This window comes from Odontesthes bonariensis, chromosome 3 (genome assembly GCF_027942865.1).
Source record: "Odontesthes bonariensis isolate fOdoBon6 chromosome 3, fOdoBon6.hap1, whole genome shotgun sequence".
Classification (NCBI taxonomy): Eukaryota; Metazoa; Chordata; class Actinopteri; order Atheriniformes; family Atherinopsidae; genus Odontesthes; species Odontesthes bonariensis.
This window is the reverse complement of record NC_134508.1, coordinates 6,153,946-6,442,303: the sequence shown is the minus strand read 5'-3', so window position 1 is coordinate 6,442,303 and position 288,358 is coordinate 6,153,946. Positions and strand designations below refer to the sequence as shown.

The 288,358-nt window shown below is 40.3% G+C and overlaps 1 protein-coding gene across 1 annotated transcript; it reads right to left on the bottom strand.

The window, feature by feature from the left end:
• Positions 1 to 53,199: 53,199 nt before the first annotated feature.
• epha8 (eph receptor A8) lies at positions 53,200 to 220,981 on the bottom strand. Its single transcript, XM_075460145.1, has 20 exons — positions 220,673 to 220,981; positions 184,235 to 184,299; positions 157,943 to 157,996; positions 154,723 to 154,866; positions 152,272 to 152,421; positions 144,987 to 145,302; positions 96,289 to 96,444; positions 95,669 to 96,085; positions 92,517 to 92,641; positions 89,834 to 89,996; positions 83,079 to 83,211; positions 73,858 to 73,925; positions 73,434 to 73,559; positions 72,658 to 72,843; positions 70,352 to 70,413; positions 63,698 to 63,907; positions 60,096 to 60,245; positions 59,178 to 59,368; positions 58,146 to 58,304; positions 53,200 to 56,028 (listed from the first exon to the last, which is right to left on the bottom strand). The coding sequence occupies exons 1-20, from the start codon at positions 220,758 to 220,760 to the stop codon at positions 55,914 to 55,916; spliced, it is 3,078 nt and encodes a 1,025-aa protein (XP_075316260.1). The 5' UTR covers positions 220,761 to 220,981; the 3' UTR covers positions 53,200 to 55,913.
• Between the last annotated feature and the right edge of the window lie 67,377 nt (positions 220,982 to 288,358).

Below are 288,358 nucleotides of genomic sequence, written 5' to 3'. Positions count from 1 at the left end.
CTTTCGGCATTCCCTGCATATTAAAAAAAGTACTGATCAAGACAGTGTGTGATGATTTGGATCTGAGAATAGGTTGGCAGCTTCATCTGAAGTCTCAATGGATTCTACTCTAAGCACAAAAATGACTGCCAGTACAGTTATCATCAGAAGTTATATCTGCAGTTGTCTTGTTGATGCACTGATTTGTCAAGTTTTCCCAGATAAAGATACTATCAATAAAAATTGCTTTTTTTTTTTTCTTTTTTAGACCCCTGGTTCTTCAATAAGATTTTACGGGATATGATTTATTTTTTCACTCGATAGCTGAAGGAAGAGTTGTGCTATCATGTTACGATGTATCTATGCAATCCAAAACAGCCTGAGGATATGGGAACGGTTATCTAAATTTACCTCTATTTATCAAACTGGACTAGCACAGACCTTTTTCTGTGTTTCATATAAAATACCACATGAATACAGCAATATTTTCACACAGCTGTTCAGTATTGCCAAAGCCCGAGCTGAGTGTAGTTTTTAAATTAATTTAAATTATTTTATTTGTTTCTCTTTATATTCTTTTATGTATTTTTAATGCTTCTTCCACTTCCTGCTGCAATGCTTTTATTTTATGTAAAGCCCTTTGAATTGTTTGTACATGAAATGTGCTATAGAAATAAATTTGATTTGATTTGATTTGATTTCCTCTTTAAATGTTCTTGTAGTCTTATTTCTAGTTCCGAGGACTCCACAGTTATAGAAACTGCCCAAGTAATCCCTTCCAGGCACAATCACGGAATCACTCCCAGATACACACACACACAATTAGAGGGTTGTAACATGCAAGAGAATTCACTAAAAGTCATATATCCAGTTAAACGCGTGTGCGTTGGAGATTTCCACAGCTGCACGCCCAGCAGCTGACAGCTGGAGAGTTGGGTGATGTGTGCCCATGTGCCAATCATGTGCCAATGATAAGCTGCGAGTGATTATCATTGTTGATGTATCATAGTTTATCACACCACGGGACAGCAGTTACACTCACTTGGCTATATTTTCCCAGGAATCATCATTCTGATACACGCACACACACACACACACACACACACATACACACAGGTACTTTGACTCAAAGATGCAAAACTTAATCTAATCTGTGTGTTTTCTCTTTGCTCAAATAACACACCGGCCTAATTGCCTCTGACAACTTGGCCAATTCAATTCCAGCCAGTCTTTTCCAGAATGCCTTTCTGTGTCTCTAATTAGATCCAATCAGTCAGAGTGAGATCTATCGATTCACCTCATCCCTCGCTTTCCTTCACCAACACGCACCGTCCCCTTCTCCTTTACACCGTCCTCCCTTTACTCATTCTCCCTGCACTGCTACTCTCTAAAGGAGACTGTTCCTCTTCGCTTTGGCTAAATTTAGTATGAGTAAAATAATTATGATTGATGCAGATGCCTCTCTCTTCCGTCAAAGCTTTTAAAACAGATACCCCCCCCCCCTCTTCCCCGTGCCCCAAAAGAAAAGAAGCAAGGAGCTAATTAGTGGGCAGAGAGGCCTTATCGAGCCGTTACCAGCACGCCTGCCCCACAGCTTTAAAAATCATATTAGATATCTCAATAGTTCATTCTCACAGGGGCGTCAGGGACAAACTTTCTCATTTTCCCGGCCAATGGACATACTGTGTTTTTTTACCCCTCTGGTTCCACAACTTACATTTATTTCCCCAAGATGCACGCACAGCCGTCCGCTGGATGTCTGGCATGCTTGAGGCTTTAATTCATCTAAACAACCTTTTACCTTCACACTGAATCTGATGATATGTTTGAGAATCTGAGCAAAGTCATTTTGGGAGTAATGATGTGTCACTGTTGCTGCTGAAAACAAGCCTGCAATGACTTTGGAGCTGATCGTTATGTGCCTCTAAGTTGACACTGGGACAATGTACACTTAAAAACAAAGGGGAAAAAGTGTGTATTAGTTTGGTTGGTATAATTATCATTTATTTTTTTATGTAGAGGTAACCTAATTTAATTCATTATAATAGAAAAAAAAATCCTACATATGAGATGTATCTTGTAAATTGTATTAAAAAAAAGAAACAATGTTCAAAGCTGCACTGATCAATATTTTTGCATCACCCACATTTAAAATAAATAGGGTTGTGTTGTTGTGTTGTCCTGTGGTTTAAGGTCACCTGTGTATTATATGTGATTGCTGCTGCTTGTGCTTTTTTGTTTGTTTGTTTGTGTGTTTGTTCTCTGCTTGTCTGCTTACAGGTGCTCCTGGTGTCTCTAAGGTTGGATTCCCCACAAAAGCCGTGGATTGTCTTCAGTTTTGTTTCTACAGGTGTAGCAGCTGGTTGTCTGATTTTTCATTGTTTTCTATGTTTGTCTCTTCATATTTCTGTTCCTTTTTTTCCCTTCTTCGCTCTCCCTCTCTCTCTGTCCCCCGGTCCGGTTCGGCACTATCACATGTTAAGTATTGTAACAAAAATAAATAAATAAATAAATAAATAAGGAGTTGATGGGCATCAAGGGGAGCTTTACATTCATGAAGCTTCCCTTTGCATAGCAAATGTGTTTGGCATAAACGGTTTTCAGATTACAATTCTGCTGCCATAATGCTGGACAGGACAAGGGGTTAAACAAAAAAAAAATAGGGTTTCTAGTAATAACAAATCCACAGAAAAATAAAGCAGTAGGTCAACTTTCAGTTTAATGGATTACAATTTCAGACCCATCTCATCCCAGTGGAGCTCTTACAGAGACCCTTCCCTCTATCCTGACATCAGAGCCATGCAGGAAGAGAATGCAAAGCTGCTGCAATCTCAACAGGTATTCCAATCTACCGTAAAGGAACTCCACCAGGCACGGAAGGAAATGAAGGAGCTGATTGATGTAGCCCGCTGATTGAAGGAGGATATGGAATGGCCTGTTAGCTCAGCTTCGAGTTACAGTAGCTACAGACCTCTAGTAGTCAGTGCTGCAACATCCCAGCCCAATGCCGTCTTACTACAGTTTGAGGAAGAAAATGAGGAGGATTGGCCTGCTCCTCCACCCTGGCCTGAACCTGAGGATAACCTGCTGACAGACATGAGTGGTCTCAACTTGGGGCAACAAGACATACCAGAATCACCCTCCTCACAGTTTCCCAGATCGAGCCCAGTCAACCTATAAGCCCCCTACGTTTGCCTCAGCCCATTATCAGTCCCCCCCTACTATCCTTTATGATCAGGTCCTGCCTTATCCTCTGCTGCAGCCCTCTCAGTCATCTTCTTACCCTGCTCCTGTCTACACAGGCTCAAGACCCCCAGTACTGCCACAAGCAGCACCTCCCCCAACAGCCACCAGAGTGACGCCTAGCTCTCTCCCCACTAACCACCCTGGACAAGCTCCTGTATCAGAACGGGTGTATCGAGGCACCATCTTGGTACAATCCCCAAGCTCATTCAGCCAGACCCCAGTGAGTTTGCTAGACTCCGCCCTGCCTTGGAGAATCTCCTACCCCCCGACTCTACAGAACTCTTCAGGTACCAGATCCTTGTGGATCACTTAAAGTTGGAGGATGCTAAGCTAATAGCTGACGCTTATCTCAATTCCCCCTCCCCCTACACTGACACAATAAGAAATCTGTATGACAGATTTGGCCAGCCTCATCAGCTAGCTTTAAAGAAGATAGCTAGTGTCCTAGAAGCTCCTGAAATCAGACGTGGTGACTCTGCAGCGTTTCAGAGATTCTCTCTTCAGATTCAATCCTTAGTGGGTTTACTCAAGACCTTGGGCCCAGAGGGAGAAATTGAACTCAACTGCGGCTCACACGTAGCCCGTCTCCTGACCAAGCTTCCAGCGAAACAGAGCTGACTTCCGTCGCCATCGGTTCAAACAGCCTGGGACCTCACACACCCTGCACAATCTGTCAGAATGGCTCAGCTACGAATCCTGGTGCATGAGCTTTGACAGCCAAGTCAGTGCAAGAACCCACAAAGAAAGACAGCCTCCTAGGTCTGATACTCGTCCTGGCAAACACACGGTGGCAGTCCTACACGGTCTTGGAGAGCGGGCTGAAGACTCTGCATCCAATCCTGCGAAGAAAACACCTCTAAGGAAAGCTTATTGTGCCTACTGCCAGAGTGGCGAACATTACCTCAGTCAGTGCAGTGAGGTTGCCAAACTCTCTAAAGAGCAACTCAAGGAGTGGATTCAAGTTAACAAGCGGTGCTGGCGCTGTGCACGAAACTACCAAGCAGCTCAGTGCACACTGAAGAAACCCTGCAGCATTTGCCAAGGGAAACACCTCCTAGCCCTTCATGAGATAAACCTGAGGCCCGAGAGAAGCAATAAGGAGGCTGTAAGGAAGGAAGAGAGCTGCCTGACTAGCTCTGCCTCAGACTCCCTCTACCTTGACCGACCAGGAGTCAGCAATCGGGTCATGTTGAAGGTCGTCCCGGTGCTTCTACATTACGGAGGGCGTAGTCTCAGCACCTTTGCTCTGCTGGATGATGGCTCAGAGCGGTCCATGCTGTTACCTGCTGCAGCCAATTCACTGGGAATAAAGGGGGCCCCAGAAGATCTTTCTCTGCGAACAGTCCGGCAGGACATCCAGGTGCTCCAAGGACATAAAATATCCTTCCATGTTTCTCCAGCTGCAAACCCTAAGGTCAACTATAAGATTGATGGTGCCTTCACAGCTCGCCGACTCAGTTTAGCTCAGCACACTTACCGCATAGAACAGCTTCAGAAAAGGTATAAACACCTCCGTGGCCTCCCCATAACTGCCTTGAAGGATGCCAGGCCATCGCTCCTTCTCGGTTCTGATCAGTCGCACCGCATCACACCAGTAGAACCAGTCAGACTTGGACCGCCTGGTGGCCCTGCAGCAGTTCACACCCGGTTGGGATGGACCCTCCAAGGTCCTGTCCAGTCCATGGGGCGGCCAGCTAATTCCGTGCAGTGTCTCTTTACCTCCCTCCCACCACAGATGGATGAGCTGTACCGTCATGTCGAGAGGCTCTGGCAGGTGGACACTGTACCTCACCGACCAGAAAGAGAAGTGACTAGGTCAAAACAGGACCAACAAGCCGTTGCATTGTTGGAAGTCAAGACAGTCCGCACTGACGTCGGCGGAGTGAGGAGGTATGCTACACCACTGCTACGTCATGCAGCCATACCGCCATTGCAAGCACCTAAGGAGTCAGTCATGGCTCTTCTGCGAAGTACGGAGCGGCGACTCCTAAAAGATCCTGCGCGAGCTGCAATCTACAGAGCAGAAATGCAGAAGCTCATTAAAGCAGGGGCAGTTCAGGAGGTCACCCAAGAGAAACCACCTGATGAGTGTTGGTACATTCCCCATCACCTAGTCGCTCACAATGGAAAGAATCGGCTCGTCTTTAACTGCTCTCACCAATACCTCGGGCAAACTCTGAACCAGTACTTACTGCCTGGCCCCACCCTTGGAGCTATCTTGGTGGGCGTCTTAGTAAGGTTCTGGGAGCATCCCATCGCAGTAAGTGGAGACATCAAGGGGATGTTTCATCAGGTCCGCCTCCTTCCTGAAGATCGCCCTCTACTGAGGTTCATGTGGCGTGACCTGGAAGTGGATGAGCCCCCAAGAGTATTTGAGTGGCAGGTCCTGCCCTTCGGTATAACCTGTAGCCCCTGTTGTGCTACGTATGCACTGCAGCGCCATGTTACCGATCATTGCCAGCCTGAAGACATCCTGAGGTTCTCTGTCAACCACTGCTTCTACGTCGATAACTGCCTACAGAGTGTGCGTACTCCAGAGGAAGCCAAGCAGTTGGTGGATCGCCTTAGAGATCTTCTGTCTTCAGCAGTGTGGCAGAATCACCTGCCACAAGAGGCCAGATCGCTGAGCCTAGACCTGTGGTTGGCACAAGACAAGGCCAATCCTCAAGAGTCGACCCTGGGTCTCAGCTGGAACTGGGAGAGAGACTCCCTGAGCTAAAAGCACAGGCCGGTGACCTATGATGCTCCGACCCTGAGGAACATTTATAAAGTCGGATTATAAAAGATACAGTTCTTGGAAAGAACTCATGGACGACACAGTGAAAGAGCTACAGGAGGCATCCTAACCAGATGCCCGAGCCACCTCATTAGGAATCTGTAATTATGTAAAACTCCTCTAGTGTAATGTCTTTATAACAAGCTGCTAAGAAGATTTTTAATTTCAAACTGTAAATGCACGAGTGAACGCAATGCCTGGATCAAAGCTGTTTGAATGTCAAAAGAAATATTTTGCACCAGTGATGTACAAAACCTTCCAGGCTGGATACCTTGCCTGCCTCGCCTCAGTCTAATATTGATGCCAGTTTATGAAAGTATTCAAGACTTTTTAGAAAAGCAGCAGGTTGCCGTTTACACCTTCCTCCTGATGGAAGAGCCCAACCTCCAAACTTTAACTCGGTCTTCTTTCCCTCTTACTTGTTCATGCATACTGAGGCTCACTGACCTCCACATAACCCCGATTTAAGATAGAATCATGCTTTCTGATCTCTGCAGCTCTACCCAAATCTCCCTCCACAGCTCTTTGTTGGCGTCTCTCTCCCACTCTTTCTTGCTCTCTGTTCCCTGCAGAGTGTGAGCAGACTGACGGTTTGTGTACCTGCACACTGACAGACTCTGCTTTGATCAGGTCTGAGCCCCTGGGGCAACACACTGGTCCTCCTCTCCAGTTGTCTGTGCATAGACACAGACGGATACACTACATTCCCGCGCACACGCTCAGTCGTGCACACATCACGGAGGTAGAGCGAGATGATGTGAGATAGAGAGAACGATAGAGAGAGAGAGCAAAGTCTTTGATGTACTCAACATTTTCTGCGCTCATATTTCAAACGGCAGTCGAAGAATGTCAGAGGAGAGGTTTAGAAAAGACTGGATGATGACTGATTGACCCATCAAACGTGGTCAGTCTTAACAGCAGCTGAAGGGAACAAAAAACTCGAGGGTAGACTCATCAGCACATTTCCTCTCAACTTAGAGACCACCCCCCACTTGCTCCTCCAACTGACAGACAACTTCTATCTGTTTTTCCAAAATGAACCCCCTGCTATGGTGATTAGCAGTTTTCACTTACCCTGGCAGTGTGTGTTTGTGCGTGATGTGATAGAAAAAGAGTGCTGGTGCTTGGAGAGATTTTAAAGAGCCACAATTGGCTGCTCCTGTGCCCCAGCGCTGACCCCTCTCCAGCAAGCCAGAGAGCAGATGGCATTCAAGTGGTCGGTCTGCAGGTAGATTGAGCGGAGGCTGAAGGCATGGTCTGTACACGGGTTACCTCACTTCTCCTTTCCAGTCCTTTTAAGAATGGGCGTGGGGGGCCATGTTAAGTCATTTTTCTTTGGGCAATTAAACGGTATTCAGTGAACAAGCTGAATTTTACCTCCCTGCTGCGTTTCAGACACGCTTACGGATGTTACGGATGTTCCTTTTCTCTCTGTCGATCATCTCCCACCGTCATCTTGAATATCTTTTTATCACCCCCTTATCGCCCTCTACACATTGCATCATTCCCAAAAAGAAGAGGTTTAAAGGGATAGTTCGCCTGTTTTGACATGAAGCTGTATGACATCCCATATTAGCAATATCATTTATGAACATTTTCTTACCCCCTGCTGTGTCCTGTGAGCCGAGTTCCAGCCTCGTTTTGGCGTTGACGAAGGTAGTCCGGCTAGTTGGCTGGGGCCACAAAAATAAAGCGTCTTGCTTCTCAAAACAATATGCGTTCAAAAGAGTAATACATTTGCATCACAAAATCGTTCATCCAGAAAAAGTCAGACTTCACAGTCACTTGGCGCTATTTTCTCTCTACCTTCGTATCACTGCCTGCTGTGTAGACTGTGCAAACCGAAGTGCAGACCGAGCAGTCCCCTGCTTCCGAGCAGCAGACACCGTAACAGGTGCGGCTGTCAGCAGGCGGCAGCAGGCAGTGATACGAAGGGAAAGAAAATAGTGCCAAGTGACTGTGAAGTCTGACTTTTTCTGGATGAACGATTTTGTGATGCAAATGTATTACTCTTTTGAACGCATATTGTTTTGAGAAGCAAGACGCTTTATTTTTGTGGCCCCAGCCAACTAGCTGGACTACCTTCGTCAACGCCAAAACGAGGCTGGAACTCGGCTCACAGGACGCAGTAGGGGGTAAGTCAAATTTAATAAATGAAATTGCTAATATGGGATGTCATACAGCTTCATGTCAAAAGAGGTGAACTATCCCTTTAATTTATTCCCCATCATGAACTCATGCTGATGCAGAAATGATTTTCTGTCCAGGTAAATGTTTCATGTTCAGGACGTGGGTTTCATCTGGGAAATTAGGTCTCCCCTATGACATTTTTGCTGCCTGGAAAAACACTTGAAAGGTTAAATCAGAAATAATAATCCCCTCCACTGTGTTGAGCCAACCGACATGACAGTGACTTGGCACTGTCTATTTACCATGGAGAAATGCTTCCTCCCAGGTTGCACGTTATTAACTGACCGAGGGTGATGAGAAATTAAATACAGCCATGGCTTCCACACCGGATCTAGGTCAGGCAGATCTAGATTAAGTAGAATTTTCAGGTACAAGGTGTTTGCTGTACTGGGGTGGCTGGGAACATTAGGGGGAAAGGCCCAAAATGCGTTGTTATTTTTCTTTTTTTCTTTTTTTTCCTGCCCAGGAAACCATTCGCAGGGCTAAGCCAAATAGGACAGAGGCAGCGTATTCTGTTGAGAAAAAGCAGGTGTCCAATGTGTGAATTTTCAATTCTTCTTTGAATTAACACTTGTTCCAAATTATAGCCTATTTTAGGGAGTTGCTATGTTTGCTAATAATTAGAAATGAAGGGATGGGAGTGTGTTCATTTCATCAAGCTTCCCCAGATACACTGTAAAACCATTGCTGAAATATGTCTCTTGACCGAATATGAACCGTTAAAATGAGCTATATAGTTACTGAAGGCTCTGTTTAGCCCCTTCAGTGTCAGACTGTTCATGAGTCTTCCATGTTCCCCATAAATTGGACTTGTACTTTGACATCTGCTCTTCATCAGTTATATATTGCTTTATTGTGCGACAAGACTAAGACCGAGAATATACTTGTTTTTAATTGCACATTTTCATGTGATGAAACCTTTGTTTGCTTGGAGCTTTCGTTGAGCATGCTATGCTATGTGTAGCAAAGATGCAGCATAGAGGTGACCGTTTATGTGACTGCATATCCCACGTCCCTGCTTTAAGGGTCTTAAATACAACCTGTGAGACCACGGCTATTGGTTTTCCTCTTTCCTACTTGATACCATTTAAATGCTATCCTCCTTGGTTGTTTCCTGATTACATTCTGCAAATCCGGAAGTTCTTTGTAGTTTGAGTTTTCTGATATGTCGCTTAGTGGAATCCTCTAATAACATGCATAATTTACAGGCGAGTATCTGAAGACTTAGACAGTGGAGCGTGTTGCCAACATGTGCATGAGTCTATAAACCAAGCTTGTTTCTGGGTTAAGAGTCTACAGCCGTGTAGGAATAATTGGGTTCTGTTTCTTAACTAGATCGCATGCTAACTATTGGTAATTAGCAGAAACCAGCAACAACAGCTGAGAATAAGTTATGTTATTATATTAATAATGTTATGTTTTATAGGTATTTGGTCAAAAAAACAGCTTGATGTGCCAGATGGTCCTGGGTAGAAAAGGTGAGGATAAGAAGCAAAAAAAAAAAAAAAAGATTCTGTTGTTGATCACCATTTCATGCAAACTTTAGCTGATCAATATAGTGTAATCATTCCCCAGCAAATAAACCATAAACATTCTAAACTAACAACTAATACAGATTAGTACTAAGTAGAAACATCAATTTATTTTTCTTCTCTTAAAATGTTCAACGTTCTCTTGAAACTGCCCTAATTGTTTAATCCCAGCTAGTGGTAAACCTATTTTTATTCTAATGAGTGAACTTGATGTTGATGTTTAAATTAGGAAGCTGTCACACTAGAAATATATTAGTGAATGTTCACATTCCTTTTCTTCATCCATACACCAAGCTGCCCGAGCATATTTCAATGGATACTGCTCTGTAAATACATGAGAAAGAAAATCAACCTGGTTGCACAGAGTTAGCCTTTAACACATGCCGTCACGAAGAAACCATTGCTTTATTTCAGTGTTCAAACATATTACCGCAGTACCTGAGGAACTGTGAAGACTCCCAAGTATTTCCAAGCACTTCCAAGTAGGTTGGGATGCAGGAGCAGATGCAGGAGCAGTGGCATAAATCCTAAAATATTGGCCTGGATACTGATACTTGATTCACATGTAAGAATTCTAAGCAATTCCTTTGCTTTATAAATCAAATGTTTGCTTTTTGTTTGTGTTTTTGTAGGAGATAGTTACTCTTTCATTTCCCTTTGTTATTTGGTTAGATTTGGCAACGCAATTAGCCAAAAGAGGTGCATGCACACAGAGAGGCTCACTCCCAGTTTGTTTGGCAGACCACAGCTTATAAGCAGAGATCAGAAGGCAAGTAACTGTACCAGCTGCTAAAAAATGGATTGAAATAGTTCAATACTCTGAGGGGATCACATCTCTTTGCCAAGCACAAAAGGAGACTATGGATGCAGACCAGTGAAAGGGCAATTGGGGTCCAGTGGGTCCCCTTGAACAAAGAAGTCTCTGCAGTGCCCAATTTGTTTCTCTGAACAACTCTGATCTCGTGTTATAAGCAGTGATGGGTAGTAACGCGTTACTGTAATCCGATTACTTTTTAAAGTAACGAGTAAAGTAAGGGATTAGAATTGTAAAAACAGTAATTAGATTACTTTCCCGCAAGCAGACTGCGTTACTAAACTGTGATTTTGCTTGTGAGAGTGTCTCATGACAATCACACATGAGCGGTTGCGACGTCAGAGATAACATGGAGCGCGGGAGAGAGCGGGACCATGCAGCGTTCAATGCTTGGAAGTACCAACATTATTTTGAGTTTGACTCGGTTAAAAGTGTCAAAAACATTAGCATCCGCTGTACACTCTGCGTGGGAAGAAAATGTTTATCTACAGCGAAAAAATTCCACCTCAAATCTGAGCAAGCCAGCAAAGGAATGTGAAACTCATTGAGAAACCCCTGGATCCCCTCACTGACATGACCGCTGCGGCGGTGATCTGTGTCATCTGTGGTTTTTTACAACATGATGCTCACGCATCCAGTAATATTTTCAAGCAAGAAACCCATCTGCTGTCATATTACAGTCTTCAGACCATAAAGTGTAGACCATCTATGGGATGATATAAATTATTTTGCCATTGTTTCTTTATGTTTTTTAGTTGTTGTGAACTTATATTTGTATTTGTCTTTTGGGTAATTCATGTGGTCTTTAGATGTAAGAACAAACAACAGGGAGGCATAGCCCAGTTACAGCTGGCTGATATGACACATGGGAGATTTCCATCAGCCACATTCTGGCTTTGTCCATAAAGCGTGAGAGAGAAAGAGTACGTATTCTTCTTTCTTTGAAAATTTTCTTTAGCAGTCGTCTTTAGTAACAACACATGCAGCAAGCAGTGCCAACTAAGGGAAATTCACAATTTTTTTGATACCCTGAAATAGAAAAGTTAACTACAGCCAGTCAAAGACTAATGTTTCAGCCATATCTAACAATAACCATATCTAGTTTTGCATAATGTCTTTAAGTTCATTAGCTTGTGTTCCTGTATTAATATATATGTTCTTTTGAGTCTTTTGTCTGTATCTTGAATGTAAGGTAGCAAGAGATCTTAGTGTAAAACGAATTTAACTCGATAACTGGTCATCTAAGTTTTATCATTAAAATCCACTATCACGGATCCCTGAAGATAACATAATAACTTGTGCAAATTGGTGTTCTTTGTTCCAAGTGTTATCCCATGGCAGCAGAGACTCAGCTTCTCTGCATAATTAGGACAATATTGATTGATCCATTACAGCACCCAGCCTCTCTAATTTGTAGAGTTGGTGTTGCATGTGCTCCATCGCAGTTTTCAAAGATTGCAGAGCAGGCGAATCTTGTGGCTGACTCTGCGCTGTTCAATAACTTCCCTCCAGGTGGTCCGGACGTTTATTATAGACAGAGTCCCTCAACAAACAATGTATGCTAAGAAGAGATTGGAAACTGAGAGAAATGCAAGTTTGAAAAGATATGAGGCCGCTCAGAGATTATCTGTCTACAAGATGCTTGTTAATGTTCCAATTTTCTCTTCATTTTTTCTGATTCCTGTTTCACAGCTGAAATGAAGACCATTGGCTTTTTGAGCTTTTGAAAAATTACGAAACAGCTGTGAGTCTGTGGCTCCCTTTTGCTCTCTCTTGTTATGGATCCAAACAGAGACTGCAATTAACCGAAGTGAAGAGAAAAAAAAAAAGGGTCTTCACTTTAAATGATGTAAATGATTGAGATGATTCAACAGAAGCTTGGAGGTTTCGCTCACCACACCTGGCTGTGAGCAGTCAGCTAAGGGACATTACGTCCCTTTCAGGGGTCAGGGGTCAAGTTTTTAAAGTGGAAATTAGCAGCAGTTTCCCCAGCGGCCTTGAGAGGACAAGAAAGGAAAGGAACATTTCAAACAAATAAATAGCAGCCATTTCAAGGTGCCTTCCCCACTTCACAGCTGTGGATTGATCTCACTGGTTTAACCCAAAGGAGGAGGAGAAGAATGGGAGAAGCGAGCAAAAACTCGCTGTAACTTGGTCTCCCTTATGTAAGCGCTAACTTTTTCACCTTGCTGCTGCCATGCTCCATCTCTGCGCTGGTGCCAGCAAGGCTGGGTCTGCAGTCTGTTCAGACTTTCAGACTGCCAGTTAAAGGGATAGTTCGCCTCTTTTGACATGAAGCTGTATGACATCCCATATTAGCAACATCATTTATGAACATTTTCTTGCCCCCTGCTGCGTCCTGTGAGCAGAGTTCCAGCCTCGTTTTGGTGTTGATGAAGGTAGTCCGGCTAGTTGGCTGGGGTTTAAAAAATAAAGCGCCTTGCTTCTCAAAACAATATGCGTTCAAAAGAGTAATACATTTGCATCACAAAATCGTTCTCCAGGAAAAAGTCAGACCTCACAATCGCTTGTCCCTATTTTCTCTCCCTTCATATCACTGCGTTCAGCCACCTGCCTATAGCTGCACCTGTTACGGTGTTTCCTGCTCGGAAGCAGGGGACTGCTGGGTCTGCACGGTCTACACAGCACGCAGTGATACGTGTTACGTTATAGTAACAATTAAAAAAAAAAAACTATGCTGAGAGTCTGCTGTGTTTTATTGTCCCTTAACGTAAGTTGCCTCTGTACCCTTTCATGTTTGTTTTACACACACACAAATGATTATTTCTCACTTGTATTTACATGAAGACCAGCCAGTTCACAGGAACAGAGGAGGATAAGTGTAGAGTAAGACGTCTGATATGCTTTATTTTCATTTTTTTTAACCCCTTGTCCTGTCCAGCATTATGGCAGCAGAATTGTAATCTGAATACCGTTCATGCCAAACACATTTGCTCTGCCTTTATGCATGTAAAGAAGTGTGAGATAGAAAAAAAAGCCCAAAACAAACCCAAATAAACAAATGTGACCTGCAGAACCTTCTATTCTAGTGAGACTGGCAGTGAACTGTGTAGCCTACTTGACAGATGACTGTAAATTTTGTAGAATATTTCAGGGTTACATTATGTACCATCAACAGTGATATGATTTGTAAAAGTTAATGAATTCAGATCACCTGGAGTTAGAAGAGCCATGGAGTGGTGTCCTGATCGTGGTACAGCTGTCCATAGATGAAACAAAATTTAAATAGTATTTAAGTTTTCAATTTTTCTGCAGTAATGACTCCACTATTAAAGGTGAACAATGAGTTTGTGTGATACTAAATCTGTGATGCTGCTTTCCAGAGTGTGAAAGACCTCCGAACAAAAAAGCTGAGCCAAGTAGTCACATCATTCACCACACCAAGGATGTGAAACTTCAGGTCAATGCCTCTGAATTTGGCTTAAGAGTAGTCCTGCCTCAAAAAGAGAGAAACCAGTAGGATATCAGAATCAGAATCAGAAAAGATTTTATTGCCAAGTAATTTTTACATCACGAGGAATTTGGCCTGGTCTGTTTGGTGCAATAAAAACAAAAAATATAATAATAATAAAATAAAGTAATAACATGTAAAATAATAAAAATATATGTACAAAGTATTAGTAAGCTGAGGGCAGAAGAGTGCTTACTCTTACTATTATTTTGCATCCAGACCTCCGAATGAAACTGAAACCAACTATTCCCAAATAGAGAAAGAACTATTTGTAGTACTTTTATGGATGGCAAGTCAGATCACAAGATACTAGTCAAACATGTACAAGCCCTTAGCAGTTGCAACCCGAGGTATGACATCACAATTGCACATCTGCCAAGAAAACAATTTCCTGTTGCAGACACCCTATCCAAAACAAAAAGAAACAAACAAAACAATTAAGTGTAGCTACAGGTCACTGTGAGAGAGGGAGTGGACTCTCAAAAACACGCTAATCATCAACGCTCATGTGAGAGTCCATCAGAGATGTTTCTGCAAAGATGAGCAACTCTTAAAATGAAGAGTTACACAGAAAATGTCCACTTGTCATGATTGGAATCCCAAGGCATTAAACATTCATAGAAAGGCTAAAGAAAATAATTTGACCACACTCACTCTGGGCTGAAGTGCTGACATGCATACATGCAGGAGACTTGGGAATGGAAAAGTGCAAACAAAGGGCAAGGAATGCTGGCTCTGGGAAAGGAATTACAGACATTGGTCAGATCCTGCAGCATCTGCCTCGAATGATGTAACTTCACTCGGGTTGTACCTGTGCAACCTTGGTTAATGTTTGCCTTTGCCATTTTGGACTTCCACAGACGAGCTCACAGGAATTACAACTCACAGGAGTTCAGGACTTTTTCACATTTACGGGACTTTGAGCTCATCAAGGGCAGCCCACTGTATCCACAAAGGAACGGCCTGGCTGAAAAGACTATTCAGAATGCCAAAGCCCTGACAAACAAAGCATGTACCTGCACCTCAGCTTAATGAAATACAGAAAAGGACAGAAAGTTGAAGTCTCATTTGAAGTCTCTATCCTCACACCCTCTAAATGGAGCTGGAGCAAGAACTTGCCTGCCACAGAGCTGTCCGCTGCAGAATGGAATTATACAAAAAACAGTAAAAACTCTATGACAGGGACAGCTTAAACTTCCAGCTGGAACATGGAAATGCAATAATCATTGAACTTGCAGCTAGACTGAGAGAACAAGAAGTTCACGATGTACTGATGCATTTATTTACTGCATCCACAATCACTGTAAATAAGAGCATATTGTAAAAAATGTACACATCGTTCATGCATCATGCCCAAGGTAGTACTTGAAACCACAGATAATGAATCTATTTTTTCATTTTATTTTCTTAAAAAGAAAAATACAAGAAAGGAAAAGGCATCGAAATTTTTTCGAAAATGTGTTGGAGTCAGCGGTACAACAGAAATGTGGAAACCAGGGGTTATTTTCCCAGCACACATATAGATACCTGATTGGAGAGATGAGGAATGTGACAGGTATTCCTAAGAGCTTGAATAAGGGCTATTGGACTTCTTGAACACGTTTCAGCTCTCATCTGAAAGGCCTCTTCAGTTCTAAACTACAATCAGAGTGTCAGCTTATAGGCAGAGAGGGCTGTTGCAGTCACATACGTCACTGAGCCCCCTGACAAATGTGGGTGTGTCATTTAGATCATTCTCACTTATGAATTGTCAAAAAAGGCAGTTTGTGGTCTTCATCCTCTGTCATGAACACTCGATGCTTCTGTCCACCGGGTTGATCTGTTCCATGAAGCCTCCACTTCTTGCGTTTTGATCCAGCCCCATTTGTCACCCAGTGGCTTAGTGTTGTTCCTTTGTACGAGCTCAGTGCTTTGCTTTCCAAGCAGACATAATACAAAGGCTTATTTCTAGAAATTCTTCTGTCTTCACATACAGACTTTTTACTTTCTTCAGCAATCTCAAATTATTTCAGTCTGTTTCATACACACAGCTATCTACACAGGTACGTATAAACTTTTTTTTGATCGTTTTCTGGAGATAACGAGTTAATTTACCGATGGTTTTCGAGGCCACTTTTTCTCCCCAGTCCGCCCCTGTTGATATGTGTTTATATGTATTTCTGGCAAAGCTGTACCCATTGTTACCCTCCTTTCATTGAAAACTGAATAAAGTAGCCTATGAATCAAACATGGAATGTGGAGCGTTTGTGTAACAATTCTGCTGTGAAAATGCACAAAGCAAATCCCGCTGGTGTGACAAGCATTTCGTTTTCTCGAGATAAACGATAGTGGCACCTCTCGTGCATCATTCGGTAACCATGGAGACGGCCTGGTCCCCTCAGCTGGTCACTGATGAAGTTGACTATACCAACAGGATCACTGAGGTGTAAACGCCTGTTGAGCTGCAGTCGAGCCGGCCGTCTCCTCAAAGGACGCGGGCTGATATGAAAGTTATCTCTACAAGACAAACAAACTGCGAACACATAAAACACATATAAACAGGGGCGGACTGGGGAGAAAAAGTGGCCTCGAAAACCATCGATAAACTAACTCGTTATCTCGAGAAAACAATTTTAAAAAGTTTATACGTACCACGTCCGCTCTGGGCTTTCGTAGCTATCTCTGTTTTGGCTGAGGAACATCATTATTGCTCCACTATTTGTAGAAACAGTTTTTTTTGCAGATTTGCTTTATCTTATCATTTTGCCTGTCTTTGCCTCTGAAAGGTGCTCATGTCATTGACCTGTCGTCGATGAATTTAAATATCTGCAAACATGTTCCTACAGCTCTTCTTTTTAGTACCACCTACTTTCTCAGCCTTTGTTGCCCCTGTCACAACTTTTTTGAGATGTTTTGCTATCATCCAATTTTTTTGTGTTCTATTTCTAATAAAATCTTAGTTTATGAAAATTTGCAAATCGTGGTGTTCTGTTTTTATTTGCTTTTTACACAGCGTCGTAGATTTTTGGAAATAAGTTTGTATTAACAAAAGATATGTCTGGAATCCAAAATATTATATTTTACTGAACCTGGTGTGGTGCTCAGAAGAAGTGAATTACTTTTGGGTTTCACTGTTATCAAAATTCAGTGATCATTCTCTCACCCTCCAGCCTTTTCCTGTGGTCACGGTTAAAAGCCCCCCATGCAGTCACCACCAAAATTCAATGCAGCCCCTGGTTATTCTGTCATCCTGCTGGTAATAAGGTATGAATCTCAGGGTGCAGCGATGTTATGCTATAATATGGTTGCTCGTTGGATGAACTCTCTGTCAACCCTGCGCGTGCATGTCTATCTCACTGCTGAGATTTCAGAGGTGTCTGCCTACCTTTACCTCATCATCGTTCCTCACTCGGAGGAGACTTTAAATTAGTCTAATTATCATCGCCTGTGTCACAGAAACATGAAGAGGAAGTATCGTCCCCACGAGGCCCTCTTGGATTTAACTCTGTGAGAGTGTGTGTGTCTTCTAATGATAATGTTGATGTGTGAATGTATCTTTTATGAATTGCCACAGCTGTGTTAGACAGATGCTAGAGGGGCTGCATTCAGTCAGGACGCCTTCCCTTTCGTTACTGCCGAAAACATGCCTCATCTTCGCATACATAAACAACTATTGGTACAGTCACACACTCGGGGCTTTACATTTTTACAAGGTTCAGAGCTTACTTTATAGAATGTATGCAAATTCCCTCAATAACCCTCAAGAAGAGTTTGCAAGGATGATAACAGCCGTAATTTGAAGGTATTCAGCACAAATGTGTGTGTGTGTGTGTGCTTGTTTTCATTTGTGTGTAACTGCTTTCTTGTTGACACAGACTTATGAGGTTATGAAGACTATTTCATTTATAGCTTTGGGACATAGCTCTGACAGGAACCGGAAAGGAAAAACAACAACTTTGTGTTGAAAATTCCCCCTTGCCCCATATTTGCTGTGGGCCGCGGTGCTGCTGCTGGACACCAACAGGAAGGGAGTCTTTCTCTTAACTCTGTGATCCATGCGCTGCAGACTCAGCAGATTGCTCTGTTATTTTGTGGCACAAAACAAACATACAGCACCCGCTCACAGTGGACCCCACATGTAGGGTAGAATTGTGTGTCTCTGTGATAAAGTTCTGCAGATCATTTCCATGCTCTCGTGGAATTTACTGAAACACTTGATGTTTTCTTTACATTCATGGCCTCTGTTCCAAATTTACTCTCCAAATGGGTAAATAAGCTTTCCCTGTGCAAGATAATGTTGAAGTAAATGGTTTTTCCTGTTATTTAAAATGACCTGAAACGTGGGAGGGTGAATTTCTTCCCGCAGCCTGCCATGCTGTGTTGAATTATATGGCTGTGGATATGTTTTGGAAAACGACTTTAACTATTTTTACTTCACAGAATTGAATTGCTAGCGTCCAGATTTTTGTGTTTTCCAGACCAATTTATTAAATTCCAACTGCTCTGGGGCAGTCGGTGGCATAGTGGGTTGAGCAGGCGCCCCATTTACAGAGGCTACAGTCCTCGCTGCAGTTGGTCCCGGTTCGACGGCCCTTTACTGCATGTCATTCCCCCTCTCTCTGCTCCCTGCTTCCTGTCTCTCTTCAACTGTCCTGTCCATTAAAGGCAAAAAATAATTATTAAAAAAAAAAAATTCCAACTGCTCTCCTGTTTGTTGTGTGATTTCAATTTCATGTATGTCTATCTAAAGCGTTAACATAATTCAGACTTCAACGATGTAGGACTTATTCCTCCATGAGCTCTCTGCTGATGATGCAAGGATATTTGTGTTTTCCACAAGTCCTCAGTGAGCTTCTATAAAAACATTTGCTGTAATTGTGCACTTGAGAGAGGACTCTATCATGCCTTGATGTTAATAGTGTGAATGCTCAGTTTCAGTTTTTGCCTCTATCCATATTTGTTTCTCATGCATGATTCGTAGAAGTCATGAGGTTTAGGGCCTTTTTTGTTGATTTTATCCTTGCAGATTAGCACTTATTCTTTAAGAATTCTATAGTGAAGATTTTTTTCCAGGCCATGCATTTTACTTAACCTCTACCAGAGGTTCGCTATCCTTTACAAAACACTCATTGTTTGTGAGGTTTGTGACATTCAAATGAACTTATTTTTGTACTTTTAGCCATGCTGTAACATTGTGTTCAGGTAATTACTGATGCTGGAGTTGTGAACTATTTCAGATATCCTTAGGCTATGTAAAGTCAAATTAAAAAGACACTACACTCTCTTTCAATTCTTATTTAGTTATTTTCTTTGTTAATGAAAAATATAAGCCAAAATGCAGATCAACGTGGGGAAAAGTTCACCTGAATCAAGTACAAATGATTCAGTAGTTTGTAGAACTACATTTAGCAGCAATACCTTGATATAATAAGACATTATCAGTCTCTCACATGACTGTGGAGCATTTTTTGGCCAACTCTTCTGATTGCTTTCATTGAAATTTGTGGGATACTGTGGTTTGACTGCAAGGGGCCCAGGTCTTATGGCTGCAAAACAAACCCAAATCATCAGCCCTCCATGACTGTGCTTGACTGTTGGTATTACTTCTTTTTAGAGATAAGAGGTTCTGCAACCCTTCCAAACAAGCTATACTTGTTTAGTCTGCTTCAAATTGTACTGCCATGAACTTTAGCGATTAACATGGTAACTGAGGCCTGTATAGTCTGAGATGTAGCTCTTGGGTTTTTTTTAAGTTTCTCTGAGCATTGCATAGTCTGATCTGTGGGTGAACATGCTCGGAGGTCCACTTCTGAGAAGACTGACAACTGTAAATGTTTTACACTTGTGAATGATTTTTCTCACTGTAGAATGATAGACTGCAAATACTTTGGAAATGGCCTCATGACTCTTCCCAGATTGACAGGGAGTTGCTTTTCCAAGATCATTGCTGAAGTTGTTTCCTCTTTGGCATTGTGGTAACACACACCTGAATCCTCTATAGCTTCCAAAATCTCTGCTTTTTATAGAGGTGTTCATACTTGCTGGTGCTACTTATCCCTTTGATTCCTGTAAAAGCAGTTTGAGTGGGCTTATTTAGACTTTGGCTTAGTTTGTGTTCAGTAAATAGGACGGTGTAGAGTGTTATGTGTCATTGTACACCTAAAACTTTATTTACCTATTTCTAAGAATGGTGGTAATAATCCGATGATTTACCAATATCAGTATAGTTATTATCATTGTTGTTGTGTCTATTATTAGTGTGCCTCGTTATGTTAGAAATAACAATTGAGAGATTATTATATTTTCTGCTTTTTTCCCCCCTTTTGTTCCACATGTACATTCTTAAAATACAGTAGGGAGCATGTAGTTTGGTGGGTGGAGCTAGCATTACTAGACAATGGTGAGGTGGTTGTAATGGGCTGAGCTGGATTAATCTTGGCGTCTGGCAAGACTGGGTTGGTGCTGGGATCTGGAAGGACCTAGTTGGTGGTAAGTGTTTTTCCTACATCCAGCCAGAGGGGTTTGCTCCCCCTTTGCTTCCAGGTGGTCCATTGTTGAGGAAGTGATCACAGAAGTTAACCCGGGGAATACGAAGTAGCGGGGAATATTGTCCCCGGGGATACTCCTTTCAGCCGATATGACCCTGCCTGTTTGAACCTAACTGGCACTGTCGTCACACCAGTTTCATCCATGTTCCAGATGTCCCCTGGTCCCAGTGAATGTTGTCTTAGAACTGTCTCCATATTTCAAAGAAAGTCTCGGCAATCTCCTTGTTAAAGGCACTTGCCCTTGCAAGACTAGATGCCTCTAGTTTTCTGAAAGACAGTGAAGGATGCTAATTTAAGAAGCGTGTAAATCACTTGCTGCTGGCCTTTTCTTTTTCAGCCCAGGCTGGTGGGAACTGTGGTTCCAGTGCCACTGCAAAATCTTAGGCTAACTTTCTCACCTCATTTGGCGACAAGCCAAAATAGATGTCAGCTGATCTCACAAGATACTGCTGAAGCTGCAACTCCAAGTCTGGGCTAAAAACCTGCTGTGGAGATTTATACTCAACCACTACAGTCTGTCTGTCAGCTGCGTTGAAGGTCTTGCAGTATCGAGCCAGCGTATGGTGGTTAATGTTATAATCCTTTGTGGTACTTCTGATAGATTTGTTTGCCAACTTCACCTGCCTCACTGCCCTCAGCATACCTCCAGGTGGTATGCTTCCCCTCTCTGTTTTAAAAAAAATACAATTTCTTACATCTTTTATTCTGGTCCTTCTGTTCTTTCTTTCTTTCTTTCTTTCTTTTCTTAAAAACACATTCACAAAATTAAAAATTATGCATGCCAACTGTTAACAAGCTGACTCTCTAAGTCTTTGTATACTTGTCTTGGTGATTTTGAGGTAAGTTGTCACAAGGGACGATTTACCCTAAAATCAGAGACAAGTTGCCCTAACCCTTCATGTTTGCTAATGTTGGCTACATCTTAAAATTAGTTTTAAGCAGGACGTTAGTAAAGATATAACTAGATACATTATTCTCTGCTTTAGCAAGTACAAATGTGTAATTGTGAGGATTTTTAACAAGAAGAAGATTATTATAAAAATGTTACGTTCAGTCAAATTACTTTTGAAGATAAAAAAATGGTAAATCTTTGCTAACTGTATGCTTTGCTTTTCCCAGATAGGATATGACATCAGATCAAGTAACAACACAAAACTAGTATTTTACTTTTAAGCAGCACTCATTGATGGTGGAAACATCATCAATGTGACAACTCATTTGTGTGACAAAAAGCCCTGGTTTCCATAACAAAATTTTCAAAGAAACACAATATAAGTGAATATGAGTACAACATTGTTTTGGAGGGGGTTGGTTCAAGGTCTCAGTGTCCTTAGACCAGGGCCCCAATACCACTGTAGTATAAGAATACAATTTCGAATAGAAGAAACATAATTGGTGCTGTGTGTTCTTGCAGCACAATTATTAAATTTGATTCAAGACTGCGTGTATTTAGTCCAAAACCAAACTGCAATACGTGACCTTATTTAACAAGTCATTTTGTGCAAGCTTTTGCAATCCAGAGTTACTGTATTTTTTTCAAACAACAAATAAATCCTGCCAGTGGATAAATTAAGAATTCTGCTGCTTCCTTAACATAATGTCACAGTGGAAAATTGATTTCTGAAATGTATCTATATTCATATGTTTAAATTTCTCGAAATATACTGTGTGTGTGCAGCATATAGTGAGACCTAAACACTACCTTACCAACCGAAGTGCTTATACGACAGACATTTTTGTCATCCATCACACTGCCTGCTGGTGAAAGTTGGGAGGGGAATTGAAAAAACTCAGACAGGAGGTGAGATGAGATTTAGAAGCTGCATGTCCACGTTGACTCTTTGTCCTCTCTGGTCTCACCCTGTCTATTGCTTGACTGACAATGTACTCAATCTCAACCAATTTACTTATGTTTCACACAAGCATGCACACAGAGGCCCCTCCCACCCACGTGCTGCCGTTGGCAAATGCACATACAGATGAGTCTGAGTCTCCTTCCCCAGCCTGCTCCCAAAGCCCTTGGTGTTGCTTGTTTACCCTTCACTGTGACAGCTGTGTGTGTTTGTGTGCATGTGTGTGTGTTGATCTGAGGGGGGAGATATTGCGTGTCAAGTGCTCTCCAGGGCTAAACTATCATTTCTGAGTGTTATCACACCATCCTACTTCCCAGGGGCTGGCTGTCTTTCTCTCTCTTTAATACACACACTCTGTCATTCTCTTCCTCACACATACTAACACACAGACTCAGGAGGAGCTCCAGACAGTGTAAGCCCAGTGAGGCATGCAGTCAAAGAAGAAAGAGGAGACTGGAGTAAGTTGACCAGTAGGTGAAAATGCATAAACTTTTTTGACTGGAAAAATAAGTCATGCAGCTTTCCAATTCAGATATGCAGTTCTGCAAACCTTATTTGCCTGCAACTTCCAGTCAGAGTATGAGACTATGGACCAGTAATGTGTAATATTCATTCTGTACAGAATACATGCAGTAAAAAAGATAAGAAGCAGAGAGTATGTTATGTTGCATTTTTGGGGGACCGAGCAAGAGTTCAACTCAAGCTTTGAAGACTAGTCGCAATGCTGATATTTCTTAGAATACACTTGTGGAATTTTTCAATACAATTTCTCTATAGCCCTTTTCAAACAGCACATTTAAAGGCAGAACTGATGCACCATCCTTTTAAGCAAAGAAGCGGAATGGGGGTCCAAAGTTTCTGCATCACTGATATGCCTCAGAGCCGACAACGAAGGTAGTCACAGAGCCCAATTGGCATTTGTAAAGCTGGCACAGCGGAAAACATAATTTTTACCAGTGACACTGTTGTCCAATAGTAATTAGCTGGTTCTCAGATACTAGCTTGCAATGTGTGGCGCAGAACTACCCTTGTCTGGTCATTCTTTGTCATCGCTAAGAATGACAAATGTAACTTTGTTAGTGCAAGGTGAAAACCCAGCAGCAATCAATCAATAATATTGTCCTTCCAAGGAAGCAGCAATATTATGGCAAATTCAAATCCCCTCAACTATGTCTTTGTAGAAGTCATTTTAACATAAAGATCATATAATAATGGCACCAAGAAAACCATGCAGCATTTCTTACTTTTGCTCATTCACACGCAGATCATTCAAGAGTGGTTAACCATCAAAGATTTTAAGCAACTGCAGGAATTAAAGGAAGTAAAGTGATGATGTTCAAGAACAAGATCAGATAATCCTGATGTGTAAGGGAGGGGGAGGTTGGGGTGGATGGATAGCTCAACAGAATGAAACACATTTTCCTACCCGGTAACCAAAATTAAGTGTGTAACAATAACCATAGCAATCCTATGCCATCAACAGATCCCCTCATTTGTAATGATTCGGTCGAAGTATCAGCACTTTTGGCACAACCTACAGAAACTTACTTCCCCCGATGTATGGAGAAGGGAAGTCAAAACTCCCTTCTCCATAGGGGGGGACCAATGGGCCAGGCAGCCCTAAACCCCCTCTATCCATTGGTCTTTGTAACTTACTGTGGTTCAAATGGGGGCGTTTACCATTCCAAATAAATATCTTGGATATTCTGTCAAGCCTTTTAAAATAATAATGGGGAATTTCTAAGGGGAGGGACTGGATAAGATAATTAATTTTGGCAACACAGTTCATTTTCAAAATATTAACTTTACCTGCCTTTACCTATAGACAAATTAAGAGTTGCCTATCTCTCAACATCACGAGAAAATGGGTCAAAATTGAGTTTAATCAAATCTTTCAGCTGTCTGGGAAATTGGATACCTAGATACACAATACCTTACTGAGGCCACTTAAATACACCTGGATGAAAGGCAGTGGAGGGGTAATAAGCTGTTAAGGGGAGTGCCTCGGACTTGGACCAGTTCACCCTGTAGCCCGAGAATTTTGAAAATGAGTTTATAATTCCAAGAAGGCATAGTACAGATCTGCTGGGGTAGGATACCAGTAATAAAATGTCATCGGCGTAAAGCATTAATTTATGTACCATTTCACCAACAATGACACCTGGGAAATCAGTCGCCCCACGTATAGCTGCTGCAAGAGGCTCAATAGCTAAACAGAAGAGCAAGGGAGAAAGGGGCGTCCCCTGCCTGGTTTCCGCGACCCAACATGAAATAATCCGAGACAAACCCATTAGTCTGCACTGCTGCTTCTGGGTGCTTATATAATACATGAATCCATTTTATAAACATAATACCAAATCCGAACTCTTCTAAAATTTTTATATATATATATATATATATATATATATATATATATATATATATATATATATATATATATATATATATATAGATAGATAGATAGATACCCCCATTCCACCATGTCAAATGCCTTTTCGCTGCAACTGGGCCACATGACATCAATGTCTTGCTAGCTGGCGGGTTAGCTTGCCACGCCTGCTCAGTCACTTCCAAGTACTCCACTCGCTTCTCCAAGTTGTCCATTCTTGTAATTAGTGATGAGAGTTTAGTCTCTACCGACGCAGTGGTGAAGGCGTATTTCTGCCAGACCCCCTAAATCTTCGGAAATCTTTGTTAGTGTTGAGTAAATGTTACTGATATCATGAGCTATGTCGTTAGCTTGTTGCCGCTCGGGTTCGTTAGCTTCATCTTGATCTTGCATCATGGCCCCCGTGCCCTGTGCAATCGTAGATGTCTTTTAATATCTACGCAGGCTGAAGATTTAGTAAATTTCAACATTTTTTGCACCCCCATTAATTACGAACAAGTAAAGTGGATGATAATATCTCTGGTGTAAATGTTTTAAAGGATAAAGGTAGCGATGCAGTGCGGAGTTCCCTACTCCGTGGCTCTTCTTACATCGCGTCACGTGACTCCAACCTCAAGTTAAGATTAAGTTATATTGTCCAATATCACATATCATAAGTGGGTCTAAAGGGGCAATACAATCTACAAGGAGGAGCAAGAGAGAACTCTGGAAAAAATCTAAGTCTTACCAAGTGTATTTGTCTCATTTCTAGTCAAAATATCTCATTAAACTTAAAATAAGACACAACTGCCTAACAAGTACTATTTCAACCAGATATCGGGACTTGTTTGAAGACAATACATCATGAATATCTTGTTAAAGCAATACAATGTAACTTCTCAAAAAGCCCATTATGGAGCTCCCCCTACAGGCTTGGAGGTAATGTACGGTTACGGTCTCTTGCTTTGTCGGCCTCTCTCTTTCTCTTCCTTGCTTCATCAGTCAACGTCTTCTTCTGTTTCTTCGGTGCCTCTGCCATGATGATTGTACTGACAATGTTGCACTAGCTTAGCCTTATACCTGGGAGCGTGAGAGGGGTCTATTTTTTTTTGCGGTAGGTGTGCCAGAAAGCAAGTCGAAGTACTTCCACTCAGCTCCCGGGCCGGTCCAGCAAAGTTACATAGCGCAGTTTTTCCAACTCAGACCCCCGAAGGGCATAGGAGACAGGCCAATCGTAATATTAAAACTCATCAAGCTGTTATTTTAAGGTAGAAATGTTACATAGTATTGCTTTAAATGAAAAAGTCTTGAAAACAAATTGTTTTGAGTTACATATCATATGAAACAAGCTTTTTTTTACATTTGAAGAGGTTTTTAAACTAATTTCAAGATCGCTTTTAACTCAAAAGTCCTAAATATCACATCTTATTTCAAGAAATCTTGACAAGCCGATTTTCTCTAGTTCCATTGGCCATTTGTTTGCTTATTTCAAGCAAAAACGTCTCATATTTGTTGTTTTTTTACTTATTTTTGGAGGGGCATTTTTTCCAGTGAAAGCATTACCATGAGTAATTCTTAGCAGCATTTTAGCAGGTGTCCACCGAACCGGATTAAATGAAAAATATCTATTTGGAAACGCAGGCCTTTTAAGCAATTCTGTCTACTTCAGGTTTTGTGTGGCAGCTGATGCGTGTAAAATGACTCGACATGGTGTGATTGCTCCCAGTATGCATTACACTTGACAGTAGAGACAGTTTCCTACCCTGTGGAGTCACCAGCTGCTTCTTTTTCACCTGTCAGTTAGGAGTTTCACAAACTGAGGTTCAGGCCATTGTGATCTCTGAAAAGCTTCCTACCAACAAACCGTCTGTGTTTTCCTGGAGTGAAAGAGTATCATGCTACATGCAAAAGCTTTGGCTCATCATGAGTAGTATTTTCTCTTTTTTGATATGGGGTAGGGCTGCACGGTGGTGGGGTGGTTAGCACCGTCGCCTCACAGCGATGGGGTTCCAGGTTCAACCCGGCTGGGGCTTTTCTGTGTGGAGTTTACATGTTCTCCCCATGTATGTGTGGGTTTTCTGAGGGTACTCCGGCTTCAGTGTAATTTCTTCAGTGTAAGAGTTTAAAAAACCTACTTTATTTGATTCACAGTTGCCAGTGTTTAGACCTCGACAATCCAACTACATTTTTTTTTTTTTTTTTTTTACGGCAAACTTGCGACTAGCTAACTTTATAAAGAAGGCGTAATTGCTTGTTTTCTATGGGACGGGTCAGGACGGGACAACATTGTATTAAAAATATAAAATATTTTTATAGGACTTTTTAATGTGTGATTTTATAAAGTTGCATGTGATGCCAACCTTTCGTGAATTTCGCCAACCGTCTTCTTTCGCTTGAGCTAATCTAACGCGACGCTGAAGCTAGCAAGCTTCCATGCTTCCAGGGATGATCTCGCTGATGGAGACACACGCGGTGTGCACGGAGGGGAGGGGCTGTGTGTGTGTGTGTGTGTGTGTAGGCTATGAGAGAGAGACGCGTGATGATGACAGAGAGACGGAGGGAGAGCAGGGAAAGGAAATGCAGCTTAACGAATACGAGTATTTTTTAAATAGCGTTAAAAATAATAATAATAACGAAACGCGATATGTGGCGGCCGGTGTTGAATCTGTGGCGCACCGCCACGAATTGTGTGGGAAACACTGCTGTCCACCTTCACCTTCGCGTAACGCAAGTGCTTATTACCACCTCGCACCCAGACCATAAACATGCGTGTTTAGAAGCACAACACTGAAAAGGGTCCCGTCTCAAACAATGTCGCGTGACGCAGCGTTCCCCCCGCTGTGTAATCAAATACACCGGTATGGCGGTATATTCAAAATTCATATCATAACGAAATTATAAACCGGTATTCGGTGTGAACCAGTATACCGCCCAGCACTAAGAGAAATCTCACATAAGTAAGCTGCACTTAACCATTTTTGACAAATGGTTATGCTTTTCTAAGTCATATTTTCCAAAACTTCAATAAACACTTGACTTGGATTTATATGTTGTCATTTTAATTACATTCTTTAGAATGAAAATTGAATGAATCTTATCATTAAGAGCTTATGTGTTTACTTATCTCATAGAATCCTGGAACAATATGAGGAAAATAAATAAATAATGGTTAAGGTGTAGTATTAACTGATTGGCAAATTATGCAAAAAATAACAAAAATTTATTAAAAATTATTACAATAAATTATGCTACCTAGACAAATATACCTCAGTCCTATGGACTTTTATGGTACTTATGGACATAACGGGGGGAAATTGCAGAGTCACTTTGGTTATTTGGCAGACCAAATAACCCCTCGACTCTGCGTTGTGTTTATTTAAGGAAGACAAGGACTTTCTGGACGATTGTATATTTTATTTCCTGCGTGGGAACATAACAGGTTTGCATCAGTGCAATCGGTTCAGCTTCGCACAGCACACTCTGATGCAGCTTTCACAGACTGGAAATTGCACTACCTAAAAAAATGTCAGGAGGCGCCACTGTTAGTGAGGACTCGAGCAGCAGAGTTCTGAATAAGCTGCAGGTGTCTAACTGAATTTTTAGGTAGACCTGTAAAGATGCTGTTACAGTAATAAAGCCTACTAAAGATGAATGCATGGACTAGTTTTTCCAGGTCCTGCTGAGACATCAGATCCATTAACCTTGATATATTCTTAAATATATAGACACATTTGCTTGACTATCCATCTCATGTTGCACCTGTGCCACTGATAGATGAAGTATAAGTGAGTTCCTATGTGAAGACACATCAAGTCCATCGCTGCCAATGGAATTCTCCACAGACCCTTCAATATCTCTGCTTTTCAATGATGGCTCTACCATAGTATATCACAACATCACGATGTCTTCTGTTTCTCAAACATTTGACTGCAAGCACGAATCCCGTGCCAACAGAGAAACAGTTCTGATTAACATTATGTTATCAGCTCAACAGTCTGGCCATTGTTCTGTGGTAAGGCAGCCTAATCCTGCACTTAGCAGTCTGGATGAGAGATGGAAGCTTTTGTGTTTTTCTATCCTGCTGGATTTCTGAGCTTGATGAGTCTGCCCTTCACATGTCTGGAACTTTCCCTTTCAGTGGCAGTGACTCATCTGTGGCATGCAGGATCGAAGGGATTCAAACACGCGCACAAACCCTGACATTCTTATGAAATCTGTACTGATGAAGTCACAGGGAATGTGAAGTTTCTTCAGAAAGATATGCAGCTCTTTACAGAAAGGTACCACGCATTCTGCTCACCCTTAGTCTGCCACTGAGAAGCACAGATGCCACTGTTTGTCCAAGGACTGTGTATGTGTGTGTGTGTGTGTTCTTGTTTATGTTTCCTCCGAAGTGTGGCAGATGCCTCTGTTTGAGGTGTCCTTGAAATGTGTCCCTGACCACCAATTAGCACTTCCGTATTTGCCCATTGCAATGACGCCCCAATTAGCACCAAAACGGTACCTGTTCTGACCTGCCAGGATCTGCTATGAGCCACTGCCCCACCTCTGCTCTGCCACTTAATGCCTCAAGACCCCAGGTCATGGCTGGTAAATGGCTGTCATCAGGCATTTAATCATAGTGTTGCTAAAGATAATGGAACGGCTGCCACTCTTACAATTAAAGTGGCGTGAATTATTTTGTTTATCTTATACACGGTAATGGTTGGTGAGAGATGTCTCTTTCCATTCACTTGGTTGCATTTCTATCCGTCCCGTTGTGTTTCATATTCCACTAATTAGATTAGGAAGAAATTTTAAAAATGACCCTTTTTGCCCACAGTGTTAAAGGCTGGTTGAAAGTGCTGATTTAGAAAGTGAAACTTTTTTGTTGTATTCACTCATTACTAGAAGCAGACATGGGAATATCTTCTTAGACACATTAATAAAACTGTAATATTATCCAATTTGGACGCAACTGAAACCGCTCCTTCTATATTTTGCTGAATCGACACTTGAAAGTAAGATCGGACGTAGAGAGTGATTTCTATCAGATTTGGCATGTCAGGTGTGTTTTAAGCCGACATTATGTAGTAGATGAAGTGTTATAATTTCACTGCACAAGATGTGCCTCTTGGGTTGTACAGTATTTGATCATTTTGGACAACGCAATTCTATTCATCAGCCTAATGGCTCAAAGGAAGAAAAGAAAGACAGATATACATGGCCAAAGTTTTGACCACAGCTGACCAGGAGATAACTATCGTAGTGGTAACATGTTTCTGCTGGTTTATTTACTTCTTGTAGTGATGGTCTCCTCAGGCCCTTTTTACTGAAGCCAAGGTTTTGTTTCTGAAAAAAAAAAGAGCAAGTGATTAGATAATTAGTTGGCAAGTACACAAGAGCACAACTTCAATGCATCCATAACTCTTTCCACAGAAACAGAACATTGTAAAACTGTACAGGAAGGAGAGATCTAGACACGTGTAATAATTACATGGTTTAATATAACATTTTCTCCTTTTGATGAGATGGTTTCATTATCTGTTATCTGCTCCTTATCATAATTCAGAAATCTTGACTGATGTGGCAATTAAGCCTATGACCTTTTTTTTTAACCCCTTGTCATGTCACATATAATACAACTGTGGGAATGCGTGTGTGTGTGCATGAAAATGCAATACGCATAGATGGTCCCACATAGGTCCCACTTAATAACCAGGCTTAATTATGAGTGTATAAGTGTATAGGGCCACAATCCACCCCCCCCCCCCCCCCCCCAAAAAAAAAAAATGGGGGGTAAAACTTTAATACTTCTTATGAAGGTAAAAGTCTTCAGTGTTTTCTATCTGCTGTTGCTAGATAAAAAAAAAGGGTGATTTTACTCCTCCTCACACTCTTTAGTTTGTTTTCTAATAATATTAGAGCAATAACCCTAAGTTTTGTATGCATATACTTACATGTGTCATGGGGCCAAAAATCTACTTTTACAGAGAGACACTGTGGGGACAAACCTCCATTGTTTGAACAAAAAAAAACAATTAGGAATTAAAGTTATATAAGTGCTTGTTATGGTAAGGGTATGGGTTTGGGTAAGCCTCCAGGAAGTAATGTTAAAAAATGTTTTGTCCCCAGAAGTGTGTGTATGTAGGTGTGTGTGTGTGTGTGTGTGTCTGTGTGTGGGTCTATAAATTATGAGAGTTTGTCATTGTCTGAGAGTTTTACCATTCATCAGTCTCAATATATTGGAATATTTTTTCATTCATGAACATTCCCCCCCTCCTTACTCCTGTTCTAAAGCACGCCCACAGCCTTGGAATGAATAACTCACACAGGCTGTGAAACAAAGGCATTTTAAATGGATGAAAATAAAAAACCCAAGGAAGTACAGAGAAAGAGGTGAGTAGCTGGACGAAATCTTTAATTTGTCAAGACAGGCTTGTGTGGGTTCACTTGTACTAAACTAATGACTGACTGTGTCCCTGCAGTTAAAGCTCTGCAGTTTATCTTGAGATTGTAGGTCAAAAGGATAGGTGTGTGCCAGAGCTGTTTATTGCAGGGATGTCCACCTCTGGTCCTGGAGGGCCCCTGCCCTGCAGGTTTTAGATGTTTTCCTGCTTCAGCACACCTGATTCAGATCGATGCATCATTAGCCGGCTTGTGCAGAACTTTACAACATTTTGAAGAGATCCATTTCATCCGAATAGTTTTGTTCTGGGTTTACCTCTGCGACAGACAACATGAGACCAGATCCTGGCTGGGGTTGATGACTTTGGTTTGGCACCAACACTGTTCCAGTGGCAGGGTGCTTGCTCTTTTTCCAAATTAAAATTTCAGACTTTTTCCAGACTTTTTTAAAACTGATACTTTTTTTCCCCAAGACCTTAACTTTATGTACATGTAACTTGTGTGCCTACTGTCTACTTCATTGGTTGAGATTGTACCAACTGTGTTTATTAGAAATGTTAATTTTTATAGGCTAGTATTCAATGAACAAATGCATTATTCACAGTAAATTATGCTTTTACTGATGAAAACGTTTCAAAACATGAAAATCACAGTGTCACAAAAACTATCTATAAAAAAAAATGAATGGAAAAAGTCAGACCTCACAATCGCTTGGCGCTATTTTCTCTCCCTTCATATCAATGCGTGCAGCCACGTAGCGATAGCCGCACCTGTTATGGTGTTTGCTGCTCGGTCTGCACTTCGGTCTGCACGGTTTACACAGCACGCAGTGATACGAAGGGAGAGAGAAATAGCGCCAAGCGATTGTGAGGTCTGACTTTTTCTGGAGGGACGATTTTGTAATGCAAATGTATTACTCTGTTGAACGCATATTGTTTTGAGAAGCGAGACGCTTTATTTTCTAAACCCCAGCCAACTAGCCGGACTACCTTCATCAACACCAAAACGAAGCTGGAACTCTGCTCACAGGAAGCAGCAGGGGGTAAGAAGATGTTCAGAAATGATATTGCTAATATAATAATAATCAATTACATTTGTAAAGCACTTTTCATTTCATACAGAATCTCAAAGTGCTAGACTACTGGATTGTAGCCACAGCTGCCCTGGGCACACTGATGGAGGCAAGGCTGCCAAGCACCGGCGCCATCGGCCCCTCGGACCACCACCAGCAGGTGGTCAACCTAACATGCATGTATTTTTGGACAGTGGGAGGAAGCTGGAGTACCTGGAGAGAACCCACACATACACGGGGAGAACATGCAAACTCCACACAGAAAGGCCCCAGCTGGGTGTTGAACCTGGAACCTTCTTGCTGTGAGGCAACAGTGCTAACCACCACACCACCGTGCAGCCCAAATAATAAAATGGGATGTCATACAGCTTCATGTCAAAACAGGCGAACTATCCCTTTAAGAATATATAGCTTTTCACGGCATAAGTGTTTGAGTCCAGTGTTTGGGTCTTTTATTGTCATTTGACTAGAACCCAAAGGCAGCGAGGTCTATTAGCAGTTTCAGTTTAGAAGTCAAAATTGGTTGAACTCTTGTGTTCAGTCATGTTGTTGGAGGAAGGCAAGAATCCTGCTGATGTTGGTCATTTTTATTTTGGGAGCGATTAGTCTTCTTTTTTACATACTGGTAGCGTCTGATCTCCCTGGCTTGTTCATTCATCCATATACAATTCATCTGGAGAGGAATAATTTTTTCTCCTATTAGCTTCAGGCTATAAGAAAAAAAAAAGCACAGCACCTCAAGAATAGTATGGTGCTTGTGTTTAATGTATGAATGATATGCATGAAGCCTTTTTATTTTTTAGAGTCGATTTGAATCCCAAATGAACTCAAGGATATGAAAAGTGTGGGTCGACAAGGTCTCTGCCTTAAAACAAAAAGCTTTAAAGTGTTTCATGTTCAAGTGTTGGACTTCTAAGGGGAAGTAAAGTTTAAAAAAACACACATGATGAAACAGATAATATGATCAACAGATGACTTTAGTCAAAGTCACTGTCTCATACGAAAGGCACAGTGGAGCCTATATTCAGAAAAAAATGTGAGTAAAAGTGCATCAGCTTCTACGTTCATCTTCTTTTTTTAAAATCACTTTTCATAAAATAAATATTATATGCACAGCGGTATTCTGACTATTAACCTTAATCTAAATAATATTCTGATTGCAGTGTTCACATGAATCGCATAAAGAAGGCTACGTTCACACTGCAGGCAAAAGTGGCACACATTTTGTGATACATATCTTGTTTTTTTATGTTTCTTACAGTCTGAACCGCACTTAAATTATTTTTTTTCAAATCGGTCTCAAAACACTTTCTGATGTATTCCTAAATCAGATGCATATCTGATGTTTTTCAAAGCGATCTCAATCTGAACAGTCATGTCACATTTCATCCGATTTTAATGACATTGAAGTGTGACAGATGTCACAATTCTGCACCAGAGAAGGCGGGATGTGGAAAAATCAAATTGTGTTTTGGGCTTAATTAAAATCTTCATAATTAGTAATTGCCATCTTTGGGACAATACCTTCAGAAAAACATTTTTTACTAACTTACAGATGAATGCCGTAGCGTTTTTAACCCTGATTCTCATGCAGTGGAAGTCGGTAAGCCCTCCCTCATTCAAACACTGGGCTAAAGAGGTGCTGTCTATGATTCCACTAGAGAAACTGAAATATAACAGTAACAAAGACAGATTTATTCAAACCTGGACTCCCTTTATAGAGTTTATTGAGAGCATATCTTTCACCTGACATCACTCTAGCGTGCCAGCCTTTGCATATATAGAATGAGCAGCTGGATATATGGAACAGAAAGGATTTCCCCCGTCATGTCTTCTGTGCAGGAATGTACTTTATGAGAGCCTACATATGCTCGGTGTTTATTTATTTATCTATTTCCTCCTTTTGGGTGGATCGGATGCATATGTACTTGCGATTATGCACTTATATATGTGTACATGTGTATATTTCTGCATGCTTTTGTATGTATAAGCATGGATATATTTACGTGGGCTTGTGTGCACATGTATGGTTATATGTGCGTGATTATGAGTGCATCAATGTAACTAGATATGTGCAGGTGTAAGAACATGTTTTTGTTTTTTTTTGGATTGAAAGTACACATATTGTATATGTGAGTTTACAGGTTTAAAAAGATATATACATTGTTTTTTGTTTTGTTTTTTGGCCTTATTGGAGTGGGTGGGTGGGATTTGTGTATTGTTTTGTTTTCTGTAAATTGAAAAAGGTCTATAAATGAAGTGCTTAAAAAAAAAAAATCTTGATAATTCCTCCAATTGCACAACAACTTTAGAATTGATACACACACGCTGACATGTGTAGCATCCTTATTTACGCAGCGTATTGCTTGTAATGTCACATCTTCTTATGCGCATGCGGCTCACTTCAGGGCCATAGACTGTTCACACTGGAGTCGGATGGTGTTCTTCTTTGGATCATAATGTGAGCAACCACGCAAAAAAGTCAGATCCTTGCAAAAAAAATGGTAATTGAGCATTAATATCTGCAGTGTGAATGTAGTTGAATATTCCCTTTAAATTCATGTTTATCTGGGACAGATCTAAACATGAATACCTACATTTTTCTTTGGTATAAAGAAGCATTTTTCCTCCTTTTCCTGGCTCCTGTCCCGTGTCTACGTCTGGGTCCTTCGCTTCTATAGCCAAACCGTAACAGATACGGGCATGGGCCGGTTACCCGTTTCAAGGTATGCCGCAATATTAAAAAGTCAAGGTTTCAAAACCACAAAAGTTTTCTGTCATATCGTCCCTGCGGTATGAGTGTTTTTTGTTTTTTTTTTAATTTTTTTATGTGGCGTCTAGTCATAGAGAAAGTGGAGGTTCCTCACGCCCTGTGCAGTTGCAGCGTAGTGACCCTCCCCTCCGCTTGCTGCCGTTGCAGCCCCCTCCCGTCTATGTTTTGGTTGCCGCGTAGTCGTGTACTTGTATCTTGGCACACGCGGAGATGACAAACAGGATGGACCAATTCGAATCCAGACTCAGCGAAGAAGTGCGGTACAGGCACCTGTACGACACTGCACTGAAACAACATAAGCCCCGTTTCCACTATGCAGTCCGGTACGGGTCGGTTCAGAACAGTTTCGCTTATTTCAGTGTTTCCACTACCACGAAAGCGTACCGGTCCCATGGAACCCGTTACCATGTCTGTAACCCTTCTGCTTGGGGTACCGAGCACACAGGACCGGTTCCAGGCTCTGCTCTCCGTTGTTGGTGAGGAGGCTGTGCAGCGGGAGCTCGATGGCGCTGTGCGAAACCAAAAAGTTTTCCAGCTGATTGCTGCAAAAATGGCAGAGAGTGGTTTCAACCGGACCGCGAGCCGGTGTCGCATTAAGCTGAAGAAGGTTGGAGGTGGTTCCAAATTATGGATGTTATTTACGCTTCGGCACGCACTCCGCCCACCCCTGAGGGTCCTCTTTGTACAGTGGGAACGCAAAGCTGACCCCAAAGCGACCCGACCTGTACCGTACCGATACGAAGTGACCTGAACTGTAATGATAGTGGAAACGAGGCTATAGCTCGGAAGATCCTAGAATCATGAACCGATCCATTTAGCCTTAGTGTTGGAAATTAAATGACCTCCATCACAGATCATCTGTATGCACAGAGGATAGGAGTCAATGATGAGGTACTTGGTTTCACAGGGCATTAATGTAAAATAGTTCATGTAACAGAGTTAAGGTGTAGTGTGATTCCACTTGCCATAAAAAAAAAACTCTTCACACAACACACAAAATAAGTCCTGTGGTACTTAAATGGAGATGAAGGTTGTGCCCCCCGGGGGTACACAGCAGTCGGACCTCGCTGTCTCCCTGGTAGGTGCGCGAGTTATGAGCTTAACTATTGTTTTATATTAATTACTTTAATTTTATGACTAAGGCGTGGTTTAAGCTGTATTTTATAAACCTATAGCTCCCAAACAGTTGAACACGTTCTTTTTCACAAATGTTGACGGTATTTTTGTTTATAAAATGGCTAGTGCTGCATGTCCTTAGCTAACCTGGACTTTCATTTCATATTTTTCAGATGTGTGTACTGTGTTTGTGTGTGTGTGTGTGTGTGTGTGTGTGTGTGTGTGTGTGTGTGTGTGTGTGTGTGTGTGTGTGAGGAAACCGGGACTGATTGTCGTAATTCCCCACCAGAAATAAACGGCAAGTTGCCAACTGTGACTGTCTTCTCCTGTACAGTAACAAACACAACGCAAGAGAGAGTAGAAAGCCGCTACACTCAGCATTACTCAAAGAGGTTGATGTGGTGTGGTGAGAAATCCAGTTCAGAGTCTATGGACAATTATCCCCAAGTGTACCTGTACATATAGGATATGGAATAATTTTCGGTTTACTCGTCGGCCTCCACAGGTCCAGCAGGGGCCTGGATGCGTACATGGGTACAGTGTAGTGCACCGATAACATTGGGGAAGCCTGAAGGAGATGATGAACTTAATGCAAATACTTCAGCCAGTAGGTTGTTTTACATTATCGGCTGCTGTAAATGTGGAGCAGCAGCCTAAAGGACCTGTCCCCCATTTTTCTGAGTCTGGTCCTGGGTGGGTGTAGGTCAGGTGTTTGTGAAATGTGGGATGGAGATGTAATAAGGTATTAATTAGTTTTAATGAATACCATGTTTTTTTTTTTATTTAATTCCATGTTCAGTACTTGTATAGTTGCGTTTCTTTAGTTGCACTGGCACTGACTGATTGATTTATTGATTTTCCAAGACAGTAAAAGTGGTGATGTGATAACCACAATTTTTAATTTTTTTTTGTTCTTTTATACAAGACATGAGTTCCGGGAGCGCGGAATTCTACTAGGTGGAACTTTCTTTCGGGAGTCTGTTTCAGCCGGTCAGACATTCTTTGAGACACAGCTAAGCTAAGTTTGAACGTTAGCCCAGGAGCAGGCTAGTTCTGCGACATAAGTTACCATGGTTACTCAACGGGCATTCAAATAAGCCACATTGGTGGAACGAAACTCTCTCTTAAATGAGCCAGAATTATCGAGATAAGCCAGGCTTTCCCTTTATCCAGCTTCGTGGAACACCCCACTGCTCAGCCCACCTAGGACTCTGACCCAAAACATAACACAGCCATGAATGATTGTGACATTCTCAAGTTTATAGACACGCTGTATCATTATCAGGCCCCTGTGCTTTGTGTGTGTGGGAGAGACGCTACTCCACTTGGCATTTTCCCTTTCTTTACCCTTTTCTTAGATAGCAGCAGGGGTGCTGTCACATGCTGTGAATACAAAACATCAGCAAGATCTGTGTTTAAACTGAGGCATTCCACACATCGCCATGCTAAAGACAAACACGCAAACACTCTCTGTCACACATACACATCTACAGATGTGCTGATATACATGCATACATTCATAGAGCTTCATACCAGTGTGCAAAATACTTCAAATTGCTGATATGAGCACATTTTCACTCCTTCTCTCCTTCCGTAGTTTTTTTCTTGCCATTATTTCGGTATAACGTTATACAGTTTACCCGTCTCTATAAATTACAGTAGAATTTCTTGTGTGTGCGTCTCTGATCTACCCTTTACAATTTCATATTCCAGTAAGCACAAAGCTTAGTTAGAGCTTTATTTTGTCCCCGTGGGGCAATTGTACTTGCATTACACTCGCTGGCACCAGACATGAGACACGATCAGGCATATCAAAGCTTCATGTTTTCTGTTGTTGGTGTTCACCCAAATGAAAAAATCTTCAATCTCTATTGGCAACTTGCACGTGCGTTTACTGGGTTCCATCTCCTCTCTTCTTCCATTGTCACCTGGATTCAAACATCTGCTTCCATTGTCTGACACATTCAGACATCACAGGGTATGTATGAAATTAAAATGGATAAAAAGACACATACTTAGTAAGAATAAGATTTCAAAGCTAATATTACAATAGGCTGATAGGAGTTGAATTAAAAATTGCAATTACTACACTGTACCTTATTAATGAATTTTCTCACTACTAATATTGAATGTCCAGCTCTCCATTTTCTAGCCTGGAGGCTAGGCAGGGTACACCCCGGGCAGGTCACCAGTCCATTACAGTTAATACATCTTCCAGAAGATGTGAGACAAGCCTCAACTCTGACAATCTTTAAATCCAGGCTGAAAACAGTTCTATTTAGCTGTGCATATGACACCTGGAAGTATTTTATCTGCACTCTTCACTTTTAAATTAATTAATTAATGATTATTTTTAATGGTTTTTTTAAAAAAAATTTCATTTTAATTTTATTATTATTTTTTTATTTCTTTTTAGTGATTTTATTGCCTTCTTGTGATTTTATGTAGCTGTGAAGCACTTTGAATTGCCTTGTGTATGAATTGTGCTCTATAAATAAAATTGCCTTGCCTTGCCTAATGTTTAAAATCAAATACCACAATTTCCATATACAGTATAAGAAGTGGAACACATCATCACTCTTTGGTTTGTGAATTCAAATGAGTTTCTTTTGCTGAGGGTGACAAAAGGACGGAGATAAAGAATGTTAAACTTGTTGGTGAGAGCAACATTTTTAGACATTTTATAAAGAGTACTCAGAGAACTCTGAACTTGAAAAACATGAGAATGTTTTCTACCCTCCCTGTGCATGCATATAAAAGTGTAAAATCTTAGACTTTATCTGAAAAAAATGTACCAAAATAGAAATATGGAATCCATCCCCAAAGAAAATTAAAGGAGCCACCCTTTAATTTAATTTATACTGATCAATCCAGACCTGTAATTGTACTGTGCAGTCACTGTACTTGAATACAGGATATTTGGGGTTTGTGGAGTTGTGTGAAGTACTTTTTACATATCATGACAAAATATTTATTATTTATTTAATAGCTTAACCCGTCATAAGAATATTTACACACTATAATATGGATTTTTTTTCTGTTTAAAATCAGCTTTTCTCAGTTCATGTTAGCCTTGAAAGGACAGTAAGAAACTGGATGTCTGATTTCAATGACTCCACAAAGCACACTTGACAGATCAGCTTGTTTTTCTCCACTCTTGTTCTAAATATGACATGTGCCTCTTATTTCAGTTCTGACCTAAAAATCTATATCAACTCATCTTACAATTCATTAGCTTAGAGCAATCTTGCAGTGATCTTCTGTTTTGCATTAGCCTTCACTTCTTGTTCCTCTCCTTCCTGTTTCCTCCAACTGGAAAGAGGTGGTACAGTCAGGGCAATATGCCTTTAGCACTGCTTGGAAATCGGCTTTCCCATGAAGCCCTTGAAAGTTGAATCTGGGGGCAGAATGTATCTGAATGTCTGTTTGTGGATGTGTTGTAATTAGGGCTGGGCAACGATTAAAATTTTTAATCTAATTAATCGCATGATTTCCCTGATTAATCACGATTAATCACATTTGTACGCAGAATCCAAAAATTAATCCAAAAGTAGTGTATAGCTTTTAGCATTTAGTTTTATTTTAAATGTGCTGCCATATGAATGAAAGTGCCATAACATTTGTTGTGCAAACACACTTTTAACATCAGCATCTTTCTGTAGTTTTTCTGTAGAAGCCTCGCTCCACTGTCTGTTTCCTTGAATGACTTGCTGCTATCAGTTGTGTGTTTTGCCTTTAAGTGATATTTTAGACTGGAACTACTACGCTGAGAAGACAATTCAACTTGGCAGTGTTTACAGATGACTTTGGTTCTGTCGACTCCGCCGTCTGGAAGAACTTTAAAATGAAAATGGCCGAGTAAAAGTTCCGTACCCTTCTCCATGTTTGGTGGATCCGCCGATTACTTTCTTTTCCGGTTCCACAGCAGACAGCAGCAGACTTTTACAAAATAAAAGCCTGTGAGCAACAGACTTTTACAGTAATAAAATAAATTGGTCCGTGGCGTAGTGGGTCTAGCAGGCACCCCCTGTACAGAGGCTATAGTCCTCACTGCAGCTGGCCCTAGTTTGAGTCCCACATCGGACGTCCCTGTGCTGCATGTTGTTCCCCCTCTCTCTGCCCCCTGCTTCCTGTCTCTCTGAACTTTCCTATCCATTAAAGGCACAAAAGCCCTAAAAATAATTAATTAAAAAAATAAAAAATAAAATAAAACCTGCGTTAATCCACGATAAAATATTTATTGCTGTTAAATAATGAACGAGTTAACGCAATAATAACGAGTTAACTCGCCTAGCCCTAGTTGTAATGGACTTTGTGTTTTGGAAGTACTTGACAGAGACAGCTGGTTTAACGCCTGTAGCCTTGGAGCTGCTTGTCATCACAAACTGCTCATGTCTCGACATTCAGTAAGCTGTCTTTGTCATTTTAGTGTCAGTACAGAACCAGTTCTTACAAAAAAGGATGCATTGAAAGTGAAAATGCATTATCGTAAACCTAATACTGATGTCTTGAATAGGAGACTGCACATATTTTACACTCATGTATTATCTCTAGCTGTGATAATGCTGAGTTGATGTCCTTTTAAAACTAAATTCAGGCACAGTAGCTCTTAATCTTCACACAGAAGGTACAGGTGTTCAGAGTTAACATTTCACCCTCTAGCAGTACCAAACGATAACAGCTGTTATCAGTTGCTGCACGTCCAGCCTTTTAAATTCCTGCCCGGGTTAAATAACTGCAAGCTCTGGCAGCTGTAGATCGCACATTGTGAAATGATAGACAAGAACAAGCTGTCTTTTCTGTTCCACCTTTTTATTGCAATAGTTCATCTCCTTATGGAACTATTGAATTATTGCATTGATTTTACTTTCAGTTGAATCTTTTTCCAGCTTGTGCCAACTCTTCTATTTTTTTAAGGTGTTTATGTCTCTGTGTGTTTAAGATCCCCAAAACAATGAATGGTAAATAAAAATGCAAAAGAAAAGTTATATCGGTGCAATTCTCTGATTTTTAATGCTACCTCCCAACTCAGTTATGACATTTTATTCTCCATTTTTTTCTTTTTATTTAAAGCTGCAGTCTGCAAGATTTGTTGTTGTCATACGTAAAGTCCTAATTTTTGGCATTTTAAGAGTTTACATGATCTATCAGAACGCTTGAAGTTGAAAACGGTGACCTCCGTAGTCGCAAAATGCAAGAAATGCTTATTTTTTAACCGAAAAATAAAAAGTTATTCAACTTCCTGTCCCGCCCCTTCAAAACACATGAGAACTCGTGCACATAGACGTGCACGCCAGATGCGCATACACGACTCCTCATTCATCAACTCACCTGTCATTTGCGATCATGGAAGACACAGTAAGTAGACAAGCCCGTAATGAAGTTCAACAGTCCAGATAAATAAGCGTGGGGACGAGCCTACCTTGTATCGCGCGTGCACAATCGGTGATTGACAGGCAGCAGAGCCCAGCTCGTAAACCCGATTGGTTACCTTTTACCGGTCCGGTCTGCAATTTTGTAAACAAACCTGCTGGCTTTGGAGGGACCTAGCGGGACATATAGGGGACCTAGAGAACTCTTTTTTTTTTGTATTGGGGTATTTAATGTACTACTTTCAGAATCCCAGGACAGTTCCAGGCATTATGCTTGAAAAAGAGTTGCAGACTGCAGCTTTAACAAAACAACTGCGAGAGTCCTCCCTTTTTCTTTTCTTTTCTCTTCCTGTTTTACTTGATTTGGCTTTGGGCATCTGAACTTCACATCAAACTAAACATCCTGTCAAGTTGGATCAGTCAGTGAAGTTATTTATTTATTTTTTTTCAAAGCAAAGGCACTCTGGACTTACATCTGACAAATAAATCTTGCTGAGGTGCAAGTTCATCCTTTTCTTTTTCTGGTGTACGTTTCATCCTCAATCATCCCCTCTGTTTCCAGCTTTTCTGCAGTAGCTTAACGACACAGTTTTGGCTCTACGTTGATGTGGGACGTCTTTATCCATGGAGAGGAAGCAAAACACACACACACACACATATATATATATATATATTAGGGCTGGGCGAGTTAACTCGTTATTATCGCATTAACTTATCGATAAATTAACCGATCGCGCATTAAAGCAGGTTTTATTATTTATTTTATTATTGTAAAAGTCTGTTGCTGTATGCTGCGGAACCGGAAAAGAAAGTAATTGGCGGATCCACCAAACATGGAGAAGGGTACGGAACTTTTACTTTATATCACTTAAAGGCAAAACACACAACTGATAGCAGCAAGTCATTCAAGGAAACAGACAGTGGAGCGAGGCTTCTACATAAAAACTACAGAAAGATGCTGATGTCAAAAGTGTGTTTGCACAACAAATGTTATGGCACTTACATTCATATGGCAGCACATTTAAAATAAAACTAAATGCTACTTTTTAATTATGGGTTAGGGTTTCATATATATATTAGGGCTGGGCAACGATTAAAATGTTTAATCTAATTAATCACATGGTTTCCCTGATTAATCACGATTAATCACATTTAATCGTGATTAATCAGGGAAACCATTTATTGAAGTGAAGGAGATTTTGTGAACCTTCAGAAATTAATATTTTTTTTTAAATTAGTGCTTCAAAAATTTTTTATATTTTAGAACTCTCTTGTGTAAGGCTGTATGATTTATGAATCTGTACTCAGGTACTATGTTTTAATAAAATAAAATAAAATGTGGAAATCTCCAACATTATAGAAAAAGAATAGATTAACAAATTACTGAAACAGGAGATTTTTATTTATTCCATTGTCTTAAATAACCAAAGGATATACAGTATCCGAGTGTAAATGTAGCTGTCACACCTTCCTCTCAGATATGTTTGGTCTAAACAGCGAGTGGAGGTGATGTAACTGTTTTCCACTCAGTTCCGTCCTCAGATCTAATTCTAGGTCATGTTTTTTCTGTGAAAACTACTGTGCGTTTATTGAATCTGTTCAAATTTGTACTGTTGCCCAAAATCTTTTAAGCGTAAAGTAAGGGTGAAATGATCTCGGGCCTTTTTCACTCGTGCCTGTTCTGAAATAAGGAGAAGTTGGAGCAGTGTGTAGGCATTTTTTATGCCTATTTATCTGTTTTGTAGGAGCAGTTTGGTGCTTCGATTGGGTAATCCTACGTGTTAAAAAGTAGTAAATCACTTTTCCACAATATTGTTGTTATGCATGAATGAGCCCACAGAATGAGTAAAAAAAAGTGCTAGAAAGTTATAAGTTTAATCTTAAAGAGAGTTAATACAGAAAAACAACAACGATAAGCACACGTGGTTCTACCGAAGAATGATTAAATAAGAATGATGTTAATGTTTTTGAAGTCCTGATGTTAGTTCATTTGAAATATTAACTCGAGCAGCTACGTGAGGACACAGTAGATGTACCGCTGATGAAGCTGTTAGATTAGTGTGCCAAAAACAAAGTGAGTCACACTGGATTTAAATGGCAAACACTGACACAAATTTGTAAAATTGTCTCATTTTACTAAATGCAATAATGGCCAAGTATGATCGTTTCATGTGTTATTTATCCAGCCGTTAAGATAACAAGAAAATGTTAACATGCTTCCAAGCTCCACTGGTTGAACCAGATTAGTCCAGTACATAAAAATAGAAAAATATTTTTTTAACATTTCTTCCTCTTCCACTTTTTGACATCAACCTGCCCTTGTATCCAGCTCCTCTTTCTCTGTTTTCTCTCCACTTCCTCTCATCCTTCCTGAACTTTTTCTGTTCTCTCTTCTTCTTTGACTCGGCTCCTATCTCTTCACCTCTAACATTCCCCTGCCACCCCTCTCTGATTCATCACAGCCCCCAGCTACGTCGCAGGAAAATAAGTTTATCGTCATCATTATCACCATGTTAATTCCAGAGCCTTATCTTCCTAAATAAAGTGTGGTTTTGTCTCTTTGTGCTGACATCCCCAGGCTGCACTTGAATGTCGCTCATGTTTCTCTTGCTCCACTTTGCAGTGAAATGAATCACTTTTTGGTGACTAGCGCTAGCGTAGCTTGCATCAGCTCCTTGCAAGCTAATAGGGGTATCAGCAGTTGCCTGCATCGGAGAACATCAAAGCGAGCAATTCCCTCTGAACACAGAATCAGAGTGCACACAGCGGGCACCCATGGAAAAACACACTATCAGGCATACGCACACACACCCCCAAACAGACGGGTGCATACAGAGGGCATGTGGGAAGGGGTAGCGTCTTGTTTTCACACAGCATTACCATATATGTTAATAACATTCTTGTTATTGTGCAGAAACAGCCGGTGGTGTGATGAAGTGATGAGCTGTCCTGGCTGTAGAAAAGAGGACGGCAAGGGGTTACAAAAACAGTGAAGGATGTGAATTTTGTTAGCTGTTGATTTTGCTCCAAAATACAATACACACATACATACATATATAGATATGTATGTTTACACACACAATACACATACTCAGAATTTATTTTCCCGCCATTGTCCATGGCAGCGCTGATATGACTGATGTGTTCGGTGTGTGGCGAGTCATTGATGTTTCTGCAACCGACACATGATTACACTGTGAACGGCTTCATTTGATGAGCCTTCTGAAAAACCTGCATGGGAACTGGGTAATAACATTTCCAACGTTCAAACAGTCATACTCCAAAGTTAGATGAATAGAGTTTATTTTGAGTGACTTATGATCTACTATCATGTGTTACTGGAGGGATCTGCTGATCCTCTATCTGCACACGACCATGACAAACAAAACACATTAGAGCTATCAAAGTACTACGATCATATTTGTTGTAGGAGCTCTTTTCTTCTTCCATTTGTTCTATAATTTGATTTTCTCAGTGAGTGGTCACAGAGCACTCCTCATTATCATCTGAATAATTCATAATGAATAATGTTTGTAATTAATGCTTTTTTTTATCAGATCTTTTTGATGTTAGGAAACTCATGTTTTGAACACAGAGAAGTTAATATCTTTTACACTTTTATGAGTTTCATATTGTTTCTCCTCACATTCCCAAACATACATGAGCATGAAAATTCGTTCTAATTCTGATTAGTGACTCAGTCTAATTATTATCAGAATAAAGAATGTAAACCTAAGTTGTCAAAGTTGGTCTAAAATTATTACAATTACAGCCTAGTATGATATAACTCTTACACATTTACACACGTGCTAAAGTCTAGCAAATAAAAACGACCATTTAAAAATAAAAACATATGGGAGAAATTTTGTGAAAATACTGATTTTTCCACCTGTTATGATGTGTAACCACAGGAATGGAAAAGTTGTTTACATGAGGGAACAGCTGACAGAGCTTTCCAAAGCCCAAGTAATGCTGGGAATGAGACCTCAAATCCAGATGAGCTGAAGAGGAGACGTCTAGGATGCAGAGCAGCAACAAAACTGAGAGAAAGGAGGAGGTTTAAACATTTCTTTGATTACTCATCTGAGTGTGAGATCACTTTCAGATAAAATGAACAAGCTTGGAGCCCTGACAAGTTACATCAGAAACATTGGAAAAGCAACATTATTTTTTACATGGCTACAGCAATGACTCTTGAGATCTATCTACCCAGCTTTCAGGAAGAAATAAAACAAAGTGAGGAAGGATTACAGTGCTTCTAACATGGGATGGTGTTACAGAGAATGAGCATCTCTGTAGCCCAGATTACTGTTTGCTGGGAGTTTCTGTCCATGTTGTCCACTGAAAGTGTCAACCTGTTAGCTGCTAACACCGTGTGTGACATCATCACAAGCTACAAAAACAATAGCTCATAATTCAGACTGTGCTTCCCTCCCAAAACATACCCACAGGTCATATATTCAACTATTTAATTTAATTCAGTTTTATTTTATTAAAGAAACAAAAACTTTTATAATTACGTTAAAATAATTGTGAAAGCAACTGCACGTGAAGTGTAAGAATGGTATCCATGAAGATGGTTGGAATGTAAAAAGGTGTATTTCAGCCCTGACCATGATAATTTTCTAACTCTAACTAAGTAGTTTTGATTACTAACCAAGCAATGTTATTGACTACCAGGAAGTGACAATATTCTATTGAAAAGTGTTTAACAAGTGTGTACATGTAACCAGAAAAGCAGGAAAAACAATGGCTATGAGAATTCACCTTTGCTTTTTGCAAGTCATAGTTTGGTTGCTTTTGTCAGGTACGAGTAACATTTATATGACAGTTCAATGTTGGTATAAATGGCAATGTCCATCCATTCATCATCTTCCGCTTCTCCGGGGGTCGGGTTGCGGGGGCAGCAGCTTAAGCAGAGAAACCCAGACGTCCCTGTCCCCGGCCACTTCCTCCAGCTCTCCTGGGGGGACCCTGAGGCGTTCCCAGGCCAGCCGAGACACATAAGCCGCATTCCCACTGTAGGAACCTTTGGCAGTTCCTAGAACCTTTTCAGGAACGGGGCCGTTTTTTCCCGCATTCGCACATACAGGAACTGAGGGACCACGGCCCTCAGTTCCTGGAACCATTTCAGTTTCAGCTCCTTCTCCTCAGCTGGGTCTGTTCTGGGTTCTATAGGAACACATCTGACGGAGGTGTTTGGTGGTCGGTAGCTCCGCCCCTTGTCATGTGGTCAGGCTGAAATGTTTCCTCATACGACACGGACACAACCTTGGCGTGTTTAATAAGTTAAACCTCCACGTGGTCTCCTTTGTCTGCGGCGCTCTGCTCTCCTTCCTTCATGAAACCAAGAAGTACGGCCTGCGCTCCATCCTGCGTCTCCTGACTCTCTCTGTGAGCTCTTCCAGCCTCCATGATAGACGCCCCATGTGATCGTCCATGATTAATATCACCATCATGCACACCATGAACACGGTGGCCTCCCCGCTCTCCATGTTAGCTTCTTGGTGGTGTTTTTTTCTTCTCTCCTTACTTTTACCGGGTTTTGTTTTGTTTTGTTTTGTTGTTGAATGTGGCGCTAAAGTAACACGTCGCTGTCGCAGTCGGTTGCGTCGCATCGGTCTCTATCAGGTCCCGACTCATGTGCGAATGCAAACTGAAACAGTTCCCCTGGGGAAGGGCAGTTACCAGAACGGAATTCGAGGAGGACCGTTCTTAGAACGGCTCTGTCCGAATGCGGCTATAGTCTCTCCAACGTGTCCTGGGTCTTCCCCGGGGCCTCCTCCCAGTGGGACGGGCCCGGAACACCTCACCAGGGAGGCGTCCAGGAGGCATCCTAACCAGATGCCCGAGCCACCTCATCTGACTCCTCTCGATGCGGAGGAGCAGCGGTTCTACTCCGAGCCCCTCCCGGACGACCGAGCTTCTCACCCTATCTCTAAGGGAGAGCCCAGACACCCTGCGGAGGAAACTCATTTCGGCCGCGTGTAGCGATCTCATTCTTTGGTGACGGGGTTTTAATCATCAGTGCCCTAACCCCCCCCCATGTCTCAATAGCTTGTAGAACCACCAATTACTTCAACTAACCACTTTCTGTTATGTTGACCAGAAAGTAACAAACTTAATTGGTATTTAAAGGACACAGCTGTCTGCTGTGGCTCAAGACAACTCTAATGCTAGCTGTTGCAAAGAATCAACACAGAAGCAGGTCATAAAACCAAACAATAAGTGCAAAGATGCTTTATAACTCCATAGAACTGAGAGAAAATGTCAAACTGGGAGACATTCAGGGCGCATTACAGTGAGAACCCTTCAAGTTGGCAATAGTGGCTCATTACTATGAGCAGCTCCCATACACGGTCATTTGATTTACTGTTAGTGGCAGAATTTAAATTCAGACAGCTTTAATTGTTGCATCAATACAGCTCCATCAGTGCATATGGTGTCATATGCAAAATAACAGTTCGGCGTGATTCTCCTGTTTTTTTTAAGGGATTTAGAAGTTCTGCAGGTGCCTGTGGGACTATCAAGAGTTCATACTCTGTGGTAGAGATTCTGGTGGTTCTGGTTTATTTATTTTATACATCAAAGCTCAATTTAAGGCTGATATCCTTGAAACAAGATAATTACTATACATGAAGAGATAGAGTTTATGGAAATGGTTTTGTGATCTTTCAGTGAGAGGAAGAATGTCAAAATGGTTAACATTATTTTTCTAGCAGGCTGACAGATTGATAATAGATGATTACATGGGAAGAATCTATAGGAAGCCAAGTGTCATGGACAGTATGGACGGGACTTTTCAGAAAAAATTGCCACATGTTAAGGCATCCCCACTTTGGTAACACATCTGATATGTTTAATGGCGATCGTGATGTTAGTAAAAGGACTTAATGACAATAAACACAGTTTATTGAGTTTATTCAGAAAAGGAACTCAGTTTTGTTTTTTTTATTACACCACCGTCTGATTAAAACCTTTACATCAACAGTAACGACTTAATGCAATTCTTCTCTCAACAAACACATGAATAATTGCTGTTGTGCATCTTAGAAGCTGTTACCGTGTGGTAAACATTTACACAGGGATTATAAGTCATCCGTTGGCATACAAATGCTATTCCATACACACTTGTGCTAACATTTAGGGAGTTTTGCCTGATGCATCGATGTTCTGAGCTGCTTTTTCAGAATTAAACAGCTTGTTTCATCTGAGTTGAATTAACACTGTGACCTGACCACGTCCTCACCCCTCAATAACACAATCCACACGACTCAGCAAAATATGGAGTCATAAGTTTACATATGCGTAATTCATTTGAACTGATAAATATATTTATTTAGTCAGTCTTTGTAACTAAGGAATAATAAATAGTTTGTTCACCATTTGGTCATGAATATATGTATTGTGTTGGTGGAAAACAGTACAGAGAAAACATGTTGTCAGTGTCACTCTCTTGTGACATCCATAATTTATCTCATTAGCATATTATTATAGAGCATTTTCTGCTTTTGTTTGTTACTTTATTCTTCATTTAAAAAGTGTTTGTATTGTGTAACATTTATAATAAACTAAATGTTTTTCTTTTTATAATTCATACAAATAATTAATATTAATAAAGAATTTGACTGTGCGTTGATTTCCTGTGTTTTACTTGTAAGATTTTTGGCACTTCCAAAACCAGTTCAAATGAAAACCAGCTTCACAGTGAAGCTGATATTGTTATCAGATTGACTAACTTTTGTGTAATTCTGGACATGTACATGCACAAGTTGAGTCAAACTACAAATACATCATGATTTAGCCATTTAACTGGACCTCCGTCCTTGTCCCAGTATACATACATGGAAGGGGAGTGACTCATTGAGCAAGTATGTCTGACGCTGCGATGCTTCAGACTGTGTGAGAAAACTTTCCGGAAATTCCGCTGTTTCTAACTTTTTCTGTAGAAGATCATTGTGCATTTAAGTGAGGCCGAATGCTCGGCACAGACTTTTTCTTTAAAGGGATAGTTCGCCTCTTTTGGCACGAAGCTGTATGACATCCCATATTAGCAATATTATTTATGAACATTTTCTTACCCCCTGCTCCGTCCTGTGAGCCGAGTTCCAGCCTCGTTTTGGCGTTGACAAAGGTAGTCCGGCTAGTTGGCTGGGGTCACAAAAATAAGGCGTTTTGCTTCTCAAAACAATATGCGTTCAAAAGAGTAATACATTTGCGTCACAAAATCGTTCAACAAAAAAAGTCAGATCTAATAATCACTTGGCCCTATTTTCTTTCCCTTCATATCAATGCGTTCAGCCACCTAGCGATAGCCGCACCTGTTACGGTGTTTACTGCTCGGTCTGCACTTCGGTCTGCACAGTTTACACAGCACGCAGTGATACGAAGGGGGAGAGAAATAGCGCCAAGCGATTGTGAGGTCTGACTTTCTGGAGAACGATTTTGTGATGCAAATGTATTACTCTTTTGAACGCATATTGTTTTGAGAAGCAAGATGCTTTATTTTTTAAGCCCCAGCCAACTAGCCGGACTACCTTCGTCAACGCCAAAACGAGAATGGAACTCGGCTCACAGGACGCAGCAGGGGGTAAGAAGATGTTCATAAATGATATTGCTAATATGGGATGTCATACAGCTTCATGTCAAAAGAGGCGAACTATCCCTTTAAATTTGATTTACCCCCTGCTGCGTCCTGTGAGCCGAGTTCCAGCCTCGTTTTGGTAGTCCGGCTAGTTGGCTGGGGCTTAAAAAATAAAGCGTTTTGCTTCTCAAAACAAAATGCGTTCAAAAGAGTAATACATTTGCATCACAAAATCGTTCTCCAGAAAGTCAGATCTCACAATCGCTTGGCGCTATTTTCTCTCCCTTCGTATCACTGCCTGCTGTGTAAACCGTGCAGACCGAAGTGCAGACCGAGCACCAAACACCGTAACAGGCGCGGCTATCGGCAGGTGGCTTAATAAATAAAATAGTGGAGGGGAAATACAGTTGTTATGTTCAGGGGAAAGTTCTCACATTCTCTTGCAGAATAGGAAAAATAAAGACGGAATTTAAAACTACCTACAGTGAACTGATGGGACAGTTCACAGTGAAGGCTTCTCTCAGAGACTGTTTGCCTGATGAAATAAAACGAAGGGATTACAACACTGCGAGCTACACATGTGCATCTTTCCAAGGTTGTTGTTCCAGTGCAGAGATTTACACAGATTTCAGGGCTTGTTAATGAATTTGTATTGTTGTACTTCTTTAACGGCAAAAACAAACTCGACAATGAATGCTTAAATCCAACTGTATTGTCCTCCCCTCCCTCGTGATGAGGACCTGCTGCGTTGCGATAAGAAATGGCAAAACATCTTGCTGTCGTTATCCGATTTGTGTTCCATTTGCAGGACATCCAGGGTACATGAGGACACGGACGCAGCCAAGGCTCAGAGGAAGCTTGATTGCAGATACAGAGCTGTACAGAGAAGTCAATCAGGGGACAGTGAAGATGGTTGTCCGTGATGGGAGGGACTCATTGTTGTCATGGGGACAGGGTGGTGGCTGATAATTGGGCGTGGGACTCTGTGGCAACAAAGCAACACGGCCTCAGTAATGAGATTAATGATGTTGTGTTGGGCCTTGTTTCACTAAGGAGAGGATTATCTCCTAACTGCCCTCTTAAGGTGAAGGAAAGGACAATTACTCATATACAGATTCATCAACCCCATTTCCAACACAGGCTAAGCTTGAAATTATGTTTCAGCGCTGGGTCAGACCTCATTCCCACAAATAATAATAATAAAAAAGCAATTCATGGCAGAACTTCCAGTAATTGTTAAGGTAGTTGCTTTTTTGTCTCATCTCAGGGTGACTATAAATATGCCTCTTCTATGTGACCAAGCAGAGAAAGAAATTATGGTTTATATTGTCAGAGATGTGGCCAGAATGAATTTTCTTGAACTCTGTCCTCTTTGAAAACAGGAAAGCTATTCATTACAAATTATCTTTATACCATGTGAGGCTTAAATGGTGCTGCACTCTACCAGCAAATCTCTCTTAAGGGCTATTATACACGGACACAGTCAGGACTTCATGCAGATGTTTCCCATTTTTACAGGAACAGGAACAGAGCCACAGAAACACCTTGGATGAAAAATAAGTATATAACTACAAGCCTATAAGTAAGTAAGAAAAATAAAAAAATTAGTCTTGGCTCTTTTATTTCTTTGAGACTGTCTACCTCCAAAAAACAACCCCATGGGTCGTTTGTTCATGCCAGGTAAGAATGAGCTATTATTACATTCAAAGAATATGAAAACCGAGGATCTGGTGCTTTCCTTAGCTAGACAACATTTTATCAATTGCCATTATGCTGTATAAATACAATCATAATTAATTTAACTAAACTGAAATGTATCTAATTGAACTTGCATATATTATTATTACATATAAATTTATTTATTTTTTAAACCTGGACCTTATCTCTGGCATAAAATACGTTAATCTACTCACCGATAACAGTTTGGTGAAAATCGGCCTCTTTCTGACGATATTTAGATTTCTCAAGATCCATATGAATATGATGGGAGTGAACAGGCCATTGACAATACAGCCTCTAAATAAGGCATTATCTGTCTTTATTTCACCAATGAATGCGTACTATTGCACTGTGAGCTCAGAGCTGCCGTGTTGTTGTTATTGTGTTGAAATATTTCACCAGGGAGAAACTATCAAAATGGCGTCCATTAGAGTGCTAATGGTAGTGTAAACTTTGACAGTTTTTTAACCCTAACTAATCATATCGCTTAAACCCAACCAGGAAATGAAAAAAGTGTTTTTGTGTTAGTGACTGATCGTGACACAGTGATGAAAAAAAAACAGTAATTGTATTTGGGTATCAGAATCATGTAACACTGTATGTTTAAAGCACTGTATGTAAAACATTGTGTGTAATCTCTGCATGTCCTATTTGATTGTTTTAATTGGAGGACGTGTTGGTCTCAAGTCTTTTCTTTTACATTATCAGCTCTTTTTGACTAATCAAAACCAACTGGCAGTTCACATGAACAATGTAAGCTAAATGACAGTTGACATTTGTTCAGCTTTTAGCTCCGCCAAATTCCGAATGAAAATATGAATATGTGGCTTGCTAGCTACTATTGTCATTTTCCATTACATATGATATTTTTCTTTGTTATTTTCTCCTTTTTTTGTGCGTTTTCCTTTGTAGCTAGTAAGACATAACTGATAATGATACATTTTTAAGCACTACCAAAGTCCCAAGTGAGCTGAACCGATCAGTAACAGTGATTTAAACTCACTGTTGACCAGTGATTGGACAGAGAATCATCACGTTATGTCCCAGGGACCTATAAATCGCAGGATTTTTTAAATAACATTTAACGAATTCAAACCCTTTTGTCAAAGTCCAGGAGTAACAGTTTGCAGACAAAAGATGATTGTTATGATGATCAGTAAAATATCCAGACTAAAAAACAAAATGTCTGCTATGCGTAACAAGCCATGTCAACCTGTACCATGTAATGGAAAAACACTTCATGTGTGCAACATCTTTCATCAGAAGTTAGTTTATCACGTCTTACATGTTGTATGCAATCATTTGATTTGAAGGACTGGCAAGTGCAGCTTTAAACCCTCATAAAATAATTTCTTTGGAAAACGTTCTTAACTTTCCTCAACAGAACTTTCAATTCTATCACAAGAAGTCATGGATTCATTGTTGCAGTCACACGCAGACAAACGTTCCTTTATTGTGTATTTATGGACAGTTTGCACATTTATGATTTATCATTAGCAACAAGAATGATTCATCAACGGTAATAAAGTCTTTCAGAATTGTATTATTTGGAAACAAATGAGTATGAATAAATAAATGAAATGTGAAGAAATCTGGTAACTTTTTTTCTTTCTTCCAGTGACTGAACTTCCAGTATACATTATAAATCAATTCATCTAGCAAAAACATATCCTAACTTTATAAAACATGAATTTTTCAGTTCAAGTCCAGTGTCCAAGAAAAAAAAGGAAAAGGAAAAATAGTAGTGAAATGTCACTATTGTACAAGAAATATTATAAGGATCTTTCCTAATAAAAACTGACATCAACCAACTAGAGGAAAACCTTCTGGGGTGCACAAGAAAAGACATTCTTTCAATGGGACAGAGGGGAAAAGGGGTTCAATTTAGGATGGTTATATATTTTTAAAGTGTTCGGTTTTCAACATTCTACTTATTTGTTCTTCTTCACCTTTTTGTCAAGACTGAGGCAAACAGTGTAATAACATTTAGAAGTAACACTTTATTTTACAGTCAATGTATCTTATATGTAAGAGATTCCCTTCATTCATGAAAAAAAATATATGCTCAGATATGTACTCATTAGCACAGATTTATTGCACTGAATAGCATGAGGGCTGATGCTGATTCTAAAACTGACCTCAATGAATTAAGGCTGTTTGCACCATTATGTAAAAAAAAATTCAAGAGAATGAGAGGGCTTTCAGGTGTAACACATCCCTCCTAGAAGAAAAAACAGAAATCATTCTGAAGAGACTAGTCCGGGTATAGTTGATCATTTATGCAACTATATCTATTTTGGTCGCAAGCTAAAAAGACGTACGGTTGAATTTTTTCTTATTATATAAGGAGTTGTAAGGTTTGACATGTAAATAATTTCTCCACAATAATAGATTTGTTATAATTATGTGATAAATTTCAGAGTTGTTGGTCTACTGTCACAAATTATCAGTGGTAACACAGTCCTGATTTAGTCAAAAAAGGGATGAGTGAGGGCCAAATTGGGGGCTTTGACAGTCATTGTAAAACAATCATTGCTTCGCTTCTAAATATAAATTAGCATATGAATATGTGCTCCTTCTCCTGATATTTTTCTACAAACGCATGTGGCTTATTTTTTATTCTGATATATTAACAATGGCTAGCTAAAGCAGCTAAGCAAGGTAAGCAAGTTAAGCGTGTTGGCAGCTAATATCAGTAGCTAATCGCTTAACATTGTGCACCAGTGCTAAACACTGAATAATGCGATGTAAGAATGCTTTAAAAGATCAGCCCGTTTGTTTGAATTAGCCTACTGTATGCTATATGGCCAACAATGGAAAATATACACTGGAAAAAAAAATAGCTGACTGTTATTTTGGTCGTGAAACTGTACACTACTGATATCTGTGGTCTCGCAAAAGCTTTTCAATGTCCTAAAGCTGGAGAAAATGTGTTTCCCTATCAGAAAGGAAAAAAGGAAAAGCGTGTAGCATGATATGCATGGAAAACAACATAGCCCACTGTGTTTTTTACACAGATAGGCTCAGCAAAGTTGTTTGGAAAAAATAACAGAAAACCGCTGGAGCTGAATAGTTTCGACAGAACAATCTTCACTGAATGTCCTCCTATTCCTGACATTAGTTAATGGTGGTTTGAGGAACTGGGGTTAGTTTTTCAACTATTCTTAAGATCCAAACTTTAAAAAGTGTATTTGAAGTACGCTTTTAAACTTGAAATACTAATATTTGGAAAACATATTACCACAACAACAACAAAAAAAAAATCTCCCAATTTAATAAGAATGTATGCAATTTGAACCCTTTTTCCTTCCTGGGTTTTATGTTGTAGACATAATCTTTGTTAATGAATATTTCTGAAACAAATAAACCTTCTTTGTGACTCCAGTCATGGCAGCGAGGAGCTCTGTAACATAACTGCAAAGTCTCTACAACACAGAGAGATCGTAGAATAAAGTGCACTGTAACTGAATCACACACATCTTCTAAGTTCCACACTTGTGCGCCGTGCAGCTTCAGACTTGGTAAAGGGCTTGAGGGCTCTCAAGGGTGGATGGTGGAGAAATGTGCCTTTTTGTTGGCATTAATAGCCTTGGGTGAAGAAGGTCTTCTCCATGGTGGAGACGATCTGGCAGCTGGGACAAACCTTATGGTACGTTTCCTTACTTCTTCCTGCTGAAGCCTCAGCCTAAGCCTCGTTTTCTTGCATCTGCTGTTGCAAGAGAGGCTTCAAGTGTCGTTGGAACATGTAAAAACACCCACACCTGTCACTGTGCTCTGGCTCGTTCCTGGTACAATAAATCATATTAGTCTGATAAATTCATGATAAACTCTCCTCTCTTTGTAGACAATAAAATCAAAACAATTTGTGTAATTAAGGCAGTCTTTCCATTCATAAACAAGACGTAAAATAGAACTGGGTAGGAAGAAAAAACAGAAGTCTGTCCCAAAGTAGTTATGTTTACTTGCTCTGTAAGTAAAACCTTTTCACATTTAGTTCTTTAATCTCCCAAGTAAAAGTCTTGTAAAGTTCTCTCTTGTTTATCTGATAATCTTGTTTCCCATGGAGTCCTTCTTGACCACAGAGAAGCCCAGGCTTCTATAGACCTCAGCAGAGAGAAACCTCAGCTGTGGAGTTATACGTGCACCGATGGGACACTCTTGTTAAGGACTTGCGCCCTCATTAGCTGGACACTGGTCATGATCTTCTTCTGATGGCCCATCAGCGTCACGCCGAGCCTCTGCATGTCCCTATAAGGCACAAACACAAATAGTTTCAATAATCCATGATGCACAAGCTGCAGCCTTTCATGAAAGAGTCCACAGCTTTTCTCAACTAAAGGAGATAATTAGTTAGTATTCCTGCCTGGGTCCACTTTGTGCAGGTCAGGAGACTTTTCTTCACTGGTGCAACTGGAACAACAAAATGTGTGTGATGCTTATTTTGGATAAAAAGTACGGAAGCCCTAAACGGCCATAGGTACATACATTTTATTCCTTCCTTTTTACCGTGATAACGAGATAATTTTCTTCCGTTTTCCCGTGATAACGAGATAATTAATTCGAGATCTCGAGAAAACAATCAATGTTTTCTCGAGATAACGAGTTCATTTACCGATGGTTTTCGAGGACACTTTTTCTCCCCAGTCCGCCCCTGTTTATATGTATTTATATGTATTTCTGGCAAATGTTTACCCCCCTTTCATTGAAAACTAAATAAAGTAGCCTATGAATCAAACATGGAATGTGGAGCGTTTGTGTAACAGTTCTGCTGTGAAAATGCACAAAGCAAATCCCGCTGGTGTGACAAGCATTTCGTTTTCTCGAGATAAACGATAGTGGCACCTCTCGTGCATCATTCGGTAACCATGGAGACGGCCTGGTCCCCTCAGCTGGTCACTGATGAAGTTGACTATATCAGCAGGATCACTGAGGTGTAAACGCCTGCTGAGCTGCAGTCGAGCCGGCCATCTGCTTAAATGACGCGGGCTGATATGAAAGTTATCTCTACAAGACAAACAAACTGCGAACACATAAAACACATATAAACAGGGGCGGACTGGGGAGAAAAAATGTCCTCGAAAACCATCGGTAAACTAACTCGTTATCTCGAGAAAACCATAAAAAAAGTTTATACGTACCACGTCCGCTCTGGGCTTCCATAGAAAAGATTGTGTACCTAAATATTTTATGCAGTGACAGATGGGACATATAAGCTAGTAGAACCATGTGAGATTGATAACAGTTAGCTGTTCACCCTATGCAGCTGCACAAGCTACGTCTCCATCAGCGTCAGGACACCAGTGTAGGATCCCAAGAGACCCACCGTGAAAAAGAACTGAGATGCTGCCCAACAGAGACAGCAACTCCACATTTAAGTCTCGTTTCTTATTCATGCAGCTATGTAAATTGTAGCTTCACTTTGTTATACAGCTGTTATGCAGCTCTTCCTTTGGCATTTGGTTCTGTTCTGTTTTCACAACGTTAGCAATCGTTGGCTAATGTAGCTAACTCAGCACCAAACTGGCTTCATTCTGCACTGATTCCCCTCAGACCACAAATGAATTTCTCTCTGGTGGACTTTAGTTTTCTTTCTCTCCCGTTCTTTGTGATGTAAATCAGAATAGTTATGCATTTACATACTCCTCAGCATCAAAACTCTGTGTGGATCCATATTTCTAAAAGTTATCGCAGTGCCTTAAGCTTTCCTTATTTTGCTGTCAGTTCCTACTCTAATTTACTGTTAATCTAATTTTACTCTTAAATCTTTTCATACCCTCTATTTTGCTGTTCTCGTAATTAATATAAATTAATCTCAGCACTGGAAAAAATCAAAGCCATTACACTTAATATAAGACAAAACTGCTTAACAAGTACTATTTCAGCCAGATATAGGGACTTGTTTGAAGACCATAAATCTGGAATATCTTGTTAAATGAAAAAGTCTTGAAAACAAATCGTTTTGAGTCGGATTTCATATGAAACAAGCTTTTTTTGACATTTGAAGAGGTTTTTAAGCTAATTTCAAGATCACTTTTAACTCAAAAGTCCTAAATATCACATCTTATTTCAGGAAATCTTGACAAGGCGATTTTCACTAGTTCCATTGGCAGATTTTGTTGCTTATTTCATGCAAAAACGTCTTTTATTTGTTGTTTTTCTTACTCATTTTTGGAGGGGCATTTTTTCCAGTGAGTGGTGCGTCCAGTTCTATTTTCTGAGTGAGCACACGGTAGCACTACCTGTTTGTCTAACAGTTAATTTTCTATGAGCTGTGATTTCTCACCCTCGTAGCTTCTTACATCTCCTGTTAACAGCTCCCCATCTCCTCTGAGCCGTTATTACTCTCTATTACAGTCAGCACTTACCCTTGCTTCATGCTTATGATGTGACCCAGAGTGTGATAGCCCCCTGCTGCAAAGTGTTCCTTGTAGCGACCCATCTTTATGGTGTCCAGCCACTCGTCTACTGAGTTGCAGCTACTGAAATCAGGGATAGCTCTCTCCATCAGTGGAGGACTGTTTAAGCTGTAGCAAAGAGAGAAAGAGATGTGGCAGTATACAGGCAGAGAACTGAGGAAGATGAATAGGACGACAAAAAGATTAGTTTGAGAGTGTCTTAAAATGAGAAGAGTCAAAAGTGAGTGAGAGGGAGAGTGACTGGGGGGAAAGGGAGCTTTCAAATGCACAAGTAATCGAGACAGAAAATCAATAGCAGTTAAGATGATAGAGCGGAGGTGGTGGCTCTGGTTGCATGATAACTGCTTTGGATAGATTAATACAAGAAGAAATCCTTAACACTCCTTAATTTGTCTGCCCACCATCTCCTTTACACAGAGATGGATGCGCAGTGCCATGCACCACTGACTCTATAGGACCTGGGACCTGAACTGAGCAATTTACACAGGTCCAGCTTTAGCCCAGGTGTCCTCTAAAACCTGCTCCCAGATTCACTGCAGATCAATGTCAATATCCCAGCAAGGATTTTACTTAACACACAGCACGTCTATCAGAGATGAGCTTAATGGAAAATGAACAAGACCACTCGTCTCATCTGCCAGAGAACTTTGAGGGAAACTTTAGTCTGCAACTTTATCCCATCGCACCCATGTCTGACAGCAGCGGGATGAGATTGGATTTACTCTGCCTCCCACAACAGGACACTTACTTAGTAGCTTCGCAGTCTGCCACCATACATTGTCCAGAAGATGATCTTCTCAAACCCTGCAGGCGGTTTCTTTGCTTTGATTTGCAGCTTAATCCTCTAATCACATAAACCAATATTTGATTAAATACTGGCGAGCTGTCGGGGCAAATTAAATCAAAAGACACCTCTGCATGGGACACAGAGCACCCACGTTGTGTTGCTGCAAATATGGATCTATTAAGTTGCCCACCCACCTGCAGAGCCTGTCCATAGACTTTAGGTTCTCTGGGTTGCGGATTAGCTTGTCAAGAACAGTGACTATCTGGCAAAAGCGTGGCCTCTCGTTGCGATCCTTCTGCCAGCAGTCCAGCATGAGTGTGTGCAGAGCAGCAGGGCAGCCCATAGGCGCAGGCAGCCTGTAGCCCTCCTCCACAGATTTGATCACCTGCATATTTTTAAGTAAAGTATGCATGAGTCTAAAGTGTTTGCTATGACAATAAATACTACTTTAGAATAGTTCTGTTAACCCTCCTGTTGTCTTGCGGGTCAAAAGTGACCCACCACCATGTTTAGCTGTAGAAAAAACACCTTAAACTATCTTTTTCCAACTTGAAATTTTATGACTTTTCCCCATCATACTTTATTTTTGTTTATGTTTCCATGTGGGCTGTACACCACTAGGGTACAAAGATTGTGTTATGGGTCATTTTTGACCCGTGAATTATAAAAACATTTAAACACCAGAAAAAAGTTCAGTTTTTTTCCCTTTCAATATAATTAATTCAGAAGTAATTACTTCACATTTATATAATAGCCATAATGAACCTTTATTATGTAAAAGAAAACTGAGAAAACAAGAAAACTGTTGGTCCAACTGACAGTTGGTTTGTGGTAAAAAAAAAAAAAAGTGTAATCCTGAAAACTGGTGATTGTCTTTTTGTATTGTGTAACAAAAAATACATGACAAAAAAATGTATTGAATTGAGTTGAATAGATGAATAACAGGTGGTTTCATCATACAGAATAGATTTTGGATTTAAAATTAAATTAAGTTGCTTTATTTTGGGGCTTTGGTAGGGCGGGTCATTTTTGACCCGTAGGACAAGGGGAGTAAACACAATGTTAAGACCACACAAGGGTTAAAGATATTTGATTTAGCAAACAGAGCTCACATCTCTGTTGGTGAGGTTCCAGTATGGCCGCTCTCCGTAGGACATCACCTCCCACATCACGACACCGTAGCTCCACACGTCACTCGAGGAGGAGAACTTCCTGTATGCGATGGCCTCTGGCGCTGTCCACCGGATTGGGATTTTCCCTCCCTGTCAGTAACACATTAAAGTTCGAGCAGAATGCATCAGACTGCTAAACATTTAGATTTAGAGTCTAATCCAGATGCGAAGTGTGTTTAATCTTTTTCTGGTGTGGCTGTCCAAAACTACTGAAAAGACATCTACTGTGTGAACCACTCTGGTGCACAGATTCAGTGGTCCTGCTTTAGAGCCTTTTTATACAGTAGTTTATTTAATCTTTTTTACACAAATTAACTTTGAATATTTATTCAAAGATAGTTTCATGAAGAAATTAAATAGTCTAAAACAGTTTTTAGTATTAAATCCTTAACCATTAGCATTAAAGGGAAAATGAGTAACAAAGACAACTGTCTATCAGCCAATGGCCAAATTTTTATCTTTATCATCAGTATCTATATCAGCACAGAATTTCACAGTGGGTATATTCTTAATGATCCTATTTATTGTTTAGATTTTTTTATTACCGTTTGCTTAGTTAGAATGCAAAACCTAAGCGCTTTTCAGCAATACTAATTTTAGGTGGATTAATCTGTTGTAATCCTTCAATTGTTTGGAAGATCATCGTCTTAAACATTTATCACAAATATGTTAAAACATTAGCTGTAAAATAAAATGAATGAAATGTCACTTTTTAGTTACACTTAGAGTAGCTACAAAGAGTAGCTACAGTTATATATGAGTTCAAGTTAGATGACATGATAAAGAGAGCTCGTGTAGACCAGAATAGACTTGCAAATGTTAGCAAGTATGTGGACTACTTCCATTTTTGACATAAAACTGACACTTAATTAGGTTGACACATGAAGGTATCACTTCCTAAACAAACAAAGCGTTCCCTGAGTTTTTTTTTTTAACACATTTGAAGGTTACAGACACTTGATGTCCTGTTTAACATGTAAAACTAATGCAGCGGAGAAACACCATCCTTATCTCACTTTCACTTTCTTCACAGTGACTTTGCTGCCACCTTCATTTCCATACAATAAGCAGCTTTGCTGATCTTTCGACACTTTCCAAGCAGTAATTGGGACTGTATCAATCGTCAGCCATTATCAAGCATTAATTTGAGGTGTGCTGTAATGGCACTGTAAGGTCTCCAATATCACAGTCTACGATCTGTTTCACCTTTGGAATGTCTCCGTGTGATGCTGCTCATGATCACCTTAAACTCTGTCATCTGATTGCCGGCTTTCACAGGCAGCAACAGACAAATGATATTGTTGATGATGTTGAGCATTGATTTCCATCGGTGTGCTGTGGCTTGATAGCATCAGACCCAATGCATTTGCTCCCAACAGTCTCCAGGTGTAATATTGACCTGTTCTCTACTGGAGCCCTTACACTACCAAGACAATTTTACTTTTGCTCTCACTTTCATGTGACTTAGATTGAATTTGCATTGCTTTTGAAAAAAGTGTGATTGTCCCTAACTTTTTAAGTGTTTTTGTATTGTTGTCTTGGTGCCACTTTCTATGCCAGATCTCAGTGGAACTGTAAATATAGTTTTACTCGTCATTTGAACACAAAATGTTTGGAATTATGTTAGGGCTGGGCAACGATTAAAATGTTTAATCTAATTAATCACGTGATTTCCCTGATTAATCGCGATTAATCGCATTTGTATGCAAAATCCAAAAATTAATTCAAAAGTAGTGTATAGCCTTTAGCATTTAGTTTTATTTTAAATGTGCTGCCATATGAATGAAAGTGCCATAACATTTGTTGTGCAAACACACTTTTAACATCAGCATCTTTCTGTAGTTTTTGTGTAGAAGCCTCGCTCCACTGTCTGTTTCCTTGAATGACTTGCTGCTATCAGTTGTGTGTTTTGCCTTTAAGTGATATTTTAGACTGGAACTACTACGCTGAGAAGACAATTCAACTTGGCAGTGTTTACAGATGACTTTGGTTCTGTCGACTCCGCCGTCTGGAAGAACTCTAAAATGAAAATGGCGATAAAATATCTGTTCAAGTCTTTGCCTACAAGAAAAGCTGGCAAAAGCTGATCTCCTACGATAAGTAACGTTCGCTGATTAACTCATGTGGGAGAATTTTATTACTATTTTGGTTGATCAAGTTTCAGGATATTCAAATTACTACAATTAGAAAAGACTTGAGAAATTAAACACAAATATATTCATTAACCAACTACAAAAGACAGATGTAACATTACAGACACCTTCCGCTCAACCTCTGCTGGACTGCTAACCATCCCCACGTCACGCCTCAGGACCATGGGTGACCGAGCCTTCAGCTGCTCAGCACCCAGGCTCTGGAACTCCCTCCCCCCACTCATAAGACAGTCAGACTCCATCACATCATTCAAATCCCAACTTAAAACTCACCTATTCAAACTGGCATACTCCCTATAACTGCACTCTGTGCACTTCTGTTTTGTGTTGTCTCATGTTTTTATGCTTTTATTATTTTCTAATGCTCTCAATTCTAATGTAAGGTGACCTTGGGTGACCTGAAAGGCGCCGAAAATAAAATGTATTATTATTATTATTATTATTACTTTCATATTTGACAAGAAGCATTGTCATTGCGTCTTTCACTAGAGCTGCACTCTATAACTTAATCGGTTTGTTTTGGTCTTCAAAGAGACAGAGGGTAAAACTACAGAGCAGCACAGCAGGATTGTAAAGATATGATTCTGAGACATCTAATAAAGCTGCATAGTGTGTTTTGTTCCAGCTGCGGTTTAGGCACAAAAAGGCCAGACTTTGATAGTGATCTCAGAACTCAGCATGATATGTTCACTGGTGCACAGACCTCAGATTTTATTGTCAAATGTGCTGTCTGTTCTCAGGTTGGTTCACACTAACTAATAGTGTTGTACTTAAAGTCTGGGCAGTTTAAAGCAGCGGGTCCAGACCGGGCGTCACCACCTCCCTAAGCAGGATACAGAGGGTGCATCAGACCTTCCTTCCACAGAGGCTGGTAGATTTGCTCAAGCACAAAAGCATAGCACATTTACTGGATCATAAAAAATTTTGTCAACTTTTACACACTGAGGTGTGTTGGCTGCGTGTTTTACTGATTTGCGAGGCAAAAAAGTCATTTTTGACAACTCTACAAGCAGCTGACTGATGCATTTATTATTTAAAAGAAACATTTTAGTGCCGATAAAGTTTTGGTTTATAACTGGGAGAAGCAGCTCTTTATCAACACAAGTGGGAGGGTTTCCCAGAAAAAAAAGTTTGGGAACCATTGTTCTAGAAAGGCAGCAGTGACCACATCAACAATCGTAAAAAGGCTTAAAGACGCTCTAATCTTGATGGATTTCTTTCAGGTAAGTGGACACTTTCCCACCTCATCTGCTCTTTTAGGCTGTTTTAATTCACAGTTGTCTCTCAGTCCTGCCACATGATGATGCCAGACTATTCTATTCTTAAAGAGTGTGTGCCTGTGTGTGAGTGTGTTGCTGCATTAATGCTTGCCTCAATGTGAAAACTCACACTGGTGGTGTATGCAGCATCAGGGTCATCCTCCAGTACTCTGGACAGCCCGAAGTCAGACACCTTACACACCAGGTTGCTGTTGACCAGGATGTTGCGAGCGGCCAGGTCTCGGTGGATGAAGCCCAGGTCAGACAGGTAGGTCATACCTGCTGCGATGCCACGCAGCAAACCCACAAGCTGGATGATGGTAAACTGACCGTCGTGTCTCTACAAGAAAGTAGAGGCGAAAAAGGAAGGAAAGGTCAGGAACAGGGAAAGAGGCGGCAGGAATAGTTATAAGCACAGATTCCTAAAAAGTGACTTTGATGACTTTGAAGAGAAGATGAGCAGAGTGATTATGGAGGAGATTTTAATCAAGACAGCAAAGAGACTAAAGATAAGAGAATAAAACATGACAGGGATTTGCTTTTAAATGATAATCTGCAGTATTTTTAAATGAGAAAATACTGGAGCTGTTTGACATTGTAGATCTAAAACAATGTTAAATCAACCTGCCAACAGTCCTTCAACACACAGCAAGAATGCCACTCTCTTGTAGAAAGCGATAGATATCTCCGTTTTAGGAGTTGAAGAACATTCTGCTCAGCATGTAAAGACGATGCAACAAACTCAAAGATTAGGAAATCCATTGATATGTCACAGCAAATGCTCTCAAAAGCAATTTCCTTCACAGTCCACAGCTTGGAGACACATTGCTGTCAATGAAAATTACTGGGGACTCGAGAGCTAAAATTACATACTGACGAAACACTAGCAAACTACAGATGTAGCCACTCAAATTAGGAGCTCTGTTCAGCCGGTTGCTAGCCGGCTTCCATCCAGTTCCCAGCCGGTTCCCAGACAACTAACACCACCTCCAGCCATGACATCAACAAACCAACCCTGGCAAGCAACACTCCTCATCACTTAGTGAAAATAAGAGGCAATGCCTCTTCCTCCCTCAGGCATGAGCAGTGATTGTTGTAAATTGGTGTGAAGTCCAGTTTTCCGATTTGAAGAGTAAAATGTGAGAAGGTGGATTTCCATCCTATTAATTAATTAAGATATCCACTCACCTGAAAACAATCAAAGAAATAGGAAAATAAATAACGCCTTGGATAAACTTCACCATTTTGAAACAAGAAACATCTGGGCATGACAACAATGTGTAGCAAATTTCGTTTGACTACGCCAAAAAAAAAAAACAATGCGGAGGGGTTTTTGAAAATTTCTAGGGGGCGCCACTGAGCTATTTTGCTCCGCCCACACACCATACCCTTTACATACGTACGAGGTCGACAGGGTGGACATGTGCAAGTTTCATGACCTTGCGATGATGATAAGGCTTTCAAACCACAAACGTCATCACACGATTTTCACCGCCTGGCCACGCCCACACCGTTCCGAGTTTGGAAAAGTTTCTCAAGATTTTTTTTCCCCCCATAGCTTAAGAGAAACCTGGCCAAGTTTGAAGCCTGTAGCATTAAATCTGTAGGACGAGTTCGATCATATGAAAGGCGTGGAATCGGGCAACCTGGCACCAAAACGCACCTTCCATCCAAAATGGCCGCTTTTCTGTGGATGTGGCACCATGGCGGCAGAGACTTTTTTGTGCATTTGGGCATGACGAATGAGTGTACCGAAACTAACCCCAATGTAGGGGCCATTTTGAAATATCGTAGGGGGCGCTACAGAGTCAATGAGCGACTCCCAAAAAAAAAGATTTGCCATATCGTCTCTATACACGGAGAGGGCTCTCCGTCGCTCTCCGTAGACGACCATAAATCAGGCTTTAGCCACAGCGCTCCCCATTGATGATGCGGTTGATCGTGATGAGGAGCATTGTGACGCAGGAGCGCATTTTCACAACCTGGTGGTCAGCCTCTGTTTAGATACAGCTCTGAAGACAGCCACTGACAACGTTGTTATCTGCCAGCTTCCACTGCGTTATTCTGCCCGCTAGAAAGCCGTGTTTTCAATGTGCTGCCCTCATTCATGCGTGCTGTGCATAACTTGGCAGTCAGATAAACGCTTTCCTAACTCTGAAGACAGTTGTCCCTTTATCCACAGGTTTAATGACATTGCGAGGAAAGGTGAAACTAAGACAGAAATACAAACGGTATAATCAACGCTATGTTAACATACAAAATCCACAATGTAACCAAAATGTATGCAGATGTCGCTGCATTGACTCGGATGAAACAAACACAACAGCTCTCATCGGCTCTCTTGCTTACTTTCTGGCTACGTGTCACATGGCACAACTCCCTGTCATTTAGGTCCTGAGTTTCTTATAGTGACAACTTTGAACAAAAAAAAAGACTTATAACATTAGGCGCATTCCCACTGTAGGAACCTTTTGTAGTTCCTATAACCTTTTTAGGAATAGAGCCATTTTTTCGTGCATTCGGACATACAGGAACTAGGGACCACGGCCCTCAGTTCCTATAACCATTTTAGCTGACGGTTGTGTCACATCAGTCCCTATCAAGGTCCCCGACTCATGGGCGAATGCAAAATGAAACAGTTCCCCCGGGGAAGGGCAGTTCATAGAACGAAATTTGAGGTGCACAGTTCTTCTCTGTCCAAATGCGGCTATTAACAAAACAGTAATTGTTGTGGTTAAGCTTGAGAAGGAAGGCCATTGAATTAGCATCTGAATGTAGATGAACTTGTCAGCACTCTGTTTGTTTGCATGTTGGAAACCCACAGCACAATTCTCTGAGGAATGTCTGAGGAATGATTTCACCATGCAGCTCAGAGGTCGGTTGTTCATACTTTACAGAATTGAACAGACAGGAGTTTGACAACACACTCAGAGTGCGACATTTGAATGAGCATGGCGGCCAAATGTCACACAATCATTCTCAGTCTTAGTCGCTGATTTCCTTACACTCTCGTTCCTCATTCATTTTCTCCAGACAGTTCACACAATTAAAAACAAAGTCGGCTACGCACATATAGGCAGGGCAGAGCAGCCTAGCGCTCCATGTTTCATAAGTGAGTGGGACAGTAAGAAACATCCACAGATATATCTGATTGCAATTTATACAGCATTTTTGAGTAGGCTATGAATTTCCCTTTCGCAGTTTGGGCAGGCAGGAGTGTGACTGAGTTTTATTACTATGGTAACAGGGATGCTGTCTGTCTATCTGTGTCTTGCTCTGGAATGACTAAATGTCAGTGATGAAAAACCAGCCACCCTGTCTCTGTCCACAACACTTTCCAATATTGCCATGTTTCTCCTGCTAGCCTAAATAGCCCAACCTGCATCTTAATATGATGATGACTAACGTAAATAATCGACATATCCCACTGATCTGATCAGTCATGACAAACAAATTATAAAGTTGTGGCAGGAGGAAAGGAGAGGCAGACTACTGAGCCTGTGAGAAGACATCCACAGTAAAAGGTCTCTTCGCAGCTTCCACCATCTTGTTATCCACACTGCTCTAAAGTCTCAAAAATATTAGCAGTATGCTGTTTGCCAGTGTTTCTCGAAGTTTCGCAGATCATAAAACCATCCAAAAAGGCTCTAATTGGTCATGGCAGAGAAAAGTATTCTACATCGCATAATCTGATATACAGTACCTTCAAAATACAAGACAAAAAGCACCTGTGCTAGATTTTAACACTAAATTGTCACAAACTGTTTTCTTAACATAACAATTTAATACAAAACTCCTGAATTTACACACTTAACATCATGCTGTTGACATTTTGTTGATATGCCCTCAAATCCCGTTCTACTGAAGGCTAAGTGGAGCAAAGTAATTTCTTAATTTTGTATCCCACAAACACTTCATTTTGAGGGTTAACCAGGTTGATACAGTCAGATTTTGAAAGATTGAAAGGGGAGGTTTTTTTTCTGCCCGTTCTGTTTAAGTAGACAATGTGACCACAAACATCGCCTGCTTGTTAAGTAAGAGTAATCACAGCATTAGCATTACAATGTAGGCTACGTTTTCAGCACTTAATGCAGGAATGTGCCATTCTTACAACAGTCACATCACCAACAAGTCTATAGCTGCAGATCACAGCATAAGAAATAACGTGTCACTCAGTGGGTCCACATGATGAGATTAATTCGATTATAGCTATAGTTGGATTATGCTCCTTATTTGAGCAAGGGCAATTATCCAAGTATATATGGCGGTGAGTAAATGGAATCATTGGCACAAAGCATGTCATACGATAGGTGGCGCTGTGCCCATTTCAACTATTGCTAATAGAGCCACTTCCTGTTGACCACTTCACCACCAACACCAACAACAAACTCAGGCATTCGAGAAAGATGGAGAACGAAGAGCAAGATGACGCATTCTCCATCGCGTTGTTTCTTTCTTTCCGATGGCGGCAACAACAACAGTAATATCGTCTCTTCCGACTTCCGGTTTATGACCCCGGAAAAAAATCTCGAGCATGCCCAGAACTCAAAGTCCAATTCACCACGTGCTTCACCGTCTACACCCGTTTAGTGTGACTTTCAACCGAGTTATCTCGGGGTCTTTATCCGACTGCGAGTACCCTGATCCGGTCCAATTTTTAGTCAAACTAAGGTGTAAACATGAACTTAACAACTCAGTCTTATTGTAATTTAGCCATTAATCCGATTCTTTCAGTGCCATGTGACCCCACCGATGGATGAATGGGACTTCCAAGTGCTATACATTCAGCATTGGGAATCGTTTTCAATTCTACTCTCACGCCACATTTCTCAGACAGTAAATACAGTTAAAATTAAATTAGTAACTGATAACAATGTAGTACAAAATGAAGAGACTGACAGTGTACCTATGGACAAGGCAGAGCAGCTCGGTGCATCAAGTGTGCTTCACAACGAGCCAGCATTTTCCAGACCAGTAGGTGGGACAGTGTTAAATATGCACAGATCCATTTTTATGTCATTTCCATATTATACCAACACATTTTCCCCCCTCCAGCTCTCTTGAGCAACAGGCAAGAGGGTGTGTGATTTACTGTGGTGTCCCTCTGAAATGGTTTTGCCTTTTCCCACCTTCTGTCTGTTATTCATAATGCATTTTTCAGAGTGCCTATGAGTAAGTAAAGGCCTTTTCACTCATGAGATACATAACATTAATAGCTTCATCAATCTGTTTAAGTGATGGCATTCAGTCATTCATACATTGATAATTTTTCCGTTAACGTTTCTTACCCTTCATTCAGACATGTCTATGAAAGTGACAGAAAGCACAAAGTTGCACATGCAATATTTATTATCCACGCAAGACTGAGCAGTATCTTAAGTAAGGTTGCATATGGTATAAATGCCCTCATTGAGCCGCATTTTTCTCACATTGACATGTTGTGACGACTTGTGTCTTTTTTGTTTATTTTATACAAATTACAGTGTGCAGTTTCCAAGCTCAGATTGGCTAAGACTTCAAGAGCCCGTAGAGGATTGGCTACCGGGGAGTGGACTTCTTTATAAAGACCTGGGATGATGTCAGCAGGTGGAATCATCTCCTTCCCCTCCCAACCAGCCATACTGTTGCCACAAGTCCGGTCGAGTTGTAACAATAACAACAACAACAACAAAATAACTGTATCTTGGAGTTTGTAGGGGTGGGCTGCCATATTATTTTCTTGAGTTTCTCCTGTTTTATTAGTTTAGGGAGGTAAGGGATTGTCTTTTGTTTTGAAGTTGCTTTATTTAGGTCAGCTTCCCTCATGATTATAGTTTTGTTTGTTGTTTTTGCCTTGGCCCATGCTGAAGCCTATTAGTTTATCTCCAAATGGACATTATATTTCTTATATGAACTGTAAATAAACTTTCATGTTAAATTCTAAATAATGTCTCCGTAGCTACTTGTGGGTTGAGGAAAATGGGTCACATTTATGTTGTGCCTTGGTTACCCCTAGACAGCGAATAACACGTCACATTACATATCAGAGTTCACATTTGTGTGCTAAGTGTGCAATGGTTGTACAAAACATAGCACCAGTGGAAACCACTGAAAATAAGCTATAATTTTTCTTCATGTTAAAGCTTCTTGAACAGGAAGTGATATAATCATGTGCTCAGTGGGTTTTACTAGATTATATTATCCGAATCACATTGTGATGTGCTGGCGGCCTGTCCAGGGTGTACCCTGCCTCTCGCCCATTGACCGCTGGGATAGGCCCCCCTGCAACCCGACCGACGGATTCAGCGGTATAGAAAAATGGATGGACATTGTGATGTAACATCTTGCTAATTGAGGCTAAGATGAGTTTTTAAACTTTTTTGTTTCTTAAATAACTGTAAGAAACACTGTTCACTTACCACGATTAAATATTCTTATTTTGTCTAATTTGCAACTGACTATTTTGTTTTTCTTAAAGAAGCACCATCTCTTGGTCAAACCCCAGAAATGGGCGTGATAAAGGTGAAAAGTAAGCCGGCCCCAGGAGAGGGAGGGAAACTTCCATTGGCTGTAAACTGACTGGGAACCAGATGGGAACTGGATGGACATAGCTGGGAACAGCAAATGAAAATTAATTCATGAACAGTCCTCAATGAGAAAGGCAAAGTGCTTCATCAACTGATTAGGAAACAGTCGCAGGGATAAAGACATTAAGCAAACGGTACCCCACACTAAGATGTGCAGCAATAACAGGAACAGCACATATTCCTGTAGTTATTAAACACCAAAGAGCATAAATACTAACCCTGAGAAAGGAGTCAAGAGAGCCGTTCTCCATGTACTCTGTGATGATCATCACTGGCTTACCTGGAAAGAAACAGAAGCACACAGGATTTAAACAACTTTTTTACATGAAAACACTTACGCTGTATGTGTTACATGTGTGGAGTATGGCAAACACAGTTCCTTGACTCGACTGTATAATTTGATTACATTTTCAACATTGGCTTAACTCATTGGCTGCCAGCCATTTTCAGTTCAGAGAGACCCATACTGCCAAGTGTTTTACAGTATTTTGACTGATTTTCCAAGACCCACAGAAAAGTGTGTCTTATGACTATGTACACACTGAAATTACCAAACGAAAGAGTAGACTCTCTTCTTTCATCAGGAAAAAAAAGTTTGTTTCTACCATTTTCAGTCCTTTAGTAATAGACAGTAGAACATAGGTTGGTTTCACCAAAAACAGCTGTTTGACCCAAAAAACGGAGAAAACACGCTTTTTCTTTTTTTGTGCAAAGTGGCACTGCTGCCACCTTGCGGGTAATTTTGCCAGTATATTCTCTGTTTAGTGTTTACAAGCCTAAGATTTAGTGACAAACTCCGCTAGATTGTCCCCCAGCCCGCTCCGTTAAAAAACGCAATTGACGTCTATAGACGTCAATGGCAGTCAGCGTTTTATTTTTTTAAATTGACGTCTATAGACGTCAATGGCACCGAAAGAGTTAAAGGATTGCTTCACCCACAGCCCAGACAATTTGTCCACTTAGTTTCGCAATTCATGGTTGTATATTCTGATGGTAACATATCTCTCAGGTAATGTTTATATGACAGGAAACAAAGCATAAATATCAAAATCTGTAAGCCATAACCAAGTAGATTTTTTCTTACTGTCTAAGCATGTATTTTGTAACATATAGCTCTAACCTGGTACATTAATCTTAATCCTAACTATGTTATTTTAGAGCAAAACCTCAACCATTTGCAGTGGTGAGTGTACTACAGATGGAAGGAATGGCAAGTCAGAGGGAAATAGAAAAGTAAAATAACCGTTGAAAATATTGTGCAGGACGAGTCTCACACCAGTGATCTCTTGCCAAGAAGTATTCAATGGTACAAAGACTTGAGGTTTTGCACCTCCAACCATCCCCTTCTTTCCTTACCTTTAACTTGTTCTGAGAATTTGTGGCCAAACAAACACTAGAGAGATGTGGAAAATAGACATCATCTCATGGGAACAGGTATAGCGAGGTAGGGCACTGATGTGCTGACTAATTAAAACCTAAGCTGTATCTATGTATAGAATTGAGCCTATATTTAAGCCTTTATCGTAAAACTGCAACATTTCAAACAAGACTCAGAATTACCGAATTATAACAGAAAGTAATGTTATATTTCTATACAAACTGTAAGAAAAAAACATTTATGAGCTAGCATTAATACAAACAGTACTCTCTGGCATCTTGTATAGATAGTATTTGGTGATTAATCTCAAATCATATGAAAAACGCAACATTGTTTCTGTGTTCAGATGTGTTTTAATCAGAACAGAAGACCTTCAGCTAAACCAGGTGTTACTGGGAATGTTGCTGGATTTGCAGTTGATCATTTCAGGTTTGAAAGATAACTTCATGCAGCTCACTGTGAGCAGAAGTCTCAGGTTTTTGCCTTTGGGAAAAGCCAAGCAAAAGGCGTAGTCAGATTGTAAAGATCAACCAAAATCCCAAAGTATCTTAAAAGCTTTACAGTGGTATCCTAGCATTCTTTATCTGATCAACCTGTATTCATACCCAAAGTGTCAAATATAGCTGTCCCATGAAAGCTGTTAGTGTTTAAAAAATATGGCATACTTTGGTGTTAGCACACAAACGCAGCCTTAACACAAGCAACAGTATTTGGCAGGAAGCAGGAATGGTGCCTCAACATGCTTTTTCTCTTTGTTTCACCTTGGTTCGTATCTGTTTTCAGTCCAGTCTGAAGACAGATTTTTCTCTTTCACTCTCCTTTGTTGTGTGGTTTAGGCACCAGAGCTTTTGATTAGGGTTTGAATGAAATTAATGTCTACCTTAAAAATCTTTTACAATGGTAACCACGTACACAAAAAACTTTATTTTTTTATGTAAAAAGTGCTAGGCTAGGCAGAGTAGACATAAATAGACTTCATTGAGAGTAACTGGTTGGCACACTGAGCCGAAGTACAGTACTGAACTATGCATTTCATATCCAGCACCTCAGGATGAATGCAGCTACTGTTAGATCAACATTTTATAATGAACAATCCTGAATATGGCTATTTCTTCAAACTGATGTATGGTTTTTGTGTCAGCGTACTGTGAGTTACCACTCCCTCCAGGCGGATGACATTCGGATGGTCAAACTGGGCCATTATGGAAGCCTCGGCCAAGAATTCCCTCTTCTGCTTGTCTGTGTATCCTGCCTTCAGGGTCTTTAGCGCCACCGGGATGTCTCGTTTCCCTGGGAGCCTCATTCGTCCATAGCACACCTCCCCAAACTCTCCTGAACACGGGGCAGAGGTCATCCTAATGCAGCACTTTAATCACCTCCAACCTTTAAATACTATATATTCCAGAATAATGAGTATCCACTACACTCAGCTGCACCCTCACCCCCTCTTAAGCCTTTTGTGTAAACGAGAATGTGTCACTTAATTTGCTCGGTTAGATAAGAGAATGAAATATACTTACAGACTGACTGTCCACTAAGTACATACAGTAGCTAATTATCCCTTTGTTCTTATCTTCAGCTCAGAAGAACTCAAAGTGTAATTGCAGTTTGTGTTCTATACATTGTGTTTCTCTGTGTGGCTACAGCAGCCATATGTAACACTGTGTATGGTGTAGCTGACACAGTGTTAGTATTCCCTGCCTGACTGAGGAGCTTTGATTGACAGTCCCACGCAATGCTCTGATTCCACTCGGCTATCCTCCTCTCTGCTGCGCACCACAGCCTTTACACCGGCCAATGATTTTAAGTTAGGTTAGCCAGTGATTCTTGCTCTGGGTGTGTATGTGTGTGTGTGTGTGTGTGTGTGTGTCTTCTCTTTTTCTGTCTGTGTGTGTGAGTGCACACAAGTTCATGGTTTTTACCTGAGCCAATGATTTTCTCTATTTTGATCCTGGAAGCTTCAATTTCTCTGGCAAACTCGCGGACCGCCTGGCAGGGGTCCTCGTACGTGTGTGGGTCGATATAGAACCTTGCATCGGGGAATGACACTAAGATAAACAACATTAGCATTTGGTCACATATCGGAGAATGAGAGCAACATCACATCTGAGCCCCTGTCACTGGTGTGTGCAGGGAAAGCCTGATGGAGAGGGAGGAAAGAGCTCAGAGAGGCAGTGAATAAACAGCACATAGGGAAAAAGGGAGTGCATCCTCCCGTAATCAGAAGCTGATGAAAATTGTTTGCTCTGAGGATGAACTTTATTACAGACGGATGAAAAAGCAATCCCTTCAAGCAATGTGCTCTAATCTATTATTGGTAATAATTGAAGAATCAGCCAAACATACCGTGACCATTCTGATAATGCATCTTCTCCTCATCGGAGTCCTGGAAGGCTTTGCTGTAGCCACAGTGTCTATATATGCAAACACGCACCCACACACATACACACACACACACACACACGAACATACAGACGGATGAATACAGGACAACAGTGGAACATTTGTAGTATCAAACTTTGATCACAGCTCGTAATTAACACATCAATAAATTGCTAATAATGAATTATTAACTTCAACATAGCTATTCATCACTTAGGGCAAGTTCATTATGGGGAGCAACCACCTAACTTGCTCTCCTTTTTAATAGGGGTTTCCACTGGCAACAGTGAAGATCGAAACAAAGATCAATTTAAAGGGTTAGCCCAAGTAAACAGTAAATAGACATGTTTTCATTTACTCCTAATGATAGCTAGCATGCAAATTAAATTGATTTCAGTTTGCCCATCAGTCCAGAAAGCCATCTGTGATTTCTTCTCCAATGCTAATAACAGAGGTTCACATTTATTTAAATTTTTTTGACTCATTTAGAATTTAGACCCTTGCTCACAAAGTAAAAGTAAGTGGTCTAGGCCCAGATTTACTATTTATTTGCAGTTGATGCAAACTCTGTTTTGATGCTAAAAGATTACTGCTTGTATAAACTATCGAGCCGCAGATAATGTCTAAAGGCGTGGACGCCATGATTTTTCCTGCTGGCTCTGTCTCACACGTGTTTATAGAAACTTCTCCTTCAGTGCATACAAGTTTAAAAAGAGAGTGATTAAGTGAATCACACAGACTTATTTACAAAACCTAGCAGGCGTTATTTAGTTAAGACTGTACAGTTTGTTGTTGAAGACTGTAAAGTATGTTTTGAACAGTTGCACTCGACGTGACCACATCACTGTGGCAAGGATGCACAGATGTTGCCACAATTAAATATTCTTATTCTGTCAAATTTGCTACTGATATTTGCAAGAAACTATTGTGTTTTTCTTAAAGAAGCGCTATCTCTTCGTCAAACCCCAGAATTGCACGAATAGGTGTCAGCTAGACCAGGGGTTCCCAAACTTTTCCATGCCAAGGCCCCCCAAACAGTATTAGCTTCTGGCGGGGACCCCCTTTGCAAACCACAGACAATGCTACAAAATATGTAAAGAAACATAAACTTTTAGAACGTATTTTCTTTCTTTTATTCACGGACAGTAGCTTGCTGTGTGAACGCAGCCTGACTAAATGCTCTTCTTTACATCTGAAGAAGTCTGCCGGATATTTATGTATCAAGTGATGCTGAAGTTTCGAAGGTTTTAAACACTCATTTGAGAGGGTCTCCAGACAGAGGACGCATTTCGGGCAATAGTGGCCATTTTTCTGTATGGCTGTAAAGCCAAACTTAATGTATGCTGCCTCATACTTTCTGATTTTAGTTGGCCAGTTCTTAGGTTTTTTTTGCAGCAGTGTCCTCCACAGCAGGGCTGTTGGTCTGTTCCTTCGGTCTCTTTGTAGTCAAAAATCTGTCCATTTTGGCTAGATACCTACACGCTAGCTTGAGGAGCAGAGCAGCTTCAGAACAGGCGCAAACCGCCAGGTCTACGATGTTTTGACTGGCAGCCAATCAGAAAGACAAGCATGGCAAATAACATTTCGATATGACATATTATTATAAATTGTATTTTACAATACTGATTAAAAAAATGTGAATATTTTTTATAATGTGTAAAAAAAAATTATTTTCTATTTTTTTATTTTCCTAATTATCAACAAGTCTGCAATTGTTCCCTGAACTCTACTTTTGCGCTTCTTCTGGTAAATATGGACAGTTTTAGAAATTCACCAGTAGACCTGGACACTCCCATTGGCACGACAGTATATGATTTGCAACCACATGCTAATTTTCCCAGTTTGGTAAATCCTGGCCCCATTGTGTGGGTTTTTCTGATTTTAAAATACTCTGGGTGAATAAATGTTTTGGATAAGTTATTTAACAAACTAATTCAATGAACATGAGTATAGACTTTACGTAAAAGATCAACATAGCCACTGGATCTGAAAAATACTTTGTTTGAACCTTAAGAGAGCTGTGCATGAATGCCTGCAAATTTCTATGTACTGAAGTGATGTTGTAACGAGAATGGGCCCAAATTCCTCCTCCCACAAACTCTTTTTGGCTTAGGTTTTGTGAAGTAGGGACACAAGGCTCATTCAACAATGAACTCGTCACATTGTTTTGATTCATGACTGTTTTTATAAACTTCTCTTTCGGTAGAGATAGATTTTCAGTTTTGCTAGCTCCTAAATTTCACTGTTTGCTTGTTTTCTGCTTAACTGGACTAAAACAGCTTTCAGGGATTATGACTTCTAGATTTGTTTTGAAGGTAAAAGTTTGTCGTATTGGCATTGTGTAGTATAAACAATGCATTCCAAACGTTGAGCAGAGTAGAATAGCTATTAGATCATTTAGTACTACTTCCTGTCACGTTGCGGGTTGGTCGTGCGTGGCGTGGAGAAGGTAGGATGCAGATTTCTCCAAACAGAACTGATTTATTTCCAAGAAACAAACAAACAAAAAAAAAACGCGGCTGAGCCGGAAAAAATCTAACTATAAAAAAAACATGAAGAACAAACCTAGCTTGACATGAATTCAGTGACAGTGACTTGACATGAGGGACGGTGAGGATCTGGCAAAGTGTACGGGAAACCTGGGCTGTGTTCGAAACCGCATACTACATACTTGCAAACGGCATACTCATCGATCAGACAGTATGCAGAGCGTTTACCCACAATGCATCTCGCTCCTGCCTGAGCCGAAATCAGCCGACCTGAAACTGATTTCACTTAAGCTCTAAACTCTGTAAACTTTAGCAACATTTGAAACATTTTCATGCGAGAAAGTAGTCGTTTAGATCCCCAACGTGTTGAAAACCTGACAAAATACCGGCTATTTACAATTTTGTTCCCACGAATTCTGCGCTACTAAAGCTAGCTGCAGTGAGCAACGCACTTCCGGTTATTTTCACAAAATAAAATACCCGTTGCCTTTTATCATAGGGAAAGCCATTACGATACTTTTGTTTTGAAAACAGGAAGTGAACCTGCCCTCGTTGAAACTGCCGTTTTGACAGGAAATGACATTGGGCGACGTCACGTTACGTTGCATATTGGGTAGTTTGAGTATGAGTAGTAACCTCAAGATGCATACCCAACATTTCGGCGAATCTAGTATGCATCCGAGAACTTCTCGCTTTCTCAAACTCGCTTACTAAGTCAAAAATTTGTAGGAGAAGTATGTGCTTTCGAACACAGCCAAGAAGAGCACCAATAAGGGACCGAATCGATAAGCCATATTGATAATGGAACTGGAATTGCTAAATTCTGAAATAAAAATAAAAAAGTTAAAGTTAGTAGGAGTAGTGGGAGTAGTAGGAGAAGTAGGCGGTTTCGAACACTGGAAACTAAATACTGAGGGAGTGATTGGTTGGTGAGTGCAGTTGAGGGGAAAAACACAGGTGACGTGAGTGAAGCTGATGGCAGGGCAAGAGAAACTAATGAAAACATGGCAAAAACTAAAGACTAGGCAGGAACTTAAATCTTAACAGAAATAATAGACATGACAGAGCCCCCCCTCAAGGGATGGATCCCAGACATCCCAAAACCTGGGTGGAAGGAGGGGGCCCAAAAGGAGGGACCTGAAGCCGAAGATGGTCTGGCGGATGGCCAGACGACCGGCGACGTGGGATCTGGAGCCGGCGACGTTCTGGCGGACGGCGAAACACCCGGCAACGAGGAAGCAGGAGGTCTGGTTGACGGCCAGACAACCAGCGACGAAGGAGCCGGAGACGATCTGACGGACAGCCAGACATCAAGCGACGTGGAGACGAGCCCCCCTGCACCCCCTAGAAAGCAGGGACTGGCGCAGCTGGAGGCTGTAGCACTGGAGGCTGTAGCTCTGGAGCCTGTGGGCTGTAGCGCTTGGGGGCTGTAGCTCTGGAGCCTGTGGGCTGTAGCGCTCGGGGGCTGTAGCTCTGGAGCCTGGGGGCTGTAGCTCTGGAGCTCTGGGGGCTGTAGCTCTGGAGCTCTGTAGCTCTGGGGGATGTAGCGCTGGGGGATGTAGCTCTGGGGGCTGTAGCGCTGGGGGCTGTATCTCTCGAGCTCTGTAGCTCTGGGGGATGTAGCGCTGGGGGCTGTAGCTCTGGGGGCTGTAGCGCTGGGGGCTGTATCTCTGGAGCTCTGTAGCGCTGGGGGCTGTAGCTCTGGGGGCTGTAGCGCTGGGGGCTGTATCTCTGGAGCTCTGTAGCGCTGGGGGCTGTAGCTCTGGAGCTCTGTAGCTCTGGGGGCTGTAGCGCTGGGGGCTGTAGCTCTGGGGCCTGTAGCGCTGGGGGCTGTATCTCTGGAGCTCTGTAGCTCTGGGGGCTGTAGCGCTGGGGGCTGTAGCTCTGGGGGCTGTATCTCTGGAGCTCTGTAGCTCTGGGGGCTGTAGCGCTGGGGGCTGTAGCTCTGGGGCCTGTAGCGCTGGGGGCTGTAGCGCTCAGGGGCTGTAGCGCTGGGGGCTGTAGCTCTGGAGCTCTGTAGCGCTGGGGGCTGTAGCTCTGGAGACATGAAGGCTGGAGAGGCATTCGGAGAGATGAGGGAGGGAGTGTACAACGCAGCTACCTTTGCGGGCTCCATGCCGAATATGTCTACCACTGCTGCCTGTTGGACACTCCTCGCCTCCTCCCAGATGTGCGTCAAATCAAGCCTCATCGTGTGTACTGGCTTCTGCACAAAGATGTCCAAAAGGTTATTGGTTGTCTCCCACCCCAAGCAGTAGAAGGCACCGACCAACTCCCAGAAAGCCTCCATATCTGCCGCATCCATTGTTAGGCCAGATCCTTCTGTCACATTGCGGGTTGGTCATGCGTGGCGTGGAGAAGGTAGGACCCGGATGCAGATATTTCCAAACAAAACTTGATTTATTTACAAGAAACAACAAAAATCAAACTATGAAAAAAACAAAACCTAATTATGACTCTGAGAAAACATTAAGTGCAAACCTGACTTGACTTGACATGAATTCAGTGACTTGACAGTGAGAATCTGGCAAAGTGCATGAGAAACCTGGGAACTAAATACTGAGGGAGTGATTGGTGACGTGAGTGAAGCTGATGGAAGGGCAAGAGAAACTAATGAAAACATGGCAAAAACTAAAGACTAGGCAGGAACTTAAAACTTAACAAAAATAATAGACATGACAGAGCTGTGAGAGTGTCACCCCCAGTCACCTGCAGCCCTTAGACATCATTAACAGGCTTGCGCATAACTTAACAATCTAAGAGATCCATTTAATCTGAATCAGGTGTGTAGAAGCAGGGCAAAATCTAAAACCTGCAGGACAGAGGTTTCTTTTCGTTGTTACCCTTACTTGGATCTCCCCAGCCATTAGTTTTATTTTTTTCACTGTTGGAATAAACCCTTTTTGAACTTTAATCTCCCCAGTGTTATTCGTCTCCTTCTTGTGGGTCCAGCCTCCTGAGATTCAAAACATTCTCACTCCAAAAAAGACAAAACAGCAGCAACTTAAAAGGGTAGTACACAAACCAGTGGGAGAGATCAACGTCGGTAAATCCATATTTTATATGGCCTGTTCTTCTAAGGTTTCTTTTTCTTTTGTAAAAGAAAAACTGTTTCTATGGATAATCTCACATTGAGACATTTAGGGGAGAGAGAGGAATAAAAAAAAAGTTTATTTGCTCATTCAGCCTGTCTGCAGTTGACATAGCCTCTATACAGATGCATTACAAGGAACCTCATTTCTTGCTGTTTTTTTTTTGCTTACATTGAGAAAAGATACCCATTCCCCAGTATATTAAAAAGCATTCAATATAAGAGTGACTGACAAGCCAATGTAACTGGGTGGTACTGAAGTCCTGCATGCACTAGAATTGATCTGTGGACTGCTGTCATTCAACAGGGGCTGTGCTGAAGAAGCTATTTTAAAAATATAGCTGGTTAAGTACAAGAAACTTCTCTTTGGAAGCACAGTCATGTAAAAAAGAAATGAGGGCTTTCCAAAGTTGCATATTAGGACATTTAAAAAAAATATGGTACCTACCAGATAAAAAATAAAATTAGGTAAACTCAGATTAACAGAAACACGTGGCATATTAAACCACGTGACTTAATTAAGAAAGGCATACTAGGTAAATGTGCAAACTACAGTGGGCAAGTCCACCCCATGATTCAACAGCTTGTTGAACCTCCTTTAGCAGCAATAACTTGAAGTATTTTTTTCATGTAGGACATTATCAGTCTCTTACATCACTGTGAAGGAAGCTTGGTCCAGTCTACTGTACACTGTTGCTTGAGTTCATTGTGGTTTGTTGCATTTGTTGATGCACAGATCTCCTAAAGTCCCACCACAGCATTTCAATCAGGTTGATGTCTGGACTTTGAATAGACCATTACAACTCTCAGATTATTTTCTTCCGTTGTATATTTGCTACTGTGTTTGGGATCATTGCCCTGCTGGATGACCCAGTTTCAGCCAATCTTTACCTGTCAGACAGATGGACTCATATTCGAAAAATCAAATATTTTGGTTAGGGATGGGAATTGTTAAGAATTTAGCAATTCCAGTTCCATTATCAACATCGCTTATCGATTCGGTTCCTTATTGATGCTCTTATTGCTTCTCATCCAGTTATATATATATAGTACAAATGGCTTTGGTTGCAGTAACACTTTAATTTCAAGTATGCACCAACATTTTATCTATTTTTGCCTCTTTCATTTTACTTTTCCCTGCCTCAATGAAAGGGGGGCCTCTGAGCCTGCCTCACTCTTGCAGTCCAATCAGATGGAAATTATTCATACAGTATGTCGCTAACATTATTACAGTCAACAGGACCTGGAAGTTTTACGTAAATATTACATATCATTAATAATATTATCATTAATAATATTATTATTAGTGTTGGTGTTATGTTGGTGTTAACTGCTCTGCTCAGACTCATGGGAGACGTGCTTGTTTAGCGACGTGCCAGAGAAATTTACATAACAATTTTTTTCAGGGTGAGAAATACAATGTGTGGCGGGAATAAAGACAAAAGACTGAAAAGAGCGACTGTCACGCTCAATGCGTGAGACTTGAGAGCCCTGCATTACCTGGGACTTTTGAGATGGAAGACGCTGTGCGACAAGCCCCCGCGTGTTGCTGCCATCGCTTAGCAGCGTGTCAAACACTTTACATTTGTGCACAGTAACTGCATGCTGTGTGGTCAAATGTTTCAGCATGTTGGAGGTATTTCCCCCCTTTCATGTGAGCAAAGCTCTGCACCTGTTGCAACTGGCCCTAATATTGTCCTTTTTGGTGAAATATAACCTAACTTTGGAGCGCTTCTGCCTCGATGCCATGTTGGAAACATTCTGAGTCAAAATACGAAGCGTGCACATAGCGTCATCGCGCAAATGTGTCAGACGTTAGCAGAACCTATAAACGGCATCGTTATGCAGGCGGATTAACGATTCCAAGGAATCGAACTACTGGGAAGCGCTCGATTCCCATCCCTTATTTTGGTATACTGTTCATGGGCGTTCATTCTGCGATTGCAAGGTGCCCAGGTCCTGTGTGTCTGCAAAACAAGCCCAAATCATCAGCCCTCCACCACCGTGCTCAACAGTTGGTATGAGGTGTTTGTGCTGCTGATATACTGGGATTGCTTTTCACCAAACGTGCTGCTGTGCATTGTGACCAAACATCTCCACTTTGGTCTTGTCTGTACAAAGGACAATGTTCCATAAGTCTTGTGTTTCATTCATATTTAACTTAGATGTGTTAACATGGTCTTTTTAGTGAGAAGAAACTTTCACTTGCAACTGTTCCAAACAAGCCAACTTGTTCAGTCTTTTTCTAATTGAGCTGTCATGAACTTTATCATTTTATTGCAGTTTCTCTGACTTTGTCCACTCCTGGAAAGATTTGGTATTTCTCTTGAATATTTTTTAACTTGTGAAATATCTTTCCAAATGTAGAATGATGGACTCCAAATAGTTTAGAAATGGCCTTATAACCCTTCCCAGATAGATGGGCAGCAACAATTGCTTCTCTAAGATCAATGCTGATGTCTTTCCTCCATGGCATGGTGTTAACGCACATCTGAATTCTCCGGAGCAGAAAACTAAACTAAACTTTTGCTTTATTATAGGTGCTCACAGATCAATTGAGGAATCACCTGACTGCTACTTACCCTTTTAATTCCTATGTTAGCTATAAGGGTGGACTTTTTCCTACACTGCTTCTGTATTTTGACTCAGTTTTTTGTGAAATAAATGATTAGATAGTGTTTTGAATATGTTGAAGGTAAGGAAACATCTTAATCATGCACTACAGAGGGTGTCTAGGAATAAGACTGAAGATTAAAAAATGCTACAGGCAGAACAGGAAAACGATTTGATGTGTTCACCTGTTTATTCCTCTGCATTGTATGTTTTTTTTACGTTTTTTTACTGTTTTAGTCAGACAGGATTTTTCAATATAATGATCAGTAAATAGGCCAGTGGCTCCTTTACCAAATCTCCCACATGGGTGAAAACCTTTTTCCTTGAACTTCCATCTTCGGAGCATTTGCTGGATCTATTGAACGTTGCACTCATGACATCACCATCTTGCCTAGATAACATCTTATGTCCTCAAACTTATAATTTTTTATCTTCTAAAACAGAATACTGTGGATATGATAACCTTAATATGCACTGAAGTGTGAATTAATTAAAGGCAAGGAAATTCATTATTTGCTGCAGTATCATAGAGCTGTAAGTAAAATACATCAAAAGGGGGGTGGGCTGATGGGATAAGTGGGAACATTTGGCGAGCAAGCTACTGCACATGAATCAACATAATTAATTCCACCACGAGGTGGAAATTACGAGTTGGGAAATTAGCTAAATAAGAGAGTGAGAAGCACCTCGAAACACATCCTCAATACTGACAGAACATCATGCAGATTATTTGTGCACCTATCATAACAAACATTTCATTATGAAAGGCGATCTAAAGGTATTTTTGATTGTCAAACACAGGCTTAAATGAGATCCTTCTTAGTTTCTGGATCACATTTTCAGTTTTTCTTTACTCAGATTATAACGTAGCTCTCATTCTACTGGCAGCACGTGTGGAAAACACAGAGGAGAAATACAGAAGAGATTTAATCACAAACAACATTACACAAAGAGAGGCACGGTATAGTAGCGTAAGAAAGTGTTCCACACACAGCAGCGATGGGTAGTGTGGTAAAGTGTAGCCTTGCCGTTTCCTGCAGATGATGATGGCCAGAAAGGTGACCAGGCCTGACACCAGGGCCAAGCAGATCCAGATGATGGTCATTGTGTTATAACGCAAAGGAGCTGCAGAGACACACAAACAAAAAGTGTGAGCAGAGGGGAAGCTGCCTTCAACGGTCAACAACACGATGACACACACGCTGGCAAACACAGGCAGCAGGTAAAGTGTACTTGGTTAATCAAGGTAGACAGGCAGCTGGAGCTTCATTAAAGGGCTCCTCTGTACTTTCTGATTATCTTCTGTTTGTATTTTCCTAGCTTGTCTGTAGTATTATGGTTATAAGACGTTCAGCTAATGTTGTAATTTAGTCTGAAAAGACTGACTGTTGTTTCAGTTAATTAGGTCTGTGCTTATCAGTAATAAATAGCTCTATGAGTATGTAAGAGTAAAACATAAAGACGAAATCAGTGAGAAACAAAACAAAATTATATAGTTCAGTAAAGAGTAGAAATATTCCCTTATAGTCAATAACAATCTCACTTTATAAATTATTGTGAAACAAAAAGCCAGTAAACTTCGTAGTTACCCAAAACATCATTCTATGTTCATCATCCACAAAGAGAAAATAGAGAGAGATCTTCTTCAGGAAATAATTAAATTTCTGCTAAGAACTGGGGCACTATATCATATCCAGATAGAAGCATTTAGTCACATGAGTTTATTGTTTGCTGGCTACTTTCTATCTACTACTTTCTGGCTACCTTTTCAAATCTAGGCTAAAAACCTACTTATTTAGGATTGCTTTTAATACCCAGTAGTATGATGACACTTTTATCTTATTTTATCTTATTCGATTTTGTTGTATTTTATTGCTTTCATCTTTCTTTTATTGATTTTACTTATTCTTCTCTTTATTTATTACCTACTGTCAAGAACTTTGGTACACCGTAAGGATTGTCTGTAAAGGGCTGTATAAATAAAATACATTTACATTTACTTCAATCTTTTTTTAGGTCGGATGTGATTTGTTAAGTTGTTTCTATTTTATGTGCATCTTGTCTTCTTAGTCTTTGTTGAAATATACAAAAAAAAAAAAAACTATTAAAAAAAAACAATTGTTTTTTTTCTTTGCAAGCTTTACAATTTCAATTTACCTTTTCCTTTTCACATTTTCCAAAGGCAAATCAAAAATGTAAAATGCCTGCTGTATCAGTTCATAAATCACAGGGTACCCTATTTCTGTATGTAAAGGGTTGGCCAATCGGGTAACAGTCATAGGATCCTTTGCCATGACAATGTAAAAAAACACAAAGTACTTTTAATGCATAAAAAAGTGGAATTAGAGTATAGGAAGTTAAAAAAAAAACAACAAATTGATAAAGAAAGAAGATGAAAAATCATCATCCCAATGTTGGTTTTTAACAGGAGTGCCATGCTTTGGAGTTGGATGCCTGTCTCGCTCCCCCCCAACCTCTTTGATGGTCTCCGTTATTTGATGATTACTGAGCACTGCAGAAAGAACTTTACTGACAGCATCTTCCGTTCGATGCAGCCAGTGCATCAGTGAAACAGAGAGAGAGAGAGGTGGCCACGTGCAGGTAGGGTTTCCAACCGTCACTTGAAAAACGGAATTGTGCCATATTTAGAAACAAAATATGGGATACGTTTTATATGCGTTAATATGGGAGTGTGTTGACTGACCAAATAAATGTGGTGGCTGAAAATAATTTTTCATGGCAGGAAAGGTAGGAATTCCATTCCAACTCCATCCATTAAACTGTCAACAACCAGTCGAGTGCAAATATCTGCAGTGGGAGGATCCCTGTGACAGAAAACCGCAGTTTCACACAGATTAACGCTGCTTACCTCAAACTGAAGTGGTGTGTGCAGCTGTTTACCGATCTGCTTTAATTTCTCCTCATCAAATGAGATTATAACAAAAAATAAGCTATTCATTGTTATTTCTATCTACAAAGACAAACATAATGTTATTGTCCAAACGTCAATGCTATTGAATAACAGCAAAAGTGAAAAAAAAAAGAGTGCAGCTGAATTATGGCCTTCATCTTTTTCCTGTGTGATGCACACAAGTCTGTGTTTTGCGGTCACTGGTGGCTGCAGTAATTGTACTCGAGCTTTGTGCTTGCCAAGAATAAGAATTTTGATGCTATCTTCCCGTGCCAAAGTCTTAAACGAATGCAAACAAAAATGGCAGCACGTGAGGATAAAACAGATGGAGCTGTTCAGTCCAACTTACACAGATTAAAAACTCTTGAAGAAACGTCTTTCCTGAATTTACAAATGGACATTAAAAACCCCAATTCCAAAAAAGGTTGGGACGCGATGTACAGTGTCAATAAAAACAAAATACATTTTATTCTCAATCATCTTTCCTTTTATTTTTCCCTTTTTTGTTTTAAGGTACCGTTTTTATTCATTTTCATTTATTTTCTTTTGGTCGCACACCTGTGTTTAATTATTGCTGTACATCTATCTGTAAGTGGGCATTAGATGAATACATTTGTTGTTTGAAAAAACAGAATGCAATGATCTGCAAATTTTCTAAATCAATATTTTCTTCATAACACAACATAGAAAATGTCAATTGTTAAAAGTGAGATCTTTTACTATTTCATAAAAGATATATGAGCTCATCTTGAATTTGATCACAGCAACATCTGAGAAAAGTTGGGACATGGTCATGTTTACCACTGTGTAGCATCCCCTCTTTTTTATCAACAGTCTATAAACATTTGGGAACTGAATAGACCACATACTGCATTCTTCTTTGTAATGATTTGCATTTGATGAGGAGCCCAATATTTTAAATTATAATAATTTTAATTTTTATAATTATTTTTAAAAATGTTCTTATTTGTTGGTTAGTTTTTTTCTAGCCTTTTGTTGACCCTGTTTCAGTGTGTTTCTGCCATTAAATTCAAGATGAGGAATCATTTTCTTAACGAAATGATAAAATGTTTCACTTTCTACAGTTATTTTCTGCTTTCTATAAAGATTTTGTGTATAAGAGTTGCATATCATTTCATTCTGTTTTAAATTTAAATTTTTCACAGCATCCCAACTTTCTTTGGAATTGAAGTTGCATATAAAATGCAGTCTGCAGTTTCTTAATCATCCACTTGCTGAAATAGTGATATGATAATGGCTTAGATATGTCTGTCTCTACTGATTGCTTGACGCAATACCCTCACCCTCTAGCACAAAATGGCTGGAAACTTGACTGATTAGTGAATTAACATTATTAGCTACACCAGTGGGTTAACAAACCTAACAAAACTGTACTTATATAAGTTTGATGAGAAAGTCATTAGTTTAGAGGATCTTTGATAGGAGAGAACTATCATGACAAGGCTGTAGGCATTAGGGAAATACTTGAAAGTGCAATCAGATGGACTTTCCGATTTAAAAAATCTCAATTTCTGTTACACGGTGAGGTTTTGTCTTGTGTCCATGTTTTGTCATTTCCTGTTTTATTTTGAAGAGTAAGGCTGTGTTCGAAACCGCATACTTCTCCTACTACTCCTACTACTCATACTGACTTTTTTCCCGAATGCATACTAGATTCGCCGAAATGTTGGGTATGCATCATGAGGTTGCTACTCATACTCAAACTACCCAAGATGCAACGTAACTTGACGTCGCCGATCGTCATTTCCTGTCAAAACGGCAGTTTCAAGCTAGCTACAACGAGGGTAGGTTCACTTCCTGTTTTAAAAACAAAAGCACCAATTGTATGGTAATGGCTTTCCCTATGATAAAAGGCAACGGGTATTTCATTTTGTGAAAATAACCGAAAGTGCGTTGCTCACTGCGGCTAGCTTTAGTAGCGCTGAATTCGTCGGAGCAAGATTGTAAACAGCCGGTATTTTGGCAGGTTTTCAACACGTTGGGGATTTAAACGACTACTTTCTCACCTGAAAATGTTTCAAATGTTGCTAAAGTTTACAGAGTTTAGAGCTTAAGCGAAATCAGCTTCAGGCCGGCTGATTTCGGCTCGGGCAGGAGCGAAATGCATTGTGGGTAAACGCTCTGCATGCTGTCTGATCCATAGATAGATATAGAATGGCCATTCTATACATATCTATGGTCTGATCGATGAGTATGCTGTATGCAAGTACGTAGTATGCGGTTTCGAACCGGATAACCTATTTGTGAGGCTGTGGGAAGAGGAACACAGAACCACAACCTGGCTGCAGGTAAGAAATGCGTGCCAATGGAGCTGATTGACTCATAATCAGTGATAAAGTGTTGTACACCTCATTCACAGTCTCAGAGGTGTAAGTAAAGTCTAAACAAAGTTACAGTGTCATTACTCATTATTTCGAAATTATTAGGTATGAGCATACTAAGGTTATAACACTTAACATAATCATGTTACTGGAGGATTAAAGTAAAATACTGGAGGTTGGCACATTGTTGTTTTTAATGATAAGTTTCAGCCAGTTTCTGGCTCATGCTCACCACCTTGAATTGGATAAATTGGGTATGAAAAATGGATGGCTGGATGGATGTAAGTTTTGTGATGGCTGGCATGCAATACTGCGGGCTGGATTTCGTGGCAACCCATCTTAATAGCCAGGTTTCCATTCACTAGTGAGGTAAATCAAAAGCAATCTTTTGAAACAAACCTGAATGATTAAAATGAACAAACAACTGTGTTAGACATTTACGAGAAGAAAATAGAGCAAGCTCATCTTCAGAAATGACTTCAATCTCAGGACGTATATCTGGGATATTATACAATTCTGTGAAAATCCTGGCCAGTCATGTGAGTTTACTGTTTGCAGGCCCAGACCAGGGACAGCTTGTGAGACTTTGCAATCTGTGCCAGGTCAGATATGATGTGTAAATTGCTCCCATTCCACCTAATGAGTATTAAGTCTTTTTTGGTTGAAAAGATGTGTAAAAGACATCTTAATAAATAAATTTGATTTGATTTGATTTAATTTGTTATAGCATTTTAAAAGCATTGAAAAAAATTCCTAGATGTTCAGACTGCGAATCAAACAATTTCCATATTTAAATCCAGGTTGGTGTTCTCTGGGATCTCTAAAATGAGTGGGTTTCATTTTCTGGGAACCATGGATTTGTGCAAAATTTCCTCACAAACCAGACAGTTGTTGAGATTTTTCAGTCCGGATCAAAGTGGTGGACTGTATGATAAGCAGTCATGTTATCATATTACACCTACAGCAAGCTAGAGTTAACAGTTGGAATATCCATAGTAAGTAGGTGGGTGAGACATTACTCTGAGCTGGATAAAAGCCCCTCAGTCTGTTTATTCATAAACTCTAAGACTTATTGATTGCTCTGCATGTTGGCTCGTGGAATATGTGAAGTCTTCTTGTTTTTGCAGTTTAAAATGAGTCAGTATCTGGAGGAGGAGAGTTGGGGTCCAGTGATCAGCCGAAACAGCACTGCGATTGCCAACCTGCAGTCTGCTCTGCACCTTATCTGCCAAATCCTGTTTTCAGGAAGATAAATATTCTAATAAAAGCTTTTTTTTTTAGTAACATTCTGTATTTTTGCCTCAGGTAGTCTGACCCCCTACAGTCTCCTAACACAACCCCCTCACTTTATGCAGCTGTTAGAAGCTGGGAGAGGCAGTAGCCCCTTTCACACTGCGACCCGCTATCTTAGCGGGTCCAAATTGCACCTTCGACCCGCGTCGAGCAATGTGAACGCTTGGCGTGTCAGGGTGACCCGTGTTGCCTGAAGCCGAGTTCAGGGGGAGTTGCCTAGTGGCAGAGCGTCACACGAAACACAGAAAATGCTGGGCGTGTACAATGACGTAGGCACAAGCCATGCGTCGGAGGTAGGGTTAAATACACCTGTCTGCATCAAATTTTTCAAACAAACGATGGCGGGACACCTTGAGAACTCATTTTTGCAATGCAGTTCATGGAGATGTTACTTTACGGTGCGTCTTGCTGCGTGGGAAACCGCGCTCTCCCATCTTTCTCGCCAGCCCTTCCAGCAGAGGTCCATCTTTCACCGTCCCCGAAATGTGGCGGTAAATAACGTCCTCTGCTCGGGGGCTGAGGAGCTTGCGGACCTCCTTGTCTCCCCAGTTGGCCATATTAAAAAATGTCTCGAACTTGATGTAGGCTAAAACAGAGTAAAACTTGTCCTCACCTGTCGCTGTTGTTCTGATTCAGTTGTCCATTCTGTCTTTAAAACTCCTCACGTCACGCCCACGTCCGACCCGCGTCGATTGCGTTCACATCAAACTCGGCTCGGCAAAAAGACTAGGGTCCAACGCGGGTCGAAAGGCGAGTCGAGTTGACGCGGCAGCCCGGGTCGGCAGTGTGAACACAACAGCGGACACGCTAAATTCGCGAATTAAACGCGGGTTATTCGGCAGTGTGAAAGGGGCTAGTGATTCTGCTGACTGGTGTGACAGACAGTAAAGCACAGATCAATTGGACAGAGCGATGTAGTGTGGTGTTTGTTGGCCTAACTGACACCCAAACCTCTTTAGCCTTGAATCACGCTGTGCTGTCTGGCCTGGCTTTGAGAAGCCTCCTGTGCCAAATCTTTTAACAGAAAGAAATTTTGTTACTGGACTTTTCCCACCACCTCAAACATCATTCCACAGCTGAAAGGCTCCCATGGTAGGAGGCTTTACCACAGTTCAGTGATACACTATCTTCCCTTTTGGTGTTCAATGTATCATATACCTTACACTGACACACACACACACACACACAGAAGCATGCACACCTGCTTTTCCAGTCTGAATCTCTACATTCTGGCTGAAGCGTCCACACCCTGCCGATGTTCTGGCTCGGATCTGGAAGATGTACTTGGTGCCAGGCTTCAGCCCTGACACCCGAGCGCTGGTATCTGTAGACTTCAGAGTGGAGTAACTCTGTTCTTCATTATCCTGTTAGAGAAACAAACACACTAGAATATGAGATTTGTGGCGATCAACTTCGTGAGCTTACTATGATGATCTATGAAAACATAGATGCATAACAATGTATACATATTAGGGCTGGGCAACGATTAAAATTTTTAATCTAATTAATCACATGATTTCCCTGATTAATCACGATTAATCGCATTTGTACGCAAAATCCAAAAATGAATTCAAAAGTAGTGTATAACCTTTAGCATTTAGTTTTATTTTAAATGTGCTGCCATATGAATGAAAGTGCCATAACATTTGTTGTGCAAACACACTTTTAACATCAGCATCTTTCTGTAGTTTTTATGTAGAAGCCTCGCTCCACTGTCTGTTTCCTTGAATGACTTGCTGCTATCAGTTGTGTGTTTTGCCTTTAAGTGATATTTTAGACTGGAACTACTACGGTGAGAAGACAATTCAACTTGGCAGTGTTTACAGATGACTTTGGTTCTGTCGACTCCGCCGTCTGGAAGAACTTTAAAATGAAAACGGTCGAGTAAAAGTTCCGTACCCTTCTCCATGTTTGGTGGATCCGCCGATTACTTTCTTTTCCGGTTCCACAGCAGACAGCAACAGACTTTTACAAAATAAAAGCCTGTGAGCAACAGGAGACAAACCTGCTTCCTGTCTCTCTGAACTTTCCTATCCATTAAAGGCACAAAAGCCCTAAAAAATATATCTTTTTAAATTAAAATATATATTTTTTTAAATAAAAAAATAAAAAATGCGTTAATGCGCGATAAAATACATGTATATGTATTTACACAGCATCATCTATGAGTTGACGAGTAGAGCATTTATGTTTAATTTCTACATGACCTTTACAAAGACACAAAGGTGTGCGATGATTATCATTTGATTTCCTGGATTACCCAAAAACAATTTGTTTAGATATTTTATCCATTAACAGTGTCACCCTTGATTTTCAGTACTGTAGAAGCCAAATATTTATCAATCCCTGTAGGAGGCAATTATTGTGGTAACCTACATGCACATGAACACGCAAATGAAATCACATATAGCCAATGTTGAAAAACAGGGTTGATTTGCAGAGTTGATAAATAGTCAGCAGCATTACATGCACAGTTGAGTTGAGTTACAGTTACAGCTCAACTTAGTCAGTTCATTTGTCCACCATCCTTGTCCCAGTATACATGCATGGAAGCGGAATCAAGATGTTCTTTTGCTTCTGACTTTCTGTGGGAGATCATGGCCAAAGACACAGACATTGTCTTTAAGTTACTTGAATGGTGTTTTTGTAAGATGATGCAGCGGTTATAAAACAAGAATTTTATTAGAGCAGAATAAGAATCAGAAAATGCTATAAGTGACTGCAAGTTGACAGTTTAGGGAATTTAGTCATATTAATATACTCTTACATGTTACTGTTTTAACAAAAAGATACTTAAAGATGGAACTTTGGAGCAAGTGCAGAGTGTCTAAGCCCATTTGTGTCTAGCAAAGCGAACATGCAGGAGTGATTTGGTCCCCAACACTATTATCTGGCTGTTAGCCTGTTTTTGAGATTTGATTTTGTACAATTTTGGTCAGACTAATATGTTTACATACAATTTAAAAGTCCATTTTTGGTTGGTAGAAACACAAGAATTTGCAAACTTGCAAATCTTTGCAAACTTCATTCAGGGATTCTGTGTAAGTGTTCCGAGGGAGAGATTGTTCAACAATATGAAGAAGCAGTGAGCCATTCATGTGTCTTCGGGAAGATTTTTGTCTTCGCCGTCCCCAGTGAGTGAGGTGCTGTAGCAGCTTGCCACCCTTGGTGTGACTTATTCTTGTTTTGTAAAGTACTATAGAAACCATGAGAAAGCACATTGCTGACTTGTCCACTTGAAATCCCCCACAGGCGTCCGGCCCCCTGAGTGAGGCGAGATTAAGATACCAGCGTAAGAGACAAGCTAATCCTTCAGCACTCCCCACACCATCCTGCTTGTTTGGCTATGAGACTGCTGGCTCCCAGGCCGCTCCCTCTGCAATTAGATGATTTCTATCACCGCACACACGTGTCCGCTCTCCTAAAGACACCGTCACACATACACGCTAGCGGCAATTAGTTTATCGTGTGGCTTATGCGTCTGCCAGCCGCTTGCTGTCACTGTCACTTTCAGTAAGTTGGAATCTCCACTGTCTCATCCTCCATCTTCCTTTCCTTCTCGACCCCCATTTCCTCTCAATTAGCAGAGCTGCCACCAGGATTTCTTCTCGGATTAAGTTATCCACAGTCTATCCAACTGCGACCACTTTGCATTCACATTATCTTGGCTCAGTTCAGTCGCAGCTTTCTGAAAGCAAAGAGCTCAAAGGTATAACAGTCTCTTGTCACTTTCCTCCCTCATAAGCTGTCTGGATAGTTATATGTTAATTATAAGGAGAACAAAATAAACAACTATAACTGCAGCACTGTTTTTGTGGCTCTGTTTTTGTGTGGTAAGCTCTTACTGATGATGCGGTGCAGATGTGGTACAGATGTAAGGGTACCTTCTCATAGTATTTGATGTCGTACTCCAGGATTACTCCGTTGGGCCGGTCAGGTTCGTGCCACAGCAGGGTCACACTGTTCTGACTCGCGTTCTCCTGGCGTATTGCTAACACTTCAGAGGGCGCTGTGCAAGAGACCAGAGAGAACGCTTTGTTAGTTCAACATTGAGCTCCACAAAAAGGTGACAGGGTCACTGCACTGTGAAGTATATTCAGGAACTGCTCTGCAAGAAACCAAGCAAACACTGTAACAACTCCAACACCACATTTCAAGATGAACTCATCTTCAACTTTTCACAAACGTTCACTGTCAGCAGTTGATATTTTTTCTACATAACGTTAAAAATTAAATATTGGTCTATGAGTGAACTTACCTTCTTTTAAATTGGGTATTTTAATGGTGTATTTTAAAACTTTATTATATCTGCTGCTACTCCAGCTACCAATTAGTGTCGTACATTCAACGATGCGGGAAATTCAATTTATGAACCAACTCAGAATTGTTATTTATTCTTTTTTTTAAAAGTGAGTCTGGACATAAAAAAGCCAGAGTAAGACATGAGTCCTGCTTTTTGACAGTGGCAGGCATCTCAGCTAGTCCCAAAAGCTTCTCACGGAAGCACGTTTTTCTTTATAAGGAGAAAATGTCATTGAGACAGCACATTTCTTTCAAAGATTATTGTTTTTGGTTTTTTTTGCATCTCTCACATTTGAGAGAAGGGCAAACAGCAAAGAGTGATGAGACAGATGTTTGATGAACGGCCAAAGCTGAACTCAAACTCAAAACAATGTGGGTTTGATCTCAAAGGAGGCACCTAAATCCAAAAAGCAAAGTATGTCCTTTATTTTATAGCAAATATCTGTGTGGCTCTTTTTATTGTTTTTAATAAAGTGTCTCTGTGTCATTTTTTAGATTTAAAGATATCAGGGAAAAAAACAAAAGAGTTGGCTATATGTGTTTATCTTTGTTTAATTTCCATTTTTGTTTAGAAAGGCATAGACAAAACATTTTTTTAAATGTAGCAGAATTTAGTGTAAAAGTGAAGATTTGTGATTTTGGTTTAAATAAAACAATGTCTTTGATATAGCGGACTTTTTTTCTTCTTTAAGAAGCCAGTTTATGGCGATGGGACACTGCAAGGGACCGCAACCCCCCCCCCCCAAAAAAAAGACAGAACACCCCACCATATATATATATAAATAAATAAATAGAAAAATACTTTATTCATCCCCCAATGTATACATATATATATATATTTGAATTTCCCCCATTGGTGGATGAATAAAGTATTTTTCTATTCTATTCTATATATATATATATATATATATATATATATATATATATATATATATATATATATATATATATATATATATATATATATGTGTGTGTGTGTGTGTGTATATTTGTATTTTCTTTAATAAAATGTGGTTGTGTTTTTTGCACATTAGGGCCACTGTACAAACTCCCCACAATGCAACAGCAAATTCCTAAAGTAGCAACCTCCCCTGGCAGGACTTCAGTGGACCCCTAAAAATCTGTTTAGGAGGGGTTCAAAAGTACAACAAAGAGTCTGAGGTTTTCATCTTGCCTTTAAACTCCCCAGATACCAGTCTGATGGGATATGATGGCATCTGTGGGAAGCAAACCCAGTCTGAAAAGACTCCACCCCTCAGCCCACACAGACCAAAGGATCCATTGCTAATGCCAGAGCAACAGAAACTCCAGAATCATTCTCAGACGTTCTTTGTCCATATCCTGACTGACTGACTGACTCAATATAATGAGTGGTCATAATGTTATGGTTGATGGGTGTATATTACCAATTTTCAACCAACTCGGATCCAAGTGCTTGTGCAGTTAAGAATTGACTAAATATTTTGACCTTCAATGTCCTGGTTTGCCTTTCCAAAATGAGAGGGCCACCGCAGAGCCATGTCACTATGTCGCATTCAACATCTTTTCATTAGCAATGAATTTAGTATATTTTGTAAACCTCCCTCTTGTGTATTCTTTATTTCTATTGAGGACCACAGTACAGAGACCAGATCAGTTTTTGTGTCATTATACACAATGATGTCTTAATAGCATCAAAGCCATCAGAAATCATGAAAATTTAAATCCCCTATAGTGGAATGTATTGAATACAATGTCTCAAACACAAAAAGTACACCATTTTAATTAGTCAATCAGGGGCTAAAGGTAGGCCAGAATATGGGCCCCACATAACAAAATAACTAACCTGTGATACCATCATTTCCAGAGAGAATAAGACTTCTCTCAGCCTAACTCCAGAGAGAACTCAAGTTTCTTTACCATCTTCAGTGTTTTTTTTGAGGAAATTGTGCATTTTTGATTCCAAACATTTCTTTAAAGGGGATCTTTGATTAAAAAAAAAATTATAATCTAGTTGTAGGTGTAGTCCAGACTCTTTTTCTGGCCATGACTGTTTTTTTTCTAACATCTGGACCAGCATTGCTCAGGTCTCTGCACTGGCTTCCTGTCGCTCAGAGAATAGACTTTAAAACAGCTCTGCTTGTGTACAAGTCTCTTCATGGTCAAGCACCAAAGTACATCTCTGACATGTTAGAGCCACATGAACCAACTCGGGCTCTGAGAACCTCAGGGAGGGGTCTCCTGCTGGTGCCCAGAGTCAGGACTAAACAAGGTGAGGCTGCGTTTCAGTTTGATGCTCCTAACATCTGGAACAGCCTTCCAGAAGATGTGAGACAGGCCTCAACTCTGACAATGTTTAAATCCAGGCTGAAAACAGTTCTATTAAGCTGTGTATATGACAACTGAAAGTGTTGTATGTGCACTTTTCACTTTTAATTAATTAATGATTATTTTTTGATGTTTTGTTTTTTTTTGGAATGATTTTATTGCCTTCTTGTGATTTTATGTAGCTGTAAAGCACTTTGAATTGCCTTGTGTACGAATTGTGCTCTACAAATAAAATTGCCTTGCCTTGCCATTGTGCTATCGTAGCACCATTTGTCCTATCTGGCAGCCAGTGAAACAGGAAGAACTGGTGATAATTTAGAGACTGGCTCAAAACTAGCACTGAAATACTTTCGTGAAAAAAGTGTGCATGTGACTCCTCACAAAACATTCATAATGAATAACCAAACATCACTGCTGTGAACCCTACCTGCCTGGTTTGTTGTAATATTGACCAAGGCATATGGCGATGGCTCATTGCTTAGCCGAGTCACCGCGTTTGTGGCCAGGATTCGGAATGAGTAGTTGGTGTGAGCCACAAGGTTTAGCACCGTTACCCAAGGCTCCGTCAAGCCAGTCTGGCGAGGGACAAAGCGAATCACTGCAGTGCCCGAGCGCTCCACGAGCCCTCCAACCCCGATGCTGCCCCCTCCACCTGTCTTCCCTCCACTGCCACCTCCTGGGGAGGCCGCGCAGTCCTCACAGGGCCCTTCCCCTGAGCATTTCTGACACAGCACGCTGTACTGCAAATCGCTGCGCCCGCCGGTATCCAGAGGGCGATCCCACTCTAAATTCACGGAGGTCCCGTTGACTGAGGAGATGACATTCACAGGAGCAGATGGAGGGCCTGGAGAAAGAAAGATGGAGATTCAAGTTCATTGAAAAAGTTTGAACGTATCTGGAAAAGTAAATTGGATTTTGACGGCAAAAATCAAGTTTGGTACATTCCAGACCATGCGAGGTGCAAGTGTATCTGTTTGCATGTCCTTGCACTACTCGGAGGAAATCAGTGGAAATGCGTGTTCTGGTGAACAGTGTGTTTGTGCTTACGGGAGCACGAGGCTGCCGGCGGGTCATCTGCAGCCCGATAGTAGTTGGAGTCGCAGGGGCAGGAGAGAGCGGCTCTGGTCTCTGAGTGGCTGTGCTGAGGACATTTACCACACAGACCGTCGCCCGCCACCGGCTTATAGAAGCCCACCTCACAGGCTGCAGGGAGAGGGAGAATAAAGAGAGTAAATAGAGAGCTTGTAGGAAAGCTGCACTCCTATAATCATTAAGACCATGATAAAATTCAGAGAGTGCAGCCAAAAAGGGAAGAATTACATTTTATAGCAAGTTGTGCATATAAACGCGCACCTTCAACTTTTTCAAAACTGTGTCATCTACTCCAAAACTGTCATTTTAGGACACAGCCCCCCGCCACTAAATCTATGTATAATTACAAGCCTTGTAATCACAGAAACTGCAAAGCAGAGAAGATGAAAGTTCGACTTTCCGCTCAGATTTGGGCTGAAAATGCACTGCACTGTTGATACTCCCAGTGAGACCATCAGAATCCAGACCCTGTTTCAACCTTCTTCAGCTCTTCTGATATATATTCACTTTTAACTCTGCACTGATTAATAATGGAGGGGGCTCTGATAAATATATTCTCTTTCCTGGCGGTTAATAGGCTCCAGCTTTGGTAAATGGGGCAGGCGGTAAACCTCGAATACACACAGCAAAGCAGCAGCAGACAACATGTGCGGATGCCCCCTCGCAGCCTGATTTATGCTTGCTTGTGTTTTAGCTCAGATGAAATGCTTGCTTAACATTTCCATGTTACCTTTTCAAGTTTATTGAGAACCATTTGTGTTGTTAAGACCTAAAAAGGAACAGAAAGAACCATGAAACTGATAAATAACATGAGTAAACTTGTATGTGGACATTTACCGTCAGGTTCGAATGTTATACGCTCAAGCTAATGTTCTAGTTTGGAAATTTGGATATTGCTCTGATGAAGTTAAACAGAACTTGTTTAGATCATATTGTACCTCACTGTAATTATAAAAAAAGCCAGCCTTCAGAGATTGAAGGTGGCTTATAATGATGCATTAAGACTTTTGTTAAAGAAGCCCAGATGGAGCAGTGCCAGTGAACTGTTTGTGTCTGCGAATGTCAGCTCTTTGATGGCTGTTTTAAGGAAGCTTATGTATAAATTTATTTGCCAGCTAAATGAGATTAATAATAGAATTATCCTACTGTTGACTAACATTAAATATAGTGCAGTAAGATATACTTCTGTATATTGGAAACATTGGTATGATGCCTCCTAAAAGATTAGGAGTGTTTTTATTATTATTTTTTTATTTTTATGAATGTTCTTTTTTATGTACTTTTATTATTGATTGTTTTTCTGTGATCTGGACTACGAGTCTTTAATAAAATCTATTTATATTATATAAAAAGCAAATAGCTAAGGCATTTTAAGATGTATTTTAAAAGAAATGAAAACTTTCCACACTTGTACCTGAAAAGAACATGCAAAAATTCACAATGCTGCAGAAACTCGCTCAGATTCACAGAGGATGGATGTGAAATCCAAATATCTGATTATATTTTAAGATACATATCACCTTCATTGTGTATCATTTACTCATTAAAGTGTGTAAAGGGTTGTGAGGCTTCCCAACCCACAAACTCTTTCACGTTTCTGTCAGCATGTCCAGAGGTGGCTCTGCCAGCAGGCAGTGTCCGTGGCAACAAGAATCAGCCCACATATGGTGGAAGTGAGTGTTGATATGAAAGACAAACGTTGTTGATGGAGTCTACCTCAAGTATTAGAATACTTCAAACAAAGTCTACCCCATCCAGTGCAACACACAACAACATGTATATTTATCCAGCACTGACAGTGCACACATCGATTCATTATACAAAGATACTGTATTTCTATGTTGAACTACCTCATAATCCACACTGAATAATTAGTTGGCCTGCTGTTAGTAGTCAGGAGTCTGTGCTGTTGTTTACAGGACATCCATAGGTTAACAAGTTTACATCAATTTTGCCCCATAAACCAAACTAAATAATCAAAAGACAAAATCAGCACAAGCAACCTGTTAAATGTGATCAGGTAGAATCGCTAATAGCAAGTTTAAGTTTTCTTTTTTATAAGGTTATGGTAAAATATGAAAGTAATTCATTAGGCTGGTCCCAAATAATCTAAAAAGCCAACTAACAAGCAAATAAAAAACAAATAATCAAATCATGAAAACAAAATCAAACATTGTACTTGTACTTTTATTTAATTTGATCTTTTAAAGTGATTCCGTAACACCTACATTACTGTCCAAAGTACTACTGGTCAAGCTTTACCCACTTTTTCACCCCCAGTCAGACCAACAAGAGCTTTTATTAAAAGCAACCCTTAGGTGCATCTTCTAAATGACCTCATTCAGCAGGAGGGAAATTCAAACTTATTTCCAAATCAGAGCTGATGCCATTCTCAAGCATTTCCTTCAACAATCTACAAAGTGCTCTAAAGGAGGAGGAGGGGGATGGATGGTATGATTATACTCTGCGTTAAGAACAGTGGGCTATGAGTTCAATATCCAGAAGGTGTTTTTTCACTTCTGGGTTATGTTCAGTCGATAACACAACATCACAACACTTTACTAAAACGCTTTGTCACTTCCTGGTTGGGTTTAAGCAGAAACATTAAGAGTTAGCAATTAAAATGGTTTGATATGGGTTAGAAAATGATCATGGTTAGGGATACAAAAAAAAAGAGTGTGTCCTTCTCCCCAGTACGTACATGATATATACAGTATATTTAAACATTATGCGATCTCTCGTGGTAACAAAAGCAACTGCACATAAAGCACAAACATGGCATCCATGACAGTGGAGTTGCAAAAAACACATTGTAAAAGAAGGTTTTCTACAGTGTGGTAAAGCTCATGAGTCATACTTCGCTTCTGAAGCTTGTAAGGATAATACTGTACAGGACAATACTTAAGTTTACATCGTAATGAGCCGCATTGAGGGGTATGAGCAAACAACCTATATGACCATTTGACCAGGACTCATTGCAAAATGCATTCTTTTTACATAAAGCCCATCATTTTGGATGCTCTTTGCTGGTTGATTTGGTGTCACATCAGTACAACATGATACAGTGACACTATTGTAACTTCCAGGTTGTGTTTAGACAGAGCAAACATGCAAAATCCAGTCAACCACTTTCAAACCCAGAATCTTTATGTCACTCACAATATTTCTAAGGACTGTCCTTAATTGTCCAAGAAACAAAGTAGCCAATGCAAAATTAATCAACGGGCTGAGATGGGTTGGGATAGTCTCAGCGACAGTATCAGTACATTATTCTTTAGCAAAGCACTTCTTAAAGGCAAATTAGATTCCATATTCAATTGCCTACCAAGGTGGTCATCAATATACAGTGCCGACGGCAGATTTTCAAGTTATTCACATTCTATATTCCTCTCATAACTCTGCATATAGTGCACTGTGTGGCAAAGCAAGGAGTGCCTTCTAGAAGAATTGTTATTCTGTTCAAAATGAAAGACCGGAATTTACCATTTATATAGGCTACAAGGAATATCCACACCCTCTTGTTCAGTGACAGGTGGGATGTTCCCTCTCGTCTGCACTCATTGCCTACTCGTTGGGCTTTTCCTCCTGCTATGCTTCATCACGTTTTCCCATGCTGTCACGCTCCCCAGACTCAGTTCTGTCTTTACTACTCTGGTCCAATGGTGCAGTAACATAATGAGCCAATCAGTCTGATCCCCATTCTTTAAAACCTTTCTCTGTTATTTGCCCTTCAGGCTGGTTCTCAAACAACTTTTTTTTTTAATTATTTTTTGTACATCATGTACACCATGTTTATTCTGTTGAGTTTTACTTCCTGTGTAACACATTGGCTGTGTTCGAAACCGCATACTACATGATGATGTTAAAAGTGTATTTGCACAACAAATGTTGCGGCACTTTCATTTATATGGCAGCATATTTAAAATAAAACGAAATGCTAAAGGCTATACACTACTTTTGAATTAATTTTTGGATTTTGCGTACAAATGCGATTAATCGTGATTAATCAGGGAAATCATGTGATTAATTAGATTAAAATTTTTAATAGTTGCCCAGCCCTAAAATATACACACACATATATATATATATATATATATATATATATATATATATATGTATTTTGTATGTATGTGTTTTTTTCTACAGTTTTTTCTTATTTAAACTACTGTCTTTGCACTTTATATTTTCTTTCCTTTTGAGCTGCACTAACAACTGAACTTCCCTGCTATGGGATCAATAAAGTTGATCTGAGCTAAAACTGCATTGACTGCAAATAAATGCTATAAATGGTAGAGTCTTACTTTTCACCTGGGATCATAAGTAAGATTTCCACAAAATAGTGCATTAAAGATTGTTTGCTAGTTAGCCTTGTATATAAGTAAATCTCCATTATTTGAGATTCACCATTCAGTGTGCCATGACATGTTCATTTGTGCCTGTCCTTTCAGCTGGAGATAGGAGCTTACATTAGGAGTAACAAAAACGTTTAGAGGTGGAGAGAAAAGAGGAGACAAAGAGCTCTATACCTCATTGTATGTTTTATTTATAAGTGGACATGTGTGATGATTGTCACAAAAGAATAACCAAAGATCACTGTGATTACACAACAGTTAAAAGCTGAAATTGATTAAAAAACTGAGATATAAAAGGGAATCGGGGACAGAAATGTTCTTCTTCCTTTGCCTTTTTCAAATGAGTATTTTAAAAAAAATGTATTTCCCTGTGTAATTCTGCTTAAAAATGTCAATCAACCTTTTTAAAATATTTTTCAAATTAAATGAGTCATCGCAGTAGAGATAAGATAAGAGATGAGGGGAATCATCATCAAAATCCTCCTTACTTGTTTTTATTTAGTTTCCTCTTCATGTATTTATATATATATTTATTTATTTTTACAGAAACTGTAAAAAACCTTAAATATCCAGCCCGAATGCAGAGAAAACAGACTTTTTCAGTGTGCTGAAACTTTTTGGGAACACATATCAGAGCTGGAAGCTCAGGCAGGCAGATTCAGTATGTGAAAGGTGTGGAGGAGGTGACAGCAACTTATCGTTTGCAGAAAAGGATTTACCAGCTCAGCTTTGTCTCACTGTTTACTGAGGAATCTTCTGCTGACATAAAAAAAATACCTGGGTCCTATTTACAGGCATTGGGTTGGCATGCCTACAAAACCTATAGGGAACTGCAGTGTTTGCAGAGCACATCTCAGCCAAAACACTTTGAGGGATTTCACTCAGAAGTCTAAAAATTCTGCCACAAAGTTGATCCTGAAGCCTGACAGAGTTAACTATCTATTCTGGGATTTCCTCAGTGAGTAAGAGTTTATGTAAAAGTCACAGTCTTTAAAGCTTTATTTGTTCATCTTTGGAAACATGGTGGCAGCAGAACAAGGGATAAATTAGTGGCATAATATCACCTGATAAAGTTTTTTAAGTTTGAATTATTTTGATTGTGTTTGATTAAACATGCTCCCTGTTAGATTCAGAATAGAATTTAAGATTCTTCTCCTCACATATAAAGCTCTTAATGGCCGAGCTCCATCATATCTTAAAGATCTCATTGTAAGATATTTTCCTAACAGAGCACTTCGTTCCCAAACTGCAGGTTTACTTGAGGTTCCCAGAGTTTCTAAAAGCAGAATGGGAGGCCGAGCCTTCAGTTATCAGGCCCCTCTCTGTGGAATAAGCTGCCAGTAAATGTCCGGAACACCCTGTCCACTTTTAAGACCAGGCTTAAAACTTTCCTTTCTGATAAAGCTTATAGTTAGGGATGGCTCAGGTGATCCTGAAACATCCCATAGTTAAGCTGCTATAGGCCTGGACTGCTGGGGGGTCTCATCTGTCACACCTTTTCTCACTTTACTCTCTTTTTCCCCTGTTTAATTTCTCAAATGATATTATGTGCAGATGACATTATTGTGGTCATTAACTTGTGTTTCCCTGTTCCAACAGGTATCCTTTGAATGGTGTTACAGTGGTTTTTTCCCCCCTTTTCTGTCCTCTCAAATCCCAGCTGGTCGAGGTGGATGGACACAAACTGTTCGAAGCACTCTCCTCTGGCAGGAGGCTGCGGGCCATCAGGACTAGGGATGGGAATCGAGAACCAGTTCTTGTTGAGAACCGGTTCCCAGTGTTTCAATTCCTTGGAATCGTTTGGCGATTTTGCAAACGATTCCCTTGGGCGCGAATGACGTCACCACGCAACGTTGGGTGGCGAGTCCAGTGCAGCCAGCAGTAGACATGGCGCCCAAGCGGTACAAACGCTCGAAAGATTGATTACACATCCCTAAAAAAGACGACAACTGGGCAACTTGCAAAGTGAATATTTCACCAAAGGGAGGAAATACTACCAACATGCAATAACTATCCAATACAATAACTGTCCAAAAAATCATGCATGTTAGGTTGACCACCTTCTGGTGGTGGTCGGAGGGGCCGATGGCGCCGGTGCATGGCAGCCTCGCCTCCGTCAGTGTGCCCCAGGGCAGCTGTGGCTACAATCCAGTGGTCTGCCACCATCAGCATAGCACTTTGAGATTCCGTATGAAATGAAAAGTGCTTTACAAATGTAATTGATTATTATTATTATTATTATTATTATTATTATTATTATTATTATTATAACTATGAATGAAGGTCACGTTTTCGATCTGCTCCGGACTAACGTCGGTGAATCTGAACCCAGCAGCGTTAGCAACGTTAGCGTGTCCTCGGCTAGCACTCCAGGTAACTAACTAACTAACAAACACTGCCTATCATGTTAGCGCCATTTGCCTCATTGTAAAAGCTGCTGTTAGTAACGGTTAAGGTTAAATGAATGCCTTCTCAGGCATTACATTTAGATGAAATCATGAGAGACAGAGCCTGACTGGCTCAGAGCCAGAGGCTGGTGGTACTACCCCCAGTTCACCTCTACCTCCAGCTTCTCCTTTCACCAGAACCGATAAAGAACCGAATCGTTAAGCAGAATCGAAAATGGAATTGGAATCATAAAAATCTTATCAATTCCCATCCCTAATCAGGACCAAAACCTCCCGCCACAAGAACAGCTTCTTCCCCTCTGCGGTTGGCCTCACCAACAAGGCCTGCTGTACCCCCCCCACTGACATGAACCCCTTATCCCCACTGACACTACACGTTATATTAACGTACTGTCTCCCTGACGGACTCTGTGTTACATTAATGCACGCTTCTGCCACATATATTTTTATTATTTTATATTTTATTATTATTTTATTAGAACAAAATCCTTGTAATGTGAAAATTACTTGCCAATAAAATCTTTTCTGATTTCTGATTCTGATTTCTGATGGCCACCCTTCCTGAGTCTGGTTCTGCCAGAGGTTTCTTCCTGTTAAAGGGGAGTCGTTCCTTTCCACAGTCGCCTCAGGCACGCTCAGACAAGTTTTGGTGCAATCTGTTGATTTCCTTAGCTAGGAAATTGTTTTTGAATTGGCTCTGTATGAATGAATTGGATTATTTTTTTAATTTTATTATGATTACAATGAATTGAACTCCAATTGGCTTGAATTGGACTTTATTATTTAAGTGCCTTGAGATGACATTTGTTGTAATTTGGCGCTATATATTTGAAATTCTCCGGTTGGGGCTTCTCTCCACTGATAAAATTCAAATTTTTTTCTCATTGCATATAAAGCTCTTCAATTTTTCCACCATAGCACTTTACTCTCACACTGCAGGCTTACTTATGGTTCTTAGAGTTTCTCCTGTGGAACCAGCTACCGGTTTAGGTTCAGGAGTCAGACACTCTCTCTATCTTTAAGACTAGGCTAAAAAAAATTAACTTTTTGATAAAGTTTATAGTTGGGGTTGCCCGAGTGACCCAGAGGTATCATTACTCTCCATATTGTTTCATTAACTTTCTGCTTCTCTTTTTCTGTCCCATAGAGAGCATTCCTCGCCTGGTGTTGTTGTGTTTGTAGCTCTGCCCTTTCCTCTCGGCCCCAGCTGGTCGATGGCAGATGGCAGCCCCTCCTGAGTCTAATTCTGCTGGAGGTTTCTTCCTGTTAAAAGAGAGTTTATCCTCTCCACAGTCATGCTCAGGACAGGGCATTGAATAGAAGAGAAGATTTTTTTGGGGCACTTTTAACGAATAGGTTTCATATCCGAAACAAAAATCTTTACATTACTGATATCAACTTCTGTGTTAGAGGTGGCACACACTTTGTAAGCCACAAACTTTAAATAAAGCCCCTTATCTCCCATAATTTGGACTCATTTATTGTTTTAAGATTAGGTTTCTAAAACGGTCTCATACAAGAGGCAGATCTCATGATAATGTGTACAGGTCTCATTATTACTCATAAATATGCAAAAGGTTACTGGTGGTTTTCAGGTCATGTCAAACACAGTAGAGCTGTGAGGAAATGCAGAGGCTGCTGATATTTCCGTGTGAGAGTGTCACTGTGAGCAACACTTCAAATTATGCAGTGTCATTTCCACCATACTTACAGCAGTGCTAACAAGAATACTGATAATCTGTCTCATTGGATAACATTTCCTAAGCTCTGAATGACAGTTTGTGTTAGTGTTCATGTTTGCAACTATACACACAGCTGCTTGTGTAGCCAACTTGTGAAATATGATAATGTAATAACAAAGAATAAAGTCATAAAGCAAAAATGTTAACAAAAGGTGCATTAACGTTACCACATACAGACACAGACATACCTCCTGTAACGTACCTACACTAAACCAACATAAGCTAACCAGGTCATTCCAATCTAGATCACACAGATATGGAATGCACATTTTTAAATTGAGCTTGACATTGAGGTAAAAGAACTGCAGTCGATTCAGTGAAGGTGTTTTAAAAAGGTTCGGTTTCAGTGCAAACTGCGTTTGTATGGAGACACAGTGGGTGTAAACGCATAGATATACCCGTGTTTGTGTAGGCAGGGCTTAAATCTACTAATTTAAGATTGGAAATAATCATGGTTTAGCAAAAACACATACATTTACAATGTTTATGTCACTGCACACGTCACAGAATTCAATTGAGATGTCACAATTTTAAAAACTAAATATAGAACTCCTGGCAGAAAGTATGGAAAATATACCCTAGAAAAAAACAAAACATCGGACTGTTTCTTATTGGGAGATTTTATGTAAATTTCTCATGCAAATAGTATGGTTTTTTTGAGTGTGCTGCTGGCATTTGTTTATATATTCTAAATACAATTACATTTTCCTGAGAACACACAGAACAATATCTTCTTCTCACTGAAGTCTGTTAAAGTAATTAAGAAAATGACAGCTTTTATTCTTTGACGCTTTATAGAATATTCCCATTTTTGGATTCTGGGTGTGTACATACTACTAACCCAGAATAAAATCTTTCAGTTACAACATGTATCACTGTAGACAAACTAACTGGGCGCGACAGTGCCAACAAGAGCCAGAAACTTCTTCTTTCAGCGGTATTTATCCCAGACTGTTGTATCTCCCTCATTCCTCGTTAATCCCTCCATCCTATGATAACTTTGTGGCGCCCCTGAATTGAAAAGCAGGTCACGATAAACATCAGAGCAGCTCATTCATCAATGAGAGAGGCACTCTGAAGGGTCTGACACATTTATCAGGAGATCTGCACACAATCATACATGCAAAAGTTATGTCAATGCAAAATGCAATAGTACACAGGGTGGTGATGCTTGATGCTGCCATGGTAACCACTTGCAACATAAACACTAAAACCAGACAAGTTGTGTTACCCTTTAACTTCTCTTACCATGTGTTATACATTTGGTACTCTGGACAGTTAAGGAATTAAGATTCATTAATTCATATTCTAAACCCACTTAATCCAATTCAGGGTCATAGGGGGGCTGGAGTCTGTCCCGGCTGCCATTGTGTGGGAGGCGAGGTAAACCCGTAAAGGTCGCCAGTCCATTGTGGGGTCAACACAGAGACAAACAAGACAAATAACCTGGCACACTCACTACTGAATCAATTTAGAATCAGCAATTAACCTAATGTGCATGTTTATGGATGTTGAGAATAAGCGTCCCTAAACAAGGCCTTTTTCCCAATCATGGCATGGGGAGTTACATAGAAACATAATTTCAACAGGAAGAAAACACTTTTAGGAATTGAATTGAATTGAGTAATACTTTATTAATCGCAAAATGGGAAATAATTTGCACCATGAAGAATCAAAACGGTCATTAGTCACTGTAAAAAGTCCTTGTATAGAAGAAGCCTCTGACTGAACACACATTGTTGTTTGATCACTATGTTATGTAGAGGATTTTCAGTATTGTTCATAATGTTCAGCAATCAGTCTCCAACACAGAGCCAGCGTTCTTTATCAGTTTAAGTTTCTTTGAGTCAATGACACTGATGATGGCGCCCCAACAGATGGCTGCAGATTGCACTCTCCACCACAGACTTCACTGACTTACTAGGGCTGTAACTATCGAATCTTTTTGCAATCAAGTAATCTACTGATTATTCCATCAATTAATTGAGTAATCGGATAAAAAATAATTTTGCGTTATTAAACAACCAATTCAAATAATGCTTAACGGAAATGATGTGGCTGTAAAATGATCAAGCAATTAGCTTTTATTCTTGAAAAAAAACATACAGGTATTTATTCCAACTCCAACACTTGGCTCCAAAACTAAGACCATTTCTTGCAACTTACCCATTTAGTGCCAGTAACCCTTGGCTCTCTGCCATCGCGCCAACTGATTACAAATGTAATACCATAGACATAATATACATGGACGCCAGCCATTACAGCGGGAACTGGTACTCTCTCTCATTGTCTTTTGCTGTTTTTTTTCTCCTTCTTCATATTTTGAAGGTTTCAAAATATATGAAATATGATACAGGCTTGAGGAGGCAATGGGAAGTTGCTATAAGACGGGAGAGTTTTGTTGCAACTGAGCGTCAAAGCTCTGTAGTGAGCACTTCAAGCCTGATTTGGGGGTGGGGGTCTGTGTGTGTGTGAGAGAGAGAGATATAAATTCAAATGCAAAATCAAACTAGTTTCTTTATTAAAATAAAATTAATTAATTTATATATTTATCAATATGCCATAGCCTACCACATGTCTTTGTTAAAGAGCATAATACAAAGTCTTTCAGCATGAAAGCACGTATTTTTAATGTGTGACAGCGTCCCGTATCATAACTAAATCTCTAACGTTTGTAACAAACTAAACCGTGTGAAAATCTGGTAAAAATTTGGGAGTTATGATTATTGTTTTTGGTGATATACACCTTCTTCAGTCGAAATAAATGCAATGGGGGGGGCACATCTTTCCTCACTTTACTCTCTTTTTTTGGATTATTTTATAAATAATTATAATTACAATGAATTGAATTCAAATTGGCTTGAATTGGACTTTAATATTTAAGTGCCTTGAGATGACATTTGTTGTATTTGGCGCTAAATAAATAAAAATGAATTGAATTGAATTGAATTGGGGACCCATCCAAGACGGCGGCCGGGCTGATACGTCAGCTCCAATAGGCAGCGTCAGTCTATGAGGCGTCTACTTATATTATGTCTATGTGTAACACCATAGACATATAAAGATTTTTAATTTTCTGTTTTTCTTTATACGTCTATGTGTAACACACTCTAGTGGTGTACTTCCTCAAAAACGGTTTGTGTGGAACAATGATTCCCTGTGCTGAGCAGGGAGCATAATGCTCGTCATAGGAATTTAAAGAAGCTTCGAGGCTTTTTTGTAATCGAGTTACTTGAGTAACTCGAGGAATCGTTTCAGTCCTATGACTTACTTCATCTTATTTACATTCAAGATAAGATTATTATTGTTGGTTCATTGTTGTCCTTGTTTTGAACAGGGATGAGACCCTACAAGAGGGTCTTATTTCTTTCTAATTCTGCAAATGTGTATACAGTGCTATAGCAACTGACCGTATCTTTCAAATCTCAATTTTTTTAATGCCTATGACTTGAAAATAGTTAATGTCTCAACAATTTTCAAGTTATAAGCTATTCAAAATGTTCATAAATATATCACCAAGATGCATAGCAAGGCTGTATGTCGCTGTATGCTTCATATTATTCATAGCATTTCACAGGATGTGAATGGGATGATATCAACAGTATTGTTGAACACTGTTGAATATTGTTGGTGCTATTGGATCAGCTCTACTGTTAGAGCTGTTAGAGCCACCCAACTCGAACCCAAGCCACCTACCTTCTGCTTATCCAATCTAGCTTTATTTTCAAGATGAATGAATGAAATATGGATTATGCCCCGGAAAAGTGCTGAAGACAGAGGAAGGAGGAAGATATGGTTTAAAAAAAACAAAACATTTCTCTGTTGGGTTCCAATCCTTTAGGCAAACTGTTTACAGAGTACGTACTTTGGTACTTTGCGTCCGAGCATGTGTGTGAATGTGCTCAGGTGTGGTTGTTTGCGTGTTGCCCGATGTGTCAGTACCTGTCAGTGCGGCGCACTTGCTGCAAGAGAATTTGCATTACAATGAATCTTAATAGCTGTGTGCAGCATTGTGTGCTGACCTTGATTTATTCCCCGTATAAGTGGGTAAATAAATACATTGGAATAAAGGGGGAGCCTGAGAAAGCCCATCATCCCGTCCAAAGCGTGAGGAGACTGAGGGACAAGTTTGAGGTGAGCGGGTGTCTTTAGTACAACATGGGTAAGCGTCTGAAAGCTCACAGTCAGTGTACAGTTGCCCGCTACAGCCTCCTCTGCTTCAGGGATCCTTTACAAGTGGTATATCAGGAAAACAAATCTAAATAGCAGTTCCAAATTTCCTTTTAAATCAAAAATGTGAATAAGTTCTAATATGTAAAAAAAAAAAAAAAAACACATTCCAATATTGTGGTTGTTGATGGTCTGCCAAAACAGAAAACGGGCTAAAAAGCCTTAATAATTCCAGTGGATATAATCTAATATAAAGATATGCATAACCATCATTAGTGCCAAAATTAAACTAACAAGCTGAAAACAACTGGATTTTAGATTGACCATAGGAGTGATTATAAGTGTGCATGGTTGTCTATTTGCTGGCATTGCATCGGACTTGCCAAGATGGGATAGGCTGCAGCCCCCCCCCCCCCCCCCAACAATTAAGTTGTTCACCAGAACAAATATACTACAGCACTGCAGTCGACCTCGAGTATCCGGAGGTTCAAGATATCAAAACATGATCAGGATAAGAAAAGAAAACTGCTGAAACACAACCATCACTGACTATGACTTACAAGCTGAAACCTTGAAATTGAGCTAAGAAGCACCTGAACATAGATTTTTTAAGGTCAGAGTGACTTTTGATGGAGCAGATGGATTTGTGACTAGATCATTAATAGACACAGGGCACTACTTTAAGTCAGTCAGCGGCACACTCAAAGGAGGCTGGCTAACTTCAGCCCTGGGACTCCAGCGGGCATGGTTCAATAATATCTTGTCAATTATGCTCTTAGTTTCCATAACTTATTCATATACGGTCAGAAGTCTGTAAAGGTGCTTTATCCCGTGCCTGACTACCTCCTTGGCTCATCTGTTCTGTGCATAAGTTAAAATAATTAAAAAGGAGCTTAATATTTGATAATAATAATAAAAAAAATAATACATTTTATTTATGGGCGCCTTTCACGACACTCAAGGTCACCTTACAAACACAGTGCATTAGTTAAAAACAAGTACAAAATAAAAAACGAGAACAAGATCTACATAAAATCAAGCAAGCAAGCAGAAGTGGGGATGTTATGGTCAGACAGAAGGCTAGGTGAAAGAAATGGGTTTTGAGCTGTGATTTAAAGGAGGAGAGAGAGGTAGTATCAAGGATGGATTGTGGAAGAGAGTTCCATAGATGGGGGGTAGCACGGCTAAAGGCTTGGGACCCCATTGAGGATAAGCGGAAAGGAGTTGGAAGATCGGAGAGTCCTGGAGGGAGTGTAGATGTGAAGGAGATCAAAAAGATACTGAGGTGCAAGGTTATGAAGAGCCTTAAAGGTGATAAGGAGAATCTTGTAATCTATGCGGTTTGATGGGTAGCCAGTGCAGCTCTTGAAAAACAGGAGTGATGTGATTTATGTTTGAGTTATGAGTTCTGGTGATGATCAGGGCATCTGAATTCTGGACCAGTTGGAGTTTATGGAGAAGCTTGAGTGGTAGACCAGAAAGGAGAAGGAGATCGAGAAAGATTAGGATAGATAATAGTCCAGAATCAGCTACCATAAGAAAGTAATTTGTGATTTTTACCAGGGCTGTTTCAGTGCTATGAAGGGGACGGAAACCAGACTGGAAATCTTCAAACAGATTATTGTCAGAGAGGTGCTGTGACAGGTCAAACCTGACATTCAAATTTGTATTTTGAAAATTGAAATTTCAGGGGATTTTGATAATATATTATTATAGTTGGTTTGCAAGGTTGTGGAGTTCCTCTAAAAAAAATTCAAAATAAATAGGCTTTTATATTAAAGGAATTGTCAGAATTGCGGAAAGTTTGATAGAAAATCAAGTGTTGCCATTCCGACAATTGGAGGCCCAAGTTGGAATAGTGCGATGTCGGAATGGCGGCATGTAACCAGAATTTGCGCATTCACCAATTTTTTTCGTATTTTATGTCTTCTTTCAGGTACGAACGGAATTTACGAGTGATTTAGACCTGTCGTAGGAGTTTCATAAAATAGTCTGCTGTTATTCGAATCAAGTTTGCTTGACTAATGGATTGTATATTTAATTACTTTGAAGCAATTACTTTGACTGTTCTATAGCCCCTGCATTTTGCACAATATTGCCATGAACAAGGGTCTCCCACTACCTGAACAAGCTGGCCAGAAGACCCCTCTCATGGATCACCCCTTCAAAGAGCCATCATGATGAGCAAACAACTGATTGCATGGCTTTAGTTGCAGTCATCGAGTGCCTGGCCATGGCGAGTCGTTTTTTTTTAAGCCAATTTCATATCAAACCATTTCTTCTTTATTTTGGTGACATTACGAACTACATGTGACACGGAATTAATCGTAATCGTAATTGCTTCCTATTTCTTCGCTTTAGCAGGTCCCGTAATTCCACTGCTGACGCTGCTAAAAATGACAGATTTTCCTTTTTGGATCTCTGAAAGCAGAACTTCAGTCTCAGAGCCCGTAAAGTTGTTATTTTTGCGCCTTGATGCCATTCTCATGACTCAACACTCAACATTTCCTGGCACAGGAGAGAGGAAGCGTAGCCTTATATGGTATTATTTTGAGCGTGGAGTATGCAAATATATTATCGTGCACTTAAATAGTGGCATTCATCATTTACGCAGGTCGTTTACACACTTTTTCCGAAGTTAAGAGCGTTTGTTGAATCTGACGTGGCGTGTTCGTACGAGACCTTACAAAAAAAAGTGAGAGAAATTTAGAATAAAAATACGAAAATGTTATTGCATGAGGCCCAATGTTCTTTCACATGCATCAAAATACTCCAATGCATGGGGAAACAGCCTCACAGATGACCAAACAATGACATGCCATCTACCTCATCTGAATTTACTCCTGAGGAGATTTTATGGGCTCCTCTCAAATGTGAGATTTGCAATAGGCTAAGACAGTACACCTCTTTGAACAGTAATTCATAGGCTGAGGTTACTGCTTTAGCAAAAGCTAATTATGATCACATCAACCAACTCACTCCATGGCTGGAAGAGTCACAGCAGTTATTAAACAGCAACTTAATTGGCCACTAAATATTTTTGCTCAATAAATATTTATAAAAATTTATTTGAATTAAGGTTATTTATAAACATGTGTTATAAAAATAAATCTGCACACAGTTGGACAAAATATTGTACACACTTTAATCACATGGGACAGTGTTCATTGGTACTGAATCATAAATCATCAGGAACAGAGCTGCAGTATATGGACAGAAATCCCATGAACACATGACATAAACTATAGTGTTGGAGAGAATTTTTAATAATAATAATAATAATAATAATAATAATAATAATAATAATAATAACTTGGACTTATATAGCACCTTTCAAGGTACCCAAGGTCACTTAACAAAAGAAAAGAAGGGGGGAAGGGTAGGGCCGGAGGGGTGGGTTTAAGAAGAGTAGGACATGGAGAAGAGATGTGTTTTTAGATTCTTTTTGAACTGTAGTAGAGAGGGGGCAGAACGGATGTGAAGTGGCAGATTGTTCCATAGGGTAGGGGTAGTTGAACAGAAGGCCCTATCTCCATATGTTTTAAGTCTGGTACGAGGAACGGAAAGTAGGTCCTTGTCTGAGGAGTGCATTGAATTAGCAGTGAAGCCGCCTCTCCACCCTGCTCTGAGCACCGAGGGAACACAACTTGGCAGGAAATGAAGACAAATAACAACATATGAGACAGATCCAAGTCAAAACTCAAAGCAGAAGAGCAGTGACCTTTGTGATGAATATGTCTTGAGACTAATGACAACACTAAAGGCCTGAATCTTTGTGAGAGGCACATTCATGAGATGTGATTTTTCAATTTTCTAGATATTTCTATCAAACCAAATAATTTCCCTTTGTGAGTGAAAATATCAAGAAATAGTTACAAAAATACAACTGTTTTAAAATTCTGAAAGTGGGACATGAGTCAGTCAGTGCGACGTTTACTTTCAACTTTGAGCTCAGACCATCAACAAGACTGAATTTAAATGGTCTCCAGGGAAATATTCAGTCCCGATGTCCTCAACCGAATGCAGCATTGACCTTGCAAAGGAAGCAAGTGTACAACAAAATCTAGTGACAAAGTTAGGAAAAGGCTCCTTAAGTGACTCCCCAGGGAGCACATGATGCCACAAACAAGCTGCTGAGGCTGTCTGCGTGATGGATGAACATGTCTGTAAGATCAGCTATGGAAATGGGACACTCACCATCCTCACTATGGTTCCTGTTCCATTGATAGTCCAGATACTAACAGCTGGATAGCTTCTCTACACTGTACACTTTAAAAGAAGCATCACCTTCCAATTTAAGTTAAGCAATGAATTACTCTGTCTCAGATACATGGGGGTGAACGATCTTGGAAACAAAATGGATGGAGCTGGTTAAGACTCCTTCCATATCAATATCATATCCATATCAATGCGTGCAGCCACCTGGCGATAGCCGCACCTGTTACGGTGTTTAATGCTCGGAAGCAGGGGACTGCTCGATCTGCATTTCGGTCTGCACAGTCTACACAGCCCGTAGTGATACGAAGGTAGAGAGAAAATAGCGCCATTGTGAGGTCTGACTTTTTCTGGATGAACGATTTTGTGATGCAAATGTATTATTATTTTTTAAACCCCAGCCAACTAGCCGGACAACCTTCGTCAACGCCAAAACGAAGCCGGAACTCGGCTCACAGGACGCAGCAGGGGGTTAGTGAAATTTAATAAATGATATTGCTAATATGGGATGTCATACAGCTTCAAGTCAAAAGAGGCGAACTATCCCTTTATGAGTAAGCTGGCCAAGTTTGGAGCTTGTAGCATTAAATCTGTAGGACGAGTTCGATCATATGCAAGGCATGGAATCGGGCAAAAATGGCACGAAAACACACCTCCCATCCAAAATATCCGCCTTCCTGTGAACGTGGGACCATGGCGGCAAGAAACTGATAACTCCTTCAGATACAATAGGGTCCTTGCAGTTTCACTCCTCGGTTCCTAACAGTAACTCCTACAGATTTAAGGTAAACACAAGAAACTTGTGCTAAAGAAAAAAAAATGGACCAGACAGACTGAATTATTCCCTATACTCCCTAAATAGATCAGTGAGCAGTGCTGACCAACATGTCATTGGGGTCATCAGGTGGGAACCTCCTTTCATCAGTGTTTCGTCTAGTTGGGCCCACGACACCTCCAGGAAGCTAGACAATGACCACTGGCGTCCCAGAGTCACTCCCCTAATGCCAGCCAGCCAAAACTGCTCCTCACACCACAACAACCATCTTTTTTTTTTTTTTTTTTTTTTTTTTTTTAATTCCCACAGCCACAAGCTACCTCAGCTTTTCACCAAATGCACACAAGTTACAGCGGGGTGGGGATGTAAACCCTGGTTCGGGTAGGGGGAGAAATAAAAGAGGTAAAGATAAGTAGGAATGGGATTCAAACCCTGGTTCGGGTAGGGGGTAATGAAAATATAGAGGGTGCCAGAGGTGGAGGCAGGACAGATTCAGTCGAAAAACTAACCTAAACAGTCCAACAACCACTAAAAATGCCAGCAAAAACAAAGCCATACAACTCACTCAAGGCCAACTCACCCAAAATGGCCGCCTGGTTTCAAAAGGTTCACATGGGCCACACCCTCCGAACTTCTTCTTTGCTTATTCCAAAAGTCTGTTTACCCTAAGTGCTCCCCCTGCCTGGCCCCCAGCTGCTATTGCTTCTTCTAATTCAAATCCACTGACTGGACTTTACTGCCTCATCTGACATTTCCTTCAGTATTTTCCTCACACTCTGTCCACTTACACCCAGCTCCCTCAACAATGAGACAACAGAATTTGCAACAAATCCTCTACATCCTACTTCCACTGGAGAAATCCTAACTTTCTATCCTCACTGCTCTGCTTCTGCCCCCAACTACACATACCTAAGCTTTTTCCTTTCATATGCTTCTGCTCCTAATTCCCCCAAAGAAACAGTCAGCTCTATGAAATAGACTCTCATTCTACTCCTAGACCACAAGACTATATCAGGCCTTAGATTTGTAGCAGCTATATCCTGGTGAACAACAAGCTTATTACCTAAATCTACCCGCATCTCCCAATCACAAGCATCCTCCAAGCTGCCGTGCCTCCTTATCGTCTTATTGACTTTCTCCCCCTCTTGAACAAACTGAATTGCAACTCTTCACCTTAGACCCTCCTAAGTTTACCTGCCTTCGTTTATCTTCAATACCTGCAGCTAAGCTTCTTAATACTTGGTCATGTCGCCATGTATACCGGCCTTGTGACAGACTAACCTTACACCCTGACAAAATATGCCTTAGAGTTGCAGTACCTGAACATAACGAACATAACGGGTCTCCATTTATCCAGAGTTTTAGGTTCTGGGGAGTTGGCAATACATCATATGTTGCCCTATCAAAAATCTAAAACTCATTTCCTCCATACGCCACAGCTCTTTCTAACTAAGCTTTTTTTTCTGTACACCTTCCCAATTCAACCACTGTCCCTGCTTATCCTGAGCCTTTGTGCCCCTTAACATTTCCTCCTGTCTACGAACCTGCTCAACAACTAGCTTTCTCTTCTCTTGGGACCTGCTCTACTCCACACCGGTTTGCCTGGGCCAAGCCCCAAGCCTCCCCGGTCTATTTGCACATTACCCACAATCTCTGCATGTCTCAGAGTTGCCGTTCTTGGATTCCACTTCCTCCCCTTGGTTGGGTTTGGAACCACCTTACTACCTACCACATCTTTACTCCCAGCGAACAGGAGCTCTGTCCTAACTTTAGGACATTTAAACTCCTCTACTAGACTAGATACTGGGAGCTGGAGTGTGCCTTTCCCATACAGTCCCACTGTACTTAAGCATCTAGGAACACCTAGCCACTTCCTTATGTAAAAGCTAACTAATATTTTAATTTTTCTGCAACAGATAATGCAATCTCATACACAGACAGTGACCACATCAACTTAGGAAACTATCCAAACTGCAGACACCACAGCTTCAATTTTCCTGGAATCTCGGATTTATCTATTCTATCCAGTCCCTCAGCAACATCTTTCCGAAACTGCACTGCCTGTTCTCCATCATTCATGTCTGCCTGGTACCACCTGCCTAAACTCTTTACTGCCTTTTCCCTAATTATTGGAATGTTTTCTTCATCTATTACAAACTTTCTATCACTCAATTTCCCTCTATTTATTGAGATACTTCGAGACTTAGGTTTGATTTGATTTGAACAGATAATATTAATTCAGAATGGGGTGCAAGGCAAGGTTGTGGATAATCCCCACCTCTTTTTGCGCTTTATATAGAACCCCTTGCTCAATGGATAAGACTAACTGATAGCATTAGAGGCATATCTATCAATCGAGACCAACACAATATTGCACTGTATGTGGAATGTGGATGATGTGTTATTTTATCTAGGGGAACCAGCCAACTCACTTTCTGATTTATTCAAGCTTCTTGACACCTTTGTAAAATATACTGGATATTTACATAATATACAGATTCTTACACTGAACTATACCCCACGAGACACATCAGAGATAAATTCCTTCTGAGATGGGACCAGACCACATTAAAATATTACGGGGTGCTGACACCTAAAGAAATACCATCACTAGCAAATATCATGACCTCCTCTTGTCCAGAATAAAACAAGATGCACAGAGATGGAATACTAAACCATTCCTTAGTCGTATTCAAAAGGTTTAATCTGTGAAAATGAACATCCTCGCAAGATTACTGCTTCTGTTCCATGCTCTTTCCGTAGAAATCTCAAATAAACAATTTTCAGAGTGGGACAAAAGGATTACTAGATTCATGTAAAATTCAGGTAAAAAGCGAAGACTTAGGTGTGAAACCTTACAGTTGTTTAAGGAGGAAGGAGGTATGGCTGTACCACACCTGAGAGATTACGTTTTATTCAGATCAAATTAAAACACTGCTAAATCTGTGTAATCAAAACTGCTATGCCAGATGGAAAGACATCAAACTAACACCGATTAGGAACCCTCCTATACAGAAAGTACTATGTGATACAGACCTGAGAAAATTCATAAATAGTATTCAAAACTCATGGACAAAATTAAAATTAAACATGGAATTCTGTGAGGGAGGATTATAATCTACAAGATAAATTCAGAATACTCAAATGGTGTGCCTATGACTCAAATTTTAAACGTAGTCAACTTGTGGGTATATTTAAAGCTTGGGTAGTATTACAATATTCTACTCTAGATGAAGGGAATTTAAAAGATTTCCAAACCTCGAAGAAAAACAATACCTAGAAAAGAAGGATTTCTATAGATATCTGGAGTTACATCACTATTTTGACCAAGTGATCAAAAACCATAATGATGACCCATGGTGACCAAAGTGGTTCTAGTGGGAGCCTACTCCTCATAAAACAAAAGCGTTATATCCAGACTATACAAGGGCTTTATGATCAAAAAAGCTTAGTCCACAGAATATGTTAAGAATAAATGGGAGAATGAAAGTAACTGACGTATCAGCACGGCCGCCATCTTGGATGGATCTCCAATGCCTCCACATTGTATTTATTTCGACTGAGGAAGGTGTATATCCCCAACTACAATAATCATAACTCCCCGAATTTTTATGTCTATGGTCTCAACTGCACACAGAATCAATGCATGCGGCATGACGTCACTTAGTTGCGTGCCGTAAAGCGAAGCAGAACACGGCAGCAGCTTGAAGCTGGGGGTGCGAATGTGTGCGGTGTGGAGGTATTTTAAAATGGATGACAAAAACGTTGCGATTGCAAACTGTGAGATATGCAAACTTGAGATTTCAAGAGGTGGCAAGGACATTGCTAACATCCTTGATGAGAACAAGAACAGGCTCAAACCTGACAAGGTAGAGATGTTCCTTCTCTGAAGCCAGAGGAGGAGAGTAAGAATTAGGAGTGCAGTTAAAGCACATTACTGGCTTTACTTTATAACACTGTGGCATTTTTATTTGCTTATTTGCTTACATGACTGCCAGGTATTTCAAGTTGAGCTGCTGCTCGTTTTTATATTAGATATTTTTGCAGTAAACTATAATGTGAAGAATTTCTTTATTACTTGAAAGCTTTTTTTGTTCAAACTACCTCACAGAAGTGCTCTCGTTGTAAATGTTAAATGATAAAATATGTGAAGAAAATAAAAATCAGGGACATCCTGGATCTGTTGCTTCATTTTTTTAATGTACTACAGAAGCTTACTGAGAAAGTAAGGTGAGATATACTGAAAAGTAAATCAGAGGCATTCATTCTAAATTTTCAATTGATGCTAAAACACCTAGCCTTTAGCACACCTGTTTAGATTGGCAGATGAGCAGGTAGGTTCATGGAGATGTTTAAAGGTCTGCACTTACACATTATATTTTACCATATCTAGGGTTCATAAAAGCACTTTATAATTTGTTCCTCATTCACCCAAACACTCATACAGAACATCTTATTAAATATATACAGTACAAGAGATCAAGCTTCTGATTTTCCAATTGGAAGATGACCACTCTTCCACCAGAGCCTGGCTACATTCCACCATGCCATCTTTGTGCAGCAGTTGCAGTTAAAAATCCCTAAACTTTTCAAGCTGAATCATCACTGTTGTTTCTTTTTCAGGAAACTGTTCATGATGGAGGAAATAATCATCCTGGTGCCTAAAATAATTGAGAAGAAACAAATCTTCAGCAGAATTAATTTGACATGCACTTTAACCACCAAGATAAATGAATAGACTAAAACAAGGCCATTAAATTCTTATCCATCGGCTGTAACATTGTGTCTATTCTCAGTCTGCTGAGCCCTATGACATGCTTCCAGAACAAGTTACATCATGTAGGTCCCTCCCAGGGGAGTAAGTTTATAGACTATCAAAGAAACTAACATTTGTGGTATATTTACTGAACATTTACTTGACATAATTGGTTCCTCTCAAGCTGACAGCACAGTCACAGCTCAGTCTGAACAAAATGGTTATGTGAGAAAGTAAGACAAATACCAAGTATAGGCGTTAATATTTTCAGTCCTTTCACATTCCTGCCTCTCCTCACCTCCCAATTGGCCCCCCTGCTCGGTTCAAATCAATTCCATCAATGAAGCCATCACAAAGGGAACATTACCACAGTGTTTTTCCTGTGGAAAATGACTGGTAATTACAAATCAAACGAGACAAATACATCCCAGTTAATGAGCGTTAAACGGATGTTAATTATCCGATTGAATGGCTGTCACCATTAAACTGTGTCTGATGGAGGGAGTGGGAGGAGGAGAGGAAGGAGGGGTCAAGGGGAAGGGTGGCAACAAAAAAAAAAGCTTCAAAATAGACGGGAATTCTGAAAGGCACATTAGCAGCAGATTGAGAAGATCAGAGGATGTGAAGCGTGTGTCGGAAATGCACAAGAAGGGGGACAGTCGTGGGGAGAGGCAGCAGGGGAGACGCTAAACTTTCCACTTTTCCTGACATTAGCTATTGCTGCGATGCATCAAAGGGGAATTAATCAACTGTTTTTGATTATATATATATATTTGAAAAGGACAAAGTGTTCGGGAGGAGAGCTGAACAAAGGCAGGAGTCACACTGCGCTAATGCGGTCACAGCCAGTCTACCAGGCAGCTCCAGTCAAAACATATCCATCACAGAACGGACAGAACAAATACAGAGATGTAGGCGTCTGTGTGTCTGAGGAGGGGTGGAGTCAAAGTAAAAAATCCTCACAGGGTAAAAAGGAATTCCTGTCATTAAGTCTTTGGTAAGTATAACTTAATGTGAGCTCACACATTTAGTTCAGTAAAAGATAGAAATCTGATGTTGCTGTCATGCTTTTGGTTTGCGCTTCAACTTACAGCGGCTTTAAGCCAGCTGCATTGCATGTCTTGAGCGTTTTATGTAGATTTCCAAAGGTCCAAAGGACTAGCTATTGCTAGTGTCTGCAGGTCTTAATACTCGGGTTAGGGTTAGCAAGAAAAAAAACAACAAAGACGTCACTAGACACAGGAATTATTCTCCCAAATCCTTATTATGTCCAGCACCTCGCTGGTCATCCACTGGCTAATATCTGTGCTATCATCCATCATGTTTAGAAAAGACAGATGCAGTCATGTCAGACTCAGGAACAGCTTTTTCCCCAGAGCTGTTGCCCCCATCAACCCTCCATTCCCACCCTCCCCAAACAAACAAACTGAAATCTGAATAAATGCAATATCAAGGACTTAAACATTTTTTGAGTGCAATAGAAAAAGTGCAATAATCACTACCTCAATGTGAAATGTGCAATATTAAAATACATATGCTGGGTCAATATTTACCTCGACCATATTTATAATTCCACCATTTTTAGAACTGTATGCATCTTTTTCTGCTATATTTATAACTGTTACTACTTGACACTTTATTCACTTCTCAAAACTTTATTATTTTTTTTATTCACAACACTTTATTTTCTGTCTGTTTTTTTTTGATTGCCGACAAATTTTCGTTTTAGGAATATAAAGACAAAAAAAATCCTTGAATGTGGTGACATCCGCCTGAGTAGAATTGTCACGAACATTGGTCGATAGTGATGGAGATGCCGCATGAATTCCATAGAAGTCGCATGACTTTTGATTTGACCGTACAGACTGAGGTAAAAAAGAGAAAATATTAAAGTGTCCTAAATCTGAATTGAAAAAATTGGATTCCATGTGATTTGTGCCGTTTTCACTGAACTATAGCCATAGTTCATGCGCTGACTGAAAAATGTCCAACTTACTGCAATACGGACCAAATTCTGACACCGGTCATACAGAGACCGAACAGCCCCTATCAAGGGGTCTGGCACTCCATACTCCCGGAGCACCCCCCACAGGACTCCCAGAGGACACGGTCTGTTACGTCTAGGGGTATGATTCTCGCTTTGGGTGCGAGAGGTCCCGGGTTCAAATCCCGGGCGAGCCCCCACTAATGTTACGACCCCAGGTCTAAGGGATCAGGGCGGTAACATAAAATGTGTCCAGAGGGAAGAAGTTTAAGTGTAAAAATAATTTATTACAACAAAAGAGGGGTACACTGTAACCAAACAAACAACTAATTGAAAACACTAGAGTTGGCTAACTCAAAACACTAAACCAAACAAACAAGTAAAGGTACAAATCCAATCAACGTTTTCGTAAGTCTTTAAACAAATGACTGCAACAAGCCAAGTGGGGGGGGATCAGCTGCACAAAATGACTTCCTAAAGCTGTCCCCGTGGTGAAATGACTTCAGGAGCCTTTTATGATTTGCAGGTGGACCTCATCCCTCACTGATTGGGTCGTCATCTCCCGCTGGTCCAATAGCGTAGCTTTGCAGTTCCCAGGCAACCAATCACCCAAGAGTGCTCCAACACTTGAATCTGCATACACAAAGAGTCATGCACATCCTCTAGAGGCCAGGGGCCGTAACACGGTCGAACGCCTTCTCCAAGTCCACAAAACACATGTAGACCATTTGGGCGATATAGTTGGAACACATCCTCCGGTCCCCTTTTTTAAAGAGGGGGACCACCACCCCGATCTGCCAGTCCAGAGGCACTGCCCCCGATGTCCACGCGATGCTGCAGAGGCGTGTCAACCAAGACAGCCCTACAGCATCCAGAGCCTTACGGACCTCATCCACCCCTGGTCCCAGCTTTTTGACCACCTCAGCCCCAGAAACCCCACGTCTGAGCTCCCCAACTCTGCTTCCTCATCGGATGGCGTGTCGGTAGTATTGAGGAGGCCCTCGAAGTATTCCCCCCACCGACTCACGACGTCCCTAGTTGAGGTCAGCAGAGCCCCGCCACTCACCATACACGGTGTTGACGGTGCACCGCTTCCCCCCCCCCCCCCGAGCCGGCGGATGGCTTACTCCCCCACCAGCGGAGCCAACTCACCACCAGGTGGTGATCAGTTGACAGCTCCGCCCCTCTCGTCACCCGAGTGTCCAGGACATACGACCGCAAGTCCGATGACACGACCACAAAGTCTATCATCGAGCTGCGGCCTAGGGTGTCCTGGTGCCAAGTGCAATCACCCCTTTCCAGGTCTCACTCTCATTGCCCACGTGAGCATTGAAGTCCCCCAGCAGCATGAGGGAGTCTCCTGGAGGAGCACTCTCCAGTGCCTCCTCCAGGGACTCGAAAGTGTTGGTGCTCTGAACTGCCGTTTGGTGCAAAAGCACAAACAACAGTCAGGACTTGTCCCCCCACCCTAAGGCGGAGGGAGGTTACCCTCTCGTCCACTGGGGTAAACCCCAATGTACAGGTGCACAGCTGGGGGGCAGGAACGTGTTTTCCAATAATTTCGTTCATCATAGGGAGTTTTATGAGTTGTTCTTTGTCTGGTCCCTCATCTAGGATCTGCTTGACTTGAGTGACCCTACCAGGGGCTTAAAGCCCCGGGAAACATAGCTACCAGACTCATTGGGGCATGCAAACCCCCCCACCACGGTAAGGTGACAGCTCATGGGGGAGTGGGGGGATCAAACCAATCTGATAAAAACGTTGCAGTTTAACCATAAAGGCTGAAAAATTGGACAATCACTAAACTTTCCTGACCTCAAACTTGTATAAGCAGGAAGGGAAGGATAGCAGCAGCTGCTAATGATATGCGTTTGATTCACAAAAAAATTGAATAAAGCATTTATGCTAGTTTTCTTTTAATTTGCCACCTAGCTGTGATCTGTTTGTAAAGTTGATATCTTAGGCCCCATCCACACGTAGCCGGGTATCTGCTAAAACGAATGTATTTTTCTACGTTTGGACCTGTCATCCACATGAAAACGCATAAAAACGCATCGTAAACGAATGTTTTTAAAAACTACGGGCAAAGTGAAGATTTTTGAAAACTCCGTTTATGCAGCTGCGTGTAGACAGAGATAACCGGAGTTTGGCGTTTTCGAACGTCACAATATGCGCCAAAACAACAACAAATCTGCTTTAAAGTCTAAAGTGCGACCTTTGTTTACTGAAGAAGCATGGATGCCTTGAGAACTGTGGTGGTTATTATTGTGCAGGTGCTGTTTACTGCCTTGATTTTACACGCCCAAGTCTTACTCCCAGAGGAATGGCGTGACAATTTCGCATGTCCCGGTGTCCTCACTCCTGTCGCTGTCGGAATTATTACGTCCTCATATCGAGGACTGTCATGCGATCACCTTTCAGTGTGCCCGAAAAAGTTGCGTGCACACTTTATTATTTAGCTGACGAGGGCAGATTGCGCAAAACAGCTTTTGGGTTGTCAAGACAGGTCAAAACGCAGATGTTCGGTTATGTGTGGAAGGAGTTTTTTTTTCGAAAACGAGGTAATGTGGATACAGATTATTTTATAAACGGAGGGGGGGAAACATTCGGTTTTAAAAATACCCGGCTACGTGTGTACATAGCCTTAAGAGAGAGTGGGATTTAGGAGTAAGTGTAAGTGTTACAAACTGTGTAGGAAGATTTAAATAATGAAAATAATTTGTTGTTCTTCATACTCAAAATTCTGCAACATCAAACCTCAAACAGAATTTGCTGAGAACAGTAGAGAAAGGGGAAGATAACTAATGCAAGGGCTCAGCTCTACATCTTATTCCCAGGCCCCTAGTTAGGATTTGGCCTCAGGATGGAAGCTTTAACAAATTCAGGAATACCCTCTTGCAGACTTTGAAAACTCTGAATTTTTACAAATAACATAATCATGTGACTAACCTGGAAATTTTACCCATAAATAAAACATTTGTAAGAGAAATTAAATGTTCATTGTCATTAACAGATACTTGATCTTTTAGAGGGAAAAAAGTACAAAATGTTCAAGTTAAGTGGGAAAATAGTTCAGAAACTGTTAAAAATCCCTCGTTGTTAGTTTGTAATACTAACTCTTAATGAAAACTCTTTTTAGTCTCCAAAATTAAAAAAAAAAAAATGTAACGAGAGTTTGACCTACGTATTCAAGTGACTGCAGTAGATCAGAATCTGGCTTTTGGAGAAGAATGACTGTAAAAGTATAAACACAAATGTTCATTGTTTCCAGTTGAATTTATCCTAGAAGTTAAATGACTTGGATGGATGGGTGGAATTATGCTGCAGATGGTCCCTTTATGTGAACTGCCAACATAATTACAATTCCTGGCAAGCACCGTTATATTCAAGCGTCCACACTCGCACTAACTTCTCGCCCTTCAGCGGAGGCCTGAAAGAGGGAAAAGTAAATGACAGCGCCCCATGTGCCCATCAGTTTAACTCAACAAGAAGCCAGGGCAGAAAATCATTTGAAGAAGTCCCGCAGTCCCCTCAGACAGAGGCTGCCAGCTTCTCAGTGATCTGCTATCATGTTGCCTGTCTCTTTACTGTCAGCACTAATAGCTCTTAGACAGTGGACGGGGACAAGGGTGGCAACTGCAGGCCAAGGGTGGCACACACTCAATCAATAATTTACCCAGCAGCTCTCGTCTTTTCTTCGTGTATGTGTCTTTTCATTTCTGAATTAAGCATTCATATGGACGGCGGCACATAAGAGGATTTATTTGTGAGAGTGTGTCTCTGTGTAGCCGGTGCATGAGTGTGCGTCAGCAAAGTTTCTTTGTGTACTGATGTGTGGCCCTGTGCACCTGCCGTGGAGATAGGGCTTCGGCCAATCACAACAAAGATTGGAGGGAAGTTTGAGTGACACAACAGTGCTGTGTCTGGCAGAGATATGATTCATCTTGTTATCGCTCACACTCTCCCGCACACACACACACACACACACACACACACACACACACACACACACACACACACACACTCACACACACGCACACACGGTGGCTTAACAGAATTAAAATGTTTAATAATACCACCCTTCCACTTTTTCTTCACACTTGCCTTCTTGCTTATCTTTATTCTCATTCTTTTTCTCTCCCCCTAGTCTTTCCTCTTCCCTTACTTTCTCTGTTCAACCTGTTATTTTCTCATCTTCTTTTATCTCCATTCCATCCCATTGTCCTTCTCCTCCCTCTCTCCTCTACTTTTCATCCCTCATTTCTTTACTTCCTTCTCTTTTTTAAGCTCTTATCCCGTTATTTCCTGTCTTCTCTCTTCACGCAGTTTCCTCTTCTGTTTTGTTTTCTTCTCTTTCCTCAGATAATCTCATTTCATTTGAACTTTCTTCCTCTGTCCTTTGTCTTTCTCTACCTCTTTTTTCGTGTTTTCCTCCCTCCTCTTTAATGCATTACACCCCTCCTCCTCTCTCCTTTTACTTTTCCTCTTTTGACTGCTCACTTCTTTTTTCACCATTACCTCTTCTAATTTTGTATTTTCATCCTTCATCATTTGACTCCACTCTTTTTTCTTCCTTTCTTCTTCTCCTCATTTTTTTCTTCTCATCTCTAACTTTCCTCTCCTCCTTTCCCTGTCTTCAGTTTAACCCCTTGTGTCAGTTTCACTCTTCATTGTCTGTTCTCTTAAATTTCCTCATTCCCATCTCTCACCTCTCCAGTCTTTCCTGTGCTGTCTTCTTTCGTTCTCCACTCTTCTTTCGCTACGTCCCTCCCATTCTTGCCTCCTCCTTCCATCTTTCCTCTTTTCTTTTTGCTTTCCTTCCCTCCCCCCTCACCTCTTCACACTGACCAATCAGAATCCCTCCACATCCACCAAGAGAACCAACCAGCCACACAAAAACACTAATTAGTTCTGGCGCTGAAACAACAAATCCCTCACCACTGACGCTCACACACTAATAAACAGATGTATGCTTCTCAGACGTTTAATGAGACCCACGCTGTTGGAACCCACACACATTTGTGCATGAATACGCGCTGCAGCGCGTTGTTTCCCAGTGCAGCTGCTGCAGCTGTGGTAGCTGTTGTTTTGTGCGTTTGTGAAGTGCTTTAACTTTCGGCACATTAGTGTCGTTGCTGCTGCTCTCTGGCAGTGTCGTGTATTTTGTGTGTGTGTACAGTATGAAAATGATGTGTATTTAGCTCGTAAGAAAATCTTTCATTGCTATTGTGCAGTTGAATATCCTCATTTGGCTGACAGAGATGTTTCAATAAGCAGCTCATCAAGCTCTGCCGATTACAGCAAAGGATTTATTTGATTATTTAAAACAAAAAGTAGAATACGACTACTTTCATTGGTAACTTTTATCGGTTATATCAACATTATATTTAACAAAATTAGGGCTGGCCGAGTTAACTCGTTTTTATCGCGTTAACGCATTAATTATTTAACGCCGATAAATATTTTATCGCGCATTAACGCATGTGTTATTTTTTTAATGAAAAAAATAAATAAGAATAGTCCAAACAAAAAAAAAATTGAGGGCTTTTGTGCCTTTAATGGATACGAAAGTTCAGAGAGACAGGAAGCAGGGGGCAGAGGGAGGGGGAGCGACATGCAGCAGGGCCGTCCGATGCGGAACCCAAACCGGGGCCAGCTGCAGCGAGGACTATAGCCTCTGTACATGGGGCGCCTGCTCAACCCACTACGCCACAAACCACAAAAAGTAATCGGCGGATCCACCAAACATGGAGAAGGGTACGGAACTTTTACTCGGCCATTTTCATTTTAAAGTTCTTCCAGACGGCGGAGTCGACAGAACCAAAGTCATCTGTAAACACTGCCAAGTTGAATTGTCTTCTCAGCGTAGTAGTTCCAGTCTAAAATATCACTTAAAGGCAAAACACACAACTGATAGCAGCAAGTCATTCAAGGAAACAGACAGTGGAGCGAGGCTTCTACATAAAAACTACAGAAAGATGCTGATGTTAAAAGTGTGTTTGCACAACAAATGTTATGGCACTTTCATTCATATGGCAGCACATTTAAAATAAAACTAAATGCTAAAAGCTATGCACTACTTTTGGATTCATTTTTGGATTTTGCGTACAACTGCGATTAATCGCGATGAATTAGATTAAAAATTTTAATCTTTGCCCAGCCTTAAACAAAATAATTCCTGAGGAGCATGATGACATCACTACAGCTGGGTGTGGAGGTTCTTATCTCCTTGTATTACTAACAAAAGGTCTGAGTAGATGCAGCATGTTCACAAATCCCCAAATAAAGAGGACATTGAGCTTTATACAATTGATCTGGCTCAGACTCTGTGGAAAAATACTTATATGATGCAACTGATTATAGTGAAGACCATGGAGTGTTTATCCTGCATTAAAGCAGGGCTCAGTAATACGGGGTTTGTTTACCATGCAATACACACCCCAAAGCTGTAGGGGGAGCTCCGTAGAAAATAGGCGACAGTCTAGCCAGACTGTCGTAAACCCACCAGAGGCAATTTACGGTTTATTTTTCAAGACACTGGCAGAGAGTTGGAGAGGGGGTGTGTCTATCAGGCTCCCTGGCTCGGCTCAGAGCCCTTTACGACCTGCCGTGAAGCAGTAGTTCTCGGCTCTCGTGTGTCGCGAGACTTCCAGAGGTAAACAAAGCATGCGGCGCCACAGGCAAAGTTGCAAGCGCTGTTTCGGGCAAGGGCCACCAGATGGAGATGGAAATGTCACCGTTTTCATCGGAACGGGTCAGCCAAGCAAACTGATGATTGCCAAGCAATTTTATGACCATGAAAAAGTTGGATAGTATGTCTTTAAAGGGGAAGTTCGTTTTTATTTAAACCTGGACCTTATTTCTGGCATAAAATACGTTCATCTACTCACCGATAACAGTTTGGTGAAAGTCGGCGTCCTTCGGAAGCTATTTAGATCACTCGAGATTCATGTATATCCATATAACGAGAGTGAGCGGGGCAGAGACAATACAGCCTCTAAATAAGGCATTATCTGTCTTTATTTCACCAATACTTTAAGACCAATGAATGAACGAATGAATGCTATTGTACTGTTAGTTCACACTGGAAAAAATCTAAATCTTACCAAGTATATTTGTCTCATTGAGTATCTCATTACACTTAATATCAGACACAATTGTCTAACAAGTACTATTTCAGCCAGATATAGGGACTTGTTTGAAGACAATACATCTGGAATATCTTGTTAAGTGAAAACGTCTTAAAAAACATCTTGTTTTGAGTCATATTTCATATGAATCAAGCTTTTTTTTCATTTGAAGAGGTTTTTAAGCTAATTTCAAGATCACTTTTATCTCAAAAGTCCTAAATATCACATTTTATTTCAAGAAATCTTGACGGGCCGATTTTCACTAGTTCCATTGGCAGATTTTTTTGCTTATTTCAAGCAAAAACGTCTTGTATTTGTTGTTTTTCTTACTTATTTTTGGAGGGGCATTTTTTCCAGTGCAGACATGCCGTGTTATTGTTCCCCTTAAATTATCTTAGGGGTCACTTTAAATGAATATGTATGATAGTGTAGCAGACAGGTCACTTTGCTTATTTTCTTTAAATCACACACTGGCCTTGCATCAAACTTATTTAAATAACTTAACAAATAAGAAATGTAGCATTGTCTCTGGAAATGACTAATCTAACCAATTCTCTTTAGAGATTAAATCCTAAAATGTATTGTTTGGAGAATTTATTGTCTCCCTTCTAAATGAAGATAATTTATTTTAGAATGTGTTTTATCGTGTGTCTGTGTTCATTACTCGTGTTTTTTTTAGCAGTTGCGATTGTTACAGTGTACTTCTGAACAATAAAGACTGAGGAATAAACCACAGCTGATGCATCCACACTGCGATAAAAAGTCATTTTCCTTCAGTTCGGAAAAGTGTTTTCCACCTCAAAGTTGAGCTGAAGTTGATACAAATCCCCGGTGGAATGGTATTAGAGGCTGGTGTCACTCATAATTGTCCTGTGTGCATGTGTGTGCATGTGTGTGTGTGTGTGTGTGTGTGTGTGTTCACACTAGGCAGCTTTCCCGCCCTGAGGCTGGGAGAGTGGGTGTGTTTCCGGAGCCTCGGTGTCATCTGCCTCCAAACAGTAACATTGTTGTTGATCAGCAGTTGTTTACAAACTGCCAGGAGGATGGAACTAATTTGATCACTCCGTATTCCCCCGTCTCTGCCGCTCTGGAGACCGTTTCAATTTGAGCTCCTTCTACGTTCGCCATAGCAAGCTGCTATGAGTTGATTCTGACAGCAATTATGAATATCATGTTCTACTCAAGTGGTCATGAGTCAGGGAATAATGAAGTTCTCACCGAATCATCTGTTCCCCAAATCATCTAAATGCATCTTCATTAGGAACTTTGCAGCCTGGAGGAAACCATGGTGGGGTTGAACGGAAAGACGCAGCAGCTCAGCGGCACTCGCTACCTGACAAACAACTGGATTGATAGGCTTAATTTCACCTTGAACTAATTAGCTGAAATTGCAGGTATTTTTGTTCAGGAGACATCGACTCCAGTAGTCTATCTAATGACTACAAAGTGCTTCATTTCACCTGCACTCTAACGGATTGCTGTATATTTACGGTGGATTTACAACAGTATCCGACTGTATTTTACAATAATTATAAAATTTTACAATAATTGTAAATTTGTAAATTGTAATTTTTTGTAAATTTTACAATAATTGTAAAATACTGTTGAATATTCATCCCTCACATGTAAATTAATAGTTAAATCAGTCATTTAACAATACCAGTAGATAACTGTAATTTAACAGCATTAAACAGTATTTCTAATTAATTGATGTCCAAATCCAAAATACGTTATTATACTGTTAAATAAATTACGGTAGATGTGCTGTAAAATTACTAAAACACAGTTATCCTACCGTCATGTACTGTAATCCAAAAAACAGTATTATACTGTTTGATAAATAACAGTAGTTGCACTGTAAAATAACTACAACACCTACCATTATTCTACGGTCATATACTGTAATCCAAAAAACGGTAATATACTGTTAAAATAAATAACAGTAGTTGCACTGTAGAATAATAGTAAACGACGTGTGTAAATCTGAAAAATGGCCAAAATTTGCCCTTTGACCCAAAAATCGCAGCCTCCTTGTACATTTTAGAGCATACCTCCAAGAGACCTTTGTTCTTGATTTGAGTCGATCTACATACATACCGCGTTTCAGATCTCTACGATGTACGGTTTGGGCTATCTCACGTTAGGTGGCGCTGTAGAGCAGTTTGGCAACGCCCACTTTCGTCGATTTCACGCGGGGGACAATTTTGGGTAAAGTTTGGTGAGTTTTCGAATACGTTTAGGCCTCCCCATTTGCGATTCCGCGTGGAAAAGAAAAAGAGTCGGAATAATAATAATAGTGAAATCCTTCAGATACAATAGGCTAAATACTGGCGTCCCTGCTGCCAGTATTTTACCGTTATTTTACAGGGAAATTCTTTACAGTGTACTTACAGACATATTTTCAGATTTATTTGACATAAAGAAAAGCAGCGAATACAAGTTTAACTTTTGTTGATATAATCATGAGTTACATTTACATGCGCAAATATTTCTTCAGTCTGATTCAAACAGAAGTGTTTACATGGAAACAAAATTAAGAGATCAGATAAGTTGCAACGCTGCAAAGCACTTAATAAGAATCCAAATCTATATAACTCCACATACAAAAAGTGGGCCTGTCAGCTAATCTGCAGACTACATGTGAAAAAGGAATAAAAATGTTGTTTGTCTAATTCTAAAATAAACTAGACAGCACAAAGACCTACTTCCCCTTCTGTGTGAGAACAGGCAGATTGAAAGTGGACCCTTTCAGCGGATTTCTCTCTGTTCCCCATCCAGGAGCAGACCAGGACTGACCGGTCTGGAATGGTGAACCGTATAAATATTTCATCAAGATCTTCCACAATCCTTAAAGGGGACATATCATGGTAACATCTGACACTGTTTAAATCCAGGCTGAAAACAGTTCTATTTAGCTGTGCATATGACACCTGAAAGTATTTTATCTGCACTCTTCACTTTTAAATTAATTAATTAATGATTATTTTTTATGTTTTTTTGGATTGATTTTATTGCCTTCTTGTGATTTTTTTGTAGCTGTAAAGCACTTTGAATTGCCTTGTGTACGAATGGTGCTCTACAAATAAAATTGCCTCTCCTTGCCTAATATAACTTTTTTCTGTGTTTTTGAGTGTCTGAAGTCACTACCAACCCAAAAATACACAAAACTCACAACCCTGGCATTTGTTTTTAGGCCCACTAGGTTTTAAAATATTCTATTTAAGGAAATATTAAGATTTCAGTGTAAACTTACACCTCAGCCTCAGAGGATAGAGGATAGGATAAACTATATTTGAGAGTAATATTCCGTTAAGAGTTAGCTAAAGACTGTGTGTGCAGCAGCCACTTTTCATCAGACTGTTTTAACAACTTGATCTCGTTCAACGCTGGACTGAAAAAACTGAGACACAAAGAGGTATCAGCTCCAACTCTCAGTGCCTGAACTTTAAAAAAAGTGTCTGAGAAATAATTAGTCAGTTAAGTGAGTTTTTTATTGATTAATATTTGTCGTTTAGCAGTTAATGTTAATGGCTCAGGTAATGAAGATGACACACACCACCTTCTTAGGAGTTATCGGTGTTACTGTTTGAAAGATTATCGTTATTGTTATGAAATTGCTTTGTTAATTAGTTGATTGATTTTTTTTATTTATTTTTTAATGCCTTTATTATATAGGACAGTATAGAGAGACAGGAAGCAGGGGGAATAACATGCACAGGCATGCAAACTGGTCAGGGGTGAAAAAGGTGACAAGGGTACACGGACACACGGCACGCGCGGAAAAGTGGATTTCGTAGTTTGTGTTATAAGTGCAACTATTGAATTAATAAATACACTACAAAATAACTAACTAATACAAAGAGCATCCTCCACTCCTAAATCTCTCATCCTGAAATCAAAACATGAGACGCATTAAGTTGTAAATTATACAAAATATATATTATAAAATATACAGTATGTCCCATTTGCATTAAGTAGAGAACAGCTGTGCAGCATAAAAGATGAATTTATAGGTACAGTAGGCCTATCAATTGCATTTACTGTACTATTAGCCTATGTGTTTGACATATAACATCACAGGTCTTCAAAAGCATTTAACTGTAGTATCATACATTTAATTACATTAAATTTAACGAAAAAGTTAGTCCCATGGTCCTTAAAGGAATACTACAAGTATGTAGGATTAAAAGTTTAATTAATTACTGCCCCAAGACAGCCTATGCTTAGTAATAGCCTACCGGTATGTCATTAGTAAGTGAACGATAACTCTCCCGACCACTTTCGCGGTCCGCTGTCATTAAACCATGAAAGTGAACGTTTGCCATGCCGAGCCAAACGAGCTCCACGGGAAAAACTTATATCAGCAATTCACTTGACGTACCGCCAGAGACAAATTTGTATCGACAGCTGGCACTCTAACATGAAAAACATTCTCGCGGCAAGCTTAGTTAAACGGCATTTTTTCATGACAGTGTGAGTTTTGAGACATGCATGCCACGAGCACTACGTAATTCTACATTGTGCCCCTTTTAACTTCGATTGATGGTGCATCATACTGGATGAACACGAGTGCACCTGTAGGCTGTCATCATCAACGGGGGTGTGGGCAAACAGCGAGGGGATGGGGGTCACACTCTCAAATACGACCTGTGGCAGAGCTCTCCGGACTCTGCATTGATAAACTCACGACGAATGAAACGACCTCCTCAAATGGGCAAAATGTTCCCTTTCCGTGATTATCGGAGGGTATTATGAAGGGGCATACCTCGTTAAAAAGCCAAGTCCGGCGACAATTAAGGTCTCCATTGACGTTGGCTAAAAGTATTAGCAAAGCCCTGAACTTGTGTGGAAGGCGCTAGTTAGCCACTCTACAGTTACCTCGAGTAGCACTAACACAAACGGAGTTCTGTGAGGCGGTGAAATATCGAGGAATTGTAGACTATTTCAAGTCTGTTATCAAGACATTTAGCTGACACTTGTATTAAAGACACTATTAAAAGCACATTAATTGATCTAACGACACAATTCGTTATGAAGACTATTTCAGGACATCAGTCAAATTGTAGCATTTTAGCTTCAGAAGTTAACAACTGTAAACATTAATCCCTACCTGTCCTTGTCGCAATTTCCACCGTGTGGGGTCCGGGGGGGTGGTGGGGGGGGGGTGGGGGGGGGGGGGGAATAGGGGTTCGCCCTCACACGCCCACTCTTGTCAGTCATTTGTTGTCACGACAAGAGAGCGGCGGGTGATAGGTCTAGTGTAGTTTTGAGGTTCACAGTTTCACTCGCTAGTTGACATGCTCAACCCCCCCCCCCCCCCCCCCCCCATTTTTTTTTTCTCCTCGGATCTATGCGATTCAGAACAATGACCCATTTTGATTTCAAAACGGCGAATTTCGCCGAAAGGTGGCAAGTTTGCATGCCTGCATGCAGCAAAGGGCCGTCTGATGCGGGGTTTGAACCGGGGCCAGCTGCAGCGAGGACTATAGCCTCTGTACATGGAGCGCCTGCTCAACCCACTACGCCACAGAACACCCCTGTTGATTGCTTTATTAATTAGAATGTTTTTGGTATGATTTGAGGAATACCTTAATCATTTTCGTGTTTATTGCAGTAAATGACGTACTGGTTACCCAGGTTTTGATGACAGGCAACGTTCATAAAAAGACATTATATCAGTGATACTCCATATTTTTTTCACAAGAGCCACATTGGCAGAGCAAAATCAACATACTAAGTTTCTACATATATAACATCCCCCAAAAAAAGGAACAACACGGCCAATACATTTTCAGTTAAAGCAATACTATGTAACATTTCTACCTAAAAATAACAGCTTGAAAAAAAATGTGCGGCTACAATGAGTTTTAATATTACCATTGGCCTGTCTCCTATGCACTTCGGGGGTCTGAGTTGGAAAAACTGCGCTATGTAACTTTGCTGGAGCAGCCCGGGAGCTGAGCGGAAGTACTTCGACTTGCTTTCTGGCACACCTACCACAAAAACAAATAGACCCCTCTCACGCTCCCAGGTACATTTGATTACTCTTACCTTCTCGGTCGACATAGCTTGCACGTTCGTCAACAAACGTGAAACGTGAAAGCGAAAGGGTGTTGTATTTACGACAGTGTAACCGTACATTACCTCCAAGCCTGTAGGGGGAGCTCCATAGTGGGCTTTTTGAGAAGTTACATTGTATCGCTTTAAGACCACATTTACCTTAATACTGGGATGAGCAGAAGGTGGCGTGCATGTCCTCGACTTTCTTCATGTTGTATTTGTAGTTTGTTGTTGTAATCATAGTGAGACATTCAAGATGAGCATGGTTTTTGTGCTGGTTTTTGCCCTTTTTTAATTAAAAACCGATCCATTGTACCTGCATCTCGCGCTGGCTAAAGGAGCTAGCGTGCACTGCGGTCAAGTGTGACGGTGGTTTAAGCGGGCTGCGTTGCCAGGTTTAACAGTTCCCCCTTTAGAAAACACCATTAAGCCTTAATTAAAACTTAATAAAAATACATAATACTGTGCAGTATTCGCTGTATGTTATTTGAAAAAATGTATTGTTATTGTTACCATATGGTTATAAGCTACTGTGCGAGTGCGAGCCGCCAATTAAAGCTTGAGGAGCCGCGCAATGAGTATCTCTGCACTATATACTCGTGGCAGCGACAGCCAGCATGACAGCGTGTCCTTAGTAAACATACAAACATACATGAATTAACCCTTCATTGACGCCCTGTTGAAGATCGAATCTCTCTGGGAGCCTCTTCTTGTTTAAGGTCTGAAACTGATATAGTTGCTCAGTTCTGTCAGAGACTCTTTTTCTGTCAGAAAATGTTCTTCTTCGTTCTTCTTCCCCCCCGAGGCTCACTCTGTTGTCATGGTAAAGCAAAGCCGTGGCCTTTCCCAACAACAACCCCAGGAAGGGAAGGGAGGGGAGGGGAGGGCTGGGGGAGCAGTGACTCACTCTCTGCTCCTACAAACAAGAGGTCTCAGGAGAGCTGTTTCAGTCGGGGTGAGAAAAGGCCCGCTGTGCTTAAACTAACCTTCCACCATCTCAATAAGACTGTGGAAAATGATCAACTTTACCCCTTCTAAGATCCCAACAAAGAATTGTCACAAACCAGTTTAGTTTTGGTCTATTTTTAGACAGCTTTAGACATATTCTTCACCTTGTGAAATTCATCATCACTCCCACATGGTTTGAAAATGTGCAAAAAGAACAAACCTATATCAATCAGAGAGAGACCTAAGTGTTTCCATGATAACACATCACCTGTTTAATAAACTGTCAAAATGTTTTCACAACTTTGCTTGATCTGGTTAAAAAATTGATCTGACTAGATCAGATTGGATCAGTCTGATATGAAAGATGAGTTTACATGAAGCATTTTTACTCTGATTGGATTATTAATCTAATTAAAAGTGGTCAATATAAACAAAGCTATTGAAACAGATTTTTTGTTAACCGAGACATTTTGTCCCTTTCCACAATTAGAACATGGAATCATGGCTGTGTTTCTTATTTTATTTTCTATTTTCTGTAAGAAAGCTCAATGTTTTAATTAGGACTGGGCAACGATTACATTTTTTAATCTAATTAATCACATGATTTCCCTGATTTATCACGATTAATCGCATTTGTACGCATAATCCAAAAATGAATTCAAAAGTAGTGTATAGCCTTTAGCATTTAGTTTTATTTTAAATGTGCTGCCATATGAATGAAAGTGCCATAACATTTGTTGTGCAAACACACTTTTAACATCAGCATCTTTCTGTAGTTTTTATGTAGAAGCCTCGCTCCACTGTCTGTTTCCTTGAATGACTTGCTGCTATCAGTTGTGTGTTTTGCCTTTAAGTGATATTTTAGACTGGAACTACTACGCTGAGAAGACAATTCAACTTGGCAGTGTTTACAGATGACTTTGGTTCTGTCGACTCCGCCGTCTGGAAGAACTTTAAAATGAAAATGGCCGAGTAAAAGTTCCGTACCCTTCTCCATGTTTGGTGGATCCGCCAATTACTTTCTTTTCCGGTTCCGCAGCAGAAAGCAACAGACTTTTACAAAATAAAATAAATAATAAAACAGGGGTGGTCCATGGCATAGTGGGTTGAGCAGGCGCCCCATGTACAAGATGTTATAGTCCTCGCTGCAGCTGGCCGCGGTTTGAGTCTCGCATTGGACGGCCCTGTGCTGCGTGTTGTTCCCCCTCTCTCTGCCCCCTGCTTCCTGTCTCTCTGAACTTTCCTATCCATTAAAGGCACAAAAGCCCAAACAAAATATATATATTTTTTTCAATAATTAAAAAATATAAAACCTGCATTAAATACCAATCAAATATTTATCGGCGTTAAATAATTGACGAGTTAATGCGATAATAACGAGTTAACTCGCCCAGCCCTAGTTTTAAACAGTATACTCACTTCCTTCACTGTGAATAACAACAATAACTAATCTTAGAATCATTAATCATATGTTGAGTGACAGCCTAAAAGACCATAGGGAACTCAGACCAGTGAAGGTGCTTCACCCTGTCAGAAACCCTCATCCATAGGTCAGTCTGTGGGCTTTCAGTGACCCAGGTGTGTGTATGCATGTGTGTGTGTGTGTTTCTCTCACCTCTGCATATGTGCATTTAACAGTATGTTTGAAGTGCAATAGGCAGGTGCTCAAAAGTCAGAGCAAGTCTGCACTCCTCCCTGTGAGTCAGTTAAAATGAAAATGTAACAGTGGAATATTAAATCCTCCTTCTTGGCTGCTGCTGCCTTCCTCCGATATTTCTGTGCTGCCACAGAGACAGATAACGATCACATTGTACGGCCGACTGTCACACCTTCTCTGCTTTGGTTGCCTCACGCCATTTTATTCAACCTTGTTCCATATCTCTGCGATCCTAATAATGGCTTTTTATCTAGATTCTTTCATTTCACCCCCTTTTTCTGCTCACCTCTCCTTTCATTCATACTGTTTTTTCTTTTTTCTCTCCTTCCTCTCGCTCACTGACACAGAGGAGAGTTTGCTGACACGAGACTCAAAAAGGCTCTGAGCAATCCCCTCAATCCCTCAGTGAGTCGAGAAGCCAATAATTGTTGTCTGCCTAGGAGGGAAAGGTGAAGAATTACAAGAGCTGCCAGGACGGCACACTTTCAAACACACACACAGGCACACATTCTCACAGTATGATCACACAAATCATGTGAGGACTAAAACAGAAGAACAGAGTCAGGACCACTCTTGCTTTCTTATAGTCAGTCAGCATATTCACATGGTTATCATCCCCCGAATCATAAATGTATCATTACAGCCTGAAATGTTACTTTTTTCAGTTAAAAGCACAAGTTACACCAAAAAAATAAATATTCAAAACTCCTCCCAGAGTCAGTGAAAAAGAAATAAGTCTTTTTTTATTGCTTTATATTACAAAGTTGATGAATAGATTTAATTTCAAGCTTAACCTGTGAGAAAAATTGTCCAATATTTCTCCTTCTCTTCACATCAGGTCTTCAGATTGATGTTTTTAAAACAGTGCAGAAATCATTTCACATTTTTCCAGCAGCTAGAAATCTAAGTAGAGTTTTTTTGTTTGTTTTCAGATCAAAAGGGATCTTTTTCATTCACTGGTGACAGGTACTTCCTGTGAACATTACCATGTAATATATCTGTTACTGTAAAAATGACACCAAAGCAGAATGGTGAAATTTGACCAGGATTTGACTCACATATAAAACAGGTTTCTAGACCTGCCTTCTTTCACCTTCGTAATATTGCCAAAATCAGGAACATCCCGTCTCAGAGTGACCCAGAAGAACTGGTTCAAGCATTTTTTGTTGCTTCAAGATTGGACGGTTTAAATTTTTTATTATTGGGCTGTCCCAAAAAATTCTCTGAAAAGCCTCCAGCTGATCCAAAATGCTGTTCTGATGAGAACAAGTAGACTAGATAATATATTTTCCAGTTTTATCTTCTCTTCATTGGCTCCCTGTTTAATTCAGAATAGAATCTAAAATTCTTCTTCTCACATTTACAGTTCTCACATCTCAAAGATCTCACAGTACGATACTTTCACTTCACTCTAAGATCGCAGGTTTACTTGTGGTTCCGAGAGTTTCTAAAAGTAGAATGGGAGGCAGAGCCTTCAGTTATCAGGCCCCTCTCTTGTGGAACCAAAGACACAGAAGCAGACACCCTCTCTCCCTTTAAGACCAGGCTTAAAACTTTCTTATTTGATAAAGCTTATAGTTAGGGGTGGCTCAGGTGACCCTGAAACATCCCATTGTTATACTGATATAGGTCTAACCTGCTAACTTGTTTCTAACAGGTTTCTTCCTGTTAAAAGGGAGTTTTTTCTTTCCACCGTTGCCTCGTTCAAGCTCAGGATGGGGAATTGGATCAAACAGAGGTTTCGATGCAATCTGTTGGTTTCCTAGTTCGGCAACTTTAAAAGAAAAATGGGATCTGTATGAATTGGACTCATTAGGAAATTGAATGAATTAGAACTGATTGGATTATGATTGTATTACAATAAATCTATTTGTAATTGGCTTGACTTTGGCTATGTCTTTGAGGTGCCTTAAGATTATATTAGCTGTGATTTGGTAGCCTAGCAAGCCAGACCCGTACAGCAAAAAGCTGTACAGGGGTCTAGTGACGCTGGATAGCAGTGTGGGCGGGATAAACGGTTGTCTGTTAAGTTGCCTCTGCATTCAACGCCACGCAATAGGATGGCGCAACAACCAATCAGAGCGATGAAGAAGGATTACGTAGTCAGCGCGACCCATGTGGAGACCCATGCGTCGTCCCACCAACGGAGCAAGCTGGTAAATTAAACTTTTACCGTACCCGGTGGGCAAAACTCCGAAAACGTCCTTTTTTTTCAAGTAAAACTCAAGTGCAGTTTTCTCTGGAACTACACACTGAAATGTCGCACCTCTGTCGTCACTAGGTAGCCCGGCCTCCGACCCCGCTCCTCACGATTTGATTGGCCTGATTAAGTTTCGATTTTCAGCATCGCAAAACGACCACAACTGACTAGACTAGCCCGGGAGCAAATTCAATTTGCGGTCGCTAGGGGCGTCAAGATTTCTAAGCTAGTGATTTGGCACTTTATAAATAAAACTGAAGTCAATTGAATTGAAAAAAGAATGTTGAATTTTTCTCTTTCAATTCTAAGGTTCTATGTACTTCAAATGAATAACACGCGTGAAATACGACACAAACATCCCAGACAAACACACTAAGCCAAAAAGCAGAAGCAATGTCCACTCTTATGGGTTTCATAGGAATTGTGTAAATAGCAGTCAGGTGTTGCAGATCAAATGCACTTGATTAACTGATCATCAACAAGTGTGAGCACCAGTTTTCTGGTCTTGAACATTCAGGTGTGTGTTAATACAATGCCAAGGAGGAAAGACATCAGCAATGATCTGCTGCCCATCGATCTGGGAAGGGTGATATGATCATTTCCAAACTATCTGGAGTCCATCATTCTACAGAGAGAAAGATTATTTACGAGTAGAAAACATTGAAGAGAGATCTCAATCTCAAGTTCACCCCAAGGTCAGACTGTGCAATGTTCAGAGAAAGTGCAAAAAACCCAAAAGCTACATCTCAGACTCTACAGGCCTCAGTCAGAATGTTAAATGTTAAAGTTCGTAAAAGTACAATTAGAAAAAGACTGAACAAGTATGGCTTGTTTGGTAGGATTGCAGGAGAAAGCGTCTTCCCTTTTTAAGAACATGGCAAGTTAAAACTGAAGAAATAATAAAACTTCTGGAATAATGTCGTTTGATCATAATGTGGCACCACATTTGGAAAAAATGATTTGTGCCTTTATCCGAGGGATTGAACTCTTTAGCTTCTAATGCAGGAAAAAGATGTTGATGCAACATATTATTATCATTGTGTCTGTTTTAACACAGTCCAAGATATTTTCAATATAGGTTACAATATAGGCTGTAATGTGTGACTATGCAATGAAACAGTGACTGAATCCAAAAATGACGTTTCAAGCTAAAACTTCATGAAAACCCTGTAAACTGTGCTTCAACAGCTTCGATTTTAGTTTGGGTATGCGTCATACAGCCACATTCAGATGATTTCAATGTAAGAGGTTAATGTAGTTGTTTTAATCTGTATTAATGCAAGTACAAGCTCTCTCAATTGGAATTCCCTCTAATTCACCAATAAATCAAACAAAACTATTAGAGCAGTTCAGTGCCAAAGAGCTGCGGTCCACTGACTGCACACGGCTAACCCACATGTGGGAATACAAATTCTGTCCTCCCCCGTTTCTCTGCCATTTTCTGTGTGCACGTGTGTGTCTGTTGTGAGCGTCTCAGGGTGGAATGGGCCGGCTGAGCTGAGTAAATGTGACCAGAGTAAGTGTGTGTGCCTCATATCAGTGTGTCCTCAATTGCTCTCACTGTATGGGGCACTTAAGTCCATTCTACACTGGCACTCAAAAGCACACTTACACACACACACACACACACATGCACAGGAGCGTACAGTACCTCCCCGCACACATACGCACGGCTACACTCACACAGATTCAGTGTTTTGATGTAAACTCAAGTGGACCAGTGGTTCAGTCAACCACTCCACTGCCGTCTCCTCTTTTTTCCTTCGCCTTTCATCGCTTCTTTCCTTGTGACACTTTTGTGGATGTCACGCAATCCTGTGTTGGCACACATGCGCACACACACACACACACACACACACACACACACCATGTCATGCTCTCAGCCAAAGTCATGCACCTTTGTCAGGGGAGAACCATTTAGGCACGCTCATATACACACATACTGTATGTCCACGCAATCCATGTCTGATACTTTACCCCTCTGCACACATGCACGCACGCACATGCCTTCACTACTAGGTCGACTTCCTCTCATCATCTCGTGCCCTCCCCTCCTCTCTGGGTCTTGTCTGGTCTCATGTGTGCGTGACTACGGTTGGCTTTGGCAAGGGTGAATTAGCACAGCGACCCAGTTTTATACAGAAGAGACAAGACGTCAGTGGAGGATGTATGAGAAGCTACACTCTCCCCCCCCCCCCCCCCCCCCCCCCCTTTTCACTGTAAATCCACTCTCTGCTCATGCTGAGGTGACATAAAGGTAAATAAAATATGAGGTGAAAACATCACCCCTAACTCAGGATTATTAGAAAGTAAATGAAAAGCATTTTTAGATCTTTACTCTTTAAATGTTTTTTTTACTTTGTTGCTCTTCCTCTCTATTTCCTTTAAAAAAAATATGCTATCGTACCCTCAGATATGTAAAGCGTCACATGGGTGACACTGAAGCAGCCTTAAAACGTGGATCATGATCTGTTCCATAAACAGAATGTGACGTGAGATGGCATTTCCCTCTTTCCTCTGCTTTCTTTCTTGGGTTCTGTTTTGCATTTCTGTGGTGATGCTAATTACCCGCAACTAATTATAGAAAGTCTGTGTGTGGCCCTCTGAACTGGACACTCACGCATATAAACACACCACTTCCTATGCCCTTAGAAACACTTTGACGAGGGACCCTAAGTGGAGCGAGAGGCTCTGATTGGTGAGACACAACAGAGATTTATGGGTGTGCGTCGGTGATGTGGAGAAAGCGGCAGAGGAAGCTAAGAGGGGTGCAGGCGATGCTGCGTTGCTTGTCTCGTTCGGCTCGTTTAGCTGACAAACTGCTTTTAGCGTTTAATTATCCCTCGCTCTGAGATTAATAGGTTTTAATTACTATTACCCATGGCAACCTGAAATACGTTCAGGTCTCTGAACGGGGCCAGCCGATCAAAACTGCGGGGGGAAAACAATCAAAAAGGATAAAAACAAACAGAATGCTTTTTTGATCCTTTTTGAAAGGATAAAAAATATCTTTTTTATAAGATAAAAAGATAAAAAAGATCAAGATTTTCCATCCCAAACCTGAAACTTTTTATTCATTAACAGCAGCTGAATGAAAGGATACAATCAATTCAATGCTGCGTTCTGTATTTTTCAACTTGAGTTAAATGTTCTAGTAAACCTCAGAAAACCTTTTGACCAAACCTTGAACCTCTGCACGTCAGTTCTAATTTTTTTAGAGAGTTTCAAACAGACTTTTTGATTAATTCTAAAGGTTGTAACCTTTGCAAATTCATGTGTTGCTTCAAAGGCTTTTATAATTCCTTCAGATTCTGAAGAAACTGCTGCATTGGACGGATTAACGGGTAACTCTGAAGCTTGCATGCATATTTTTCCTCTCAGAAAACAAGATGAGTGATATGATCAAAAACTGTGAGTTTTCTTCAGCTGGTCAAAACAAGTTTTTCTAGCATTTCAAGGCCCAGCTCAAGTAAAACTGAGACACTGGCTGTGTTGAGTATGCGAGTTTGAGTAAGCGAGACGTTCCCGGATGCATACTAGATTCACCAAAATGTTGGGTATGCATCATGAGGTTACTACTCATACTCAAACTACCCAAGATGCAACGTAACGTGACGTCGCCAATCGTCATTTCCTGTCAAAACGGCAGTTTCAAGCTAGCTACAACGAGGCTAGGTTCACTTCCTGTTTTCAAAACAAAAGCACCAATTGTATGGTAATGGCTTTCCCTATGATAAAAGGCAACGGGTATTTTATTTTGTGAAAATAACCGGAAGTGCGTTGCTCACTGCGGCTAGCTTTAGTAGCGCCGAATTCATCCGAACAAAATTGTAAATAGCCGGTATTTTGGCAGGTTTTCCACATGTTGGGGATCTAAACGACTACTTTCTCTCCTGAAAATGTTTCAAATGTTGCTAAAGTTTACAGAGTTTATAGCTTAAGGGAAATCAGCTTCAGGCCGGCTGATTTCGTCTCGTGCAGGAGCGAAATGCATTGTAGGTAAACGCTTTGCATACTGTCTGATCAATCAGTATGCCGTATGCAGTATGGAAGTATGCAGTATGTAGTATGCAGTATGTAGTATGTAGTATGTAGTATGCAGTTTCGAACACAGCCACTGTAATGCTTTTCTGACCTTGAAATGGGCGTGGCCTCACTGTGTGGCATTGTTCAGGTGAAGCAATGCACACTGAACTGTGGGGTGCTCAGACTAACACTGAGGACAGGCGGCCCAGAAGCACATCTGCTGCTGATGACAGTCTGCCACCACTTGAGAAACTGTTTCAGCAAGAGCATTTATAGTTACTTTTAAAACTGTTTGAGCTGCAGCGGAAGCTTCTGCTTTTGATGATTTTATAGCGATTTCAACTGCTCCCGAGTAAATATATTCATGGCAAAACATACATGCATACATACGGACATAAATTTGAGTGCTGGCTTCTCATCAGATAAACAGCAGTGTTGCTGGAAATGACATGTTAAGTTGATATACTGTTACTGTAGTACAATTAAAACCTCACAGTATAACACTGATAGTTCAACAAGCATAAAAAGTGATACTTTTAGCTGCTTTCATCCACCGCCACAATGTTTTGAATAACCATTGCATGAATGGCATGCTGCATTTCATGGTGAAGCTACGTCTTGATTTCTGTACTGTAGTCATTTTTCTCTGAAACTCATAAAATGATCATTGTTGATGCCACTCTTTAAACCTACTTCACATCACATGTGCAAGTTGGAGAAATAAAAACAAAACTCTATGAAAAGCACACGTTACATGAAAATGGTGAGAAAATGTCAAAGTGCGATGTTCTATAGCTAATTTCATATCTCGTTCTGATTCAGTCTGGAGAGTTTACTGTTTGGGTCGCTCTCCTCCATCCACCCTCTTATCCTAATGAGCGTTTTTTCCTTTGCGTCTCTCCTTTTGTGCTGCATACCTTAGCACATAGAGCTGTTCAATGAATGTCACTTTTGTAAAAGGAGCACTACAGTAGAGTTTGCAACAGGGCATCAACCGACAGCCCAGACTAATCACCACAATTCAGCTACAGTTTAATAAGAAGCAGCAAAGAGAAAAGATAAAAACACTTCCCTCACTGATTGGCCATTGTAGATTCTATTGTTACACAATCATAAAGATTCACTTCAGAAAAGATTTCTCATACATCACCCACAATCACCCAAACAGGGTCAAGTAAGAGGTCAAATAACTTTTGGAAATGTTCCAGCATGGGATCAGCCAGCATTCGACTTACCATCTGCTTTGTTCCCCAAGCAGTCATGACTCACACATCACTGACAGAAAAACATGTGACCCGTCTTTAAAGATCCTATCTGTACAGTACCTGTAATTTATAGCATAAAGCTAACATCAAACACCTGCCTCAGTTCCTCAGTTCATTCCACACCACAAACAGAATCCATCAAAAATATTATTGAAAAATGCTAAATGGTAGGGGTGGGACGATGTGCTTTGGTCACGATTCGATTGTATCACGATTCTTGATAATTGCGATTCTACAAGTACTGCGATTCGATATAATCAGTAATTGCAATTTTCTTCCTCCTTAAAAAACAAAAAAGTTGAATCATACACTTCTAGAATGAATGTTGTTTCCATAAATAATTCACATAAATTATCACCAAAAAAAGGGCAGGTGATGATGGGTCCAATGTTGCCCCAGCGGTGGAGGAAGGAGGACCAGGTAGTGAAGGCAGGGAGACGGAGACGAGTCCATTGTTATGTTAGCGGCTATGTGAGTGAGACTGCATTTGCCCACAGATAAGCTACATAGCAGACTTTTGTGGTGATTATTTGCTGGGCATGTACATTTATTGATACTGTAGTCATGTGACTATAGTGATCTTGCCATACCTTAGCTTTGGCTGAATTGACGCCGCTGCATGTACAGCAAGTTTACAGTTACAAAATGAATTGAAATGTCCACACAGCACAAATGTGGACTAGTTTTAACATAACTTAATGTAATGAATTGATGAAGTTTCTCTGGACACGTATATGACGTAATATAGTCGATTCAGGGGAGAAAAATCCATTTTTAAAATCATCCCATAAAAAAAAAATCGCGATATGTACATGAATCGATTTTTTTTTTTGCCCACCCCTACTAAATGGAGCTCTATATTATGGTGGTTTGTTTTGCCCAAATGCTCAATTGACAGCTTTCACGCAGATCTCGTAAAATCAGACCAGAAAGGTTCCGTTTAAAAACGGCGTAAGTCAGCTTACCTACGCAGGAGTCTCTGTGCTCCTCAAACCCGGCCGAGCACACGCACCTCCCGATGGGCACCAGCCACTCGCCCTCTGCGCTGCAGTACATCTTAGGCGTGTCCCTCTCCTCGGCGTGATCCACGCACTGACCCCTGAACTCCACCAAGGAGGACGAGTCAGCCCCCGTCACCACGTCGGTGAAAACAGCCAGGTTGCGGCTCACGCCCACGCAGCGTTTGTAGTACACACGCACGGAGGTGAGGGCGATGCAGGCGCCGATGTCCTGGAAGGCCAGGTAGAAGCCTCGCCGGGTCAGAGGGCCCACACCTCGCACCTGTGACGGGAGAGGACAACTATGACCCACCTGTGAATTCTGAAACGGCGTTAACACAACCTGTCAGGGTTAACACTGATAATTAACCGAGCTACACACAGGATACACACACATGTTGTAACTAGAGCTGGGCAACGATTAAAATTTTTAATCTAATTAATCACATGATTTCCCTGATTAATCACGATTAATCGCATTTGTACGCACAATCCAAAAATTAAATCAAAAGTAGTGTATAGCTTTTAGCATTTAGTTTTATTTTAAATGTGCTGCCATATGAATGAAAGTGCCATAACATTTGTTGTGCAAACACACTTTTAACATCAGCATCTTTCTGTAGTTTTTATGTAGAAGCCTCGCTCCACTGTCTGTTTCCTTGAATGACTTGCTGCTATCAGTTGTGCGTTTTGCCTTTAAGTGATATTTTAGACTGGAACTACTACGCTGAGAAGACAATTCAACTTGGCAGTGTTTACAGATGACTTTGGTTCTGTCGACTCCGCCGTCTGGAAGAACTTTAAAATGAAAATGGCCGAGTAAAAGTTCCGTACCCTTCTCCATGTTTGGTGGATCCGCCGATTACTTTCTTTTCCGGTTCCGCAGCAGACAGCAACAGACTTTTACAAAATAAAAGCCTGTGAGCAACAGACTTTTACAAAATAAAAGCCTGTGAGCAACGGACTTTTACAATAATAAAATAAATAATAAAACAGGGGTGGTCAGTGGCGTAGTGGGTTGAGCAGGCGCCCCATGTACAGAGCCTACAGTCCTCGCTGCAGCTGGGCCCGGTTCGAGTCCCGTATCGGACGGCCCTCTGCTGCGTGTCGTTCCCCCTCTCTCTGCCCCCTGCTTCCTGTCGCCTCTGAACTTTCCTATCCGTTAAAGGTAGAAAAGCCCCCAAAAAATTCAAATTTATTTTACTTTTTTTGTAAAAAATAATAAATAAAACCTGCATTAATGTGCGATAAAATATTTATCGGCGTTAAATAATTAACGAGCTAACGCGATAATAACGTGTTAACTCGCCCAGCCCTAGTTGTAACCTTCTTTTTTCACATTAAAAGCTTAAACAGAAGTTGATCCTGTGATTTCTTAACAATGTGATAAAGTGTCCGGACTGGTGTTGGGTGTAGGGCTATAGCAGTGATCAAATGTTCTGCTTCGGGTAGACTGACTTACTCAGCAAAGTGAAACTAAGACACAGTTACAAATCTACAATATTACATTGTAATTTATACCCATGCATGCAGCTCTGAGTGACCTAGTCAGCTGCTTCTTGGCAGCATCTCCCTCTGTCCTCTGTTTCAACTGGTTGCATACATAAGATGCTTAGCAAAGAGCTCTTTGTGTCTATTTTCAAAGAATGTTGTAGCCCTTTAATATCAGCTTTTGGAGCACAGGGAGCTGATCTACAGCTGCTTATTGCCAGTTGTTCCCGTGCACTGACTGTCCTGATAGTAAATAGCCAAAGGAAACATTATTAGCGCTCCGTTATCAACAAGCACCGTGAAATGCATGAAGAAGTCAAAGGGGAGGCTGAACGTCGGTCACCTATGGGCTGTTTTTTACTCTCTTCTTTTTATTTAGTCTGTCATTAGTTTGTCTTCCTCTGCTTTGTTACACATTAATAAAGTACTTGATTTCAGTTTGGACATGAAAGTAATCGGTTTGGGTTTGGAAAACATAATGTTTAAGTTTCAGAGTACCCTAATAAGATACGTTATATTGCGGGAAGCTTGATCAGTGTTTTCCATATTGCCATGGCATCCCATCCTGCAGCTTACCAGCTCAGAATACCATGCATGTCCAAAAACAATGCTTTAGAGAAGAAAAATAGGCTATTTTCTGTTTAACCTCGTGTTCACTGACCTCACTGTCAGCATAACTGTTGCCTATGTTCTACAAATGCAATGGATTCCACTTTGGGGGCAGACCAGTGAACTAAGACCGTTAACGAATTTACTGATTTGCGGGAAGTGAAACACGCATAGAGCTAAAAAAAATAATGTTGTATATCTTCAGTGAATCTTGAGATTACAACTGTTGTACAGCAGGTGCTATTAAAAGCCACTTAAGCTGGATATTAGGTCATATTTACGCTAATTTCTGAGAAGACACACAATAACATGGGCGTAAGAATGAGCTGTGCAGCACTGATAGTTAGTTTCCTATTTGCAAAGAAGTAGCTCACCCTCTCTCAGCTTTTGGATGAAGTCATCCTTTTACTTTTACTGCTCAGTACTCACAACATTGTTTTTAAAGAGTGTCTGGACTGGTGTTGGGTGTAGGGCAATAGCTGTGATCAAATGTTCTGCTTTGTTTTTTTTTGTTTTTTTTACCATTTGCGTCGTTTTTCAGATTTAACGATGTCAGGGAATAATCAAAAGAGTTGGCTATATATGTGTTAACCTTTGTTTATTTGCATTTTTGTTTAGAAAGGCATAGAAAAACTTTTTTTTTTATTATTATAGCAGAATTTAGTGTACAAGTGAAGATTTGTGATTTTTGTACAACTAAAACAATATCTTTTATATAATACTATATATAGATATAATAGACTAATGGCGATGGGATACTGCAAGAGACCGCAACCCCCCCGAAAAAACGACAGAACGGTGCACGCGGCCCGGTCCCCGCGCTGCCTGAATCTCACTCCAAGCAAACTTGAACACTTGAGCGCCCTGCTGCCAAATCTGACCAGTGATGACATGTTTAGCCGCATGTCCTCCTTCAATCGCCTGTTGTCTTAATGGATAACTGGCAATCATTTTGAAGAAAACATGGTCTGATGAGAAGAGACGGCATCCATCCCACTTTGGAATTCTCATTTCTAGAAATATGGACGAATTTATTAGTCATCCAAAAACATGACAGCCCAGGGTTGAGACCAAGTAATGAATCTACAACCTCTTTAGAATAATTCCATCCAAATTTGAGCAGTCTAAGCAATTTAGTTTTCATACAGGACCTAGTTTAGGGTGATCAGAATGCAAAAAAAAAAGGCAATGAAATGGCCTGTTCTGCATTTTCACAAATCAGAAAAAGATTTCACAAATCCCAAACAAGGTTTTAATCAATCTACACCCTCTTTAGAATAATTCCACCCTGATTTGAGCAGTCTAAGTAATGTAATTTCCATACAGGACCTTGTTTTGGCCGATCAAAATGCAAAAAATGCAGTGAAATGGGAAAGGGCTTTCCCTTTAATTCGCGAATCGGAGGCTGGTGAATCAGATGCCAAAAGGCTAACGCAAGGTAATTAACGTGATAATTTCACTAAAGTCTGTTAACGTTTTATTGTCAGGTGACATTATGTGAAGTTGTTTTGATTGTTAGGTTTTAAAACATTACCAAAATACCATATATTTAATAGTAATAACCATGCCATACCATATATTTGATAGTAATAATACATTTAATACATTTTTGGTATTTCTGACGTATTTTCTCCGGTATATTGATTAAATTACAACATTTTTGGCATAGTGAGGCATTAGCTCACTGGTCTTTAACTGATTAAGTAAGTTTTTTTCAGCATGACTTTGCAGCTGTGCTTATGAATTTGAATTTAATTAATTGGATTTCATTGGATTATGATTACAATGAATTGAACTCCAATTGGCTTGAAATGGACTATATTATTTAAGTGCCTTGAGATGACATTTGTTGTAATTTGGCGATATATAAATAAACTGAATTGAAATTAATAAGTTTTGTAGGTTTTTCCTGGTTATTATTGGGATGTTTTTGTTGCTATGTCATGTAAGAACTACGGGGTATGAAGCTGTCATTTAAGTTGCCCCAGGAATATTAATTTTCACCTTCGTTATGTTCTCCCATTATCCAGTTATCACAATATTAAGCAGTGTCTGTTTGTTTAGAGAAAAGGGAAACATACTGTATAATTTGTTTTTCATTGCATTACCATGCAAATCATAAGATTACCAATTAATCTGTGGTTAAACGTAATGATAAAAGAAAATTACTTTTTACATTTTCATACATTAAAGAGTCTTAATTAAATGTCCAGAATTAGGCAATAATTATTATGTTTGAACTGTGGGCAGTCTTATCTGCAGTTTTTGAAGCAAGCAGAATAAAAAGAATGAGGAAATATGACAATAAGACTGATATCAGCCTTATTGTCATATTGAAGCGGCGGCATTTATCATTCAACATAATCAGTCTGTAAACATGCTAAACTAAATAAATTTGACGTCACATAAAATACAAAGTAACATTAAAAAAAAAATAATCCCCTAAAACCTCAGGATATGTGTGATTTGTAATGAATTTCAGCTATGTTTGCGTACACTCTTTAAGTTGTGTTTGAGCCACAGAAAATGCTCCCGAACAGAAGCTGCAGCATAACTCTTCTCAGGTTCCGCTCCGCAAATGAAAAGTCAATTTATGTATCTACTGGCAATGTGGGTGTACACTTTAATCCTTTAAACGCATGACAGCATTTTAGGAGTGGGTCTATCTTTACATAATGTACACCCGAATCAATTCAACATAACAACACATTTCAAACTGATTTACTTGGCCCACATCCATGTGCGCAAAAATTCAGCTGTATAGGATAAAGTTGGTGATTTTACTGACAACAAATCAAACGGGAGGAACTCTGCCATAGACGAGTTAAGTCTGAAACAAACTACACCTTAAAATTTGACTTTAGCAGTTACTAGTTATATATATATATATGCTGGGAAATATTTTTGGAAGCAAATCAATTCACACTGATGCTTTAGTGAGTAATTCTGGCAGCGAAACTGTGCATGTGGGATTTAATAAAAATAAACTACATGCACTGTATCTGTGGGGGATGAAGGAATAAATCACCAATTGCAACACTATGTCTGAATGATGTGTTTTTATTAGCTTATGCCCAAATATCAGAGCTCTAAGGCACAGAGGAATACAGCACTATATATGAATCTTTAAGTAGATTCTAGTGAGATCAATTTAGTTTTGTGTTTGGTGTCTTTATGGGATTTGTAGATGCCAAGATCCTTTTTCTAATATATAAGAAGCAAGAACAATACAAATATATAATGCTACAGTTACAACATTCAACTTGTACCTGTATTTGTGGTGTGCTCCTTAATTTAATGCTTTGGTAAGGCAAGGCAAGGCATCTTTATTTATATAGCACATTTAATACCACAGGCAACTCAATGTGCTTTACATAAAGACAAGGCATTTAAAAGATAAAAAATAAAACACAGTTAAAAGCAATCAAAGACTCCCTGCTGCAATACTTTTATTTTATGTAAAGCACTTTGAACTGTTTGTACATGAAATGTGCTATACAAATAAATTTGATTTGATTTGATTTGAAAAAGAAAAATATAAAAAATAATCATTAATTAATTAATTTAAAAGTGAAGAGTGCAGATAAAATACTTTCAGGTGTCATATGCACAGCTGAATGGTAGAAAATAGAATATTTCTGCTAAATCGCAATAAATCTGTTCGTAAAACACAACTGTGTTACACTCAAATTAAATGTTGTTTAGTTGAACTACAGTACTGTGCAGACACTATTCATTTATTTTTATATTTCCAGAAAAAAAACGAAGGATAAAGGTGTTTTTACAATTCTAACAAGCTTGAAAGTCAATATTTGGTCTGAGCAACTTTATTTTTTAACACAGCCTGAACTCTCTTAGACAAGCTTTCTGTCATTTCTGTTGAGTAGTCTTCAGGAATAGTTCTCCAGGCTTCTTAAATGACTCTTCTTTGGATGTTTTCTGCCTTTTGTACTGTTCTCTGCCAAAATGATCCCACACTGCTTCAGTAATGTTGAGCTCCGGGCTCTGGGGAGGATTCATCCCTCCATCAGACCTGCTGCCACTGATTTTCAGCCCACTTCTTGTGTCATTTGGCACAGCTCAGCCTTTTCTCCCCGTTTCCCTTCCTTAAGAACGGCTTCCTGACAGCCACCCTTCCATGGAGCCCATTTCTGATGAGGCTTCAGTGAACAGTAGATGGATCAGCTGAAGGTCCAGATGCATCTCACAGGTCCTGTGTCAGGTCTTTGCTGGATATTTTTCCTATCACACTGCACTCCATGCTGAGATATGTCAAGTTTACTAGCTCCTTGAAAATCATCTCATTGGTGAAATATACTATTTCATGTCAAACTGTATTGTTTTTAGTATTCTATTTATAGATTAAAGAAATGGAAACAGTAATGTTTTGGACAGGCTGCCAATCACAAAGGGCCTAAAGATACCATTTTAATTCATTCTTTAATAAGTTGTTTGTTGTGTGGACACACAACGCTGGCTCATCTCTTGGTTATGTAGTGTTTTATTCCATTTTATTACACCGTTTTCCTCTGGGGAACTATTGATTGAGACCACTTTAAAAGGTCTGTCTCCTTGGGACTAAAATATAAAGAAAAGAGGGGTGGATAAAGACTTTTGCACAATGATTTAAGTCAAGATTTCATGTTAAAACTCGGGTTGGGATGAGCTAACAACTCGGTCAATTCCACAACTTTCTTTAGCATTCTCAAATTTTTCATATTTTGATAACAATAGAGGAAAGAAAGTGAAAAAGATCTGGGTAATATGAAGGCAGATCATTGTAGCAATTCAACTGCAACCTAATTCAAGGTTGGCTCTAAGGACAGTGAACAATAAATCGTATAGAGTCTCTTATAGCTTACATTTCTGCAACAATGTAAGTGTATTTCTACATTCCAGTATCAAATTTAAAATGGTTATCGATATCAAAGTATTTCCCAAGAAACTACAATAAACCCTGATATTTGTTTACTCTGATAAAACACAAAACAACTTCAATAATGAGAGAAGAGGCTGTGCAGGTTTGTGGATTCTCCCAATTTGCTAAGAATTGGACAGAATATGAAACCCAAAGTAAGATGTTGCTTTAAAGATCCTGGAATAACATTTCCCTGTGGTACCGGTCAGTGTTATTTAAGGTTGTTGCTCATACCTCAGTGTTGAGCTTAAGTCTGCGGACTCCCAGGTCCACCCCTGTGAAGCTCTCATCAGCAGCAATGGTGTCAATCTTAATGAACTGGTTCTCCCGTATGGCTGAGCCCACCGCTCGGTCTGACTCGTAGTAGTATAGGTTGAAGGTTTCCTGCACAAGAGCAAAAAAAAAGGGCGGCAAGCATTCTGTTAGTGTTCATGTCAGTATTATAAACTGAGTAATGAATCTACAATTAATTTACTCTAGATGCAATCTCAGATGTCAAGTGTAAATACAAGAAATAAAGACAAACAGAGAGGGGTTGAGACACTGACGGTCTGAATCCAACTGTTTCTTAAAGGGGAACTCCGGTATTTTCAACATTAAGCCTCTTTTATGAGTCGTCTGCAATGTTTTAGAACCCCCCTCACCGCTTTTTTGATGTTTACTAAAATAAAACATTTCAACGTAATCAGAAAGAAAGCAGCTTTCAGGTCAAACGCTTTCAAACAGTTTTCTCTGTTTATTTGGTCGAGAGGCTGGATTTTATCTTGATTATCACAGCTAAAATCATGGATGAGGTAAATTGGGACAGCATTTCCAACATGATCTGTCGGGTTCCTCAGTTGATCATAAGCTACATTAAGCCACTGCTACTGAACGTGTACCCATTTATGTGACTGTGCATTTCAAGCTTGTGCTGTGTTGAAAGTGATGTGTAAAATTTACCAGGGTCTGACCTTTGCAGCAGCAAAAATGTCATAGGAAAGTTCCAGGGAGCTCATTCAGACATGACATCTCCGTGTTCAGTTGCCACCAGAATAATGGGAAGCAGTGCATGTCTGATAGATGCTTTAATATTTCAGAAGAAGAAATAAGGTGTTGCCATTATTATTAATCCAATTACTTCTCATGTTGAGATATCTGCAATCAGCTGATGACAATAATAAAGTCTGAGCCAGCACCTTTGTTTAGAATGGTGATGAAGCGGATTTCACTGAAAGAACTTAGAATGAATCAGATGTTAAAGAAAGTCATTCACTAATCAGACGGTTGGTGGATTGAGGTCCAGCACCTCCAGAAGTCGTGATGATGTGGATTATGAATTGAATTATGATGTAAATCATTTTATGCCAATTATCTCAAAATGGCATTAATTGCTTTGATTAAAGTTGTTGATGTCTCTTAGATTTTATTCAATTCCTGAAGAAAAAACAAAATGTTTGTTTCCTTTTAACTTATTCCCCAAACTGTCACAGGAGGCACCAGTTGCACAAACTTGTCACCATTTCACAAATAAGACTGATTAAAAAAAACAATGTTAAAAGTATTTTTTTTATTTTTTTGTCATTCATAACCTGCACTAGCATCCAGTTGGCATCAGATACTTTTTTGTTATATGGGGAACCTCAGATGGTAGAAAAAGAGGCTATTTTCAGAACCACCACAACATGTGAAGTATGAAGTAGGCCTGGGCAACGATTAAAATTTTTAATCTAATTAATCACATAATTTACCTGATTAATTACGATTAATCGCATTTGTACGCAAAATCCAAAAATTAATTCAAAAGTAGTGTATAGCTTTTAGCATTTAGCTTTATTTTAAATGTGCTGCCATATGAATGAAAGTGCCATAACATTTGTTGTGCAAACACACTTTTAACATCAGCATCTTTCTGTAGTTTTTATGTAGAAGCCTCGCTCCACTGTCTGTTTCCTTGAATGACTTGCTGCTATCAGTTGTGTGTTTTGCCTTTAAGTGATATTTTAGACTGGAACTACTACGCTGAGAAGACAATTCAACTTGACAGTGTTTACAGATGACTTTGGTTCTGTCGACTCCGCCGTCTGGAAGAACTTTAAAATGAAAATGGCCGAGTAAAAGTTCCGTACCCTTCTCCATGTTTGGTGGATCCGCCGATTACTTTCTTTTCCGGTTCCGCAGCAGACAGCAACAGACTTTTACAAAATAAAATAAATAAATAAAACCTACGTTAATGTGCGATAAGATATTTATTGGCGTTAAATAATTAACGAGTTAACTCGCCCAGCCCTAATATGAAGTGAACCAAAACTCTACTGCCAACCTAAGTTTTGGTCAGCTCTGTCAAGTTTATATTTGTGTTGTTAAAATGAACTCACATCCTGTGCCTGGATCTGCAGCAGGTTCCTTTTCTGAGTTATTAGATGGTGATAATAAGTGCTGGGTGAAAGATGGTGATAATTAGTGCTGGGTGAAAGTGTGAGCTTGCAGAACGTTAGCTAAAATGTTAAAATATCAAAGCTGTCAGCAAGATAGAGAATATTTCCTATCTTTGCTCTGTAGAGTAGTTCAACTCCACTGAGTGTTTGAGCTGATAAAGTTTATTTAGGTTTATTAAATGAATACTGATATAATTTGAATCCCTAACTGTAACGCTCATTCCCCTCTCTCTGCCCTTTCTTCTTTTTCTGGGTGTTTCTGTGTTACCTTGCAGGTGCCCAGCACTCCAGGCATGCTGTTGCAGTCTCTCAGGGTGAACTTGACCTCAATGTAGATCCTCCTGGCTCCCTCTCGAGGAATCCAGCCCGTCCTCAGCCAGTTGTTCTGGCTGGGGCTCATCACGTTACAGACCTGATTCAGAGTAAATGTTACTGTAAAATCAGCATCGGTAGGAATATAGTCGTAAAAAAAAAGATTCAAAGATTCACATCCCAAGTATTTGTTTTGAACGGCACAACATTTAGGCACACGGTAACCGGAAAACCAGAAACCATCATGCATCTGTGATCAGTATAACCACGTGTATAACGACTCTGGAGTACCATGGAAAAATGTTTGTGGGTTTTGTGGACTTTGGTTTTTCCATGTTTTGCCTTTATCTAGTTTTCATCTGTTATTTTTTCAGTTTGTCTTGCCTCATTCTGTTTCTTGCTCCACTTTTCCTCTCAGTTTTCCTCAGTCCCACCTATGTTCAATGTTCTCAGCTGCACTCATTCACTAATCACTCTCCCCGCAGTATATAGTCCCCTTGGTTCTCTTCAGTCCTTGCCAGATCCTTACCGTATCACTTCATGGATTCTTGTTTCTCTTCCTGCTCTCATCCCTTTCTTGAGCCTGGTACTCCTGTTTATCCTCAGGTTCTGTTTCATCAGGTTTTTGTTGTTTGGATTTCTGGCTCAGCCACACCTTTTGTTACAGTTTTAATAAATCGGTTCAGTTTCTCCTCAACCTCCTGCCTCCGTGTCTGCAATTTGGATTCTTCTCCTTTCAACTCCATGATATTAACACAGTCTGACATATGTCAATTTTGAGCACAAAAGCTTTCTTTTAAAGTTTTTATTTTGACATTGGCTGTTTTTTTTAAAAGATAATTTATCAAATAACAGATTTAAGTTTTTATTGAATTTTAGAAACTTATGAACATTTCTAGAAATGGGGTTTATAGATATTATAGCTATTAAAATGATTCATGATTAATTCATGCTTTACAGTCTGAGTTAAGCAGAGAGAAATTTACATTCTGAGTCTGTCACATTAAACTCTGTTATTAACCACTCACCCAAACATGAATAATTAAAAGAATCCCCAAGTAAACAAAATAGTTGAGAAAATAAGCAGTGCACTCTCCTCTAAGACAAAGGTGGTGTGTTTGCTGAAGAGAGATTTTAGAATATGAAACACACTGATAGGTCGAACAGAGCTTTGATGTGAAATCACAAAAGTACATTGCATATTAATTATTTCTATCACCTTCCAGCCCTGGAAGTTTCTACAATAGTTAAATGGTGGAGCTTCCATTTTATGGAGGGATTGTCCAGAGAGGATTCAACCACTGAGATACACGATATTGCCAAAAGTAATTGACATCCTATTCTTAATCATAGGGTTTAATATGACATTGGTCCGTCCTTTGCAGCTATAACAGCTTCAACTCTTCTGGACAAGCTTTCTACAAGGTTTAGGAGTGTTTATGGGAATTGTTGACCGTTCTTCCTGAAGCGCATTTATGAGGTCAGACAATGATTTTGGACAGAAGGCCTGGCTCGCAGTCTCTGCTCTAATTCATCCCAAAGGTATTCTATCAGGTTGAGATCAGGACTCTGTGCAGGCCAGTCAACTTCTTCCACACCAAACTTGCTCATCCACGTCTTTATGGACCTTGCTTTGTGCACTGGTACTCAGTAATGTTGGAACAGGAAGGGGGCATCCCCCAAACTGTTTCCACAAAGTTGGGAGAATGAAATTGTCCAAAATCTCTTGGTATGCTGAATTATTCAGAGTTCCTTTCACTGGAACTAAGGGGCCAAGCCCAGATCCTGAAAAACAACCCCACATCATGATCCACCCTCCACCAAACTTTACTCTTGGCACAATGCAGACAAGTACCGTTCTCCTGGCAACCACCAAACCCAGACTCGGCCATCAGATTGTCAGATGGAGGAGCGTGATTCGTCACTCCAGAAAACACCTCCCCACTGCTCTAGAGTCCAGTGGCGACGTGCTTTACACCAGAACATCAGACGCTTTGATTTGCACTTGGTGATGTGTGGCTTGGATGCTGCTGATCGGCCATGGCAACACATTCCATGCTCTCTATTCCATGAGCTAATCTGAAGGCCACATAAAGTTTGGAGGTCTGTGGTATTGACTCTGCAGAAAGTTGACCTCTGCACTATGAGCCTCAGCATCCGCTGACCCTGCTCTGTCATTTTATGTGCCTGTTGTTCCCAATCGCTTCCCCTTTATTATAATACCACTGACAGTTGAATGTGGAATATTTAGTAGCGAGGAAATTTCACAACTGGACTTGTTGCACAGGTGGCATCCTATCATGGTACCATGCTGGAATTCACTGAGCTCCTGAGGGCGACCCATTCTTTCACAAATGTTTGTAGAAGCAGTCTGCACGCCTAGGTGCTTGAATTTATACACCTGGGACCATGGGAGTGATTGGAACACCTGAATTTCATTATTTGAATGGGTGAGTGAATACTTTTAGCAATATAGTGTATATTAGTGTAGCAAAGTACTTGTGTGTGAGTTAACCTCCTCTGATTAAGCTCTCTCAGAAAAAAAAGAGCTTGGTGTTGCTGGTATTCCTCAACAGTATCAAATTCCCTGTGGAGAAAATCCATCCACTGAGTGTCCACTGACTTAGTTACTCCTGAAACTTAAATTGTCTGAGTAGGTGTGTAGCCTTGGAACCTCCGCAATGTGCTCCTGGGTCTGCTCGTATGTTCTGTGGCCCGGCCAGCAGATTTCAGTTTCACTCTTCACAAAATTAGTCCCAGTTTTCTTGCTCTCGTTATTCTTCTGCAATTTAAGTAGATTGCCCATTTAAGACACCAGTCCATGTTGAAGGCAAAATAGTTAACAAGCTAGTTGCTTTTCGAGGGCTAATGCATTTTAGTAGGCCTATTTAATGTTCCAATGCAAGGAGTGGGGAAGGCATTTGCTCACCTTGAAAACTCATTCCCATTGCATCCTGATGAGAAAATCTACAACAAGCTCTTTAATAGTCCAACTCCACAACTCAGTGAATTTTAATATTTTTGAAGCAAACATATAATTTGTTTCCACACAAATCTCTGATTTAGCTTGATTAATACTTTAATGTTGGTTGAAAAATTCTGTTCCACAGAAGTTTCTATATGAACTAATCCTAAAGCCTCATTCAACAGCGGTACACACTGGGCACGTTACATACCTGGTATGTGTGGATTGGACTGAAGTACTCGTCCATCTCATTAATGGCATCCCACTGCACAGAGAGAGAGAGAGAGAGAGAGAGAGAGGGAGGAGAAAATATTTGCTGGTTATTCACATGTTCACTAATTTCTCAGATGCACATGCAATAAATAATACATCAGCAGTTTGTATATCCTACATGATTGTGTGTTCCTCTGTGACTCCCTATCCACATCAAAGGATGATGATTAGCTCTGGCCTCAAATGAAACATGTAATGATTCCTGACACACAGGCAGCAGTCATGGTAAAGTAGTAAATGTACCACATGCTAAATTTGAATCTTTGAGAGGGTGAAAAGTATGGTTTACAGTCACAGATGTGACATTAGCTTGAAATGTGGTCATTTCAAGCTAATTATTTCAAACAAATTATCTATGTGTGGCTGTGGCCCTCCACACACACGCACATATTTCCTGTCTAAAAGGTTGATTCTAAAATCAAGCTTCTAAACTTGTACAAATGTATGCTTTATAGATGCCGATGTTTTCCTCTCCAGTGCTCTGGTACACAACACATGCAATCATGTGTTAAGCGTTGTTGGAATTCACTTCATGCTATTCCAGCGGGACACATTTCCCACTAATGAGATGCCCCACATGTATGTGATTAAATTTACGTTGTTTACTGAATCCCACCTTCAGGGTATAATAGAATTACACAGAGGAACACATTTAGACTGGAATCTAAATGTGTTCATGTATGTTAAGCTACTCTGGAATTACTATATTCAACACCAGGAGGAGAGTGAACCACATGGAATAGTCTGTTGGGCTTCTTCTTTGTATTGTGTTGAGAGTTACTGTATAAGCTGCACTCCCAAAGTCCTCTATCTACAGATGCCCAGGAAATGCCCAGACGTCTTGTACTACGACATGCAGGAAGATAAGGTTCAAATTTTGGGATTTATTTTAATGCATCAGTGGGCAGGTACACAGGCACACTGTTGCAGTGTAAGAAAGATGAGTAAAAATAATCATCTTTCCATGAACAGACCTCAGCCTCTCAAAATACCGCTGTCTATTTTTTCCACCAATATTCTCAGACGCAAGTTACATTAACAAGGCATTTGCATACTGAGTGCATATATTTACATCTCATTTGGTGATGCACTCAAACATATATAGTGTTAGAAAGCAGTTTTATTTCAGACTTTCAATTATTTTCATAGCTCCTTTCATGCCACTAGTTGTGGGTTGATGGGGAGTTTGTCAAAAAAATGTAATATATTGCTTATATCAGTTTAGTTGGTCTCCCCATATCGATGAGCAATGCAGTCTCACTCAATTTGTTAGGCTTTAAACATACATTGTTGGGCTTACAAATCAAATTATACATGGTCAGGGTAAAAACACTAAACAAGAAGCAAAGGAAATTTTTGCCATATCACAATTTTCGACGTCTGGATTGTGACACCGCTATTGTTTTGGAGATATGGATTGATTTAGCTATGGTGTGTTTTCTGATGTGATGAGGCTGGGATAAGAAGTAATCATAAGTCCAGAGTTTTTTTTACATCATTTCATTAAAGTACATACACGGACTTCATAAAAGATATCAAAGACATTAATCCTTTGAGAAAAAAAGAGAGTTCTGGTTGTTGTTATATTGTCATATTCAAAAATGATATTTTCTGCTCCAGTAATCTAAACTGTTTTATAAATTATTATATTGCTGATGTTTGGGTGCAATTAAATGTACTTTTGTTCATTTTCCAGTGTTATTAAGTCCCTCGTTTCTGTTCCCATTAATACAGAACACACTGACATACTGCTCAGTTATATGACATGATCCTAAATGACCCGGTGCGACTGAGTAGAATTTGGACTCAGTTTGACTAGGTTACTGGGTCAAGTCTCTTTCCTCAGAATAAAGTCAACCTGTGAAAGGGTTACAAACCAGTGCTCGGGAAATGTGGTTCTTTTCTTAGATGCATCCTAACCATGTACCTTTAACTCCGAACCCCTTGGGAGTGTAAACAAAATTGAAAAATCAGGAATTTAAAGAAAAAGTGGAAGTCGACTCAAAAAAGGACTTTGGAAAAGAGTCTGCAGGAAGTCCCAAACTAGCTATTTGTGGATAAATGTATTTATCCACAGCCCCTCCTTATTTCTTATGAGGTATTTTTGGTCAACGCAGTGTCGACATTGTGTCAGCACCATCACATATTGACATGTAAAGTCCCCAGGTTTCCATTGTCATTTTTTATTCACATTTAGATGTCAATAAAGAAATAGTGACTGGAAAAATAAGAATTTAAAAAATGTCCACTAATTTGAGATCAGGTTGGAAAAAACTGGAAAAAAAAAAAAAAAATCGAAATTTTAATAAAAACACAGGAAGAAAAGAATAAGAAAAATGGAATTATTCGAAAAATAGAGACTGCAGCTGGAGTGACTTTGAATAAGATAAAATTTTGAGAGGGATTTGATCACGTTGTGAAAGAAATTTGCTTGGATCACTCAGTAAGGCATGACTTACTGAGAATTATTTGAAAATATGTAGATATTTTCATCTGGGTCTTTAGTGTTGACTTCAACAACAGAGGGAATGAATTTAAAGATTTCACTGATAATATCTGCTTTTCTATTCTTAACTAACATTCTTAGACAGCAGCTTAGATTGATCTGTAATTTTTATCATTACATATAGTTTTGCATGAAGGATCAGATTTACTTGTCAGTGATCAGAACAGAGTCCGTTAGCGATGTGGTTGTCATGTTTGAGAGATCTGGATGAGATGTACACATGTCCACACAATGTCTGGATCCAGGGAAATGTTCCCAAGCAACGGCACCAAGGTACCCATGCCGCTCTCCATATCCCTTTCTCAGATGAGCCACAGCAGGGATTACAGGTTTAAAACTGTGAAAACTGTTACTCATCAGACCAAAGCCGATACTCCACTGAGTCATGGGCAGAATAAATGTAATCGAGCACTGATCATTTTGTAAGTATTACACGCCTGGTCACACCCAATTCACATGCATGTATGACTGATAAAAAGTCTTTGACCCCAGTGTCACCCATGATCCTGCTGAGCTGAGGAACCTTGTGCGGGTAGCAGAGTAATTGAAAGGGAAAGTGTCGACCCCTGGAAGCTTTGGGATGATCCCCGCTGAACTCGCCCTGGATAATACATTTGGGGTTTCCTACAACTTTCTCTCCTCAGCCCTGACTCACCCCAAGCCCCCTAGAGGTACTCACACCATCCCCCCCAGCCACGGCCAGCCAAAAAGCACTGGGATAATTAAGATGTAGGAAGCCTTACCCATCTGAAACCCCCCCAAGCCTCTCATCTTTATCAGCTAAATTGAAACCGCCCTTGAACTTGTGAAGACCCTGGCTAATTAGTGGGGTTTATAACCTCCCTTTCTCCCTCATTATTCTGTCTTGCCATCAATGTGCTCTCAACCTCTCCCCTCATTTTTTTTTTAATCTTCTTTAGCTCCTTACAGTTTTCTTGGGAAAATGAAAATCCACAACAGCCAAAGGCAGACTGGAGAACGCTGCACATCAAGCATTGATTGAATGAGTGTGAACCAGACAAGTTGTTTATGAGCTGTAAACTTTGTGGAAGTTTATCCTGCTCTTTCTCTGCAAACAAAAATTAAAAAAAAGAAGAGGATGTTTTTTTTCCTCTGAGAAATCAATGAGGCAGTTCTCTATCATGAAAGCAGGAATGCGGTGTAGACTGGCTGACTTAAAATGCAGTGTAGGAAGAGAGGGAAAATTAGAGAGAAGTTCAACAGAGAGAGAGAGAAAGACATGCTCGGGTGCAAAATTAATTGTCTGTAAATTGTGTTTATTTCCTGTCTGTCAAGTCATCGGATCTCTCATCAGTAGAAATCAAACACAGCAGAAGAGCAAAACCGTTTCCTCCACACTGTTAACACACTGCAAGTACAAACGCATATTCTGTACAACTGTTGAATATTCATCACCTCTGCAGTAACAAGGAAAAAATACCACACTTTAATCTCAGGTTGTTGTCATTTTCTTTATGTACAATTTGTACATAAACGTCTGATCTGTCAAACAAGAGTTGTACAGCTGTACAGTGATCGGTGCACGACAAGGAAGTTACTGGTTGGAATCTTGGCTGGGGCCCTTCTTAGTGAACTTTGCACAGTCTCTGTGTATCTGTGTTGGTTTTAACCCCAAAACATGTCAGTTGGGTTTATTTTCATATTTAAACTCACGTAAATACTACTACTCATTCAGGAATGGTTAGTGATAGAAGTTTAAACGAATGTTTAGGATTAGAAAATGAACATATAAGACATTACTGCAGGAGACTGTGGTCTGTAAACATCTGATCCTGGGTGTAAAACTGACTGACTGACTGTAGTTAACGATAATGACAATTCTATACACAGCATTATGCAGATGATTAGAAACCAGAGTACTGTTAGAGTCGTGTACATAGCGATAAGAGATTTCCATTGTCCCCGTAAAACCATTTCTAAATTAAGAAAATCAGGACACAACTTAAAAGATATAAATGCGCATATGGGGCGGTCTGTGTTGTAGTGGGTGCAGAAGGCGCCCCATGTCCAAGAGAGGCTACAGTCCTCGCTGCAGCTGGTTCGAGTCCCGCATCGGACGGCCCTTTGCTGCATGTTGTTCCCTCTCTCTCTGTCCCCTGCTTCCTGTCTCTCTACACTGTCCTATATAATAAAGGCATAAACCCCCCCAAAAAAATAATTTAAAAAAATAATAATAATAAATGCGTATATAATAATCTGTGAGTGTACAGTCAGTCTGAAGGACTTCTTAATTAAGAAATTGTTGTTGTATTTTAACTTCCTCCTTTAGCTCAAAACATATAAAAATGTAATATAATATATAAATATATATAATATATAAAGATGCCCTATGCCATATTCCATTTTGCTACCCATTAGACAGTATTTCCACAGATTACTGTTTTATCTGCTTTCTCCTGCTTGATTTGTCATTTTGGCTACATTTGTTTGAAATTTAAAGTTGAAATTGCAAGAGTAGGGCTGCATGTGGTGTAGTGGTTAGCAGTGTTGCCTCACAGCAAAGGGTTGTAGGTTCAATCCCCACCCTTTCTGTGTGGAGTTTGCATGTTCTCCTCATGGATGTGCAGGTTCTCTCTGGATACTTTGGCTTCCTCCCACTGTCCAAAAGCATGCTTGTTAGGTTAATTGGTGTCTCTAAAGTGTCCCTAGGAGCACGTGTGATTATTTGTCTCCATGTGGCCCTGTGATGGACTGGCAACCTGTCCAGGGAGCAAAACTTTTCATAAACTTTATTCTGCCATGTGGGTTTAGAAATAATAGAAAAAAATGTTTAAGAAATAATAAAGTAGACTTAGAGCTTCACAGCAGTGCAGTTTTGAAAAAAATAATTTTAATTTAGGACATAAAAAGTCATCTGGTTCTTTCCAGGTCTTAAAACGAGGTAAATACAACCTCAAACGAACAACACATGACATAAAACTGTCTATTAACTATTAATAAAACTAAGACAAAATGTGGAAGCAACGTGTGAAAAGCTAAGTGCACCCTCAGTGCTTCCATAGAAATTAAGAGGTTGAGTAGTAGCCAGGTGCTGCTGATTCAATACACTTGATTAACTGATCATCAGTAAGTTTGAGCACCTCTATAAAAGCAGAGTTTGCTGGTCTGGTCATTCAGGTGTGTTAATACAATGCCAAGGAGGAAAGACATCAGCAATGATCGTAGAGAAGCGATTGTTGCTGCCCATCAATCTGGGAAGAGTTATAAGGCCATTTCTAAACTATCTGTCCATCATTCTACTTTGAGAAAGATTATTCACAAAGGGAAAACATTCAAAAAAGTGGTCAATCATGCCAGTGAAGACAACCCAGCAAGCTCACACCAAGGTCAGAATGTGAAATGCTCAGAAAAATGAAGGAAAAAAAAACAAGAGTTATATCTCAGACTCTGCAGTCCTCAGTTAGCATGTTAAATGTTAACGTTCATGACAGCACAGTTAGAATAAGACTGAACTAGTATGCTGTTGGGATGCTGTTGAAAGCCTCTTCTCTCTAAAAAGAACATGGCAGCACAGCTTAGGTTTGTAAAGTTACAACTAAACAGTGCAAACTTCTGGAACAATGTTCTTGTTTGGAAAGACAAGACCAAAGTGGAAATGTTGGCTGTAATGCACAGTACCATGTTTGCAAAAAAACAATCAAAGCATAATAGCATAAACATCTCAACATCTGTCAAGCACGGTGGTGGAGGGCTGATGGTTTGGGCTTGTTCTGTAGCCACAGGACCTAAAACATGGCAGTCATTGAGTCCACCATGAACTCCTCTGTATACCAAAGTATTCTGGAGTGAGATGTGAGGCCATCTGTCCAACAGATAAAGCTGGGCTGAAACTGGGTCCTCAACGGGACAATGATCCCACACACAGCAGCAGATCTACAGCAGAATGTCTGAAAAAGAAAAGAATCGAGGTGTTGCAATGGTCCAGTTAAAGTCCAGACCAGTGCAGATGTCCATCAATTCTTATCAATTAGTTAATCAGTTCATTCTAATTCTCAAGATCAGATATTTTTTTTCAATGTCCTCATATATAAAATCTTAGATTTGAAAGAGAGGGTACCATAATTACCATACCATAACATGCCATGACTGTATAATGCAAATCATGGATGAAGAACTGTAATTTAGCTTGTTGAAAAAATCCATCAACTTGACCACTGAGCAGTTTCTAAATAAAGACAGATTCATACAGTTAAAAGCTCCCATAAATCCTGACAAGTGGAACTCAAGTTGAAAGTTGTTCTCTTTACTTTATTCTAAGAAGATTTTATTGTCCTGTGTTATCCTGTAACTTATCAGTCTCACAATTAATGCACCACCTGGCAGACTTCTGCACACAGACACCAAAGGGGTTCTTCCGTTGCTTTAAATCATTCAGAAGCTGCAGACTCCAGTTTTTAGGAAGAAAGGGATCAAAGGAAAGACAAAGCTGATGAATGGAGTCTTCTTTAGAAGATCTAATTTCAGATTAGTTTATGTGATGGAGGCTTCTTTAGAGCTTACAGACAGAGAGAGAACAGAGAGGGATACAAAGAGGACGATGAGGAGAGAGTAAGAATTGGTTGGGTGAGGCGGTGGTGTGTGTGTGTGTGTGTGTGTGTGTTGGGGGGGGGGGGGGGGGTGGGGGGGGGGGGGGGGGTTTGCAGGTGGCATTTCCAGGCTTAATACAGGGCTCTATGTGAAGTAACAGGTTTGCATATTAACTCAGTTGAAATATCAGGCCCTGCCCAACACCTTTCTGGCTCCCGTACTATCAGCTACACATCCAGAACGGACTTAATAACTTTGCCCCTGTGCGTGTTGGTGTGTGTGCATATGCGTGCCTGTCTGTGGGCTCTTTGACAGGGATAACCTTTCTGGAATAGGATTGTTAATTGCAATGGTCTGGGATCAGTGGAAGAGATGATGTAATTGCTATCTATTCAGAGATGGCACTTTTTGTATTAATGTGTCCAAAAAGATGATAGCAGATTTAAAAAAAATAGTACAGTAAAGAAGAGTGAATCATTTTCTTTACTTTTGAAAATGTGTTTTAGAAAATTGTTTTTGTGTAAAGTGAAACCATTGAGAATTTACTGGAAAATACCATAATTTACACGGTTCATGGTCTCCTTTCACACAACCAGGAACTATAGATACATTTGTCCAGTTCTCTAGCGTGTAGTGTTAAAATCCATGGTTAGAAATTGCGTGATAGCAACACAGCAATAGTTTGGTGTTTTGTGTAGGTCATAACAGGAACTCTGATCTATGAGTTGAAAACTCAGTAACCCCTAATCATATTTATTCTCAAACCTTAATTATGTATTTTAAATGCCTAACCCCAATTTGTGAGTGAGTACAGATACAGCTTTATACTTTTACCATACCTCCAACAGTGATTGGAGATGAGTGCAGATATAATCATAGCCAGTGAAGTTAGCCTAAAAATGCATTAATAGAGAAATAAAGAAAATAATGTACTGTACATTGTATGCTTAAGTACCCTAAACTAAAACCTCAGCAGTAAAAAGTAGGGCAGGGCAACGATTAAAATTTTTAATCTAATTAATCGCATGATTTCCCTGATTTATCACGATTAATTGTGTTTGTACGCAAAATCCAAAAATGAATCCAAAAGTAGTGTACAGCTTTTAGCATTTAGCTTTATTTTAAATGTGCTGCCATATGAATGAAAGTGCCATAACATTTGTTGTGCAAACACACTTTTAACATCAGCATCTTTCTGTAGTTTTTATGTAGAAGCCTCGCTCCACTGTCTGTTTCCTTGAATGACTTGCTGCTATCAGTTGTGTGTTTTGCCTTTAAGTGATATTTTAGACTGGAACTACTACGCTGAGAAGACAATTCAACTTGGCTGTAAATGCAGGAGTTTTAAAAAAAATGTATTTTGAAATACGTGCTTTTATTTTGAAACAAGCAAAACAGGAAGTAGCGACGGTTAGCTCCGTGAGCTTCACACTGAGACCGAGGAGCACCTATAACGGTGATGTTACCTGCTAGTTTATTCTTATTTTATTACTCCATGCTACGTGGTGTTTGCTGTAACTGTGTGAATGTGATACAGACTTTTACAATAATAAAACCTGCATTAATGCGCGATAAAACATTTATCGGCGTTAAATAATTAACAAGTTAACGCGATAATAAAGAGTTAACTCGCCCAGCCCTAGTGAAAAGTTGTTAGTATTGGCACTGACATGACATTCAAAACACAGCATAGATGATTAAATATTTCAAAGTTTATTCACAATCTAGTTAGAAATTTTACAAACATTATATGCAGATGACTCAACTTTATCCTGAGTCCAGTCAGATCTGAGAGGATGAATGAATTTTCACCTGTATACCATTAATAAATGGTACTTCAGAAGTACTTCTGAACATTCTCATATTCATTATCATGATGTTTTCATTTCAACAAGTATGATATGGATAATCATATATCATGAATAAGTCTGGTTAAAGTAAAATCTCATCTGATCTGAATGATACACCCACATTCTTTTAGGAATAAATTTGGACCATTTCAGCCGACGAACTAGAAGTCAACACTGCCTTTTACTCACATATTTTTATCAGGTTTTTTTAGTCTATGACACAGTTTCACATTTGTCCTCTTCTCCTGAAAGACCTTCAATCCAAGGTCAAAATGTTCTAATCATTTAAGCCTTTTCTTTTGCACGTGGCACATGCCACACAGTAATATGTAAAAGCAGCACTTGTCAAGCTTGTCACATGCTCAATCTTCTGGAAGCAGTCATCATTTTCTCAGTTCCCATTTTTCAGACTGCTTTTTTGAGCTCACAATGTGTGAAAAATGTGACACAAATATTCTCCCTGGTTTATTTCTGCAGCAAAGATGTGGGGACGCGAACAAGAAGTTTTCAGAAATTGTTAATTTATTTCCTCTGTGTCAAAATAGGCAACGTGGGCCTTGAGAACTGGGCTAAATTCTCGAGGGCTGACTGACTGTAAAAGACACACTTGAAAATACTTATTATTACTTAAAAAATTAGGGCTACAAATAACCCCTAATGCAAAGCTCCCTGCATGCACAAGCTATAGGAGTTGCAAGACACAAAGGCCAGATTATTTCACTCCAAAGAGCAAAAAGAAAATGTCTGTAAAACCTCACTGAGGCTGACGAGGTCTTTCAAATACCTTCTACCGAACAGTCTGTGTCCACTCTCACACACGGTCCCCTGCAGCTCTCTCAGACACCAAGACCCTGAGACCAGCCAGTGATCCAGCTCATGCAACGCATCTTTGCCTTCACCTGGTGCATTTATTAAGATACACATTTCCAAAGAGCAGCTGCGTTGTTGTGTTTGCGCCACCATCAGAGAGCAGCCTCTGTGCTGTGTTGTGCCACGCCGTCGCCTCATGGGAGCTTGTACAGCCAATTACACCGCCGTGGACGGTCATCACGAGGCCAACAGAGACAGTTCAAAGACTTGCTAAAGGCGCATTGAGGAAGTGTGTAATCAGATCTGGAGGACGACGCTGCTGAGAGCAGCAGAAAGGCTGCCAGAATGCTGGAGTTAAAAAAAAAAAAAAAAGCAAGGTTTCTTATTCAGAACAGCAACTAAGAAAGTTCAACATTGTGTCAGTTAAGTCGGAGCGCATTCTACTGAAATACCTCTTTATGTAGAGTTATTGTTAACATCTCAACTAAAAATTTAAAGGCTAAGTACTATGAACAGTAAAGTTCAAGAATTGACAACCGCTATATTACTACAGTATTGTCATTAAAAATATAGCTAAACTTTCCTCCCCTTCAAGCTTTTAAGACAGAACAATCATTGTTGATGGTCAGTGTTCTTTTCAATATTGTTGGATAAATTGAGATAGATAGATTTTTATTTTCGAACATGTATAAAAAAGAAAATGTATGTAACTATTTGTACATACAAAAGAAAGAAAAAGAGAAATAAAAAAATAAAAAATTCAATCACATACAGTGCTAATACATAACAAAACACGGCACATTGTTCGAAAAAAGGAATGGGAAGAAGTACAATACTTTTTTAGTTTCCCACCCCTTTTTAACTACTCTTCAGTTTGTAAATATCCTAACTACAATACACCTATATAAATATGTGCCATATATACACTTCCTAAATATCTAAATAAATATATAATCAAAAAAATAAATATATAGTACACACATATCCTTGTAAATATAAATATTTATATATACAGTATATATATATATATATATATCACAGGGCCACACGAGACCATTTTAGAGACACCAATTAACCTAACATGCATGTTTTTGGACAATGGGAAGAAGCCTGAGTACCCAGAGAGAACCCACGCATACACGGGGAGAACATGCAAACTCCACACAGAAAGGCCTCAGCTGGGAGTTGAACCTGGAACCCTCTCGCTGTGAGGCGACGGTGCTAACCACCACTGGAGTGAGTTCATTGAGCTATTTTATTTTGTAGAAAAAAAATCATCTCAAATGTGACATAAACCTATTTTATTTACCAGCTGAACAGCTTTGTAAAACAAACCTCAAAATTTAAATTCTTGCCAACAATGATGTTTTCTTTCCAGATCAAGTAAAAGGGAAAACTTAAAAAAAAAAAGTGTGAACTAAAAAAAGAAAAAGCAGCATTAATTGTAAATCAGACTGAGATCTGGTTTTCTGCCTATTACATTAAGTTGATATGTATTTCCTGAAGAAAAGTTTGCTCTTTTTTCTGTGACAGTATGCATTAACATCCTGAAAACTGAGCTCAGCATCATCAAACCTTTCAATTGATGGAATGAGAAAAGTTTCCAAAATGTCAGTGTCCACTTGTGCATTTACTGTGAGGTAATGACGGCCATCTCCCCCGGGCCTTTACCTAACATCAACCCCATTTCATCAGTGATTGTGGAAATGAGCTTTTCTTTATTCAGGCAGCCATCTTTATTTGTTTCATTGAACCTGCACCAAACAAAAGTTCCAGCATCATCTCCTTGTCCAACTCAGATTGGTGATTCATCACTGAATATAACTTTCATCCAATCACCCACAGTCCCTGGCAGCTTCTCTTTAGCCCACTCTAACCTTGTTTCATTCTGTCAAGGTGTTATAGATGATTTATCTTTGGCCTTTTAAAAAAATGTAAATACCATTTCCTTTGACTGGTTTCATACAAAGTTTGGTCACAAATATCAACTCCCGTTTCTCATTTATTTCGTTGAGCATCTTCTATTTTCAGGCATATTGCTTTGAGTTTTCTGTTCTTCCACGGTTGACCTGTATGTTTCCCTTTTCCAGCCTTCACATTTTGTTTGTACTTCTTTCTTTGTACTTGCTTTAAATTCTAGACACAGCTAACTGAGAAGTCCAATGTTATTTGCCACGCTTCATGTTAAATCACCCACGTGAACAAATTTTGTAGGCCTTCCCATTTTTAAACCTGACACTCTTGCTGTGGCCATGTTTACTGCCAATCAGTCACGTGCAACAGTTAATTAAACTCTGCAATACCTCTCATGTAACTGCGGATTCATTCATTTACGTTTTTGGACTTTGATATTTGTTTTAGATATTTTGTATTTAGAAATACAAATTACAAGATGATTCCATATTTTTCCTGCTAATATTTGATCTAAAAATGTAAGTACACACAGTAAATTCTACTATATTTCTATTTAATTTCTTTTTTAGGTATGTTTTGTAAAGCCAGAATGTCCAGCTGTTAAATTGATAATTTTTTTTATCATATCACAAATCTTTGACATTTTTACCTACAAAGTAGAGCAGCTGAATATCGTCCAAGAATGGTTAATCTGTATCTTTTGCCAGAGCATGTAAGAGGGTGTCTGACCTGTAGGAAATTCAACGCAGCAAATACTGTATAGTATATACACAAAGAATATGTGTGTTTTTGTATGCTGTTAATTTTCTGTGATTTTATTTTTATTTTTCCTAGGGCGTTTGTGCTATTCTAAAACACACTATGAGTCAGTGCTTTTTTTTTGTGGTCTCTAAACTAAATCATTCTGCTTTATGGAATTGAATGAGCTGAAGAACTTCGGCCTCCTGGCTTCTGGGTATCCCAGACAGTCAGCATGAACAAGTTTTGGTTTGATCGAATAATAACCGACTGCTTAAAGGAGTCCAGCATTTGGAGAAAATCATATAATCTGATGCAAAGTTTTTACTTTAGAACAAATGTCTAATTTTCTAAGATAAACGCAAATATTTTCATGTCCTACTTTTTGTGTTACGAAATCCACTATACACTCAAAAAAATAATACTGCATAGTACTTAATTCAATCAGTAAAACATTTTTACACTTAAAAATATTGAGTTGATTTGAAAGCTCTCAAATCTCTTAAAACAAAACATGAGTAATGAGTAAATCTAAGTAATATTTTCAATTACATCTGAAAGAATTGACTTGGCACAAATACTAGAGATGCAACGATTGCAAATTTCTTGGCCGATACCGATTTCCGTTTTTTAAGGAAGTCTGACCTGCCAAAACCGTTTTTTCCAATACCGATTTTCTATCTAAGAAATAATTATAATCATATAATAGACACTATATTTGTTTGGCTTGAGTACCCTTTCCCAAATCTAATACAAGTACCCTTCTCCCAGACAACATTTTGCTTATATAACTGCATTTAAAACCACAACTAGTGGTAGGCTATATGCTATCATAACCCCCCTTTTCAAGAATAAAACATCACAAATAAGAAATAGAGTGAGAGTTTCAACAGTGCCTCCTGAGCAGATTTATTTTCAACACTGACACACTTTGTGTATATGGCTTGAAACGCTCTCAAACAACTCTGGCAGTGCTGTGTCAGAAAAGTACCGCCTACTTGGTCATCTGTACCGTGGACTCAGGTGTTTCATCAGATGTACGAAGCCTTTATCCTGTACTACGCTAAGCGGCTGGTCATCCAGTGCCATGAACTCCATTATTTTCCTGGTGGTGGCGGTGGACTTTTCAGTGTTGATGTGGAACACAGCAGCCACGGTGGAGGGTTGTTGTGGTTGCTGCGACTCTGCTGCATCCCTCCTCTTAGCGGCAGTGTCCTGCTTATATTTGCTAAACAAACCTAGGTGCTTCTTTTCCAAGTGGCGTATTAAGTTTGTTGTTTCAAATGTCGATGTTGATCCTCCGCGGCTTACTTTTGACTTGCAAGCATTACAAACATCGTGAAATAAGTCCAAATTAGTGACATGTTTTCTTCCTGAGTCTTGCTAGTTTTTAGCCGTTTTGCTCTGCTACGCACCGCGCATGCGGGTCAGTTTGATCAACCGAAAACCGGAAATTACAACAGTAAATTGTATTTATTTATTTATTTTATTTTTAAATCGGCGGCCGATTGATCCGTGCATCTCTAACAAATACCACATAAATTGAGTAAATTTAACTGAAATACTGTGCAAACCATATTGAAAGCCTGAGTAGAAAGCACTATAGAAACTAAATAACTAAACAACTAAATATAATTGAAAACATTTGTAGGAGATAATTGCAGATTTGCTAATGACTCACTAAAAAAATTTGCTGTACTGACTGATTTTTTTAAAACTTAATTCACTGCTGTATTTGATTTGAGGATATTCAGTAAATATGATCAAGATCTCACAAAACATGAAAAATTTATTTGAAAACATTCTTCCCACAGAATTCAACTTCAACGAGCATCTTTTGAAATACTTCAAAAATATATTTATATTTACATTTATATTTACATCTATATTACTAGGTCCATGAATTGTTTTTCTTAGAGTGTATTATGTGTGCTCTAATTCAAAATTAACTTAGATTAAGGCAGCATGCATAAAACACGTTGAAACGTTAAAAATTGTTGAACGGGATAAAAAATATTTGGGGGATTTTTATTGTTTTTTAGCGTTAATATCTTGTTTGAACAGCTGGACTGATTAAGATAAGAGCAAATGTGCTGCAATGAGCAAAAGGTAAATGCCAGACTGGTTCCTAGAATAGCTTCCGAAAATAACTTTAACCACTTAATTCGCCACAGAAACATTCTGCATTCAGTCAGTAAGGGCTGTGTTGGGCCACATGAACAACCCTGTATGCAAGAGACGCTCTATCGCCAGTTTACTCGTGGTACCTGTGGTTTTTCACAGGGACAGGCAGTAAAATCCCCTGCCTCATGCATATTGGACAGTGACTAAAGATTGATGCTTTTTTAACTGACAGATTTCCCAATAGGAGATGGTATTATTTTAAAGCAATAAAGTTTCTGGTGTTTGGATTTAGTTTCTTTCCTATTTTTTCTATGTAACACTTTTTTTTTCTCCTGCACCAGTCAAATTTACATCCACCTTTTTACTGCTAAATATGTTTAATCAGCTCTTTACTCATCTGTATAGAGATACTTCTGATTTTATATATTCCAACGTCTTTCTACTTTCCAGGTAAAGTTTTTTGTTATTAGTTTATTCCCTGTTTTGCATCTTTTTTCCCTTTCATTTTCTGGATTTGCCTTGCTTGCTACCACTTTCCATTTTGGTTTCCTTTGCTGACTCATATTTGACCCTTACCTGGAATTAACCATTGCATTTTTGAACTGTTACCTATTTAAATGTTCTGTATGGGTCCTTTCCCATATAGAATTTCTGGGGCGAGCCAAAAGTCTTCAGTCAAGGTCACGTGAGCCTGTGGTTGCAAATACAGAATAATGCAATGTTTGTATTGTTGAAATAATTATAAGTATTTTTTAATAAAATCTAAACAAGAAATGCCAAGCTACGGAAGCTACCGAAGCCCTAAACGGACATTTTATTCCATCCGTTTTCCCGTTATAACGAGATCATTTTTCTCCGTTTTCTCGTGATAAATGAGAAAAAGCTGCCTCGAAAACCATCGGTAAATTAACTTTTATTTCAGATAGTAAAACTTTTTTTTATAATATTTTATGCGCATTAATGCATGTTTAATTATTTATTTTATTATTGTAAAAGTCTGTTGCTCACAGGCTTTTATTTTGTAAAAGTCTGTTGCTGTCTGCTGCGGAACAGGAAAAGAAAGTAATCGGCGGATCCACCAAACCTGGAGAAGGGTACGGAACTTTTACTCGGCCGTTTTCATTTTAAAGTTCTTCCAGACGGCGGAGTCGACAGAACCAAAGTCATCTGTAAACACTGCCAAGTTGAATTGTCTTCTCAGCGTAGTAGTTCCAGTCTAAAATATCACTTAAAGGCAAAACACACAACTGATAGCAGCAAGTCATTCAAGGAAACAGACAGTGGAGCGAGGCTTCTACATAAAAACTACAGAAAGATGCTGATGTTAAAAGTGTGTTTGCACAACAAATGTTATGGCACTTTCATTCATATGGCAGCACATTTTAAATAAAACTAAATGCTAACAGCTATACAATACTTTTGTATTCATTTTTGGATTTGGCGTACAAATGCGATTAATCGTGATTAATCAGGGAAATCATGTGATTAATTAGATTAAAATTTTTTTCGTTGCCCCACTTTTTTTTAGAAATGTACTCACCTACAGATGCCTGCAAGTCTTGGATTGGCCTGTTCAGCCACATTCACATAGCAGAAGCAGTGCTGATAACAATATGCATAAACTTCTGTGTGTACCCGTTTTTGTGTGTGAGAGAGTGGAAGGTAAAATAACAAGGAGTTGGAGACATAGTTATGGTAACAGACTGTGGGCTTCTGACACTTCAGCTCATCATTTGCTCATCCACATCATTGTTTTCCAGCACACATTAATCACACACACACACTGTACTGTCAGCTGTATCGATTGTTGGGTGTCCGGTGGATGAACCTGTCATGGCCAACATAGATCGGACGGGAGGATAATGAAGTCTTCCTGTCCTATTTGACAAGTTCCTAGAAAGTGTGTTAGAGGAAGTGTGCAAGTGTATGTGTGTGAGACAGAATGTGAGAGAGAAAAAAAAAGGAGAAAAACAGAGAAAGATGCTCCTGGGACACTGCACGGCATCTAACCATTGCCTGAATAAATTGGATGGAAAGAGGCTCCTTGAGTCGAAGACGTGATCTGTCATGATGTCATCTAACCCAAAGTCGCATAGAGGGAGGAGGTCAGGGTGCTAATAAAGACCTAACCTCCCCCCACGCTTGCACACATCAACTATATGGTAAATGCAAGCTGACAATCCTCTGCAGTTTTCCAGGAAACGTTCTGATTCAGCTGTAACACACTTTAAAGGGATAGTTCGCCTCTTTTGACATGAAGCTGTATGACATCCCATATCAGCAACATCATTTATGAACATCTTCTTACCCCCTGCTGCGTCCTGTGAGCAGAGTTCCAGCCTCGTTTTGGTGTTGATGAAGGTAGTCCGGCTAGTTGGCTGGGGCTTAAAAAATAAAGCATTTTGCTTCTCAAAACAATATGCGTTCAAAAGAGTAATACATTTGCATCACAAAATCGTTCATCAAGAAAAAGTCAGACCTCACAATCGCTTGGCGCTATTTTCTCTCCCTTTGTATCACTGCCTGCTGTGCAGACCGAAGTGCAGACCGAGCAGTAAACACCGTAACAGGTGCGGCTATCGCTAGGTGGCTGAACGCATCGATATGAAGGGAGAGAAAATAGCGCCAAGCGATTGTGAGGTCTGACTTTTTCCTGGAGAACGATTTTGTGATGCAAATGTATTACTCTTTTGAACACATATTGTTCTGAGAAGCAAAACGCTTTATTTTTTAAACCCCAGCCAACTAGCCGGACTATCTTCACCAACACCAAAACTCGGCTGGAACTCTGCTCACGGGACGCAGCAGGAGGTAGGAAGATGTTCATAAATGATATTGCTAGTATGGGATGTCATACAGCTTCATGTCAAAAGAGGCGAACTATCCCTTTAAGGTTGTGCCTCTTTCTGCTACCCACTTTCTCTAACCCTCCATCATTCCCACCACAGTTCAAGATGTAGTTTAAGATGTAAAGATTTGCCAAACACCAAACTGCTACTTCAAAAGTGCCACCTTTTGGAATTACTAAACTATTGAAGCAGAGCAGATTATTCCTGATGTCAAAAGCACCACAGGTCCAAATGCCAAGAGAACTATCCATCCATCCATTTTCTATACCGCTATATATATACACTATCTATATACACCTGCTGAACAGTAATTCAATCCATAAATGACATTAATGAAACGGTTCAACCAAGCTCGGTGTAAGTGTTATGCCACCATCGCACAATATTTCAGAATCCATTTCTAATCCACACATACACCGTGCGACCACACAGATACGAGCGGCTCTGAGCACAATAAGGGCTGTCAGACAACCAAAATCTGTTCCTTCCTCTGCAGTTTTATTTTTCTCTCACAGATCCGCCGCTGCCCGGAGCAGAGGGCAGCTGAACACCCTGCTGCTGCCAACACTTCACAGTCAGAACACCGTAAACTGTCAGGACGGCAAAAAACCACCTTATACGTGTGCTGCAAGTGTGTGTGAATGTGTGTGTGAGAAAGTGTTGTAAAAGAAAGAGTCAGAGACTGTCAAAACATCCATTTATCAAGGAACCCATGAGGTCTGAGCAGCCCTAAGGTTTCTCTCCGACGCACCGAATATTTCTGAATATGTTTGCCTGTAAAACGGAAGTTTTGTTGCTTTTGTTGTGTGGTCGCATCAGACCTGCATGTGACCACCACCGAGTACCTCCACACAACAAAGTACAAAGCAGGAACGAGCCATGTAAATTACTACACTTTTTCCACAAAACAAAGTCAGTTGATGTACCCCACAGCCTCCTGCTGTGCATGTGAGCTAAATGGTCCACTGTAGGAGTTTTGTGTTGTTTTTTTTGTCTCTTTGTTCTTGTTTCTGATCTTTGCAGTTCCATGTTTTATTCCCTGCTTTATTTTAAAACCATTCCATCCTTGTGTGATGATTTTCCTTTCCAGCTCCAGTTTTACACCAGAGGGATATTCTGCGAGGCTAGTACAACACATACAAGCTTTCTGTCTGTGAGCTGCCTTGACAAAACCTACCTTTGCATTCAGATTAACCTAGAATGTGAATTAACCCATAAGAACCCGGACCCATTTCTACTTAAATGAAAATTAAGGGGGTCATAACACAGACTAAATAGACCACATGGAACACATTTCTGACATTTTTTTCAAAATACCACCCCCCACTGTCACATTGGGCGTTAAGAACCTGGATAATTTCTCCATCAAGGAAAATTATGGGGGACATAAAACAGACTAAACAGACTATATGGAACACATTTCTGACATTTTTCTCAAAATAACACTCCCTAGTGTCAAAGATGTGCCAATGGGTGTAAAATGGTTTGAATCTTTCCTTTAGCAACCAAAAACAAGCCATTTAAATTTAGCTAGCTCTGCCCGTAGTAGTAACCTGGCACACAGACATCTTGGAAATGTTATTATGGGAAGACTAAATCACATGACCTGTCACATCACCCACCAGGATGTTAAGTATGGGTCACTCTGGCAATTCATGAGTTGAAATCAAGGATAAAGTTTTCCATGTAATTTTCCAGAACATTTAAAGGGTGTGCGACACCTGTGTCACGGTGGGTTCTTATGGGTTAATGCTGAAAAGCTGACACAATATTATGGTCAAGTATGGTGGGTAAAATGCTAACCTCTGATCAATTTTCTGCCTGGCTTTTAAGGTGATGATTATTATTGATTTTCTGTCAGTTATTTATAATGTCACACCCAGAGGTGGGTAGTAACAAGTTACATTTACTTGAGTATGTTTTTGAAAAAATTATACTCAAACTGTTCTCTTACTCCGCTACGTTAGGCTACAATGAGCTGGTTACTTTTCTTCTTACCTCTTTGGTATTCTACGCCTCATTATTTTTATCCCCCCGCGTACGCCTCATTTTAATGTTTTATTCTGACAGAGAGAGAGACTTCCACCAAAGGCTCTACCACCTGACTGTGTTCCACCAATCAGACGCAGCCGTGCAGTCTGGTCACGTGACCATACTCGATCTCAGTGGCGGGACGGGTTAGCTTTAGCATTAGCAGTCGTAGCAAACAAACAAAGAAACAGATGAAAAATGTCAGAATCAACGGTGGGAAATGAAGACGCAGACGAGGCCTCATACTGAAAGCATGTTTACCTTACAAAGAGTGAGAAACAGCAGCTACATTATGTGTCTTCTGTGTCAACCAAAACAAACGCACATTTCAGCAGAAACTCCAACATCTAACTTGAGGAAACATGGAGCGGTAAGTTTCCTAAATTCGTTTTTTTTTTCCATGGATATGTGAATGTTTGTTTTTTAGGTTACATATGGGTTCCATATGTTTTAAACATTTCCTAAGTCTCTTTTATTTTTTATTTAAGTACTTGGATTTACCTGGATTATTTTAATGTAAGTTATTTTGTAATTAATGAATTCATTTTAATTTATTTGATCAATTGGATGAACTTTAATTTGCCTAAAGATGATTATTTAGTATTTTTGTCTGTCTGATATAATGCTTGTGTTAACAAATAAATCAGACATTACTCAACAGTTACTCAGTACTTGAGCAGTTTTTTCACCAAGCACTTTTTTAGTTTTTCTCAAGTAATTATTTGGATGACTACTTTGTACTTTTACTTGAGTCATATTATTCTAAAGTAACAGTACTTTTACTTGAGTACAATTTTTGGCTACTCTACCCACCTCTGGTCACACCTTTCTGGCAGCTCGTTCATGCTCGCACTATTTTCTTAGCGGTGGCGGAGTAATATCAACGAACATCCAGAACAAAATGTCAAATAAAACACGACAGAAGCAACTTTTCGCCACGAAATTTGATACGGATTACCAGTGCACACCAGTAACCACTCCGGTGAGTTGATTATTTTGAAAACGGACGTTTATGATGCTTTTACGGACCTTTTTGGACATGCACATGACTTGCCATTCTGAAGCAGGTTGAGAAGAATCAAAATTAGGCAAATACTGGAGACAGCAGTAAACATCAAAAAAGCGGTGAGGGGGGTTCTAAAACATTGCAGACGACTCAGAAAAGAGGCTTAATGTTGAAAATACCGGAGTTCCCCTTTAAATGTTTTATATTTTTCTTTTTTCCCCTCTTCTTTGATTGCTTTTAACTGTGCGTTTTAATTTTCATTCTATTTTTGTATTCTCTTTAAATTGCTTGTTTTTATGCTGTTCTTTTAAATGTCTTGTCTTTATGTAATGCACATCGAGTTGCCTGTGGTATGAAATGCGCTATATAAATAAAGATGCCTTGCCTTGCCTTATCTTTCCTTATCTCGTGGATAAGTATATAGCACTGAATTGTGTTGGACTGCAGATTCAGGATGTGCCTTTTCCCAATTTTCAAATTATTACTGAAAGACTGAACTTGAACCAATGGAACAATCTTTCAGGTTTATCGTGTAGTTTGAATTATTTGAGATTTTCTTTTTGAGAAATCAGGTTCTATCAGTAATTGTGGCAAAGCAGATGGAACAGTCAAACTGTTGTCTTTAGAAGTGCACATTTGTTCCTCTTAGAAATCATTCTGAATGCATCATTATAGAGCTTAAAACATACAAACTCTACAATAGCACTTGACGTACCGAGTGAATCAAACTTCCAACATGAGGGACCAGCTGCTCCTCACTCTCGTATAACAAGCTTCGCTCTTTATACAAACACTATACTGATAGACAAATAACTGCCATAATACAGTCTGTGGCACTCAGAGCTTATAATGTAAACAGTTTCTGTGATGAGCAGTAACATGTTGTTGTTTGAGCCTCACAGCAATCTGCGCTCTGAATAACTGAAAATGCAGCTGATCTCAAACAGCGACTGTGACTACTTCTGTTTCTTTCCTTCATAAATAATTTGCCACCAAAAAAAAAAACAAGTGTGTCTCTCACTTTCAAAAAATTGAGCGCAAACTATATTCTGTAACTTCGCAAAAACCTCTTTGACTTTCAATGCTATAATTTAATAATTCAACATAACTTATGAGCTAATTTCCTTTGAAAGGCAGCACATGATAGTGTGCTGTGGAGGGGACGCCTAATATGAATAATGAGATGCCATTTTTATGGTGGCGCTGCAAGAAGTTTTTTTTCTGACTCTACTTTCTAAACTGTGTCCCCTTGACCTTGTTTCAAGGTGACTTTAAGAAAAACTGTTGGAATTTACACGATACAGTAACCATTCATTCAGTCTTACTGACAGCGGATATAATGTAATATTAGACTAAGCTCAAAGCTTATAACCAATGGATGAAAGATTTAGATTAATTCAACGATTGAATTCATGAAGTAATTTCAACTCCAGCCTAAGCTGTTTTATAAGGTAATCAATAATAAGAACAGTAACAAACACAAAGTTTCAGCCTTACTTGACCCCCTAATGATCAGGATAAAAAATGACCCCATTTTACTATTTCTATTCATCTTTTCTGAATAATATTTTCTACATGCATACACTGAAAAAAGTGACTTTATGGTGAAGTAAACTCTATTAGAGTAACTGTCATAATCTCTACCTTGTATTTTTAAGATTCAGTAAGAACTAGAGCTTCTTAAGTCAAATTAAACATTTTATTAACGTAATACATGAATTATGGGGGAAGAGTAAGTTTTACTTAGGTGCCTCATACAATTTAAATGTTTAATAGTTGTATGTACATAAACCTAGAAATACTACATAAACTTTACTCTGAAAGTGTATCATTAAAATCTACTCAGTTACTTCATAACAGCAAATACTACAGATATATAAAATTTACTTAAAATTTTGAGTAAAATGATGTTCTTGCCTATGAAAAACAAGTAGACTTTACTTCATTTGTTTAAATAAATATAAACTTAGATGCAATTACATAAATGTTACTTAATATCTTCAGAACTGTTGTGTTTTATGGTAAGTAAAATTTACTTGATACTGGCGAGTGAGTGTTACTTGATATTGCAGCATTAAATATTACTTGAATCATTTGAATGCAAATACTTACAAAGGGTTTTTTTAAGTAAATCTCAGAGCCACAATATCCATGTAGGGACAGAGTTGGCTGACTGAGAAAACTATGGTCAACTCCTCTTTTAACCATTACTGCTCCATGAGTGTCCCTGTTTTAAATTATCTCTGTTGGGTTTGGCTGCCATCTATGACAGAGTTGAAATGAAAGAAAATTCCTCTGAAAGAGCCACTGAGAAAAGTAAATGAATGCATATCAGTGACTTTGGGTCAAATGCAAGAAAAATCACTTGAACCTTAAGCTTTTTACAAGAGTCGCTTACAAGATATTCATTCATATGTTAGCATGACATCCACCTACACTACTGTGATGTTTGCCTTCATCTTATCCAAATATTTCAACTCACGGAGCATTACTCGCATTTCTGTCTCGCCCAAAGAATCTATTTTTTTACCTGCAACCATCCTGTTCTGTACCAGCCCTGCTGCTGGAGCTGGTGCTTCCAGTTCAGTCATGGGACAGAAACAAGCAACCCAATCTATGAAAACCAAAACAAGTCCAGAGAGTCAAAAACGAGCAACTGAGTTCTTAAAAAAGAAGCCCAAAGTAGTTATAGTAAGAAATCCTGGCAACTCCGCAGCCAAACGCAAATTCAGCAGAGCGTGTTGCTGTGGCAACTCTGGTTGTGTGTAAAATAGTCATTCAGTTGTAGGATCATATAAGATGAGTAAAAATGGCGTACTGCTTTATTATATCTGTGCTTATGCGGAATTAAGAAGATAATTTGTGTTTAAGTGGTCAGAAAGTGCTGTTTCCATGGCAGTGTCTGATTTAGATAAATGTCTTAATCATGAAGTTAATAATCTTTAAGTTAATTTCCTTTCAGTTTGATTTCCTTTTTTTGACACTGACAGGTGAGCCAAATTAACAGCTTCTTAGAGTGCTGCTTACAAGTCAAACCTTTAAAAATAAACAGAACAAACTGAGCAAACGCTGTGTTGTGGATTCGCTTCAGCAGTGTTGGGTGGCGCAAACGTGTTGCAGGTGTAGCAACACGGATGTTCTTCAGCTGAAGGACATGTGCTGAAAAAGCATCTAAATGTCTGATGCATAAGTGAGGTGGTGTTAAAAGTTTGAGGTTTGTTTTAGGTGGAGGAATGTGTTCTTCTGAGCAGCTGTGAGCTCGGTTCTTTAAACTGAGGACGTTTTGACCGCCGTCTACTGCAGGTGAGACACGACCCCTTTTAAAAAAAAAACTAGAAAGGAAAAAAAAAATCCTTTACACAGTCCAGTTACCGTATTTTCTTCTCTGTAAATTTACCCTGCCCCTGGTATTAAACATCATAACGCTTGTTTCACCTTCCTCACATCCTTGTCATTCAACACAAAACACACACCTTATGTAACCAAACTGTAATGCCACAAAGCTCGGCTCCCACTCTTAATCTATTCAGTCGAGCGTTTCATATGCAGAAGCTGAAGAAAAACAAGAGAAAGGGTCTCTCATCAGTTTAGGGGTGAATATTTCTGGTATATTAAACCAATTAAATGAAACTCTACACTCTGAGTTTATGTAATCTTGATGTTATAACACGCGCCCTTTCAGGTTGGAAGAGATTCGCCTCTCATAACGATTTCACACAGAAGGAGTCATTTCTCTCAGAACTCTAATCCAATTCTTCCAGTTCTTCTCTCAGGACTTGAAAGACAATCCATCTGTTCCTCCTGGCCACCATTCAATCACACCGCCTTCTGTTGTGTGGGCCGGAGGTGAGGTAAACGTTTCTACCACTTCACCGGCAGCCTTGGGAGTCGGGGACACGGTGCCATCTCGCTGCTCGAAAGATCCCGGCTGGAGTCCTAACTCACCACCCCGGGCGTCATCATGCCGCGTTACAATATGCTAATGCCACGATGCCGCGCCCTCGCTGTCATCCCGCTCACTTTCTTTCATCTTTCTCTACCCCCCCCCCCCCCCCCCAAGTCCCAACATGTGGAAAGGTCTGCAAGTGATGTTGGGGTTGATTTTGGATCTAGGTGAGTGCTGCGTGTGGTTGTCTAATTAGCCTGTGGTCAAAACAGAAGTCCCTTTACAACAGCTGTCAGTTAGTGGCGGGAATTTGCATCACAATAGCTGCTTTCGGACGGAGCCGTTATAAGAACCGTCCTCCTCGAATTTCGTTCTGATAACTGCCCTTCTCCAGCAGAACTGTTTCAGTCTGCATTCGCACATGAGTCGGGACCTGATAGAGACTGATGGGACGCAACCGCCTGTGACAGCCTTTGCCTTTGGGCCTTTTTTCCCGCATTTGCACATACAGGAACTCGGGACCACGGCCCTCAGTTCCTGGAACCATTTCAGCTCCTTCTCCTCAGCTGGGTCTGTTCTGGGTTCTATAGGAACACATCTGACGGAGGTGTTTGGTGGTTGGTAGCTCCGCCCCTTGTCATGTTATCAGGCTGAAATGTTTCCTCATACGACACGGACACAACCTGCGCGTGTTTAATAAGTTAAACCTCCACGTGGTCTCCTTTGTCTGCGGCGCTCTGCTCTCCTTCCTTCATGAAACCAAGAAGTATGGCCTGCGCTCCATCCTGCGTCTCCTGACTCTCTCTGTGAGCTCTTCCAGCCTCCATGTTAGACGCCCGATGTGATCGTCCATGATTAATATCACCATCATGCAGACCATGAACACGGTGGCCTCCCCGCTCTCCATGTTAGCTTCTTGGTGGTGTTTTTTTCTTCTCTCCTTAAGGCTCTAGCATGGTTGCCGCGTCTGCTAGCGCGAGCGGTGTTGATGAAGTCACGAATTTCGTGCCGGCTACATGCGGTGGCACGAGTCAATGCGCCAGTAGTTGCAATTTTCTCCGTCACAGAGGTGTCGCTGCTACGTGAAGGTTACCGCTAACTACTCTACAACCACGAAAGTGGAGAAGAAAACAATGCCCCTGTCAAGAGCAGGAATACTGTAATTAATGATACTGCTGCATTATTCGGATCATTTAAATTTTTTAATTCAGTTAAAAGAGGTGAAGGTCTGAAGCCCCCGGCATCACCACTTGGAGTCTCTGCCCTCTTCTTTGCCTTCACGTATCTGTCCCGTAGCTTCTTCCACACATTCTTACAGAACTCTCCCTCTTTCCCCAAAGTTCTGCCAATCTCTGTGAACCAGTTTTGGGGGTTTACGTGCTCCCTGTGCTGTTTCACTGCAGTTTCGTACAGCTGCCTGTACAAACGCACCTCCTCACTGAGCCTGGTTTCAAATGGGTCCATCCGGTTCGTTGTTCTCGGCGCAGCCAAGTTACAAAAATCGACTGGTGCACGACAACGCGCTGCACCGTCTTTTCAAGGCAAGCGCCAGGCCTGAAACGTCATTTTGACGTCACGGGCCGCCACCGCCGTGAGCGACGCGTCAACTGTAAATCCGGCTTTACTTTTCGCGGGTTTTGTTTTGTTTTGTTTTGTTGTTGAATGTGGCGCTAAAGTAACACGTCGCTGTCGCAGGCGGTTGCGTCCCATCAGTCTCTATCAGGTCCCGACTCATGTGTGAATGCAAACTGAAACAGTTCCTCTGGAGAAGGACCGTTATCAGAACGAAATTCGAGGAGGACCGTTCTTAGAACGGCTCTGTCCGAATGCGGCTATAGAGTTACAGTAAAATGATTAACTTGACATATTATTGCAGAGATCACGCTGATCTGAGATAGATTTTTCATCTGTTATCCTTGCCATTTGGACATCGGGTGTTTGTTTTTTTCCCCTTGTTTTTGTCCTTACCCCATGTGATGGATACGTCAGCCAGCCCCAGTCTCCTGTGATCATCGTTGTGTCGAGAAGATTCACTGCAGAGAAAAACACAACAACACGGGAAGTAAGTGATGAACCTTAAATGATTGCTTTTCACATCCTGCTCCATCTATCCTGTCCTTCGTCACCATCCTCCAAGTGTACCGGCACCTGACGGAGTCACGCATATACACACACGGACACCTGTCTGACAGGTGTGACTGATGAGCCGCGACCGTCGTCACAGAAACTCTGAGCAGTGTGTGATGTCACCTTGACCCTGTTCACCCTCAGAGCCCTGAGAGCCTGGAGATGCTGTGTATCAAACTCAGAACAGAGCAGGGCACAAAATGTTTACTGTTACTGTGCAGTGAGAAATATCAACCTGTTTCTAATAATGAAGTTGCACTGTAAAATGTAATATTTTAAAAAGTATAAGGAAATTACCTGCAAATTATATAAACATCATAAAGGTCATTCAGTTTTTTCTCATTTTCAAACCAGTCCTTGTTCCCCACCATATTTAGAGGAATGTGCTAAGACAGTCAACACTGACGTATGAATCATTAAAATGTTCCAAAGGCATAAACTAAAGAGATTAACCAGTGTTGTGTCTAAAGGTAACAGACAACTGATTTTAAACTGTAAATGTAGCAGCTTGTCAAAAAGACACATTATTTGTTTCCATTTCTTTAGTTTAATCTACAGTGACTACCAAACATAATCCAGTTGATACAGTTTTGCACCGACAAAGTGAGCTATTAGCTGAAAATCTGGCATATCTCAGCATGGTGTTCAGTGTGGTCTTAAACCTTAGGTGGCAAGCCTAAAACACAGATTAACAGTATCTGAAAACAAAGACCTGACACAGGACCTGAGAGATGCATTTGGACCTCCAGTTTATCCATCTACTGTTCACTGAAGCTTCATCATAAATGGTTTTCATGGAAGGGTGGCTGTCAGAAGCCATTCTCAAAGAACAGAAAGAGAGAGAAAAGGCTGAGCTGTGCCAAATGACACAAGAAGCGGACTAAAAATTAGTGGCAACAGGTCTGATGGAGGGATGAATCCTTTCCAGAGGCCAGACCTCAACATTATTGAAGCAGTGTGGGATCATCTCGGCAGAAAACTGAACAAAATAAAATATGAATATTGTGTTGATAATCCCAGCTGATAATCAAAAAGCTACTGATAGTACATTTTTGTTTGCACACTTGACCTCCTATCTTAGGTGCACAGGGAGAGAAAATAGCGCCAAGCAATTGTGAGGTCTGACTTTTTCTGTTGAACGATTTTGTGATGCAAATGTATTACTCTTTTGAACGCATATTGTTTTGAGAAGCAAGACGCTTTATTTTTTAAACCCCAGCCAACTAGCCGGACTACCTTCATCAACACCAAAACGAGGCTGGAACTCTGCTCACAGTACACAGCAGGGGGTAAGAAAATGTTCATAAATGATGTTGTAATATGGGATGTCATACAGCTTCATGTCTAAAGAGGCGAACTATCCCTTTAAAGCCAGCCAGCTTTTAGCTTACTGAATACTAAGCTAATATATTGATAAGAGGAGTTGGAGACTGTGTTTTTCTTTAGCTTTTTTTCCACTCATTTTCACAAATTTTTGTTGAAATCTGCAATACATTTTGGATAGAAATCAAACTGATTTTGTGTGTTGGTATCTTGCATGGAAACATGATCATGTTGACTTTTCAGTTTAGCATGTGAGTGTGCTAACATTTGCTAATGAAGCACAATTTAAATTTTAGCTGACAATCATCTAACTTGTGTTAAATAAGAGGAATGCTTTCCTGGTTAGATTTTTCTTTTGTTTGGCAAAAACTGTTCAATCTAGTGGAGAAGAGATGTTGAAGAAAAAATGTAGAAAGAAACTGGACCTTCCAGTAACTGAAGTTATCGTGCGGCTGAATGGAAGATCTGCAAATTAACAAACTGCTTGAGCAGTGTTTTTCAGCTTATTTATTTAAATAAGCAAATCAAAATCCAAACTGACGGTTGATGTCAACTTTGCTTTCTGTAGAACTCATCCACCGAGAAACGTGAATGTTTACAAATCTGCTGACAGTCTCTTCTGCTGTTTTTTCATCCTGTAACACATGGCTGAACTCATAGATTAGTCACCTTCAAACTGGAAGGTCAGTGGTTTGATCCCCGGTGTGTCCGTGTGTTGAAGTGTCCTTGGGCAAGACACTGAACCCCACGTTGCCCCCCTAATGTTTTTGTTTGTGTATGAATATATATTATTATGGAATTGTTTCACACATTTTCAGGTGAGAAAATGCACACTTAACGAATTACCAAATTAGCCATATTAGCAAATCCTAAAAAAGTGACAGATTTTGAGCTAATTTTATTCAGTTATTTTACTTACAAAGCAGATGAATCTGCGGTTCCTCGAACAGAAACTGTTCTCAGAAGTAAACCTAAAGACCTCTTGAATAAGGACAACAGTGCTGTGAGCATATAGTGCTTTTGGATCTGTACAGCAGCACATCAGAGATCTAATCTGAGTTAGGCAGTGCCAGTTTGCTCCTGCTTTGGAGTGGGACTTTGGAATTGTTCTCAAGTGTCAGTTTATGGTTAGAGTGGGTCAAGAATACCCAGAATTCATCAAGGCCAACAGAATGAGTGTAATTTTTCATAATGGGCATGGAGCACTCTTCTCTGCTGCAGCTCTTCTTAATGATTTCCACCAATAATACAAGAGTATCTTTCTATAAAATTCTTGCCAAATGGAGCCTCAAAATCTTCCAATTTCTCTGTGCATCCCTCATGTCTTGCAATTAGCTGCTGTGTCACTCCTACTAATTTGGGCATCAGGCCGCAGAGGAGGGCAGTGGGTCAGAACACATAGACAGATGGCAGTGCCACCATCCTCTCAACCCTCCATTCATTCCTCCCCCATCAACCAGCCTTCGCTCTGCCTCTCTCTCCCCGAGGCACCAACACCCCCATCGTCTCGTATTGATGATGCGGTAGCCCCTTGCCCTCTACAACAAGGTCACAAACGAATGCAGCCTATTAGACTCTGAGTGCTCTTCGCCGGTCCACCAAAGTGACATAATGAAAGCAGCGCATTGGCTCAGGGGATTTAATGATTTCCCAATGTGCCAGAGGAATTTCACAAAAACGGCAAATTATATCCACTCACCAGATTTGAAAACATGTGAGCAACAGAAGTATGTACGAGGAATCACGAGCGATTCTCAGAGTTCTTGATGTGATTTCCTGTTACATGGAAAATCCCTGTCTTTAAAGATGGTGGGAGTGATTTCTTTAATTTATTGTTCAGACAAAGGGAGCGTTTAATTTCAATACACAAAAATAACAATCAGGTCAATACTGTAGACCAGTGATACTCACTCTTGTTTTCACAAGAGCCACATTGGCAGAGCAAAATCAAGGGAAGAGCCACTTTTACGACAACATACTAAAGTCCCCTTTTGCAAATATGCATTTCTACATATAAAACATCCCACAAAAAAAGAAACAACACAGGCAATACATTTTCAATTAAGACCACATTTAACTTCTCAAAAAGCCCATTATGGAGCTCCCCCTACAGGCTTGGAGGTAATGTACGGTTACGGTCTCTTGCTTTGTCGGCCTCTCTCTTTCTCTTCCTTGCTTCATCAGTCAACGTCTTCTTCTGTTTCTTCGGTGCCTCTGCCATGATGATTGTACTGACAATGTTGTGCTAGCTTAGCCTTATACCTGGGAGCGTGAGAGGGGTCTATTTGTTTTAGCGGTAGGTGTGCCAGAAAGCAAGTACTTCCGCTCAGCTCCCGGGCCAGTCCAGCAAAGTTACATAGCGCAGTTATTCCAACTCAGACCCCCGAAGGGCATAGGAGACAGGCCAATGGTAATATTAAAACTCATTCTAGCCGCACAATTTTTTTCAAGCTGTTATTTTAAGTTAGAAATGTTACATAGTATTGCTTTAATACTGGGATGAGCGGAAGCTGGCATGCATGTCCTTGACTTTCTTCATGTTGTATTTGTAGTTTGTTGTTGTAATCATAGTGAGACATTCAGGATGAGCATGGTTTTTGTGCTGGTTTTTGCCCTTTTTAATTAAAAACCAATCCATTGCGCCTGCATCTCGCGCTGGCCAAAGGAGCTAGCGTAATCTGCAGTCAAGTGTGAGGTGGTTTAAGCGGGCTGCGTTGCCAGGTTTAACAGTTTCCCCTTCAGGAAACACCATTAAGCCTTAATTTATACTTAATAAAAATACTTAATACTGTGCAGTATTCGCTGTATGTTATTTGAAAAAATGTATTGTTATTGTTACCATATTGTTATAAGCTACTATGCGAGTGCGAGCCGCCAATTAGAGCTTGAGGAGCCGCATGTGGCTCGCGAGCCACGCAATGAGTATCTCTGCTGTAGACCATTGTTTTATTCTAAATGTGCAAAATCATCACTGATAACTACCACTACATAATTGTCAATAGGCAAATAGATAATGTTTTGATTGAGTTTTGGATTGTTGTATGGAGGGTAGCACTATTAGCACTGACACCTTGCAACAATCGGATTTTATTGACAACCTTAATTTTCTGATGTTATGTCCTAAAAGCAGCAGAACAATCTACTTAGTTGGTAGGCCCGTTGTTATTGTTACAACAAGAGCCCAAACTTACTATAATATTACTCACCACCTGAACTTGATCTCTAATCTGAAGAGAAACATATTCCTTTTGTGGGTCTGATAGCTGAAGTTTTTTGTTAATCACAAGCATTTATCTCTGCTCATCCATTTTTTCAAACATTTTTCATATGAGATAGCACTGCTAAAAAATAAATCAGGGAGGGAAAAACAATAAAGAACTGCGAATGTAAGAAAGAAGACAAGCTGCCATGGGAGCCAGTATATACTTGCATGGAGCAGTTCTAATTAAAAAATGTGTGTTTTTTAATTAAAGTGACTCAGCCACTGGTGTAGGGGGTTATTATTAAAAAAAAAAGATAGGGGAGGCTGCTTCAACAAGCATTATTTGACATTGGTGTTCTGACCTAACTTCATGTTAACCGACACACAGAGGGCAACAATTTGCACTTTGTTTACCCTCCCCCAACACTTCTTCATTATTCATTCAGAAAAACAACACTCAATCTTTTTTTCTCATCTCTCTCTGCGTTTTACATTTTGCTTTTGCTTTATCAAGCTAATTTTCAGTCCGTGTGAACAGAGGTGCTTCTTAGTGACCTTCATGGCACCATCATGGCGGTCAGGTAGCAAAACACTGAACCGAAAACTCTGCAACTGTGAAGAGGTTAAAGCCTCTGACGGTGGTGGAGGCGAGTGGAGGGACAGAGTACATCTCCTCGAGGGCCCCAGCCTTGAAATTGAGTTTGTTCCCGTTTCACAGCTCTCTGTTCATAACAGAAACACAAACCACCGATACCATCCCTCCCCACACCTCCACCAATTTCTCTCTCACCCTCTCTACCCTGAACTCCTCCACATGTCGGGCAGCACTAAATGAAAAAGCTGTCCACCAACCTAAGAGCTTGTTTCTGCTCGCAAAGAGACAAGCCACATATTTCCCAGGGCGGTGGTCAACTTTCCTCCACCATTACTTTTTCTTCCCTTCACCCTTGAAACTCACTCTGGCCAGTTGGTTAGCAGGCGGCTGGTGTCTGGATGCCTGCGGCCTGGCATTCGTGTTGCAGACATGTATCAAATCAGCCAGGCTCACCGATGCTTTCTGAGAAGCAGTGACAAACACACACAAACAAACAAAAACACACACCAAGTGTTTGTGTCTGAACTCAACATGGAAGAGTTATGGGCTGTCTTAGAGGAAATGGAGTTGCCTGAAGCATTTGTGGTGACTTCATACAGCCGACAACAATCATATCGCCTTTAAAAATAATAAAACACCCATTCACACACACACACACACACACACACACACACAGAGGAAGGAGAAGTATAGACAGAGGAAGTGTCAGAATAGAGCAGCAGATGCTCAAAACCTCATTTCCACCCCAAAAGACACGGTCATATATTTCAAAGGGTAAAGTGAAGCTATTATTCTACACCAAGTTTCGAAACACACACTCTAACACATATACAGCAGAGCTTATATAGATGCATGCACACAGACAGAGGACAACATATGACGGCAGTCAAAAATGCACATTGTGCTAGTTTATGGAAAAGAATGACACAGTGACAGATGCATCCAACAAAGTACACCCCTTCAAACTTATATTAGACGACAAGTGCACAGTAAGAAAATTGGGTGGCTTAAAGGGGAACTCCGGGGCATTTGAAGCGTGTTTCCATTGCTAGAGGTTGTCAAATAATGCTAGTATGACACAGAGAGGTGCGTATCTGCGCTCCCTGTGTGAAGATCGCTCTGTCCGCACAGCATGTCATGCGAGGCTAATACGTGGTGGCTAAGGGGCAAGCGCTAACCCTTCCACGTAAAACAACAACTTGCACACTGCAGAAACGTCACACCACTTTATAACCCATCCGACAATAAAGTCACAAGCCTTACCATCAAAACCATATGCATGGTTCTCACATTACTGGCATGGGGACGTTACAAAACAACTTTATAAACAGCATGTAACTCACCGGCTGGTTGTAGGCTCGCGCATGTGAAAGCCCAGAAGAGTCGATGGAGGATAATCCCATATACAAAACAATTATATTCTCTAGAAAAACTACGTTCAAGTATTTAAAACATTACAACAATACATGCCCAGTAATATTGTTGTAATGTTTTAAATACTTGAACGCAGTTTTTCTAGAGAATATAATTGTTTTGTATATGGGATTATTCTCCATCGACTCTTTTGGGCTTTCACATGCGCGAGCCTACAACCAGCCGGTGAGTTACATGCTGTTTATAAAGTTGTTTTGTAACGTCCCCATGCCAGTAATGTGAGAACCATGCATATGGTTTTGATGGTAAGGCTTGTGACTTTATTGTCGGATGGGTTATAAAGTGGTGTGACGTTTCTGCAGTGTGCAAGTTGTTGTTTTACGTGGAAGGGTTAGCGCTTGCCCCTTAGCCACCACGTATTAGCCTCGCATGACATGCTGTGCGGACAGAGCGATCTCCACACAGGGAGCGCAGATACGCATCTCTCTGTGTCATACTAGCATTATTTGACAACCTCTAGCAATGGAAACACGCTTCAAATGCCCCGGAGTTCCCCTTTAAGTATCTGCAATATTTTGACATGGGCCAAGTATTAACGGCTTGGTAACTTAAGAAGAAGTTTTGTGGGGGGTATGCGTTGCTTAGAACCTATCATAAGAGTACCCTAATACAAGGTACAATTAATTCACTGAAAATCGTTTTCTACCAAATTGTTTTCGTAGAGCAGGGCATTGAAGGATTATAGTTCAGGGTCACGGGGAGCTGTATCCTATTCCAACTGATATCAAGCGAATGGTGAGGTACATCCCGGATGACATTACATTACATTACATTACGGTCATTTAGCAGACGCTTTTATCCAAAGCGACTTACAATAAGTGTGTTCCACATCGGTAGGCAAAAGAACTTCAGGTCACAAGAAATCATAAGTGCATTTCCTTCCAAAACCAAACAGCTCAGAGCATAACTAGTGCTAGAGTAAGTGCGGTAAGTTAGGTACTGAGACAAATGGGAAGACAATTTAGAAAACAAAGACAATTTAGGAAACAAATAAGTGCGTAAGGAGCTGGGACGAAACAGGTGATGTCCTAAGAGGGCGGATCTGGGTAGTGTTATCTGAAGAGATGAGTTTTCAGCCTGCGGCCAAAGATGGGCAGCGACTCAGCTGTCCTGACATCAGTCGGGAGATCGTTCCACCATCGGGGCGCCAGAACAGAGAAAAGCCGTGACCGTGTGGATGGTGCGCAGGGACCGCTGAGGATGAGTCGTCAATCGATCACAAACACAAACAACCATGTGCACTCACTCCTACGGTCAATTTAAAATCATCAATTAACCTAACATGCTGGTTTTTGGAAGGTGAGAGGAACCCTGAGCATCTGTAGAGAAGCCACGTATACACAGGGAGAACATTCAAACTCCACGGACTCATACAGAAAAGCCCCAGCCGGGATTTGAACCAGGAACCCTCTTTCGATGAGACATATATACCACACTACTAACCACCACACCACCGTGCAGCTCAGGCTAAAGAAATATAAAGAAATCTACTTCTTAATTCAATTCTTTGACATGTAGGAGCCCTCTTGCCAGCTTTGCTGATTTTTCAGGCATTGTGTGGCAGGGCAGCCAATCAGCTAAGCAAAGTAGCAAGCATGTTTCACTGACAAAAAATTGAAAATGAGTGGATTTTGTTGCAAATTTACTGGCAAAGCCTTGTTCGTTAAAGACTTCTCAAGAAAAACTTTTTGATTTTTTTTTTAAGTATTTTTTTGGGCTTTTTATGCCTTTAATGATAGGACAGTGTGAGAGAGACAGGAAGCAGGGGGCAGAGAGATGGAGAAGACACGCAGCAAATGGTCGCTCGGTGCGGGAGTCAAACCGGGGCCCGCTGCATCGAGGACTATAGCCTCTGTACATGGGGCGGCTGCTCAACCCACTACGCCACCGACTGCCCCCTTCTAAAGAAAAACTAAATGCTGTGAAGAAAGGTCAGCCAGAGAGATAGTTTATGCAGAACTTTGAATCAAACAGCTAGGAAAGGTGCACCTGACTTATTGCATCAATGAGACACTAATACTTTGACCACTTTTGGTCATTTTTTTTTAAAACCTCTACAAGCCAGGCCAGGGGCCAAGAAGGGGTCTTAAAAGTGCCTGTTATTACACATACAGACAACTGACAAATGCAAAGAATTATAGAAAGTTTACATAAGATCAACAGTGAAATTAGAATGGACTAATAAATTATAAAATCACAAGATAATTATCCCAATCATCCTTTATAGTGAACAAGTGAACAATTCAAACACAGCCTGTGCTTCGGTGTGTCATAGCTGTTCTAACGCTATGAGGGGGGGCTTCACGACAAGGCAGGTGGTTTAATGTTGTGGCTCATCTGTGATATGAACACACAAACACACATCCACACACTGATGGCACAGCTCTTGAGCCAGACAGGCACTATGACAGCTGTGTAATTATCTCATCAACACCTCCATGCTCTAACAAACTTCTTCGGCGCCATGGCCAGAGGAGGCGATAAAAGCTGTCAAAGAGATGAGAAGAGCTCCAAAACACCAAACCCTCCCTTTTTTCCTTCTTTCTTCTTTGCTCACAGAAAGAGACGGCCATCTTGTAACGTGCCAAGTTTTGTTTTTGAATTTTGTCAACGATGCGTACTTCCTTTCCAATTATTAGAACAAATCTGCATAAATCTCCTCTTTGTAGTTGCACTTTTTTCAACAGTAATGCTGATGAAGGCTGGCAAAGCTGTAGATTTAGAGATTTGTCAGATAACTTGAGCCTTGAAATATCAAAGGAGGAGGGAATTCACCACTTTGTGAAAAACTTACAAGTAATGTTCAGCAAGATAACATTTCATTCAATTAGGGAACATTTATATGATTAAATAAGATACAGTTTCAGAACATCCTGAGAAGCTGTCATCACTGGGCCTTTGGGAGATATTACATTAAAAACAGACGGGATTCAGTTGTGGAAATCATTGTCTGAGCTCAAGAACACTTCTGAAAACCATCATCCACAGATGCCAATTCAAACTCTACAAGGAAAAGAAGAAAAAAAAACATATAAACAAGATTTTAGAAAAGCACTGCTTTTTCTCTGTGCCCAAGCTCAGGGGACTCTTTACAAGGACAGGCTTTGTTTATTTCAGCAAGGCAATGCCATACTACATTCTGCACATATTCTAAGAGCATGCCTCTGCTATAGATCTATATAATATATACAATAGGTTTATTTTTCAAGATTATTTTCACAATTGTATTTTGGAAACAATTTCTGTCATTACAACAGCAACCGATTCAGACAGGCTGAGGGTGTCTGGAAACCAAAATCTCAACAGTCAAAGAGTTCATGTGAGACAAAGATAGCACCTTCTTGAGCTATTGTGATCCTATTGGGAAAACATTTTACTTTCAGAACTACACATTTGGTCTCCTAGTTCCTGAACACTCACAGAAGAGGTGATGCAACATGCCAACAACAAAAGAAAAAACACATCTGTAGTGTTTTTAGCGTTGTAGTACAAAACACTTTTGTAGTTTAAACAGCGATAAATCTCTTTAATTTTATAGAAAGAGAAAAGAAAATCACAAGGCTCTCTGTATAATAAATGGGCTTTAAATAAATCACAACACATGGGGAAGGTAACTCCAGGCTGGGATCACAACCAATACCCAACATGTTTGTGTTGCTGCAACTGCTCACCCACAGCATATATCACTCTTTTTTCCCCCTTGTCTTTTATCTTTTTAGTGAGCTTTTTATAATTATGAATACAATTTCTAAATTTAATTTCTAAAATTTTCCCTTTTTGATAAATTTAAACACATTTTAGGGTAGCAACCTTAACCTCCAAAAACAACCTAGCTGAATTATAATTCACTTAGAACCCATTATTATTATTATTATTATTATTATTATTATTATAAGTTATTTATTTATTAATTTCCCCCATTCTATTCTATTAAGCTGCTTTTATACATCTCTCTTGGTAAAATCTGAGAAATGTGGACTCAGGACTTTTCCCTTTTCTCCAGAAGTCTTTCATACAAAGACCTTGGCTAATGGTGGAGGACAGTCTGAAAATCTGTCTGCTCTGGACCACACAGCAGGAACTTGCATGCAGTAACCCACAGCCAGAAAGTCTGCCACAAAACAGAACAGAACAACACGGATTACTGCGCTAAGAGTGACCTCTTTCTCTGGTAAAGTCATTATATCACCAACAACATATATTATGCTCAATTTGTGACTTATGTATCTATATCTATATCTACAGTGAATATAAAAATAATGCAGTAAAGCTTTCAGGCATTCTGCTCTGCTTTTAAATATTTATTGTAGCATGGATAAAATTTTCTCATTTCACATTGTCTGCTGAGTCAACACGCACATAGACATGATGCACTCTGCCGTCCTCTTTTGCGTCTTTTGTTTGGCAAAGTAACCTTCAAGTGTGCATAAAGCACCTACTTTACTTTGTAGGTATGTGTGTACGTATGTACTTGTACTTCGGTCTTTTACATCAAGATTTTACATTTTCTGACAAGCAAACCTCATCAGAGCTTATTATATTTCTATCTTTAACTTCAATCATGTTGTTTTTTTGTTTATTGTTTTTTTTCTGACACCATGACATCATTTATAATAACGTGTGTGAGGTCAAATTCGCAGCTGGAAAAATCAGTGATCAACTGTTTCACAACCGAGCATGTATGTGGGAGAAATTATTCATAAATTACCCACATCTACTCATCAATCAGCTCGGTGTGACAAAAACACCAAGATCCACCTTTCATATGAAATTGTTTTGTCCATCATACACAGAGTGGATATGAGCAGAGTTGCAGGTTGTACTAAGTGATTTAACAAAAAGGCAAAGACAGTAAATGCGGACATCTGGAGCTAGATGTGCTCGACTCTAAGACATTACAACAGAGTTTTGAACATCTTATGTATGCAGCTTGCTACACATGAGGGTGTTGAAATGGGATGCTTGTTTTTCTATTTATCTTACACACAATATCCCCACAAACCATTTGTGTTGTTCCCGTCTTCCCTCTCATCTTTGAGCTAGAAGTGATACATAAGGAATGGAGAACCTGGGAGCAAGAGCCTGAGAGCTCACCATTAACGATGTGAAATTTGAAGCCTCGCAGAAGAAAACGAGATAATGAAATAAACAAATAAATAAAACCTGCATTTTGAGTCATAGCAAAGTAATTACAGCCATACCCAGTGGACAGACCTTTTTGCTGAAATCAGGATGTTTTGGGGCTGCATCCTTTATACAGACTTTCTTTCTGAATTTAAAAAAAAAAAATCGAATTGTTTAGGCTGCTCTTATCTTGATATGGGAATATCTTGTTTCAATTGGCGCTTTGTAGTAATTTGATACTGCCACCCCAGGGGGGCGGCAATGTGCTGAGCTTTTTGCAGGAGGAACAAAATAACAATAGATAATAAAAATAATAATATTTAACTGTTGCTAGGCTTTGGTAAAATGTGTGGGGCTCTGATCTTAGAAGCTAATTGTGTACAAATAACAGAAATGTGCACAAGCCAAAGATCAGAGCCATCAATACGTTCTGAATGGAAATCCTTCAAAAATATACAGGTATACCAAAATTATACCCAGTGCAACCTCTGCCAGGTAAAGCTAATGTACCATAAGTCTACCACAACTATGCACTGTTCTTTGAGAGTGAAGCACCTAGTGAACATCTTTCAATGTATGAAACAGTTAGGTGTCGCCACCGCAAAATTAACAAGCAATGTAAAAATCATGGATGGCTTGCACTTGCTCTTTTTCCTGCTTGTGTTGATGTCATGTTGGTGGGGTGAGGTTGTAGAACTTGGACTTTGACATAAAATCAATGCCAATTGCAGTCAGGGTTAGAGATGTTAATGTATGCTTTACAACATCTCTAATGTGTAAGAATTGGTCAAATACTTTCTCTAATTTTTTCCTTTGCTCTGTGACTGGCTGACTATTTCTCACTTCCTCATATTGCCATCATTATGCTGCATTCACTGGTAACTATAATACGCAGTGTTTCCAACTTATCTTCATCAAAAATCATTAAGCGCACATCAAGAAGCAGGAAGGATAAAAGATTAAGGAATCCCCAAAAGACATCTTACATAGTAAACACAAAAGTTTTTCTTGGGGGGGTTCTTGATCTTGAGATCAGACTTGTTATAGTTTGGATTTCCAACTTTCCACTTGCAAGGTGCTAGTGTAGCTTTCATGCAGTTTAAACTGGTTGTATTTGTTTACATAAATTATTCTGCAGTATTGAGACTGTCCTATTAAAAAAAGAACCATGGCTTGTTTTTCTAAAGTAGCCTACAGTTGACGTACAGTTATGTACAAAAAATATGAGATCTCCTGTGGACACAGAGGAGCAGCCCTAACATAACACAAAGTTTTTAAGGTAAACACAAGAAACTTGTCCCAAAGAAAAAACTAACCAGACTCAGTGAATAATTCTCTATACTCCCTAAATAGATCAGTGAGCAATGCTGACCAACATGTCATTGGGGTCATCAGGTGGGAACCTCCTTTCAACAGTGTTTCGTCTAGTTGGGCCCACGACACCTCCAGGAGGCTAGACAGTAACCACTGGCGTCCCAGAGTCACTCCCCTAATGCCAGCCAGCCACAAGCCTCACACCACAACAACCATCTTTTTTTTTTCACAGCCACAAGCTACCCCAGCCTCTCACCAACTACACACCAGTCACAGCGGGGTGGGGATGCAAACCCTGGTTCGGATAGGGGTAGAAATAAAAGAGGTAAAGATAAGTAGGAATGGGATTCAAACCCTGGGTCGGGTAGGTGGTAATGAAAGTATAGAGGGTGCCAGAGGTGGAGGCAGGACAAGACACTCTAGCGGATTCAGGAGACAAACTCACCTAAACAGTCCTACAATCACTAAAAATGCCAGCAAAAACAAAGCCATACAACTCACTCAAAGCTAACTCACCCAAAATGGCCGCCTGGTTTCAAAAGGCTCACATGGGCCACACCCTCCGCTTAAATATCTTGAAGTTCTTCTTTAATTATTCCAAAAGTCTCTTTACCCTAAGTGCTCCCCCTGCTGGGCCCCCAGCTGCTATTTCTTCTTCTAATCCAAATCCACTGACTGGACTTTACTGCCTCATCTGACACTTCCTTCACTATTTTCCTCACACTCTGTCCACTTACACCCAGCTCCCTCATCAGACTTTGAAACAAATCCTCTACAAGTAAATATATTGAAATAATGTTTTGATAATGATCTTTTCCTGGCTAAGTTGTTAAGATTCCTTAACCTAGAAAAGTACTTTTGGTACCTAAAACTAACCAAAAAGGGAATGAAACTGAAGGTTGAGAACCAGTGTTCTGGGTCCTGTCTCAAAGTGATCCCAAGACTTATTGTGGTGCCACAGGTCCAACACAGTAACAGGCTTTCAGGCACTTTTTATTACAAAGCTCATCACTGTTGTTTCATACTTTGAGGCATGGACAAACAGCCTGCATGATCATTTAGACTGGTGGACTTATTTCAGGACTTTTTTAAAACAAGATGCATTGCTGCCACATGGTCATTTCATTTAAAAACTGCATGAATAAGCAGGTACACTTGTGCTGTTCATGAGTGGGTGTATAAAGCTGACTTCACATATGACCTCCACACTGAAAATTTTCCAGAGATGTTCCAAAGGGGCAGCTTGAGAAAACGCAAGATGTGTGCATCATTGTCTCTAGAGATATTGCAGAGATTTTCCAGCTAGCCCCAAATAAGTGTCTCGAAGATCAGCATATGAGTGTAACAGTTCATCTTTCAGAGCATTTCCTGCAAGTGTGTGTACTGGTAAGGCTTGCTGCTTCAAACTCACTTTTGATGACCTGTATGTTGCTCTCCACTCACTCGTTCACATTGTCAGTGCACACATGGTATTTAAATCAACCCTGAAATTAATCAACGAGGCTCAATCCCCATTATAAACATACTGTAAACAAAACACACCATTAGGCCCTGCCTTCTGTGTGATCTAAACAAATCCTCCCCAGCATCCCTTCCATAGCATTTCCAGCAATGAGAGCACATCTTTGGGAAACAATTTCATGCTGTAAGGTATACTTTGTAATCATAACTAAACATTTGACACATTGTCCATCGTTGGGTTGCACGAGTATCCAACTCTACTGAACTACTCACACTGGCTGTGTTCGAAACCGCATACTACATAGTACATACTTGCAAACTGCATACTTCCATTCTGCATACGGCATACTGATCGATCAGACAGTATGCAGACCGTTTACCCACAATGCATTTCGCTCCTGCACGAGACGAAATCAGCCGGCCTGAAGCTGATTTCACTTAAGCTCTAAACTCTGTAAACTTTAGCAACATTTGAAACATTTTCAGGCGAGAAAGTAGTCATTTAGATCCCCAACGTGTTGAAAACCTGACAAAATACCGGCTATTTACAATTTTGTTCCCACGAATTCGGCGCTACTAAAGCTAGCCGCAGTGAGCAACGCACTTCTGGTTATTTTCACAAAATAAAATACCCTTTGCCTTTTATCATAGGGAAAACCATTACCATACAATTGGTGCTTTTGTTTTGAAAACAGGAAGTAAACCTACCCTCGTTTTAGCTAGCTTGAAACTGCCGTTTTGACAGGAAATGACGATCGGCGACGTCACATTACATTGCATCTTGGGTAGTTTGAGTATGAGTAGTAACCTCATGATGCATACCCAACATTTCGAAGAATCTAGTATGCATCCGGGAACTTCTCGCTCACTCAAACTCGCATACCAACTCAAAAAGTTAGTATGAGTAGTGGGAGTTGTGTCACGCCACAGGACTTATGTTTTAAGTTTTATGTTTTAGCTTATGTTTTGGTTCTTAGATCATGTCTTAGTTTTACAGTCCATGTTTAGTTTTTAGTTTTGCCATGTTTTAGTTTCCCTTCACTTACCAGTTCATTAGTTTCACTTACTTCACCTGTGTTTTTCCCCTCAGCTGCACTCACTCTCCAATCACTCTCAATCTCTATTTAGTTTCCAGTCTCCCCTTTCAGTTTGCCGGATCTTTGCCATATTTGTCTAACCCCTTTGCCATACTTACCTGACCTGCTTGTTTACTTACCCATGTTACCTGTGTTGCTCATGTTCTTCGTCACCCACCTGCCAATCTAAGTATTTATTTATGCCATGCCAAGTTCTTTGTTTATTTTGTCACAGTTAGTTTTTTGAATCCGACTAAGCCGCGCCTTTTGTTTGAACTTTGTTTTTGTCTTGTGTAATAAATCCAAGTTTTCCTTTAGAAAACGTCTGCATCCGTGTCCTACCTTCCCCACACCCCAAAGTGACAAGTAGTAGGAGAAGTATGCGGTTTCGAACACAGCCACTGTCACAGGAAACCAGAGCAAAATAGTGTGATAGTCAGCATGGCAGACCAAAGCAACAGAAACAGGAGCGTTGCTTCAAGGAATCATTCTCTTTTCTGCAAAAGCAACTAAATATTTGATACATTTTGGCCTTCCATGTTGCTTCTCTATAAATCTTTATGTTTTACCTGAATTAATCATCCTTATTGAGTTTCCTTTTATGCACTCATAGTCTTTTATGTATACTTAAATTCGTTTGTTGCAGCAGTGGCCCATTTTCCCCACAGGGATCATTAAAGCTTCATCTCTCCTTACCTCTACACCTACACTAACCTTCTCCCCTCCTTCTTCTTCATCTCATGTTTCCCCACAGTCTCCCTGAAGTTTTTCTCCCCAGAGACCCATCTTTTTTCTGCACATCTCCATGGTAGTGTGAACATTTTGTCCTTGGTCCTTGGAAGCAGTGCAGTCGGTGGGAGGAAGAAGGCTGCTGAATTATTTTGACACTCTGATGCAGACGTTCCTTTTAGAAAAGACTTTGTTTCCAACTTTTCATCTTCCTCCTCTGAACTCTCCCTCTGTTTGTATGGTGAATGCTACGAATGAGATTTTAAAGGTTTGAAGTGGTAAGTACAGCCAATGACAGCAAATGAAATGAACACAGCTGAAGCGCAAACACATTTTAACATAACTGAAGCAAGGCCACCCACATTTTACTCCAGACCATTTTTTATTTATTGTTTTAACATCCCAGCGTTATACTTTTTGCAGATTGTAGAGAATCTTGGGGCAACACCAATGTGGGCTTCACTGCGCAGACAAATTATACAGAAAACGAAAACCTTCACGGTCATATTTTTCATACACTTTTTTTATTTATTTCTATCTACCTATCAACTCCGTTTCTATTTTATTTATTTTTTTTTAAACATATTTTTATTATGATTTTTCATTGATCTAAACATGAACATTATATCCCCATCTGGCAACAATAATAATAATAAATAAATAAAATGGAATAGAATAAAAATAAACAAACATATAAACATAGAATAAAACAAACAAAATTATACTAATGTAGATAAATAATAATTAATAAAACAAAATGACATTCTAATAGGGTCACAGCAGTGCACAAATTGCAGAACTTGTACAGTTAATCACAAATCAAGGTTGTGAGTTTCCAGAAAGTCCATATAAGGTCTCCATAAGTGAGCAAAATTCTTTTTCGTTTTTACAATATATGTTAGTCTCTCCAAAGCAAGACAGGACATCAGTTCTTTTGTCCACATTCCAATAGAAGGTGTGTAACTCCGTTTCTATTACACTCCAATGCAGATGCAAATCAGAAAGGCTTACTCTCATTTTAAAAAACAAACTTGATTTTCTGATGAACAGTTCGATTAAATAGTTGATAATGTTTTCATTTATGTTTGTAGTGTATAAGGTTAATTTCAGTCAGGAGGACTTTAAGCCTTTTTGGAACTTTTTGAAAACACGTCAGTATTTCAACAAAGTCAACAAAATTATTGTGAGTTTTAGAGTTTGTGCAAGATGATTGATGAGTGGCTGGTCTAATAAAAAACTCAGATTGAAAATGATCAGCTACAAGGACTGGGCTGAAAACTGCTTAAAAAGCCACCAAAACCGGCTAACAGCTCCACAACTTACTGAGCACTGAGCAACTCCCCTTCTCTCTGTGAAAGTGTTGTATTATGGGTTAGTGAATAACAGCACCACAACAATGACTCTGTAGACCCTGATGATATTTAACCTGATCAAAATAAACAACTGTCAATTTACCAGATATTACATATCAATTTTAATATTGTTTTAAAATAGCATAGTTCTATTTTTGAAAGACTATGACATGCTTGGAAAACCTTTTTAAAAATGACCAGACTGGTCAGAGCGTACGGAGCACCGCTGTGGAAAGGTTTCATTATCCATTACAATAAGTTGTGCTGGACTAAACTATCAAAATGTATGTAATGAGTTTAAATGAAGAGCTTTTACTTAGAATACTTTGATATGCTTGACAAGTTGAATTTGTACGGAAAATGCAGCTTAGCCTCTCAAGAATCATGCAGTAATGTTTTGTTTCCTCGAATAACAATGAATCTGATGTACATTCCTCAGCAAAAAGAGCCTATCTGTGTTGCAACATGTCATAGTGACTGTTTGGGAGGAAGATTCCACCTTTGTAAATGCTTTATAATGTTAACATAACCAGGTTAAAGATCAATGACATGACAAACTATGGAAAATAAGACAATTATCAAAGCTCAAAACAGAGTACAAGTTGACTCCCTCAGGGGAACGATGAATGTTTTAGATTCCCCACCTCCTCCCCTACCCATAAGGTCCTTGATATTTTTATAAAGCTGATGGTGACGCCTGATAGAAAAAAATCTAGCATGTGTCTAAATTAATAGATAAATGAATAAATAGATATTTAAATAAAACAGGAGTAAGATACCGATAACTGAATGTGTCAGCTAGGTTGGGTTTGAAGGGAGGACGCGGATGCAGAATTGAGGATAAAAAGCAAAACTGTGAGTTTATTTCACAAAAAGATGGTAAACAAAAGGCGCGGCTGAGCCGGATACAAAAACCTAAACTGTGGAAAAATATATAACGAAACAAAACTAAACAAAACAAAAGCATGGAAACTTATCTGTGACTTATCTGTGACTTATCTGTGACTTATCTGTGACTTATCTGTGACTTATCTGTGACTTATCTGTGACTTATCTGTGACTTATCTGTGGCGTGGCGTAGCATGGATGGTGACGGGGAAGGATCTCACAACAACTGAAAAGAAACCTGGAAACTAAATACTGTGGAGGGTGATTAGGGATTGAGTGCAGCTGAAGGGGAAAACACAGGTGAGGGACGTGAGGCTGATGGCATGACATGAAAACTAAAGACCTGAACCTAAAACATGATCTAACTAAGAACTAAAGACACTATCTAAAAACCAAGCATGATCTAAAACATAAAACACATGGCATGAGTCCATGGCATGACAGAATGTCGATATGGTAGCTACTAAATGTGGGTTTCCTGAAAATATAGGATGGAAATTCACTCTTGTGGCAACTGGCCAGCATAATGATCCGCTTAGATGTTCCATCGCAGATTTAAGCATAATGACAACATATCTGTTACATAGAAAGATATAAAAATAGGGCTGGGCGAGTTAACTCGTTATTGTCGCGTTAACGCATTAATTATTTAACGCCGATAAATATTTTTTTTTGCATTAACACGTTTTTTTGGGGGGTTTTTTAATTAAAAAAACAAACATTTTAGGGGGCTTTTGTGTCTTTAATGGATAGAAAAGTTCAGAGAGACAGGAAGCAGAGAGAGGGGGAACGACACGCAACACAGGGGTTGTCCGAAGTGGGACTCAAACCGGGGCCAGCTGCAGACAGAACTATAGCTTCTTGTACATGGGGCGCCTGCTCAACCCACTACGCCACAAACAACCCCTGTTTTATCATTTGTTTTATTATTGTAAAAGTCTGTCGCTCACAGGCTTTTATTTTGTAAAAGTCTGTTGCTGTCTGCTGCGGAACCGGAAAAGAAAGTAATCTGCGGATCCACCAAACCTGGAGAAGGGTACGGAACTTTTACTCGGCCGTTTTCATTTTAAAGTTCTTCCAGACGGCGGAGTCGACAGAACCAAAGTCATCTGTAAACACTGCCAAGTTGAATTGTCTTCTCAGCGTAGTAGTTCCAGTCTAAAATATCACTTAAAGGCAAAACACACAACTGATAGCAGCAAGTCATTCAAGGAAACAGGCAGTGGAGCGAGGCTTCTACATAAAAACTACAGAAAGATGCTGATGTTAAAAGTGTGTTTGCACAACAAATGTTATGGCACTTTCATTCATATGGCAGCACATTTAAAATAAAACTAAATGCTAAAGGCTATACACTACTTTTGGATTTATTTTTGGATTTTGCGTACAAATGCGATAATTTGCGATTAATCAGGGAAATCATGTGATTAATTAGATTAAAAATTGTAATCGTTGCCCAGGCCTAATGAAAAAACGTTTGTGTATAACTTTTTGAAAATCTACATGTGTATGGCCAGCCTAAAACTCAAAAATAAGGGATAAAAAAGTGATGCCCACTACAGTGTTAAGCTGCTGTTGGATCATTTTATAGTTAAAGGCAAGCTCAAAACAAGTCTCTATCATCAAATATCCATGAAAATGTAAGCAAACAGACCCTCTCGTTACTCCCTCGGGACTCCAGCAGACAGAGCACAGGGAACAAAGTCTTGATTTGTTAAATATACTATACTCTTCAGAGTAACATTACTCTGCCACATGCTTGATTCTTTTTTTGATTAAATCGTTTCCTGGCTCCTGCATCTTTGATTTGCTGATTTTTGCCAGATCAATGTGACAGGAGACAACAAGCACAGCAGAGCATTCTAATATTTCACTGTCCTGTCAACATGGAGAAAAACAAGAGTCCAATCAGAAGACATAAAATGCCCACATTTATCGCTGGTTTTACTGTGCACGATTTTTGGCTAGGTCTCTTTTTTTCATCACAGTTAGAAAGCAGAGTTTCAAATCCTCCACACAGGCATCACCAAAGTGGAGTCAAATACACAGAAATCCTGCAAATGGAACTTGTACTACAACATGCATTCATGGATATGCTCTTTCTGTAACCTACAAGTATTTTTACACTGGAGACACAGGAGCACTCATCATCATCACTGCCAGCACATCCAGAATTGTTATGGAAATCAAGCACTGAGGTGTGGACTGCGCAACTTTTTCGATAATATCAGCACAAAATTCCCTGAAGACAGCGTTTTTTCAACAAAGAAACAGCTGAATGTACTGTAAACAATCCCCAGTTTATCCTTCTCCAAAAACCCCAAGATTAGGTTAGAAAGAGCAGGCAGGGGAGTTTGTTCCTCATTTGGAGAGTGACGAGATGATTCGGTTTCCACCGGTCAGCGCAGCCCCACACAATCTCTCGTATATTTTTTTAGCAGGTGCTCCCAGGTTGGAGCATGGGACTCTGCCTTGTATATGCCTGCAAAGCCATCATGCTTGCTGCATGATGAAGGGTGGAGGATCCTCAGGGCCAGCGAGGCTCATCCTTTCCCAAGGGAGACAGGAGCGAACAGCAGCCTGTGCGGCTGCCCAGGCCTGCCTGGCTTCCCCGGGGAAAACAACATGAGGGGTATAGACGCAGAAGAGAGGCAGGTGGAGCTATTTATAGTGTACGTAAAGAGGAGAGGTGAGGGGGAAAAAAGAGAGGGGGAGTATGGAAAAGGAGGATGAGAGTTGAAAACAAGCAGAGAAAAGTCTGAAAGCAGATGACAACGTGATATCGCGGCGCGATGGCTTCCACAGAGATCTGGGTTGATGCTGTCAGCAACACCCGCTGAACAGAAAAGAACTCACGACTTGTAGTTTGCCTTCTAATCTAACAAAGTATGATTCAGCTTATTGATTTATGGTGGAGAAAGTTCACACCGAGGTTAGCTGGGTTGAACTGAAAGGAAGAGAGACAGAGCAGATAGAATAGTTGAGTCAAGCTGACAGTGAAATCTTATCAATACAGACTTTCAGCCCAACTCAGAGAACTCTCAGATGTTTCTATACCAGCCCAACGCTCGTCCTCCGCTTTAATAAATAAAATGACTTTTATTCTTTATGTATTTGCTGCCTTCCTGCCAGCTCCACCCGCGGGTCCCCACGCTGCCAACTGCTTTCACCCCTCATGCTGCATGCATTTCACACCAATGCCCTGTAATCATTTTCATCATTTCAGTGAGCTGACATTTTACAGAAAATAGCTCTTATCATCTCTGGCTTATGCTTAATGATGAATGGCGATAATTACTGTCAGTCAGTGTGTCTACCGTGCCATCGTCACATCACTATATCTGCTCTGGAGTGTGCATGCTTAATGAGAGAAAAGAGACTGTGATATCCATAGCTTGATAACAATAAAAAAAATTTAGCATAAATTTGCATGCGGTTCATTTTGGAGTCAGATGTTGCCATGACTTCTGTTCTTGTAAAACCTCCAAACACAGAGAGCCTTGCTTCCAGGCTTCCAGGCTGCATGGTGCTGTAGGTATCGACCAAGAAAATCTGCTGCCGGCGGCAACAACAAAAAATGGATGTGAAAAAATAAGTGATGGACTTTAATATACCGTGGATCATTTTTTGACTACTTGGACAGTACGTGCCTTGGTTTTCCATGGTCCTTCTCTCCCAACGGGCCCTTTGTATTGTCTGTAATTGATGTAATATATCCAAAATCTCTTGCTTACTCAACGCTTTGTTCCTATTACTGTTGAAATTGATTTATTTCTGTGTGGAGTTTGCATGTTCTCCCCGTTCATGCGTGGGTTCTCTCTGAGTGGTCTTCCTCCTACCATCATCAGTGAATACTAAATTGACCGTAAGGGTGAGTGTGAGAGTAAGCACGAATGTTTGTTTGTGTCGCTTGTCTCTGTGTAGCTCTGTGATGGACTGGCGACCTGTCCAGGGTGCAGCCCACCTTTGCCTTATGGGACAGGCAACATTTGTAATGGTATGGGGGTGCATTACTATGGAACTGGTGACTTACACATCTGAAAAAAAATCAGGTAATTTTCAGGGAAAGCCTTGGATTTTTCAGCAAGGCAATGTTAAACCACATATTGCATCTATTACACTACACTTAGCTGACGCTTTTTATCCAAAGCTATCTATTACGACAGCATGGCTTTATAGCAGAAGAGTCCAGGTGTTGGACTGACCTGGCTGCAGTCTAGACCTTTCACCAACTGAAAACATTTGTGCATCATGAAACACAAAATATGACTAAGATGACCCATGGCAGTGGAGAAGATAGAATCCTATATCAGACAAAATGGTGAAGTCAAATCCAAAAGTCCAGTCCCAGATGTTTACAGACTGTTGTTAAAGAAGAATAGTTGCTACACAGTGGTAAACATGGACCCGTCCCAACATTTTTGAGACGTGTTGCTGCCATCAAATTAAAGATGAGCTAATATTTTTCATGAAATAGTAAAAGGTCTCCTGAAGAAGGAGTCCTATCGGGCCTTTTTGGCCAGTGGGACTCTGGAAGCAGCTGATGGATACCGACAGGCCAAGCGGAACGCGGCCTCGGCGGTTGCTGAGGCAAAAACTCGGGCTTGGGAGGAGTTCGGGGAGGCCATGGAGAACGACTTCCGGACGGCCTCGAGGAGATTCTGGTCCACCATCCGGCAACTCAGGGGGGGAAAGCGGTGCACCATCAACACCGTGTATAGTGAGGGCGGGGCTCTGCTGACTTCTACTTGGGACATCGTGAGTCGGTGGGGGGAATACTTCGAGGGCCTCCTCAATCCTACCGACACGCCTTCCGATGAGGAGGCAGAGTTGGGGAGCTCGGACGTGGGACCTCCCATCTCTGGAGCTGAGGTCGCCGAGGTGGTCAAAAAACTCCTCGGTGGCAAGGCCCCGGGGGTGGATGAGGTCCGTCCTGAGTTCCTCAAGGCTCTGGATGTTGTGGGGCTGTCTTGGTTGACACGCCTCTGCAGCATCGCGTGGACATCGGGGACAGTGCCTCTGGACTGGCAGATCGGGGTGGTGTTCCCCCTCTTTAAAAAGGGGGACCGGAGGGTGTGTTCCAACTATAGGGGGATCACACTCCTCAGCCTCCCTGGTAAGGTCTTTTCGGGGGTACTGGAGAGGAGGATCCGACGGATAGTTGAATCTCGGATCCAGGAGGTGCAGTGTGGTTTTCGTCCTGGCCGTGGAACAGTGGACCAGCTCTATACCCTCCGCAGGATCCTGGAGGGTGCATGGGAGTTCGCCCAACCGGTCTACATGTGTTTTGTGGACTTGGAGAAGGCGTTCAATCGTGTCCCTTGGGGACTCTTGTGGGGGGTGCTCCGGGAATATGGAGTGCCGGACTCCTTGATACGGGCTGTTCGGTCCCTGTATGACCGATGTCAGAGTTTGGTCCACATTGCCGGCAGTAAGTCGGACATGTTTCCTGTGAGGGTTGGACTCCGTCAGGGCTGCCCTCTGTCACCGATTCTGTTCATAATTTTTATGGACAGAATTTCTAGGCGCAGCCAGGGCGTTGAGGGGGTCTGGTTTGGTGACCTCAGAATCGGGTCTCTGCTTTTTGCGGACGATTTGGTTCTGTTGGCGTCGTCAGGCCGTGACCTTCAGCTCTCACTGGAGCGGTTTGCAGCCGAGTGTGAAGCGGCTGGGATGAGAATCAGCACCTCCAAGTCCGAGACCATGGTCTTCGGCCGGAAAAGGGTGGAATGCTCTCTCCAGGTCGGGAATGAGATCCTTCCCCAAGTGGAGGAGTTCAAGTATCTCGGGGTCTTGTTCACGAGTGAGGGACGAATGGAACAGGAGATTGACAGACGGATTGGTGCGGCGTCTGCAGTGATGCGGGCTCTGCACCGGCCCGTCGTGGTGAAGAAGGAGCTGAGCCAGAAGGCGAAGCTCTCGATTTACCGGTCAATCTATGTTCCTACCCTCACCTATGGTCACGAGCTGTGGGTAGTGACCGAAAGAACAAGATTGCGAATACAAGCGGCCAAAATGAGTTTCCTCCGCAGGGTGTCTGGGCTCTCCCTTAGAGATAGGGTGAGAAGCTCGGTCATCCGGGAGGGGCTCGGAGTAGAACCGCTGCTCCTCCGCATCGAGAGGAGTCAGATGAGGTGGCTCGGGCATCTGGTTGGGATGCCTCCTGGACGCCTCCCTGGTGAGGTGTTCCGGGCCCGTCCCACTGGGAGGAGGCCCCGGGGAAGACCCAGGACACGTTGGAGAGACTATGTCTCTCGGCTGGCCTGGGAACGCCTCGGGTCCCCCCAGAAGAGCTGGAGGAAGTGGCCGGGGACAGGGACGTCTGGGTCTCTTTGCTCAAGCTGCTGCCCCCGCGACCCGATCCCCGGACCAGTGGAAGATAATGGATGGATGGATGGATGGATGGATGGATGGATGGATGGATGGATAGTAAAAGGTCTCACTTTCAACATCGGATATGTTCTCTACATTTTATTATGAGTAAAATATGCATTTATGAGATTTGATTTTTATTGTATTTTTATGTGATTTACATTTTACAGTCTCCAGAGAAAAATAAAGAAAAACACTTAAATAAAACAAATGAAGGTATCAAGTTTGATATTGCTGACTGATAGACCTGTGTCAAGTAGATTTCCCTCTTCACATGGTCCTGTTTATAATTAAAAAAATCTCTAAACTCCATCTGCCTCATCAGCAGTTTGTAAAATCTGGTATTATCATGCACAAAAGCGGCTTCCCTTCTGGGCAACTGTAGAAACATAGCAAATGGCAAGGAGCAATGATATTTATGTTCACATATGTACACACTAAAGTTACATTGCATTTTTCAAATATATTTCACTAAAAGCTGCACAATGATGATGTGCAGCCTCCGGTGGGCTCGACTGACCTGCCCAGGCCACATGGGGTAAGGATGGGAAGGACACATGAGGAGAAAAATGTATTAATTTATTAATAATAATTACATATTACCATTATAACTATAGCTTTTATCATTATTGATGTGAATCTTTTTGGTTTTGTTTATATAATAATTAGGGCTGGGCGAGTTAACTCGTTATCATCGTGTTAACTCATTAATTATTTAACGGCGATAAATATTTTAGCGCGCATTAACACAGGTAAAAAAAAAAGTGGGTTTTTTTTGCGCTTTTGTGCCTTTAATGGATAGGAAACTTCAGAGAGACAGGAAGCAGGGGCAGAGAGAGGGGGAACAACACGCAACACAGGGCCGTCTGATGTGGGACTCCAACCGCAGCCAGCTGCAGCGAGGACTATAGCCTCTGTACATGGGGGGCCTGCTCAACCCACTACGCCACGGACCACCACTGTTTTATTATTTATTTTATTTTGTAAAAGTCTGTTGCTCACAGGCTTTTATTTTGTAAAAGGCTGTTGCTGTCTGCTGTGGAACCGGAAAAGAAAGTAATCGGCGGATCCACCAAACATGGAGAAGGGTATGGAACTTTTACTCGGCCGTTTTCATTTTAAAGTTCTTCCAGACGGCGGAGTCGACAGAACCAAAGTCATCTGTAAACACTGCCAAGTTGAATTGTCTTCTCAGCGTAGTAGTTCCAGTCTAAAATATCACTTAAAGGCAAAACACACAACTGATAGCAGCAAGTCATTCAAGGAAACAGACAGTGGAGCGAGGCTTCTACATAAAAACTACAGAAAGATGCTGATGTTAAAAGTGTGTTTGCACAACAAATGTTATGGCCCTTTCATTCGTATGGCAGCACATTTAAAATGAAACCAAATGCTAAAAGCTATACATTTGAATTCATTTTTGGATTTTGCGTACAAATGCGATCAATCGTGATTAATCAGGGAAATCATGTGATTAATTAGATTACATTTTTTTTTCGTTGCCCAGCCCTAATAATAATTGTTATCAACATCTTTATAGTTATCATCTCTAATACTAATGGCGGCCTGTCCAGGATGTACCCCGCCTCTCGCCCATTGACCACTGGGATAGGCTCCAGCCCCCCCGCGACCCGACCGACGGATTCAGCGGTATAGAAAATGAATGGATGGATGTTCGATGCCTTCTTTCTCACATCACTTCACAAAGGACATGGCTTCATTAACTAAAGTAGATTGCTGATGGTCATGGATGAACACGAGGCCGTTGCAGTTGGACATCAGAAAACTCAATGAAATAGTATTTTGATCGCTTGCTAAACTCATCTGAATCATTCCATTAAACATCACTGGAACAAAAGTCTTTTAAGATATTTGTGTTTTTTATCAGATTTTAGTCATCTTCCTCCTGTTAGGACTGTCTATATATATTTTCATTTCCCTAAGTAGTGATTCGCAGTGATAAAACACAAAATATGAGGTAGAAGACAAAAGGGCAAAATCTTTTTTACTTTTGAGCATGTTCTAGTGTCTGAGAGTACTGATGAATTTGCTGTTAAATAGTGATAGTGCAATATAAAAGTCAGGCTGGGCAAAGGTCCTTTAGGGCTTCATTTTCAACAGTCCTGTCTTCAAAACAAGAAGATGGTGTTCTGGCATTCCTTTATTTATTTATCTATTTTCATGTTTTTGTCTTACAATGAATACTTAAGGAGGTAAATCTCAGGCCAGGGGCTGATGCAAGACATTGAAAGAGACTTTTACAAACCTTTTGTCAAAATACTCTTCATTTGATTTCATCGTTATGCTCTTCCTCCTCATCTGTGTGAAAGTTAGATTTTCCTTAAAGCTTTTACTTACTAAATATCATCAACGTCCCAACAGAGACAACTCATTTAGGTCTAGGAGTGTGCATGTGAGGATGCTCCCGTATGTGCATTTGTGTGCAAGCGAGTCTTGATTTTCAGAAGTCGAGTCGACTTATTCAATCCCAACCCTACCCCTCCGTAATCAGATACTAATTGCATCATGGCTGTGATATATGGGCAGATTACTGGGTGTAAAATGCATTATTGCCTTATGGAAACAGGCCCCGGGAGACATCCATCAGCCTGCATCACGGTAGGTTTGGGGCTCACTACATCATGCGTGAGCATTTCGCTCACCTGCCAGAGTCACAGAGGGAACCTGCCCTACTGCACACAGTGAGAATTCAACAATACAACTTTTCTCAAGGACTTCAATGAGTCAAGGTTGGTTTTACCAGACAAGGGCTTCATCCGAAGGGTCCAAGGGTCAACTGAAGAGGTGTCTTTGGCACAGTAGCATTGGCAGAGCAAACTATATTCCCGTTGGGGGTCAGGCAGTGAAAAATAATGCTCCATGCCATTCAGGCATGTGTATGCTTAGCTTTGTGTTTTTGGCAGTTTAGTTTAAACAGTAAATAATAATGACTCAAGAAAAACTGAAGGCTTAATAGGCACCGTGTTGTAGTAAATGTTTAAAAATCCTTTACAGCAGGCTTTTCTTCCTTGTACTCTGATCTCCACTCAGTAAAATTGTCTATAATTTTGATTTAAAAAAAAGCAACATGCACAGTACAAAAGTTTCAAAACAAATGCATAGGTATGTCCAGACCTTTGAAAGTTCAAATGTTTTGGCTTGATGTGTTCAAACAGCAGAGCAAATACGACAGAAATATGAAGTCAGTAAACTGACTGAGTATTGGTGTAATTAACCTCTGATTACCTCAAGAAAGTCTGTCGCAGAAAACTCTGTAGAATGCTTTGAATTACATGCAGGTTTGTCTGTTATACCGTGATTTAGATTTTCAGTTTGTAAGTCTTTCTTTGAAGAAATCACACCATGGCTCTCAGTCCTGAAAACAGCTACGGTTAAAAAAAAAAACTGCCTTTGAATTTTGAATGGCATGAGCTCATTCCAAATCACATTTTATAAAGCATACATGAAAGCACAAACTCATCCTAAGAATGCTGTAAACCAATTTCAGATACCACATAGTACATTTCTATGCAGTTAAGTAGAGCTAGGGTTAACTGGACTACTGTCCATGTGTGAGTTTATTGATCAAAGTGTCTCTGCTTCCATAAGTTGTAATTTGCACCCTCTCGGTTAGTTAGTGAAGGGCTTTTTGTGGACTAAGACACAACTATTTGGGTCATGGCAGTACCATGCTAAGTGGTGAATTGGACAGCTTTCCAGCTCTGTACATTTTGTACGTTTTTTTTTTTTTTTTAATGTAATATATGCTGTCCCTTGAGAAATTTGACTCTGAAGTATTTCAGATGGACAATCATGTTTCGATGTATTTTTCAAGTCCTGTTTAAGTTGGACTAACACACCGATTAGATTTTTTTTTTCGAACGTCAGGTAAAATGTACTTACTGTCACATCTCAGAGACTAAAGTCAATTGCTTTGTACAAAGCAAAAGTATAGTATTCAATTTTGAATATAATAAGATAAAGTTTTTACTGTCTTGTTTTTCAAAAAACAAAAAAAATAAATACTTGAAGGCATTTGTGAACAGATATTTACACCAAATATAAGTATTTTGGCTACAGTGCTGAAAAAAATATTAACGATTATTAATTTTATACATTTCTGTCTACATATGCAACTATGTATGTATATATATATCTATATATCTATATATAGATATATATATATATTATCTACATATGATGTACAGATAAGCATTTTATTGGGTGCACATTTTACGAAGCTCCACCACAAATGAGTTTCTGTCATTTTAATGAATCTTGGAGGAGTCGGAAGTCAGTGATAGATGATATGTATTTACTAAGAGAGAATCAGTTCTGAAAATGTGGAAACATGATCGAAATCCATATAATTTCAAGCACTACAATTCCCACCCTATGCTCTTAGCGTGTTGTTCTTTGTTGAGGGAACGCGCTCCACAAAGCGAGCGCCGCACAAACTTGGAGTTTGACCTTGTTAGCTGGATGGCTCTCTGTTACTGCAGCAATTGGAGCAGGTTGGCAGGTTTTCCAGCATTTATCAGAGCATATTAGACCTTCGCCGGGCCTCTATTAAACCTAATGAACATTTAAATCCTTTAATAGATTGAAAGGAATTGAGAGCACCAAATCATCAGCAAGACCCTCTCAGCTAGAGCTGATAAAGACGCCAGCCGATACACCTCGAAGAGACGTTTTACATGAAGCAGTCTCCTCTTCTTTTCCTCTCCTGATCTCACTTTGCTCTCTCTGTAACTGTCTGCAAATCGTTGTTTCTCTCCTTCCATCATTCTCACTTTCCATCCCTCTATCATACTCCTCCCTTTTGTTTCCAACACATCCCGTGTTCCTCTGTCAGTCTCTAACTGAGGAGAGGCTGTTGCTGCAGAGCCACATCTCCGTCATTCATCAGTCCCCATGAAGGGAACATCATAAAGATCTCTCTCCGGGAGGGATTTGCTAACACAACCACAACACCAGCCCATTACAGAGCTGTCAAGCATCGCCTACAATCGTCTCTCATTCTTTTACTTTATCCTCAGTCTTCCCAGCGAGGGATCCTCTTGCCCACATGCTAGCAGAGCGGAGAAACATGAATTACCCAACGACACGGTTGCAATCACAAAGTGCAGCAGAGCCAGCTCAGAGCTCCTGATCTCTGGCCAGCCCAGAATCAGCTTCTGATAAAGGGTGAAAAGGGCTCGAGAGAGGTTCCTGCTCTGCGAGGCTGGGCCTTTTACAACTAAGGAGGGCATATTGATCTAGTGGCTTCGACATTTCTGTCGACAGCCAGCTAACAAGGCTGATGTCTTAATAAAGACCGAAGCCTTGGGGGAAGAAAAGTGTGGGAGGGGGCGCAGCAAGGACAGCTTAATATCAGTAACATGTGTTAAGACAAGCCGACAGACAAAGAAAGTGAGAAAGTTCATGCCTCGTGTTTTTTTTTTCTTTCTTTTTCTAATTTACACCAATATTGCTGCACTTTACTGAGCTCAAAACGAGCGATTAAAGCCATGGCAGCATAACAATTGTATAACATTAGGTACTGTTAACCATAGCAAGGAAATTTTGTGGAAACTAGACTAAAACATTACCTGAGATGTGCATCTTGACTTTCAGTTGATCTACTGGAGGAATGAATCCTCCCAAGAACTCAGACCTCAAAATGATTGAAGCAGTGTGGGATTATCTTGACAGAGAACGCAAGGAAAGGCAGCCCACATCCAAAGAAGAGATTTGGAATGTCCTTCAAGAAGCCTGGAGAACTATTCCTGAAGACTACTTAAAGAAACTTGTCAAAGAGGGTTCAGGCTCGGTTGAACAATAAAGGTGCTCATACCAAATATTGACCTTCAAGCTCTTTAAAACAGCACAAACATAAAGTATTTCCATTTATGTATATTTTTATATATATATATTTATATATGTTGCTAATACCCATATGATAATATTGCAATGTGATCGCCGCAAATGAAAGGAAAACGTTAATGACTACATTTTTTGGGGAAAATTTTCAACATTTCTGATTTTTGGTGCAATGAAGGAAAAGGAGACTAAAAACATAAAGAAACTCAAACTAAATATGGATTTACAATCTGACTGGAATTGTATAAACTCTGACTTTGCCTTTTTATATTGTATTTCCATCTATGTTTGCACATGTTTTAATAAATTCCTGCTCTTATTTCCTGCTTTCCTGGCAAATCTATAGTGAATGATGGGTGGCTCAAGACTTTCCCACAGTGCTCTAGTGCCCCACATCTTACAGTACCTTATGATACTTCTAGAATTACCACTGAGCAAGAGCGGACTAATCAACACCAACAAAAGAAGTCAACTTTTAGTGAAAGCCCGATTGATTGAGGGTAGGGATTTGCTACACTTCAGGATATTGTCTGGTGTGGTGAGAACTTGGACAAAAAAGGTTGGTAAAAGGCGTTAAGGGCTGAAATACGAGTTGCAGTCAGGGAAAAACATCTTTGCTTGTCAGAGAGCCTGCTGAAGTGTCCTCGAGCAACACCTCTTAAGCACCTCCACCACTTAGTAAAATAGCTCGTGCTTTCATTCCCCCTCTGAAGTGTGCTGCAGAGAGGTTTACCTCCTCAAGCGATTAATTGTGACTAGTCCTTGAGGATTTTTTTTTTAACACGAGACGTTGCTAAACATGTTGCAGGTTTCCTACCGAGTGAAGAGAGAACAATTCAAACAGTGGCGTTAAAGCCAAATCTAGCAGTTGTCTAATTAAAAAAACATATTTTTTTTCCTCAGGCATAAATGCTGTCTTTACCTCAAATTTCACAAGGAGAAAACAATCCCCGCTGAACGTTGCTGCTTTCAACCTCTCCCTCTCTGCTTTTGTTGCTTCTTAATTACACGTTCAAGTTTTAAAATAATGCAAAAGTATTTTGCTGCCGCCCTCTGGGTCTTTCTTTCCCCAGTTGGTCGTTCCTACAGCAGAGGTATGCGGTAATAATCATCCACCTACAGTTTGCTCATTAGCAGCATGTTCTGCTCACTGCATGGGTCTTTTCATGTTCCTCAGTCCTGACAACAACCTGAAGGAATGCTCTCTATCCTCTCTGGGAATGCGACGGTTGAGAAATGGTGTGCAGGAGTGGAATCAGAGACGGCGCTCCCGCTGACAGGAGGAGCTGCTCGGGGAAACCGCTGCCTCCGTGCAGGGCAGAGGATTCAGTGTGCACTGAGCATCGGTCTGGCCGGTCTGTGTTTGCTGCCCCTTGTGCAGAAGAGTGTTTGGCTGTCTTGAAGGAAAACAGATTCAAACATCACTGACATTTGTTTTGTGTCTCTTTCATGTGTCCATATTCACCCCTCCTAAAAAAAGCAGGTTGTGTTTTCTCTCAGAATTTCCTTGAAAACATCGTGTTTGCAGCAAACAGTTTGGGGTTGAAGTGCGTTTACTGCTGGAGGTTGTGTTTGGTTCATCTCCTCAGACTTCAGAGAAAGATGGTTCTTTATAGTCGCTGTGAAAAAGCAACTAAATTTAGAACGTGGAAAACCTACTTTGGCTGTAGTTTCATGTGATAATGCAGCAATCTCCAGACATAAGAGTTCCAAGATAATTAACATAGTAAGTAATAAATAAGTATGCATAAATTTATTGGTAGTTTTTCCAATAACAATTCAATTTTAGAATGTAATTTTCTGTTGTTTGTTGCTTCTGTCTGAATAGCCGCTCGCGTAGTTGGCTTTGACTGACAAAGAGTCTGCAGTGAAAGGTGGCATGATGAAATGGGAGGAAAAGGTACTTTCTTTAAAAAAAAAGGACAGGAACGTTGACCTTAAAAATAAGACACTAAAAATTGGATAACATGCGTGAGAATGGAGATAGGCCTAATATTTCAAATCATTTCGTCATGAGGCCAGGTTCTAACAGCTTATTGAAATGTTTTATAATCGAGTGGTCATTTCTATTTCTATCTATAATTATTACTTCAATTTGATTGTTATTCAATTAATGACAGTTTGAACAATAATAGGTCTCTATATCCGTACTACCTGTTACTAACTTTTACACAATGATTGATACATAAGTCTAATATAAGTGACTTGCATTTTCCTTTTTAAAAGTCATGACTGTACTACTCTAATAGAAATGTATTAATTTTGCCAATATTTTGAAGCTTTTTGAGGAATGTTATATATTTAACCTTGTAGCACCCACAGTTGCAGATATGCAACAAGCTTTTTATTTATTTACATTATTTATTTACATTATATTTTTATTTATATTTTTATTTACATTACATTATTTGATGTTTTAAATTTACATACATTTTTACATTCATGTGTAATATTTTTTTACATTACATTTTATGTAAAAATGGGTGGGAATAAACCAATATTTTTGGTTTATTGGCAGTTGCATATCTGCAACTGTGGGTGCTACAAGGTTAACTTTACCCCTGAAAAACAAAATAGCCTTAATAAGGAACAGTGATAGGTGGTCACTGATAAGACCCGTTTTTTTGTGAAATAAAACACATAAACTCTATAAATGTGGTAACCTCAATTTTTTTAAAATCTTGAATAAATGGATCACTCCTCAGTTTACTGAGATGATTGTCATTCTGTTATATAAGCTACAGAAGAACGGTTTGTATGGCTTTAAAAATGTAAAAACGGACGTGTTGAAAGTTTTGCAGATACTCTGAAACAATAACTGTTTCATTTGCTAACAAGCAAATCATTTTGCAGCATGTGAATTTGAAGTCGGCTGAATGAAAAGCATGAGAGCACACGGCCGTCACCAAACCAGAAAACTGAAATCTGAATAATACTCTTTATTTTTTCTTGCTGGATAAAAAAAAAAAAAAGCAACAATGTGATTCTGCAGTAATTACTGGGTCTCTCTGGGACGCTGCGTATTTAGTTCAACATCAGATATTTCACATCTTCTACGGAAGGATTAAACAGACACATTACGAGATGTAAAAAATATTGTTTTCCTTTGTCTTCTTGTTCCTGAAGCTCTAACTCCCCCTCACCGTGCGCACACACAAACATATACTGCGTTCACACGCGTGCATGGATACCCTCGTGCACAAGCTCAGAATGCTCCTGCAAGTGAAGAAATGGCTGAGTTTGAAGGACACTCGAGTTATTCGTGAAGAAGATCAAATGTGTATTCTTCAGCCTCCGTGTGTGTGTGTCAGTGAGGAGTGAGGAGCTCAGCCGGCCTCATGGAAACACTTCTGCTTGTTTATGTATGTTAATCTACACATGGGGAACACTGCAAACCCGACCGATGAGCACAAACAAAATGGCCGTGGGCTCCCGCTCGTACATGCTATGTACGCGTAAGTGGGTATTGTGTGAGTGCTCTAGATTGCCTCATGCAACCAAATGGAGCTGTGCTTGGATGGCTGAGCAGTCCATTACCTGTTCTGGCAACAGTATAATTTCAGCCCTGTATTCATACCAACGGTTATCTTCCCATTTACATGTAATATGTGTCTGTGATAACCTAATATCCTTAAGTTGGACCACAGCTGACCCAAAGCAAAGAAGAGGAATTATATTTTCTTTTTGGCATATGGGAGACTCACAAGACAATGAAAAGAATGAGAAAAAATATTTTTCTCTTATATCAGCTGTTGTGCTTGGTTACAGTTCCACTCCTAATCACATCTGGAACAGGATAAAAGCAACAGTATCTCTTTAACCTGTTTATTTATTTTTATTTTTCAATGTTCAAGCATTAATTGAATAAAAACTAACGCACATGTATATTGATTTGATTAACATAAAAAAAATCCTGAGTATTACTGTACACTTCCAAGGCCATCTTAATGGGATCAACAACTTTTTTCTTTATTAGTACTAACATGTTGGTGCATTTCTGACTTTGAAAACTACTTTTAGGAAACGATATCACGCAAAAAAACACAAACAAAGCAACGTTCTGTTAGATTAACAATTAAGGATTTCACACCAGTTTAATCAGTATGTCTATTTATTGTCTTATCCCTCTGTATTCCACGCGTTGTCTGTCCATCTTTAGAATTTCTAATTTCCAATAAAGGTAAAAAATTTCCCCCAAAAGACTATGCTTTTTCTGTGAGATTTAGTTTTAGGAGAAGTTTTTGGCACCTAAATAATTACAAGGAACTGCTCCTGCAGTTATATTTCACTTCAACCAAAAAACTAAAATTATAAACTTGCGAAAAACACACTCAAAAGATCAGATCATCAGATTTGTACACAAAGCTAAATTCACAAACTGTGTGAAGTGGACTACACACGCAAAGTCACTTATTTAAAATGGCCTAAGGACAGCAGGAAAGGTTAAAAAGGAAGTCAATAGATCCATGGTGCACAACGAAGCAGCGAAACAAGTGAAGAGAATAAAATCTGACCTGCAAATCAAATCCGATTTGAATGCGGATTGACTGGAGAGCTCACCTGTAACATTCCTGCTCTGTTTGACCCAGACTCACCCCGACCTTATGCAACTTAACACAGGACAAGTGGCTGCCCTCACCTCTCCATTACTGAGGAGATCTCTGAACCAAAAAAATGTTGTGTCTTAGCCCCCCCCCCCCCCACACACACACACACACACACACATTATTTCTTTCCTGTCTTCTTCTGCTGCTGCTTTTTTCCTCCCTGCAGCAGTGAAAACTTCATGTTGCCATTGGGTGAAGCAGAGGCGCTCTACTTTCTGCTGTCACTCAGCCTTTTGAGACCAGACCCATGTCAGGGACCCTGTCACACACACGTGCACGCACCAACTACACAAAAAAAAAAAAAAAAAAAATGTGGCAGGGGACTTCTTGACGCGTGCGTTTGGCATTAGTTGAACAAGTGACAACAACAGTTTCCCATCTCTGGGTGGAAAGATGAAGGACAGGAAGATGGAAGCAAACAAAGCCAGTCTGGGCTTCAGGGAGCGTGTGTGTGACAGGGACGTACACGCTTCTGGAAACATAGACACACACACACACACGCTATTTAAGAACATGTTCTGCCTCAGATAACTTATAGGAAAGCAGCGGAGATGCAGACATACGCGCGCTCTCACGTCACAGCCGAAACCTCAAAGCAGACACATGCGCTGTGACTGCCGCTGGCACGCAACCCAGGCGAATGTGAGCAATGTCAAGACGAGTTCACACACACACACACACACACACACACACACACACACACACAAACACGCATAGACATCAACCTGAGTTGCTCAGGGGAAACTTTGATGTCCAGCTTCAGACGCGCAAACTCAGCCTCTCCAAAGTATGCGCTGACATGTGTTGATGTGCTTGTTAGACACCGGCACCGGTTTTTCTCCACACTGGAGATCCACATGTATGAAGTTAACCCCCACACTCCCTCTTTTTTTTTTTAACTCTGTCTGTTCGGATGAGCGCAAACACGCTCCAGTCTTACCTTCATTGCTGTTAGTTCCCGCGATGCACGCAGCCTGGAGTGATATAGTCCACAGCAGCACCGCAGCCAGCCCCGGATCTGAAGCCATGGTGTTCTCCCTCACACCCCGCCAGTCTCCCTCTGCCTCTCTCCCCCTCTCTCCTCTCTGAGTCCCTCACTCTCCCTCTCTGCCTCTCTCTCTCCTCCGCTCCCTCTTCTTCTTCTTCTTGTGTCCCAGGGTTGAAGACGGAGCACGGAATGGAGTGTGTGTGTGAGTGTGTGTGTGTGTGAGTGCTGTGAGCTCATTGGGTTGGAGTTAGAGCCTGCCTCTGTGGCTATAGCTTCAGTCTGCCGGCTCCCTCACATGCACAGGCACATACATAGGGAGACTTTCGGGAGGCTGCTGGAGGAGGACGCGCGCGTCTGTCAAAGTCACAGCAGCCAATTAGAGCGTGGGAGTGGGGTGGTGCTGCGCGTTTAAACCTTCTCTCGGTCGCCACACCCCTCCTGCCCTACCTGCCCGGCCAACTCTCACTTTCTGATTATCTCTCTGGGTCACGAGCTGGCACACTGCACCCCTCTCTGTGCTATTTACCCTCATTTGTCATTGGCTCACTTCTCTCTCACACGCACACACACACACTCTCAGCTACCCAGTGGCAAATAACTGTCTGATGAGATGAAGTGAAAACAGAGTCATATCTGCGAGGCCCAAGGACAATGATCAGTTATCGATCTTCCATATTGCATTCATAAAGACATCATCTACCCCCTGTCCACGTGCAGCAGTGTATTACACTGCAGCAGTGATACTCACTATTTATTTCACAAGAGCCACATTGGCAGAGCAAAATCAAGGGAAGAGACACTTTTACAGCAAAATACTAAAGTCCCCTTTTGCAAATATGCATTTCTACATATAAAACATCCCACAAAAAAAGAAACAACACAGCCAATACATTTTCAATTAAGACAATATTTACCTTAATACTGTGAGTGGAAGCTGGCATGCATGTTCTTGACTTTCTTCATGTTGTATTTGTAGTTTGTTGTTGTAATCATAGTGAGACATTCAGGATGAGCATGGTTTTTGTGCTGGTTTTTGCCCTTTTTTAATCAAAAACCGATCCATTGTGCCTGCATCTCGCGCTGGCTAAAGGAGCTAGCGTGCTCTGCGGTCAGTGTGAGGTGGTTTAAGCGGGCTGCGTTGCCAGGTTTAACTGAGCCCCCTTTAGGAAACACCATTAAGCCTTAATTAATACTTAATAAAAAATACTTAATACTGTGCAGTATTCGCTGTTTGTTATTTGAAAAAATGTTTTGTTATTTTTACCATATTGTTATAAGCTACTATGAAAGTGCGAGCCGCCAATTAAAGCTTGAGGAGCCGCATGTGGCTCGCGAGCCGCGCAATGAGTAGGTCTATCTCTGCACTAAGCGCTTTTATACATTGGAGTGTGTGTGTGGTGTTAATGGACCACCATCATCTACTGATGTATTCATCTATTTCAGAGACACTCATTGCGCGACTCCTCAAGCTTTAATTGGCGGCTCGCACTCGCATAGAAGCTTATAACAATATGGTAAGAATAACAAAACATTTTTTCAAATAACAAACAGCGAATACTGCACAGTATTAAGTGTTTTTATTAAGTTTGCGTTTTTGTAGTATTAAGTATTTTTATTAAGTATTATTTAAGGCTTAATGGTGTTTCCTAAAGGGGGCTCTGTTAAACCTGGCAACGCAGCCCGCTTAAACCACCGTCCCACTTGACCGCAGAGCACGCTAGCTCCTTTAAGCTAGGCGTCCATTGTTCCATCAACGCAGAGGCGCAGCTTGTCAACAGGCAAGGCAGGCAACTGCTTGGAGCCCCGAGCCACTAGGGGGCCCCCGAGAGCTGAGGTGCCAAGGTCTCCGCGGATCCTTAAAAAGTATTAAAAAGTCTTAAATAAAAAATACGTTTTTTAAGGTCTTAAAATGTCTTAAATTTCGCCGATTTTCGAAGAGTGGCATTAAATTTCATCTGGGCGGAATGAAAGAAAGATATGTCTGGAGAGACGTTCAAACTTTTGTGTGTGCGCCAGTACTTCCGGTGAAAACTTCCGGTGATTTGACAGCTAGCGCGTCAGGTTAGTAACCTGACTCAGGTCATCTGGCTGCGTTCACCAACTACACGCAGGGGCGTTCCCTTTCCTCAACAAAGGTTAACTTATAGCCGAGAAGAAAGATGATAATATAACGTAGCTAAAAAGACTAGCTTTCTTCAGTAGCCTAATGCTTACCGATTTAGCAAGCCTAGCAGCCTAATTGCTAATGCTAAACGCAGTAACGTTACCAACCATACCCGACGTCAAGGAGTTAGCTGAGCAGGAGCAAGATTATGGGGCTGGCAGAGTTAACTTCATAATGGGTGAGTGCAGGTTTCATTCACTTGTTTTCATTCTTTCACAGGATTGATTCACTTCGTTGGTTTATCCGATTGCTGGCCGCCGAGCCATTATGTGTCTGGGTTTGTGTAGGTTACTGATCATGGTTGTTAGCAGTTGATAGTCAGGTTGTGTGACGTGTGGGTGAGTGTGTATTTTTTCTATGGGTACGTGCCATTGACTGTATGAGCGGTCTGTGCTCGTTTTTTATTTAGATTGGAGATACTTTATTAATCCCGAAGGAAATTAAATTTTGTTGTGTGGTTTATGCAATGCAAAGTCACTGTCCATAGTCTGTGCTTCACGTGAGTTGTCCAAAGTTCTGGTTTAAGTTAACTTGAGTAGTAAAATCGTTTTGCTAGTTGTAAAAGCACAGTAGACATAACTCGAAAATTAGGTTCAATTATGGATTTATTTTGCTCAGAGCCTCAGACAAACAGACAGACAAATGGCAGCGAAAACACGCTCCTTCGCAGAGACAATTGGGCATGATTGTCCTGTAGTGTGTGGTGTTCCCTTGTGCGTTCGAATCTTATGCGATCATGTTGACACACTGAAGCACACATTTCACACTGGACTTTTTTTCAACACCGAACAGCCTAGAGTGTAGTTTTAATATATATTTTTGCCGTGGTAATGGTCTTAATTTTTATTCTTAGAGGTCTTAAAAAGGTCTTAAGTCATTAAATTTGTTGATTAAAAAATGTGCAGATACCCTGGGTGCATTCAATCAGAAATTTTCTAGTTACTTTATAAACTGTCTCAAACAGTGGCGAACGTTCGTGGTGAACATGTTTTCTTTGAACAGTTAAATTTAAATGATTTAGTCAAAGATTATCTCGTTAACATGCCATTCTATAATTCCATAATTGCATTGTTGACTTTGTCAAACTCACATAGAGTTCCACTGTAGGCTATGTTCGCGGAGAACTGGCCCCTCAGAGTGTTTGCGATTGTTGGCAACGTTTACCGGAAATTCAAGGCTAGTGGAAAATAAAAACCATACTTATGAAATCGATATCATGAACAGCTTTACTTGTCACAAAGAATCATTAAATGAACACAATTATTATTGGATGGCCAGCTACACCCGGTAGATAAATAGCAACAGGCGAATATCAAGTGCCAACGTAGACAACGTAGTCTTTTTTAGTTATTTATTTATTCTTTACATGTATATTTTAAAAATAACAATGTTTCTCATGTTTGGAACATGTTTGGAATAAAAAGAGGTTTTATATCAAACACTTTTCGTTGGTGTCAGATGTTTTGGTGACGAACACTGGTCGGTAGGGCCCCCTAGGATTTTTTTGCTTGGGGCCCCCACAGACTCTAGAATCGCCACTGCATCAACGTAAGCCGTATCCAACGCATTCAGTTCATTTTCAATGAAATCCGGCTGATCGTTGTCGCCGTGCTCGCAAAGCATGCTGGGATTCCGGCACGGCGGGCGGGGGCCCGGCGGCACGTCAAAAAGTTGGGCTCGCTCGAAGTTTATGCAAATTTGCCACGGCAGACGGAGTGCGTTACCAATGACAGTAGACCATGTAGTTTTTTTTCCCTTTGTTTATTCACCCCTGAACGTTTCGGGTATTGCTCATGTCATTGCTATTGCGGGCAAAATGAACAGCAGCAGTGGCCAGAATGGCTGTGCTAAAACGATAGTAGGCGAATAAACACACCTAAAATATCAGGCAATTGTGTGAGCATCTCCACTTTTGCAGTAAAGTAATGACCATCAAGGAATAGAGGTTCAATCCAGTGTATCAAATTCTTTCATGGGCAGAGGTGGAGTAGTGGATTAAACGTTATTAATAATTGTGATAGGCATTCATTTCAACAAAAGACGATGACGACGTCTATGCGCTACACCGAAGCTTGTAGAGTGTTAATCCAACATGGCAGCAGACACAACGTTACCGTTCGATGCAGCCTTAGAAAGTGTTTCGGAGTAGATTCAACCTGGGGTCATTTGAACCGTGACATCCAGCCAAGTAGCCCACCCGAAGTTTTTCCGATATTGGCTGAACATCAGCTGAGTTACTGAGTTATCCCGAATAGCTTAGTACAAGCGCTAACGGACCCAGGCAGCATCTCCAAAATTACCACACTAAAATCACATGCCATGACACCAAACTTCTACAGTAGTACAAATATGGTCTGTACTCACAAAACGATGCATTTGGAAGTTTGAAAATAGTCCAGGAGTTTATTATTATTATCAACACAAGCCTGATAGCTTCTCTGCAGCTAAAGCTGCGTCGACGTCACTTTAGGGAGCTGGGAGCTTCAAAGTAAGATGAGGGTTGATCTACTACTGTAGACAACAAAGCAAGGCTGCTCAATTTCTCTATTATTAAAATAAATACACAACTCTACAACATAAAAAATCATGTAGAATATAGCATATAGGCCTACTTTGTTGTCAATTTAAGTAGCTTAGAGCGCAAGTTTACTTTTATTTGACTTTTTTTTCTTCTTCCTCGTCGAATTTCTGTCGTCATCTGGTATAAGTGATACAATTGGCTATGAATCGCGCGCAAAGCAGCATGGGAAGAACCTGACGTCATTTGATAGACATTCGTAGCGCCCAATAAACGGCTCTAGGCATTCATAAACCACGCCTCAAATACGAGAAAATGCACACCTAGTTCCCAGACCACCATCTCAACGAGATGTGGACGCGTCAGCCAGGCTACATCCATGGTGCAAAATGAAATAATGTTCGATTGCTGACGATTTATACACATTAATTTCCCTCCAAAACTCACATTTTTACAGGGAGAAACTTTGGTTGGTTAAAATCACAAGTTATTTACTTTCCCCCGGAGCCATTCTACCGTATGTTCTATCTACAACTTCATATACACGCCCACTGTAGTAGCAACACGGTGACACTAGGCATCCAATCCGGCGAGTTAAGTTGACGTGACGGAACAATGGACGCCTACCGTTAGCCAGCGCGAGATGCAGGCACAATGGATCAGTTTTTAATTAAAAAAGGGCAAAAACCAGCACAAAAACCACGCTCATCCTGAATGTCTCACTATGATTACAACAACAAACTACAAATACAACTTGAAGAAAGTCCAGGACATGCACGCCAGCTTCTGCTCATCCCAGTATTAAGGTAAATGTGGTCTGAATGAAAATGTATTGTCTGTGTTGTTTCTTTTTTTGTGGGATGTTTTATATGTAGAAATGCACATTTGCAAAAGGGGACTTAAGCATGTTGTCGTAAAAGTGGCCCTCCCTTGATTTTGCTCGGCCAATGTGGCTCTGGTGAAAAAAATAGTGAGTATCACTGTTCTATTTACTCCAACTGAAAAATGTGCCAGATTGTGAAACATTTCCTCATCAGTTGATTTTCTTTTCTCTTGTCACATTGTAGACACAGAAACACACGACTTCACAAACTGCTGCAGTGACTTTACCTGATTTTACTCACATTAATAAAAAAGTATACAAACACGCACACACACACACACACACACACATACTGTGTTCCGATAAATTGAAGGAAAAGCGTAAAAATTTTGTCGCTTCACCAAAACCCTGCTCATAATTTTATTTATGAGATGTAATTGTCATGTCCATGGGGTTCTCCCCATGTTTTGAGTTTTTAGTTTTGTGTTTGATCATGTTTTAGTTTATTTCATGTCTTAGTTTCCTAGCTCATATTTAGTTTTAGTTTTCTAGTCTGTTTGCTCATCCACCTTCATTCACTTCACCTGTAGTTTTCTCCTCAGCTGCACTCACTCACAGATCACCCTCCTCAGTATTTAGTTTCCAGGTTTCCCCGTGCACTTTGTCAGATTCTTGCACCTTCACGACGCCAAGCCCAGTAAAGTTAAGTTCTCTCATAAGTTCTCTCATGCAATACCAAGTCATGTTCTTTGTTTTGTTTTTTCTTAGCCATGTATTCTTCACCACAGTCTAGTTTTGTCTTCCGGCTCAGCCGTGCTTTTTGTTAACCTTGTTTTTTGAAAATAAATCCGTTTGCTTTTACTTCTGAAGTCCGCATCCGTGTAGTTCTACGCCTCGCACCCACTCTTCGTGACAATAATGAATGTTAACAGATTTAAAAACAAATGATTCTGCTCTGTTTCTGAAGATCATGTGAAGGGATTGAAAGCTAAAGACCAGCTAAACAATGGATCTTGAGGAAGAGTATACAGTTTTATTTCCTGAGGTCAACAGTGAACATTTAGAGTTTCGGACTTAACACTCTGCGTTGAACCCTTTTGTATCATTTATGATCATTTTTATCATCAAACGCAATAACCACCACACTGACACTACTTCTGCTGCCAAACTTACAATCGTCACGCCAGTCATGTCTTTCATGTTACTTTGTAAAATTCAATACAACTATAACCATCACTATAATTACCTGAAAAGTGACATTTAAGTTTGTACTTCCGCTCCAACAACAAAAACAAATAATAATGATCAAATTACATCTGTTTTCACTACCATTACTACTACAACTATCAACTTTATCATCATAAATAACCATAATCATAAAAATCATAAAGTATAGATTGCTAATGAATGAACTACTTAAATAAGCACTTTATTAAAATAGTTTTAATTACTGATATTTCAAATGCCTCTGTTGTCCTCGCAACTTGTAATTATATAATTATAATTTGTGATACTGTACTTTTTATCAACATATTTATACCAGATTAAAATAAAGTATTGTGACTGAAAAACTTTGTCTCTTGACACACCCATTTTTTTTCTGCACGCTTTTGTTATGTTTCTGCTGTAAAACCTTGTGTTGTCCTGTATTGTACTATACTGTTTATATTGTTAAAGTAATTAAATGGTTCAAATGAACTAATAATTACTGGTCTAGGCTTTACAGATGCTGTGTTTCTCACCAGAATGCTGCGTATCAGGGTCAGGCACTCTCTTAAGCTGTGACTGTTGTCTAATATGTACAGTATGAGTGTGTCACCAAACTGTGCTCAGGTACTAGCCCGCTGTGTTGCCGTTCTGGGTTTCCAAACTGAGCCGTACGCCCTGTGAGCCCCCGGGACACGGCAGTAAAACACTGTCAGTTCAGCTGTCATTGATACAAGGCTGCTCGTGCTGCTGCTGCTTCTGGAACATTGCTGTCAGGAATGCTTGAGTTGCCTCACACACACTCGCAAAAAGAAGACAACTGTAGAGACAACTACATCCTACAAAATATATTTAAGTGAGGAATATCCGTGAATATTGAGGGTGAACACTCACGCAGCTGGACTACAACGCAAAGGAGATGGGGGTTTGTTAAGATGAATGTCAAAGCCAAACTGAGGCGGTACAGTGCCTGCCAAACTCCCTCTTCCACCCCCCTCAGGCCTGGAGACACAGGGGTTTCTGTGTGAGGTTATAATGGTTCCTCTACAGCATGTATAGGGGAGCCTTGTGTCTACGTGCAATGTTGAAGGCTGGGGCGAGCAAGGAAAAACACACAAAAGCAGAGGGATCCGCGTAATATCCAGTCAGACATGGTTATGCTCTGTTGCTGTTTTGTCTCTTATCTACAGTGTGTGTGTGTGTGTGTGTGTGTGTTGATGTGCGAGGCTCTGTGTGTTTTTACCACTAGGCTGCACTGTCAGTCTGTTTGTCTAATAGGCTGCACGCCTGCGAGGACAACAACTCTGTCATCTTCGCCCCGGTGCTTCGGTCTTCCAGGAACGGAGGAGAGGATGCTCTCTGAACCTTTAAACGGCATCAACGTGCTGAAAAAAAAAAGCACCACAACAAATCACGGATTTCTGTCAGAGTGTCATGACTAAAGGGATTTGTAGAAGAAAAAGATGCTTTGTGACTAGAAAACGGAGCAAAAAGAGTTTGAGAAGAAAGAATATTAGAAGTGCTGGTGTGATTTTTATTTTTTATTTTTTTGGTTTGAATGTAACGCCTGGAGCAACTTACCAAAAAAAAATGGGTATCCCTGGAAAGATCACTCAAACTGCCAGCTCAGTCACCTGTTTGAACCTTTGGCAATTCTGATTCTCCATTATGCAAACATAGCAGCATGATATCTCACTTTAAATCACTGGAAAATCTTCTCATTTCTCATCCTTAGAGGCTACAGGAGTCGGTAGAAAATTTCCAGCTCAAAATGATAAAGAATATGTAAATAATAATACCCTGAAGCATATGTATTGCACGAGTAACAATTTGCCTCCGAATATGAATATAAATGTGAGCACAAAGAGGAGAGGTGGTACTACGGTGGGGTCACTTAGTCCTTTTATTATAATTGAAGAGAGATGAGGAAGAAAACTGCTTGATAGCTGTGTTATTACATACACTCACTGAACCTCCACAAAGACACGTACACAGATAGCAAAAGCTCATTAAAATGGCTCCCCATAGCTCTCTGCTCTCACAGTAAGCCTTTTTGCTGTATATGCATCCACCAACAATTCTATTACAGCAGCAACAAAGTGGGAGTCTCCTCAAATTTGTGTGTGAGACCCCCTGGTGACAGGGATCTTAACAAGGCCACCTGGGTTTACCTGGGGGGGGTCTGTGGACAGAAGTTGGCATTAAAACCTTAAGGTGTGTGTCTGTATACGTGAAAGTATGTTTGTGTATGAACATGCAAGCTAGCGAGCAGATGGTGGGGTCACTGCGTGCTTACCGTTGTGGGGCTCGTTGGTGTGTGTTGGCTAAATATAGCGCAGTAGTGGCAGAGCTGCTCAGAGCACAGTCGCTGACTCTGTCGCTGACTGACGCTTTGATTCTTTGATCACTTCAGCTCTGTTCATTTCACCTCAGTATAATCGAGTTCATTCAAGGCAAGTGAATTCATTTCTGCTAAATTAATTTCAGCTTCAAACTCAGCCATAGAATGACACTGAGAGCTGTTACTTCAACCGATAACATTTATCATTACCTATTCATCCTTTGTTTTGTTGTTTCCTGTGTTTTTGTTTTGTTTTTAAAATAACTCATGTTCCACCTTTGTTTTTAACTTACTTTACACCAGTTTATTGAAAATGAATAGTTTGCTCATGCAAAACTAGTGCCAGGACCCTTTTTTTCTGTTTGTTTTTTTTTACTTTACCTGCAGAGCACTTGGCTCATTTAAGCAATAAGATTAAAATAATATACTGAATAAGCTTCCAGTAAAATGTTAACCAGCTAGGTCACTACTGCTTTGCAGCTGTTGTGCTTGTGTTACGAATTTGCATATCTTGGGAAAAACAAGCCGAGAGCACTATGGCGAAACACTGCTGTGTGCTTTTGTGTCAAGCCTTCAAAAAGGACATTAAAGTTTTCATACATTTCACTCAGAAGCAAAAACCAAGTGAAAATTGATGGTTGCAATCATCATTGTCACTGTGGCACACTATTATTATTTTGAGGATTTCTTCAAATATTTTCAGAAGCCTTGAGCTTGACACAATTTATTGTATCATTATGATTCACAGCAACTTAAACTGATGACTAGGAACCCGTTACATTAGCTTACCCGCTCCAAACACATAGAATAACTTTGCCTTTCACTCATATTGTGACTATTTTGTCTCGTTTTCATTCATCTGTAGCAGTCAGGCCTAATTCTTATGTTTCCAGTAGGGCTGGGCGAGTTAACTCGTTATTATCGCGTTATTTAACGCCGATAAATATTTTATCGCGCATTAACGCAGGTTTTATTACAGTGGAAACCGTCCTTTCTGGACGTCTGCTTCTGCCCTATGCTTCTGCCTCTCTAGCTAACGTAACGAGTTGACACCGGGCAGCAAGCCAAGATGCAAAAACGAGCCAACGAGATGCTGCGGCGAAGCTTGCCAAGCTTCGCCGCAGCATCTCGTTGGCTCGTTTTTGGTAATTTGTCATACGCCTCGAGGAGACTACGTTTTTCATTCAGAGAAAATGACTTCCTTTTTCCAGCCATGATTCGCGCACTTGCTGCCCGGTGTCAACTCATTACGTTAGCTAGCGAGGCAGAAGCAGACGTCCAGAAAGGAATCAAGGGAGTAAAAAATAAAATAGCTACACGTAGTTTTAAAATGATTTTTGCACATGTTTACATTCATAAAATGGCCAAAAATTAACATTATAAGCGGATTTCTTGATTACTATAAACAAATTATTTAAACAGCATTTGTATAGAAATTATTCTGTCCCAAGCCTTTTGATCTATATAAGTGGTTGATTACTATATCCGTGACCACTATAAGCGGTTTCCACTGTATTGAAAAGTCTGTTGCTCACAGGCTTTTATTTTGTAAAAGTCTGTTCCTGTCTGCTGCGGAACCGGAAAAGAAAGTAATTGGCGGATTCACACAGTTACAGCAAACACCACGAAGCATGGAGTAATAAAATAAAAATAAGCTAGCAGGTAACATCACCGTTACAGGTGCTCCTTGGTCTCTGTGTGAAGCTCACGGAGCTAACCGGCGCTACTTCCTGTTTTACTTGTTTCAACATAAAAGCACGTATTTCAAAATAAATTTTAAAAAAACTCCTGCATTTACAGCCAATTTGAATTGTCTTCTCAGCGTAGTAGTTCCAGTCTAAAATATCACTTAAAGGCAAAACACACAACTGATAGCAGCAAGTCATTCAAGGAAACAGACAGTGGAGCGAGGCTTCTACATAAAAACTACAGAAAGATGCTGATGTTAAAAGTGTGTTTGCACAACAAATGTTATGGCACTTTCATTCATATGGCAGCACATTTAAAATAAAGCTAAATGCTAAAAGCTATACACTACTTTTGAATTCATTTTTGGATTTTGCGTTCAAATGCGATTAATCGTGATTAATCAGGGAAATCATGTGATTAATTAGATTTTAATCGTTGCCCAGCCCTAGTTTCCAGTCATTAAATCCTTGTATGAAACTGAGACGGCCAATCACAATTGATGCATAGACAAACCACGGTATCGTGCTAACATGAGATTATATGCTAATGCCTAATACATAAAAGTTCTTACCTTTATAATTACGGGTGGACCTTCAAACATATAGCCTGGCATATGATATGATGATTGAATTATATGGATAACATTTGTTGCAGGTCCCAGGTGAAGGGAGATTTTAATAATACGTTTTAACAAGAGAAAGTATATTTCAAGTTGAGATGGAGTCTCTCTCTATTACATTACTGGTTGAGGATAACTACTCTACAGGTATGTTTGCAATCACAGTCAGTCAGCTGAATCAGCCAATCTTGTTTAATATACCTCTCATCCAGAGAGTTTCTTTGAACAGACTCAGCACCAGTGAGACCTCATAGTCCACGCCAATGCTTTGACGTATTCTGCTTCTTCAGGATAATCTTTTTCAACTCTTCTCTTCAGTGGCAACAGTGAGAATCTAGAACTACGATTTGCTTAGTACGAACTATTAAGATTTACTGCCTATATATACACATTTACATTTTTTTCCTTTTTTTGTTTTCTTTGCATCTATTTATATTTCCATTCCAAATTCTCTTCTACTAGAGGTCAGTAAAGTCTTATCAGGATGCTGTAGCTAACAAAACTAAAGCCAGATCACCATTATGAGTAAGGCTGAGTCAGATTTTCCTCAACAAAAATGAAGAATATTTTCTACAATTGCTATGAAAGGAATTTTAGGTGAGGTTTTGAAAGATTCCTCAATCACATACCATTTTTCATTACCAAAAAGTAGGGTGTTTAAACAGTTTTAAAGTGTATCATCAGCTAAAACAAGCCAATTCAAGCCTTTTCCACCGCCTATAAAAGTGGGATTATCAAGAGAGCTCTGAGGGGTAAACTTGCAGGTCCAGTATACCTTTACCTCCCAGAGAAAAAGTGAGTCACGATGACAACATATCATTACACTATCCTACAGGCTGTGTTTCTGAAAATCATGAAAATGTGAAAATCCAGCAAGTTTACTGTTTTTGACTAGACTAGCACTTTGTGCTGCTTTTTAGTATGAAAAGTGCTATATAAATAAAGTTTGATTTGATTTGATTCAGACAGTAGACGTCCACCACAGCTGTCTTGACAACAGGTACATAAATCAATTAAAAATAAGAGATACATTTAATCTCCTTTTGTTTGTGAGCTGTTGATGATAGTTTCAGAGCCTCCAAATGAGACATTAAGGGTGTTAGACATATTTTCTGTAAAGAAACTATGAGCCGCACCCATTTTTGTTGCCTTGACCGTGGCATTCTCAGTAAAAATTGGCATTTACACCCAGGTGTTGTGTTACCATCGATGCCAAAACAATCTAGAACCTATTAACAACTGTGTCTACTGTCATTTGACTGAATGCTGATTAAACACTTCACATTGCATGCAAGAGCCAGATGTTGGTGGGTGTTACCAAGTTTTTGACAAGTGTAAAAATATAAAGTAGAAACTGTGAACTGTCACTATCCATTGACTCTAGCTCCACTACCCCCAGCTAAGCATGGTGACAGAGACACCAACAAAAACTGAACTGCTTGTCTTTGTGATTGTCCCATCCACTACAACATCTGCATCCAAACTGAATCTCTTGCTCTCTCAAAGCTAGCTAGAAACTTGGGTGTCATTATTGACGACCAGCTAACCTTTAAAGATCATGTTGCCTCCGTCCCTCGATCGTGCCGCTTCGCATTGTTAAACATAAGAAAGATCAGGCCGTACCCATCCCAACACACCACCAAGCGCCTGGTGTAGTCTATGGTCATCTCCTGCCTTAACTGGTCTCCCAGCGTGTGCTGTGAAACCTCCGCAGATGGTCCAGAGCGGTGTCGCGTCTGGTCTTCAATCAGCCCTTTGTTCGTAGGCCCTCTCTGACCCTGGCTACCCACAACAAATTCAAGTCATTCACTACAAAGTGCTTAATGGAACAGCTCCCATCTACTTGAATGCTCTCGCAAAGGCTTAAGGGCCCCACATGGTTGTTGCGATGGCTTGCGCAAGCGTTGTAGATGACATCCCGGTGTCGTGCCGGTCAAATATATTGGCGCGGGTGGATCCGCAGTAGTTGCAATCTTCTCCGTCACAGAGGTGCCGCTGCTACGTGAAGGTTACCGCTAACTACTCTACAACAACGAAAGTGGAGAAGAAAACAATCCCCCCGACAAGAGCAGGAAGAGTAGCTCTGTCATCAGTGATCAGGATTCTCACCTCTGTTCCGCGCTCATCCTTTGAAAAAATGGAAACCATAGTCCTTATATTTCAAAGGACGGACAACCACCAGTCCAATCAGGGACGATTCATGTCGCCCGAGGATACCTACCTTTACCGTTTTGGTTAATGTCCTTGTGTTTTCTCTTTTGCCGTTGTGTTTTTTGATTTGCCGTTGTGTTTGCCACCTTTTCATGGAGCGCTCCAGGCAGAAATGCATCATTTTGACGTCACGCACCGTGAACGCCAAGAGCAACGCGGCAACCAAAAAACCAGCTTATGTCACGGCTCGGTCACTCTGGTTGTCAAAGGATTATCGTCCAGCAGTGCCTACACCGTGCTCAAGACAATCAAAAATTCTTTTCCATGTGTCGTTCCACAATGGTGGAATGACCTATCAAGCGCTACCAGAACAGCGTCCCTGTCTATCTTCAAGAAACTCTTGAAGACCCAGCTCTTCAGAGAGCATCTCCTTCCATAACACTTACTCTGTACACTGTAAATGTTGTAGTAAAAAAAACAAGATATAAAATTTGTGGCAACAAATTGAGTGTGTTATTGCTATTCACTTAAAGGGATACTGTGTAATTTCTTCCCCCATCTAGTGGTGCAATTTTATTTTGCAAAGTCGAATGAATTTGCTCTCTAGCGCCTCGCGTTTTCAAATGTGCGTTGCAACTTGTTGAACTACGGCAGGCGGTATGTGTCAAGATTCAAGAAGCTATATATTCAGACTCAAGGTCCATACAAACAAAAAGACATCAAGACACACAGTACAAAGGATTACATAACACACATACAATAACACTATAAATACAGATGACAGATAACATGTCAGATAACAGAAGTTGACATAGCCTTTGGTGTGCAAGCAATGCATTTAGTCATATTCCGGGAGTTACTGGAAGTGACGTCGACGCAGCGGTAGCGTTAGCAGCAGTGTGTAGTTGCTGGAAAGTGTTCTTTTAAATAAACTCCCGGTAAACTTACAAACTTTCTAATGCCTCGTTTTGTGAGTTAAGAGCCTATGTGTACTACGGCAGAAGTTTGGTAACAATCAATGCATTATTAGTGGGAAAATTTACGAGATAAAATCTATTTACCATTAGCGCCAGTAATAAGGCGGACGTGACGTCAAAGTGACGTCATTTCCGCTTGCAGGCCTGGCGTTGGGGAAAACGCGATTCGAAGTGCTTTTTGTCCCTCTTGGCACTTCGTCGTTTTTCATAGACCGGAAGGACATGGCAGCCTCCATAGAGCTTACCTGCTCTATGTAGATACAGACAAGTTATTCTTCACTCAGGAGGATAATTGAGATTTTTGACAGAGATAATTTTACACCAGTGAGGACTAATTTATGAATGAATATGTTGATTTGTGCTAATAAATGACTTAATACATTACATAGTGTCCCTTTAAGATTTGTTCAAACTTGAATTCTGAAAAAAGTATCGGCCGTGAAAAAGACAGAGAAAATGCATTTTTATATTCAGGATCAGGGTCTTGGCTATAGCCCTTCATTGCATTTCCTGTGTTTCTCTCTCTCTCTCTCTTGTCCTTGTGTTTATCTCAGCACTCACCAGCTTGCCAGCATCCCAGCAGCTTACAGTGTTAAAACCCTGTTCTCCAGTAACTCATCGACATATTGCTCCTTCTGCCTTTGTGGTATAAACACGAATGCCTCCTAGTGCTTTTTTTGTGCAGCTCTTTGTTTCCTCTCATTTTGTCTTTAGAATAACCTTGTATCTCCGGGGCTCCAGGTCCATTTCTAATCCCGTCTGCTGCTTAGCTATACTTCACCTGACATTTCCTTCCCTGACTACTCAGTAAGTCTGTCTACTATCCCACTCTGCCACTTACTGTCTGACTGCCCCTTATTCACCCACTCACTCCTCACCTCAGCCTGTTAAGCCTTTAGCCATCCTCTGCCTATGTTTTCGATAGCCGGCCCTCCATCCCTCTTACCATCACAACCCTCATTATACTTCTTTCTGGTATATGTTCAATCTCTGGTTCCAGACTGTGTGACCTTCAGTGTGACTTCCATTTGCAGAGAGAAATCATTTTAAAATTTTATTCCAAATTAATCCAGTTATAGTGGATACAAAATTTCCACAAGAGCTACTAATTCTACATACCATTTGTTGACAGTATTTTCATAATATAATGTAATAATGTGTATTTAAAAGTAACTTCTGGAGAAATTAGTCCTTTAATGGAACGGTGATACCCCTCTTCAATGTGCTCAGGGGAATACACCACCACACATAAGTCACCCTGCATTTCCAAAATACTTAGTCTGCATAGAGACACTTGGCTGGCTAACATGGTCCCTTTAGAAGATGTTTTTTCCAACTTTCATGAAGTTTAATTATATTTATATTATGGATATAAACAAAGCTTCTTATTTCAGCTAATCTTTAATTGTGTAACTGTTACGCCCCCAGCTCTCTCTAGGGGAAAAGGGGAGGTAACATAAAGAACAGGGGCATTGACAATACAGCCTCTAAATAAGGCATTATCTGTCTTTATTTCACCAATACTTTAAGACAAATGAATGAATGAACACGTACTATTGCACTGTTAGTTCAGAGCTGCCGTTGATGTTATTAGGAGCTATGGGGGGGGGCCTGTACTAACAGAGTGGAAGGACAGGTGTGTCTTTCCCCTCTGTTAGTACAGCGCTATTTCTAGCATCCACAATGCTATAAATCAACTCATCCAGGCTCAACTTGATGATGCCCACATAATTGCTGGCGATTTCAACCAGGCCTGACTAAAGACAGTTCTTTCGAAGTTTGTAAAATGTGCCACCAGAGAAAATAACACCCTTGATCGTGTTTACTGTAAAATTAAGCAGACTTACAGAGCAGTGCCACAGCCCCATGTGGGACAGTCAGACCACCTTCCACTGCACCTTATTCCAGTATACATCTCCCTGAGTAAGAGATCTAAACCTCTCCCAAAAAAGATCAACACCTCTCTCAGTTACAGGACTTCGCCTTGTAACCCGTACTATCTTGTGGGTGACTAGCTCTATATGCCTCAGAAAGGCCATCAGGTGGGCGTGAATGTCAAATCTATGGGACATATAAGTTATGTTAATTAATTAATTCAAAACTCTATTTCAGACATGAGAGAGTCCCTCCATTGCCGTCTTGTGCAACTCATTGAGCTGTATTGTTTGCACCACATGCATTGCCTTCAGATAGGTAACATAAGCCATCTCAGATTTTTTCTTGCTTGCCAGGTCGACATTACTGTCCCCCGACACTCATTTAGATCATCTCTGATAATCAAGACAAACCTTAGATGCTTTAACCTGTATGATAATTGTCAATACTAAGCACTGAATTGCAAATATGGTTTAGTCCTTTGAAATTTGTCTGTCGTTTGATGTTTGATCTCTATTGTACTACTACATCTCTCCACCCAGATGATAATGTTTCTTTTGCTTCGCCCTTTACAGGATAGTCACTGAAATCCTTGCGATCGATACAATAAATACATTTAAAAAATAGAAAATAAGGGGGAAAAAATAAACACACAAAATATTAAACCATAAACAAAAAAGAAAAATATAATATATATCAAATATAGAAACTTGCCATATAAAGGGTTAAGTTACTGCTCTATGTCTATACACTATATCAGAAAAACATGGTGGATATTTTTATTTGCAAAAAGACATAGTTGCTTGGTTACCCTGCCTGCTTGTGTCTCCAGTCATCCTCTGCGTCGTTTCCATTGCTCTGGCTTCTGAGACTTCCATTGAATCTCAAAACGCAATTAATTCTAGACTATGAAAGATATTTGCAGTTACGTACTTTGAGACATAGGTTGTTCAATGAAGTAGGTTAGATGGATAAAAATACATGCCAAGTTTTATCACCATTTTCTTTACTTTATATTTTCTGGAATCTGTGCCATTCCTGAGATAATCCAAGTCCAAGTCACATAAATGGAGAAAGATCTCCCCTTTACTGATTGTCATGGTTGTGGAAAAGTGAGATGACATGTGAGCTGTGGAAAATTCTATTCAGCAGGTTTACAATGTGCTCAATAAGACAAGTCATCGATAAAGTGGACAATATATTGTATTTGCCACCAGTAAGCCAGGTTAAGTGTTTTTGGAAAATATAATACCAGATTGGTTTTGATTTTTTTTTTTTTTAATGAACTAGATCCCAACAACTTAACAGACTAATAGTGTATCATCTTACAAAATTAAGTCTCTTCATAGGCAGATAACAGAAATGTAGACATGTGCATGTAAATCAGACATGTGTGAAGAGACAATGCTTTGTAATTAGCATCTTGCGGGTGACCATGTCAGACAAGAGATCACAGGAAGGTCTGCACATTTTCATATCGGCTCACATCTTTGCGGCTCCTTCTGCACATTCTAACACCATGTTCATTTTCCTCCATGCCAAACTGTGTAGTGACACTGGTGTACGTGCCTTTTTGTAGATGCAAATGGTTTATACATCAGACCCTAAGAGATAAACGAGATAAACAAATACCCTAACCCTAACATTTATGTTAATAATTTTTGTTTTGTTTTGTTTTGCCAGTTTTAATTTTTCTAGATGTTGGACAACTTTAATATCAACTTCAATGGGAGGTTAGAGATTCAATAGAGATTCCCGCAGTCACTTGTGAGTGTTCTTCGGTCACCACCAAATGTTAACAACCTCATTGACCAAGAAACAATTCAAGACAAAGATTAGGCTTTTAATCTGATCGTCTTCAACGCAGTTCTGTGTCCATATGTATTCTTTCTTTGCTGATTTAACTGTCATCAAGCCATGTGTCACACAGGCCCTCTCTGACCCTTAATAACACGCACACACATATTGGAAGTAAAGAAAGAAACACACACACACACACACACAATGTCTGGCAGGGTCTCAGCAGAGCATCCCTGTCAGTCTGTCAACTCTTGGGGTTTCCAAACAAGTCAAAACAGGCTTTCTCTGAGACAAGATACAAGACAGCTCATCACTTTTGGCTATTTGTCTTTTGGGATGTCAATCTTATGCTGAAATGTCATGTTCTCAAAGTAACAAAAAAAAAGTGAGAGAACAACCAAGACTTTGGATCAGTCATGTTGTAGTTTCAAGGCTAATTCTTGTTTTCGTGGAAATTATTAGGAAATGTGTATTGTGAGACTACGCTTGAGGCTTACAGGCAGGCGGCTAATTAGGACTAAACTGTATTAGCACAACAACAACACTGACCCCGCTGAGCCCTCCCTCTTGAACATACACTCTGCTTTTCTCTGATGCACACACACACACACACACACAGAGAGACACACGCTATCACGCAAACAAGATCCAGATCCTCATGTATTCACTTTAAAAGCTGCAAATATACACAATCTGACCTCAGTATTGACGTTATTCTCGGTTAAGATCCTCTCACGGTCTCTGCTGCTTCTGGCATCTTAAAAAAAAGAAAGAAAAGAAAGAAAAACACACACACACACAGACAAAGACTGACCAGAAGCTGACAGATTTTTCTCACGACGACCTCAGTTATCGTGCAAGGTTATTAGTATGGAGAGAGATTAGTCTCAAAACCGCTGACAAATGTGTAAATGACAATCCACCAGTTCCACATACATCACAAATACGTTTCATTATTTACAAATAAATATATTTCATTTTGTGTCTCACAGTCTGCGTTTTATACAAATACTGTTAAACTCATCAATACTCATTTTGGTTTTTATATATACATCATGATTTGGATGTGAAAGTGAACGCATTTGTTTCAAATTTTGTTGCATATATTTGTAAAATCAAAGTTACAACATTAGAATGTATTTATAAATTGGTGCATCTGCATTTGTGGATAAAGTCACAAGCCTGTTTTCTGTGCCGTATTTTTGTTCATTTTCTCTCGTTTTTTTTTTAATTTTGAGACTTTCCTTTCGCCTTTCTGCACCTGATCCACACACAAATGCAGCAGCCCATTCACAAATGTGCCAAGCAAGCGAACGAGCTGCCGCTAGGGGCCGCTGTTGCTAAGTTTCACTGTGGTTGTGGATGGCGGTGGTCCTAGCTTCCAGATAACAGCCCTGCTGCCAGCAACAACCAGGCATCGCTCCAGGAGAGCGGCATGGTGGGTCAACCGGCGTCATCTTCTAATGGAAATTCGTCTACAGTGAGTAAAAATATAAGTATCTGTGGTCATTAAAGTTGTGCAATAAACCACAGATTTGACCGTGAAAATTGTATAATATTTCAGTGAGTCTAATTGTTAGCTAACCCCATCGTTTAGCTAGCTAGTCATCACAGTGAAGACTACGACGCTGAAGTTGGCATGCGATTCACCAGCCTCCGATTCGCGGGGTGGGCATAAAGGGCCATTTCACTGCATTTTTTGCATTTTGATCGACCAAAACAAGGTCCTGTATGGAAACTACAGTAGTTACACTGCTCAAATCTGGATGGAATTATTCTAAAGAGGCTGTAGATTCATTAAAACCTTGTTTGGGATTTGTGAAAATACAGAACAGGGCCGTTTGACTGCATTTTTGGTATTATGATCACCCTGAACTGGGTCCTGTATGGAAACTACATTACTTGGACTGCTCAAATCTGGATAGAATTATTCTAAAGAGGGTACAGAGTCTTTAAAACACATTTTATTATTTGTGAAAACTTTATTTGGACATTGAAAATTCAAAAAGTTCCTCTGAGCTTTCTTTCTTCTTTTCATTTGGACCATCCAAAACCAGAACCTGTATGAAAAATAATTAAATATGGGTTTAATCATTGATCACATGATATAAATGATATCAAACACACTTTAGAATTTGTGAAACCTTTCTTTGTACCAAAATTCACTGGAGTCCTCGCCTCTCCATGTTCATTTTAATTTCCATGAGGATCTCCTGTCTTTCACTACATAGGAAAAAGAAAAAGTTCATGCATTTTACGTCACTAACTACTTACAAGAGTCTTCTTCACTTGTTGACTTTATTCTCATGTTCTTTTATCTAGAAACAATGACTTCTCTCACCTTTCTTCCATCTGCCCGTGGTCAACCTCTGCCACCGCTTCAATCACTTCCAGAGCCTTTATTGTTGCCGGCATCAGACATCCCATAATCCAACCATTAATATGCCCTATTCTGTATTGGATGCTTTGATGAAATCTGCATCACAAATTTATTGCTGTCATCTCATTAATCTTTCCACTAACATGTGCTATCATTTCAGACCCTGCTTGTCTTCTCCTGCTCCCATCATAGTCATCTTACCTCCCATCTGAGTGCAGACAGGACCTCCTTCATCCCTTTATTAACACTATCTTAGATGTCTGTAAAACAACTGTTCAACAATGTCATATATTAGTGTTTTTTTTTTATTTTACCCCCACAAAAACAGTTGAGATGAGCTTGATTTCACCTTCAACGGTAGTGGCACAGCGTTTATTGAAATCTCAAGCTGGCACAATGAAAACAAAACTACAGAAAGTTAGGTGAGACACAAATTCTCCAGGTGCCAGATGAATAAAATGACACATACACACAAATTGCGCGTGAATCCTTTTCTACAGACAGACGGGTATTTGTAAAGAAATAAATTTTGTGTGCACATCAAGCTAATTTTTGCCATCTAAAAAACTTTAAACCAGAAAAAGTATACGCTAAACTGTGGATTTTTACACAGACTTCTGTTTACTTTGACACAATCATTTTTCAACTGCAGAGAAACAGAATTGCAGCAACATGTGCCATGTAGCGCAGATTCAGCCCGTTTGACTGTCTGATGCAGAAGTTAGGTGATGTAAAAATCCAAAATATAGTTCTCAGTCAAAGCTCTATGACATGGTGTAAATTTGTTCTTTTCATGGACCCCTTTTGAGTAGTTTTTACTTCGGATCACCTTTTACTGAGAATGTGTCAACAGCTGTCCACTGCTGGAGGACACTAATTACTTGTACGTACTTAACACATTTCAATTTGACAGATAATTTCTACTGTACTCATTAAGTATAAAATAGTCATTTTTCAAAATATGGATATCAATCCAGTATCATCAATATGAGTAACATAAAAAAAATGATGTAAGTTGACTTCAGAAAGTATTTTTACATTTACTTTCTGTGCTGTATTTTGGTTGTTCTTGAACTGATTAAAATTCCCAACAGCCCTCAGTCAATAATCTATAATGAGAAGTAATGTGAAACATCAGAAAGGAAGGTACTATTGAGAAAGATCCCTAACCCTTTACATGACTTATACAAACTCAGACAGCTGAGGACAACATGTTCATTGGTTAATTTCAAAATAGGGCTGCTAGGTGCAGTGATGGTTAGCACTCATACCAAGGTTCTCAATTCAAATCTCAGCTAGGACCTTTCTGTGGGGAGTCTGCACATTCTCCCTCTGCATGTGTGGGTTCTTTCCAGGTACTTAAAGTGATACTCCGGAGTAGATTCAACCTGGGGTCATTTGAACTGTGATATCCAGCCAAGTAGCCCACCCGCAGCTTTTTCGATATTGGCTGAACATCAGCTGAGTTACTGAGTTATTCCGAATAGCTTCGTACAAGGGTTAATGGATCCTGGCAGTATCTCCAAAATTACCACACTAAAATCACATGCCATGACACCAAACTTCTACAGTAGTACAAATATGGTCTGTACTCACCAAACGATGCATTTGGAAGTTTGAAAATAGTCCAGGAGTTTATTATTATCAACACAAGCCTGATAGCTTCTCTGCAGCTAAAGCTGCGTCGACGTCACTTCAGGAAGCTGGGAGCTTCAAAGTAAGATGAGGGTTGATCTACTACTGTAGACAACAAAGCAAGGCTGCTCAATTTCTCCATTGATAAAATAATTTCACAACTCTACAACATAAAACATTCATAAAAAAAACATGTAGAATGTAGCATATACTTTGTTGTCTACAGTAGTAGACCAACCCTCATCTTACTTTGAAGCTCCCAGCTCCCTGAAGTGACGTCGACGCAGCTTTAGCTGCAGAGAAGCTATCAGGCTTGTGTTGATAATAATAATAAACTCCTGGACTATTTTCAAACTTCCAAATGCATCGTTTTGTGAGTACAGACCATATTTGTACTACTGTAGAAGTTTGGTGTCATGGCATGTGATTTTAGTGTGGTAATTTTGGAGATACGGACCAGGATCCATTAACCCTTGTACGAAGCTATTCGGGATAACTCAGTAACTCAGCTGATGTTCAGCCAATATCGAAAAAACTGCAGGTGGGCTACTTGGCTGGATATCACGGTTCAAATGACCCCAGGTTGAATCTACTCCGGAGTATCACTTTAAGCTTCCTCCTACAGTTCAAAAAAGCATGCATGGTTATTTGTCTTGTCTGTTTCAGTGTTGGCTCTGTGATGAAGTGGTAACCTATCCAACCTATCCAGTGGTAACCAAAAATAACTTCTGTTTTGAAAATTTAAATATAATTTATATTAAAATAAATGTTTTAGCTGTTTAGAGAAGATATTTTACTGTTATCACTAAAGAGGCAGTACACCTTTGATAGTTTTATCAAATCATCTGCTGTTCAAGGTGAACCTATTGTTGCCAGCCGTGGATGGCTGGCGCTTTGACTGAGGACAGTTTCCCTCTGGTTAGGGCAAAGACTTGTAGGATTGTTAAATCAACGTCCAAATTGTTCATTATTTTTTGTGGTTTTTCTAGTTTTAAATGATTGATAACAGTGTTACATTTAACAATCATGAACAGCTGTGACTGGGGGTCCAGTGGGAATCGATGAGATTCAGTGTTTGTGTAGCGGTTGTGGCTAACAAAAACCAGAGCAGTTGGGTAAATCTTGAATCCACCTCAAAAACACAGAGTGGAATCAGGGGCATGGTAAAATTGCTTAGTGACATTGCTGAGAAGTGCTGTTTGTATTTAGCTTGTCTGAACTCTTAGCTGCTTGTCTACAGATGGTTTTCAGTAAAGAAGTTTCATAAGTCTGTATTACAACCAGCAACAACTGTGAGCCCATTCCTGTTAGCACTAGTTGATCAGAAGAATCAAGGAAGATGTGGTGACAGCCCAACTGCAGGTCTTCAGGAAGCTGGCATGGTTAATTCGAACATGTTTAGGCTGACAACTCTTAGTCTGGTTTGTGTTTCTTTTAAAGTAATCCCCATGCCATTTTGACACTGTTTACTTCAACTGTTTTTTCTTTTGTGTAAGAAGAAATGTGGGTGCACAATAGAGTGGATAAGGACTCACTCATTTCTGAAGGATGCCTACCTGCCTTATGGATGCACTCCTTTTGTGTTAGGTGAGTAAGAGCTGCCAGTCTTAGCATTTATTAAAGGAAACTCTCCATCTTTGCACCCTTGAGGTTTATATTACAAGCTTCAAACAATTATGTCAATTCATTTTAGTCTTTTATGATTCTCTCTGCGCCCATTTTCATTGTGTAAGGATCGATATGGGACACATTTTGCAGCTGATATACTGTGACAGCCCTAATGTGTGTGTGTGTGTGTGTGTGTGTGTGTGTGTGTGTGTGTGTGTGTGTGAGAGAGAGAGAGAGAGAAAGACAGACCCATCAGCACTCTGGCAGAAGGAAAACACACACTCCTACGCTTGAATAAAGGAGGACAAGAATAAATCTTCAAGTATTGGACAACAGGGTCATCCCCATTCAATGCTACTTTGCGTCTGAAGAGCTCTTTATCCACGGCAAACTCTCAGGTGCTTTGTAAAAAAAGAAAAAAAAGGGTAAGAAATATAGAGCAGAGAAGGAGGGCAGAGAGTGAAGGAGGTAAACAGGGACTGTCACCAAAGAGCCCTTTGTCACTTTGAGAAAGAGAATAAACAGCTCCAGCAAAGAGAGGACAGAGGAGCGTGTTCATCAGCATCTCTGCATTGAATATGTGTATGTACGTGTGTTTAAGGAAGTCTGAATGTATCTTTGTGCCTAAGGTTGAAAAGAAGGAACTGTCGGAAGCCGTAGGAGGTTACGGGAAGCGTTGCATGATGGGAGGTAGGGTCATTTAGAGTTCAGCATTGTGAAAGTTGACCCAGAAACATTGTTAGGATAACAGCACACTCAGGGTAATAATTCAGTCCAAAATATAGCAACTTGGGGGTATAATGCCCATGGTACGTTAAAGCACTGTATAAAGCCCTTAAACACTCACACACACACTCAAACATAAAGCTGATGAGCTTATCTCGTCTCAATGTGAGCTGTTCATTTGTTTGCCTGGAGTGCAGATAAAGCAGAGGAACGAAAACACCAGACGCTGTAAATCCATTTATGTGTGACAGGAAGTCTGTTTGTGTGCATACCCATGCCTACTTGTGTAACTGGCTACTATGCAACTGCGTGGTGAGGTTATCAACAGACTGACCTCAAACTATTTCAGCGGAGCTCCTCAGTGCTATCAGTTCTTTAGTGACATGACACATGTGAAGATGGGGTGCATTTATATTCAGAAAGCTTCCCAAAGTGGTGAGAAGCTTCTCAAGCTGTTAATGGCTCTGTGGAAGCCAAACCAAATCAGTGCAAATCTCTTGTTCTTGATAATAAAAGTAAAGCTTTAGAGCAAAATTGGATCTCCTTTCACTAATGTTGACCTTAGTTGTCAATTAAGTAAGATAATAATCGTGCTGTCCCACATGTAAGACAACCTGCTTTTCCAACATTGTTTTTTAAAGGAGAATTTTTTTGTTTTTAAACCTGAATCTTATTTCTGGCTTAAAATACGTTCATCTACTCACCGATAACAGTTTGGTGAAAGTCGGCATCCTTCGGACGCCATTTAGATTAGCGTATATCCATAAAACGGGAGTGAATGGGGACATCAGCCGATGCCCCTACATATGGATATACGCGGATCTAAATATCGTCCAAAGGTAGATGAACATATTTTATGCCAGAGGTCTTATTCTTACCCTTCTGGTCCCACTGGCAGCAGTCAGCACTTCAGCTTGACATGTAAAAAATGGGACCATGAGGACACGTTGCACATCATCTAGATTTTACATTATTTTTTGTTCACTTAAATGGAAGACACCTTTCTTGTTGAAAGTAAATTGCATAATTTTTGTTATTACTTTTGCACCCAGTAGAGATCTTTCCATCTAGAAATGCAGTTATTATAGAATAATGAGGCCCTAAGTGACTATATGTTAAGTCACTGAAGGGTACACGTCGCCATCTTAAAGGTTATGAGCTTAGCATTAACATGTCATTTTGCATGGTGCTCGTAGTTCAGTCTAACAGACTAAGGTATGAATTGTCCTGAAAGGCCACTGTAGAGAGATTAAAAGCTTTTGATTTAGTGACACCCTCCAGCAAAGCTAAATATATATTTTTGCCCTACTCATAGAGACATTGTCTCTCTACTTTTCATCCATCAAACCTTCTCTGGTGTGTTACAGGCATTATAGTTTTACAGGGCCACTTGCGGCTATACACAATGAGCCAAAACAGAGACAACAACAGAAATTCACTTGTAACAGTGGCATTTCAAGGTTGACGATATGTCAACAGATAAAATGACAGTTGATTCTCATGGTTAACTTGGCAGTGCAAAGATCAAAGCTACTCTGAAATGGGTCAAATCCTTGGCCTGGTAAGCAATGAGTACCTTGAACAGTGGTCTGGGTACAGACAACCTAGTCAGTATCATTCCTAACATGTCACATACGGAGCCCTACATTGTCAGAGGGGACACATCGCAGGTGTCTGAGCCGGGTTTGCGTACAAAGCCCATATCCAGAAAAGTTGGGAAGTTTTCTAAAATATAATTAAAGCTTAAATCTGTTATTTGTTTGTACCTTTTTTAACAAACACAAGCATGGAGAAATTATTATCTTCGATGACTAACTTAATTCTATTTATGAAACATAAATGTAAAACTAGAAGCCAGAAACACACCCAACAGCAGCTTCGATAAAGGTGCGTTGTGTTACATCAGCCTTCTTTTTAATAACACTTTTAATTGACTGAGACCTGAGGGATACTGATAGAATATCCACCTTGACAGTCCTAACTCTTCAGATTTTCTGACATTAATGCACTCGTTTGAGCTCCAACTGGTTTGCAGTCCTCCGACTCTTAAAGCAGGCAAAGAGATAGATCATCTTGCCGGACAGCTTCTACCTTGCGCTTTCAGGTGGACAGCGTATCTACCAGTGTATGGCGTAACTGGAGCTCATTGTTGCTCAAACAGTCTTTTTGTGTTGTTATTTAATTTTCTATTTTTGTTGTGTTTCATGGGTCCGTGTTGAGTGGGATATCAAAATTAGTTACATACAAAAGTATGCTAGTACGCCTCTTTTTCTTGGTAGAGGTAGGCGCAGAGGTATGGTGTTGCAGTTTGACAGTCCTGATCAGGGGAGTGTTGTTCATGTGATGGGGGATGAGCAGGTTCTAGCTGGGACCTCTTCAGTCAGTGGAGACAGGGTTACTTCTCAGAGCCACCACACTGAACCTACATCGAGCAGGCAGGTTACTGCAGCATTCACACAAAACCCTGTTTCACCTTCACCACATGTTGGTCAGCAGCTGGCATATAGTATAGTTGCACCCCTCGGCTCAACACATAGTACACCCACACATAGCACCCCAGCTGTACATAATGTACCCACTAACATTGTCAGAGGAGATAACTCTGACGCTGTGAATGTGCGTGAGTGGGAAGATCTGATGAAGGGTTACATAAAGAGGACAAATACCAATCCAGAGCAGCGGAAAGAGGAAATACTCGTTCACCTCAGGGGTCGAGCAAAAGATGTGAAGTTTGGAATGAGAAACAGTGGCATTGATGTGACTCTGAACCCAGATGCCATTTATGCTGTCCTCCGTAAACATTTTGCTGCTGTCCCCTGTTCTCCTCTCCCTCTAGCAGACTTTTACACTACACTCCCATAGAGTAATGAGGATGCGTATGACTACTGGCTGAGGCTCAAACAAGCTGTAGATGTCACTGCTGAGCGTCTCAAAGAACAGGGCAAGGAACTACACTGCCCCGACCTGGAAGCGTCACATATGTTGATAAAGAATTGTCCCTCCAAAGAGCTTGCCATGATTTTCAGGTCAAAGACAATTGATAAGTGGCCTGCAGTGGAGGTTCAGGATGTGCTGGATGATTATCACACTGAGAGAGGTTCAAGGGGTGCTGCTGGTGCTGCTGTGAGTAGGAATGTATATGTGAACAAAGTTGAGGTGCTTTACACTGCGGTGCCTCCGCCTGAATAAAAAAACTCTCACACACCCAAGTCACCAGACTTAGTGCCTCTTGAAAGTGTCATTACCATGCTGGAGAAAGTTCTGCTGGAGAGATCTACTCCAACCCGAGGTATTACCACCAGGCGGCCTAGAGTGAAAGCCCCCAGGATTGACAGTCTGAATAACCTGCCATATGCTGTCTATGGCGACGCAAACCATTCTGCACTCATTCATTGCCGTGACAAGAACCTCTGCTTTAAATGCTTCTCACCTGATCACTCCAGACGCAGCTGCCCTATGCAGATGACATCCACCGCATCTGCACAATTGGGAAACTAGAGGATCTGCACCAAGTAACCAAGTCTGATTTGATGGATGGCGACAGTGTTACTCCTTCGCAGGAGAAGATTCGGTCATTCTTGGGGATGGTGCTGTATTATCAGCATTTAATAGAGGATTGCTTCGCTAAGGCCCCACCAATGAGCTGTCACCTTACCGTGGTGGGGGGGTTTGCGTGCCCCAATAAGTCTGTGAGCTATGTTGCCTGGGGCTTTAAGCCCCTGGTAGGGTCACCCAAGGCAAACAGATCTTAGATGAAGAACCAGACAAAGAACAGCTCATGAAACCCCTTATGATGAAAAATAAGTTTGGACAACGTTTTCCTTTGCCCGGATGCTGGTCAGTGAGCACCTGGTGGCCGGGCCTGTGCCCATAGGGCTCTGTCGGGCACAGCCCCAAAAATGTGACGTGGGTCCCCCTTCAGACGGGCTAATCATCCGTGGGAGGGGCCAAGGGGGTCTGGTACAATGTGAGCTGGGCGGCAGCCTAAGGCAGAGACCTTGGAGACCTCAGCTACTGAAGATGGCTCTTCAGGTGAAAAGTCACCTCTCTGTTGCGGAAGGAGTCAGATTCTGGTCCACCATCCGGCGGCTCAGAGGGGGGAAGTGGTGCACCGTCAACATCGTTTATGGTGGGGACGGGGCTCTACTGGGGACGTTGTGAGTCGGTAGGGGGAATACTTCGAGGACCTCCTCAGTCCTACCAACACACCTTCCGATGAGGAAGCAGAGTCTGAGAGCTCAGATGTGGGGCCTCCCATTTCTGGGAATGAGGTTGCCGAGGTGGTCACAAAGCTCCTCGCTGGCAAGGCCTCTGGGGTGGATGAGGTTCGCCCGGAGTTTCTCAAGGCTCTGGATGCTGTAGGGCTGTCTGGGTCAACACGCCTCTGCAACATCACGTGGACAATGGAGACAGTGCCTCTGGACTGGCAGATCGGGGTGGTGGTCCCCCTCTTTAAAAAGGGGCACAAGAGGGTGTGTTCCAACTACAGGGGGATCCTCAGCCTCCCTGGTAAGGTCTATTCGGGGGTACTGGATAGGAGGATCCATTGGATAGTCGAACCTCAGATCCAGGAGGTGCAGTGTGGTTTTCGTCCTGGCCGTGGAACAGTGAACCAGCTCTACACCCTCAGCAGGGTCCTGGAGGGTGCATGGGAGTTCGCTCAACATGTGTTTTGTGGACTTGGAGAAGGCGTTTGACTGTGTCCCTCGGGGAGTTCTGTGGTGGGTGCTCCGGGAGTATGGAATGCCGGACCCCTTGATAGGGGGTGCTTGGTCTCTGTATGAGTTTGGTCCGCATCGCCAGCAGTAAGTCGTACGTGTTTCCAGTGAGTGTTGGACTCCGTCAGGGCTTCCCTTTGTCACCGATTCTGTTCATAATTTTTATGGACAGAATTTCCAGAATGGAAAGAATGCGTTGAGGGCAGAATGCGTTGAGGGGATTTGGCGACCTCAGAATCGGGTCTCTGCTTTTTGCGGATGATGTGGTTCTGTTAGCGTCATCGGGCCGTGACCTTCAGCTCTCACTGGTGCGGTTTGCAACTGAGTGTAAAGTGGCTGGGACGAGAATCAGCACCTCCAAATCCGAGATTGACATGGTCCTCAGCCGGAAAAGGGTGGACTGCTCTCTCCGGTTTGGGAATGAGATCTTTCCCCAAGTGGAGGAGCTCAAGTATCTGGGGGTCTTGTTCACGAGGGAAGGACGAATGGAGCAGGAGGTTGACAGACGAGTCAGTGTGGCGCCCGCAGTGATGTGGGCTCTGCACCGGCCAGTCGTGGTGAAGAAGGAGCTGAGCCAGAAGGCGAAGCTCTCGAATTTGCCGGTCAGTCTACGTTCCTACCCTCAGCTATGGTCACGAGTTGTGGGTAGTGACCGAAAGAATGAGGGCCCGAATTTTTATGTCTATGGTCTCAACTCCACACAGAAACAACGCATGCGGCATGACGTCACTTTGCTGCCATAAAGCGAAGCAGAACACGGCAGCAGCTTGAAGCTTGGGGCGCGAATGCCTGTGGTGTGGAGGTATTTTAAAGTGGATGACGGAAACGTTGCTATTGCAAACTGTGAGATATGCAAACTTGGGATTTCAAGAGGTGGCGAGGACATCGCTAACATCCTTGATGAGAACAGGAACAGGCTCAAACCTGACAAGGTAGAGATGATGGTTTTCATCAAGAAAAACGTGCATTTCCTTCTGTGAAGCCAGAGGAGGAGAGTAAGAATTAGGAATGCAGTTCCGAAAAGCACATTCCTGGCCTTACTTTATAACACTGTGGCACTTTAATTTGCTTATTTGTTTACATGCCTGCCAGGTATTGAGCTGCTGGTCGTTTTTATATTAGACATTGTTGCACTAAACTACAATGTGAATAATTTGTTTATTACTTGATTAATTAAATGATTAAATCAATAAAACTAACACTTCAAATGATCAAACTAATTAAATTAGTAAAATGATAAAATAAGTGAATAAAATAAACAAATCAGGGACATCCTGGATCTGTTTCTTCGCCATTCTTCATTTTTTAAATGTACAGTAGAAGTATCGGATCGGGACTCTGACAGATATTCAAAATCAAATGACTCGGACTGGACTCGGGGGGGAAAAAAAAAACTTGATCGGGACATCCCTAATTGAAAGACCAAAATACTTTGCCTTTTTTCTCTGACTAATTAGGCACATGATGAGTGATGAGCCCATCTTTGCTTGGAAAGACTAAGTCTTTGGTAAATGTTCCTTTTATACCCAATCCTGAGACCGTCATTTGTCACTAAATAATCTGCTGACTATAAAATCTGTCAGACTGGTGTTACCTGTGTATTCTGTAATATTTTATGTCTCTTTTTTCTTCTCCTTTCTGTTTTCATCTTTTCATCCTTTGGTGGCTTAAGCCACCCCCTGCAATCCTGAATTGGATTAAGTGGATATAGAAAATGGATGGATGTTGGTGGCATAAAATTTCACATTTGTATATATTTTCAAATGTATGTATGTATTTTCATTTGTATATAAGGTTTATTAATTAATTCAATATAGATATAAGGTGTTGAATTTTAGAAAACTTGCCAGCTTTTCTGGACATGGAGTTTGTAAAAAGAGTGATGTCACATCACTCGCATGGGGTTCAAACTGCTGCCTCCAGAGTAGAATAAAGTAAATTGCAAAACAATCTCACACAGCTGTCACACTTGGGGTTTCAAAGTCAGGCAGATCTATTCCTGTCCTCTAATCCTGGTATCAAATATTGTAAAGCCAATGCATCACAGCAACAAAAGCAAAGGGCACTGCATATCTGCATATCTCAAGGATACTACCAGATTGGACAATATGGCAGTATGTGACATCATGGAAATGTGAACAGCTTGACAAAACTCCAAACCAGGGACATGGTGCTGAAGTAAGTGTGAAGACAAGCCTGAGCAGTTATGGCTCACACTCCCACCTTACAGGACATAAATATCTGTTGCTAACTTCTTAGTGTCAGACACATCAGAGAAATGTCAGTTCTGAGCTGTTTACCTACACCAACAGCAATTGAGAGTGGAACTTAAAACATTCAAGAAGCAATATAAACACCACAAGTGAGCTGCACTTCACTAGTTTGATAATTAAAGTGGAGAAGAATTAAATCTGAATGTGGCAAGCTTAACTCTGGGTTCAAGTTGAGATAAACAAACATTTAGACAGGCCTGGCTGTGTTGGAAATGCAGGTTCTTTGTCTGAAGAGCATTTTATCAGTAGCCACAGAAATCTTATACCCGTTAAAATGTTGCACTGGTTCAAAATACACGTTACAAGTTTACGTATTATTTAAATATTTTTTTTAAAAGCCAAAAATGGCTTTGAAACAACTATTTACTCCAAAAATGTCAGCTGGTTGCTCAGTTGATTTTCTCGGACTTTGTTTTTGTTTCTATGTCCTGCAGCAAGTGACAGCAGGACATTTGTTGCGATCAGTGTATCACATCCTGAAACTGCGAGAACACAGAGCAAACTGCCAGGTAACACAGATAAAAGGTGTTATTTGCTCTTTAACTGTAATGTTTATTCAAGAGTGGATTTTTGCACCATGTCTTCTACCAACTGTTCCTATCACTTGAAAATTAAGGAACTTTGAAGGGTTTGTTTTAGGTAGATACACAGTCTTTGTGACCCACAGTTGGAAATGTGCTCAGCTTCTAACAAACATGAACATCACAACAGCTTATAAAGACATTTCTGTGGGAAATGGATATTTTTTTTTATTTTGGGTTGCAGGTTCATAGAAAGTAAAGCATATTGCTTATTTCAACAACATTATTATGCGTCAGCCAGTGGCCAAACTTGAATTAACACAGCATGGAGAATCGTCTTCCTTTACTGTTATCAAGCTTTAACAGACAATGCAATAAGTACCACTGCTACCGGTCATGTGGCTTCATCCACATTCACCCCTTAAAGTGGTTGTGGCTTTGGGAGATAGTTTGGTGTGTCAGGTGAGAAATTGCATATTGTTTCACATTTCAAAGGTTAACTTATGTGTTACCATTTTAATATGCTCCCAAAAGTAATGGCCATGTTACATGCTCATTGTTCACAGTTTTTTCCATTTGTTTTGTGACTGTCTCCAATGATAAAAAGGCTTGAAAACATCTACATGTAATTTAGATTTGAATTATTAATACAAACTGCGGCCCTGTGATGGACTGGCAGCCTGTCCAGGGTGTACCCCGCCTCTCGCCCGATGACCGCTGGGATAGGCTCCAGCCCCCCCGCGACCCGACCGACGGATTCAGCGGGTATAGAAAATGGATGGATGGAATACAAACTGCTGTTTACCACCAAATCTCCAAAGGAATGAAAACTCATTATTATGGAACAGCAATTTATTCACTGTACAAACTCACAAAATCATTACGCTGAAGTTCTTAATCATCTTCTTTAAATCAAACCTTTAAGGAGTGAATCCATTATGCTGTTGATTGCCTCAGGTTTATCTCCTGTGTATGACTAATATGTTCTAATTTTGCAAACACATTCTACCGTGCAGTCGCACTAATACTTCCTCAATTGATTTCTAATCTAGTGATATGTTGACCAGTGCTGTGGAGTTAGGAATAAATCTCTGTACCACTCATTAATCTGTACTACTCCTCCTCAGTGCACACTTCTTCTGTTGAATATTCAGTAGCAGTTTTAACATTTCTGAATCTTAACTACCAGGGTTTCAGCGTAGATTAAAAGATGGACCTAGCTACTGGGCTTCAGTACGGAAGCCCAGAGCAGACGTGGTACGTATAAACTTTTTTTTGATGGTTTTCTCGAGATAACGAGTTAATTTACCGATGGTTTTCGAGGCCACTTTTTCTCCCCAGTCCGCCCCTGTTTATATGTGTTTATATGTATTTCTGGCAAAGGTGTACCCATTTTTTCCCCCCTTTCATTGAAAACTGAATAAAGTAGCCTATGAATCAAACATGGAATGTGGAGCGTTTGTGTAACAGTTCTGCTGTGCAAATGCACAAAGCAAATCCTGCTGGTGTGACGAGCATTTCGTTTTCTCGAGATAACGACTTATTTATGTCGAGAAAACGATAACGGCACCTCTCGTGCATCATTTAGTAACCATGGAGACGGCCTGGTCCCCTCAGCTGGTCATTGATGAAGTTGACTATATCAGCAGGATCACTGAGGTGTAAACGCCTGTTGAGCTGCAGTCGAGCCGGCCGTCTGCTTAAATGACGCGGGCTGATATGAAAGTTATCTCTACAAGACAAACAAATTGCGAACACATAAAACACATATAAACAGGGGCGGACTGGGGAGAAAAAGTGGCCTCGAAAACCATCGGTAAATTAACTCGTTTTCTCGAGAAAACCATCAAAAAAAAGTTTATAAGTACCACGTCCGCTCTGGGCTTCCGTACTTCAGAGTTGTTGATAGCCAGAAAGTGCCTTAAAGTGCAGCACCACCGATGGTCACTATAGGTACTGACTCCAAACATCTTGATCTCTAATAGACACAAACTGGAGATCATGGTGGCTACTGTATGTCCATCTTTTATATACTGTGTACGTGTTTGAGCTTCTTTAAGTTGTACAAGTGAAATCCAAGTAATAATCCTTGTGAGTACATTCTGAGTGTATATTTGATATATTCTCTGTGTGTATGTCTTTCTAATTAACACATCATACACTCTATCATTACCGGCAGACAAACTCAAGTTGTGCCAGTAAAGAAGAATAGGTTGCTGTGCATGTAGTAGCCAACAGAGATTAAATAGGAAAATAAAAACAACATCCACAGAGACTGCAACTTTTGGAGAGGTCAGCAGAATGTTTTTGCCCCTTAGTGATCTGAATCTACCAGACTAGAACAAATAACTGGGCTAAGGTAGAATATGGATGGTGCAGCAGGATCAGCTAAAGTACAAGGCCATTTTCTGGGTGCTGAAACAGAACCAAGTCTGCAATTTGCCCAAACTTTTCCAAATCCATACAACATAAACCTAGTCAAATCTGATAACTGTTACACGACCAGAAACGGTCAGGATTTGTGAAGAGAAATCCAAAAGAAAATTCCCCCAAGACTGCATTAAGAGGACAGTGAAGGAATCACGCACTCCGAGATCTGCAAAAATGATCAAATAATCAGAAGGGGATTTTTCAGCTGGATAAATCTATTTTTACCTGAAATCTATTTTTTCTTTGAATTGCCTTCTTTTAGTCATGACCAAAGTCCCAAATGAGTGTCTACTGTAGATTAAATAAAATACTTAACATAAAGTGAACTTTATATACTTTATTCATCCTTCATTGAGATGTACATTAGCTTATCTTAAAAATAATCTCAAACATTTTATAGTTCAGCTTCTTTTCGTGGGCATTTGTTTGATTTAAAACACAAATGCTTTACTTAAAAACAGGTTATTTGTTGCAAGAGAACGATTATCTTCGCCAGTTCAATCAAGATCAACATCGAGCTCGTGGTCTCACATGTATATCCAACTGTTGTGTGTAGTACACATGTGTTTGCAGTCACAAACAGTCACAAATGAGTAATGTTCCCAGCACACAGCTGCTAAGTGACAACAAAAAGGCCTGTCACTGTGATTAATGGCATGGGAAGTGTCCCTGTGTGCTTCCTGTGTGCATTACTGTAGAAACGGCTCTGAATGGAGACTGAAAGGTGCGTGTGAATCTCTGTTGGTCCCTTTCTGTCTCATTCGGCAAGTTAATACCTCCACTTATCTTTGACCTTGCAAGCTCTTACAGGCATTTTCCTCTCTCCTGCAGGACTTGCCCACCAATGCCTGATGTATTTTGACTCAGGAATGAAAAGAAGAAAGCCAAAAGAGAACACGGTGTCTCGCCTGAAGACAAGACGAAGAAGGAGCCAGAACACACTCACGGGATGACACAGTCTACCAAAGAGCTTCAGGGACAACAGGGCTTTGCCTTCTTCCCATAAAGTTGTGTCCATGCCTGCGTCCATGTTAGCGAGAGCAAGCTGCTCTTTTGTTTGCTTGTTTCTGAGGTGAGAGAGACGGGGAAAGTCAAGGAGGAAGAGACTCAATTGATTTACGTTTCTGATTCTCCCATCGGGAAGCAAACACCAAACCCAGCGGAGGCAAAATCACATCAGCCGTGGGTGCTAAATTGACAGCTCAACTGCATGGAAAAATCAATACTTTAAGGTTTATTCCAGCACTTTGGATGCGCCACACAGCACTGCTCCACATGAAGTTAGGAGGAATACAAAAGAAAACTAAAGAAAAGATGCTGCCAAGGTCTAAACCCTGAATATCTATCTGTTTAACTTTATTTGAAAGTACACCTGTTCTGAGTTCCCACTATATGACAGGGAGTTAACATGTCACACTGCATTTAACTGAGCTACAACATGATGACCACTTGGAGCTGAGTAAAAACCCAATAATTATCTCAAAAGGAAAGTTTGCTCCTCTCATGTTAACTGCTACTTCTCAATGCCGGCCTCTGTGCTAAGCTAACATGCTTTAAATTCTCCATATTTAGACAAAACTGACCAAACTTCGTAACCGCTTGTTAGACAACCACGCACCTAAACAGCACTGATCAATCAATCAATATACTTTATTTATCCCCAAGGGGAAATTACAAAATGACTTTAGAAGCAATTTTCAGAAATAGGTCATATAACATTAACGACTTCGTTTAACTGGGCTACTCTTCTTGTCCCAATATACAGGCATGGGAGAAGAATCAATGACCTGACCAAAATATGTCTGATTTTGCTGCGATAACATGACGCCTTTCACCTTGTTAGCATTGGGCTCTTTCAGGTTGACATATTATGTCACAGACCAAATGATCTGGCCAACAGTTTAGCTTGTGGTAAATTAGTATCATGTCAAGCGATGGGTTGGACATCTTTGTCCCTCTTAGACAGATGCAAGTTCTGCATCTGTGTAACCACAGCAGCATGTCGTAGTCTTTTTCAGAACCGTTGCATTCGTCTCATTTACAAAGGAACATGCTGAATAGCTCGCTGCCTCGCCTGCGCCTCATACTGGGTGTCACGTCCATGCGGGTTTCCCCATGTTTTGAGTTTTTTTGTTTTATGTTTTATCACGTTTTAGGTTGTTCATGTATTGGTTTTTGAGTTCATGTTTTGCCATTGTTTTTCCCCTCACTTCCCATGCCAGGTCATTAGTTGTCACTCATGTCACCTGTTTTTCATTGTCCCCAGCTGCACTCAGGCACCAATCACTCTCAGTTCACTATTTAGTTTCCAGGCTCCCCTTTCAGTTTATGATGTCTTTCCCTGATATCACCACTTTATTGCCATGTCAAGCTACGCCTTTAAAGATAAGTGTTTTTCCATGTCAAGTCTTTTGTTTTGTTTTGTCTCAATAATATTCATGTATTTATCCCACAGTTTAGTCTTGTTATCCGGCTCAGCCGCGCTTTTTGTTTTGTCTTAAGTTCTAAATAAACCCAGTTTGCTTTTTACACCTCTGAGTCCGCATCCGTGTCCTGCCAACCCACCACCTCTGACAGTTTGCCCCATGTTTTAAGTTCTTTTGTGTTTTATTATGTTTTAGGTCATTTCATGTCTTAGTTTTAAGTTTGTGTTTAGTTCTTAAGTTTTGCCATTGTTTTTTCCTCAGTCCCCATGTTCAGATCATTAGTTTCATTCACTTCACTCCATTGTCATCAGCTGCACTCATTCACCAATCACCTAGTTCAGTATTTAGTTTCCAGGTTTCCCCATTCAGTTTTGTGAATTCCATACACTGTTTTCACCATGCACCTTCACGCCAAGTCATGTCAAATTAAGTTATTTCATGTTTTACCAAGTCATATTCTTTGTTTTATTTTCCACAGTTTAGTCTCGTCATCTGGCTCTTTTGTTGATTTTGAAAATAAACCAAGTTAGCTTTTTACCTTTGAAGTCTGCATCTGTGTCCTGCCACCCCCTTACTGACACTGGGCAGCTTCTTGTGAAAAAGCAATTAAGTTTGAACACTAAAGTAAAAACAGAAACCCCAAGACTGCATAAATCTGGTGTTGCTGTTGTTTTTTCTTGTCAACAAACCGGCTGAAGGGGCTTGATTTCCGGTCAATAGTTGAGCCGAGTTTCCTTCTTACTCGTGCTTGTTTCAGGCAATACAAGCAGCTGTTGTAACTGTATGACATTGTGTAGATGGTTTGCTCCGCTTTCATAAATTCACTGTGAAAATGAAGATGTGAGATCTTTCGGCATTCCCCGCCCGATCAAACCAAGTCACCCAGACTATCCTGGTGTGAAAGCGCCCTCAGTTCAACTTTGTACAATTTCAGTCAGACTGACATGGTAACATGTACTTTTTAAAGTTTAATTTTAAAGAACAGAATGTTTAAAGAACATTTTGGGAGCAGCAAAGTTGAAACAGGGAAGTGCAAATGTTGAAAGGCAATGCACCTACTCAGAACACACTCAAAGGACTGAAGGGCCAAGTTTGCACTGTGGCTGATAGGGAACGGTATTTGCATGCACCTGCTGAAGTTATACACCGAAAATTAATTTTGTGGCGATCCATCATTGCACCACTGCCGTTACTGTGGTCAGAGGACGCTTAGTCAGAGGAGACTCATTGCACTGATTTTCTGGAGAGTTTAGGATCACCTCCAAACCTTGCCTTATATTTCACCCGGTGGTTTTACAAACTTTCACTGGAATTAACAGATAAACAGCTTTGAACACTAATCCAGATCATAGCCGGATTGAATCTCCCTGCACTGCAAACTTCCTCCTGACAGCTGACTTTACAAACAGCTGAAAATACTTTCATCAACAGTGATTCCGATTTCATACCCGAGAGGTTAGGTTCGGTTAAGACGATCTCAGTTCTGTTTGGCTGGTTTGTACTGTTCACTCGAGCTGACCTGAGACGTGTCCCCAGTGGACACGACTCCCCCAGCATCTCAGAGAACAGGACACTGCTAATTTCTAATGACTTTGAAGCCAAATTTGAAATAGTTCATGATTCCTTGTATCATTTATGTTTGGATGAGTGCTTTATGACACATTTTTTGGTGATGTGACAAGCTCAAAGCGCAGATTTATTTCTGCTTTACCCAGACTTTAAGCTTGTTGAGCAGAAGCGTGATGAAGGATTCTTACTGGCTTCTTGACAGCAAGAGTTCTATAACACTGAAAAACAACAGCTGTTGTTAGTAGTAGAGAAAATGTTCAACTCTAACTCCTCTGAGTTCTGTCTCCACTGTCGGCTCAGGCTGTTTAACTTTGTTGGTCAGACAGAAATCAGAGGCTATGGCTGCAGCATAACCCAAAACACCTTCCAAAGTTTTTTTTCCACATTTATTAAGCTTGGATGCTGGGAAAAGAAACTATCTATCCAAGACACAATCCACTAGAGTACATACCTTTCCACTGAAGTAGTTCAGACTTACGCTGTCGAGAAAGCGATACGTATGTAAATGTTACCAGGTCCCACCTGCTCAGGCTGCCATTGCACCATTTTACAGTGAAGCAATATGGTGTTTATTTAGTCATGAAAGTGTCGTCACAGTTAAGTTCAGTGTAATGGTAAGAGGGGATGTCTGGAAAAACTGGTGAAAAATTCAAATGATTAATAACCAGCTATGAAAATTTGGTTAAAAATCACTCGGTGGAGAGATTCCCACTGATGCTGATGCAACACTGACACACCCCATTTCTGAGCTAATCTGAGAGGTACATTAACTAACACAGGTATTATATATACACATATGTTAGGAAGTGAAAATGAATGCATTGATAATGACTTAATGACAACTCTTCATTACGCCACTTTTTCTTTTAATGCAAGAATAAGGTAGGCATGTTCTTTGAATGTGACTCTTTGGAAATTCTGAGCCAGTAGTTTAGGAAATCACGAAGGTATGTAGCCTAATCTTGTGGATGGCAAGCTAAAATGATTAGAGAAAAGGATCTTTGGAATGGTACATTTATCTTTAAAACCCTGCCAGGTGATTCTCTTGACAAGACCAAAGTTATCTCATGTTACTGTTGATGTAAATTGGGTTATTCCCGGAGTACGTCGAGTCTTAAATTTCACTTGCTAGCAAAGCACTTGCTAGCAGAAATCCTTACTCCCTCTTGCCATGGGCAGACCATCCTGAGTCGTTTGCAATGGGGATGCCTGAACTACTCATTTTTATATATATATATACACATATATGGCCGTTTAGAGACATTTTCTAAGGAGTCCCAATGCAAGTCGCAGACCAAAGCAAGAAATGAAAGAAATAACACCTTGTTTCTCAGCAGTTACATTCTAAACACACAAGAACATATAAACAAAATGGATTTTCCTGCTATTGGCTTTACTGAGCCACTCGGCAACCTCAGTCCCTTTACAGTACCAGGATTTCACACCCAATCTGCGATGGTGCTTCAAACAGCATTTTCAAGTGCACATCTATCAGTTGTAACATTTTGCTGGCACAATGGATAAATGTAGTGAAACTGTTACAGATAATTAAGATTGTGGAGTGCATCCCAGGCTTCCCAGTAGTAGCCCATCTGGGATCTGATTAACTAATTGGTCTTACTGAAACTTTTACAATAAGATGCTGCTGATTCAGCATATTTGTAGAAAGTTGTAGGAATTTGATTGTGGTAATGCTAAATGCTATGCACTTACAAAGTGCCTTTTAACCTTGCTTTTTAAGGTTCTACAAAGCCCTTTGTAATGTGTTTCTCATTCATCTATTAACACAAACATTTCACTTTTTAGATTGAATATAATTAAATTCAGCTTCAGTGTCATTTTCATGTAGATTACGTATATTAGGACTGTGAGGAAATGGACTGAAATTTGAGATTATCATTTTCATTCATAAATGGTTTGTCAGATTTTATAGTTTAAACATACACTCGATGTAAACATTGCAACCCTGAAACAACAAAGCTCCCCCTCGTAACAAATCCCAATTTTTATCATAAATTAGATGACTTATGTAAACTTTCCACAAGAAAAGACACACACACATACATTTCGTGTCAAGATGTGATTTCTGGACACATGTGCACTGGAAAAAATCAAAGTCTTACCAAGTATATTTGTCTCATTTCGAGTCAAAATATCTCATTACACTTAATATCAGACACACCTGCCTAAGAAGCACTATTTCAGCCAGATATAGGGACTTGTTTGAAGACAATACATCTGGAATATCTTGTTAAATGAAAAAGTCTTGAAAACAAATAGTTTTGAGTCACATATCATATGAAACATTTGATATTTGAACAGGTTTTTAAGCTAATTTCAAGATCACTTTTATCTATAAAAAGTCCTAAATATCACATCTTATTTCAAGAAATCTTGACAAGTCGATTTCCACTAGTTCCATTGGCAGATTGTTTTGCTTATTTCAAGCAAAAACGTCTTGTATTTGTTGGTTTTTTTACTTATTTTTGAAGGGGCATTTTTTCCAGTGTGGCTTTAGTTAAAAGAGGACTTGTTAAATTGAGGACAACAAAAACACCTCAGATGAATAGAATCAAGTAGAGATCCACTTGACTTGAACAGAGCTCTGCAGCAGAAGCTGCATCCATTGGCAGACGTGCTAACGAGGCCACGGCACCGCTCAGAGTCCTCTGGCTCCGAGCTGGAAAAGTGTCCTCTTCCTGAATGCTGGAGACAACCACAGGGGAAGTGAACTGTCTCATATTCTCCCAGACGGACTCATTATCCAAGTAATGAATCTCCCCCTCATGCACACTTTTTACAGACGTGCACTCTTCGTTGTCTCTCTTATGAGCACATCAAACAAAAGACTGGTGAGAAAAGAGCAGCAACACAGATGAGAGGAGAGTTTTTACCCCGACACGCTTCTGTCCTGATTAAAGATGGTGGGGATTTTCTCCGCCAGATTGATCGCAGTTTGCTCCCTTTGAACACCACAACCTCGGACAACATCAGACGCCTGCAAGCGTAAACAGTTAAAGACTCTGAGATTTTAAAATTCTGTGAGGGCCAGTTTCACTTTCTTTATGCAAATCAACCAAATTAAAGTTTGAGGTGTTTTTTTTTTGGTTTTTCACTGAATGTTTTGCCACCACTCTGTAGTCAGTGTTTGGCCAGCATATTACTGCTGGCCAAACACTGACTTTCACTTGGCAGAGGCACCTTTGGACGGCATGTTCTGAAGGTTCAAAGAACGCACACTCTTAAACATCCTGTAACAGCACACAGCAGGAATGAGCCACCGTAGAGCACTACACATCCACACAATGCCCGCCGTTGTTGTGACTGTTGACAGCTTGGCTGCTGTCGAAAACGCTGTGTGTGCATGAGTCACTCTGGATAACTGTTGATGTGCAGAGCAGAAAAGAACATGCAAATCAACACAACAGTGCTTCAGTCCCTCTAATGGCCCCTGCAAACACTGGGGACTCTGGGCACAATTAAAACAAGCCAGTTGCAATTATTAGCTGCCTTTCTTTCTCTTCTTTGCTGTTTCTGCCATTCCCACTCTTTTCTTTTTTTAAAACAGAAAGATAAAGCCAGGCCTCCTATGATTATAATCTTGGGCCTAGCCACTTTCACAACTGGATAAACTGTAGAGGGTGGAAAGGGAGGAGTCAACCATGTTAAACATCAAAATAACCTGTGTTTCTTAAGCAAGTGTACAATATAAGCTATATAAGGAATATATGGAGCAAAACGTACTGAGTAGAAGTCTATTTACGTGAAAGAAAGGCCACATAGTCACGTTTTGAGAAGCAGGACAATCAGTTTCACTTCACAATTTCTGTAGCAAACCTATTTTGCCAGATCAGGACGGAACCTGTTCGTATCTCAAGTAAGCTAGCTGTGGCGTCAATTCAATTCAGTTTTATTTATATTGCACTAAATTACAACAAATGTCATCTCAATGCACTCAAATAGTCAAATTCAAGCCAATTGGAGTTCAATTCATTGTAATCGTAATCCAATGAATTCCAATTCATTAATTTCAAAATAATCAAATTCATTCATATAGAGCCAATTCAAAAACAATTTCCCATCTTAGGAAACCAACAGATTGCACCGAAACTTCTCTTTGGTCCAATCTCCCGTCCCGAGCGAACTCTAGGAGCCACAAGTAATCCTGCAGTTGGGAGCGAAGTGCTCTGTTAGGAAAATATCTTATTATTAAATATCTTATTCTATTCTGAATTTAACAGGGAGCCAATAAAGAGAAGCTAAAACTGGATAAATATGATCTCTGCTGTTAGTTCTCATCAGAAATCTGGCTGCAGCATTTTGGATCCGCTGAAGGCTTTTCAGAGAATTTGTGGGACAGCCCAATAATAAAGAATTACTGTAGTCCAATCTTGAAGTAACAAATGCATGGACCAGTTTTTCTGCATCACTGAGATAGGATTTCCTGATTTTAACAATGTTACAAAGGTGAAAAAAGGCAGTCCTATAAACCTGTTTTATATGAAATGATATATTCAAATGATAAATTCTGGTCAAAAATAACTCCAAGGTTCCTCACTGTAGAACTAGAAGCCAAGGAAATACCATCTAGAGTAACTATATACCTAGACAATTTTTCCCTGAAGCGCTCAGGTCCAAAGATAACGACTTCAGTTTTGTCTGAGTTTAGAAGCAGACAGTCACACGGCAGCTCTCTGTTTCTGCCTTTTTCCAATGGAATGCAGCTAGTCCTGAAACATATCCATGATGTCATCACATCTTCTTTCTGCTTTCTTTCTGGTATTCATCTTTACAATTTCTTCTCTTATTATCGCTTTGTTCTTTGTTGTTCTTTGTTTTCTTGGCGAAACCCACTTAGTTCTTGCAGAATCGGTTCCAAGTCGGCCATTTCTTCGCACTGCACCGCGTTGTTTGCTAGCTCAAACCTGTTAGCTGCTAATTGTTGCTGCTCTCCGTCTTTCTCTCCCACCTGTGTTCAGGTGACGTTTACTGCTCAAAGTGGTAAAAAAAAGGCTTTTTATCCCCTTTCTCTACGTTTTTGTGGAATGATTTGTTTGGTTTGGATGGGGATATTCCTCTAATTTCTCTGGTTCAACCCGGGAGCTCCCTTGCTATGCGGCCATTTTGGCGGTGTTCCGACCGGAAGTCCCTGATGCTGGCTTTTTAAAGTTGTGGTGCACACGCTAAACTCAAGGTGAAACTACTCAGAGTTGACTAAACTCACTCAAATCAGCGTTCTTGGAATCGAAAACTCAGAGTTTTCTATCTCAGAGTTTGTTTAACCTGCTTTGTTGTGAAACGGACCCCAGGTCCCCAAGTTAAATGAATGCAACCTCAGATGAACAACACATCACACTATGTCATTATTTACATGAACAAAAACTGAAGAGGGAGTGTGTGGAAAAAAAAAAAAAAAAAAGTCCACCCCATGAGGTCTTAGAGCCACCAATTGCAGCATTAGATTTAAGTAATCATTTTCGTTATGATATTATCAGTCTCACATTATTGTGGAAGAATTTTGGAGCCCTCTTCTTTGCACCATTGCTTTTTTTTTTAGCTGTCAGAAAGATGGCCAAACATTTGACTTGATGTCAGGTTGTGGTGGGGGTGGTAGGACACGGATGCAGACTCAGAGGATGTAGAAAGCAAACTGGGATTTATTCACAAGAAACAAACGTTAAACTAAAGGCGCGGCTGAGCCGGATAACAAAAAAACCTAAACTGAGGAATAAATACTTGACAAAACAAAACAAAAGACTTGACATGGCATGGATAAATACTTAACTTAGCGAGGAAGGGCCGTGGCATGGCATGAGGGATAATAATGAAGGGTGTAACACGGGTAGGATCTGGCAAACTCAAAAACCAAGACCTAAAACATGATCAAATACAAAACTAAAAACATGGGGAAAGTCCCGTGGGCGTGACACTTGAGAACACTTTGGTATACAGAGGACTTCATCGTGGACTCAATGACTACAAGGTGTCCAGGTCCAGCGGCTGAAAAACACACCCAAATCATCAACTTGACAGTTGGTATGAGGTGTTTGTGCTCATATGCTGTGTTTGTTTTTTTCCCAAACGTGCTGCTGTGCATTGTGACCAAATATCTCTACTTTGGTCCCGTCTGTCCAAATTAAATTGTTCCAGATGTCTTGTGGTATATTCAAACGCACAAACCTAAGCCATATTGCCATGTTCTTTTCAGAGAGAAGATGATGTATCCTGTAATACTTCCAAACAAGCCTTTTCCAAATGTGTTACAGTCATAAACTGTAACATTTAACGTGCTATTTGAGGCTTGACGGGTCTGAGATGTTGCTCTTGGGATTTTGCCGTTTCTCTGATCATTGCGCAGTCTGACCTTGGGGTGAACTTGCTGGGACCAAGTGGAGGTCTTTGTAGAAAGGCTGTGGGCGTTTCTCAATCAAAATAGGCATTTCTCAATCAGTGGGCATTCTTCTGTAGCAGGACATGATTGGCTAATTAGACTTGAAGCTTGCATGTGCTGCAGTAATGATTGTCACCAGTTGCTGACGCCCCTTCAAGGGCTTTTTTTTTTTTAAAAGTGACCAGTAACAAATCTATTGACCTTTTCAAAAAAGCCAGACTTGCTACATCATAGAGAGGAGATTCGCTCTGTGACGACAGGATGTAGTTGTCTACTGAGTGAGTGAAAAGTGGCAGGCTAGCTTGCGTTTAAGTTTTAAAACAGAACAGACATTACTCCGCAAGGCATGGCAGAAGAAGGGGTTTACCTGGCAAGAAAACCGCATAAATCTGGATCACGGCTATCTACCTCTAATACTCAAGAAAAGAAGAGAATACACAGAGATCTGCAAAATGCTGAAGGAAAATAAAGTTCCAGACCCTCTTCCCGGCCAGGCTACACGTGAGACACGAAGATGAAACCAGAACCAGAACCTACGAGACGGTAGAGGAGGCAGCAGAGGACCTGTTGAGGAGAGGCTACTCCGTGACAACCACCACACCTCCGGAGACGCTCATGGAGCAGGTGCAGCGGCTCACCTGGAAAACAGTGGACAGGCGAACGGGAGCAAAGCTACAAGGAGAAGCTCCGAGCCTTCAGGAGACCATCACCGACCCCCTCAGGGACATGAAGGATTTAGCCCACGCTCGAAGACGGCAGAGTAAATTGTGAAATAATAATAATCTTATAATGTACTGACTGTAATTAGTGGAGAAGATCCACTATTGGTTCACTCTGGGCCAATTTTTCCACTTTAGGCTTTTTTTTTTTTCTTCCAACATGTGACTGTTGCAGGTAGGGGCCTCTTCCTCCGGAGTGAGGAGGGAGACTGTTCCCTTCGACCCCTACATAGGGAGTCACACGGACAAATTGTGTTCAGTTTGTTGTTGTTTAGCATGTTAGTTGTTATAGTAATAAAATCCTACTGGGAAGAGATCCACAAACATATTGAAAATATATTTAATGTGAACATTCTATTAAAATGTGAAACTGTGTTCTTGGGCAATATCAAGTTTGAAACATGGAACATAAAAGATAAAAAATTGTTGACTATGTTGTTGGCAGCTAGTAAGAAATGTGTCACAAGGAAATGGTTAAAAGTGGAACTTCCTATCATCGACGAATGGATTGAAATTGGTTATGAGATTTATGTAATGGAGAAGATTTCTTTTTCCCTCAAAGTTGAGAAAAATTTTTTGATCTGGACCAAGTGGACTGAGTATGTAAAAAACAATCAGCACGGATTTTATCTGACTATACTTGTGCTTTCTCTCAACCTACCCTCTTCGATTTTTATTAAAAAAAAAAATTATATATATATATATATATTTCTTTTTGTGTGTGATATATTGATTGCATGCAGGGGTGCACTCCCCAATTCTGTTGTTTTTGTGGTATTACTTCCACCTGGAATCGTTTGGGTCTGAGAGAGAAAGATCCAGAAGGGCAGTATGGACTACATCACTGAGTCCTTGGTAAACTGGGTTATTGTACATGTGCAGTGATGTATGTGAGGGAGATGTGCCTTTCTGAATAAAAAGAGAATTTCAAAAAAAAAAAAAAAAAAAAAAGCCAGCATCAATGGAGCCCCGATTCGACGAGTCTCCATGACAACGGGGAAGAGACGGGCTACATTTTTCACCAACCTGGAATTGGTAATCTTAATGTTTCAACACACTTTTAGAAATAAGTGCAACACCGCTGCAGCAGCAAAAGCGTAAGTTTAAATGTAGTCCTTTGCAATCACAATAATATAACAGGGAAAACTGCTTGAATGGTAGCCCATTCATTTATTTAATTTAAGTGCATTCCCGCGGGGGAGAAGCGCAGTTGGCAGTAGTTTAAGATCCATCCATCCATCCATCCATCATCTTCCACTTCTCCAGGGGCCGGGTCGCGGGGGCAGCAACTTAAGCAGAGAAACCCAGACGTCCCTGTCCCCAAGCCACCTCATCTGTCAGATGAGGTAGTTTAAGATGAAATATAAAAACATTGTTTAAACAGGTGAGACCTCGGCATGGAGGTACCTCATTTTAGATCATGTTTTACACTGTAAAGTAAATATTAAGTGGCTATTTCACTGTGCAGTTGTTTTTATCCTCAACATAATGCTGTTTTCACACACATAAATGTCTTCTCATCTATATCATGTTCAGTTAAATAATTAAGCCTATTTAAACTAACACAGACTTCTACTCAGACAACAGAAAGAAGGCAGATGCCCGTAAAACGGGTGGAGCCCAGCACCGCCACCTCTAACGTAGGCAGAGGAGCTGGCCCTAAGCCAGAATATTGGAAGGCCAGTGGCTGAGGGAATCCCTGGAGGGAGCCCACCCCCAAGACACAAGTGCCTTTAAAAAATATAATAGCCCTATATCTTTTTTAAGCCTATTCATACACATATTTATTTGCCTTTAATTTATTTTTTTCTTTTGTCCCAACAGATTCTGATGGTGCCGCTCAAAAACATAATTGTCTGGAAATGCTAAAACATCTATGATAACCATCTCCTGACGAAAATTTAATTATCTGCGCAGTAATGCTGCACCTTCATCCACGGGATCGTTGTCAAAAGGACATGTTCGTGGAAAAAGTCGCCTCCTACTGTGCCTAATGGACTTCTAGAAGTAGAAGAACTCGCTCTGCTGACTCATTTAGTAAAACCTGGTCCCTACCAGGTTAGGTTCAGAGAGTCTGTTACTACGGTAACTGACCGTGAGGTTAAGTTACCTCTCTTTGTGAAACAGGCTAGAGTTACCCCTCTTTCTCTGGTTTGAGTTACCTCCCTTTGTGAAACGGAAAACTCAGAGTTTCCCTCATTTCAGGGTGAACCTACTCAGAGTTTTCACTAAACCTGCTTTTTGAAACGGATCTCTGGTAAAAAAAAATTATTAATAAAATCATTATCATTAAGATTCTTTTTAAAATCTGATAAATAAAACCAGCAAACAACATTAGTCATCCCAACACAATGCAACAGTCACTAGGGAAACATTTGGTGCTGGCATTAAAGTAGATGTTTAATTGATAAGAAACACCCACCAAAACATTGCATGATAAAGGCAAAGCCAAACAGCTGTAGTCAACCTCCACAGGACAGTGCCTGCTGTCACATCACAACTGTTAACTAAGAATAAGAAGAAAACTATTAACAAATTATGTTTTATTACAGTAAATATGACCCTGACCGTTATAAAATATTGTCACTAATACATGTTGTAGGTGAAGAAATGTTCTGCTTGATGAACTGTAGGGTGGTTTAAATGATGATCCATCATTTTTGACGAGCTGATTGTGTGTAAAATCTTTTTTTTGTTTTTTAAAGAAATTGCTATCTTAAAAAATAGAATACTTTATAAAGTGGTACGAAAAAAATAAAAGGACTCGTGCACTTCAAAACTTAACTTTTGTGTAAGTATGAGTGCATGAGTGTGTGTAGTTTGAATTTGCTCAGAGGGTGGGTGTTCCTAATCTAAGCTGAAGGCCTGCAGCTCTGTCGATCTCACACTGTTTAGGAGAGGCTTATCTTGAACTCCAGCTTTGCTGTAACACAGACACTTCACACACACACACACACACACACACACACACACCTACAGTTCCCACCGTGTCTCCACAAAGACAGCAGAGGAAGCAGACAGTGGAATGAGGGCAGGGCACTGATGCATGGACAAGGCCAGGCGAAGATGTCATGAGAGAAATAAAGCTTTGAAAAAAGCAGCAAAAAGAACAGAGGGAGAGAAGACAAAAAGCCTCCCCGTGGAAGAGCCCTGACTTTCTGCTCTCCCCTACTGACTCCTCTGCCCCCCTTTCCTCTGCCTTTTGCTCAGTTTTCCTGTTGTCTGCTCTCTGTTTGACATGTTGCATCTCTGTCCAGGCCTCACCCATCTTAACCCTGTCTTCTTCTTGTCCGGCCCTCTCAACCTCCACGGTCCTTCTCCATCATCCACTCCTCGACCTGTCCCTCACCCTCTCCCGCTTTTTTCTGCCCCTCTCACACTGTCACTCTGGAAGGCATTCAGGATGGCTTAAGCTACGCTGCAGTATTCTCTTCACTTAAATGCGAGTATACGGTGGATTAAAGAGAGAATGTGTTACTGCGCCATTTACGATTTTCATGCCTCTTGATCACAAAGTCAAGCTGACTCCTGACTACAGAGGCTGACAAATAGCAAAAAAACAACAACATGACAACCTTATTACTAATTCAGCTGTTATTGATGAAATGCTTAAATAAATATGCACTTTCTAAAGAAGTCTTGGATCTTGTCCTGGCGAGGGGAACCGAAGCCAGTTCATTAGTTCAGCTTATATAAGTATGCAAATGAGGCACTGATTTTTATTGGCCTTATTAAACAGCAGGGAATCGCCCTGATAAAACAGGAGTTATGCAAGAGGGAAGGGAACCACAGTATAACATTTGCCCCAAAATGGCAATGAGCCCACCAGGCACCAGTCACTGGTACCAAGTTGTCTCAGAGAGACAGGCACATCCCTGGCCTAATCGCAATTTGGCATAGACTACATGTGGGATGATGTGTGACAGTCTGAGTGAGTGTCAGTGCAGTCTGTTTTTGTCTTCCCTTTTCATGTGCCTGCTTCTTTGCCAAAGCTGGAATTTCATGGCTGGGGACTATCAGGGGTGATTCTGAGTGCAGAGCTGTATTTATTTCGTTTTGTGTCTGATATAAGAGCCTTGGAACATACAAATGTGCATGTATCCGTTTGTTCTTGTGTCTCCTGAAACATTCTGTCAGACATTGTTGTTCTCATTCCAGTGTATCAGCAAACATGGAGGAGCATACAATGTAAAACTGAGCGATTCATTTCTCTTTGCATATGGATCTGAAAAGCCGTCTGCTTCCATCCAACACCTCACACAGGCAAGTGGAATCAGCAGCAGGCTTAAAGGGACTGTTTCTGTGTGACAGTGATTCTCACCAGAATAACTTGGATAATGGTGATATTGGTTTATGTAATAGAAAATGACTTTGATGGCACCATTAAAGCAAGCCGACTCTCCTAGTTACCCTGCAGCGCAGAATGTAAGTACCCAGATTTGTAAGTATGTAAGTATGGCAGATTTGTGAAAAGAATTTGCGGAACCAGACTGCAATTTAAAATGCAAACTTGAACTGTGGCTTTTTCAGAGCCTGACTGCATCTATTTAGGTGTCTGATTATCAGAAGTGTAACACAGGGGTGCTCAATACGTCGATCGCGATCTACCAGTCGATCGCAAAGGTAGTATTGGTAGATCGCATGACATTAAAAAAAAATATGTCTATTTTTTTTTTTTTTTTGATTGACATACAGGGCAGCTAATCAGATGACAACTGAATTTTTCTGACTGTTAGGTCACTGCGCATGTGCAAAAAGATGCTAAGTGCAGCAAAACTAGCAAGCTTATCAGCGAGTTATCTCCAATTTTAAAACTAAAGACAGCTCATGACCATCAAAAATGAATGGGGTTGCTGGACCAAGTAAGAAGACAAAAACGTATTACTTTCATACGGAATGGGGATGAGATTTTCCAAGTGGGTTTGCCTCATCTGCCAGTCTACCATCGCAATACCAAAGAAGGGAAATGTGGAGCGGCGTTTTCGGAATGTTCATGGCAAATACGACACCGACTTCCCGCCGAAAAGCGAGCTGAGAAAGGTTAATGGACTAAAATCCCATACTTCAAAAGCGAAAGAACTTCTCACAACTCTTGGTGTTCCCTTTGAAGAGCAAACACTTTAAATGCCATTTTCTTTACACTATACGTTCTTAATTGTTCAGTTAATTAATTATTAAAGATTTCTTTATTAATTATCAAGGCCTACCGTGTTTCAGGGAACAGGTTTTAGTTTGTTTAGGCACTTTCACAAAAAACGTTCATAGTTAATTAAGTTGTGTTGTGCAATATTTGCTCATGCGGTTACGCAAGGTACATCAACATAAATTGTACATAAAGAATCATCAATAAATATATTAAAAATAAATATATGTTTTGCATTTTTGCAAAACATCTTTGTGACTTGGTCATTTTATAAGTAGCTCGCATGATAATAAAGTGTGAGCACCCCTGGTGTAACATAACAAAACCCTGTCAATTATTCTACGTTGCCCACCCTGGCCTCAAACGTCCCACCATTCCAAAAAGGTTTTCCATAGAAGGAAATGTGCGTTACTCAACAGGTGAGTCTCTTCATTCTGTTCAGGCTTTTTTTTTTTTTTTTACACGTTTTAAGAAATGTGTACGGATGTGAATCAGTCATTAAGCAAATTAATGATATTCCAATAGATTATTACACAAAAAGGAGCGACAAACATAGACAAACACTATTCACAAAATTGATTTAAAACTAATAAAAAAAATGTAAAAAAATTTTGGGTAGCCTAATATATGAAATTGTTTTTATTTGCAGCACCGGGACGTCCGACACAGGTGAGCTGTCATTGGTGTCTGTAATAGGTGGGTTTCACTTGACGTCACTTCCGTATTTTTCTAAGCGCGTGAACCCAGGTGGTGGGCAACCTGAGCTGGAGCCCATTGAAAACACTGTGTTTTGTCTGCCACTTTTTGCCCAAAATACCTCAGTTTTGTGCCGTTTTTGGATGTAGCAATCGGTCTAACCGAGAGAAGGGAAAGGGTTACTATCGGGTACCGAAGGTAATCGCCCATAGAGGTGAGAAATGGAAAAAAACTCAGAACAACGCCGCAAAAAGTGGATCGTTAACCTACGTTTACAGACTGGAGGAGCTGAATCTGCAAATGCTCGTGTCTGCGGTGACCACTTCGTCAAAGGTATGTGGGAAATCGAACTGTTTTGTAGTAGTGCAGTAAAGTATTATGTTGCTAAATGCCAATCAACAGTAATGTAATACGGGCTACATTTGGGCTTTGTTTTGAAGGCTGCCCCAGCGCGTTGTTAGCTACTGTCAGTGGACTGGGCTCCGACGGTCAAGCTGGGTTACCAAAACACAGAGCTAAGTCACCGTCATCGGTGTTTCATGCGATCTCTGAGAGTGGTTGATCTAAACAAAACAAATTTGTCACAATCTTCACGTTTCAGTAGTATCCACGAAGTGCTTAAGTGCTAACAGGGCACATTAGCTCCCAAGTTCTTGACAACAGAATCTCTCTCTCTCTGCCTTGTGCATTGGGCTAACAAAGACACAATGTCAGCATTTGGATATTTGGATCTCGGCATTTTATCAAAACATGAATGCCAACATTCACAGCTCGGCATTCAACATGTTAAGTTCTGCTTTACTGCCCAGCCCTGCACTACACACTGCATTTTCCACTGGGATAATGCACCATAAACAAACTTACCCTGGCGAACACCAAAACACAATCATTCTGTAGACGTTTTACGAGTTTGCTGATCCATCCGCTGTGGTAATAGTTGTATGCTTCCAAACTTTTTGTGGGCCTTCATCTGTTGCTTGGTGTAGTAAGACGTCTGGAGAACCAGGTAGCTCGTTATGTCCACAGCCTCTATTTTCGGCAAATCGTTCCGGTTTTGCGACAATTCGGACATTTTCATTAAGTATGTGTCATGCCCGATGTATTTCTCAACTAACGCCAAATACCTTTCCCTATGTGCCGGCTCCAAACCACTACAGTATTCACTCATCTTCATATTCTCCATGTTGTTGCTATGCTGTAGTCAAGCTTCCTGCCCACCAACTGAAATTTGCGCGCTCCCGTGATGACGTAACTGAAACCCTCCTATTGCAATTATTAAGTGCTCTGTGGAGAGTTCCGCTCCAGCTGGCTGCTGTGACAGGTCACTGACACTGTATTTCTGCTTAATTCATTACCTCCGCCAAGGAGGTTATGTCTGTCTGTTGGTTTGTCTGGATGTCTGGATGTTCGGTCGTCTGTTCGTGCTGCAATCTTGCGACCTGCCACAAGGTGGCGCGACCTCAAGGTGCCAAAGCCAAACAGAGCCAAAGCCAGACAGAATGCATATTGCGCGGATTTGCTGTAATTAGCATAACAAAAGATTGCAACGGCAAGCCAGTGTGCATAACTGCATATAGCGTAATATTAACGGCGAACACTGATTCCCGACAGAACACTGCTTCCCGACAAAACATTATAATAATAATAATAATATTAATAATAATTAATAACGGCAAACACTGCTGTTCAATAATGAATAGGGAGAAGGGAATGCCTCTTCTGCTGACAGCGCCAAAGAACAAGTAGCCCACATCAGGGACGTATGTCCATACATGGCTCGCTATCCACAGGTAGGTTGGCGGTTGGCGGAGGTCTGCACTCTCTGAGTGCATTTCTAGTTCAACATGTTTCAGACTCGTCCGATTTATATAAACAACTGTATTTTGATATTTGAAATTTCAGGGGATTTTGATAATAGATTATCAAAGTTCGTTTGCGAGGTTGTGGAGTTATTCTAAAAAAATAGGCTTTAATAGGCTATTAAAGGAATTGTCGGAAGGCGGGATGTTTAAAAATTTTTTTAAAAACATACCGTCATTGTGTGTTGCATTACATGATCTTGTTGTGTTCTATGATTTGATGGCATCCAAACGGAGAAATGGTACAACTAGCCATTCAGATCAGATATCAGATATTTATGGAAATAAGCACAAATGTTTCAATTTAAATCTTCCTCAGTGGATTTTTTGCTTACTTTTTTTTTTTTTAAATCTGTGGGTGATGATTTGAGTTAAAAAAATAACATTACCAGGTAGTGGAGCTGTATCTGATGGCTTTTTATTCTCTTTTGCTGCTCTTCACTCACTCTTCAGGCACAATCTCCCCCTGCCGTCTGATCCACAGCACATGTGGTAAAAGCTGCCTGTCAGCTGCATTATATCATGTGAAGGGAAATTTAGGGCCGGAATAAAGGCCTAGACGATGGAAACAACCATGCATGATTTATTCTACACTATGCACAGGGAACGTGTGCCAGATTTAATGGTATCTGAACTATCACTGGTGTTTCAGTACAAGAGTGCCTGGGTGATGCATGGGCTTAATTTTCTTAATCGTCTACACCTGTGAAGGTGTGGATAAAAGGCATGCATGGTGAGGCATGTGTGCTCGCTTATGGTTTTATAGTTTATCTCCCAGAATATTAACTAGAGATATTTTCAATTTTAGAAACATCCTTGTAGCAGTTAATTGATTTCATAAATGCAACACACTATAGTTTATTTTTATAAAGATGAAAAACTGATTTATGCAGTGTCATGTTCATTTTTAATTTCCCCCATTGGGGGCTGAATAAAGTATTTTTCCATTCTATTTTAGATGTCAAAAGGGTTTTGTGGCTCCTGGTGTTTTCTTTTCTGTGGGAAACGGATCCAAATGGCTCTTTGAGTGTTTAAGGTTGCGACCCCTGGTTTAGATGAAGCTATTGTTGTTAGCGCGGATAGCTTGACCGGACAAAAATAGTCTCAATACAAATCAGGTTCTAAAGATACTTCCAAATTGGCTGTACTTGATGGTACATCAGTGATAATCTTGGGAATGATTCCATTGATTTTCTCTCTGATAGAAGCAATTTTATTGGTGAAGAAGCTCAAGAAGTCATTACTACTGAGAGTTAAAGGAATACATGGCTGAATAATCAGCAGTTCTAGCTTTGCAAAAGGATCTCTTATATGTTATTAAGCATGTGTGGTCTGACTTTTTCTGTTGAACGATTTTGTGATGCAAATGTATTACTCTGTTGAACGCATATTGTTTTGAGAAGCAAAACGCTTTATTTTTTAAGCGCCAGCAAACTAGCCGGACTACCTTCGTCAACACCAAAACGAGGCTGGAACTCGGCTCACAAGACGCAGCAGGGGGTAAGTCAAATTTAATAAATGATATTGCTAATATGGGATGTCATACAGCTTCATGTCAAAAGAGGCGAACTATCCCTTTAAGGACCCAACTGGTCACACCTGGGAGTAGATTAATCTTACTCCCCAATATTACAGAACATTTTTTTATTTAGTCTACATAAAGAACATGCATTTTGTGGCTTGTCAAAAGCCTTTTGACAAAAGGCTTTTCACGCAATCAGATATGCAAGAGCAGCACATTCAAACAAATCAACATGGTTAAAAAGACGAAAAAACAAGTATGCACACTTCAATTCCCTTATTTATTTATCATATACAAATAGTTGCTAAATAGAAAGGGACTCACCTGTTGAGTAACGCACATTTCCTTGTTAACAGTGGGACGTTTGCGCGTCGGAATAGCAGTATGTCGGACTGATGGTTGCCACCCCAAAAGTAAGACTACATTTGTTATATGTACGATTATCACTAAAGGAGGCATAGGTATAGCTAAACATCTGACACATGGAACAAGTGCAAAGAGAAAGCTAGTAGCCATGCTAAGATGGCTAACTTTAGACACAGCGATAGAAGGGGAAAAACATGTGGAAATACCAAAGATCTGTTGAACAGAGACTTGAAGACCAGTTCATACAGAAGTAGAGGCAACAACTACATGAGAGGTTCACTTACTTTATATGAAGTTTTACTTTAAGAAAGAGTTTGAGTTTGAAAAGCATTTGTTGCATCAGAACCAGGGACAAAGACAAAGAAGTTATCTGTAATTTCACCTTAGCTAACTTTAAAATGCCAAAAATGGTGACAGAAAATTAGACAGGAAAGACAGAAGTTGTCATTTATATGATAATGATTGTGTTTGGGATGAGTATAATGTGTTATTTTAATGTATGAATATGGAGATAATACAAAATAGATTTATTCTCAATTTGTGTTTAAGTTATGTCTTTTATTGCAGTCTGAGAACACAAAAGTAATAAGGAAACTTAGTGCTTTTTTTGAGAATTGTGTTCAGAATGTTTAAATGCATTGGATTTGATATCACGCTGCCTCTATTATACTATTGCATACCACTTTATGCTGTCATGGGTAAAATAAGGTTAATTAAAAGGACAACACACTTGGCTGAATGTATTCAGAGAATAACAGATGCCAAAAAAAAAACACAAAATGTGGGTCATGAATCTAATTATGAAATAATTTGCGTTTATGGTGATCTTTTTTTGCGTTAACATATTAAAAACGTTAAACGCCAATTAACTGAGATCAACTTTTAAATCACTGCTGCTGTAGCCAACAGGAGCTAGCTCACTTACTGGCAACATTCTTAGTAGCAGTTGTTGAACCTTCTTGTTTTAGAGATAACTCTTGCATATTTCCAGAGACTGTGTTGTAGTTTTATCTGCCATGCTAACATTTTCATCTTGATGTTATTCACGTGTTATCTTTTGTAATCATATTCATCCATGAACTCAATAATGGTTATGCTCTTTGCAGCAAAAGTTACCGTCTTCAGTTGGCAGCAGAGCATTGCACACAGGACTATCAATTTCTTGTGGCACGCTGGGTTGTGGTCTATGCCTCCATCGTCCATATCCCATCCTCAATTTCATGTTTCAATAAATAATCAAACCGAGTTACTCCATCATTGCACTTAGCTGTCTAGTTTTCAGAAAGTCAGCCTCACAGTTAAACAAATTGGCACGTGGGGATGAATATGAATGACATCAGATTCACCAGATGTAGATTGTGAGTATGAGCCTACCATTGGCTGTATATCTCACACAGATGTGTGCCTTAGCCTTTCTGTTGGGACCCAGAACTATAAACATTTAGAAGCACACAGCAGCAAATCATTGGATCAGTTTAAAAACTTGAAAAGTTGTGCTTCAAAAAATCCAAATAAAGGTATTCTGAATATTACAGATCAGGTTTTTATCCATTCGACCTCACTGCTTCTATATTTAGGACTGTATTGGGGCACTCGAGCAGAGGTGGGTAGAGTAGCCAAAAATTGTACTCAAGTAAAAGTACCGTTATTTCAGAATAATATGACTCAAGTAAAAGTAAAAAGTATTCATCCAAATAATTACTTGAGTAAGAGTAAAAAAGTGCTTGGTGAAAAAACTTCTCAAGTACTGAGGAACTGTTGAGTAACGTCTGATTTATTTGTTAACACAAGCATTATATCAGACAGACAAAAATACTAAATAATCATCTTTAGGCAAATTAGAGTTCATCCAATCAATAAAATACGTTAAAATTAATAAATTAATCAATTACAAAATAGCTTAAATTACAACATTCAAATATCCATGGGGAAAAAAAAAACGAGTTTAGGAAACTTAGCGCTACATGTTTCCTCAAGTTAGATGTTGAGTTTCTGCTGAAATGTGCGTTTGTTTTGGTTGACACAGAAGACACATAATGTAGCTGCTGTTTCTCACTCTTTGTAAGGTAAACATGCTTTCAGTATGAGGCCTCGTCTGTGTCTTCATTTCCCACCGTTGATTCTGACATTTTTCATCTGTTTCTTTGTTTGTTTGCTACGTCTGTAAACTGTAAAGCTAACCCGTCCCGCCGCTGAGATTGAGTATGGTCACGTGACCAGCCTGCACGGCTGCGTCTGATTGGTGAAACACAGTCAGGTGGTAGAGCCTTTGGCGGAAGTCTCTCTCTCTGTCAGAATAAAACATTAAAATGAGGCATACGCGGTGGGATAAAAATAATGAGGCGTAGAATACCAAAGAGGTAAGAAGAAAAGTAACCAGCTCATTGTAGCCTAATGTAGCGGAGTAAGAGGACAGTTTCTGCTGCACACATCTACTCAAGTAAAAAGTAAAAAGTATAGTGATTTAAAACTACTCCTAGAAGTATAATTTTTTCAAAAACTTACTCAAGTAAATGTAACTCGTTACTACCCACCTCTGCAGTCGAGTAGTATAATCAGCACCATGGAGAGTGCCACAACCAAGCAGCAGACTGAGGCTGAGAAATTAAACCATTGGTTAACCCATTGGCGCCTAAAGCACCTGCAAAAAAGGCTGCTCAATGCCTAAGCCAGTTTTTAGAAAAGGTCCCCAATGCCTGAGGGTTTTTTGAACTAAAAACAATTCATTGAAAACACCAAAGAAAAATTTTAAAAATTTTCGCTGGCTGGATTGTATTACTTTTTTTTTTTTATCAATGTTGGACATTTGGTTCATGTAGTTTTGCTTTATGATTCAGGATAATACCCAATGCTGCTATTTATTATACTACTATTACTATACTGTTACTATACTATAACTAAATCATAATCATAATATCAGCAATAATAATGAATGATAAAAAAAAACCTGCAATATATCTTGCATTGTGCAGTTATACTGTAAACTTCAGTGACACGACTTCTAAAACATCATAGTTGTCATACTGCAGTAATTCGCACCGGGCTCTCTTTTTTTTGACATAAGGGCAACGCCACTCAAATAAGAATGAGAAGTCGTCAGAATGCAGCGCAAGAATAAATAATTACATCATGTCGAAACGATCTCGTGCCATCACTCGGGCTACATTTGTCTGATACAGCCACTTGCTCTGCCTCCAGTAATCCCGGCGAGTTGGTAGTTTGATTATTCCAAAAGTTAGGCAGAGACCGATGAAAGATTTCATCTCCTGCTTTGACACGGGGCTCCACTTCGAGTTGGATGGTGTGTGGCCGCGCCAACTCCACATCACTTCCATCGCTGTCACAGTATGTCTCGTTAACCGCAGCCATTGTAGCCGAGCTGTCAAATTAGCTACAAACGCACTATTGCAGAACAGGCTAATCGAAAACACCCACCTCATGTGTATTTGAACCAATTATTGTGCATTACATGCTGCATGCGTCTTGAAAATAATGATAAATGAACAATGTTGCGCTACGCAACAACCGGCGTTAGGGACAATGTTGCGCTAAGCAACATCCGGCGTCAATGGGTTAAAGGCATGGTTGGTAATCCTGTTCAGAAACACATTTTGTAATACTGGGTGAAATGGTCCATCTATCCTGAGAGTTATATATATGATGTCTTTAAAAAAGGTCCAAAAATAATCAGACCTCTGTGGCAGCTGCAGGACTGAGAAAAAGCTGACCAATCCAAACTCCTCGAGCCGAGGAAAAAAAAAACAAGAAACCAATCAGATGCCTTCATGTCTAGTTCTGCCCGTTCTACCTACGCCTGAAAATAACTTAATGTGAGTGCAATGGCAGAGAAAATGCAGCCAAAACTACCAGTACTTGTAACGGCTCGCCCCGCTAAAAGGGAAGAAAAAGAAAGCCGGAGGCAGAAACGGCTGCTCTGGATAAAGCCAGAAGCAAAGACCAGAGTCAACATCGGTGCAGCGTTTGAGCGGTGGAGAAAACTGAGGGATCTGAAGGGCCTGCAAAGCGATGCAGAACTTGCTCTCTTTCTGTTGGACAGCTAATTATCTGTTTTGCTTCGGGGGGATTTGTTATTTTCATGAAATTTGTACAGGTGAATGAGACATGTCGGCTGAGTCCCACCGTCAGATGCGGGTTCAAGTTTGTGGGGGGGTGGCTTTCGATGGCGCACTCACGGGATGGGGAGGGGGGGGTGGAGCTTAACCGAGGTGCCACTTAGCTCTCTTGCTAGCTCTCCAGGATTACCAACCATGCCTTTAAATGCCAACAACTACAGAATGACGACTTACAGTCTCCAAAGAGTAAACCCTCATAGACTGTGTTGAAATTGCTTTACAGCAAAAAATCTGTTTACAGCCTGGTAAAACCCTTGCCTCTACATGTTCTTTCTGTACAGAAAGTTCCAGATGGGGACAGACCACTAGAAATAGGGACTGTTCCTAGAAAACGGGACGTCTGGTCACTCTACTTTAGCATTCCACAGCTTCACTGTCTGACAAATAACGACCAAATGTGCATTTTCCTGTATTTTAGACTGTATTTTGTGCAAGTGTTGGCCTGTCAGCCATGACAAGAGAGCACAGAATGGAAACACACTTCTAAACAACGCCAAATATAACAAGTCACCTTCAGCTTTACAATCTTTAGGTGACAACAAGAAGGAATTTACAATACATAAATACCAATAATTTGTAGGAGAACTTCTTAATTGGCAGAAATGCAGAATTTTACCTGTAACATCTAATGTCCAATCTCGCTATACCTCAGGACCTTAAATGCCCACAAACCAATAAAGCGGTTTTGAATGCACCAAATGCGTTGCTTCTGTTCAGTGAAAACTGGCTGAACACCCCAGGTCTGGTAGATGCTGACAGCGACAGTATGGTGGAACTCGGGGGATCTGGCTGTTATTACAGAATATCAGTGACCTTTAAAACATCTCATCAGGCACCCCGGGTGTTCTTGATACAACATCTGTTACTGTAGCTTGGAGCCACACACTGCCACCAGCCTCACAAATCAGCGTCCTGTTCTGCTCTAAAAACCTCACACAACTTTTATAGAACAGTGCAGGGTTTTGTAGAATATTTAGCATGACAGGGGCCGTACCCTTCTTTGCGTGTGTTGGACATGGATGATTTGTACTGTTTTAAGTAAATCTAATATGTCTGGCAATCCCAATCACTTTCTGTTTATTTATTTATTTATTTGTTAATTTATTTGTTTATTGTCCAGGGCTGATAACCTTTCAATTTCAGTATCAGGTTTAAATCTCAGCACAACTCAGATAGTTTGTTTACAGTGTAAAATCAGGATTATGGACCATGAGTTTGTAGCTGTGGTACTGTCCACAAAAACAGGCTTTGTCCTAGATATAAAATTCAGAACATTGCTGTTGGCCTCGGTTATAAACTTGTAGACAAATGTACATTTTCCAGTGTTGACACTGTTAGCCTTAAAATTTTCAGTCATATCGGATCTCTTTCTTCAATAAACAGATGAATTTATATCCTGGTTTGGGTTTCATTTTTCCTTTTGTGAGTTCAGTTTTCCATAATTCAGAAAACAAATAATTCTGACCTGTACTACCAAATTGTAAAGTAAATGGACATCCGTTCATGAACTAAAACTTCATGTACTTTGGCCACTTACAGATGGATCATTTCACTTAATAGATAAATGTGAAAGTAAAAATTATTTCTCTTGTTTGTTTAAGTAGTTTCTCTTTATTTGCTTGTAGGACTTAAAACATAATGGAAAAAGATGGCATATTTTTTTTAGAACTAAACACAGTTCATATACTTACAAGAACAACTACACCATTACTGTTTTTCTAATCCTCTTTTGATAAGGTTGTGATGTCTCCATGGAGACAAAGTGCGATTCATTAAGCTGCTTTTTCTTTTTAGCCTACACACCTTTTAACCCTGTCACCTTAAAATCACACTTATTTTATTACAAATGTATTATCTACTACTATTATCTACTTACTAATGTATTATCTATCTTCCCAATAACAGCACATTTTCAAAGGGGATTTACAGTGATTTGAGAAATATTTTCCCTATTTTTACCACAAAATTGATCTTTTTATTACAGGAATCATTACTTGGGGATAAAGAAACGGGGAGATTTGTATATAAAAAAAAAAGGCTGCCACATGTTAGCTTCAGATAAGCTTCAACTTAAGACAAGGAACATGGCTTTTGTCCATTTACCATCACTAACATTGAAAGGCTGTCAGGAAAGGATGTCCTGATGGCCGGTATGAACAAGGTGGAGTACAGAAAGTAAGAAAGTAAAGCCTCTTGCAGCACAAAAAAATAAAGTTAAGGTTAAATTGGTTAAGTTGCACCACTTTTAATATAACCATTTTTCGTGTCTAAGCACAACAATACAAAATTTGAATCACGCATCAGCTGCTAATGGTGGATAATGTTAAAAAATTATAAAAAAAATAATTTGCCCATATTGCTCTCGAATTCACTGGCCTGGTTGGTGAATCATCTTGTTCCTCCCTGCCTTCCACTTAACTTCCACTTTCCAGGGCAGAAAATACTGACACCACAGCAACAACATCTGCTCTGCTGTCACTTCCAGGCACACTTTACCCTGCAGTACAAAGACAGATGGAGCTTTTTTAAAGTGTGTGTATTTTAGCACAATCTTTTTGAAAAGGCTCACTATTTGTGGTATGTACAGTTGTTTTCCCATGTTAGATTTTTAACTGACATTTCTATATTGACATGAATAGCATATACCCCAACAATCAGTGTTTTGCTATTTCAGATACACCCCAAACATTGAAATAATCATACTGGGCCACTGGGTGATAGTAATGTCTACATTAATGACTCGTAAAAATACAAGAGAAGAATATTATGAGCATTCTTACTGAGTTTATTTATCTTTGGCAAACACTTCAAAACCAATAACAAAGTTTGTGGAATGACACGACAAAAAGACAAATGCAACACATTTATGTTCTAGTTTCGAGATTATGCATATGTCACAAGGTCTGAGGTCTGGACCCAAAAAGGCAGACAAACCACCGAAAAGATGATTTACAATTTGAATAAAGAATAACTTATTAATATTGAGAGTTCTTTTGGATGCAGGTTCCAGGGGGAGTGGTGGTTTTAGGTGACTGGCTTCTGGACAACAGAAGCAGCAGGAGTCTGTGGTAATGCGAACAGGCAGGCAGGTGAGTTCTTCCAGGAGAGCATTGGGATGAGGATTCCAGAGGAACAGAGGAGGCAGGTGGTTATGTAGCCTTCCAGGAAGCTGAAGTGTTCCAGTAGGATTGGAGGAGGCAAACCATCAGACAAGTCCTCCAGAGAACTCGTGGATAGCAGACAACAGAGAAGCCAGGCTGACAGGTGAGATTACAACAATTACTTCTCCAGCAAGAACAGCTGGAGATAGAATACCATACAGCGTATACACACATCTTCTTTCTGTATCAGACATGGCTTGATTCAGTTTAAGGTTGTCCACAGATTGCATTATTCTAATGACAGACTGTCTAAATTATACGCTAATGTTGCACCAAACTGTCCTAGATGTCAATATTGTCCTGTTTCCTTGGGACACATGTTTTGGTCGTGTCCATCATTGTATGGCTTCTGGTCCTCAGTCTTCCAATCACTCTCAGCAATACCTGGCAAAACACTGCAGCCTGACCCTTTGATAGCTATCTTTGGTGTGGTTAGTGACAAGCTAGAGTCTCTCGATGCCCATATTCTCAATGTTGGGACTTTTGTCTTATGCCAGAGGTCCATAATGTTGGTTTTATGACCATAATGAGCAACATAGATTGGTTTGAGTCTTTTGTCTATTTTTGTATTTTTGTATTTGTGTATATTTGTTTTCTTCTTTTGGTGCTCTGTTTGCACGTTTGATACGCGAGTGTTTTTGTGGATGTGTTTGTGGCGAAGCCACCTGGATGGGGTGGGGGGTGGGTTCACAACTTTTGTAAGAAATTCTTAACTAATGATGTCAATGTTTTCAATATGGAAAAATGATAAATAAAGTTGTAAAATAAAAAAATAAAAAAGCTGAAGATGATATCCAGATTCTTTCTGAGGAAAACACCGAGAACACAAGGTCAGTACTCCACTTGGACAAGGTCTTTAACCAAGAACGAGAGAATTGGCCAACATTTACCACTGAGGGTAACTAAACAATCTAGTAGCAAGTGGAGTTCCAACCAGGGTAGATCAGGTGATGAGATGATAATCAACAGCTGCTGGAGAGCAAAGGAAGACCACACCCACACCACACCGAGGCTCATACTGGAGGAATGAGCTGCATGACAGCTTATCAAACAAAGTAACAGTGGACAATGAAGTGAAGTAGGATGAGACACCCAAAACCTGTTTGTCTTCTTCACACAGATACACTGAAAGCAGAGTTCTTAAATATCCTCAGTTGCAAACCATTTTTAAAAAGTCTGTTTTTCTGACAAAAAAAGCTGTAAGCCATTAATATCTGTGTCAGTGTGGAAGTGAAAATACAAATAGTTGCTATTTATTTAGTCTTAAATACACATTTGATACACGTGAATGTAAACACACCATCCAGCTAACTGTCCTACCTCCTTATGTAGACTTTGTTGCTTGTTTAAAGACTTGAGAATGATGTCTAATGATGTAAAAAAAAACACCTTTAGGTGTCTCACAAAATGAAGCCATTTGTAGAGGCTGTTCCCTTCAGGACGCGTCTAGGTCAAATGTAATGGTTTGAGCAAACAATCTATATTGTCATTTTAATTGGAGGACTTTGGGGCTGCTTTTCTAGTGAAATATAGCCACTATCAAAATAGCCTATACCATCACTGCTTGGCAACACTACTAATTTTTAGTCACTTCAAACCTGCAAGCGAAAACACATCTGATTCATAGTTCCTTTTCCAGGCTTTTCAATCGAAAACTTCCGGTTAGCTTGTAAATGGAAACCAGGCTAGCTGTATCTGGAGAGCGTGTGTAGTTTTTAAGGGGTCAGATCTCTTAGACAGCAATCTAACATGCTTGCTGTTAATATCTTCTTCAATTCTACTAAAATAGAACAAGACAAACCTGCATTTGTGTTTAAAGGCACTGAAGCCTGAAGCCAGCAGCAGTGTTGAATGGCTCACTCAATATGGAGGTCCATGTGTTGGAATTAGCATCATCACTCACTAAGACATGAAAATCATAGTCAATCCTCAACTGACTGTGACAGTTGCTAGGACGTGAATTTGAAAGTTGCTTGATAATAAGACAATTAGATATATTTCATTAGATTTTTCCTTGCTTTTGATGGACCTTCTAGGAGAATCCCCCACCAGCACTGACTGTCTTAATCCCTGCTGGAGCTCAGCATTCCTCTCATTCAGCTGACTGAAAATTATACTTCCAACACTGACCGACCATGCTGTTTTTTTCCAGCCCCCGTGTTCTCTTAGACTTGCAATTATTGATAAAGTCTTTTTTTTTTAAAAAAGCTGCATTAATTCCATCAGGGAATTCTCACTCCTGCAGGCAGACTCATCAAAGTAATCATTATTACGGCGCCACAATCCCACGGTGGAAAATTCTTCAGGATCAGGTTAAAAAAAAAAGAAAAAGATATTAAAAAAAGATGAACATATAAATTCTGAGGATACTGAAAGCGAATGTTCATGATTCAGGGGGCTATCAAGCGAAAAAGCTTGTCTGATCAAGAAACCCTCAGGCAGAATTTCCTGTCGAGGGCTGGTAGACTTAGAAGAGCGTTTTCAGCCTCCTAGTCACGGAATTTGAATGACTTTGACTTTCTGCTGTGATTCTGTGATGGAGCACATCCCCTTTATAACATGCCAGTTAGCTAGTGTTCCTTATTGATCCATTGTAAAAAAACGTTCTGCTGTTATTTCTGTGTTCTGCTTTGTGTTTGCACTTATGTATACACTGCATCACTGTGTGTGTGTGTGTGTGTGTGTGTATTGTGGTGGTAGCGTGAGCAGGAGTATATGTTTTCAGAGCTTTCGTGACTTACTGAGAAGCCCCCCTGCTGTGCTGCTGAGTGCCTCCCCTTCAGACGCATTAAAATAAGATGAGTGTGTGTCTGTGTGTGTGTACATCCTATAGTGTGTGCGCGAAGCCAAGAGTGGGGAAGGAAGTAGCAAAAGAAAAGCGAGAGTAAAGGAGAGATTAGAGGATTTCAAACACACACGAGGGGGAAACTTGCGCATTCACACCACACACATGCAGACATGCCTGTGTGTTTGTGGGTATGCAGAGATGTATGTGCAAAAGTCCCTGTGGGCCATTAAACTAAGATGAGTGCCATGTTGGATGGCAGAGAGGGAGAGATAGCAGGAGGAGGAGGGAGGAGGAGGAAATGTGTACATGGTGGGTAATTGGCTCTTAAGTGCGGCACACATCTTTCCCCGAGAGCCTCTCCTGTGCACTGCTCATGGCTGCTGTTTGTTGGGCTGAAAACTCTGTCCACTTATCTCCACAGCCAGCTATCGCTACAACCTTAAACACACACGCGCTTTATCACCCACATACATGTTTTCTCCTTCTCCCTTTATTCTTATTCCTCTCTGATGTAAATAGATTCACTGGGGAGTGCAGCTTAACACATGATTAAAAAAATATATTCGTAAGCAATAAATATTTAAACAGTGCGATTTTTACCATTTGAAAATCTAATTACTATTAGTTCATTTGAGGTTGATGCGCTGACTTTATCAGGTTAGTCACCAGGATAAAAATCTGGCATTTATGTTATATTTTATGGCATTTATGAATAAAGTGTTTTTCTATTCTATATTTCAAACTACAGCTATGTGTGAATTTTAAGTTAACCAGAGATGGGAAAAAGCGGTCTCATGGAGCATTCATCCCCACAGCAATAAGACTTTTCAACAACAGCACAATGTAACCACTGTTAAATATTAATTCTATACATTTTATTGCTAAACTCTTGACATGTTGCTTTGTATTTATCTTTTAACAGTTAAGTCATTAATTTTGTGGTTCCCTCTGCATCTCAATGGCAATTCAGTGCAATATTTCCCTCAGTAACCCAACATGTCTGTGTACCACATTCACAGATCGTATCAGTATGCAAAGGCAAGGCAAGTTTATTTGTACAGCACAATTCAACTACAAGGCGATTCAAAGTGCTTTACAGAGACATTAAAACAGTAGAAATAAAAAGCATGATTAAATTTTAAACAAAAAAGAAAGAAATAAGAACAATAGATTAAATCAGTTGTTAAAATGTGATTAAGATATAATACAAATAATATACAAATGGTAATCCTTGTATAGATTTATTTATTAATCTATTTGAATTTTTCTGTAATTTATCCTGAGAATGTTTTTTATGTCTATTTCTATAATGGTATGTATTTTAAATGCTTATTTAATTTTCTTGATGATATACTAGGCTGTTTAGTCTTGGTTGTTGCTGTAACACATGTATTTCCCCTATGGAAATGAGGTTGCATCTTATCTTCAACAATCAATTTTCCTTAATGGAATTTAATCTGTCTTTATTTCATCTTAATAACCCTCTGAACAGATGAACACTGCTATTTTTTCATGACCGCAGATTCAAACCCAGCTTTTGGGCACTGAAACCAAAATGTATTTGATAAAATCTTCTAGGGATTAAGATTTTCACTTTCTGACTGTAACACTTATTTGTGGACTGGAACACCAGGGTGTTTGACCTGCTACATCAGATAGTGCACTGTTACTCCTTGGTCTGATGTCAGAATATGGGTCAATCGCCCCTTTGTTGACATGGCAATAGGAGATGCAGTGAAGGTAAGGCCAGTGCTGAACTTTTAACAGCACTTTTGACATATTTAATGATAAATGTACAGTTATTCTCCAACTCTGTTGAAGAATGGAGTTCAATATCACTTATTCAAACATAAAACCAGCTGCCCACATCCTTGACTTTCGATGACACTCGATCGGACATTTAGCTGTCTAAACAACTTTGAGAACAAAGTAGTTGTACTGAGCTGCTTTGCCTGCACATTAATGGAAAGACAACTTTGATGGGATTACCCGTCAGTGGCATCAGAAAGTTGCAGACTGAACTATTTAGCAGGTAAGAGAAGATAAGACAAAAGATGTGTTGACAATAATAAGGCAGTTATTAAGCAAAAGATAGTATTAGGAATAATCAGGTCAAGCTCACTTCTAGCAGAACGCCTTCCGCTGTGAAATACATGTGAACAGCAACTGTGGATAAACTTTTGCTCTTTCTCTTTAAAAGTTCCCAGTGTTCACGTGTGGAAACAGCTTTAATGTAACCCTGGGCTGACTTTGACAAGCCAGGGTCATGCATTGCTGTTGTTACAGTTACTGTGAAATATGATTACCAGCTGCTACTTTTGAGGACTCAAGAGCCTTACTAACAGTCATAAGAGAAATGTCCTAAAGCTCCAACTTATCTTATTTTCTCTATATTTAACAAGGACAAATTC

What these genes read in the sequence shown, in the direction of transcription:
- epha8 (XM_075460145.1), bottom strand. Translation starts at nt 220,760, where the DNA reads ATGGCTTCAGATCCGGGGCTGGCTGCGGTGCTGCTGTGGACTATATCA. An exon ending in TATTACAACAAACCAGGCAG is followed by an intron (nt 92,642 to 95,668) that starts GTAGGGTTCACA and finishes TCTCTTGCACAG; the next exon opens with CGCCCTCTGAAGTGTTAGCA. An exon ending in GATTCAGACTGGAAAAGCAG is followed by an intron (nt 83,212 to 89,833) that starts GTGTGCATGCTT and finishes GTGTCTCTGCAG; the next exon opens with CTCCTTTGCGTTATAACACA.